Source organism: Peromyscus leucopus, chromosome 9, assembly GCF_004664715.2.
Source record: "Peromyscus leucopus breed LL Stock chromosome 9, UCI_PerLeu_2.1, whole genome shotgun sequence".
NCBI lineage: Eukaryota > Metazoa > Chordata > Mammalia > Rodentia > Cricetidae > Peromyscus > Peromyscus leucopus.
The window spans coordinates 107493128-107781485 of NC_051070.1; the positions used below are offsets into that span (position 1 = coordinate 107493128).

The 288358-nt window shown below is 42.6% G+C and overlaps 7 protein-coding genes, 1 non-coding gene and 1 pseudogene across 25 annotated transcripts; 4 read left to right on the top strand and 5 right to left on the bottom strand.

Annotated features, from left to right (window-relative positions):
* Positions 1 to 3985: 3985 nt before the first annotated feature.
* On the bottom strand, positions 3986 to 31085 carry Ogdhl (oxoglutarate dehydrogenase L). 8 transcript variants are annotated; one of them, XM_037208726.1, is made up of 24 exons: positions 31015 to 31085; positions 28961 to 29031; positions 27035 to 27239; positions 25187 to 25357; positions 20799 to 20901; positions 20327 to 20442; positions 20017 to 20171; positions 19088 to 19234; positions 16872 to 16962; positions 14405 to 14584; positions 14102 to 14230; positions 12584 to 12763; positions 11907 to 12059; positions 11205 to 11307; positions 10593 to 10721; positions 9562 to 9712; positions 9181 to 9308; positions 7827 to 8005; positions 7547 to 7618; positions 7340 to 7465; positions 7162 to 7234; positions 5753 to 5916; positions 5444 to 5598; positions 3986 to 4776 (listed from the first exon to the last, which is right to left on the bottom strand). In XM_037208726.1, exons 3-24 carry the CDS (start codon positions 27236 to 27238, stop codon positions 4653 to 4655), a joined length of 3033 nt encoding a protein of 1010 aa, XP_037064621.1. In that variant the 5' UTR covers position 27239; positions 28961 to 29031; positions 31015 to 31085; the 3' UTR covers positions 3986 to 4652. The 8 variants fall into 8 exon arrangements, with proteins under 8 accessions (XP_037064621.1, XP_028734214.1, XP_028734216.1 ...); XM_028878381.2 differs by having other exon boundaries at positions 27035 to 27273; XM_028878383.2 differs by lacking the exon at positions 31015 to 31085 and adding an exon at positions 30905 to 31008.
* Positions 31086 to 64397: 33312 nt separating this feature from the next.
* Positions 64398 to 181007, bottom strand: Parg (poly(ADP-ribose) glycohydrolase). Of its 5 annotated transcripts, none has more exons than XM_028878387.2 (18): positions 180923 to 181007; positions 172152 to 172218; positions 170592 to 171548; positions 169616 to 169799; positions 165313 to 165435; positions 165107 to 165190; positions 160806 to 160880; positions 132168 to 132260; positions 127885 to 128042; positions 119079 to 119158; positions 114889 to 114949; positions 110193 to 110268; positions 103695 to 103842; positions 93557 to 93635; positions 90362 to 90470; positions 80071 to 80176; positions 68118 to 68246; positions 65559 to 67205 (listed from the first exon to the last, which is right to left on the bottom strand). In XM_028878387.2, exons 2-18 carry the CDS (start codon positions 172187 to 172189, stop codon positions 67051 to 67053), a joined length of 2655 nt encoding a protein of 884 aa, XP_028734220.1. In that variant the 5' UTR covers positions 172190 to 172218; positions 180923 to 181007; the 3' UTR covers positions 65559 to 67050. The 5 variants fall into 5 exon arrangements, with proteins under 5 accessions (XP_037064624.1, XP_028734220.1, XP_037064623.1 ...); XM_037208728.1 differs by having other exon boundaries at positions 180772 to 180993; XM_028878385.2 differs by having other exon boundaries at positions 180492 to 180993.
* Positions 181008 to 181043: 36 nt separating this feature from the next.
* LOC114699358 (mitochondrial import inner membrane translocase subunit Tim23) lies at positions 181044 to 204212 on the top strand. Its single transcript, XM_028878388.2, has 7 exons — positions 181044 to 181308; positions 184295 to 184353; positions 188872 to 188965; positions 189149 to 189233; positions 191283 to 191341; positions 193512 to 193622; positions 203692 to 204212. The coding sequence occupies exons 1-7, from the start codon at positions 181203 to 181205 to the stop codon at positions 203805 to 203807; spliced, it is 630 nt and encodes a 209-aa protein (XP_028734221.1). The 5' UTR covers positions 181044 to 181202; the 3' UTR covers positions 203808 to 204212.
* Positions 190594 to 190790, top strand: LOC114699368. Its single transcript, XR_003735515.1, has one exon. It is a non-coding gene; the product is annotated as a small nucleolar RNA SNORA74 (small nucleolar RNA).
* Positions 204213 to 205239: 1027 nt separating the features above from the next.
* Positions 205240 to 226367, bottom strand: Ncoa4 (nuclear receptor coactivator 4). 3 transcript variants are annotated; one of them, XM_028878390.2, is made up of 10 exons: positions 226264 to 226367; positions 213726 to 213880; positions 212236 to 212376; positions 211974 to 212062; positions 211662 to 211770; positions 211145 to 211234; positions 210038 to 210181; positions 207631 to 208644; positions 207194 to 207334; positions 205240 to 206647 (listed from the first exon to the last, which is right to left on the bottom strand). In XM_028878390.2, exons 2-10 carry the CDS (start codon positions 213864 to 213866, stop codon positions 206642 to 206644), a joined length of 1875 nt encoding a protein of 624 aa, XP_028734223.1. In that variant the 5' UTR covers positions 213867 to 213880; positions 226264 to 226367; the 3' UTR covers positions 205240 to 206641. The 3 variants fall into 3 exon arrangements, with proteins under 3 accessions (XP_028734223.1, XP_028734224.1, XP_037064625.1); XM_028878391.2 differs by lacking the exon at positions 226264 to 226367 and adding an exon at positions 219438 to 219543; XM_037208730.1 differs by lacking the exons at positions 210038 to 210181; positions 226264 to 226367.
* An 11409-nt stretch (positions 226368 to 237776) lies between these two features.
* Oxnad1 (oxidoreductase NAD binding domain containing 1) lies at positions 237777 to 267453 on the bottom strand. Of its 4 annotated transcripts, none has more exons than XM_028878395.2 (9): positions 267129 to 267452; positions 261727 to 261859; positions 259418 to 259540; positions 259053 to 259116; positions 254177 to 254283; positions 252724 to 252865; positions 248107 to 248349; positions 246247 to 246355; positions 237777 to 238888 (listed from the first exon to the last, which is right to left on the bottom strand). In XM_028878395.2, the coding sequence occupies exons 3-9, from the start codon at positions 259531 to 259533 to the stop codon at positions 238734 to 238736; spliced, it is 936 nt and encodes a 311-aa protein (XP_028734228.1). In that variant the 5' UTR covers positions 259534 to 259540; positions 261727 to 261859; positions 267129 to 267452; the 3' UTR covers positions 237777 to 238733. The 4 variants fall into 4 exon arrangements, with proteins under 4 accessions (XP_028734228.1, XP_028734226.1, XP_028734229.1 ...); XM_028878393.2 differs by having other exon boundaries at positions 259418 to 259554; positions 267129 to 267451; XM_028878396.2 differs by lacking the exon at positions 261727 to 261859 and having other exon boundaries at positions 259418 to 259554; positions 267129 to 267453.
* LOC114699361 lies at positions 241205 to 241720 on the top strand (annotated as a pseudogene).
* A 50-nt stretch (positions 267454 to 267503) lies between the features above and the next one.
* LOC114699362 (DPH3 homolog) lies at positions 267504 to 271443 on the top strand. Of its 2 annotated transcripts, XM_028878398.2 has the most exons (3): positions 267504 to 267780; positions 268181 to 268255; positions 270562 to 271443. In XM_028878398.2, the coding sequence occupies exons 1-3, from the start codon at positions 267673 to 267675 to the stop codon at positions 270625 to 270627; spliced, it is 249 nt and encodes an 82-aa protein (XP_028734231.1). In that variant the 5' UTR covers positions 267504 to 267672; the 3' UTR covers positions 270628 to 271443. The 2 variants fall into 2 exon arrangements, with proteins under 2 accessions (XP_028734231.1, XP_028734232.1); XM_028878399.2 differs by lacking the exon at positions 268181 to 268255 and having other exon boundaries at positions 267572 to 267780.
* A 2413-nt stretch (positions 271444 to 273856) lies between these two features.
* LOC114699363 (lon protease homolog 2, peroxisomal-like) lies at positions 273857 to 276616 on the bottom strand. The gene is given in 2 exon segments (XM_037208733.1): positions 273857 to 276292; positions 276294 to 276616. Coding segments are annotated over 2 exon segments (2481 nt in total). The 5' UTR covers positions 276524 to 276616; the 3' UTR covers positions 273857 to 274041.
* Positions 276617 to 288358: the final 11742 nt, after the last annotated feature.

Here is a 288358-nt window from a genome sequence, read left to right on the forward strand (position 1 = left end):
ACTCTTTCTACTTTACAGCTTGTTACAGATGTTTTAATGATGTGCATCATCTCTATTAGCTTTGGTAGATCATAGTCATCTAGAAATTTGTTTTTGATTTTCTGTTTTGGTTGGTGGAATATAAAACTTTAAGGTATGTCTCTGCAAGTCTCCGAGTTTCCTTAATGTCTCTCTGTTCATCTCTGATTTTATTAATTTGGGCCTTCTTTATGGTTAATTTGCCGATCTTGTTTATCTAAGAACCAATTATTTGCTCTGTTGAGTCACTGCAGTGTTTTCATGCCCATTTCATTTATTTATGGCCTCGTCTTCATTTTCTCCACCTCTACTGCTCTGGGAATTGGCTCTTGCTTTTCCAGGGCTTTACGGTGCATTATCAGGGGGGTTGTTTTTATTTTTTGAGACAGCCTCTCTGTGTAGCCCTGGCTGTCCTGAAACTCACACTCTGGACCAGGCTGGCTTTGAACTCAAAGATGCCTGCCTCTGCCTCCTAAGTGCTGGGACTAAAGGCGTGTGTCACCATCACCTGTAAGATTCACACACACACACACACACACACACACACACACACACACACACACACACACACACACACACCCCGGCCCCAGACAGGGTTTCTCAACTCACAGAGATCCCCCTGCCTCTGCCTCCCAAGAGGGCTGGGATTAAAGGCATGTGTCACCACTGCCCAGCGATTTTTTTCACTTAATGTATAAAGTTTAAGGTATAAACTTCCCTTGGTATTGCCTTCATTGCATCCCACAGATTTTCATACTGTGTTCTCTTTTTCATTCAATTCTAGGGCTTTTATTTAATTTTTTCAATGACCTATTCATCATTCAATAGTATGTTGTTTAATCTCCATGAGTTTGTAATATTCTAGTTTCTTTTGCTGTTTTATAGCTTTACCCCCTATGGTCAGAGAGAATGCAGGACATTAATTTTCCTACATTTTTTTGAGATTTGCTTTATGTCCTAATATGTGATCTATTTTAGAGATGGTTCCATATGCTGGTGAAAAGGTATATTATTGGGTGGCTGGGTGAAATGTTCTAGATGTCTGTTAAGTCCTTGACTTAATTGGATTCCAATGATCCTAGTTTCCATTTTTGTCCAGTTATCTAATGGTAACAGAAAGGTATCGTATTATCATGTTAGGATTAATCTGTGACTTTAAATCTCATAGCACTGGTTTTATGGGACTGGAAGAGCCTGTGTTTGGTGCACATCTAGAATTGTAGTCTCCTCTTCATGAACTATTTCCTTGATCAGCATGAAGTCTCTGTTTTCTGACAAGTCTGTTTTATCAGATATTAGAACCACAGTGGTACCAGTTCCCTGGATGGAATATTTTTTTTCATCATTTTGTCCTATGATAGTGTTTATCTTTGATAGTGAGATGTGTTCTTGAGAGCATAAATTTAAAAAAAAAAAATCCTGTTCTCTAATCCAATATGCTAGGTCCTTATCTTTTGATGAGGAAACTATTTAATATTCAGTTATTATTGATTCCTATTACTTTGTTTGATTTGTAGCATTTTGGTATTTCTTAGTTCTTGTCTGCTAAGCATCATCGTTTTATTCCTTTTGTAGCCTCTTGGATTTATTTATCTTTGACTTCAGTCTTGGATACTTCTTCCAGTATCTTCTGTAGGGCTGATGTGGTAGTCATGTCATGAATTCCTTTAGCCAGCTCTTATCATGGGAACTTTCATCTTCATTTGCAACAGTTTTGCTGAGTGTATTAGACTATGTTCTAATTGTGACCTTTTAGAATCTCAACATTATCCCTCTAAATACTTGGCTATTTTAGTCTGTTGAGTAGTCTGTAATTATTTAATAGTACCACTATTCTCCTTGCCCTCTAATGGAGCCATAGACCCCCTTCTTTTCCCATCAGCTTGATATGATACAAATTCTTACCTTAATAGTGAAATGTTTCACTAAGCTTGCCCAGTGATTGGGCAAAACCAAAACTTATTATAAGCCACAGTCATCCTAGGGTCCCCCCTGCTAGGTAGCCTCTCTGGATCTGTGGGTTGCAGTCTGATTGTCCTTTGTTTTATATCTAGTATCTACTTATGAATGAGTGCATACCATGTTTGTCCTTCTGAGTCTGGGTTACCTCACTTAGGATGATATTTTCTAGTTCCATCCATTTTCCTGCAAATTTCATGATGTCATTGTTTTTCTCCACTGAGTAGTACTCCATTGTGTATCTGCACCACATATTCTTAAACCATTCTTCAGTTGGCAGGCATCTAGATTGTGTCCAGTTTCTGGCTATTACAAATAATGCTGCTATGAACATAGTTGAGCATGTATCTTTGTGGTATGATTGAGCATTCCTTGGGTATATGCCCAAGAGTAGTATGGCTGGGTTTTGAGGTAGATTGATTCCCAATTTTCTGAGAAACCACCATACTGATTTCCACAGTGGTTGTACAAGTTTGCATTCCCACCAACAGTGTAGGAGTGTTCCCCTTGCTCTGCATCCTCTCCAACATAGACTGTCATTAGTGTTTTTGATCATAGCCATTCTGATAGTTGTTTTGATTTGCATTTCTCTGATGACTAAGGATGTTGAGCATTTCCTTAAGTGTCTTTCACTCATTCAGATTCTTCTTTTGAGAATTCTCTAACTCTGTAGCCCATTTTTTAATTGGATTGTTCAGTATTTTGATGTCTAGTTTCAAGTTTTTTATATACTTTGGAGATTGGTCCTGTCAGATGAGCCACAGACCTTCTAAAGAGCTTATTTCCCAGTTAGCTTTTACTAGGTGGAGTAGGAGCCCTTGTTTCATGCAGTTTCCCATTTAGTGATCTAAAACTCACCCTCTGCATAGGGGGCCCCTCCAGCCCACTTGTGCTCCTCTCTGTATTCCTGTGGTAGAATTACACGTGTACCCCACAGCTGAATTTAAGGCTCATGGCACTTGACACTCGCCACTGCAACCACAGCAACTCTAGCAAGTCCCCAACCAAACCCCATGTTAGTGCTCTTGGGTCCCTTCCAGGTAATACCATCTCGTATTCCTCTAGGACAACTTCTTCAAAGAAGGAGCCTTCCCTGCTTCCTACAACACCTGTACTTTTCCTCCAATAAGACTCAAAACTCAGTGACTTAAACTATTGTCATGGCTGGAAATAGACTTCAGGGGGAAATGAATACTCAGTACACAAAAGGCTGGACTAAATGCCCAGTACCATAGGAAGACCAAACAAAAAACAAAAACGAAAAAATAAAAACTATATACACTATCAACAGATTTGAGGAAGCCTCAGTCTTTAACTGTATACCCACCATTGGTCCACGAGGCTCCAATGGGCAGCTCCTGACCCAATCACACAAAGAGCCCTGGTTACTCTTGGTGAATTACCAAACAAAATGAATAGATAGGAACTTGAGAAAGAAACCCATGAGGACAGGGAGGAGAGAGAATGCATGGAAACGGCATGGAAGAGTGATCAGTATGCAAGGCGTGCACATGTGAAATTGCAAATACCGTAATTAAAAAAATGGCTACAGGTGTCACTCAGTGGTGTTCATGCTTGCATGTACCAGACCTTGGATTCCATAAGCAAAAGGATTAAGGGAGGGGAGGAGAGAAAGTACAGGAAACCACATGTGTATCTCCCAAACCGGACCCCGAGTCTGAAGAGGCTGTATGAAGCTGTGACCTTGCACCTGGAGGCCTGGCATCTAGTTCCAAGGAGGCACTCTGGGAAGGGGACACATGAACAGATAATTTTAGGAAGACTCACAGCCCCCTCAAACATTTTAGCAGGTATGAATTCAACAAGGGTGAAGAATGGAGAAGCCAAAGAGGGGCGGGAAACCCCTGCCTGCGGCTCAAGGGAAAACTCTGTTGTGTGGACACTGACGCAATCTCCATGGGTTTGTTTTTCTCCCTCCTCATTCTCCTTCCCTCCCCACACCAGCCATCCCTCCCCCAGCTCTGCAGTATGAAAGGAGAACAACGCGTCTTTCCCAAGCATGTCTTTATTCCTCTGCTCTTTGGTTTCCTACTTTGGTTCACACAAGTGCGCTACATCTCCCCATGTCTCCCAGTGAGGTTGAGCCTCACCTGCTGTTATTGCTGAAATCTCTACTTCTTTTTTCAAGACAGGGTTTCTCTGTGTAGCTTTGCGCCTTTCCTGGAACTCACTCTGTAGCCCAGGCTGGCCTCGAACTCACAGAGATCCGCCTGCCTCTGCCTCCCGAGTGCTGGGATTAAAGGCGTGCGCCACCACCGCCCGGCATTGAAATCTCTACTTCTAAGAGCACAACAGAGAGCATCTCTTTGAATCTATGGATGAAGACAACAGGATGGATGGTAACTAAGACAACCAGGATGGTACTGACTAGAGACAAGACCACTACAGAGAGAGAGAGAGAGAGAGAGAGATCCAGAGAGGTCAGCAGAGGGGGTGGAATAGAGTGACAGAGTACACCTACAGCCCCTTCATCTAAGGAATGCTAACTCTTGGTCCTGACCGATTCTGAAATAACAGAGACCAAAGCCAGCAGCGCCAGGCTTTGGTCCCAACTGCTACATGAATGTGGTTCGGCTACATGAGCGGTTTGTCTGGGGCCCCCAGAGTTCCCAGATAACCTCCCTCAGCAAGACCTGAGCAGGTCTGGCCTCATCCTAAAAGGTCTTGCCCTCGAAGGCCTTCAGGTTGAAGGCAGTATCCAGAAACTTCCTCAGCGACACCAAGTGAGCATTCTTGTTTCCAGTGGCTGGCGCAGCTGCTGGGTCCCGGCCAACATACCTGGAAGAGGAGGAGAGTCAGCTAAGGGAAGGAGCCGGGCTAGCTGCACACACTCTCATTCTGGAGCTTCAAGGTCAAACAAATGAGGAAGACTGCCTGCCAGGGCGGTCCTCTCAGTGAACCGACACAGCGGGGAGACGCCCGCTCCGTGGCCAGGGAGACAACCATCACGCCGCACCCCAGAGACTTTGGGAGCAAACACACTTTTGGCTTTTCCATGTGGTGGCCCCATCATCACAAAGATGCCCACACTGAGCACGAGGGGCTGCCACCTGCTAGGCTTCTCCGAAGGCTGGCTTGCACATACAGCCTATCCTGTCACTCTCTGGCAGAGGGGAGGAAGTACCAGGCTAGGGGCTAAGGTTAAAGGGGGAAGATGTGGGTCATTCAAGAGGGTCTGTAGTTTGATCCGGGCTGCAGAATACTTAGGCTGACTTCTCCTTGAAGGTCACACTGGCAATACCCGCAACCCCAGCAGGGAAGCTAAGCTGCAGACAGGGAGCTCAGAGCCTGTAGGGACTCAAATGCCTGGCAGAGAAGGGCAGAGGCTGGTTCTGGATGGCACCACCAATGAGGCAGGAAAAGCCAGTAGGGGGTTCCCAGGCTCAAGAGCCAAAGGCAGGCTAGCGGAGGTGGGAGGTGGATTGTGAACCCTCCAGCCCAGTACCATATGGGCCGGGAGCGGCCAAGGAGAGTCATGAAGCGAGGACTGATGTAGTCGTAATAGCCCATGTTCTTATGTTCTTCCTGACACCACACCAGCTCGGCACCCGAGTACTTCTCTGCCTCACGCATGATCAGGTCAAAAGGGAATGGCGAGATCTGGGGAGGCAGGGATACAAAGGGCACAGTCAAGGAGGGACAGCATGCATGTGCAGGGCCTGCTCTGTGCCTCACCGCCCACGCACTGCCCAGAGCCAGAGGCTGGCCGGTGGAACTCGTCCATCACGGCCAGTGCTCAAGAGACCCAGCCAACCTGCTCCAGGCGTGTGATGGCCACGTGCTCCTCCAGGCCCTGACTGCTGCGTTCCTTTACCAGGTCATAGTACACCTTTCCTGTGCAGAAGATGAGCCGCTGTACCTGCCCAGGAGACCGTGCCGCGGGGCCATCTTCTGGAATCATCCGCTGGAAGGTAGTTCCTAAGGGGTAGACCGGAAACCTCAGGGGTATCGGCACCGGAAGGGCAATGGGACACTGAGCACCCCAAGCATCCCTGGGCTCTTCCTGGCTACTGAACTGATTCACATCAGACTATTTACATCAGACAGCTTTTGATCCCAATGATGGAATAAAGGGCAGATGATACCCTGTGTTGCCACAGGGAGAGTAGAGACAGCTCTGTGGACAAGAGCAGAGCTCTAGGAACACAAACATTCCAAGTGTGGGGTACAGGAACCGGGAGGAGCCCCGAGGGACAGAGAAGGTAACACGATGGACCCATGATAGCACCATCCTGCTCTGGATCTGTCCCCTCCAGCTGTGCCCACATTACACATGGCACTCGGCCTCCATGTGCCAAGGTGAGAAGCTGGTGGGAGGCCACTGTACATTCTTCCTCCCTTAGCCCTGCAGCAGTCTCCAGCTCCCAGCCTTGGCCGTTTCCCCCTCCCGAAGTCAAGCATGCTGCCAAACTTCTCAGGAAGCTACTATGGTGTCCCGACGTCACCACAGCTCAAGTGAGGGCCCTGGGACACAGAGGGCGACGGCTGCTGGGGAGGGGGAGGGGCAGAGCTGCCCGTCCATCAGTGTCCGGTGACACTGTGGAGCTGATGGCTCACTACAGCTGCCTTTCCACGATGGACACACACAGATGAAAACAAACAAACAACCCCTCAACTATCCACGCTGCCGAGGCCCTGACTGGCTAACCCTGTCTTGGTTAGCCAGTCTTGGTCAGCCAAGAAAGAGCTGCTCTGTTGGCCACAGGGCTTCGTTCTTGTGCCTCCCCAATACCCTACCAAGTCACACTTCAAGTCCTCATGTGCTTCACCTGGCCCCTGATTCTCAGGTCAACGAAGCTGAGTGCTTCCAGGTTCCCAGCAACGTTTATTTAGTTCAAGGGTGAAAACATAGTGAGTGATACTCAGTACTCAGCAAATCAGACACTGCTCTACCACTGTCACGCCTCCTGGTGGCCCTTACTGATGGTTAAGAGAGCCACACAGTACTCAGACACCTTACTCCAAGCGATCTGATCTAGCCAAGGTGCCAATCTCCCAATGCTGCGGCGGGTGAGGACCAGGACTGGAGCTGCTGAAGGGCCAATGAGGACAGCCGGGGAGAGAGGGGAGCTCCAGGGGCAGAAAGCACACATCAGCCACCAGGCCTCACACAGATCACCATCCCAGTGAAGGTGACCCAACAGGTCCAGATAAGGCACCTACCGGACACCATCTGGTCAAAGCTGGACTTGGCATCGGGGTGCCTCAGCAGGGACTTGGGTGTGAAGACAATGAGCTGGAAGGTAAAGAGCCAGCTGCTAGCAGCCCCTCCCCAGCTAGGGCTCCCCACATTCAACCCTTGCCCTGCCGCCGCCGCGCTAACGGGCTAGGGGCAGCTCACTGGCTTGCGGAAGGGCAGCAGGATCTGTCGGCGCAGCACATGGAAGTAGCTAGCTGGTGTAGAGCAGTTCACCACAATCCAATTGCAGTCGTAGAGCTGGCTCACCTCGAAGTCCTCAGTGAACACCTGCAGCGGATACTGGTGGCTAGGACTGGCACTCTACGCCTAGGCTCTACTCCTCACATGGGCACAGCAGGCAGCACTCACTGGGTAGGCATCGGAGTCGTCATTGCTCATCTGCAGGAACCTCTCTGGCCTTGCTGAGGAGTGCTCTGGACCCTGAAAATACATAGGTGACCAAGACTGCAGAGACCCCAGGCTTGGGGTGCCTAGATGGCTCCAAGGGGCAGATTAACCCTGGCTGTGCCGTTCCCGCCTTGCCCACAAGTCTGGCTCACTGGTTCCAGGGACCCCGAAGGCTCTTCAAGGGACCAAGGAGTGACCCTGCCCCCGCCAGGCTAGGCCCGCCAGGGCCTCCAGCCCTCACCATGCCCTCCATGCCGTGAGGCAACAGGAGCACGATCCCATTGTGCCGCACCCACTTGGCCTGGCCAGTGCTGATGAACTGGTCGATGATGCATTGGGCTGTGTTGTGGAAGTCACCAAACTGAGCTTCCCAGAGGACCAAGGCGTTGGGGCTGGCCATGGCGTAGCCCAGCTCAAAGCCTGGGCAAAGGACACCGAGACAGAGTTCAGTGCAACGTCACCAAGCAGCAGTGGCTGCAGTTAAACCCAGCCTTTCCTCACTCTATGCTCCTGGTCCTAACCTGGCCTTCCCGATAGGCCAGAGTGAGCCAGGGGCTCATTGGGCCACAGAGGCCTGGATGTGTCTTCCTGGACGTGGAAGCATGCTTTTCTTTGTTGTTTTTGTTTTGTCTTTTTTTTAAAAATTTTTTTAAAGATTTATTTATTTATTATGTATACAGTATTCTACTTGCTTGTATGTATGCCTGCACGCTAGAAGAGGGCACCAGATCTCATTACAGATGGTTGTGAGCCACCATGTGGTTGCTGGGAATTGAACTCAGGACCTCTGGAAGAGCAGCCAGTGCTCTTAACCTCTAAGCTATATCTTTCCAGCCCCTGTTTTGTCTTTTTGTTTTGTTTTTCGAAACAGGGTTTCTCTGAATAACAGCCCTGGCTGTTCTGAACTCACTTTGTAGAGCAGGCTGGCCTTGAACTCACAGATCTGCCTGCCTCTGCCTTTGCGGTGCTGGAATTAAAGGCGTGGCCTACCACACATTGCGGAAGCATGCTTTTCTTACACCATATGCTGCCATGATCAGCCTTATGTGGCCCAGGAGCCAAGTCTAAAAACAACTTGGGGACACTACACAGACCATCCACCAATAAGACTCCTGAAAATATGGACAAAGCTCCTGGAAAGGGCAGGCACAAGCCCAGAGGTGACTCCCCACATGTGGGGTGAACCCCAGGAAGAGGAAGTGAAAGGGGAAGTATGCTGGCTTCAGGTAAGCTGAGAGGAAGCATGTCCTCCAAACCTCAACACAGGGCTCTGGGGGTGCAGGACAGAGAAGAGAAGATGGGCTTAAGACAAGGGAGGTCAGGGCCAGGCTTAGCACCAGGCAGTCAGTGGCTCCAAACTGCTATGGACTCTACTGGACTTTGTGTCTGGACACTCTGTGTTTGTATCCAGGGAAAGGGTTTAGGTGTCATAGAGAAAACAAAGCAAGCATCTCCTTCCCCTGAGATGCCTGCTAGACCATGTGTGACATGATCTCACCTCCCAAACCGCTCTAGAAATGGTCATCTTAGTATCTGTCCCCCTTCCCAATCTCTGAGATCACCTGCCCTCCCAGACCCGGAGGCACCCCACCCACCGAGAACTCCATACTCGGAGAGAGAGCTATTGCACACGGTATAAGGTGCCTGGTCAGGCCACAGGTGATTCATAGGGACGCACGTCCTCCGGTCAACTTCCTGGTCATGAAGAACATGGTGCCGGTGGCTGGGGAGAGAAGTTGGGATAGGGACAAGAACAGGTAGACTGTCATCTACTCCAGACCTGGGCAACAGCAGGTAGACAAGTCCTATTATTGTCCCCAAATAAACCTATAAGGTCCTATGGAATGGTTACACCAAGAAGGATTCCACAGCAACATGCTCCTTCCCTCCTCTGTATTGCTGAGTTATGAAATCCATGGACTCAACAAAGACATGACCAGCCGGGAGGCCAGGGCCCCAGCCTGCCTCAGCCTCACCTGAAGGTGCCCCTCTCCACATCTTGGCCACTGAGCCGCACATGGATGCCCTCCTTTAGCAGTGAACCGAAGGCCATGTACTCTGCCAATGCCCAGTCCACCGTGCGCTTCTTGGTCATGTCTGCACGGCCACGCAGGATGCGAGAGAGGCCTGTGAGAAGGGGACCCGTGAGAAGGGGACCCGAGGAACCTGTCCTGGAGGACAGCAGCACCAGCGCCCTGGGGCGGGTGCTCAATGAGAAAGCAAAGGCTGTCGGTGGGTTCCTGCGGACTCTCCTCCCAACCTGCAGCCACACCAGGCCTGATCTGGGCTTCCTCACAAAGGAGGAAGCTGTAATGTACTGGGTCAGGGTTCTCTCCGACAATCCCATGGAGGACTGTCCCTGCTCTCCGGAAGAAGGGACTAAGGTTAATGCCACACACCCATCGGGAGCCTGCAATGTGGGCAGAGCTCAGACTAAGCCTCAGTTCTATCAATGGGAGAGAGCTGTGCTCCCAGAAGCTCTCTGGAGGAGATACAGACATCCTCCTATAGCCACGAGGCCCCAAGCTTCTCAAACAGAAACTACAGAGGCCACAGCTAAGGGGCTAGAGTCAGTGACCACCTACTAGCCAGGCTCACAAGCCAGGAACTCATGGGGCTACCCCCGGGCATGGTCCTGGGCAGGGGCACACCCATGTTCTCCTTGCCAGCATAAATCTTCCTATGTTCCAGGTTCTTTCCCTACACCCTCCACAGATGCCCCGCTTCCCTGTTCTCCTACATGGCCCATGGATACACTAGAAATCGCCTTTGGCAGATTCAAGGTACCAATCTAAGACCACGCCCTGACACCCAGTTGTAATGTGGGGTCCACAAATGTCTAACTCCCCATATCCAGTGAGAGAAGAGCAGTAACATGGGAAGGGGCCCACATGAGGCTTTGCGAGCTGAACCAGGACACCAAGAGGCTAAGCAGGGACATGCCACAAGCTTTGTCCCCCACTTAGGATCCCAACAAATCTCCCTGCAGGGTACACTGTCAGCTTACCTGTGTGGATCTTAAAGTCCTCCAGGGGCACAGAGCTGGCCACATTGCCGATGTGGGTCAGCATGTCCTCAGGGATGCCCGTGGTAGGGCACGTCATGCTCTTGGGCTCCCCATCCACATTGAAGAAGCCTGAGGGGACAGAATCCATGCACACACTGGCGCTGGGACTTTGACACTCCCGGTCAGTTTTCTGTCCCAGAAGAGAAAGGTTGCAATCCCCCCTGAGAGGGAGGCATCAACATATACGCTTGGGGCCTGCCACAGCTGAAGAGCCACAGCTGTGGCTCCTACACCTGCCCCAACACTCCCCTGGACCCTGGGGTCATAGCTGACCCAGCTTTTCCCCAGCAGAGGGGCCCTCTGAGTGGACACACCCAGGACATCCCACCCCCACCCCTGGTAAGTCCCAGGTGGCCACACTTGATCTAACACCACCTCCTCCACGTTGGCCAGCCTCCACCTGCAGGAACAGGTCACACCTGCATGTCAGGACTGAGCCTCAGCCTCTAGTTCTGTAGTGACTGCCCTTCCAGAGCCACCACAGTCCTGTTTCTGCCGGTGCTCGAAGGAGGTTCGGTGGGGGGATCACTGAGCCGCATGCGCCTCACTCACCAGGCCAGGGGGAGTCCAGCCAGTGCTTTATGTGCAGGATCTTCTTATCCTTGGACCTGCCATATGCCTCCTCACAGATGCGGTCATATTTGGCAATTTCTTCCTGGAATCGAGAGGAAGGTGTGGACAGACACTGACATCTTGGGAATCTAAGAGGGTCAGTCGGTCCAGACTCAAAAGCCCTGGTCTCCGTCACCAAGTTCTAGAACTCTCTATCTCTTGGTTTGTAGGAACGCCATGGTCAGAGCCCTAGCAGAGTTCAGAGTGGTCCTAGACAGACACTCCAAAGCCTGATGAGCCTGGAGCATGCTCAGTCTGATCCAGGGGACAGCGCAGAGGCTCAGACCTTGTTTTCAGAGGTTCCGTCCAGAAAGGCAGAAGGGCTAACATGTCCATAGACAACTTCCGGCATGATCACAGCGGAAGGGACCCTCTTAGAAGACCCTTACAGGACATCCCTATAGAAAGCCCCTTTCCTGCCTGAAACTTGGTTTCTCCCCATCACAGCACACACCCGGCTGCAACCATATCCTTCATTCCTCGTGCCCTGTTAGAACCAGGGACTTTTGGAAACGAAGGACATCAGCTACTCCTTTAAATCTTCAGTGTCTAGCACTGGGCTGATGTCATCTCTAGCCATCCCATGTCCCCAGTCTGTCCATCTGAGATTTGCCCCAATGCCCGGATGTCCCGCCTGCCTACCTCAAACTCCTGTAGAGTGACCGTGCCCTCGGCAATGAGCTTGTCTGCGTACTTCTTCAGCACGGGCACCTGCTTGTGGATCTGCTTGTACATGAGCGGCTGTGTGAACATGGGCTCGTCCATCTCATTGTGGCCACGCCGGCGGTAACAGACCTGCAGGGGCAGTGGGGGGGGGGGTGTCGGTCCCTACTACAGCAGGCTGTGTGCGCGGCTACACACGCAGGCAGGGCACCATCTGAATAATCCACTCTGGCCTGTCACTGAATGAATGCTCCATGCCAAAGCCTTGGCACAGATGGTTCTTGGTGACACGAACTCTCCGTCCAGAAGCACTTCCAGCCCTTAGTGAAGATGTGACTGAAGATCTAACCAGCTTGGCTCATCAGGATGGGCCTTCAGCAGTTTGTGGGCCCCAGCACCCTCAAAGATACCAAGCTTGTCCAGCAAAGCAGAAAGAGCCCCCATCCCTGCTCTAACCCCAGTACCTCCAAAGGCCACTAAGCCTGCTCTGGCGCCAGCACCCTCAAACACACCTGACTCTCTTGGCAAGGCAGGGATGGGCTACTCACCCCATCCTTGGCTCCAGCACCCCCAAATCCACCCAGCATACCCAGCACAGCAGGGATAAGCCATCCAGCCCACCCCTGCCTTGGCCTCAGTCAGGACCCCAGACCCACCAGGTCCACAACAACATCTTTGTTGAAGGTATTCCTCCACTGAGCTGCCACACTGCACACATAGATCACGGCCTCTGGGTCATCCGCGTTCACATGGAAGATGGGCGCGTTGACCACACGTGCCACGTCAGTGGGGTAAGGTGAGGAGCGAGCCATTCGGGGGTCTGTGGTAAAGCCAATCTGCAAGGGCAAGAGAAGCCAGATGTGCCCCCGCTGCGTACTTTTTGTTTGTTGTTTTTGGAGGCAGGGTTTCTCTGGAGCCCTGCTGGCTGCGCTGGAACTCACTCAGGTGAAGGAGCTGGGGGAGGGGGTCTACTGGGGTACCTAGGACATACAGGGGACACGAAGGGGTAATAGTGAATAAGTCCTTGACCAGATATGACCGCAGTTGCTACGGGACAGCAGGAAAGCTGAGCCGCGTTTCTACCAATCCCTTTGCTTCACGGGTACACAGGCCCGGGGGATCTGATCGACCAGAGTGACTCTCGAGCTTTGGGCAAGATGTTTCAGCTCCCAACCTCAGTATCCTCATCTATAAGGCAGTCTTATTAAAGTCCTGCCTCCCAGCAAAACTCAAGAAAGATTAAACGCTGCTGCAAATGAGGCAGAGAACGCAGCGTTTCTAGCTGGTATTAACCTCAGCTGCCTGGAAAGAAAGGAACATGACGGCCCACGAAGACCAATGTGCTGAGGGGAGCCCAAGGTCACCCACAGCTCCTGCACTGCGCCCTCCGTCCTCGCCACCTCCTCTACGCTGCTACCGATGGCTGTCTCCAGGAGCCTGTGAGATTCTTCTTCAGGACCCCCCTCCCATACAAAATTCTGTAGTCTCTGCACAGAATCTGTATCTGTCACTATACCTTTAATCATATACCTAGCACAATGTAAATAATATGGAAACAGTCACTATACTATAAACTTTAGAGAAGAACAACAACAAAAAGCCTGTGTGTGTTTTGTACAGGTTTAATTTTTGTTTTTTCTTGAATACTCATGTGCATGTGTGTATGTGTGAGATGTTTGGGCTCAAACCCAAGGCCTGCATATCTAGGCAAGCACTCTCCTTGGATCTTCTGAGATGGATCTCACTATATAGCTCAAACTGTCCATGAACTTTCTATGTAGCCCAGTGCTGAAATGACAGGCAGGTAGCACCACACCTGGTCTGAATATTTTGGATCCATAGTCCATTGAGCCTATGGATGTATATCCTCCAGGTACAGTGGTGTTCAATACATGTTTGTTCATACATATATGTATTTGTGTGTGCTCAATACATGTATGTATTTGTTATGTAGCTACCAATTTCTCAGACCAGGACACAGGGCTGGGGGTCGGGTTCCCTGCCTGAGGTTGCACCCCGAGCTAGGTGCCATGTTCTCTACCTGAGGTCACGTGTGCTGAGAAGTTGCAGGGCAGTGGGATGAACACCAGGGCTGGCTCACTTTCCCCACCAATCCAAGAAGCCTGGTCTTCTAGGAATGGGCATGCAACCTGGCATGAAGCCCACACCCTTACCTGGTTGTTGACCACAACATGCACTGTGCCATTGGTGGTGTAGGAAGGCAAGTCACTCAGATGGAAGGTCTCATAGACGACACCCTGGCCAGCGAAGGCGGCATCCCCATGGACCAAGATGGACATGACCTGCATAGCAGGGTATAAGCCAGCAGGATCCCGTACCCCAGCCTATGAAGCCCACCCTACTTCCTCTTCCATCGAGACCCAGGATCCATGCCCTCAGTATCCAGTCTCTCAGAGCCCTGCTCAAAAGCTGACCTTCAGATGCCACCCTAACCCCATGGACCCAGACAAGCTCACCTTCCTACCCTGGGCATCCCCACGGTAGAACTGTTCTGCCTTCGTCTTTCCCTGTACCACAGGGTCCACTGCTTCCAGATGGGAAGGGTTGGCTACCAGCGACAGTGTGATGTTCCTGTTGGTGACACGGTTGATCCTCTCATGGTACATGCCCAGATGGTATTTGACATCACCAGAGCCCTGAGGATAAAGGTGGGATAGGATGAACCTAATACCCCCATGGGGAATGAAGGGCAGCTCATGATAGTACTGAGCCAACCTGCCAGGCTTCTTGGAACATACCAGAGCTCAATGGCTACCTCCCTCCTCACACCAATGAAATCAAAGGGCTGGAAGATATTTTAGGATCTAGGAGTAGAGAAAGCTTACCTTCGAAACAATAGAAAGTTCCTATGCAGTAAGGCGGCTAAGCCAGGACAAATCTGCCATTAGCAAGGGGGAGAAAATCCAAGCACCCCAAAGGGGAAGCCAGCTAAGTCACATGCGGGGCAAGAGCTAACTGACCTCAGCGCGCAAAGTGGCTTTGCAAACTAGTAAAGGGACGTTCCAAAGTCTCAAGAAAAATGAACAGGAGCTGTGGAGGGGGCTTTACAGAACAACCACCACAAGAGGTTCAAAATACTCGGTTCATATCAAAAAATACGTTAAAAATGGGGTTGGGGATTTAGCTTAGTGATAGAGCACTTGCCTAGCAAGCACAAGGCCCTGGGTTCGGTCCTCAGCTCCGGGGGAAAAAAAGAAATGTTAAAAATAAATCATTTTGCACCATCCAATTGGCAAAGAAGGAAAAATCAACAGAAGGCGAAACAGCCACGGGCGGCACATGCTGTCCGCTCTCTGCCCAGGTTCCTGCACCTCTCAGACACCATCAACAGCTACAGCCACACGCTCACTAAAAGGGTGAGGATGCTCGTGACAGCAGGCCGAGCTCTGACACAGAACACTGCAGCTGCGAGGAGCCAACAGACCGAGCGCGTTACGTGCTGACGTGGAACAGTGACAATTCGTCTGTGTGAAACAGCCAGGTTCCTATAGTTCCCCGAGCTGCTCTCCTGGCTCCTGGACAAAAATCCATGTGTCTGCAGAGAACACACCCCACCACAAACGTAAGCAAGCACACACAGACACACCACGACAATGAAGTCTCCTGCACTTGTGTCTATTCTATGGAGGAACAAAGGCTTACAGGTTTGAAGGTGGCTGCGGGACATGAACAGGATGCAGGGAGACCCTGGGCTGGAAGCCAGAGGTGTGGGCCCTGGGCCTACTCTGGCACCACGTGTCAGGTGTTCTTGGGCCAGTTACCTTAACCAACCAAACACCTGTGCGGGAGCAAGGGCTCTGGAGACAAAGCTCCTCCTTCCTTCCTCACTCTTGGAAGAAAACAGATGCACATGTAGACATGGATGGACACATGGGGTTGCACACAGACAGACACACACACAGAGGCTAAAAAAGGTCAGATGCGCATGTAGACATGGATGGATACATGGGGTTGCACACAGACAGACACACAGAGGCTAAAAAAGGTCAGATGCACATGTAGACATGGATGGATACATGGGGTTGCGCGCGCACACACACACACAGGCTGAAAAAGGCCAGAGTCAAGAGACAAAGAGAACAGAGAGGGAAGGACAGACAAGATGTTCAGATCAGGAAATTCCGGCAGAGCCCTGAGCGAGGCAGAGGAGAGAAAAAGGGGCAGCAGGGCTGAGGGCTTGGCACGGCCAGAAGCCTCAGTGGCGTGCAAGGCACAGGGTGGGAGCAAGAAGCATGTCCTTGGCTGGTTAATGGGGAGAGGAAGCCACCAGGCCCCTCATGCCTCTCTGGAGCCAACAAGCCATTCCAGGCTGATAAAAGGACGGCGGGTTAGCAACAAAATCTCAAAAGAGAAACTTCTAGGAACCCCACCCCCACCCTTCTCTGAGCCTGTTTTTCCAGCTGGAAATAGTGAGGTTGGCCTGGATTATCCCATGCAGCATCCAGTCCCAAAGCCTTAGTGACCTTCTGCAAGCATCCCAGCCCTTCTGACTCTTCATGTCCATCCATCTCCACATCTGTTGGTCTGGAAGCTCGAGTCCCAAACTCTCCCAGCCCACCTCCCAAGGCGCCCATCTATCAAAGACCAGGCCCTCCCAGGTGACCCACCTCCCAAACACCAGGCCCTCCCAGGTGACCCCCCTCCCAAACACCAGGCCCTCCCGGGGTGACCCCCCTCCCAAACACCAGGCCCTCCAAGGTGCCCCCTCCCAAACACCAGGCCCTCCTGGGGTGGCCCCCTCCCAAACACCAGGCCCTCCTGGGGCACCCCCCTCCCAAACACCAGGCCTTCCCAGGGCTCCCATCTCCCAAACACCAGGCCCTCTGGGGTGCCCCCCTCCCAAACACCAAGCCCTCCTGGGGCTCCCACCTCCCAAACACCAGGCCCTCCCGGAGTGCCCCAGGACTAGGGTGTATCACCTACCTCATCTGCTGCTTCCAGCTTGGGATCAAACTGACAGAAGATCTGCTCCAGGTCCTTTCGGATCACGTTGGCCAGCACATTCAGCCTGCCCCTAGGACCAGAATGTCCTGGGCTGTCACTTGACACCTGGTCACCTTCCTACATTAAGCCACTCCCCTTACCTGCCATGGGACCTAGCAGACCTCTTCCTGCTGGAGCCCCAGTAAGGCCCAACCCCCCCATTCTGCTTCAGTATATACCAGGCACACGAATAGGTCCAGTCAGCCCGCTTCCTTCAGGCAGACTCCCTGTACATCAGTGGTTTAGAAAGCCTTCTGGGGAGAGGCAGAAGTCACCAAGCCACCTAGCATGTCCCCACTCATTCCCCCCCAAAACTGACCCAACCCATTACGTTGGCACCTCCCCTCCACCATGCTTAGTCTGCTGAGGCGGCAGGGCTGCTCACATGCCCCTCCAGCTCAGGCCGCAGCAGCTATCAGCAGGATAGGGCAGAGGGGACTCAGACTAGGGGGAAACTGAAGGGACAATGTGGCAGTCATGGACCAGATTCTTTTCTTTTCTTTTTCTTTTTTCTCTTTGAGACAGGGTTTCTCTGTGTAGCTTTGCACCTTTCCTGGAACTCACAGAGATCCGCCTGGCTCTGCCTTCTGAGTGCTGGGATTAAAGGCGTGCGCCACCACCGCCCGGCCATGGACCAGATTCTTAAGCCCAGCCTGAACTTCCTATTCAAGGTACTTACTGCAGGGTGGGCACCAGCCTGATAGGAATACACAAGGGACTCGAAACTTACTCCAGAGCCCATAAGCTTCAGGCCAACAGTGACCCCAAGCCTGACTCCCAGCTCCACACAAGTGCAGGAAGGGAGAGCCCCCTTCCAGTCAGCTCCGTTCCCCCATACACACAGGTCCCACGGGCTGCAGGAACCCAAGGAACATTCCTCAGCTGCTCTGGGCAAAGCCCTCCACAGCCTCAAGGTTACCACTCACACTGTGGAGGCCTGAACTGGCCCAGAATGGCCCCACCATTCAGAGAGCCCTCCAGGCAAAGGTGTGGGGGGGTGGGTAGTAAAACAGCTTGACCACACAGCTGCCATGGACAGGCTTAGAGGCCCAGACACAGCTTCTGTGACAGGCTTCCTGGCAGGCCACACCCAGACCTAGGAAAAGCCAATAAGCTGACCCCACCCAGGGAGGGCCTGTATCTTAGGGGAAATACCTGACATTCCAAACATTCTTTATACCTCTAGACAAATGTCAACTATTGAGGAATCAGGGTCTTGGACCATGGAAATCCCCTCACCCCAACCTCTGCTATGATAAAAACCCCACCCTGCCTGGGCTCGGGGCTCGAGGCTCTCATCGCTGCATGGGACAGAGAGACCAGGCTCCAAGCTTGAAATAAAGGCTCTTTGCTTTTACATATGGGATTCGGTCTCCATGATGGTCTTTTGGGGGTCCCTGCGATCTGGGCACAGCCATCTGACAGATGTCTCTGTCTCCCAGGTGCCACCTTCTCCCGTTGCGCTAACAGCCTGAGACACGAAGTCATGTGTTCCATGCCACCTTGCTACTGGGCCAGCTCTGCCTAACCCCCCACCAGACACGGAGCATTTCCAGGCCCCTCAAAGGACTACAACAGACAAAGCTCCAGCTCCTGGCACGTCTGCCAGGACAGAAGCTCTCCACACCATGCATCTAGACTCCCTAAGGCAACGCAGGCCTGTGCCAGCCCAACCACAAGCAGCTTTCTAGATCACAACAGGGCTTCGTCCCAAAGATCGCAGGGAACGAAACTTCCAAGTCTTCATCAAGGGAAAACATGGAGTCGACTTACAGCTAGGACACAGAGCTTCATCCCATCTCTACAGACCTATGTCCAAGATAGGCCAGCTCAGGGCCATCTACTCTTACATCCCTGAGCACACACCCTTGACATCCCCTTATCCAAAGGACTTTCCAGTAGAATGTGTCCCAGTCTGAGGTCCTGAAACTGCTGGAGAAAGAAGCAACATGACCAGAGAATCTGATTGGGCCCTGGCTGCATGTGGCTTTGGCCAAGTATCTGGCTCTTGCTATGACAAACAGGCCAGACCAGGAGCCCTGAGAACCCATCAAGTCCCACCAATGCCCGTCACCCTGACTCCCAACCCCTCTCTCTCCTCAAGGCACAGGCCTGGACAGCAAGCATGGATGGCGAGCGGAAGTCAGTGGTCCTACCTGTGTGGCATCCCCAGAATGACGTTCTCAATCCCCATCTCACTAGACTTGTCGATAATGGTCTTAAGAGCAGGAATCATGACCTCACAGCCTTCTAGGCCAAACCGTTTCTCTGAAGACCACTTCCTGGCCAGGAAGTCTTCAAACCTGTTTGGGGAAAAGGGATGAGAAGGGGGGGGGGGATTCCTGAGGGCTTTTCACAAGCACTGGAGGCTGAATGCCCAGGACACAAGAAGGACAAAGTCACCTCCCTCCTGGATAGCCCAGGACCCACACTGGACACCACGTCACACTCACCCAACAAGAAGAAGCACTTGGCAGAGCGACCTGGGACTCTTCCCAAATTCTCAGCTGGCATCCATTCCCAGACACCTTTTCATAGCCAAAGGCCCCCAAGAGGCCATCTTCCATCCCACCACCCTCCTGCTACTGTGTAAGGCCCAAACACCTCTACCCTGCTAAAGTCGAAGTTGAGCCCATGGCCCAGCGCTCAAAAAGTGAGCTAGCATCCAGCAGCTGAGCCAGGTGCACTTCCAGGCCCCGCAGTGCTGGAAGGCCCCTTCTTCCAAGTCACCGGTGGGTAGCATTCTACTACCCTGCCAATGGTGTCATCATACTCACCCACGCCAGTGACAATGCGGAGACAGCATTCTGCCATGTCATCCCCAGAGCCACACTCTTGTTATTTCTGCCTGTGTGACCTGGCTGTAGTGTTTCTCTGGAGTCCCATCCCTGCCCACCCATGTGGCTCTGATGATCCCACTAACTGAGCATATGGTCCCGATACTCCGCCTCAGGGCTTCTGCAGGCCTCCAGCAGTGGGAGCAAGGAGCCTGCCTTCCTTTGCTAGGCCCTGCTAGTTTCCCAGCGAGGGCAGCAAGCATGGCCCTCCAGCCACGCAGGCAGGCTGTCCATCGGGTGGTGCTGACCTCATGGAGCGCACCAGTCTGGCGAGCAGGGTCCGCTTCTCTTCGCTGGAAAACTGCATCACACCGGGAGTCTCAAACTTCTGTCGGATCCACTGGCACTGCTCCACGTCATTGATAAACATGAACTCCAGGCCGATGTGCTGACAGTAGGTGCTCTGAGAGGAACAGAACAGGTGGAAAGTCTATGAGGAACCAGCAAGAGGGGTGACGGCCCCAGAGTTTGAGACTAAAAAGGGAGCACCCACACTCCCTCCCTCCCCACGCGCTCAAGAGTTCCAGCACTAAGCCAGACATGCCTTCCCGGGCTCACCTCCAGGCGACGAATGATCTCTCGCAGAGAGAGAGTGTTCTCCGAGCCCCCAATGAAAGTCGTGGTGGGCAGCTGGAACTCCTTATCCAGATCAGCTTCCTGCAGGTCATAAAAAGCTGGAAAGGAGCCCAAGGCAGAAGAAGAGGAAACAATGAAGTTGGGTAAGGGATGGAGAGCATCCCAGCAGTACCCACTGCACCCACCCTCCAGGCCTATCTGGAAGCCCTGACCATCCATCAGTGGGAAGAGAAGGGAGGATGTGCGTGGGTGTGGACAAGTGGTGGACCCTGCTGCAGGTGGGAACACAGCCCTCTTGGGGGCACTGTACAGTAATAACTGGAACAGGCAGAAAGAGTCACACAGAACCAGAGATACGCTGGACTCAGGCAAGGCTTCAGGGCCCAGAGACTCCTCACTCAGCCACAGGCAATAGCTAGTGACTGCCAGGGTGACAGGAAGTGACAACTCTTACCCAATTTGTCAATGGTTGTGATCAAGTCTGAAGGCACAAAGGAGTCCAGGTCTGCATCCAGGATGCCCAGGGGGTCCAGCTGGGCCACATGGTGGCCTCGGATCTGGGAAAAGGGGAAATAGTGAGGCTGGACATGTCTTTATCCACCCCACTTGCAGACTGAGAGTCTCAAGAGGTCACATGTCGTACTGGGCTGTCATCCACGGATCCCCTGATGACAGACGGCAGGAGCTCCAGTTCACAAGCTCAACACAGGGCGAGCAAAAATAAGCAAGAGCCTATACACTAAGTTAGACACTACACAACATTACTAAGTGTGAATTTCCAGAAACTCCCAAAGGGCCTGGCATACAAGCAAGGAAAATAAACACAGAAGTGAGGAAAATTCCCATCTGCTATTGTGAATCCACTTCCATAATCTTCCATACATGCAATGGTGCGTGTACACACATAATAATAATAATAAATAGTAAAGAAAAAAGTAGCCGGGCGGTGGTGGCACACGCCTTTAATCCCAGCACTCGGGAGGCAGAGGCAGGTGGATCTCTGTGAGTTCGAGGCCAGCCTGGGCTACAGAGTGAGTTCCAGGAAAGGCACAAAGCTACACAGAGAAACCCTGTCTCGAAAAACCAAAAAAACAAAACAAAACACCTAAATTAAGATTTAAACACTAATAGTAAGATGTAACAAACAATAATATATTCACAGAAGCACAGCTATACAGAGAAGAATGATTCCATCTGGCCAACGGAATATTCTCTGAAGACAACAGAACTCCAGTGGAAAATTCATAAACTCTCCTATTGCCAATCAGCAGCAACAGTGGGAAATTGTTATTCTAAGACTGTTGTGTGTGGGCTATGAAAACATCACATAAGCCACCGCACTGGCATCTCTGAGAACATCCACTGTTGGCATCTTTGAAAGGAGATGGCGCCCTAAGATGGATGAGGTCAAGCCGTCAGTCCTACATTTGAAGTATACAGCTGCATCAGAATAAATCCATAATGCATGCTATCTTTCTAAAGAGCACACACTTCCCAGTGCTCTTTAGAAATCACTGACAAGACTGATAGAGAACATTCTCAGAACTCCCTGGAAGCCTGGGTGGTTCTGGAAGGGGGAAATATACGACTATTCTGGTCATTTTTCTGTTGTGATAAAACACTGACCGAAACCAATTTGGGGGAGGAAAGAGTAATTTTGCTTCCAGGTTACAGTCCATTATAGAGGGAAGTCAAGCCAGGAATCCAAAGCAAGAAGAACCAGGAGGCATACAGTGAAGCAGAGACCAAGGGGCGGATCCAAGGATAGGAGGGTCACTGCTATCTAACTTGCTCAGCTACTCTTCTTTCTTTTTTTTTTCTGAGACAGGTTTTCTCTGTGTAACATTCCTGGCTGTCCTGCAACTTGCTTTGTAAACTAGGCTGGCCTTGAACTCACAGAGATCCACCTGCCTCTGCCTCCGAGCGCTGGGATTAAAGGCAGTTAAAGGCGTGCGCCACCACTGCCTGGTTCAGCTACCTTTCTTATACAACCTAGGCCCACTGCAGGCTGGGCCCCCTTACATCAATTAGCAATTAAGAAAATGCTCCACAGACATGTCCACAGGCCAATCTGATGAAGGCAATTCCTCAGTTGAGGAATTCTCGGGTGTATCGAGTTGCTAACCGAAGCGAACTACGACAAAGACGGACTGAGGGAATCTTATTAGATCAGAGAGCAAAGGGGTGCTGACCACTGCCAGGGCTGGGAATAAAGACACGGGGCTGGAGAGATGACTTAACGGCGAAGAGCACCGGCTGCTCCTCCAGAGGACCCAGGTTCAATTCCCAGCACCCACATGGCAGCTCACCACTGTCTGTTACTCCAGTTCCAGGGAATCTGGCACCCTCACACTGACATACATGCAGGTAAAACACTAATGCACATAAAATAAAAATAAAAAGAAGAAAGTTGGGTATGGTGGTGCATACCTGTAATCTTAGCAATTGCTGAGGCAGGGAGATCATGAATTCAAAGCCAGCCTAGTCTGTAGAGAAAGACTATTAAGGTGGGGGGAGGAGGAGGACGACAACCTTCACTGGTTACTTAGGAAGGACGCACAGAACATCGTATTTTTGAAAATCAGTCAAAAGGAAAAACAAAGAGCTTCCTCTGACCTGTCTTTGCTATACCACGTCCATCTCGATGTAAGCGGACAACGGGAGCTACCCCATGACAGTACCTCAGGAACAAGGAAAGCTAGGCAGATGACATTTACCGTCCTTGGCTGCTCACTGCAGAAGTGCCCATCTCATCCCCACCAAGAAGCCGACTGGGGGAATCAAGTCCACAGTGGGTGAAGCCTCTGGTGTACCACACTCATGGACATGGACAAAGGGACCGATGAAATGATACTATGTGGATGAAAGCAGCGAAACCCTGACTCAGAAAACCTCTACAGGAAAACCACAGTTCATTTCACAAAAACTGGCAAAAAAAAAAACCACAAAAAGCAGAGCCGGAGCAAAAGAGTGCAGGAGACACATCAGTCACTGCAACGTTTGACTTTATTGTGATCCTGAATCCAGAGGATCCTGCATCCAGTACCGGCTAATAAAAAAAAAAAAAAAAAAAAAAAAAAAGCAAGCCAGATATGGTGGTACATGGCTATAATCTCAGCACCTGAGAGAGATGGAGGCCAGAAGATGAGAAGTTCAAGGTCATCCTTGGCTACATGGCTAGTCTGAAGCCAGACATCTGGGCTACATGACAAAATGGCCTGAAGAGATGGCTCAGTGGCTGAGAGCACTTACTCTGCAAGCACAGAACTGAATTCAAACCCCCAGCACCCGCACACACAGCTAGGCATGGCTTTGTGTGCCTGCAACCTCAGCTAGCGCTAGTGGAGTCAGGTGGATCCCCAGAGCTTGCTGGCTCACTCAGCCAACACAACGGACCATAAAGCAGAGATGAAGAGGAAGACACCACACGGCCTGCTCTGGTCTCTGCAGGCGCGCGCGCACACACACACACACACACACACACACACACACACACACACACACACACAGGCTAGAACTAAGAACTACACTACACTGGGATAAGACCAGATAAAGGCCCGCATACAACATCCTGGATGTTATTCTCCATACAATATAGTTCCAGTTCGACTTTGCTTGTTCTTGTCAAGATCAACCATGAGGTCACTTTTCGCCATCTTTCACCCAGTCAAGAAAACACAATGAACTGGAAGATCCCTTACTGGAAATACTTGGAACCAGCAGCATTTGGTATTTCACCCTCTTCTTGATTCAGGGATATTTACAGACATAATGAGATATGCTGGAGACAGGACCCAAGTCTAAACATGAAATTCGTTTATGGTCTCAAAAAAATCTTACATGCAGAGCTGAAATGTGGTTTTGTACAATGTTCTTAGGCTGCCTGTGTTTTGACTACGATCCATCACATAATATTAAGTGTGGAATTTTCCACTTCTGACGTCACATTGATCCTCAAAAAAACCTCAGATTTTGGAGTTCTTTGGAAGGATGGATGGATGGATGGATGGATGCTCGCTCTACTGGTATGACAGTTACTGGGTCCTCAGGCCAGTGAGAACCCCCTGACAGAGAGGCACGGGGCGCCCAGCTAACTCACTTTCACTTTATACTCCCACACAGAGGGCGCCTAGTGGTTTAGAGCACATTGTTTCCATTTGCTAATGCCCTGGTGTTCCCAGGCCCATGTAGCAGCTCACTGCTCCCTCCCCAAGTCTCTCCGGGACCCAGGCTCCCTAGCACCACCCCCTGCATGCCCTGTTTCCCTTGTGAAATGCCTTCTGCCACCAGTTCCCACAGAGATCCTCAGTGATTGCACCTGTCATGGCATCAACCCCAGAGCAGCCCTCCAATTAGTCCTGTTCTATCAAGAACATGGACCATCACCAGGACACACTGCCAAAGACCGGGCCCAGCCTAGGGACCCAGTGTGAGAGAGTCCAAGCCTCCAGAATGAGCAGCTGGTGGGGGAGCCGTGTTTGGGAAATTATTAATTCATCCCATCTTCACTAATGAAGCTTCTGCTGTAAACAGTCCCTGTTTCCTGGAATGCCCAGACTAGAGAATGGTTACCAAGCGTCAGAGCGTTCCACAGTCACTTAACACTAAACACAATTGATCACCTACTAAGTGTTCCTCTAGGCACTTAGGGCATCCTTAACAGCATGAGGAAACAGACAACCAGCAAATATACTCAAAGGCTACCAGGGAGGTGCTTTGGGCTCTAAAGAGCATATGACAAAGACTGGTTCTCAATGGAAGTGACGTTAGAGTTCAGACCCCTGCTTCTCTCCCGACTGCACCCTCCCCCACCCTCCTCGCCCATGCCTTGACCGCTCTCACCTGGTAGGCACGGATCAGGGACTGTACTGCCAGGTGGTCCTCTACCAGCTTGCTGGTCTTGGTGCAACTTGAGACCGATGGCCTGATCTCTGGGATGACAGCTGGGGGCTGGGACTGAGCAGGGCCCACAGAGGCCTCCTTCCTTGCTTTCCGGAAGAAGCTGTCCCAGGACTGGGTAGGGAGAAAAAGACCCCAGCCAGGTCAGGAAGAGCTGGGATCCCCAAAGCATTCAGTGTTCTTGGGAACCATAGTGCTCAGGGCCCTTCCAGAGCCTCAATTCAGGGACCCCCTCTACTAGCCCAGGCCTCTTACTCATTGCCCAGCTCTCCTAGGGATGCAGCTTTGGGTGTAGGTTCAGCTATGAAGGGGCTTCTGCCCTGAGGGCAATCTGTCCTTGCACACTGGGTTGCAGGTCTTAGGGATGGCGGAATAGCCGGCATAGATCACAAGATCTATGCATAGGTGGCTCTTCTGAGATAATAATCCCACTACTGGTCATTTATCCACCAATGTACAAGTGTGTCCAGATGTTCCCTTCAGGGTTATTTATAAAAATGGTGATGTCCAAACAACCTAAATGACTATCAATAAGCAACTGGCTAAATAAATGAAGGCAGAAGCTGGAAAGGTATGCAGTCTTCTGTGAGAAGGTACGTTTGCTAGGGTGGATATAGGACACTTACTACCAACACACAGTGACTACAAGGAGGACATGCTGAAGAGGACGTGTGGCCCTGCTGCTTGACAGGGAAGCAAGAGCAGACATGCGCACACAGAGATACTTCTGGGTTCTGGGAGAGTAACAGTGCTGTCCCGGGGAGGACTGCTGGCCGGGCTCCTGGGAGAAGCCTGTCTCACATGTGCCAGGGCTCAGGTCCCATTCTCAGCACAGAAAGACCTGCTTCCCTCTGCTCAGTCCCATGTAGTGCCAGTGGGAGAATTCCTACAGCCAGCTGTGTGCACACATACGATTACACTCTGCAGCACTGTTCATGGCAATTGAGACAAGAAGTGGACCAGAAGTCCGTTACTGGGGACAAGTCTATCACAAGGCATCCCTGTGATAGACTACTATGTAGGTAGAAATAAACAAGCAATGGGCTCTTCATGTACTGACAGGGAAAGAGCTGAAAGATAGCCCAATGAAAGCCAAAGAACAAAACAGGATTGTTCCCTGTCACTTTGGTGGGAAAGAGGGGAAATTGTTATGTCTGCAAAAAGTTTACCTAAAAAAAAAAATCTCAGGTCGGGCGATGGTGGTGCACATCTTTAATCCCAGCACTCGGGAGGCAGAGCCAGGTGGATCTCTGTGAGTTCCAGGCCAGCCTGGGCTACAGAGTGAGTTCCAGGAAAGGTGCAAAGCTATACAGAGAAACCCTGTCTCGAAAAACAAACAACAAACAAACAATCTCAGAAAGAGCAGAAACTAAGAATAAATCATGTAGTAGGCTGGGAGGGACCTCTTGACTTTTTATACTCCCTGAGTCTGGATCATGTGACTGTTTATTTATTGTCCTCCCATTTCTCTTTTAGTTATCAAGGGGTATTAGTTTATCAGATGACATATCCACAGGCATTTATCTTCTTCATTTCGTCCCAGGGCCATCTGGAAAGAGCTCAGCATAACCTTGGAGGGCAGGTCTCCGGCATGCTGAGCAAGGCATCTTCGTGGTCCTTCAGGTGGGCCACCTCCCACCACAGTTTCATCAGCAAGAAAGCAAGGAGCCGCCCTTCCCCCAACACACGAACGCACAGGGACTAAGACCATGGCAGATTCCCAGCAATCCCTCATCCCGCCATACACCCCAGCAGCTTCCCTCCCATGAAATGCAAAAGGCGGACACCAACCTTGTGAACGCTCTGTGGATTTTCCAACCAGGCGAAGTACATCTCCTCCACGTAACTGGAGCTGACTCCACTCCTGCTGCTTGGGATGGTGGTTGGCGGCCCAGAGGACATCCTGCTCCCACCGAACACTGGGATATCCCGTGTGGCCAGGAACCTTATGGCCTGCGGTCCCAACCTGAACGGCAGCAGCCTCAGCTGACTCATGCTGGACATGGGCAATGAAGAAGAGGCAATAAATCCTAGGATGCAGTCAAGAGGAAGCTCAGATAGGTGTGGATTCACTCCCAGCATCTATGATCTCACTAGATGGTGGCCCCAGACTAAGGCAAGGTGAGGCAGAAGTGACAGACTCTCTTCCAGCTTCATTTCCTAGAGTCCTTCTCCAAAGGACTCTGAACCCCAGTGCTCCTGGGCCCTTCCCTCCAGCTTAGGCTCCCTCTCTGTTGGCCCCAGGACACTGCTACTCCCATATATAGGCCTGCTTCTGAGATCCCCAGCTCGGGCCCTGGAGCCCACTCAGAAGATCATGTGGGGACAGTAACCCAAAAAGGGGATGGGCACATAGCCTACCACCTTGGAGGTGGGGCAGGGGTCCTCCAGGCTCTGGGTTGGCTGTGAATGGTCAGAGAAGACAGAGAAAGGCCCTGAGGTACAAAGTCTCAGAGAGATGAGAGGGGACAAGACACACTGTCACACTGACCATTGACCAGACGTGACCATTGACTTCCTATGAGTGCCATTTACTGGGTCAGGAATTCCTTCCTCCCAGGCAAAGCCAGAAGGTCAGGAGTCCAGGCCTCGACAGTGCCCCACCTCGCAGAAGTGATAACTAAGGCTCTGTGTGGGAGAGGCAGAACCAAAGGCATCCAAGTGACGGATCCCTGCGGCAGCTGCCTTCTCTGGCTCCTGAATGCTGCCTGGAACTCACACTCTGAACAAACACTACCCAAGGCAGCTGTCAGCCCAGGGTACTTACATGCTGGAGGCCACCCAGGTCACGGGAACACAACACTGGGTTCCCTTCACTTGTCAAATCACCTGCCCTTTTGCAAGGAAGAGGCCTGAATGATGGGCAGGCAGACTTTCCATGGCGAGACTTCCTCAGCCACCTCTCCCCAGGAGGACAGGAGTTTTAAAGGTCCCCTCTGCTCCTAGAGGACCGCCAGGCTCCCCACTCAGACCCACCAAGGCCCCTGCTGGCCCAGGGCCTGGCTACCCCATGTCAAGTGGAACCTCTCTCTGTTCTCCCGCTTCACCCCATGGCTATGAGCAGCAGCCCCTCTCCTGGCCCCCTCTGCCCAGCCCAGCCACAGCCTGGATACTGAGCACATCCTTCCTACTGAATACTGACTAATGCTTTTCTGCCTAATGAAAGCAAGCCTTGAAGCAGAATACAACCCTAGAACCACTCATCAGAGTCCAGAAGCCCAAGGCCCCTCACACAGCTCAGTAACCCAGAACACATATACTCTAGGGCAGTGGTTCTCAACCTTCCTAACGCTGCCACCCTCTAATACAGTTCCTCGTGTTGTGGTGCCCCCCCCCCCCCCGCCGCCCCTAGCATGAAATTATTTTTGTTGCTATTTCATACCTGTAATTCTCTTAGTTATGAATCACCATGTAAATATCTGATATGCAACCCCTGTGAGAGGGTTGTTCGACTCCCAAAGGGGTCACGACCCACATGTTGAGAACTGCTGTTTGAGGATCCAACGGGCTCCTGGGTCCTGCTTAGAGTTGGCCCTGAATCAGTGCTCCTACGTGTGTTCTGCCAACTGTTCACCACCTGTACCCTCTACCCTACCCCCGCCACCAGCTAAAAACCAAGTCAGGACACCACTGGCTGGAGTTTCTGCAAGGGATCAAGTCCACCGAAGGACAGGTATGGTTCTCCTGGGCTGCCTCTCCTCACCCTTGCAAACTCACTTGAGCTGGATGGACAGGTGAGTTCCTCAGTCAAGGAAGAAGGGTCTCTCCCGAGGTGACCTGCGGCAAGCCTGAATAGAGGACAATTCGTAACTAGAAAATACATTCCACAGCAGGGGGCGGGGGCTAGCGGAACTCGGAACCTCCGGTGCCCCAGGATCCCCTCCCACACATTTCAACCCCTGAGCTCTGAGAGGAGCCAGGCCCCACAGTGAGCCACCTGAGGCTGGGCCCCCTGGGGCGGCAGCTTTCCTCGGGTCAGACAGCTGGGGTCCCTACGTGGAGACCTCACAAGAACCCAAACAACCATGGGGGGTCGGCATCCGCATTCTGCACAGCAAGGCAAGCAGACCGTCATGAAAGTAAGATGGCCTTGTAGTCAGTCAAGGCTGAGGTCACAGTGCTCACTCCTCCTCAGAGGGAAGCTGGAGAGTGACCAGCTCTCTGTCCCAGGGCCTGTGTCCTCCTCACAGCAGCAGCAAGATCTTAGGGGCAATGCCCCAGTTGCTCCTTCTGCCAGCTCTACCCCCACAGGGGGATGGGACATTTCAGGCCAGATAGGGACAAGGCCTGGCTGTCTCCAGCCTGGCCCAGGGCAGGAACACTGTGGTTTACAAACACAGAACAGGGTGTGCAGCCAGACACTGCTATGGCCTTCACCCAACCCGGCAGCGGATGCCAGCCGTTCCCACCCCCATGCCAGCTGGGCTGGAGGACCCCAAAGCTCTGCTGGGCTCAGAACCTACAGCCAGAGCCCCAGTTAGCCCGGCTAGGTCCTGCCCATATAGGGTAGGTTGGCAGCAAGGACCCCAACAAAGTGACCTGTGCAAGCTGCTAATGGGGCAGATCTTGGGGGCATCCTCTATGGAACAGTGTCGCCAAGGAGACCCAACCCAGCCCCAGAACCAGTGCAGGCAAGCTGCCTCTAAGTCTCCTGCAGTGGCGCTCAGGTGAGGCTGCTCCACAATGGCTCCCTTGGGGAAATCAGCAGAGGTCAGAATAGGGAAGCGCCCTCCCAAGACCTCCAACAGCGTGAAGCAACAGAGCTGGCGTTCCCTTTACCTCCTCTTGCACGGGAAACTGGACTCACTGCCCGACTGGAGAACGCAGGACTCCAAGGAGTGAGGCAGGAGGGTGGGTTGGGGTGGGGTTAGAGCTCATTTCCTTGGCAGGGAGGAAGGGCGGGCCAAACCAAAGCCCAGAACTGGGAAAAGTTCAGACAAGTGAGGCCTGTTGGAAGGTTACTGGTGGATGTATGGAGAGGAGCTACACATACTGGCTTGGGCTTGCACCCTGTGGGGTTTTAGAGCTTTGCAAGGAGGGCATGGCCCCCGGGGTCAGGTAAGGCCTCTTAGGGCCTCAGGGCTGCTCATCCTGAGGGTGGGAGCACCTCCCACAATGGCTGAGATTTCAGACTACTTGAGCTAGGAAATCTGGCCAGCCTCAGTTTCCTCAAATGGGAGCGGAGCCCGCAGTTAAAACCATGTATAGGGCCTGTCCCCTCACTGTCCTGGGACTTGGAAGTTGCCTGCGTGTCTTGCGCAACCCTGGAACCTCCTGAACCTCAGTGCAGCTCTGGGCAGCCCCCTCTCCCAGGAAGGATATCAGGCAGGCTCCTTCCCAGGCCATGGAATGTGGAGAAAGGGAGGGGGTCCGCAGCCTTCCGGCTGGTGACCCAACACTGAGGCCGGAAGCCCCGCTGTCGGGGCGTCACTCCTTCCCACGAAATCTGCATTCGCCTGCCGAAACGCGCAAAGGGCCAGGGGTCCTGGGAACTCGGCACAAAGTCAAGGGCGAAGCCAAGGTCACGTTTCCCCCACCCCACCCCCGCGCCAAGGGCCCGGCTCAGAGCGGCGGGCGGCGGGCAGCGCTGCCCCAGGACCCGGGAGCGAGGAGCGGAGGGCCGGCTCGCAGGAACGGGGGTCGCGCCGCGGCCGCGCTCACCGGCTGGCCGGGGTTCCGGGCCGCGCGGTCCAGGGGGCTGCGGGTCCAGGGGGGCTGTGTGTCCCGGGACTCTGCCGAGGGGAGCGCGCGCAGAGCGCTGGACCAATTACCTGGGTCACGTGACGCGGCCGCCCGCGAGCGCGCACCCCCGGGATTCCGCGCGTCGTGACGTCCTGCTAGACGCCCCGCCCTGTCTGCTGCCCGCGCTGTCCGCGGTGCTGACCTCCTAGATCCGAAACCACATGTGGCCCCCAGAGAGCCAGGCCCCTCCACATGACAAGCAGGAGCCCGGGCCTGTCCTGGCTGAGGGACTGGGGATACTGCTGGGTCCATGACCCCCAGTGTCCTCGACTTGAAACTAAGGAGAATGTACCAGAATAAAACAGACGGGGGTGGGGGGCGGATTAATTCCATTCTATGGCCTGTAAAATGGGAATGCTATTAAAAGCTCTGCTGTAAAGCCGGCGGTGGTGACGCACGCCTTTAATCCCAGCACTCGGAAGGCAGAGGCAGGCGGATCTCTGAGTTCGAGGCCAGCCTGGTCTACAAAGGGAGTTCCAGGAAAGGCGCAAAGCTACACAGAGAAACCCTGTCTCGAAAAACAAAAACAAAAAACAACAACAACAACAAAAATAAAACAAAGCTCTGCTGTCTTCAGGCTGTTTGGAAGAAAGGTTGAGGTATTCGTGAAAATGCTTATCACACTACCCATTCACTTTCTGAGTGACTGTGGCCTGGGCTTCCCTCCCCTCAGAGCACCATTGCCACAAACAATGTTAGTGAATATATAGGCAGAACCTGTGGGAAATTTCCCTGCAGCATGTGTAATACAGGTGGGTGATTCTTAGGTATTGCTGAGTGGTGCGAGTGTGTGTTTTCTCAGGCCAACAAAGCAGTGGTCACTGCCGGTGCATGCCTTTAATCCCAGCTGTTACCACCCCCATGCCAGCTGGGCTGGAGGACCCCAAAGCTCAGCTGCCTTTGGGAGGCAGAGGCAGGTGGATCTCTGTGAGTTCGAGGCTTCGAGGCCAGCCTGGTCTACAGAGCGAGATCCAGGACAGGTCCAAGGCTACACAGAGAAACCCTGTCTGGGGGGGGGGGGAGTGTCACCTCTGCTACATTTTTTTTACTCCCAGTGACTGAGAGAAGACTCTTAAGTCCTTGTATCTCAGTGTTAACTTTCTAGTTTTGCCAGAATAGCAAATGTGATGTACTTCTTTTATCAATAGTGATTTACAGTTCATGTTGTTTGTCAGTTTGTGGTTTTTCTGCTGTATTTCTGCCTTTTTTGGTTTGTTGTTGTTGTTGTTTTTGTATTGGGTTTGGTTTCATTTATAAGCAGCTAGTCCTGGGACTGGATGCTAATGCAGTCCACCTGTGGCTGGAAACGTCATCCGCTGTCCTCTGCAGTTACTGTAACAGCCCCTAATGGCTTCTGCATTTGCATCCCTGAATCCTTGTCCAGCACAGCAGCCAGAGATTTCTGTAGGGCATCACTTCATGCCAATGCTCTATTCAACGCCCTCTAATGATCCCCATTCCACTACTGAGATTAAAGCCAGAATCCTTACATCAGGCATACTACCATGCTTGCAAGAAATGTGTGATGTAATACTGTGTGTGCTAATTAAAGGCACATGCCCACAAAACTGCAATATACATTTCACAAAGAGGAATTTAAAACACATGTCAAATGCATTCTTATGGCTGCCTGTAGATGTAAAGGTCTTATTAAATAAGAAACACAGAGCCAAATGCAGAGTTAAAAGCCCAAGAGGTCAGAGCAGTAGTTAAGAGCTGAGACTAAAGCCCTTTCTTACCCCTCACTGCTGCTGCCATCCTTCCCCTCAGAAAGAGACCTACTTCCTCTGTATACGTCTTTTTATTGACTTTCTGTTCTACCTTCTCATTGGTTGTAATCCCAACCACATGACCTCCTCGTCACTGCCTGTCTATACAGACCTGCAGGTCCTCTATGGTTGGTATTGAGATTAAAGGTGAGTGTCTCCATGCTGGTGGTGTCCTTGAACACACAGACTCTGCCTGTCATGTGATCGGGATTAAGGGCGTGTGCTACCACTGCCAGACTTCTGCTATGGCTTGCTATTAGCTCTGACCTCCAGGTACTTTTATTTATTAACATACAAATAAAATCACAGAACCATTGCTCTAGGTTTCTCTTGCCTTTCTGCCCAGGAATTGACCGTGAGGAAATGACAGTGCTTGGCGCTTAGCTCAGCCTGGAAGGAGGAAACACTACAATCAAGCAATAAAGAGGCTTTGCTGGATTCCCTAATAGTCTATTCAGTTAGCTCACTCTCTGCATGTACAGTCACCTTTCTACATAGCTGTCTGAGATCCACTGATCCTAAGCAAACTCTTGATAGTTGACCCTGTGTTTTTGAGTGTTCAGTCTGAGGGCTCCTATGTCACATATAACTATAACCAAATGAAATTTTTATGCTTTTCTCTTGCTAACCTGTCCTTGGTTATAGGAGTCTAGGCCATCATCCTTTGTGAGGAGCAGGGAAAAGATCATCCCTTTTGTCTTCCCTGTATGGTAATAAGTACCTATAATTCCAGCACTGTGGAGGCTAAGGCAAGAGAATCAAGAGTTCAAGGCCAGTCTGGGATACACCCCGAGAACCTGTCTCAAAAAAGTGCCCAGATTCCATCGAGGAGGTTGTGGGCAGTTATGAATGTTCAAGTTTGCTTTTTTGAAATCATTCTCTGGAAACTGGGGGTGGGGGGGAGAGGGAGGGGTAAAAGGTAAAAGTGAATATTGTCCAAGTGGAAGGCAATCATACATTGTTAGAGATGAAGCTGGGGCAGATTGGAAAGACAACTGGAAAGAGTCTGGGAGACTGGTGGCTGGCAGGGTAGTGGGCAGGGTGTGAGGAACACGGATTTCTAGCTTTATTGACTGGGGCTCATTGAGCAGGAAAACAAGTGATAGAGGTCGGGAGGCACAGCAGAGAAGTCCACAGCTGGGAGTCAGCAAAGCTGACAAGCGGCAGCGGGCAGGAACAATGCCCCAGCAAGTGAGAAGGCTGCGGGACCTCCTGTTCGCTCACAGCCCTCTGCAAAGAGCCACATCCTGGAGGGGAGGCGAGGCACGCCTAGAATGGGATGGGGAAGAGGCTGGCAGGGACAGGAACCACAGCCTGGGAAGCCTGCTGGCTGACCCCCCCCCCCCAGCCTAATTGTTGCTCCGCTAATTACAGCAATTGAAGCAATTATTTGGGAGCAATCAAGGCTCCCATGAAGGTGGCCGCCATTCTTAGAAGCCTGAAAACTTGTGGCAGAGGCTGGAGCTTGACAAAAAAATCTTGGCAACAGATGCCTGTCTTTTCTTCCTCAGGTGTGGGGTACAGACACACGCGTTTATTTATTCTAGCAGTATTAACTAGTTAATTTAGAAATATGAAGTTGGAGAAATGAAAGCCTTCCTTTCCGTTCTCCATTTCCCTGATCTCCTGATCTCCATTTCCCCTCCAGAGGCACCACTGGCTAGTCTGGTGAACATCTTCCCAAAATGTTTTCATATATTTGTATACATGTACATATATGCATATACATTTACACAATTATAAAAACATGAAATTATCACACTAGAACATAGGTCAGCAAATGTCCCTTCCGCCCTTTTGAGGATCTTTATTTTAATATTAATATACATAGAACGCCTCTTGTATTTACTGGGCATTGAACTCATTGTATAATGACTGCATCTAACTTCTCATTGACTGAACATTTCCTTTTTTTTCATTTATAGTATAAAAAAAGTTGTGTGGTATTTTTTATTGCATTCTGACAGTAAAGCTTGCTTTGGATCAGAGGGCAGAGCTAGCCACTAGCAGACCAAAATTAACCATAGAGGTTTTGGAGGACTGAGGACAGGAAGTGGTAAGGCAGGGTTTAGAGAGGATCTCAGTCCTTTGGGATGGAGGAATGAAAGAGATAGGAGGTCACTGGTGGCTTCTCCACCGCTTGCTTCTGTGACCATTCAGGTTCTTACTCCAATATCTGACTCCCGATTTTTATTAATAAAGAATAATTAGATAACACATCAAAGAAGAGAGCAGAAGGCCTCTATACATTCTTCAGAAAACATGCGATCTGTTTAGTAACACTGACTGCTGGAGGGTTAAAGTATGCGCTTTGGGGATTTAATGTATAGTCTTTAGTAAGCTCATCCCAATTGACGCTTCCCTGTCAGTGTCTGTGAGGAAATGGGTTTCCTCACACCCTTGCCAAACTGCTGAAAAGCCATCTGCTTTGTTGTTGTTGTTGTTATTGTTGTTTAGCTAGTTAGTTTATTTTGAGATGAACTGTCACTCTGTGGCCCAAGCTGGTCTAGAACTAACGATATTGTTCATGCTGTCCTCAAACTTGCAGCAATCCTCCTGACTCAGCCACCAACCACACATGCCTTTTTTTTAAACAGTAAGGAGGTTAAGAAGAAAAAAAAAAAAAAGAATTCATTTTGCTTTAGTTTGCATAAAACAATGACATTAAGAATCTTTTCATTTGTGTGTTGTTTTGGGTTTTTTAAAATTGCCTTCTGATAATCTCTGCCCATTTTTTTATTACATTTTTCTTTAGATCAGTGTGAACTCTATACATATTCTAGATAACTGCACATGGCACGCTACATGCATTATTCCCAGCTGTCACTTGTCCTTAACCTGGTTTCTGGATGCTTTGACTGAGTAGTAATGTATTCTATGCCCGGCTTTGTTTTCTGTTGCTATGATACTGCTGTTAGTTATTATTATGCGGCGCTATGTTATTCATTAAGCGGCACTGTTTACCATTCGAGAAAAGCCACGAGGCACAGCAAAACTCACTATAAAAGTTTTTTAGGGGAAAGAGAACAGAAGGGGGGTGCTTAGGCCTATGGAAATGGTCGTGCAAGGAGACAGAGAGAGAAAGAGGAAGAAGGGGGAGGAGTCTGTGACCCGCTTTTTATGAATTCCCCCACACATGCGCATATGGGTTTACATCTCTATGCCATGCATGCACATAGATTATGTGATCACGAAGCACATGGATTACGTAGGATGCAAAGCCCTGGAATGACTAAACATCTTGCCTGGACAGCGCATGTGCAGTCATGTAGCTGGGGGAGTGGCCAGGAATTCCAACAGCCACATGGACCAAAAGCAACTTGAGGAAGGAGAGGGTTACTGGCTCACACTCCCACATCAGTTACACACTGCCACACTTCTGTGTCACAGTTTATCGTGGAGGGGAGAAACCAAAGCAGTGGCCTGGAGTCAGGGACTGAAGCAGAGACAGTGGAGGAATGCTTCTTACTGGCTTACTCTTCTGGCTTGCTTAGCTATCTTTCTTACACAGCCCAGGCCCACCTGCCTAGGCCCACCACCACAGTGGGCTGGACCCACATCAATTAGCAATCAAGAAAATACCCACAGACCAATCTGATGAAGGCAATTTCTCGACTGAAGTTCCGCTTCCCAGGTGACTCTAATCTGTATGAAATTGGCAGGCACAACTTGTTAAGGGTTAAACTGTGTCCTCCAGTTTTATAAGATGAAACCCTAACTCCAGGAACCTCACAATGTCACTGTGCTTAAAGATCAGTATTTAAGGAGGAAAATGAGCTAAAATGAGGACATTGGGGTGGCCCTAATCAAGTAGGACTAGTACCCTTGTAGGTAGAGGGAATTTGGGCACAAAGACATGTGAGACCAAAATGAGCCATCTTAGAAATAAGACCAAAATGCTTTCATCCTAAAATTAAGGCCTAAGATTTCTCCTTTTGGGAATAGTTACTGAAACCAGTCAGTTCAGATTCCAGAAACCAGGAAATGTAAAAGTACAGAGTCACAAGATAGTCACGAGGTAATGGCTGCCGGACTATGGAATGTCCTCTCCCTGGTTTCCAGGGTAACTGACCACAGAAATGCCCCCACCTGAGGGCAGCCAATGAGAAATGATGGCGGGCAACCACTCCCTTAGAAGTAATTTCTAGAAGTCCCTAGAAGCGAGCCAATCAGAATTCTACCCGTACTAGCACCCCTAAATGATGTAACCTTGTGATTTTCCCCTTTAAAAGCTGAGCTTGCAGACAGGTGGGCACTTCCTCCAGCCTCCACTAAGTTGGATGTATTGGACGAAGTCCCTGCCTAGGCTTGTATATCCAGAATTAAACCTTGCTTTTGCATTCCGGCATGCTCGTCTTTGGTGGTCTCTCTGGGGGTCATGATCTGGGCACAGCAAAACAGAGAGGGGAGACCATATGAGATGCAGAGGAAAGATAACCTCTGCCAGCCAAGAGGGGTGGCCTTGGGAGAATGGCCCTGCACTGCCCTACAGATGTGAGGAAATGGGTGTGTGCTTTTTGCACGGTCTGCCTGAGGCACTGTTTTCAGCCTGAGAGCCCCAGGGGGAGGCTGTATGCTCCAGACACAGTTCCGCAACTTCAACCCCACTCAGGGTGTGATTTCCCCTCATTCCAGCTTCCTCTTCCTCCTGGTTACTGTGTCCGTCTGCAGGGGCATTCCCAAGAAGAGCAGGGCAGGCCCTACCCTTCCCTCTTGAAAAGCTTATGTGCCTTTTCTCTTCTCCAACCAGTTCAGTATCTTATTATTTTGAAGAGGAATTTCCAAGGGGCAGGTCACCACTCAGGAGCAAATACTGTCTGCTCTCTTTAGGACTGATTTTGCCCTCACTTTTGTTTTCCTAAGCTCAAGGACAATTTTATTAGAATTTAAAAGAGAAACACCCAAGGCAGCCAAGCTATGGCTCTCAGGCAGCCACAGCCTCCTCTAAGGAGGATAATGGAAGAGAAAAAGGGGTGGGGGTGGGGCCATGTAATTTAAGCTGGCGAGGAGGTCAGACAGGATGGACAGGCAGACAGATGGCAGGCAGGGGTCTTTAGAGACTTAGGACTTGGCCAGCAACTGAAAAAAAGAGACAGATAAAAGAAAAAGAAAAGTTGTACTTTCCTGAGTCAGGACTTGGAAAGGTGGGCAAACCTAACTGAATCTCATGGTGGCCGTGCTCTCTTGGGACAGTGCTTGGGGGAGGTATTCTGGAAAGGGAAAGTAAAATGTCTCATTAAAGACAAAAACATCCCACCTATTTCTTTAGCCTGGCTTAATGGGAACCCACTTTCCTGAGGGCAGTCACTTTGCCAGGTGATTGACCTGGCCTAACTGGAATGTTAGGTCCCCATTCAGGCCAGAGATTCTAGTCTGTTGACAAGATGGAATTTTTCCTGAAAGGGCATTTATTGCTGCTTTGTTATGCCCAGATCACAGGGACCCCCAAAAGACCACTGCGGAGACCAAATCTCACATGTAAAAGCAAAGAGCCTTTATTTCAAGATCCAGAGCTTGGTCCCTCTGTCTGTCCAACACAGCAGTGAGAGCAGAGAGCCCTGAGCTCAGGTGGGGCAGAGTTTTTATCATAGCAGAGGTTGGGATGAGGGGATTTCCAGGGTCCAGGACCCTGATTGGCTGACAACTGTCTAGGGGTATCTGTAAAACAAAAATAGGTGTGTGTTAGACTCAAGGACATCTGGCCACTTTATCTAATGGTTGGAATGTTTGGGATGTTAGGTACTTCCTCACTCCTGGGTGGTATCAGCTTAAGGCTTTTCCTGGATTTGGGTGTTACCTGCCAGTAAGCCTGTCACAGAAGCTGTGTCTAGGCCCCTAAGCCTGTCATGGCTGCTGTGTGGTCAAGCTATTTCGGGGCTCCTTCACACTAACATTTTCTCATTGGAAGAGTAACCTTTAAATCATTCAGGATCCAGATCAGGGATCCGAGCCCCGAACACTTCTGGCATCTCTGGCCACTGACTCACTCTTCTTTTTGAAGTATCATTTACATGAAGAGTAGAAATACTTTCCATAACAAAATAATGTAAGCACTTTCTCGTGTTACTAAATAGTAAACAGCCATGAGTTTAATGACTGAACATGTATCATTGTATAAACAATTCCTCTAGCACGGATTCCTAAAATGCACTCCAGTGTGAGCCACCAGCCTGTGGCCTCTGATCAGAAGCCACACTGCTTGCTGTATCACCACTGTGACTCCAGTCCCCACCACGGTGCCACTGCAGAGCCCGGCTCGCATTTCAGCATTTTAAAGCTTTGCTGTATCTAAAACACAGGGAACTGACACTCACATATAAGCAGAGCAGCGCTCTGGAAACCAAGGAAAATGGGAGCTGAGCTCCAGGACTCCCAGCACTGGGCCAGGACTCTGTTAACGGGCTGCCAGATTCTGGCCTCCCCTTCCCAGTGTTGCCTACTTACATCCCATGTCACCTCCATCCCAAACATCAGCTCCCCCTTCCTGCAATGTTGTCATTCAAGAATAGGCTACACAAAATAATCTTGTAGTAATATGGGACAGCTTGGGTGCATTTGAGGCCCACAGAGGCCCTCTTTCTTCTCACCTCAGGTGGACTCCAACTCAGGAGTTATGGTGCTGGATGCTCATTGTCTTGTGGGACTTCCACCGAGTCAGTGGATTCTGCATTCTTCCTTTACACATTCAAAGAGTTAAATTCATGGACTCTTTGAGTTATTCCATAGTCCCCTGATACCTAGTTGACCTTAGAAGCCAAGGACCAAAATATTGTCCCTTTAGGTCCCTCTGTCCACGTTAGTACAGGCTTCCAGGGGTAGTTATTGAACACCCAGAAGATCAGTTATACCAGTATAGCCATCTGGCATTTTTAGCAGCTGTATAACGTTCAGATAAAGGTTGAACAAAACCCAAACATTTGTAAATAAATCTCAACTTTGTTAAGATTCAATTTTGAAGTAGTTACTTTGGTTAAATTCATAGATTTTCTGCCCCCGCTCTACCCAACCACCACAAGTTTCTCCGCTGACACAGTAAGTCAGATCAAGTCGAACTGAAAAATATAACAATAGGCATATTTGAGCAGAACAACTTCTGGTGGGTTCTCCGATCCCAGAGACAGAGGCCAGAGAAGTCATGCCCACAAATGAAAGCAGGGAGATTTTATAGGTTGTAGGCAAGGGGTGATGATGTGTCTGCCACAAGCTGGGTTTGTGCCCGAGTATGCTCAAAAACTGAGTGCTAAGGCAGGGAACTGGGTGACTGGCGACTTCAAGAGGGGAAGTTGCAGGAGCTGCCAAGAATGTGAAACTGGGTTTGGGGGGCTTTTCCTTTGAATGGGGCTTCCTAGATGGTGCAGGGGCAAGCCAGAGGTTCCAAGCCAGCAAAATTGATATGTACTTTTTTGTCTTTTAAACAGTTATTACAAATGTTACCAAAAAGCAGGATAAATAATAACAGAACACTGTTAATTTAAATAGAGGGTCACTTGAACTTTGTCTTTAGACATTAATAACCTTTGATTATCATATACTCATCACATCTAAGTCTCACCTTTTGTATACCTTATGTAGCTTAGACCTTCTGTGACTTATTTAGACTTTTTTCAAAGTTTTAAAAAGATTATTTTCTCTCTCTCTCTTCCTCTCTCTCTCTCTCTCTCTCTCTCTCTCTCTCTCTCTCTCTCTCTCTCTCTCTGTGTGTGTGTGTGTGTGTGTGTGTGTGTGTGTGTGTGTGAATGCCACATGTATGCAAGTGCTCAGGGAGGCCAGAAGAGTGTATCAGATCCTCTGGAGTAAGAACCAAACTCTTCCTCAGCAAGAGCAGGAAGTATCCCTAACCACCCAGGCACCTCTCCAGTCCCTTGTTTAGGGTTTCTAGCTTTTTCTGCATCTTGTTATTTTGGAAAAGTCTAGCTACCTTAATTCAGGTTAAATATATCTTTATTTCTATATCCTTTTAATATTTCCTTCTTTTATTTGTTGGCTCCTTTTTATTTTATTTTCTTAACATCATGAGGCATGATAACACTAACAAACAGATTTACCATCTTATTGGAAAAGAGTTAAATCCGAAGTACATACATAGCATAATGTAATAAAATTAGAATAGCTGTATACATATGTTAACCTGTGAAGCTTGAAAAAGCTCCCAAGCAAACTTCATGGAAAACAAAAATCTCCTTGTGTTCAGTGCAGTCTAGGGAATGCTCTACCATAGATGTGCCTTTGGTTTAAATGAGTGAATTTGCCAAATACATAGAAACGTAAGTACTAAATACATAGCAGGTGGGTATTTAAACATCTTTAAATCCATATGCCTAACAGTCAGCAGAAATCAATTAAGGAAGCCCTGTTAAACCATCATGCTCAAGTTACCAGCAAGTGGCCATGGCCTGCTGTCCTGTGTTGGGAATGGGGACTGGTAAGAACAGTCTCTTTCCTCTGATCGTAAAAAGGGAGGGAGCACTTGATTTTGAAGTTGCACCTCTGCTGTCTTTAAGGTTTTTTTAGTGTCATGAGCACATGGCAGCTAGCACCTATGGCCAAGAAGGATGAGGCTAACAGAAGCGTTTGTCTTTCCCCACATCTAACTTGAGATCCTCCCTGGCTAGAGGATGAGGCTAACAGAAGCATTTGTCTTACCCCGCATCGTCCCTGGCTAGACGTGAGAGTGACCGTGCATAGAAGTCTGAAGGTTCAATCAGTTAGCATGTGCCTGTAGTAGAGGCAGGAAAACTATAACTCGGTGAGTTCCCTCCTTCCTACAGAGCGATCAAGCCGTAAATTAATATAATACCATGGTTGATATGTTCTTCTACAGACCATTGTTTTTAATCCTCCAGGATAAATTTAGGCCAATCTCAAGTGCAGAAAAAAAGGTATTTTTTTTTTCTCTCTTTCAGGTAATCCTGTCTTTTACTAACGCCCGTTTCCCTTTTAAGGTCTGAGTTAAACCGATACAGTTGAGGGCCTTGTTAGCCTCCGTAGGACAAACAGAAGGCAAGGTGGGCCATCTTCCAAACTCCTTTGCTCTCGTCTCCAGGGCATCTGTGGGGAATTTCCCCTCCTCGTTTCTTCCTCCCCATGCACAGCCTGGAGGAAAGGAAAGGCTTGTTGGGCTACACTGAAGGGAGACCTTTCCTTTCACCTCAGGTTGGCTTTAACTCAGGATTCAGGGTGCCCTGGGCTCACAGTCACACGAAACTTCAACTGGGTCAGTGGCCTCTGAGTTCTTGTTCCATGGACTCAGAATGAAATTCACAGAGCAGGGATGGTGAGTTTGGGGAGGAAAGTTTTTAGATCCCAGACTAGACGCCAAGCAGGAGGCCCACAGGTAGTTGGTTTTGCAGACAAGTCCCAGGCTAACAGGCTCCAAGCTATCGGGAGCTGCCGATGACAGACCTGAAATGAAGGATACACATTAACTGAATGGCTCCCATTCCTACCCTCACACCCCCAAGACCACACACTCCTTCCCAAGAGTGCAAAATCTCTTCTTTCCCTGCTGCCCAAGCAATAGAGCCAACCTGACCACAAGGGTCCTGCTATGGAGTATTCATCAGCCACCTCCATGGTTCTGAAACCTGTAAGAAGTGACCACCACTCTGCCTCGGGCCAGAAGTCTCCTCAGATCCCACTGCCGAGGTACTGTCTATGGCATTAATAACTCTTCCAATAAATTTCTTATACAAAAGAATAATCCATCACAGCGGCCCAGTCCAACTCCAAATTCAAGAACTTTTCAGGTTCACCTTATAGGTGGGATCTTAGAGTTTTGGGCAGGGTTCCTGGATAGAAGATGGGTTCCAAGGAATGGGATACCATTGAGTTGCTAATCTGGGGGGCATATTAAAAGATTTACAGCAGAAACTGGGGAGAGGCATGGGGAAAGAGTTGAGATGATCAGAGCAGTTTGCCCAACAAAGTGTTCTGGTGCCTCCTCTCAATTTTGGACCCATCTTATGGATAGCTTCTAGAAGGGTAAGAGATAGAAAGGAACTTGGCATCTGAACAGTCTCGGGCATCCTGGCTTCCAGTAAGGACATTATTAGAAGTGATGCTTTAGGGTCCCTGCCCCACGTGACCAGTTCATCTCCTGATCTAATCAGTAGGAGGGAATCTTTGGAGACTGGCTGCCTGTCCTTGTTTACTTCCTGCTGCTCTGACTAAAAGCAACGTGGGGAGGAAAGGGTCTATTCCGGCTTACAGTTTACAGTCCCTCACTGAGGGGAGTCAGGGAAGGAACGGAAGCAGATGCGCTGCTCACCTGCTTGCCTGTGAGCCCACTGGCTTGCTCAGCTGCCTTTCTTACACAGCCCAGGCCCACCTACCTAGGAATGACACCTCTGAAGTGAGCTGGACCCTCCCACATCAGTTAGCAAGCAAGAAAATGCCCCAAGCCATGTCCAATCTGATGGAGGCATTTTTTCAATGTATGTTCCATTTCCAGAGCTATGTCTAGGTTTGAATCAAGTTGACAGTCAAACACTACACAGCACACTCTCCACACCTGCCCCCTGACAGCCAGTGAGATTTTTAGAGACATCGGGGTTTGTGATACGGTTGAATTGTTCATATGCTTTATGGATGAGTAGATCTTCACAGTGGGTGCCACAGATGGTTTAAGCATTCACCAGTTAAAAGACAGGGACATCACTTCCTGGTGTTGACCTAAGGCCTCATTTCACAGAGAATAAATGCATAGGCAATTAATGACCAGGTCATATTAGATAGTCGGATGATTAATTTTTTTAAGGAACTTCCCATTTCTTTTCCAGAGTCTGTTCCATCTTACATCCTCACCCACCAAACATATGAGTGACTCAGTTTCTCCGCATCTTTGCCAACATTTAAGTGCGTGTGTGCAGGTGCACTATCCATCCTGATGAGTATGACACAATGTTTTATTGTGGCTCTAATTTGACTTTACTGAATGGCTAATGAGTATCTTTTCCTCTGCTGGTTTGTCTTCTGTATGACCTCTTCAAAGGAATGTCTGTTTATGTCAGCTAGCCCTTTTCTAATCAAATTCCCCTCGTCCCTTATTTTCCTTGCTGTTGGATTTGAGAGTTCTGTGGGTAGCCCACACACTGATCCCTGTCAGACACCCTTTTCTCTTAGTCTATGGCTTGTCTATTCATCCTCCTAAAGGGTCTACTGTGCAAATGTAGTAAATTCTAACGTGTCCAACTTGTCATTCATTTCATGGTTTACATTTCTGATGCCTGCGTAAGGTTTCTTTGTTTACTGGGGGATTATCAGTGCAAGTGGAGTGCCCAGGAGGAGGGAGAATATTCTGAAGAGACTTGTGTCTCTCACTCTAGCATCTAGACTACTAAAACAAGGTACAACCCACTCCCACCCCGGAAACTGGGAACTGGAATGTCCCCTAAGATTCTCCTGCTGGGAAAAAGAAAGTATTGAAAGCTCGTACCAGCTTGAGGGTTCCAGTCTGCTGGGAAGACCATGATGGATCGGGCCACACATGACTCAGTTTGCCTAATTAAGCATTCAGATACCTTCTAATTAAGCTTAATCCTCACACTGGCATCTATAAAATGGACTGGGGGGTGTGGGGTGTGGGGGTGTGGGGGTGTGGGGTGTGGGGATGTGGGGGTGTGGGGGTGTGGGGGTATGGGGGTATGGGTGTCTCTACATCTCTTTTGACCTCTTTACAGTGTGGCCACATTGGCTAAGTCTCCCTTTCACTATTAATTTGGCTCTTTTATTGACCTATCAAGGATGGGTGACCAATCTTGGCTTGTTGGAGCAGTCTGAATCCAATAGCATCATGGCCTTGGACATGCCATACCAGCAAATGTTCTGCTACCATATGCCAGCCCCACTCCATCTAAGAAAATTTCACATCACTGTACACCCTGAGTATTTCCTCCCAGTTTTCTCTGAAGGCTGTATTATTTTACATTTAAATCACACAATCAGTTTTGAGTTAATATTTGTATAAGGAATGAGTCTTAGGCTGAACTTTTTCTTTGTCTTCCTAGACATGCCCAATCACTCCATCACCATTTGCTAAAACGACTTTCTTTCTTGCTTTTGTAACTTATCTGGGCATATTTGTGTGGCTCTTTTTCTTGGGTTATCTTTATAGAGATATAATTCATATACTGGTCAAGTCGTCCATTTAAAATGTGCTTTTGAGGGGCTGGAGAGATGGCTCAAAGGTTAAGGGCACTGGCTGATCTTCCAGAGGTCCTGAGTTCAATCCCCAGCAACCATATGGTGGTTTACAACCATCTATAGTGAGGTCTGGTGCCCTCTTCTGGTATGCAAGCATACATGCAGGCAGAACACTGTATACATAATAAATAAATAAATCTTTAAAAATAAAATAAAATAAAATGTGTTTTTGGTGGTGGTTCGTGTAGAATCCTCAGAGGTATGAGAATACACTAAACCTACTAAAGTATTTGAGGGTGTCCAAGGTTAGTGGATGCAGGAAATTTGGGGGTGTCTGAGTTTAGAGTCCTCTTGAGACAAGTCCTCTTGTTTCAGGTGGGCTTGACTCTGGAGTTAGGGTGCCAGATGTTGACAGTCACACAAAACGTCCACTGAGTCGGTGGCTTCCAGGTTCTTGTGAAAATTTGAGGAATGAAATTCATGGACCATAAAGAGTGAGGGATTTTGTTGTTGTTTTGGTTTGGTTTGGTTTTTTGGTTTTTTGAGACAGGGTTTCTCTGTGTAGCCCTGGCTGTCCTAGAACTCTCTCTGTAGACCAGGCTGGCCTCAAACTCGCAGAAATCTTCCTGCCTCTGCCTCCTGAGTGCTGGGATTAAAGGCACGTGCCACCACTTCCAGGCTACGGGTGAGTTTTATAAGGAGTTTATTACAAAGTCACAGGCTGCAGTTTAAGGGGTGGACAGAAGGAGGTTCCAAGACGTAGGGTCTCGTGGAGTTGCTAGCCTGGGGGCTTTTAAAGGAACTGATGGTGGAAACTGAGGAGAAACACGGGCAGGGGTTGGAGCTGGTCAGTCTAACTGGCACGACCACAGATGTCCAGGTGCCTCCTCACAGTTTTGGTCACCTCCTCATGTAGAGCTTCCAGACCGGGATGAGAGAAGAGAAGGGACCTGGGATCAGAACACTCGTCTGGCATCCTGGCTTCCAGCAAGGACATTGCCTGAGCTGCTGCTTTGGAGTCCCTGCCCCACCTGACCAGTGCCTATGTCCTGTTCTCCTCAGAGTGTGGGCCTCAGCTGACAGGCCTGTGATGTGAGGAGCTGAGCTCCACCTGAAGGCTCCAGAAGTACCCTGACAAGTTCTCCAGGCCACACTGCCATCCACAGGCCTCATTGGCCATCAGCATTGGTCTTGGCCCCGGAGAGCATGTATGAGTTAGGTTTCTGTAACTCTGAAAATACCCGAGATACTCAGTTTGGAGAGAGAAAGTGTTTACTTTGGCTCGTGGCTTCAGTGCTTCTGTGAATGGTGGAGCTGCATGGTGGGGCTTGAGCAGCCCATCTTGTGGGCAAAGGCACAGCTCATCTCATGGTGAGGAAAGAGAGGAAGAGGAATGATCAGGGTCCCACTATCCCCTTCAAGAGCACCCCCAGCCATCTAAAGATTTCCAACTAAGCCCACCATCTCTTAAAATTTTCACTGTCTCTCAACAGCACCATAGGAAGGGGGCCAAACATTTAATTCTGTGTGCTTTGAGGGATACTCAATAATCCAAACCATTGTAGGGTAGACCAAGGTTCCCCTCCCCAGAAGATGGATACCCTCCTGCCAGCCCCAATCCTTCATAACCTTCCAAAGACCAGGCAGTGCTGGGAAGCAGTGACTGCAGGCCACTTAGGTCCCTGTCTGGAGGCTCAGAAGCTGCCCATCTCCAAGAGTTCACAACTGGATTCCGGCATTCCCATTGCTTGGGGACCTGCTGACTTACCTCACAGGATTCTGAATTCTCTGGTCCCTCTGAGATAATGTGGACTTCTGAGTCCCTCTGTTGCTTTCACAGAAGGAAGCATCCCTGCTTGTAGCCTGGGTGGTAATCTCCTGGTTAGTCCTAGGAGACAAGAGGCCCAGTCCTCGGCAGTCTCTCCTGTCCTTACAACTTGCCACAGCCCCCTTTCCAACCATAGGACTTGGGATTCCCTGTGGCCCGGTATCTCACAGGTGAACCCTCTCATTCCAGAACAACTCCTTGACCACATGTGTACCTGGTCCCGCCTAAGATGAGGGGTGGTGGTCCTGAAGGCACCTTGGTAGTGGGTACTGAGAGGGTAAGAGTCAGCATGTCTTCTGGGAGCTTAGAGCCTAGAGCCAGCTGCCCCCCACTGGGGTACAGGGGTGACTCCTATCATGTACTTGAGACCAAAATCACTATTTGCTCAGGACCCTTGGAGTGCAAACTGAAGACTCACCCAAGAAGCCCTTGCTTTGGGGATGGGTTCAGGTGTAGCTCACTTACTTGTAGCTAGTTCCAGAACAACCTTAAGCCCTGTAGAGGGTAGATGACAAGACAGAGACCCGAGGAGGGGACTGGGGAATGCTGAAGGGACTGGCAAAGCAGGCAGAAGCAGGGTCTCCTCAGTGAGTTCGCTCTCGTGTCAAGACTTCTCTCCCCCGCCCCTTTTGTTTTGTTTTGTTGTTTTGTTTTTAGCTTTTCAAGACAGGGTTTCTCTGTGTAACATCCCTGGCTGTCCTGGAGCTTGCTTTGTAGAGGCTGGCCTCGAACTCACAGAATCCACCTGCCTCTGCCTCCTGAGTGATGGGATCAAAGGCGTGCGCCACCCCCCCCCAAAACTTTCTTAATTACAACATCAAGAAATGCTTGTTATAGAAGTTCAAAGGCACAGAAAATTAGAAAAATTTTCATATTCTCGCTCAAACTCAATCAGTTGAGTTTATAATGTAACATTTTCTTTTGCCTTTGTTACGGTTTTCAAATGCTCGACAAAGCTGTAGATGTTATTTTCCCAATTCCAGTCTCTCTTCACTTAAGTGAAGACCAGAAGGCATTCTCACCAGGTAATGAACTTCAGGGTCAGCTGAACATCAGCACTGAAGAGGTCACTCAAGATCTGACCTGCCAGGTTTAATGTAGGTCCCGAGTCCCAAATTATTCCAGTGAATCTGCAAACTATAAATGCCAGTGCTACCTGGTTCACTTGCTGTAACAGGAGCTAAGGCTGGCTCCCTCACACGCAAAACCCTATTCTTCTCTGAAAACTCTTGAGGCAAGTGTGAGCAGAGTAACTTAGAAAGCCCAGCAGGATAATTAACTTCCAGTGGAAGCAAGGAGGAAGTGTGGGCTGCAGTTGGTTACTAAGACTGGGCGAGGCTCCCGTGTTGTATGAAGTGTGTGGGCTGGAGATGAGGGCCTTAGGGAGTAATCAATGCCATTGTTGTGTGAGCTTAGATTTATTTCATAAACAAGCACTGAGCTACTGAAATATCAGATAGAGGCAATGCCTTGCTATTTAAACTAAGAAAAGATTGCAATTCATTCTCTATGGTTGTCCCAGAAGAGGTCAGGACATGTTTGCTATCATCCACAATGGGATGACAGCAAGAGAGAAGGCCTTTGTGGACCCCTCAGGAAACAGCTGCCATGTTTCTGCCCCAGAGATACAGGAGTGGATTGCTCAGCATCTTCCACGAGTTCAGCTGCATCACTGCCTCTAGGCTGGCTATTGAGGATGTGGTCCAGAAGCCTGGCACCCTGGCATCACTTGGGAGCCTGTCAGCAACACAGGACCTCAGTCTAGATTTACCCAAGTAGAGTCCACATTTCTCCAGCATTCCCTTTCATGTACACATTAGATGCCAGAGGCACTGTTTTTAATAAGCCAAAAATCCTGCATCCCTGTACAGAAAAATGAAGCTTGTCAGCAAAAAGGACACTTCAAGGGGGTCAGCTTGGTGGCTTAACAGTCAGTGAGCTCATCTTTACATTCAATAATTCCATTTGGAGGAATATCTTTCCTTTTGCCCCCTCCCAGGAGGTAATTATTTCTCTCCCAATTACTACTGTACAGCATTTTCTGTTATGACTTCTGTGGATGGTCACAGGTGTGAAGATGAGATGTGAAGGCCCTGCCTACGTGTGATTCCCAGACAAGCCATTTCTTCTTACGAAGGTTTGTATTAAAAATGATTGTACATTTTAATTAAAAATGAAGCTTTATACATAGCTACCCACATATGTTCAAACCATTCTGAGAGTTTTGGGGTCCTGAAGGCCTTACAGATCATGTGGCGTTTCACATGTGAGGTAACAGCATCTCACTTGGCCGCACTGGAACAAGAGTTTCACACCAACAACACAATGCTCTTGGATGAAAGGAAATATAATTGACAAAGGACGAAATTAGAAGGAAACCTCTAGAATTCTACCAATTCCAGGATCTTCAGATGTGTACAACTGACTGGTAGCAATCTCAAGATCACCTGTCATTGTGTCCACTGTTCAAAGGCCCTGTGGCCAGGGTTAACAATGGTCTCCAGTGACAATTTGTGATTAACTCTTTTTGTTTGTTCGTTTTTTGTTTTTTGTTTTTTGTTTTTGAGACAGGGTTTCTCTGTGTAGCACTGGCCATCCTAGAACTCGCTCTGTAGACCAGGCTGACCTTGAATTCACAGAGGTCCACCTGCCTCTGCCTCCCGAGTGCTGGGATTGAAGACGTGTGCCACCACCACCTCCCAGCTTGCCATGAACTCTTGAGAATCTACCTCCCTTCCACTTGCAGCCTGGGGATGTCTGACCATTCAGTGATTCCAGAAGCCTCTGGATGCAGGTGTCCATGACACAATTCTGTTGGCTGTTATCCTCCAGACTGGAAGACAGTGTTCCTGGAGCTGAGAAGCCTGCCCCTGTACCAGAGAATGACGGCTCTCAGTGCCGTGACCATGGAGGACAAGACCCTGGCAGCGACCATTTACTCCACAAACTCCCTTTACGCTTTAAAAAAAAAGTACTGTTTTCATGTCTGTAATTGGCATGTAAAGACATGGAATGTAAATACAGATGCATTCAAGTTTGCTACGCACCCTGACTATGTTCACTCTGTCTCCCCTCCTTCCTGCTCCCCACTCCCAGTCTCCCTTCTTCTACCTTCCCGTATTTCATAGATTTGTGATCTCTACACTCAACAAGCACAGTCTAAAAGTTTTTAGTTTAATCTACTGCTAACTATCCTTATTCTTTGGCTTCTTGACATCTTTCCACGATCGTATGATGGACAAGACCTTGACTCAGAGCGGATAGGCTGGGCTTAGAGACAGGCAAGCTCCTGTTTGAGCACACTGCCACAGAACTGAACCCCTGGGGTGGGGGCTGACTGGGGTGCTCCTAAAGGTAGCTTCCGGCGCAGCTGCTGTAGGAAGTGGGATCTGGTGTATCGAGGAAGAAAGGCTAGTGCACTTGTCTAGAGTGGGATGATGGGCACCTAGAAGGCGTCTGGGCTCTCTGTCCCTGGCCAGCTGGGTGACCTGGAAGCACAGTTCCTGCCTCTGGATATATGGATTTAGGCCACTACAGGTTAGCCCTTATGGTTTGGCTATGTTTTATCTTGTCTGACTCACTCTGGATACTGATGGCCATTGAGGGGATGCTAGGGTGGGGCTTTAAGAAAGATTAGTGGTTAAGGGGAATGGCTGTCTTTCTTGCTGGAGTGGGCTTGTTCACACAAGAGCAGGTTCCTATAAGCAAGGTTGCCTCTTGTGTGCTGCCCTTTGACCCGTGCTGCCCTTTGACCTGTGTTGACTTGCCCTGCTGCCCTTTGACCCTTCCCGGAAGCTGTTATCTTGCTCTTGGACTCCCTAGGCCTCAGAATCATGAGCCAGAATAAATGTCTTCCGTTTATAAGTTACCTAGCCTTCTGTTACAGCGACAGGAAACAGCCCAACAGAGTGATATGAAAGCCTCAGAAGTCTTACAACTTCCAATTTATTCATTTTTAAAGGAGTTAACTGAGCTGGGCAGTGGCAGTGCACGCCTCTAGTCCCAGCACCCAGGAGGCAGAGGCAGCCAGATCTCTGTGAGTTCGAGGACAGCCTGGTCTACAAAGTGAATTCCAGGACAACCAGAGCTACACAGAGAAACCCTGTCTTAAAAAAAGACAAAAGTTAACTGATGTGTAGCCAGTGCAGAGGGTGCAGTTAATCGTGACCTAACAGGGACCCTGAGGTACTTCCTTATGCATTCACATTACAGGAACACCTGTTACAGCTACTTGAAGATATGAGAAAACTCAAAATGTCCATCCTGATACAGAATCCTCAGGCAATCTATCCCAAAGAACCAAACTGAAGAGACATTCGCTGCAGCTCCAACCTAGAAAAGTCTAGCTGCAGGATATTAAGATAACCCATGCCACCCTGGTTTTTCACTACTGAGGAATCTCTTCATAGATCTGGAGACACCAGACCCCCACTCTTCAAAATCAGAAGTGTTTGGTGATGTTAATTGATGTTAGAAAGTGTTTCATCTGGGCAGTGGTGGCACACACCTTTAGTCCCAGCAGTCGGGAGGCAGAGGCAGGCAGATCTCTGAGTTTGAGGCCAGCCTGGTCTACAGAGTGAGTTCCAGGATAACCAGAGATATGCATAGAAACCCTGTCTCCAACCCCCTACTGCCCGAGAAAGAAAGTGCTCCTGACAGAATTTTCTTATCGTCAACAATCACTGAACACTTACAGTGTGTCCCAGGCTCTCCACGAAGTACTCTGTAACATGGTTGGTTCTCCTAGAAACTTGCAATGGTTTCCATGGCTCATGTGTCTAAAGGCTTGGTCCAGCTCCTAGCATGTTGGGAGGTAAACTCCTTGGGAAGCAGGGCCTACTAGAAGTGAAGTCCTTTGAGGGCATGCCCTTGAAGGGAATCGAAGGTGTGGTCGGACTGCTTCTTGTCCATCTCACTGTCTCCATGAGGTGAGTTCTTTCTCCACATGCTCCACTAAGATGCTCTGCTTCACCACAGGCCCTAAACATCGAGGCCAAACAACCTTGAACTGAAAACTCTCCACCTATGAGCTCAAACAGACCTTTCTCTAAACTGTTTATCTTAGGTATTTTGTTGCCGTAATGGAAAGCAGACAAACCCACAAGTCTAAGAGAAGCATCATTATTGCTATTATGCCCCTTTGGAAGAAATTAGGTCGCTCAAACATTAAGAATGCCTAAATGTAGTAAGGGGTAGAAAAAATTTCCATATATACCTAGAATTGTTCACATATACATAGGAAAAAAAAAACATGATTTAAGAAATCTACCCCTTTAATTTTTTTTATTGAGGCATAGTTTATACTTAATTAAGCACATAAATCCTAGACATAGAGATTAACGATCTTCATGGTATACACTCATGCTACCTCCACCAGAACAGCGTGTAACTGATTTCCAGCATCCTGAAAAGCCTGCCTGTGCTGCCTCCCTATTAATGCTCCGCAAAGGCAGCCACCATCTCACTGTTCACCATACACCAACTTTGATTGTTTTTAAACAAGTATTTATAACCATTAATCCATCTTCCCAGGACCCATAATTGCTTCTTTAATGATTATTTTCTATCCAAGTTTGGTTGAAGCCACCAATGTTGAGCCTATGGGCAGAGACAAGCATTTGTGTTTGACTCCTAGTCAGTGTCATGACTGTAACGTTGTGCTCATGTCATGAGACACCCCCCACCCCACCCCCACCCCCACTCCCCATCCCCCACCCCCCACCCACCCCCCGAGCAAGACCACCACAATGCCGATATCCGATGCAAAACACACAGGGGTTTATTGATAACAATAAATTGGTCCCTGCCCAATGCTCTGACATTGTGGGTGGAGGAGGATGGCCTTGAGCTCTCAGAGTGAGGGGCTTTTAAAGGGAAAAACCACAAGCAGAGTGGTACAAGCTTTTGAATCATATGATTGGGCAAGGGTGTGTAACATTTGAATTTATTGGTTGGGAGTCACAGTTATCATTTTTGGGCACGCCTGGACAAGTTCCAGGCTTTGTCCTTGAGCTGCTGGAGGCTGCTGGCCTAGCATGTACTGACTGTGGGGGCTGACTGAGTGGTCCAGGCTCTGTCCTTGAGCTGCCATGGAGGCTGGCTGGCCTTGCACATTCACATTGACCCATGCATGTAGCTTTAAGTTGGTGAGGGGTCCCAGGCAGTAAGCAATTGGCTGGATCTTGAGCAGTAAGAGTACGTGCAGAAAGGGAGCTACTGCAAGGACTATGTCTTTTGTTCACCGCCCTCCCAGAAACTGCTTGCTCAAGTCTCAGGAAATGGAAATTGAGGCCTGATCTCTGAGAGCAGCCTGTTATGGCATCTGCTTGGTCCTTTCATAACAAGCATTGTCATTCATTGGCAGCAGCTTTTTTTACTGTGCATAGTGATGCCTTACAGGAGTGTTCAACATTATTTTTTGCCCTTTCTACTCTAGTTGGAATTTTGGTTCTATGATACTATAAATAATGGATCTAGAACATTATAGTGTATATCTATTATACTCTAGTATGAGTAATATTTATTAGACACATATCCATGAGGTAGATACTGCTAAAAAGCTTTCTGAAAGTGGTTCTGCCAATTTACAATTGTATTCTGCTTCTTTATGTCTTTGTATAAATGTCCTGTTTGTTTCTTTCAGTGTGCATGCATGTCTGAGTGTGTGAGTGTGTGAGTGTGTGTGTGTGTGTGTGTGTGTGAGTGTGTGTGTATGTGTGTGTGTGTGTGTGTGTATGTGTACACGCACATGCACAAAGGAGTGGAAAGTAGGACAAAATACTAGCCTCGCCATGGAGTTAGTCATGTATTATCCAGAGAGCAGGTCCCCGGATTTCCTCATTTGTCTCCCAAAAGAAGGATGAAGGAGGCTGGTGGCCACATGACACTCCATAAAGCTGTCCCCTCCGTCCCTAGTGAGACTTTCCTGAGCTTGTCACCTCCACACTGTTGGAAGCCCACAATCAATCAGTGCCACACTGCTTAATCTCGGAAGAGAAGCCAGGATCCAAGAGATGGTTGAGGACTTACCTCTAAACCCCAGATCTGTCACCGAGTCACTCTGGTCACCCCCCTCTGTGTAAATCGGGGTGAATAAGCTCCACTGCGCCTTTGGAGTGGGATGAAGGTGTGTAACTGTCTTATAAGCCGTTGTTTTCAGTCATTAAGATCTGATCGCTGTCGCTCTGAGAGGGCGGCAGATGTGCAGTGGCTTTTGCTGTGATGAATTATGGTTTTCTTTTGCCATGTCTGAGACTAGTGTAGTGTCACTGACTCTGAACACCAGCAGCGATTTATGACAAGTATGAGTCATCATGGGAGAGACTCAGAGGAAGAGCAAGGCCTAAGAGAGACACCTCTGGGTCACAGTCCAACAGCATTCAAAGGGATGAGCCTGCCGTGGCTGCCAAAGCAGTCTGGATGCAAATGTGTATGCTGCCCAGAGGTCAAAGGCTCTCCTTGTCCTGACCGGCTGATGCTGACTCGACTGGGACTGTGTGACACACACTCTGCTGAGGGCATGGTGCCCGCTCTTAGGAGTCTCATGGTCTGCACAATAGTGACAGGTGAGTAAATGGGAAGGGAAGATCAAGTTGATGTCAGGTCTCATGGCAAGTGCAGGGCTTGGGGCCTGAGAAGCAAGAACTCCACCTTCCGTAATTAAAACCCACAGAGTGTAAGTTAAAAGAAACAAGAAAGAAGAGCAGTGAGATTTCAGAGAAACTAGTAAGTATGTACTCAGGACAATACAAATGATCCAACAACTTCAGGCTGGAGTTGTAAATCAATGGAAGAGTGCTTACCTGGGCTTCATCCCCAGTCGGGGGAAAAAGAGAAAGTTTTCATAAGCCAAAGACATTCCTGGGAGGGTCTAGTCCTTAAACTCTAAGTTGAAAAGCCTTTCCATAAGCAAGGGCTGGGTTCCAATCCTAGCTCAGTTGCTCTCTACTTGTGGGGGCCCAGCAGGTCAGGCAGTTCCTTCGAGATCTGTTTCCCTAGCTACAGAGAGGTAGGGAGTGCAGAAAAATGGGTCGGTAGGTAATAGTGCTTACTGTTCTTGCAGAGGACTGGAGTTTGATTCCAAGCACCCACAGCAGGTGGCTCACAACTGCCTGTAACTCTAGCTCCAGGGGATTTGACACCTTCTTCTGGCCTCCAAGAGCACTCACACACATGTACACATGCACACACAATTTTTTAAAAATCCTTTACAAAAAAAAAAAAAAAAAAAAAGAGTTAGGGTTTCTGCAAGCTTCTTAACATCTCAATGTGGGTCTGAACTACATCATGTCAAATGCTCACACAGTCCCCTCCACTGATGAGGTTTATCATGTTACAAACCCCAGGCTGCTCTCTGTATCCCTGGTTCTGCATCTGCAGACTCACCAACTGTCCCTCAAAAGCAGTCAGAAAAGTGGTGTTGTCAGCCCTGTGGCCAACGCTGGAATCGGAGATTAAAAGTTGGTCATTGTTCCTGTCAAAGCAGGAGAATGAGATACCCAGGTAAGAAGAAGAGTATGCATCGTTTCACCACCCCTAACAGCACCGGCAGAAGCACATTGTGTAGGAGGTTTTGCTCTGGAGGCCAGCAGGCTCAGGCTGTAAACATCCTGGAGGGGGAAGCGGCAGTGGCCTGTCTCAGCACACAGGGATCAATCATCATAAAGACTCACCCTGGACGCTCCCAGTGCTTGCAGCCCAGCGCTGGAGATGAGAACCTGCATTTTGTGTTCTAGACACATGCTCCACCTGGTGCAAGGCTGTGGGCAGCATGGAGCAGGTAGAACCGCTGTCTGAGGCCAGGAAGGCCTCCCCAGGGAAGCTGCAGCTGCATAGTTTGGTAAGATGCCTGGGAACTTACTGGTTTGAGAGAGGGAGGAAGGAAATCCAAGCAGAGGAAGGGGCTGGATGAGAACACTGGAATACAGAGAGAAGAGCTGACGTTGGACGACATCTATCAACTATATTAAGGAATTTGAGTTTTCTTTCCTTCCCTGAGCCCAGGTCAGACTGTGCATGACAAATGTACCAGTGACCCTGTTCAGTGTGGAATTCTGTTTTCAAGGTGGAAAAAAAGTCAGTAAAGACCATTGTCCTTCAGGTTTGCTCCAGAGGGTGGGAAGTCCATGACGTTCAAAGGACAACACATACAAACACAAATTCCCGTGGGAGGCAAGGAAAATCACAAAGGTAAAAGAGTTACCAAGTGCTCTAAATATTATGACAAAGTGTGGTAGTCATTTTTCTTGGAGGCAAAGTAGCAACTGATTAATCTTTCTCACAGACTGTGAAAAGCAAAGGCAGACAGAGAAAGCCTGCCTTGAGTTAGCTGCAGATCAGTTCTGATGTGAGACTTGAGGCCTGTTCTGGTAGGAATAGGCAGGCTGTGTGTCAGGTTGGGCCCTGGATCCTGTCTGGGTGTGTGTGCATCCCCGTGCCTGCCCAGGACTCCCTTCATCCCCTGACTGGACAGATCCAGTTGAACTAGTGCAAGCCAGGGGCTTTTAGGAAGGGCAGAGGACATTAGTCATACTATGCTATTATAACATTATTGATTTTTCTTTTCTTTTTGGTTTTTTGAGACAGGGTTTCTCTGTGTAACAGTCTTAGCTGTCCTGGAACTCAATTTGTAGACTAGGTTGGCCTCCAACTCAGAGATCTGCTTGCCTCTGCCTCCTGAGTGCTGGGATTAAAGGCATGCATCACCACCACCTGGCAACATTACTGATTGCTGAAGTTGGTGTATGTGTGTATAATAATACAGCCATCCAGTCTAGCATGGGGAACTCAGAGACTCCTAACCTGAGAGATTAATGTCCAGCATCTAAATGTACCTTGCTGCAATACATCCTTGTCAGACCGAGGAAAGCCCAGAGAAGCCCTCAAAACTTCACGGCTTCCCTTGCTCTTGGTTACTTGCTTTTAGCTGACTTTTTAAACCACCCATTTGTGTGGTAGATCAATACCTCTGAGGTGTGAGGATGGTGATGGTGAAGACTGACTGCACATGCCGGAACCCTGGACTACTTCCTAGTCTCCTGTCACCTTTCCCACACCTCAGCCCGTGAGGATCCCCAAACTCCCTCCTTACGAAGATGAATTTAAACGTATTCTCCTAGCTGCACATGGAGCCACCTTGTGAGAAAACTGTTCTTCCAAACTGGCTGTGTCAGGGATCTTGGCTACGCATCCTATGCATAGCGGGCGAAATGCAGCTGTCTGAGTCGCACTCAGCCACGGGGAGTGTCAGCTTGGAGCCTGAGTTGCACTCAGCCATGGGGAGTGTCAGCTTGGAGCCGTGTCTATAGCCTGAAAAGGGAAGGGTTTAGGATGAAAGTGCACTGCAGTGAGTACTGGGGCAACAAGAGAGAAAAAAGGGAAGGGAATCTGGTGAGAAAAGAGGAGGCCTTTAATATTAGTACCTGCTAGCTGCTGCCCCCTCCCCCAGACTCATTGATGGTAGCACATGTAGATGTCGCTTTTTAAGGCCCTCTTTGCCCAGGATGCAGGGCGTGCATGGTGGTCCCTTTCTCCTTGATATGGGGGCTGAGCAACGCTATCCCATTCTGTGGATGAAATGTATGGATTGGCAGGTCTCCAGGGGCCCGTGCGGCTGTGTATGGCTGTGGATGAAATGGAAAGAGCTAAGCTTCTTTAGTATACATTTAAAAAGTTAACTAAGAGACATAGAGGTCAGAGTGACATCTAAAACATCCGGAGTTCCAGGAAGGGAACATTCTGGTACAGATGAGCAGCAGGGTCAGGAAAGCTGAAGCACATGAGCAGAGTGGATGAAAAGGAAGTCCAACTGCAGAGAAGCAGGAGCGAGGCAGACCTGAGCAGCGGAGGGGCCGGCCTTCTCAAGAACAGGAAAGACCAATGCTGCTGGATTCAGGAGTCTGACTTCCGAAGTACTTACTCTTGCAAAAACGTAATTTTCCGGGCCCAGGTGATCCGTTGTTCCCCTGACTACCCTACCCTCTGCCTCATTTCCCTTCTATTATTGACTCCCTGTTTTAGTGTGGCACATTTGTAACTGGTGAGCCAGTCTTGATATATTATTATTCAACAAATGCTTATGTCAGGAATCTAGTATTATAAACTTACCAGGAATCATAGTCTCATCAGTTGAAAAGTCCCATGATCCAGTTTTTTACCCTTACCCCTTGCCTCTCTTTACCCTAAACCTCTAATGTATAGCTAGCTGTACATTATAAATCACCTCTCCTATTCATCATCTCTATATTTCACCATTTCCGGAAGTCATATAATTTGAGTCACACAGTATGAACCTTCTCAGACTTGCTCCTTTCACTTCTTTCACTCAGCAATACACATTTTAGATTCTCTCATGGCTTTTTTTATGATTTGATAACTTTTTTTCTGAATAACGCTCTAGTCTATGGATGTATTATAATTCATTTGTCATTCACTTGATAAAGGACACTTCTGTAAGGACAGCATCATACGTAATGAATAGGGGTGGTGAGATGGAATGGTCTCTGCCTCTGTTTAATCTATAGGTCAAACTGGGGAAAAGGAGTATCAAGCCATCCTATTCATGAGCATGGGATAACTCAATAGTGCTCCCACACCAAGACAGGGTTTCTGTAGATCAGGCTGGCCTCAAACTCACAGAGATCCACCTGCCTCTACCTCCCCAGTGCTGGGATTAAAGGCGTGTGACTCCATGCCTGGCAATAGCTCTCCTGTGGTTGCACTTTGACTATGTATGGTTTCTCATAACAATCTTTTTTTTTTTTTTTCCTTTTCAAGACAGGGTTTCTCTGTGTAGCTGTGGAGCCTGTCCTGGATCTCACTTTGTAGACCAGGCTGGACTTGAACTCACAGAGATCCTCCTGGCTCTGCCTCCCGAATGCTGGGATTAAAGGCATGCGCCCCACCGCCCGGCTCTCACAACAATCTTAATAAATAATTTGTTAGACTTACATCTGTTTCATTTTGAAAGGCACTAACATAATGTTCTAATTTTAAATTCTACGTGTACATTGTTGGTATATAAGAGTGATTTTGTGTGTGTGTGTGTGTGTGTGTGTGTGTGTGTGCGCGCGCGTGCGTGCGCGCGCGCGCGCATTAGCATTGCATTCTGCAACCTTACACAACTGCTTACTAGTTATAGATTCTGTTTTCAGAGTTTGTAAATAAATGTACTATTTTTATGTTATTTTTATGTATTTATGGGTGTGCATGCTGTAGTATGCATGTAGCATTCAGAGGGCAGCTTGTGGGACTTGGTTCTCTTCCTCCACCATGCGGGTTCCAGGGATTAAATTTAGGTTGTGGGACAAGTGCTTTAACCCACTGAGACATCTTCCCAGCCCATAAACATGCTGTTGTCATCTATCTATCTATCTATCTATCTATCTATCTATCTATCTATCTATCTATCTATCTATCATCTATCTTTGGTTTTTCAAGTCAGGGTTTCTCTGTGTAGCTTTGCGCCTTTCCTAGAACTCACTCTGTAGCCCAGGTTGGCATCAAACTCACAGAGATCTTCCTGCCTCTGCCTCCTGAGTGCTGGGATTAAAGGCGTGCACCACCCCCGCCCGGCACTGTTGTTTTTTTACACTTTAGATTAATTATGTGTATGAGTGTTTTGCCCGCATGTGCACATGTGTGCTTGGTGCCTGAAGAGGTCAGAATAGGGCTTTGCAACCCCTGGGAGAGCAGCAAGGGCTCTTGACTGCTGAGCATCTCCACCCTTCTAAACATGTTACTTTAAAGCAGAGTTTTATTTATTTCCTTTTATTCTTACCCAGTAGCTAGACCTTCCAGTATTGAAATGGGACATACCTGTTTTCTTCATGATCGTAGCAGAAAGACTGTACTCCCTCCCACTGAACATGATGTAACACTCTTTGTATATAGGTAGGAAGTTCCCTGCCTTGTCTTAGTTCCCCAGAGATTTTAAACTGTGAATGGAAACTGGATTTTACCAAATGCCTTTTCTCCATCTACTGATGTGATTGTGTTACCTACCTTCCTTCTTCCTGGCAGTGCTGGGGACCAAATCCAGGGCCTTGCATATGGAAGGCAAGTTTTTCCCAGGAGGTTATACTCCCAACCTATTTTATTTAGTCTGTTATCTGATAGATTGATTTATGAACTTAAAAACTATTGCCCCAGACTTACATATCTGGGGTAAATTCCATTTGGTAATGATGTATATCGAAAAATTATGCTGTTGGATTCAAGTAGCTAATACTTGGCTCAAAACTTCTGCATCTAAGTTGAGAGCTATGGGTCTGTAGTTTTCTTTCTTTCTTTCTTTTTACTTCTTTTTTTTTCCCTTTTATTTTATTTTACAATACCATTCAGTTCTACATATCAGCTACAGGTTCCCCTGTTCTCCCCCCTCCCACCCCCTCTCCTTACCCCCAGCCCATCTCCCATTCCCACCTCCTCCAGGGCAAAGCCTCCCCTGAGGATTGCGATCAACCTGGCAGACTCAGTCCAGGCAGGTCCAGTCCCCTCCTCCCAGACTGAGCCAAGTGTCCCTGCATAAGCTCCAGGTTTCAAATAGCCAACTCATGCAATGAGTACAGGACTCGGTCCCACTGCCTAGTTGCCTCCCAAACAGATCAAGCCAATCAACTGTCTCACCTATTCAGAGGACCTGAAGTTTGTTTTCTTTAAAGGCTTTGCTTGGTTTGTTGTTGAGGGTAGTGTTTACCTCACAGCACGAGTTGGGTGCATTCCCTTTGTTTCTGTCCTATAAACAGACTGGAGATAATTGCTTTGAGTTCTTCCTCCATTTTATAGGATCCATTAGGAACCATCTGGGGTGGCAGCTTTCTGTTTGGAAGGTCATTAGCTACTGATTTATTAAAGGTAGGCCCATTTAGAGTCGTCCTGTAATTTGTGGCAGATGCTTTTTTTTAAAAAAAATAATTGGTCTATTTCTTTTAGTATATCGAATTTGTGAGCACTAAGTTCATAATGCTCAGTTATTATCTGTTATGTCTTAGGATAGGCAGTGATACCTCTTTTCATTTCTGATACTAGTAACATAAATTTACTTTTTTTTTCTTAGCTGGATTAAAGGCTTATTAGTTCTATTGATCATTTTGAACACTGAACTTTTTTCCTACCTGTTTTGTTTTCTGAGATGCTTATTAAAAGTGTGCACCACCACCACTCAGATTTCCTCCCTTCTTATAGGTTAATGCAGCACACCTCAGGATTCCACACAGACAGCAGCTGCAAGCATATCTCTTCTAGTGATTGCTGCATGTGTGCCACCCACAGCTTGTCACACTGTACCAGTGCTGCACTTTACCAGTTTGTGTGACATGGAAACTTCATCTCTCTTCATGCTTTCTACCCTTGAATATTTATAATGGAGTCATTGCCTCAATTCTTCTACATACAATAAAACCACTTTTAACTTCAATAAACATTTAGAAATCTTGGTTTGTCATACTTACCCATATTTCAACTTTCTACTCTTCCTTTCTGATCTTCCAATATCTTTTTTGAAAACCATTTCCTTTCTTTTGAGAGCTTCAGCTAAGTTATTAGTCAGTTCTGCTGGCAACAAGCTCTCTTGGCTTTCCCACATCTCAGACTGTCATGATGCCCTCTCTCCCTGAATTATATTTTTGCTGAATTCTTTCTTTTGGCAACTACATAGAATGTAGCATTCCCTTCTGGCCTTCATGAATTCTAATAAGAAATCCAGCCAATTGAACTGTTTGTTTTAAAATGTGTCCTTCCTTGCTCATTACTTTCAAGATTTTTTCTTTAGTTTTCAGAAGTGTGACTCTATTAGTTATGCATTTGGGGGCTTTTTTTTTTTTTTGAGCTTAAGAAGCTTTTTCATAAGCTTATGTCATTCACTAATTTGAGAAACATGTAGAAATGATTTCTGTGAATTCTGTTCCAGCTGCATATTCTTCCTCATTTCCTTCTGCATTCAGCATTTCGGGGTTGTTGGCTTCTCCAGTGAGAGCATGGGATTTGTGGAGCAACAAGAAAAGCCACAGGAACCCCTGTGCTGTTGACCCCCAGGGTCCCTGGCTAGCCTGCCCTTTTCCTTCTGCTATCTCAGTCACCCAGTTCTGGTTGTTTTATTTTATTTTTTATACAGTGACCATGGGTTTTATCTGTACTTAACAGGGACATTGAAAAGTATGTCTACCACTATTTTGTTTTTCGAGTCTACTACTCTTTTGAATTAGAAGTCCTTCCCTATTATTTTGGGGTATGTGTTACTGTGGGCACATCTTTTTGAGGTATAAATTAATTGTTGAAGATTAATTTAATGAGTGTGATATACTGAAGTTCATTTTTCTAGTTTTCATACATGTGTAAAATTCTTAAAAAAAAAAACAAATAAAATTTCCTAACTGTCCAGTTTAAGTAACAGGCAGAACTTTGAGAGCAGTGAGCATCTGTACTCCTTTTAGAGCATAAACTTGATAACAGGGGCTCCACTTTTTAGTTATAATTGTAGTGCCAGAGTTTAAAGGTGACTGGCATAGAGCTGCCACTAAGATTACCATAGTTCCTCAAATAGAAGATTCCCTGGGTTATAAAATGTACCTTTAATCTTCTGTATCATTAAGAAAAAGGATTGGGCAGTAATGGCACATGCCTTTAATCCCAGCACTCAGGAGGCAGAGGCAGGCAGATCTCTCTGAGTTCGAGGCCAGCCTGGTCTCTAAAGTGAGTTCCAGGAAAGGCGCAAAGCTACACAGAGAAACCCTGTCTCGAAAAACAAAAACAAAAAAACAAACAAACAAACAAACAAACAACAAAAAAACCAAACAAACAAAAAAGAAAACAAAAGAGAAAGGACTGTAAAATTTTAGAAATATTTTGATGTTAGGAATGCTAGAATATGAAAAAAAAAAAGGTGACTGGTTCTTGTGGAATGAATTCTGAACGCACGCAAGGCCGAGGCTAGGACCTGTTTTCACACATGTTCAAGACAAGAACCAGAGTACAGCTCTGAGGCTGCCAATTCTAGAAAACAAGCTTTGCGCAGCACACTGAAATTTTACATCCCAGTTTATGTGTCCTTATAACCTTAAGAGAAGACAATAATCTGTCATGCTGGTCTATCTTTTCATCAAGGATGACTCCCTAGTACTTTCAATCCCCCAGACCCCCACAATGTGAATACTGTGCTATTACATGAAATTCATCTGTTAATTTTCACCTTTTGTTGATTAAATGTGTACTGTTTAGACATACTGAGATGATGTAAAACCAGCTAAAGCAAAAGAAACTTACGTTTATCCAGGGTGCATGGACCCACTCCAGGGAAATGAGCGTTTCCAATAGGCAATCACTTTTAAAAATCAGGTATTTGATTAGCATACAAAGTATTAGGGTTCGGCCGGGCGGTGGTGGCGCACGCCTTTAATCCCAGCACTCGGGAGGCAGAGGCAGGAGGATCTCTGTGAGTTCGAGGCCAGCCTGGGCTACCAAGTGAGTTCCAGGAAAGGCGCAAAGCTGCACAAGAGAAACCCTGTCTCGGAAAAAAAAAAAAAAAAAAATAAGAGCAGTCATTAGATTAAAATAGGCAGTTCTTCTGACCAGTTTGGGGAACCTGCCACCTGGGCTCCATGGATTCTTGTGTTGTCTAGGGAACAGGGACTCAGTGCTCTACTGTTGGGCAATGGACTGTGGTGGGCAATAGATTCTTGTGTTGTCTAGGGAACAGGGACTCAGGGCACTCTATTGTTGGGCAATGGACCATGGTGGGCGATGGCTTTGAGCAGTTTGATCTAGGGAGTCTCACACTGAAATGCCTCTTCCTTCCAAAGAGCACAGATTATTGTGAGCTCCTGTTCCAGCAACGACTGGACTTGTGTCCATCAGTGTCATCCCTCCTCCAACATATATACAAGCAGATTGGTGGGTGGTGTCTACAGGCATCAGAGCTGAGGCTTTTTTGAGCTTTCTCTTTAAACTGGATACAATGGACCAGACCTTACTTGCATCAGAGAAAATCCACAAGAGTGAAGTTACAGATCCTGGAGAAGGGAGGAAGAAGTAGATAAGAATCTACACAGACATCTCACTTTTAGTTAAGGTTTCAAGAAACTTGCAGTTCTACCACAGCCCAACCTTTTAATTATATTCTGGAATGGGACTCGATATGTGGTTCCTAGAATATTACACATTAGAGAGGAATATCTGGTCCTGTAAACACAGGGCTTAGTTGCATCTCCTTTTCAAGTTCACCTTTGAACATAGACGTCACTGTAGCCAGCAAGGACAGAGAAAATTCTCTGAATGTGCTCCAGTGTAAATAATTACTCATGGCAAAGTGTAACTACTTAGTTTCTGCATCTTTCATTTGAAAACTCCAAATCTGAATTGATTCCAAATCCAAAACTTTAGGAGAAAAGACATGATGCCACAAGTAAAAAGAATCCTACATCTGAAATCATGTAATATGCCCTAACTAAAGTGGAGGCACACTGGACCTATGTTATAAAATGAGCCTTAGGTGTGTGGGTAGGGACAGAATGAAACACTAATGAGCTACGTCGTGAGGCCTGGGTTGCATCTGTTGAGCTCAGGGTACACGCAGTGCCCTGAGTTCCATACTCAGTAGGGGTGACAGCGTAGGTCTTCTTTGTAAGAAAGATGTCAGTGGAGGAAAATGAAAGAACAGACTCAGTTCATTCTCAAAATGACAAGAGCAAACTTTTATTGGCTTGAGAGGCTGATGCCCCCAAATCCTGTGACTTGGTTTTTGAGGGTGCAGGAGAACACGCCATGTAAAGTCTGAGAACATTTTTGTAGTGCTTAGAGAGAGGCAGGGCATGGTTTGTTAGACCCAGAAATTGTCTTTTTCAAATTGCAGGGTGGGAGAGAGTCTATCTGCTTTTGTGACCTCTGGGTTTCAGGGCACGAGGTAAGGTGGGCTGCTTTCTGGACTTCTATGGGTGGCAGATTTCTTGACGCCTTGGGCCTGTTTTATGGCCCTGGTTTGAGAGCGGTGGGGTCTTTTATCCTTTCATAATGAACTCCCAGAGGTAGAGCTGGCCTCACATATGCTAGCCTCGGGCGTCCACTAACTCACTAGAAGAACAGGCTGTACTGTGTTGAGCAACCAGCAGCTGGAAGACACTCGACTGTTGGCTTGATGCTTAGTTCCCAGTAGGTTACTAGTTTATCTGCTAGCTCAATGAGGTAAGAGATTCAGAGACAAGTTTAAAATATTAACTAGAATATAGCTAGCATTCAAATTCAATTCTCCTCATTAAATGTCCTATCTGTTACTGTATATTGCTTCCTTAAGTGGGTGAATTAGAAATTAAAAATGAGTTTTATTAAAAACTTAAGATTTCCAAACTTGGTAAATTAAAGGAAGAGTCAACAACATGAAATAAAACAACAAATGCTACATGAAAGAGAATAAAAAGGTACCGTTAAACAGAATAGATATGAATGCTATTACACCCCTCCCCCTTTATATAGAGGCTCTTCAAGGACAGAGCAATAGTGTTCTCTGCGTGGTCCTCCTGCCTCAGTCTGCTCAGTTTCATTAACCTGTGCTCATCAGAACACACTAACATCAACACACACTTGGCACACACTCCTCAAGCCTAATTCTTGGCAAGCCCCTAAGAGGCAGCACATAGATGTACGTCACTGACCCTGCATAGCACTAAGAGCTGGGCCGAGCTTCTGTACTCTGGAACATTAGGCTAGGTGGCCTTTTAGCCTAGATCTACAGTTTCTGTTAGAATTGCTTCTGCCATCATTTGGCTGCCTAGAGGGAAAGGTGTGGGAATGGAAAAAGAAGGAAATGCAATATATCTATAAATCCCTTAGTAAAGCACAGAACAGCTGGAAGAGAAAGAGATTTTATTTAGGATCAGTGGGGATAAGGCCAGACTCCTCTAAATTTGGGAGCTGATCAAAGTCTTAGTTGTTGCAGTAAAGAGCTTCCTCCATGACAAGTGGTAGTCTTCATGTGCCAAAGCCCATTATCCTCCCACTCTCTCTATAAAAGAGCTAAGACCCTGGCCCAGGCCCCATTTTCCTGCCAGTGATGGCAAAGGAGTTTAGCGCATGTAACAAGAGCTTCTTAACAACAGGACTTGATTTCTATTGGGCATTCCCGACAGCCAGACTGCAAACAGAACTTCATTTAAGACTACTTTGGAAATCCGAAACAGTGTTTTTGTGATTAAGTTCTAATCAGTTAACGCAGATTACCTTTGGTTTTCAGATTAACCTGACAAAGACATCAATTATCATTTACCTTGTTGATGGTTTTAAAAATACAAATGTGAATAACAGGTTTTAAACAGAGCTCTGATAAAGCCCAAACCTAATTGTTTCCCATCTCGGCTGTTGAATTTATGTGCTCCTGCAGACACAATTAGGGAGCACATGTTTATATGTATAAATAAAATATAGGTGATATGAGAATTTCTGACAAATGATTTATTAATGAAAACGTATTAACTCTAAGCTTTACTGCCAGAGAAACTTCAATATGTACACGAGCATGAAGTTTTCAGTTCCCAACCTTTGGTTACATGAATAAGCCTTAAGCGCCACAGAGCAAACATTGATCCTAATTGCAAAAGAAAAACAAACAAATCCCCCCTGACTCTTGAATCTCATTTCTCTACACCATATGAGGAAGACTCTTTGATTCTACTTTTCTTTCCTCTCAATCAGCTTCTAAAATAGCGCCAATAAAAATGAAGCTGGGGAAAGGACAGATAAACCATTGCTTGTAGGGATGATGTTTCAAAGAGCAACTGGAAATTAGTCTGTCTTAAATAGAAAATAGTTTTAGCCTAAGATCCTGGCATTAAGTAACATAAGAAAAACTTCAACTCTTAATTTTCAAAATTCAAAATATAGACAATGCAAGCCTAACAGCAGTCGGGAGCGAAAGGCTCCCAGGGACATCTGTAGCAGTCTCCACTTGAGATTCCTGGGTTTGAACCTCCTCCAGGCGAATGGCATCTGCTAGCCACCAAAGCCATCTGGAGAATACACAGACAAGAAGAAAGAGACCTCAAAGCTGAGTGCAACCTTCCATGGGGTTCACAAGAAATCTGATTGGCAAAATAAGGAAAAGTCAAAGAATACAGACTGACGGAGAAGAAAAACGGAAGAAAACATATTCAAGCCCACGTCAATAGGACGAACGGGGCTCAGATGTACAAATGACAATTGCATGTAGAGAACGGTTGCATCCTTGATTACAAATGTGGATTATATACACATTTATATTAGGTGAAGTCAGTTCATACATTACACCACACAATTCAAACAGGACGTCTCTGAGAGGTGAGAGGAAGTCCCATTCCCTTGGTTTCTCAGGTCCCTGTCTTTTGTCCTGGCTGGTCAGTGGTCTCTGCACTTGACTCAGCAGCATGGTATATGAATGGATAAAGCTTGACGTCTGGTCCAGGGGTGGAACAGTTTCTGCATTCTTCATTGTAGTAGCGTAGTAACAACTTATACACTTTTCCTAGAGAGGGAAAGGCCAGAACAATTTGTTTATTAAGTTATATTGATGGAAAAACTTCAAAAACAAAAACAAAACACTGCTATTTTAACTTATCTTTTTTTTTTTTGAGCTGAGGATCGAACCCAGGGCCTTGAGCGCTCTACCACTGAGCTAAATCCCCAATCCATTAACTTATCTTAAATATCACAAGCTTAGATTTGGCTTCTAAAAATAAAGTATGAATTTCTAATGCCTAGAAGGCCTTCCTGGACATAAACTTGAACATTTAAGAGATATTTTAAAAGAACTTAGGCTATGATTGCTGGCTGTTCATGATCCAATGTCCATGCACTGTCTATAGAGTTCACTACAACCCCAGTTATATACCCAGCTCCCAGAGGAGCAACACACTTGATGAGCACACTGCATTCTCATAAATTTGACGGATTGAGGACTTGAGGACTGTCAGGTTTGAATTTATCTTTCCCCTCCCCCACACCCCTCCACCCCTTCCTCTCACATGTGTATACACCCTCATACCCCCTTTAGAGATTTCCATATAAATAAAAGTAAACAAGGATATAAATTCTAGCTTCCTAACTTTACTTTCTTTTAGACAGGGCTCACTATTTTCCTATTATCCCAGACTGGCCTAGAATTAATAACCTTCCCAACTTGCTGGGATTATAGGTACACACCACCATGCCTGGCTAGAGACTTCACTCTAAAATGATAAACTTAAGTCAGTATCATGAATGAAATTCTGCCAGGAAACAAACCAAAGCTCTGCAGAAGCTGCCTGCTTAAGTACTCTGTCACTCCCTGAGCTCCAGCCAAACCATTCTCCCTTTGATCCACCAGACTTAGCAAGTGTTCCTCCCGGACGGTACACATCCATCTAGATACCAAATGTCAAGTCTATCTCCTACTCACCGACATTCAGTTTCTTCTCAGTAAGGAAAGTGTGCATGCTGTAAATGTCTCTCATCAATTCTGAGTCCCCAAAGGTGAAATAAACCACATCGCGTTCAGCTGCAGCAGCGGCCAGGATCTGTATTAAGGCTGTAACGAAGAGAATGGGCAGTTATGTCATGGTGCTTCCTATCAATACACTGTTAGCTCTTTTAACCAGCTACAGAGGCTGTATGCCAGAGATTTATCCTGCATTAAGGATTTACAAATCCAATGCACATGTTATTAGGTACAGTGAATACAAGATAACACAAATTATCCAGTTTATGACTCTCAGGTATGCTTGGAAAATAACATTCAACTGCAACAATCTCACAGTTACCTTCTCTGGACCACAGAGGAAAGTTCATTTGAAGCAGCAAACCAAGGCATAAAGGTAGTATTTATAATTACTTCTATTAATCTATTATTTTTCTGTTTGTTAATTTATTAATTTTGTCCCATTACACACTCACTGGTCTTTTGCATCACAGCCCTATTTGGGAGGTTCTGATGCTGTCACTTGACTGCTACAAGCATTCTCCACACAAGTTGCTAAGCACACCTGCATCCTTCCAGCACTCACACCTATTGGTCCCTGCCACAGGGAGTCAGTGTTACTGAAGATGCAGAGATGGGTAACCCTCTGGTGTGTTAGAACAGAAAAACAACTGAGAACCACTACCTCCAATCAAGGCTACAAATCTGCTATATTTAAGAAAGGGAAAACAATGCACATTAACTTATGCTTAAATGGTCCAGCAGGTAAAGGCACTTGCTGCCAAGCCTAAAAACCTGAATTCAATCCCTGAACCCACATGGTAGAAAAACTGGATTCCCACAAGTTGTTCCCTGCCCTCTACATGTAGTGTATGTACACACATGCACATAATTAATTAAAATTATAAAATAAGTATGCTATTTTTATCTTTTTTTTTTTTTTTTTTTAATAAAGTCTTACTTTGTAGGTTCAGGCTGGTCTTGAACTCACAATCCTTCTGCCTCAGTGACTTGCTTGAGTGCTGGGATTAGAAGAGTGTGCTACCATGCTTACCTATTATTATTTCTGACAATGCATGTGATTCTAAAATACCATCCAGATCCTGTCCTGCTTTTTAAACCATATTTACTGAGTATCTACAACCTGGAGATACCATGATGAGCTCTCATTAATCTTAGAATGTTGAAAGTAATTAATTTCAAAACAAAGGTAAGTTTTAATTAAAATTGCTCAACCAACTTATGCATACATTAAAGCTTCAGAAGTCCCAGTTTTAAAAGGTTCCTAATTAACCTTAAAGTACATATAAAAATGAAAACTAATGAATTGTCATCTTCCTTTACCAAAACATATCATGTTTTATTTTTTAGAGAAAATGAGAAGTTGGCTTTCAATGCTAGGAAAGGACCAGTCAGTCGGTCTTGATTTCACACCTGTCTCTGTTCTAGTAACCCTACTGCACAGACATAAGCTGAACCAGGAAGGATACAGAGACAGGGATCCACATCAGTCCCCACCTCTGCTAGCTTTATTCACCACTTTGGCTTGGTTCTCTTAGCCTCGTTTTCTCAGTTACACAACAGAGTTGAACTAAATGATTTTTAGAAACTCTCAGTTATGATTCCCTAATTACTATTATAAGTTTTCTGCCCGTATCAGATGCTAAGACTATAACTGCAAAATTAAATTTCCAGGAAGATAAATTAGTCTTGACCTTAAATACATCATTAAGTCATTGACAAAGTATTTAATTTTTTTTTCATTGTTTATGTGCATTTGGTGTTTTGTCTGCATGCATGTCTGTGTGAGAGAGTCAGATCCCCTGGAACTGGAGTTACAGACAGTTGTGAGCTATATGGGCTATATGGGTGCTGGGAATTGAATCGGGTCCTCTGGAAGACTAGACAGTGAGTGCTCTTAACCACTGAGTCACCACTCCAGTATTTTAAATGGCACCATCTACAGCAACCACTGTCTATGAAATCTCCTAGGTCTTTGCAAACCTCTAGAATTAAACCTTATGATTTAAGTGAACTCACTTGCATTAGAAGTTAGATGAGAATAAATTTAATGGGGTATGGGGACAGATGCCAAGTCTGCTATAAAAGCTTATAATTCTAGCTCAAGCATACATAGGTGCCAAAATAATCACTTAAATTAATCTGTAGGGAGCTTGGTTTTAATTTTCTTTTTGGCAACCATGTTATACCATGAGGAAAAAACCAAATATGAATAAGCTGAAAAAGCAATTTACTGTGTCCTGTTACAGCAAATGAACCAAGCAAATATGGGCAACATAGGGCCAGGTATGGTGGCACACACCTTTAATCCCAGCACTAGGGAGGGAGAACCACATGGTTCTTATGTTCAAGGCCAGCCTGGTCTACAGAATGAGTTCCTGGACAGCCAGTGCTATAGAGAGCGAGGTGTCAGATATCGAAAACTCATACACAGGTGATATCTGAGGCTATCACATGTAATATTAGTAGTGCCTACTAACATGGAGCTTATAGCAGATGAACTCTACTAAAGACAAGCTCATTTAATTTTTGCAGAAACAGAACAAGATAACTAGTATTAAGCCATTTTGAAAACGGTTAAGTAATTGTCCAAGGACACCTAGTAAAATGCAGTAGAGCTGAGATTTGAACCCTGTATTCTGACTCAAAACCCCATGCTCTTACCCAGTTCACTGCTTCTCCAAGCTGCAACACAAAATCACTCTGCACGAGGCCAAGCAGACTTTACCATGGGCCAGACACAAGGTTTCCTGAACCTGTTTATTCGCATTATTTGAGTGTATTCTGGCAAGAAGGCTCAAATGGGACAGATGTGAAAGTCCTGCCCACGCTTTCCACTGAATTCAGTCTTCTGAGCACTCACACACTCTTGGCTGCTCTGACAGTCTCCAGCTCTGCTTGTTAACCCCCAAGGTACAGATGGTGTTTACACCAGAGAGCACTCTTGTAGGCCAACTCTCACACCCAGAGTATTCCTTTCCCTGGCTACTGTTCTTAGTCTTGACTGGCCTGTCCTCTTACTACAGCACCACTAAGTGCCACCTTTGGTCTGCTCATCTGCGTTCAACAGTCTTTCCTCACGGCCACCACTCTACCTGCAATGCTGTACCACTTTCCTCACTCTGTGACCAAACTGCTAACAAAGCAACTGAACAACAGAAGTCTGTGGTCCCCAGGTGGAGAGGACAGTCAGCCAATCACAGGAGAGAAGGCGTGGCAGCAGGGAGCAGCTGGTCACATTGGATGCTCAGTGGGGAGGCAGAAAGAGGAATGCTGGTGCTCAGTTGTTCTCCTTTGTAGTCAGCCCAGTGCCCTAGCCCACTGGACAGTACTGCCCATATTTAGGGTGGGTCTTCCCACCTTAATTAACTTAAACTAGAAACCCCACCACAGATATGCCCAGAGGTTTTTCATGGTAAGCCTAAATTCCGTCAAATTGACTCAGATTAATTTATATTAACCATCATAAATGTCAGTTTTCATATCTAGATCCAGATCCAATGCAGATTAAAGAAAAAGTTGTACACACTGGCCTTAAATCTGGCTTGAATACGGAATTGGTAAAATGATAGTTGGGTGATGTCAAGCTGATTATCCAACTCCTATGCCTCAGTATGTCACCTATCAAAACAGAAAGTCTTCCTAATAGGTTGTGTACTTATACAACAAAGAACTTGCTGCCATGTTTGATGACCCATTAATATACCTAGTACATCTCCTAGAACACAGAATACATTCAACATATTACCTTAGCTCACAATAAGAAACATACTGATAATGTCTTCTGGAGGAAGACAGGGCCAACTTTATCAGTTCTAACACTTAACCTGCTGTGTTCCTTTGTGAGTCTGTCTACCAACCTTGGCTTCCCAGTCTTATGAAGAGGGTTACAAACTAAAGAGTAGTTATGCAAATAAAGAGACAAGGCAATGGTTCTTACACCCAACTGATCATTATCAACTTGTAGACTATGAAACAAAGTGTGCAAAACATTTTCCAGATCCAGAAACCCAGTGGCATCTCATAAGTGGTAATAAACACTCTGCTCATCCTTGACCTTACACTGTCATATAAAACAATGGGCCACAGCCGGGCGGTGGTGGCACACGCCTTTAATCCCAGCACTCGGGAGGCAGAGGCAGGCGGATCCCTGTGAGTTCGAGGCCAACCTGGGCTACCAAGTGAGTTCCAGGAAAGGCGCAAAGCTACACAGAGAAACCCTGTCTTGAAAAACAAAAAAAAACAAAAAAAACAAAAAAAAACAATGGGCCACAAAAAGAACAATGCAGGAATGTTACATGTATTCTTACTCAGGGGAAGCTGAGAGAGAAAAGGAAGTGTGGTCTATTCCCACAGAGGAAGCAAAGTACCAAGGAACCTGAGATGACCAAGTGAGGTGACCTGGTCCATAATCTATTTTCAGGATTCACCTTTTCTGATGTTTATAACCACAATTTCCACAACTCTCAATTAAAAGGTCACCAGGCCAAATCAACCACAGCATGGCAGAAAATGACTCACTGGCACTATCTTGTTACCATTCTTGATTAATAATTTTTCTGGAGTTTAGCTTTTGGTTGTTGTTTTTTTTTTTGGTTTTTTTTTTTTTTTGGTTTTTCGAGACAGGGTTTCTCTGTGTAGCTTTGCGCCTTTCCTGGGACTCACTTGGTAGTCCAGGCTGGCCTCGAACTCACAGAGATCCACCTGGCTCTGCCTCCCGAGTGCTGGGATTAAAGGCGTGTGCCACCATCGCCCGGCTGTTGTTTGTTTTTTTGAGACAAGGTCTTCTATGTAGCCTAGGCTTGCTGATTCACATGCCACAGCTGCTTGAGTACTGGGATTAGAGGCATGTATGTCCCCCATGACTGTCTTGAGTTTAACCATCTTGATTCTAAAATAGCAAAGAAATTAATAAAGACATTAGGTTTGATTTAAGGACATGAAGATGGCCAAATGTACACCAAGTTTCTGTATCTCATCAATCTTTCACTTAATATGTCAAGGGACCCACTGGAAAGCTCAGCTAATGAAAGACATATCTACTGTTTATTGGGTATGTTCATTTGGTCTCATGGGTGGAATAGTATCCAAGTTGGTCTAATTAGAGTATTTCTATGGGATTTTTTTTTTCACCTTTATTCTCAAGTATTTATTCTTTTTTTTTTATTAACATGGTGTGGTATTTATTTTATTTATTTTTTTATTTTATTTTACGATACTATTCAGTTCTACATAACAGCCACAGATTCCCTTGTTCTCCCCCTTCCTGCCCACCCCCCATTCCCACCTCCTCCAGATCAAGGTCTCCCCCGAGGACTGAGATTGACCTGATAGACTCAGTCCAGGCAGGTCCAGTCCCCTCCTCCCAGATTGAGCCAAGTGTTCTATGGGATTTTTTTTAAACTATGGAATTCCGCCCCCACACACACCTTTTTAAAATCTAGGGCCATTCAACTGTACAGCTTGTTAAGTCTATAACTATTTAGTTCCAGTTCCTGTCATGTAGACACAACTTGAAGACAAGAGGATGTGGCTACCACATTAAGTTGCCCTCAGGAGGGAACTAATACATGTGTTGCAGAGATGGAGAAGCTGATCCCAGGATCTAATCATTTATAAAGCCAACTGCATGAGACCTTCATCAGACACATTATTTCATAACTCCTCTGGTAGGAAAGAAAGGCTCACCGTCAAATGGAAAGATCCTTTTCTGATCTTTCTGTTCTGATCGGAGGGATAACCTACATTAGAGTCAAAATTCTTTTCATCTTCACGCTACCATAAAGAATCTCCACACACAGCATTTGTGTAGGAGATGGGACCCTCTGGTGGAGCTAGGACTCAAGCGGAGACTGAGGAGTGGAAGGAACTAGTCCGGTCCAGATACACATTTAGAATGTGCAGAGTCTTCAGGTAAGGAAGGGTACCCAGAGGCTGCTGAGTAATAAAAAGCTGTGTGGAAACACTGGCACACATCTTATATGTGAATCAAGTATTAGGCAAGGCTCAGGGATAGAAAAGAAACTGCACAGGACTACGGCATCAAGACACTCTTTAATATAGTAAGCTAGCAACAGCATAATCTCTTATAAGGCAAGTAAATACCTTATGGGGATAGTAAAAAATAAACTAGGAGGGAATCCTAAGGAGACACAAGAAAACCAAAAACCGGCTCTTCATGAAGCAAGCAGAAAAGAAGGATGTGTGTTTCACTGACAGATCTTTCAGGCATGGGTAAGTTCTATGCTCTTCAGACACCTTTCCAAGCGCCAACATGTCTGCAATAGTTAAGTCCCACTGAGACTGCTAAAGTAAACTCTTAAAGCAGAAATATTGTTTTTATTCAACTCTACTGCAGTAAGCCTAGGAAGAAATGAACTTACCTTTACTTAGAAACATCTCATGGAGCCCAGGCTTGGTGAGCAGATCACACTCCCCATTTCTCTCCCACCTTCCTTGAGTAAGAACACTCTAACATTCTTGCAATGGTCTTTTTGTGGCCCTCATGCTTAGATAAAATCTTAAATGATAATTATGTTCTGGGATGTCTGGAATATTTGTTATCAGAAGCCCACTCATAGTCTGTTCTAGTGGAGTGTTAAAATAACAACAGCAGCAGCAACAACAAAACCACACCAAAACCGAAAAAGCACAAAGAGTTCTGGGTGGTAGCACACACCTCTGATCCCAGCAGAGGCAGGTGGATCTCTGTGAGTTCTAGGCTAGCCTGTTCTACATAGTGAGTTCCAGGTCAGGTAGGGTTTTGAGACACTATCTCAAAATCAAAATATCATAAAAGGTTTATAAAGCAAACACACAAAGCTGCTTCAACTCCAACAAAGATAAAAGACCAAATAATCTACAAAATTATAAAGTGTGACCAGATACATCAATGACACAAATCACACAAACTCTTATCTTTGAAAGAGCATTGGTGAGAGGCAGGGGAACCATACAAGTGGGGACCAATAAATCAGCTAAAACCTTAACAGAAGTGTAACAGCTGATGGGAACTCCAAGGTGGGGCACTTTAGGATACTGACTGTGCCATCCTTACGACGGTCTATCTCAATCAACTGATTTCTACTGAAAACATCCGAAAGCGCACTTAATCATCTAGCCTACTGAACATCCTAGCCTAGTGCCACAGTATCGTGGAGTTTCAGGTGTGTGCCTTCTTGTTCATGACTACAGGGTGACTGGTAGCTGTGCTATCCTGCTGTTGTCCGGCACCATGAGAGTTATTATTAATTATTATTATTAGGATCTATTATTATACCACATATCCTCAGCTTGGGAAAAGAGCAAATTCAAGATGTGAAGCACATTTTCTACCTACCTAAGGCCTAAAGAAACATTGTTTGCCAGGGATTGTCAGGGGAGTTCAGACTCAAAGGCTCTTTCCTGTGTCTTCCAGGGAAACAGGGCCCAGCAGGCAAGAGGGCGTACAGCGTCACTACTGGCACACAGACAGAGTACAGGAGGTGACCCGCAGCTCCTGGGGTCTAGCAGAGAGCCCTTTGCTCTCCTAGTCCTAAGGCCACTGGTTGCCCGGGACAGCAGTTGTAATAAATGACATTGGATGAATTAAGAGATAAAAGTATTCTCTTTATGTTTTTTTCACAATAGATCGAGTGTGGTGGCACATGCTTGTAACATTAGCACTTGGGAAGCTGAGGCAAGATCCTGAGTTCAAGACCTGCCTGGGCTATATAGTGAGTTCTAGGTCTGCTGCTAGGATATATAGGAAAACCCTATCTCAAAAAACAAACAAACAAATAAACAAAAACCCAACTTATTAAATTAATAAATGATTATACTAATGTACAACTAGAGAAGCTAACATTGAGTTGTTGTCAACTGTGAAACTTGTGTACTATTAGGCAACACATATCTCAAAAACACTTGCTTATATTTTTAAATAAAGATGTAAAAGCTTAAGGATTTATATACACCTGTGTTGTTCATGAAATGTTTGGTAAGTTTTTGTTGTTACAAAAACAACACATAGCCTGGTGGTGGTGGCGCACACCTTTGATCCCAGCACTTGGGAGGCAGAGGCAGAGGCAGGAGGATCTCTGTGAGTTTGGGGCCACCCTGGCCTACAGAGCGAATCCCAGGACAGACTCCAAAGCTACACATAGAAACCCTGTCTCAACCCCCCCAAACCCAAAAAACCCCCAAACAAAACAAAACAAAACAAAAAACCAATAATATAGCAATAGCCAAACCGCCCCCCACATACCAAAAAGAAAATATGTTATGTCTCTATTACCACTTAGAGGAAATTGTGGTTATTTTTTACACATATATAGATAAACATAAAGAACCTCAGATTGTATGTGCACTGTTTTGTATGCATAATTTAATTTTGAAAATGACTCACATGGTATGTTTGTTCATTTCCCCTCTAAGTAGGAATATTCCAAAGACATCTTTCCATTCCAGCAGATGTATTTATGTAATGGTTTAATGTGTAATATTTTATTTCATAAATGCCCTACATCTTATTCTGCATAAAAATTAAAGTGTAAGCAGTGCTACAGTACTCGCCTAACATGCAAATGGCCCTGGGTTTGATCCCCAGCACAGCTGGAAAACAACACTGACAGTCATGGTGCAGGTAGCCACTGTCCCACTGGAGGACACAATGACTAGTACTCCAATGACTATTCCAGCAAGTGCCTGGAGAGAGTCAGAGTAACCCTTAAGTCTAAATCTCAGGGACCGAGAAAATGACTGACACGAGAGGAATCTTTGAATACCATCCTGATGGTGCAGGCAAGGTTGTGGGAGAGAAAGGGTTTTTAAGCCACAAAGAAAAGGACATAGATGAACACATTTATAAAGCTTTCCATTGTCCAGCACAAATGAACAGGTTTATGGCAGACCAGGTTTTGAAATTGATGACATGAATCTAGTCATTCATTTTACTTAAGAGAAAAACAGAAAAAAAAGAAGTATCTGTCATAAGATCAGTAAGTCCAGAGTGAAAAACAGGTTTCCTCAAACAAATTCAAGAAGAGAATTTCCTAAAACAAATCTCACAAATTCCTTCCTTTGTTGACTTTCAAACATAAAGAAAAAAAAAAAAACAAAAACAACAACAACAAAAAAAAAAAACAAAAAAAAAACAAAAAAAAAAACGCACCAGGCAATTTATGTGTTGAACTTGAAGGAAATATGGTGTTCTTCAAAATGAGGGGACAAGAAAGGCTATTCTAAAGATGTCACTAAAATGTGACACATAAAATTAACTCGATAGGGCATTTAACCAAAAAGCTAAAAAAGAAAGGAAAAAAAAAAAGAACTGAAAAAATGTCTGTAACATAGGCTATGAACACTGAACCTTTTTAATTTACTTTTTTCTTTTTGTTTATCTTTTTTTTCTTTTTTGGTTTTTCAAGACAGGGTTTCCCTGTGTAGCTTTGCGCCTTTCCTGGAACTCACTTGGTAGCCCAGGCTGGCCTTGAATTCACAGAGATCCGCCTGCCTTTGCCTCCCAAGTGCTGGGGTTAAAGGCATGGGCCACCACCTTTTTTTTAATGTACCAGGAATTGTTACTGACCAGAGAAAGAATAACTATCTCAAAATATATGAGGAGGAGGCATGAAAAAACAATTCACAGAAACAAACAAAAATGTGCACTAATTGGGAAAACTGCCGAATGTCAGAGTAGCTGGAGACTGGTATATCTCACCTTCCTGAGCTCATCCTACAGCCCTTTAGGGGACATCAAGTATCAAAATATAAAGGACACATATTCTAGGAGTTACTCTTACTGGAGGAAATTTATCCTAAGAAGATAATTATGTGCAACTTAAAGTAAAATAGCACACAGATCAATTGTACCAAGTAGAGAATCTCTGAACTGCGATATATATGTACTCAGAACAGAATACTATGTAGCCATTAAAATAATTGGCAATAAGTCTTTATTTTTGGTATCGAAAACTATCAGAATGCAGGTTTTAAGAAGAGGTTATGGGATGAAATTATGGTGTGAATCCATTTATGTCAGATGGCTATACAGAATTTTTTCACAAAGCTACTCAAATGGATGGCCACCAAAACACTGCCAGTGAGTTTTGGTGGTTTATATACCTAAGGGCACCTTTCTGGGTTTCGGAACAGTGAATGTGTCACTTTTATGAAAATAACAAGCTTTTCATTATGGGGATGACTCTACTGCAACAGACATACCTGTTTCCTTCCTAATGAGCTGGTTTTATCTGTGCCTTGCTTGGCTGACAAGGCCAGCTACTCCTTATGTTTGCTGTGACTGTTCCTACTGCTCCCTGGAGACTCCCAGCTGCTCTCCGTACTGTGTTCCTGGAGGGAGCACCTAGACACTTGGAACCGCTTTAGGTTAGTCTGTTGTACTAATGAGGTGATTCAGGAAATTCCAACTGTATTAGTTCTTTGTCAATTTGACATAAGCTGAAGTCAAGAGAAGAGGGAACCTCAATTGAAAAAAATGCCTCCACCAAATTGGCCTTTGGGCAAGCTTGTGGGGCATTTTTTTTTAAAAAAAATAATTATTGATGTGTGAGGGTCCAGCTCACTGTGGGCAGCTGGATGCTATAAGAAATCAGGCCGAGCAAACTATGGGAAACAAGTCAGGAAGCAGCACCCTTCATGGCCTCTGCATCAGCTCCTACCTCCAGGTTTCTGCCCTGACTTCCCTCAGGATGGACTATTACCTGGAAGTGTAAGCTGAAATAACCCTTTCCTCCCCAAGTTGCTTTTGGTCAGTGTTTTATCACAACAATAGAAACCTTCAGCCATATGGGTAATGATCTAATCAACACTCCTATGTACTGAAAACCCAATCTGAGCACCAAAAGTGAGCAGAATTTTATGGCTCAACATACTGACATTTAAAGACAAAGGTGATTTAACACTATTGGGAGAGGTTGTCAAAACTCCCAATTGTCTTCCAGGCTTTACCCTAAGTGTATCTTTTCTGTTCAAAGTATGGAACTTAAGCATTCTGGGAGTTATTCTAGTATACTTTCAAACCTGAAGGGATCAGGAGGCAAAATGCAGGTGACCTGGGGACCGACCCCCTGAGCCTTGTGACTATAACCTAAGTAAAGGCAACCATGTGGAAGACTATGCCCTAACCTGTACTCATTACAGGAAGGTAAGTGTCAAACTGTACCATGGTACTTTTAGCTTACGTCAGACCATTGGGGTGAAATGGAGCAGTGGTCACCCTGCTTTCTACATTTGATGAATTCAAATCAAGTAGATGCTCTAACTATAAAGGGCCAGTAGCTTTGCAAATAGTGTGTGGAATGTCTCATCCTTGCGTACCCAAGTGCCTTCTGGTCTGTGCCACTCACGCAGCTCCCCTGGCCATATCTCCACCGCACTGTATGTGTCAGAGCATCAGTCACTCCACGCCACATCTGCCTATGCCTTTCTTTCATATACTGGGCTGTGACTGTCAAAAAGAGAGACCACAGCTTATTTGCCTTGTCCTCTCAATACCCATAGCATGGCAGATGGTCCATTTGTTTAGTGAGTGAATGAAGGAGCTGAGTGAATCACACTGCCCATAAACAACACCCCATTGAGAAAAGTGCTGGAGTGGGCACTTTGGTTTGAAACATCAGAGGTGGTTTTGCAGTTTTCTTTCCCTTGACCTTTCTACATTCCGCAAAACACTGTGGGATCTGGATGATCAAAGAGCTAAGCAAACCTCTGCATGGAAATAGTAACTGAAGCTAAGAACTCCTTCGAACACAGCAAGGAAAAGAGGACGGTAACAAATGTTCTCTTTCATCCTTAGACTTTTATAGTCTCCTATGACAACACGAGGTTGGACTTTGGCGACTACTAACTCCTCTCTCCAGCCCTCCTACCCCAGCCAGCAAGCTACTGCCTTTCTCCACAGTGACTGACCTACCTTTTAATCGAGCATCACCCCCAAAGGCGCCACAGCCCCAGTTTCCTGTGGCCACTGCAGAAAGATTCTCAGGAGGAACTCCAGGACGGAGAAATCCACAGTAAGCCTGCAGGAGAAAAGAGATACCACAGTGAGCAGACACCAACAGCACCCGCTGGTGAAGGGCTGAGATCGGCATCCACTGTCAAGTTTCGTTCTCATTCCCATTTTCTTTAGGGCCAAAATAAAAGGGGAAAACAGAGGAGTATGATGTGAAGGACAGTAAGAACTGAAAAATTCTAGTATTTGTTTAGATGTTACTGCTTTGATGTTGGGCAAACCAACCCGCTCAATCCAGTAAGTCTCAGCTGCTCTATCCAGTGAAATAACAGAAGTGGACTATCGGATGGATGGATGTCAAGACCCTGTGCCGGGGCCCCGGGAACGACAACTTGGACAACGCACTTGCTCAGCACTTCCGCACACTTCCCGTCAGTGTCCTTTTGTGGAGTCAGGGTCCCTGCAGTGCTTCACTGGCCTTCAAGAGTCAGAGTCAGTTTTGTGGTTTCCTCCTCTCTACACTCAGGTAAACGAGACACTGGGTTAGACTAAGAACCACAGCTTTAAAAGGGATTCTTATATTCTGTAACAAAATCTTAGTGCAGACTGTCACTGCCCGACCCCTTCCTCTCTCTGGCTCCTGAGAACACAATGGCCTCTAAGACCTCTCTCAGTCTAGTCCCCAGTTTCACAGCCCTGTTCTAAGTTAGACTATTTAAGAATTTGCCAGTTACCTCCCCAAAGTACAATGTATCCTAAGGATGTTGGACAAGTAGTAACTAAATAACAACCTCATTTTGGACACAAGAAGACCCGAGTTTAAGTTTCAAAGTTTCTGACTTTTATCTTCTTGCTATCAGCCAAGTCAGTCTTCTGCCTTTCAACGGTTCTTGTGTTGTGAAACTATCAGATGAGTTAAAGAGGTTTAATGTAACAGCAGAGCAAATCTCCCTAGGGTCTCTCAGGTATCAACCAAAGACAAAAATATAGTCTGTATGCAATACTAAACCAAACTACAAGGATGATCTGTGACAAATGTCCCTAGAGAAAAAACAAGGATAAAGAAAGATGCTTCTGTGAAACCCACATGAAGAAATATAGTAAATTGCTCTCTGAAGTCTCCGTAAAGGTATAAAAATGTATTTTACACACTGTCTGGATGGATTAACAAGACTATTTCTTTTACCCTTCCTAGGCTGTAAATCCTGACGGTTATATTAATTATAAGTTGTTACTAAACCATTATTCAATACCAAGGTACAGAGCTCATATAAGAACTCACAAATTAGCTGTATAATCAGATGGACTGAGCTTCTGAAAATTCCTTTCAGGTCAACAATATGAGAGAGCTCCATTTGTTTTTTGGCAGGTTCTTCAAAGATGAAGACTCTGACATTCAATATATGAACATGAGGGAGAACAACCCTCTGTCAGAATAAACACAACTCTGCCACTGAGTCCTGTCATTTTTTCTTAATCTGCTTAAACAAAGATGAGTTCTTAGCCTCCAAGCTTACGTTTCAGTCCCCTGCCTACCATTGTAATCATCCTGGCAGGAGAGATAATACTCTTAGGACAGACCCTTGTGTTTCTGCCTTTGGTCATTAAAATATGAAGGGAAGGGCTAAAGCCCTGCCACCATTGGAGGAGGAACTTGCCTCCCAGCAGGGGTTTTCATACACTTCTAACAACTTATTGGACAAGTCTGCAGGACAGATAAGCAATGACAGTGATGGGTGGGACTGGGGCTGCTTACGTATGTATGCCCCCTGCCCTCTGGCTAAAGCTAAATCTCAGGTCAAAGACCCTTACTTCTTTCCCCTTCCCAACACAGCCACACTGAACACATCTCTTTTTTTCTGTTTTTTCACTATGATCTGTCTCTTTAGAGTATTGGAGATAGATGTTTGAACTTAGTGTGTCTAGACTGGCAGAACTTAGAACAGTGGTTCTCAACCTTCCTAATGCTGCCACCTTTTAATACAGTTCCTCATGTTGTAGTGATCCCCAACAATAAAATTATTTTTGTTGCTACTACATAACTAATTTTGCTACTGTTATGAATCGTAATGTAATTATCTGTGTTTTCTGGTCGTCTTAGGCAACCCCTGAGAAAGGGTTTTTCAACCCCAGGGGGCCACAACCCACAGGTTGAGGACCATTGAATGTCACTGCCTTAGAAACTATAAAACTGTCTCTAAGTAACTAGGGGTAAGTCATTTCAATAAGCAAAAATAGCTTAGTTTAGTGATTATCAGGTTTAACAATGGAGAGTTTAAATCACTTAAATTATTAGAAGTAACATCTAACATAAAATGTCTTATTTTTTTAAAATATGGCCACAACAAAAACTCTGAAACTGAAATTAAAATGCATTTAATAATTTTTATCAAATACTTTCAGATAAAACTTCTAAAAAATAATTAGATAGAAATTAAACGATTTAGAATTACAAAGTAATATACAAAGGACTGGTTAGAATGATTAAATGTAAAATGCTTTCACTTTGTTAAAGTCAAGCATTTGTAATCAGAAGTACAGTATTCTCCCAGCATTCTTTAGGGGAGTATTTCAAGATACCACTGAGGATATCAAAGTCTACTTATGTTCAAGACAGCATACTCTTATATGGCCTACACAACCCTCTGATATTCTTCAAAGAGTTTAAATTAGCCGGGCGGTGGTGGTGCATGCCTTTAATCCCAGCACTCTCGAGGCAGAGCCAGGCGGATCTCTGTGAGTTTGAGGCCAGCCTGTTATACAGAGCGAGATCCAGGACAGGCACCAAAACAACACAGAGAAACCCTGTCTCAACCTCCCCCCCCCCAAAAAAAAAGTTTAAATCATGTTTAGCTTTGTAAACACCTGCTACAATATATGAATTAACAAGCAATAACATGAAAAAAAAAAACCCTATACATCAGAATGCATGAAATAAAACATTTTCAATGAGTCTATGGGTGCAGAACCCAGAAGCAATGGAGGACAATGAGGTAAGGTGCCTGAACCCCTTTAGAGAATCCGCCCAGGGCTGGAGAGATGGCTCAGTGGTTAAGAGCACCGACTGCTCTCTTCCAGAGGTCCTGAGTTCAATTCCCAGCAACCACATGGTGGCTCACAACCACTTGTAAAAAGTGCCCTCTTCTGGCCTGCAGGGACACATGCAGGCAGAATACTGTTATACATAATAAATAAGTAAATCTTTGGGGTTGGGGATTTAGCTCAGTGGTAGAGCACTTGCCTAGCAAGCACAAGGCCCTGGGTTTGATCCTCAGCTCCAAAAAAAAGAGAAAGAGAGAGTGAGTCTGCCCAGGGACGTCAATTCTTTAGGAGGTTAGCAGATCCCCTAAGTGCTGTGATTCCTTCTCCCTTCACAGCAGAACTGAACTTAACACTGGTGAGAAGAAGAGATCAGAAAGGAAGCAATCTTAGAATATGTCAAGTCCTCACTCCACAAAGTTCTTAGGAGTTCTCTACAGCACCATATTGGTGAATACTTTTCTGTTCCCCCCAACCAAGTTGGGAAAGTTTGAGGAAACTGGAAGAGAAAAGGAAACCAATGTGAACTCAGGCTATGCACTGCCCTTTTGTCTCCCAATGTTACAACACAGCAATTCATTCATCCTAATAAATAACTGAAAAAGAGGAAAGTATTCATACCCCAGGAGAAGAAGGAGAAAACAATCAATGAACACCTATATGGCAGAATGAGATCTGATGAAGAAGGAAGGAAGAGAGAAGTAACCTTGGACTCCTGAAGGCTGCAAAGGGGAGTGCTGAAAACAAAAACCAACCAACCAACCAACCAAAGAAAAGAAAAATACTGCCATCTAGAATGAAAAACTAGAGACTGAACAGGAAAGTGAAGACAGAGATGTAAGCAGGAAACAAAGAAAAGTGAAAAAGCAATGAAAGAAAGCAGGTCATTTCCAGAACAGAGCTGGCCAGAGTACTCTGGCACAAACATGTACATACAGACACATACGAACTCTGACTTCACGGTCATTAGTGCCACTTTCAAGTAGATACATTTCAACGATGCTTCACTCTCATGTAAACACATACTCTCCCCAGATTTCTAATTGTTCCTGGAGAACAAATATGAAGTCAATCTATTATACTAGTTTAATCTAAACTAGTCAATAGTTGATACAGAGGTTTTCCATATTCTGTGGTTTCTTAAAAAATCTTTTAATTTTTTGGAAATGAGAATAAAGTTATACTATAAAGAGCCTTAAAATCATCCTATGCTCAGTCACAACATATTTGGTAAACTCCTAAATACCCACTGTTTAAAGACACTGATTCGTATCTTACACATCACAGAACAGACTGAGAATCAGTAAACTATTTACAACCAGGACAGTCATTATAAACCAGAGCTCATCAAGCCAAACAATTATAAACATTTTGTCATGATGATATGAAAACATGAGAGATTCCAATACAGTCAGATGAAACAGATGATAAAATATGAGGTTATGGGTAATTTTTGGGTACATTTGTATGACTACATTTGATGTGTAAAAACCTATAAAAACAACTGTTTGAAAGGGAGAATCATGGATGGCTTTGTATTTATTTGTATATAATAACTATATATTAGCACACAATTTATCCTATTTCTTATTTCTCCTGTCTGTGTGGCCATGCCAGTGAGTATTAAGGAATGCCTGTGGAGTCCAGGGGACAACTTCAGAAAACCAGTAGGGATCCAACTCAGGCTATTGTGATTGGTGGTAAGTATCTTTACCTCTTGAGACATCTTACCAGTCCAGTTTCTGGTATTTTTTAAATGAGTAAAATGAAAGAAGTCAATTGAGTTCAGTTTTCTTGCTTTTTTTTAAAAAAAAAAATAGATTGGATATTTTCATGATTTTCTGGTTCTATGTACTAAGAACGTCAAAGGAAAACTTCCTAGATATGATACATTTGAACTAAGACTCCAGAAAAAGAATGTGACATACACTTTGAGATTATAAATGATCAGATAGATATTGAACTTCTTAGAAATATCAGCAGAAAGCACCGATTGGTTTGTTATTAGGCTTTGATTTAGAAATAACCCCACTCCAAATATAGATCCTAACAAAAATCAATAAAATAGTAAACAGCTGCAATCAACTTGGTTCAATTTCTATCCCAGAAGGCTCCAGGAAATGTATTCATAATATAACCTCACCTAAACAAGTCTAAGAGGACAAATACAGCATTTCACTGGCATCTCATTCTTCCCTTGCAGAGACACCTGACACTTTTACAAGCTGGAGTCACAAATCTTTCCAACACCAGTGTCTAAAATGTCAACCAGCTGATCTCTTCCAGAATTAAAAATATCTTCCCAGTACCAGTTGGACAGAGTAAGACTGATTCATGCTTTTTACAGACCAGCTCTTCCTGCAGGTCCTGATGTAGGTCTAACAGGACAGATGGAGACTGAATGGAGTGACCTCTTCTAGAGGATTTCTATTCCAATTGTCATCCCCTCAGCAATGCCTAGTGGCAAACAGGATGCGAAAGCGAAGACGTACACAATGCATTATGGTTGCAGGCTTTGATGCTTCAGCTAAAAGATGTTCTACTCTCCCAGTCTACCTTCCATAACAGATACAAAAATATAAGCAAGTTATCACTAATACGATCTAACATGTTTGCTCTAAACACAAGTTTATAAAACATAACAAAACACATTATTTCCTCCAACTTGTACTTCCCTTTGATGTGATTCTTGATGCTTGTGCCAAAATTCACAAATCTGTTTAATAGATAAGTGTGATTAATAAGGAATAGAATTTACTTTAGGAAGCTCAAAGTTTGTTTTCTTCTGTTGTTTTTTAGTGTGTGTGTGTGTGTGTGTGTGTGTGTGTGTATGTGTGAGAGTCTGTGTGTGTAGGCCTGAGGTGCTGCTAGGTGAAGTCCTCTACTGTTGCATCTCATTTTTTGAGACAGAGTGTCTCACTGACTGTAGAGCTTGCTGTTTTAGCTAGAATGGCTCGCCAGTGACCACCAGGACTCCACTCGTCTCTGCCTTCTCACTGCAAGGTTATAGGCACTCAGTGTTTCTCTAGGTTTTATGTAGGTACTGGGGATCTAAACCCAGACCTCGTGCTGCAAGCACTCTGCCCACATTGTCACCTCCCTGGTCCCTGTATCAGATAAGATGAAGATGAGGCTGGTGAGGTAGCTCAGTGAGTTAAGGTGCTTGCTATCAAGGCTGACACTCTGAGCTCAGTCCCTGGAACCCAGAGGGTGAGAGGAGAAATGACCCTTGTCAGCTGTCCTATAACCTCTGTGAGTACACTGTGGCACACATGTCCTACCACACATACAAAAGAAATTAATAAAAATGTAAGAAAATGTTTTTTAAAATAAGATGACAATGGCATTTAACAAAATTATTTGTTGCTTTTTTTTCTTTTTCAGCAAGAGTTAGAAAACAATTTTTTGCTGAAACAACAAATTTTGTGAACATAGCAATAAATGAAAAGAACATGCATCTAACCCTGGTATGGTGACACAAGCCTGTAATCCAGCACGCAGAAGGCAAAGGCAGAAGAATTATGAGTTCAAGGCCAGTCTGAGCTATAATAAAACCCTGTCTCAAAAGGGGAAAAAAAAAAAGGGAACACACATTTATCAATGGGCTTCCCACATGACAGGCCCTGAACCAGGTGCTTTCTCAATATTAGTTTACATGTCGATCAGCTGTATTAAATCTGCACATTTTTCTTGTCTTGTGGGAATTTAATAAATATGTTGGGAGACAACCTTAAATTTCCTTTAAAAATAAATCAGACAGAAAGGAACACTGGGAAGATTCACTGAATACATTGACACAGTCAAAGTTTCTGAGAACAAGAAAGGGGTGACTGGCACATACTTATAGGACAGCAAGGCAGGGAAGATTCAAAGTCACTAAGACTAAATAAGGTGGACAGTATAGAGGGTCAGACTTAGTAACTAATTTTTTATGGGAAAAAATTTACACTAAAAAATGTGATCTGGGGGCTTGAAGTCTAGGTCAGTGATAGGATTCTTGCCTAGCACATGCAAAGTCCCATGTTCTCCCTAGCACCAAGAGACAAAGAAAAAGAAAGGAAGTAGGGGAGGCAGAGGAAGAGAAGGGAAGAGGGGAAGAGAGAAAACAAAAGGAAGCAGAAATCAGAAGGACATGGATTTGAACCCTGGCTTGGTCACTGGCCAGCCTTGGGCATGGAGCAAATTACTCATGTCCCAGGACTCCATCCATCTCTAACTAGAGGTGGGAACAGCATTGCTTGTCTTTTGGAGTGGTTAGGATTAAATCGGACCATGCAGTCTTGTATGTCCAGTAAGATGGAAAGCCACTTGAGCCTGGAAGTTCAAGGACAGCTTGTGTGGCATAGCAATACATGTCTCAAGAAGAGGAAGAACTATGATGGCTTTGAAAGTGCTACGTGGAATGCCGAGTACACAATAAGTAATCATTTCATTGCCTTTACTACCATTAGTTATATTAATCGAAGAACAATTCTACTTGCAGTTGACTGAAAAGAGTCTTTTGTAAGTCAAAAGTGAGACTTAACTGCATAGTGACGTCGCTATTGGCAGGTGGAAAACAAATACAAAACTGGGTCACTGTATTCAACAAAAGACAGCACATCTGTTTCATCCGCTGTCTGCTCTACCTGGTGCTGGACTAACTAGGCTTTATTTAGTATTTAAAAATATCTAGGAAGTGTTATTTGTAGTGTTCTGAGATAATGCACTTAAATAATTTCTAAAGAATTTAATTTATGCCTAATCATTACCAAGTTTTCCGAAAAATTCTTTTGAGATCCTTCCATAAGGCAAGCGTGACTGACCAGAATGAAAAGAGACCCCCCCTGTTGCCAGGTTCTTTCAAGATTCACTCTGGGATTATACAGTGCATCTTATAAGTACTCTATTCTATAGAAGCAGTTCTCAACCCTCGGGTCACAATCCAGTTGGGGGTCACACATTAGATATCTTACATATCAGATGTTTACATTATGATTCCTAACAGTAGCAAAATTACAGTTATGAAGTAACAACAAAATAATTTATGGTTGGGGGGGTCACCACAACATGAGGGATTGTATTAAAGGGTCACAGCGAAGGTTGAAAACCACTGTTTTTTTGTTTTGTTTTATTTGTTTTGTTTTTCGAGACAGGGTTTCTCTGTGTAGCTTTGCGCCTTTCCTGGATCTCGCTTTATAGACCAGGCTGGCCTTGATCTCACAGAGATCCGCCTGCCTCTGCCTCCCGAGTGCTGGGATTAAAGGCGTGCGCCACCAACGCCTGGCTGAGAACCACTGTTTTATAAGTAAATGTTTTCAGTTGGGGATATGTATCACCAGCCTATTTTTCTATATATACTAATAAACACACACATATACATTTACATATACACATATATACTTCATATCTATAACATTTCTGATGTTTTTGGGGACAATAAACTGAAGGTTAGTACATAAATACATGTAAAGAGCATCAATTAACCATAAGGAATTCTAGAGATTTGTTAGTACCCAAGGATGACATTAAAATATCATAACTGTGGATTAATTTCTTTTTAAAAATGACATTTATTCCTGTGTGTGTGTGTGTGTGTGTGTGTGTGTGTGTGTGTGTGTGTGTGTGTATCGGTACACGAGTGCCATGTAGTGCATATATGGAAGTTGGAGGACAATTTATAGGAGTTTGTTTTCTCTTTCCATCATGTGGGTCCTGGGGAGCAAATTATGACTAAGCACATTTTACTTTACTTTTTTTCACATATTTCTTTCAAAACACTTACTTAAACATCTTTCAGTTTCAAAAACCATGTAACAAAGTCCCATAGACATACTTCTGTAAAGAACACCTGATGAAAGTCTCAAGATAAATTTTACTCATCTTGACATACTCTGTCAGAAAACATCTTGGACTTGAAGGCAATTGCTTCAAGGTGAGAATTCAGAACAGTGAAAACAAATTATATCTATCTGATTTTTTTTTTTTTTTTGATCACTAGGGATGTAGCAATAAGCTACATACCAGCCGAGAGCACTTAAAATGCACACAACTACTTATGAAATAGACTCCTTAGTACCAGCCTGACCTGTAGTGTCAGGAGTGAGCAGTGTAGAAGAACTGTTAACACACAGCTTTGCTGAGGAACTGCTTTAATCGAATTTCAAAACCTGTCTGCTACACTGGTTCAACTCTGCTGATAGCCTATTATTGAAACGCTTTATGAGATTCATTTAAGAACACTAAACATTCAAACAACCTAGTAAGTTATATAATAGAAAGTAAGTTTATCAATGAATGAGCTGCTCAAATGGCCTCAAATTCCATTCCAAATGCCTCCTCAACTTCAATGGCTGGGAAAGCCACGGTGGCTTGTCTCTAACCGGGCTGATGTCACTGTCCAGTTTCTTTGTAGGTTCCTTCAGAGGCAGCCAGGCTAAACCAAAAAACTTGTCACCTTAATAAATAATATCCTAACCAAATCCTACACTGGCAGGAATACACAATGGTTTCCTGAACAGAGTTAATTTTCTTGGTTAGAGAATAATCTGAGGGACTAAAGAACATCTTAGCTGCTTTGCTTAGGCTCCAAACAGAATAGAATTAACACTCTATTTCACACGGGAATATATTCATTATAGCATACAGTAGTGAGGATTTGAACAAACAAGAGGTATAGCTCCCTTTTTATTTCTGAAGCAACAAAAGAAAATGATTAGACAGAATACAACATCATAGACTATCACAGTTTCAATCATAAATATTGAAAAACTACGACTAAACCAATAAATAACATGTTTACAGTTTATGATTGGCACATAATTTGTGACATTTTAAAATATGTTTTGATCCTGCTATCTGTACACCTTATAGAGAAAATATCATGTGACAGATCCAAAACAAAAAACAAAAACAACTCCATACATAGCTCATTCCTTTCTATATAGTTTCACAATGATAATGTTCTGAAGCCACTAAAAGTACCTGAGGAGATAAATGCGCATGTGGGGTTTAACATCAAGCAATAGTTTATCTGGCAACACTGGCCAGTAATCAAACAATTACAAAATGGAAAGTACATCTTGTACAAGCTGACAGAACCATTAAATCAGAAGAGCCATGAGCAGATGTACTGACACTGTAAGAATTACCAGAAAGCATTAATTTCAGCATTAATAAAATGGCAGTAAATAGATGACAGCTGCCAGATGAACTCAGAAATAAGGTTACTGGCCTTGTTAAGCTCACGTCTCATTTTCTCAGGCACAAACTGATCGAGGTAGCGTCGGAAGTGAAGTGCATCAATGGCAACGATCTCTGTGCAGCGTCGCTGCCAATCATCCCTGTGAGGGACAGGAAGGGAATCAGGATAAGGAACAGGTAGACTCCTTTAACTAAGAACCTCGCACAAGTCATGCTGTCAACCTTTTGACAGTGTTATGATATTAAAAACAAACAAACAAACCATAAGCACAGGTCCCAGGCAAACAGGAGGGCAGAAAGCCATTACAGCTTTAGATTCGGAGGTGTGCATGCTGCAGACTGTTGAGTAGTAAACGACAAACCAAGAGACACCATGAGATGACACACTGTGAGCAAGTAAATCATTCACAGGGAGCCTCAGCGGTTAAAGGATTGGGGAGTAAACAAAAGGAATATTGGTCTTTGTTGTCCTCTGATACCACAGGCGTGGTATTTCCTCTGCTTTTGTTTTCAGAGATAGGTACTAAATCACTTGTATATATCATTTCCTCACACTGCACAGGAAATAATCCTGAGAAATCAAGTGTATAAAAAATATGTACCATTCAGGCCAACTTTATACCTACTTTGAATTTCAGCTACAAAAGGTATCTTTAAAATGGTCCAGACAAGATACACTGCTCACAGAAATGAAGGACTACCCGAGGTGATGAGTTTGGAAACCCCAAAAATTCCATCTTGCTTGCGTGTATTGGTAGCCAAGTAAGTTTTTATACTAAAGATTAAAAAACCCCTCAAAGCTAGTCTGTGGACAATTATGGGGATCCACACAGACACCTGCTTCATTACAGGCATATGTGTCAGAGTTAGCATCAGTTGTCAACTCCACACACCTGGGGAAGAGGGACCGTCCCCCACTGGACTGGTTGGTGGGCATGTCTGTGGGACATTCTCTTAATTGCTATTTGATATGTAAGGATCCAGCACACTGTAGGCAGTGTCATTCCTGGGCAGGTGTCTTGAGTTGTGTAAGGAAGGTAAGCCAGTAAGCAGGATGGTTCAATGGTCTTTTAGCTACTTTTGCTCCTGCCTCTAGGTTCCTGCCTCAAGTCCTAGCCTTCGCTTTCTTTGATGATGGACTATAAACTGTAAGCCAACTAAATAAACCCTTCCTTCCCCAAATTGGTTTGGTCATGTTTTTTTAACCACATCAAGAGAACCCAAATAAGAACAATATATTCTATAAAATAAAAAGAAAGCATAGGCTGGACTTGACATTACAAACAGTAAGACTGAGGCATAGATAGAGCGGCCTCCTTTTGCCAGAACGCTTTTTTCATTACAAGTGAACACAAAGTGACTTCTGCCCAACCTGGCACAGTAAGGCTTCTAGATCATTCCGTGAGTAAGCGAAGATGCTAACATATGACGTTATTTCAAGAGGACAGGGGACAGCAGCAGCAATAGCCACTGCAGGCTCTGAGTCAGCTGGTATGTGGCATCAGCAAACTGTCCCAACATACACCCCTACATCTGATAACAAGGAACACTTAAGGACAGCTAAGCAAGAAGGCTCTAAACTCGCATTAGTCAATCTCTATAGCTTAGAGACAAAGAGCTGCAGAACTATGCCCTGACAGTTTTTGCCTCAAACTTGAATTTTTAGTCTTCTTTTTTGGTGTGTCAGGCATGGAAATAGTGTTTTGCCTTCCAAAAAAAAAAAAAAAAAATCTGTGATATTGAATTTAAAAAATAATTTAAATGTAGTCACCACATAATAGAGAGAAAATGCTTCACCTAGACAACTTATGCCACCAAGTAAAACCTCCAGTGCCAGATATGGGTTAGAGGTTGTTGAGTTGTTGGCCACAGGGGTCCCATAGATTCCCCCTCCCCCTGCAAACACTAGAGGCTATTGCTAAGGCTATAGATTATTCTCCACAACCGGATGGTAATGCCCTATTCCTGAAGACAACACTTACTTAGGTCATTGAACATGGAGAAATCTAGCTGGTGTCCAACTAGGAGCTTCACCCTAGCGATTATGGTGCTGGGAGGTACTCTGCACATGGCTGGAAGCAGCAACCTGCCTGCAAGCTATATACTGGTACAACGGTAGCACAGATGGTATGGGAGCAACCAATCACTTTCTGATTGGATTTAAGGCCCACTCCATGAGATGGAATCTGTACTTGACACTGCTAAAGTGGCCAAGAACCTGAGCCTAGGTATGTCACAGGAACTAGGGGAAAACCTACTATTATTATTCTGCTAAAGGAATAAAACAATAAAATTACTCTTAATGACATATTACTATACCCACAGATCAGTGCTTTGTTCAACCCTTATCAGAAAAGGCACTTCTTTCAGCGAATATTAATTAACACAGGAACTCCCAACTGGACAACCTGCAGTGAATAAGAGACTTTAGAACACTCAATCCCAAATGGGATGTCTTCATCAAATCCCTCTCAAGTCTTAGGGATCTATATGGAAAATGAGATGGAAAAACTGTAAGAGCCAGAAGTGAATGACTCCAAGGAAACAGTGTTTTCTAGACACAAAAGGACAGATATACATACAAACTCACAGAGAATGTCACAACATGTATAAGATTGCACAAAGTCAAACCAGACAAAATCTCAGCGTGAGAAGGGGAGGTGGACACAAAGTCTTAACCCTAATCAAGAAACTCTTTGCAACTGATGCCTGCTGAGAAGAGAAAATCAGTTTTCTTCAATGGAGTGTTACTGGGTATATCAGCCTATAGCCCTATGCACAGTAGGAGCGAACAGAAATGGACTTCATGAGTTTTTGTTGTTGTTTTTGTGGGCTTTATGTTGAGAGAGCAAGGGGGGGGGCAAACATGAAGTTGGGTAGGTAGAAAGAAAAAGAATATGATCAAAATATATTGTATAAAAATATTTTAGATGAGGGCTGGAGAGATGGCTCAGAAGTTAAGAGCACTGGCTATTCTTCCAGAGGTCCTGAGTTCAACTCCCAGCAACCACATGGTGGCTCACAACCATCTGTAATGAGATCTGGTGCCCTCTTCTGGCCTGCAGGCATACATATAAACAGAACACTGTATACATAATAAATAAATAAATCTTTAAAAAATATTTTAAATGAAAAAAATAATAAATTTCTGGAAGAGGCAGAGTACACCAGAGTCAAGTACATCTTTTAGTTTCAGCCACATGATACTAAAATCAGAAAGACTCACTTTTCACTCCCATCTTCATGGCTCCGGGCCCAACGATAAGTTTCAGCATAGCCTGTATATTCACTGTACTGTTCAGTACCTGAAACAAATAGTCTATTAATATCACTCGCTTCAGACTCAATGGGGAAAGCATTCCACCTAAGGTGCTCATAAGGACAGAGTGCCATCCTTGTTTTTTTTTTTTTTTTGTTTTGAGACAGGGTCTCTCTACATAGCCCTGGCTGTCCGGGGACTCACTATGTAGACCAGGCTGGAGGGTATCATTCTTATTATTTCTAATCAGCACTGTACCTGAAGGGTAAAGTAGATCCATCCACCCACCACCCTTAATCCCTGCTGCCACCAGTGCAACAACACAAGAACAGACATAAAGAATGGAAAAATATAAGCAGAGATGGGGAAGTAGCTCCATGGTAGAGCATGAACAGCACCCTGGGCTTGACTCCAATACAAAATAACATAAAGATAAAATAAAATGCAAAACAGTCTTGCAAATGTCATCACTGTTTATACAGTGAATCCCAAAGAACTGCTGGAAGTGGGAAGAGGGTAAGAAAAACTCATAACTAAGAGTAAAGATGTCTCTCTCTATATATATACCAGCAAACAATGAAAAAACAAACCACCAAACATCCATTAAACATAGTGACAAAAAACCATAAATTACCCCTGAGCAAACTTAGTAACAGATGTAGAAAACCAAAAGAGAGAAAAAAAAAAAAAGACCCAAATAGACAGAGAAATAGAGCATTCCTTTGAAGTAGAAAATTCAATATTATCACAAGGCTAATTCTTGATCTATATATTCATCTCAATGCTAACAACCATCCCAATTCCAAACAGCCTTTTCTCTCTCAACACCCCGTTCCTGACCCAGGGTATTGCCATGTTGCTCAGACTGAACTTAAACTCCTGGGGTCAAGTGATCCTTACAAATCAGCCTCTTAAGTAGCTGCGGCTACAGGTAAAGCAGCACATGTTTAAAAAATAGTAATTAAACTGGGTGTGATTGTGCCATGACTTCATGGCCAGCAAAGAAGAAAAGGAAGAACAGCAAAATAAAACAAAACAAACAAAAAAACAAAACCTAGAGTGCTCAACTATCTTAATTAACAGTTACTGGATTTGGGCTTAAAAATAGACATGGGAAAGAACTATGAAACAAAGTAGAGGCCATAAGCCAACTGACTGTTAATAAGGGAGCTATAATAAGGGCATCCAGGAAATGATAGTTTCCCCTAATACTGTTGGAACACATAGATTTTCATGTAAAAATATAGACTGGACTGCTATGTCATGTTATGAATAAACATTTTGAGACAGAGGATAAACATAAACATAAAACTATAAAATTTCCAGAGGAAAACAAGAGAGGACATTCCTAATCTCAGCACTTGAAAGGTGGTGGCTAGAACATCAGAAGTTCAAACTGGGCAACATGAGAGACCCTGTCTCAAAAAACAAACTTACACAGGAGAACAGCTTTATTGTATTTAGCCAAAGATTTCTTTAACTGGATAAAAAAAAGCAGTGACCACAAAACTTATAAATGAAACAAAAACTATATCGGATCAAAATTCAATAGTTATTGTCAGTAAAACATTTTTGGGAAAACCAGGCCCACATGACAATATCTGACAAAGGATCTGTATTCAGAATATGTGACGATGTCTCAAACATCAATACCAAAAACAAACAGGGGCTGAGGAAGTAGAGGTTTGTGACAAGCCCTTTCCAGCATATGTAAGGCCCCGTGTTTAGACCCCAGCTCAGCAAAATAACATGAAATGAGTGAAAAAAACACAACTCAACTCACAGAAATGGACAGAAATCATGAACACACACCTATAAGAAATACATCATTGGCTGACAATCATATGAGATACATAGTTGGCTAACAGTCATATGAAAATGTTTAACATTATCAATCACTAGTGATCACAGTCAAACCACAGTGAGATACTGTAATAAATCTCAACGTATGGCTAAAATAAAAATGTCTACAATAAGGGCTACATGTGGTGGCACATATTTTTTTAATCCCTGTACTTGGGAGGCCCAGGCAGGTGGATCTTTACGAGTTCCAAGCCAGCCCGAGTTACATGGTGAGGCCCTGTCTCAAACAACAACAACAATAACAACAAAAACCCAAACAAACAAAAAGATTCAGGACGAATCAACAAAACAACAACAAAAAGGCCATACTAGATGGGCGGTGGTGGCGGCGCACGCCTTTAATCCCAGCACTCGGGAGGCAGAGACAGGCGGATCTCTGTGAGTTTGAGGCCAGTCTGGGCTACCAACTGAGCTCCAGGAAAGGCGCAAAGCTACACAGAGAAACCCTGTCTCGAAAAACCAAAAAAAAAAAAAAAAAAAAAGCCACACTAAGGGCTGACAAGGGAATAAAGTAGAACTCTCATATACTTCTGGTGAAACAACATGGCACAGTAATTCTGAAAAATAGTTTGGCAATATTTTATAAAATTAAACATGAACAGTTTGATATGGAAATGTCATTTGTAGGTACTTATCTAATAGAAAACAAAAAAAGTGTGCCGATAAAAACTTTATGGAAGGGGCCAGAAAGATGGCTCACTGGTTAAGAGCACTGGCTGTGTGTCCGTCCCCCCCCCCCCCCCCCCCGAGGATTCAAAATCGACTAACACCCACATGACATCTCACAACATCTGTAACTCCAGTTCTAGGGCATCAGTGCCCTCTCCTGGCCTCTGCAGGCACCAGGCATACAAGTGGTAGAGAGACATAGAGGCGGGTGAAACACCCAAGCACATGAAATAAAAAACGAATTCATCTTAAAAATTGCTCAGAAGAATGCTCATAGCAGGTTTACTCACAACAGGTGCATATCAGTCATAGGCCAACCACAGGACCAGAAGGAATAAGATTCATATATGGAGAGATTTACTGCAAAGATTTGGCTCACACGACGATGGGGGCTAATAAACAAGTTTAACAAGCAGGTTGGGACTCTTAGACTTGGGCAGCAGCTGACCACAGGGGGATTCCTTCTGTGAAGACTGTCTTTTAACTGACTGAACTAAACCCTCACAGATTAAGGTAAACAATCTCCCTTCTTAGGTGTTAACTACTGTGGACTTTTAATCACATCTATAAATTATTTTTATAGCAACACATGAATTCAGTGTCTAACTGAATACATGGGGGCTGTGGCTGAGCGGAGCTAACATAAACCCATAATAAACTTAAAAATAAGCCTGGTATAGTGTCTCATGTGGAAGCTGGAGGATCACCACAAGTATGAGGCTACCTAGACTACAGAATGAGACTCTTTCTGAAAACAAACAAACAAGAAAATAAGGAGGGAGGACCCAAGGAGTCAACAGTCCAAAAGCAAATTAACAGCAAGATAAAAGCCAGTGGGGCTCACACGGAGCAGTGGATGCTGCTTAGTACAAAGCACAGAGCCACCACATCCAAAATCATGACAGTGGATTCACTAATCTTTAGGAAATATATGATGAAATATTTAGGAGTAAAAGGGATTAATGTCTCCAACACACTCTTAAATATTTGAGGAAAAGAAAATGGAGAAGAAAAAAGGTAAACTGGTAAATCTTGACAGAGTATGGAAAGCTGGGTATGGTGACACACACCTGTAATCCTAACTCAGGTAGCTGAGGCACGAGGATCATAAATTTGAAGTTTCTTCCAAATACATTATATGCATGTAAAAAGGCATTTATATTTATGTAAAATTATGAAAATATTATATTTTTGGTGTATGACTTATAATTTCCTATAATAAAGGTTAAATACTATGCTTTCCAATTTATTGTTTAGCAAACTCCTTCTTAAAATAATTAAGTAATTTCTATCTTAATTCCCGTAAATTCACTTTAAATTTTTTTTATGCTACAAACCAATAAAACAACTTTATAACGTCCTTGCTATTTCTTGTGCAGTCTTCATGGACCTGTGAGTACAGCTTGATGTTCTTGTGTGTACAATGTTCACAGAACGTGTATATATAATAAGTATAACAAGTGGAACAAAAGGAATAGGATTAACTGAAGTTACATCAGTAAGTCAGAAATACTCTCCAGGCACTACATAATGGACTCTTAGATGGTCACATTTGCAGCCAGGCACAGCAGCTCAGGAGGCAGAGGCAAGGACATTGCTGGGACTTTGAGAATAGCCTGTATGACACCTGAGACCATGTCTCAGAACAGAAAACCACATCTTCAAAGAGCATGGTATGGTGAAAAAACACCACAGTGACATTAGGAAACATGGGACCCCAGGAGATACTTCCTTGGTCATGTGACCTTGGCTACCCAACATATCTGAAATTCAGGGTTATTAATAGTGCTTACTGTTTTACCTCATAGGATCAATTAGAAAACCAAGTAAGCCAAATTGAAACTCCTTCAAAACCATGTCAATGAACTGAATTTTGCAAAGCAGTAGAGGAAACGAAACTGACTCTTGTCTAGGCATCAACACTGCTCTAGTCTATTGCCAAAAGGAAACAGAGCCAGCCAGGAACACTCTTGTTTATGTTTTCTGCTTAGGAGTAGATAAATCTCACTTTTCTGTTAAAAAAAACAAACAACAACAATAACAACCCCTGTCTACTTTCATCTCTTAATTATGCAAACACCTGTTTTGTCTTTGAAAAATGAATGGTTGAAGACTATAAAATAGCAATTGTTATGTTTCTCTCCCAAGTGAGGCCACGGTCAGCCTTCTTTTACAGAGGTTTAGGGCACTTTGGAAATAAATGCTTCCTTCCACTCTAAGCAAACTGAACCTTGAGTTTTCTAAGTAGGCACGTCTTATATCACTGTCTTTTGAAAAATGAGTTCTTTTTAATGTATTTCAAATTCAAATTTATTAATGAGCAGTGATGGAAATGTAAAAGCGAACAGTGGAAAGAGCCATGAAGACAGAAGCTTCTGAGTTAGTGAGATGGTCTGCAACAATTCAGGCCAGAAAGACCTTCACTTAAGGGAAACTCTTATCAAGAGTTCATGGCAGCATTATGAGCTTTAGACTTAGTAAGAAATCTATCTAGTTTCTCTTACTATTAATAAAAGTTTATAGTGAACTGAGGAAAATATTGGAAATGAACAAATTCTGCTGTTGGTGGGTTGTGCCCTGGGACAGGCAGTTCACATGAAAGCCGTACACGCTACTCCACTTTGCATCACCCAGAGCGGCAATTACGGAGTAGATGCAACACTCTTGCCTTCAGTCTTCACAGCTGGTAAACATTTTGTAAGAATAAGCAGCATAAAAACCCTTGATCTCTAATTACTCTCTAAAACTCCAACTGAACTCGGATCTCTCAACAGTCTGGAGTCACTTAGCACTGGGTTACTTCTGTAGTGATGGTGCCTGCACTTTCAACCTCCCCAAGATGGCACAGAATGATAAGCCACGGTTTACATCTGGTTATCTATCACTTCTGCTGACCAAAGACATCTACTCGTGTAGACAGTCTTGAAGGTCTGATTCACTGCTGGGACGGTCTCACGTAAATGAACTATTCTTCTGCTCATGAAGTTTTATCTATAGGCATGTGTAGCATCTGCTTTATATGCTCACCAAACAGAAGCAAGAGGAGAATACTGTAGAGCCCCTTAACACTTGATATTGAAGCTGTCTGGAAGATGTTTAATTCTTTCACTCTATTTATCCTTCACAAAAGGTTTCAACTCAGCTACTATAGGGTGAATCATAGCAAACAGAAATAACATAGAACAAAAGTATTTGCCTGTTTGCATGAATGTTTCATATTCACTTAAATGTCGGATAGCAACCAGATGTCCCAAAATGATGACAAATTTAATTTATTTCCAATTTCTCAAAACCCTTCTACAGATTCAGGCAGCACAGTCACAGCCATTAGGTCACTGAGCTTAGCTGTATCACTGAAGAAATGGAATTGATCAGGCAGATAAATTGCAGTGCATGGTTAAGAGTCTCCTAAGAAGGGAGATGGCAGAAATCCAGATACTAAATAGATGATGAAATGGTCATTTCCATTAAGGGAGCATCACATCACAGATATTAATTAGGAAGCACTGTAATAAAGTTAAGTGCATGTGGGGGAAAATGCTGAGTTAAAAGTCACCCCAAGTGTCCTTAGCTTGAGGTAATCACAAATTTGAAGCCAAGTCACAGATCTGCAATTTTCCACTCACTTTACAACTGCTGCAGGTAAGTCAGAGATCACTGACAATTCCAGAGGAATCCTTTTTTAAGGGACAAGCTATCGTAAGGGGAGAGGGACGGAGGCAAGAGGGAGAGAGACAAAGACACATACTAATGTTTTCCTTCTAATATTCCCAGGGGAAGTGACATCCCTTATTTACTAAAAAATCAATGGCAGATAAGATTCTTTTCTTACCATAAGAGAATCAAAGTAAATGAAAGAAATTAGCTTTGGATTTAAATGCCCAGCATTTTACTAAGGTTTATTAATCTATTTTTTTTTTAAAGGATGAAAATTCTTCTTGAAAATGATGAGATATTTTATTGTTAGTCTTCAGTTCAAACACTCTAAATATTAAAAATATTTAAAAATTATCATTTGTATACATAAGTGATGGGAACAGTAACAGCCCCGACTTTTCAGAGTTCATGAAAAGAGCATAATGCAAGTGATCCAATGGTTTCCTTGGCAACAAAGGGCATTCACCAGCCCTTCCCTCTTTTGGTTCTGTTATCTGTGCATTCTCACCTCCCCCAGGAACTACCTCAACTTCATCCATCTTACCTACCTACACCATAATCAACAATTACAGACAGACAAGCAACACGGGAGCTGAGACAATGCTGAGAACAAAGGGGTGTATCTTTCCAATCCAATACAATTTTGGAAACAACTTCAAAATTGTAGAAGAAATTCTTCATGTTATTAACTTAAAGTAACAAAGTAAGTATCTGTCTAAGAGAAATAAATTCCTTTGCTGAGGTTCTAATTTTAATTTCTCACATAAACTTAATAAATCTTGTTGTCTACCTTACTTCACTAAACTATCAGATCAAGTGGGTAAGACTATCTAAACGTCTTGAAGCCATTCTCCCAAGCAGCAAGATCATTTTAAAACCTTAACTACTGTGGAAAGCAGCTGCCCAGCAGCCTCCAGAGAAGACACGAGAGTGTTGAGGCTCCTTCAAAGCCCGACTTTCCGAGAACGCTCATTAGACCTTTGCCCTGGGGAGATCTCACGCAGAAGGCTGTCCTGACTTCACGAAACTGGAGCTTGCCTAGTGTGAAAAGCCTAGTGTCCAAGAGTTATATGAGATGAGCACAGGTCCCTGCTGACCATGGAGACTGCCTAAGGTGGGGTAAGCAATACACTAACCAAAGCATCCAAGGAAAGCTGACAACAAGTTGTCAATCAGAAGCTTAGAAAAGTTCTAGCACATGCTTAGAGTGCAAAACACCATATGATACAAATGCCCAGAAAAAACCCCAGAAAGCCTTTAGCTTTCCCCACTGCCCAGCCTTGAAGCTTTGTGGAAGCAGGAAGGCTAGGCAGAGTCACCAATGACACAGTGGAAGGCTCATGGCGCCAGCACGCACACAGAGCGCTTCAGCAAAGTGGGAACCTTCCTGATTCCAGTCATCTGAGAATCCACACAGTCACTAGCTAACCACTAGTAAACTAAACAGAAACCTTAGTGACACTCAAGAAATAGCACAGAGACAGGCGTGGTGGTACACGCCTTTAATCCCAGCACTCTGGAGGCAGAGGCAGGTGATTTCTGTGAGTTCGAGGCCAGTCTGGGCTACAGAGTTCCAGGAAAGGCACAAAACTACAGAGAAACCCTGTCTGGAAAAACCAGAAAAAGCAAAAGTACAGAGTCCACAGAATTTGGTTAGGAAAGGAATGAAGTAAACAACTGAGGCTAATAACAATAACTCTGATGAGGGGATACAATTTCTAGGGTTGCTATATTATTTAAAATGTCAGTTCTCATCATCAATTACAATCGGACCAGAGACATGTATAAAGAATGAGACAGTGTGTCCCATAACCAGGAATAAGTAGTCAATATTACACCAGTAAGCCGATGCAGGACTCAGTAGAAAAACACAAATCTGTTATTTTAAATATGTTGAAAGAACTGAAAAAAACTATGTCTTAGTACTAAAGCAAAGTAAGTATGAGAATGATAATTCTCACAACTATATTAGGACCTGCGTGAGATGGTTTAGTGAGTAAAAGCGTGTGCCATCAAGGCCGACAACCTGAGTTTGATCCACACAACCCACACAGTGGAAAGAGAAAACTGACTTCTAAAAGTTGTCCTCTGATCTCCAAATCACACGTGGCATGTACATACACAATAAATAAAAAAGTATATATATATATATATATATATATATATATATATATATATATATATATAATAAAATATCAAACAATGAAAAAATTCTTTAAAAAGATATATTAATATAGAGACAAATGGGGGGGCAGAGAAGAAATTCTTGAATTGAAAAGTACAATACTAGAAATAAAAAATCTGCTAGAAAAATTTAAGAGAAAATTAATTTGAAAGCAGGTAAATGAATCAGTGAAATAGAACAAAAATCAATTGACTCTGAGGAAGAGAAAACATAAGTAATGAAGAAAATGAACAGAGGTTCAGAGACTAGCACACCACCAAGTGTCATCATCTGCACTATTTGGAGAGGAAAGAATATTTTAATACATAAGGCCCTACGACTAGGGTCTGGCTCAGCTGGTAAAGAGCTTGCTAGGAAGGGCTCTTGACTCTGGCCCCCAGGACCCCTATAAAAATGCCAGGTATGGTGGTATGTGCCTGTAATCCTGGTGCTGAGACGGCATAGACGGATTTCAGAGGCTTACTGGCCAGGCAGACTAGCCAATGGGTGAGCCCCAGATCAATGAAAGCCTGTCAGAAAGGAGGTAGAGTGTTCCTGAGGATAGCATCTGAGGTCCTCCAGCCTTCTCATGCATAGGACTACACGTGTAAATGCAGCCCTTACATCTGTACCTGTGCAACACAAACACACATTAAATAAAAGACAGAAGGGCCAGGCGGTGGTGGAGCACACCTTTAGTCCTAGCACTTGGGAGGCAGAGGCAGGAGGATCTCTGTGAGTTTGAGGCCAGCCTGGGCTACAGAGTGAGTTCTAGGACATGCAGCAAAGCTACACAGAAAAATCTTGTCTTGAAAAACCAAAAAAAAAAAAAAAAAAAAAAAGAAAGAAAGAAAGAAAAAAAAAAAGACAGAAGGGCCAACTAGTTAATACATCTGATGACAAAAATAAATCTAAGCATTCCAGAAGCTCAATGAATTCCAAGTAAAGTAAAATCAATGAGATCCATACCAGAGAAATCATAATAAAACTGAAAGACTCCTATAAGCGAGAAACAAAGGGAAAATCAGATACTCTCTTGAAGGTTGTCTGAAAGTTATCAGAGGTCAAGAGTGCAACATCAAGACTGGAGCTCAGGCTTGACTTTATCATGCACCTCTTTGCATGTACCTTAAGTTTTATGTATGTCTAATATAAGTCACAGGGGACTTTTTAATAACAATAATCCAAATTCTCCCACTCAAGGAACTACAGTTGCCTATATTAATCTCAAAGCAACAACAGAAACAAAATTTGGTTTTATAGGCTTCAAAAATAAAGACCCAGTAACTGATGAAATGTTTTGGCTTCCTGTAGGTATGTTCTTTTAGTTACTCAAATGAAAGGTACCACTTGGATATTCCAATAAGATGGGGGATACAACATGCTACTACTCAAGACATTTTAAGAAAATACGATCACAACAATGAAAAAAATGTAAATAATAAATTTAAACTACTGGGTCTGGGGCCAGCAAGATGGATCAGTGAACAGAGGTGCTTGCCATCAAGTCTTATGACCTGAATTCAATCCCTCCCATATTGTAGGAGGAGAGAAACAATACCCCCAAGTTGTCCTCTGACCTCCGCATGAGCTGGGGCAAGCAAGTGCCCCTTCTCCCAACAAATAAAGAAAATGTAATAAAAATGAAATATTGGGTCTAATGCTCATGGAAGAGAAAAGTCTTGATTGGGCAGCTTTTGGGGATTCAAGATGGGGAAAACTACCCTGTCACGAAGACACACAGACACTAACCTGTGATAATAAGACACTCATTGTGATCCAGCACCTCAGTGAAGAGCCGTGAAACAATCAACTCAGGATTGATTAAAAAGCGGATTTCTTCTTGTACAAGTCCTGCACCAGTTACACCACCTCCAACAAAACGATTTGCAAAATCCACCTATTAGAAAAAGATGTAGTGTATTAAACAGTGTCTAAAAGGCCTGTAGACATCACAAAGAAACGCACACTCCATGGATCAAATCTCTCTCTCCTGTGAACCAGCCCCCGGATCTTCCTAAGGAGTGACTACAGCTGCTTACATTCCTTCCATCTGAGCACAGCTAACACCTCTGCATAGTTCTTTAGGCCCCAAAAGTTCCTAACGCACGTGGAAAATGGAGCTCTCAGATAAAATATTAATTAAAAATCTTATCTGGGTCTTTCTAGTTATAAGTCAAGATTAGTCCTGCTCTGAGGTTTCAGGGTCACTTCCCTACATCTATTATTCAACCTCTCTGTGTATTTTAAGTGACTTTCAAACAATCAAACATTTAAGATTTTTAGTAGTTACTTTTATTCTGTGGAAGAATAAAGGGATAGAATTTTTGTTCCAAATTAAACCCCAAGTCCCAAGTTGCATGAATACTACCAACTATTTTCAAAAATATACCCAATGGCGGGAGGGGGGGATGGATAAAAATCTAAGAACAAATATTTAACTCCATTAATATTTGTAATTTAGTCTGCAAGTCTATATCAGCAGTTTTGTTCCTGTTTCAGGGTATGGGTTAAGTGCTCTACACCACGAGAGTCTGATTCCTGACTAAAGAGTCTTGATCCTCAAAGGAACGCAAGTCAATCTGCCACATTATTTCAGTTTTCAAAACAGTGATTATGTCTGTAATTAGACTGTTTAGATTATTCTAAAGAGTTAGATTACATAGATGTACACAAGTTATATATACATAGTCAAACACACAAGTAAAATAGTTTATTACAAATTCTAAGAAGTTTTTCAATTATTATAAAATGTGAGGTCTCTCCAAATCTTGTTCATATTTTCTAAAGCAGTGGAATGAAACTATGAAGCCAATATTATAGAGGAGTAGACAAGAATATAAATCTTATGTGTAGCAAAATATATGAAAAGACAAAATTAATAAAAGGCCACATATTCTTATTTTATCCATAAGATCTTGGAAAATACTGAAACATACTATTGACAAATTATTGAAATGAATATATAGGAAACCACATATTTGGGTTTGTGCTCCAGAGTACTACTGAAATGGAAAATCCAGAATAGTTATTTCTCATATATATCTCAATAATGGAATAAGTACAGAGCTGAGCACAGAGGAGGGTAATGCCGCTTTTGAAAGAAAGCAGTCGTCAGTGCTGAGTCGGCCAGCAGGCTAAGGGAACGGAAAGCCATGTGAACAACTGCTGGGGAGGACTATGAACAGTGTCCCCACTATCCCTGCAAGCAGAGGACGTCACATGGGAGGTTACAGATGGTGATAAGATGGTCTGGGGTGTAGAGAGGTTTTTACTCCAATCTTGAGGTTCTGGTAAAGATTCATTTAGCAAGTTGGAACAGTGTTTTATTAAGATAACTCAGGGCAGAGTTTTAGTTTCAAGAAAACACTGAAGGTATGTAAAATTAACAGCAAAAAGGGTAGCTAGATAACTACTGAATAACTGTTAGGCCTCAAGTGGTAGAGTATAGGAAAGAGAAGAGACCTAGAAATTCCAAAAATGAAATGGACAGTCATTTGAGAAGTGAAAAACTAACTACAAGCCCATCATTGTAATATTTCTATGAATACAAACAGGGTTTGAGATCATTATAACTTGATTTTTACTGGAATCGGGTACATAATTGAAATAAAAGATATGATTTATCTAACTTGTATACTATTTGATAATAATCATGAGAAATACACCACATGATATTATTGTTTACTCTTTGACAAAAAGACCAATGACAGTCATTACTTAAAAGGTGGACATAGAAATACACTGTTAGGCCGGGCGTGGTGGCGCACACCTTTAATCCCAGCACTTGGGAGGCAGAGGCAGGCGGATCTCTGTGAGTTCGAGGCCAGCCTGGGCTACCAAGTGAGCTCCAGGAAAGGCGCAAAGCTACACAGAGAAACCCTGTCTCAAAAAAAACCAAAAAAAAAAAAAAAAACAAAAAAAAAAAAAAAAAAAAAAAAAGAAATAAACTGTTACAGGAAGAGCTTAAAAAAGAAAAAGATCTCTTTTTGTTGTCTTAATTGCTCTAGCTAGAACTTCGAGTACTATATTGAATAGATCAGAAAATGGAAAGATTTCCCATACTCATGGATCGGTAGGATTAACATAGTAAAAATGGCAATCTTACCAAAAAGCAATCTACAGATTCAATGCAATCCCCATCAAAATTTCAACACAATTCTTCAGAGACCTCAAAAGAACAATACTCAGTTTTATATGGAGAAACAAAAAACCTTGGATAGCTAAAATAATCCTGTATAATAAAGGACCTTCTGGAGGCATCATGATTCCTTACTTCAAGCTCTACTATAGAGCTATAGTAATAAAAACGCGTGGTATTGGCATAAAAACAGACATATGGACCAAAGGAATTGAATCAAAGCCTCAGATGTAAATCCACACACCTATGAATAACCAAATTTTGACAAAGAAGCCAAAATTATACAATAAAAAATTAGAAAGCATCTTCAACAAAAGGTGCTGGCATAACTGGATGTCGGCATGTAGAAGACTGCAAATAGATCCATATCTGTCACCATGCACAAAACTCAGGACCAAGTGGATCACAGACCTCAAGATAAACCCAGTTACACTGAACCAGCTAGAAGAGAAAGTGGGAAATAGCCTTGAATGCCTTGGCACAGGAGACAACTTCCTGAATATAACACCAGTAACACAGACACTGAGATAGACAATAAATGAGACCTCCTGAAACTGCAAAGCTTCTGTAAGGCAAAGGACACGGTAAATAAGACAAAACGGCAGCCTAGAGAGTGGGAAAAGATCTTCACCAACCCCACATCTGACAGAAGGCTGATCTCCAAAATATATAAAGAACTCAAGAAACTAGACAGCAAAATATCAAATAATCCAATTAAAACATGGGTTATAGATCTAAACAGAGAATTCTCAACAGAAGAATCTCAAATGGCCGAGATACACTTAAAGAAGTGTTCAACATCCTTTGCTATCAGGGGAATGCAAATAAAAATGATTCTGAGATACCATCTTAACAACTGTCAGAATGGCTAAGATCAAAAACACTAATAACAACTTAGGTTGGAGAGGATGTGGAGCAAGGGGAACACTCCTCCACTGCTGGTAGGAATGCAAACTTGTACAGTCACTTTGGAAATCAATATGGTGGTTTCTCAGAATATTGGGACTCAATCTACCTTAAGACCCAGCTATAGCAATCGGGGGCATATACCCAAAGGATGCTCAATTATACCATAAGACACTTGTTCAACTAGATACATAGCAGTGTTACTCATAATAGCCAGAAGCTGGAAACAACCTAGATGCTGCTCAACTGAAGAGTGGATAAGGAAAATGTGGTACATTTACACAATGGAGTATTCTCAGTAGTAAAAAAACAAACAAACAAACAAACAATGACAAGAAATTTGCAGGCAAATGGATGGAAATAAAAAAAAAAAATCATCCTGAGGTAACCCAGACCCAGAAAGCAAACATGGTATTACTCACTCACAAGTGGATATTAGGTGTAAAGTAAAGAATATTCAGGCTACAATCCACAGCCTCAGAGAGGCTAGACAACAAGGAGGGCCCAAAGAGGGATGCATTGATTTCCCTGGGAAGGGGAAATAGAAAAGATCTCCTTGGTAAACTGGGTGGGGAAGGGGAATGAATGATGAGGGAATGGGAACATGAGGGATCCTATTGTGCATCTGGAGAGGGGAGAGTAATGAAAGAGATGTCTTGCCGGGCGGTGGTGGCGCACGCCTTTAATCCCAGCACTCGGGAGGCAGAGCCAGGCGGATCTCTGTGAGTTCGAGGCCAGCCTGGGCTACCAAGTGAGCTCCAGGAAAGGCGCAAAGCTACACAGAGAAACCCTGTCTCGAAAAACCAAAAAAAAAAACCAAAAAAAAAAAAAAAAAAAAAAGAGATGTCTTGATGAGGGGTGGAGTGGCATTTGGGGGTTAGGGAGAAACCTGGTGCCAGAGAAACTCCCAGGAATCCACAAGGATGACCCCCAGCTAAGACTCCTAGCAATAGTGAAGAGGGTGCCTGAACTGGCCTTCTCCTGTAATCAGATTGGTGACTACCCTAATTGTCAATAGAGAGACCTCATCCAGTAACTGATGGAAATAGATGCAGAGATCCACAGCCAAGCACTGAGTCCTGTTGAAGAGAGGGAGGAGGGATTGTACGAGCCAGGAGGGTAAAGCTCATGACAGGGCAACCCACAGGGACAGCTGACCTGAGCTCGTGGGAGCTCACAGACTCTAGACCAACAGCTAGGGAGCCTGCATGGGACTGACCTAAGCCCTCGACATGTGTGTGACAGTTGTATAGCTTGGTCTATTTGTGGGGCTCCTAGCAGTGGGATCAGGACCTGTCCCTGGCACTTGAGCTGGCTTTTGGGAACCTATTCCCCATGCTGGGTTGCCTTACCCAGCCTTGATGCAGGGGGAAGAGCTTGTCCTGCCTCAACTCGATATGCCATGCTTTGTTGACTCCCATGGAAGGCCTGCCCCTTCCTAAATGAAGGAGGAGGAAGAGTGGATGTGGGGTAGGTAGGTGGGAGGTAAGGGGAAGGAATGGGAGGAGAGGAGGAAGGGGAAACTATGGTTGGTATGTAAAATAAATGAAAAAGTTTAATTAAAAAAAAAGAAACCCGAAGCTTCTAGTACTTTCAAAAGTTCTTAAAAAGGGCTCTCTATAACAGATGGGAAACCTGCTCCAGTACATGAATACATGCACATGAGTGTCTCTTTACTTTTAGTCAGTCATTTTCCAAGTCTCTTACTTTAAAGGGCTTGCTCAGATTACTTACTCAGTTTCTGCATTGTGACTTGATGAAAAGAGAGAAATGATAGCACTCCTTACAGAGGTTTTGTTGTTGCCATTCAATATAATATAATTTATTCGCTGCATAATGAGCTTTCGGAGCACTGCAATACAATATTCCCTGATCTCCTGGAGAGATGTGGAATGGGTAGAAGGTGCAATTAATAATGCCAGAAGCCTTTATGGTAGTCTTTTAACCTACCAAGGCCCCACATTTCATATATAATATATTGCAGGCAAGTGGGGAGAATCTCAACCCTTACTGTTGGTAAATGATTCCTTGTTGAATTATTCTGTAATGAGAGGTCAGCATTCCTGTAGTGCTAACTAGCAATAGCTTTGCTTAGTTCTTAGGTACATTATGCCTCCTCCACTTTATCCAACACTTTAATGCAGGAAAGAACTGCATAAAGGAAGAAATACAACAAAAAATGGTATTCATTTGGAACAATTTTTAAGCACACTGAAAAATTTCTTATGTGGAAGAAAAATTATAAGATCAATTAAATCTTTTTTTCAAATATAAAGAATAGACAAATTACTAATATAACTGGACAATGTGGAGCATACCTATAGCCCTGGCACTCAGAAGGCAGAGACAGAAGGATCATATGGTTAAGAGCACTTTGGATTACACAGTGAGTCCAAGATCAGCCTGAGCAACACAGTGAGAAGCCAAAATAAACAGGAAACAGAGCATGCTTCTTTTTAGATTTGACTTATAAATATGTCTTCATGAAGGACTGTTCTAGAAAGAATACAATTCTTTAGCTACTTTGGAACTTATGTCTTTGACCTCATTAAGCTTTTGCCTCAGACTCTCAAATGTTAGGATTATAGGCACATAATACTGTGCCTAGCTTCTTAATTATTATTTCTCTCAGATTTTGGAAAGAAGTAGTAATAGTAACAACTTGATAGCAAGGATGAAGGAACAGACAGGATTACCTGCTTTTCAATAGAGAAAAGACACTACAAATAGCTACCTCACGTGCTTTGAAAGTGTTATACACGGGAAAGAAGTCTGTTTTATCAATCAGCCCTAGATGTCTGCCTCCTATACCCAAACAAGGCTTTTGGTGGCATAAGAACATCAAACTAGTCGTGATTTGGGCCAAGAACAAGCCTTTAAAGGAAAAGAACAAAATTGCCTCCTGACAGCTTGTCAAGACCATACCCTGGGAACTTGGTCCTCTGTCAATCCACAGTCAGTGTCTGAACCAAGAGGACTGATGCTGTCCAGATCTTGGGACTTTCTGTCAAAAGCTTTTATAAGAGGAACATGAGCATACATGGGCAATAACAGCTGTCAACGTGATCTGTTCTGTGTTTTTCTTCATACTTTTTTGCATTAGATCAATTTAGGAGACAAACAGGTTTTCAAATTTCCTCTTCTATCAGAAACCTGGCAAGAAGAAAGTCTTAAATAGACATATACTTCTGATATTTACCTACCTGTAGCATGCCTCGGCCATTGCCTTCTATGGTACCCTCGTAAGTGACATGTAATCGTGTCAGGGGTTTTTCACATCTAGAATATAGAAAGTATTTTCTTAGATAAGTAATTCACAACACACAAATCTGAAAATACAAATGACTATGAACAAACAAACAAATGAAACCACCAAGAATCAATCTTAAGAGCCAGAAATAAATATTAACAATCATGGTATTAATTCTCCCAATTTTTTTTCTCACTCAAATATGCATATTTGCATTAAAATGAGACAGAATATTATTTTCCCCTACATGAAACTGAGTTAAGAAATTTCTCAAGACAAAAATGAAAATATATGAAACTTTATTATGATGCTAGAGTTTGCAACTGCTTGGTTCTTAGATGGGCCCTATTTTCGCTAGCTTGATAACTACTGTTTAGGGAGGGGTGCCACTGGGATTCTGATCTATGGAATTTTTATATTAACATTGTTGACAGATAAACCTAGCATTTTAACTAATTACTCAGGAGGTGTAATTATTTTCTTTTTCATAAACTATGGTTACTGAGATATTGGCCTGTGTTACATTAGGTTGATAATTTCATTGTATTAACAACGTTTGAAGATGTTATTTTTTTTCTTAGTAGATTCACCTCCCCAATTGCTTATTGAATAAAAAAGCTATATTAGGATATAAATATTTTATATCTACTATAACATATAGATGCTAACTTAAATAGTACTCTTTATTTATTTATTTTTTTAATTTATTTATTTTTTATTTCAGGGCTGAGGACCGAACCCAGGGCCTTGCGCTTGCCAGGCAGGTGCTCTACCACTGAGCTAGATCCCCAACCCCTTAAATAGCACTCTTATGATGTTTTTGAGTAGGTGATGAATAAGCACACAAAGTATACACACACACATACATACATACATACATACATACACACACACACACACACACACACACACACACAATTTAGAAGTGCTATTTATTGCTGAGATTTACTAATGTCCCAATTTTATGAGCCCACAAACATTTGTGGCAAAACTCTAGCCTGACAGATAAGCTTAATTAAGATCATTTAATACAACTTCCATTCTAAAAACTTTATTTGGATTAACTCATTTAGAATAACCCACACTTTACAAATGGAAAAGAAAATAAAGCATTTAATTGATTTACTCAAGTTAGTAAATAAAACACAGTGAGATTTGAACCCAAGTAGCCTCTCATTGATCGAAATTAACAGTATATCATGCTTTTAGAAAAGATTATATAATCTTCTGTAGAAGGTCTATAGGTCTGATTCTGTAATAACACTTTTATTGTACTTTGTTTATCTTGTATGCATGTGTGTTTGTGGGGGCTCACTCAATACTTGTGTACCGGTTAGAAGACAACGGTGGGAGGTGGTTCTCTCCTTCCCTCATGTGGGTTCTGGGAATGGAACGCAAGTAGATTGGTTTTAACCTCCTTTCATGGTCCTAGATTCCTAGTCATTTTATTCAGAGGGAGACTGCCTACGAGGATACAAAAGAAAGACAACTAGGCATGCTCCAGAAATCTGTGAACTGTCAATGGGGACTCCTTTGGTTGGCAACATTTCTCCACAACTGAAGCTGGCAACCATGTGCACCAGTTCTCACTGTAATTAGGAAATGGCTACAAATTCAGTGTGGTTTGTCCGACAAATCCTTTAACCTCCTAATAGTTCTCCACTTTTAGCCTCAGCAAATACTCTGCATTCTTGCCCCAAGAATCAAAGATATAGATTATGTGATCAACTAAGCCTGGCTAAAGTGTCTGCTAATGTCAAAGGGCTACCTGGAACATGCTAGAAACAGACTCAGGAAAGCCTTTAACTCCATGACATCCATGCTCCCATGCTGTCCCATACTCTTGGCAATACCAACAATCCTTATCTCTTCTTCATCCTCTATCAATCTCTCTCTCTCTCTCTCTCTCTCTCTCTCTCTCTCTATCCATCCATCGATTCATTCATTCATTTATTTATTTAGTTATGTTTTTCATGACAGTGTTTCTCTGTGTAGCCTTGGTTGTCTGAAAACTAGTTCTGTATACCAGGCTGGCCTTGAACTAACAGAAATCCTCCTGCCTCTGCCTTCAGAGTGCTGGGATTAAAGGTGTGCCCCACCACCACCTGGCTGAGTTGCTTGTCTGTAAATGCATTAATTTTCCTGGTCCTGTGGAGCCTGGGAGACGATTGTAATTACGGTCCCCAACTCACTCATGAAGCAACTAAAACAAACAAGATACCAATAGGGTAAAATTAACTTAGAAATACTACCAAGTTAGGTTGTGCCCATCAGAGTTAAAGGGACAATAGGTCTCACATAGGGACAGTTACTGTATTCCCTTCCCAAAGCAGCCACACCAGTGTCTGCATTTCCACCTGTCCATGGTGACGTCGGGTGCCCTTTACGGTAGTGACAGGCTAGTGAGCACTGTGAAGGATCTAGAAAAAACTGATACCAAAGTGACATGAATAAAACATACTGTATTCCTCAGTTCCTGTGTCTCAGTATAGAAGAAGAGCAGAGAAAAGGAAAGCTCTCTACTCTAGCTTGGACAGGTGACACAGTAGAATGTTTAGTTCTAGGCCACATGTTTTAAGAGAAACATGAAATCAAGGTATGTCAAAGGCAAGTTTACAATCCAAAAATGAGTTAGTATACAACCTGTATCAATGTTAGAAGTAGAGGTCAAGAAAGCAATTTTAAGGTATGAAAAAAGGCCAAATGTTGAAGAACTTTACAAATCCTATTCACTAATTGTAGGGTAAGAAGAAAACAACCAAGAATAGGGGAAGGGACTTAAAGAAGACAGATGACTGGTGAAATACAATGTTAGGTACTAAGTAGCTAATGAATGGATTGGGCTGTGTTAAAACAATGACTTTCTCATCAATGAGCCTGTCTGGTCTCCATCCATTGAAGGGATGGTAGAGTCACTGGCACTCTAGTGGGCTTCCTGGGCCGCTTTTATCTCTAACTGCCATGGTTCTAAGTACACTTCTTTCCTGGCTCATGCCTTCTTCATGTTCATGTTGGTTTTTCCATCCACTGCTCTCTATTAAGAATCATTTCAATCACGCACTCAGCCTACTGAAGTTCTCTGACAACATCTGTGAGGACTAAAGCATCACCTAGGTAGACAAGTCCCTTCAAGTTAACTACCTTACGAGTTATTCTCCTTCTTCACTAATTCTGAACAATATTACAAACTATGAAAAACATCAGAGAGATATTTCTTAATGTGAAATACATACAAAAATGTACATGCTCTGGTGGAATTTTGTGTATGCTCTAACAAATAAAGCTAGCCACAGAGTTTGCCACAGAGGCCAGGCAGTGGTGGCACACACCTTTAATCCTAGGACTTGGAGGCAGAGGCAGATAGATCTCTGTGAGTTTAAGGCCACCCTGGACTACACGAGATGAATCTAGTCTAAAAGAGAAACAGCCAGGTGGTGATGGCTCACACCTTTAATCCTAGCACCAGGGAGGCTGGGACATGAAGTGATATGGCTGGCTGGAGAAAGGAATATAAGGTGGGAGGAGACAGGAGTTCAGAGGCATTCAAGTCTGATGATCTCCCCTTTCGGGTGAGGAGCTGGTAAGTTGAGAAGTGGCTGTGGCTCGTTCCTTTCTCTTTCTGATCTTTCAGCATTTACCCCAATATCTGGCTCCAGGTTTGTTTTTTCTTTTTTGGTTTTTCGAGACAGGGTTTCTCTGTGTAGCTTTGCGCCTTTCCTGGAACTCACTTGGTAGCCCAGGCTGGCCTCGAACTCACAGAGATCCGCCTGGCTCTGCCTCCTGAGCGCTGGGATTAAAGGCGTGCGCCACCACCGCCCGGCTCCAGGTTTTTATTATAAGACCAATTGGGATTCGTGCAACAGCACACAGTAAAGGTTATCATATCTTTCTCTGTATTTAAAAAGCAGGCCCATATTTCTTTAACCATTGGGAATTTGCTCTAGATTAGGAAGTGTATTAACTATTCAGAGTATTAAAGATCTTACAAATGTGGATTAACTCAGACTGGCTATTACTTTCCTCAGCATTTCCAGATAAAACATGAACAACTGTATTACGTGGGGAATCCACAAAATCTGTCAATTGTACATGTGGAAAAAAAAAAATCAAACCTCAAAATTCCTGATCTACCAATTCCAAAACAGTTGTCCATTAAAATATAAACATTTGACTGCATGGGTGTCAGGGAGAACATGGATGCTCCACTTGGCAGCAGCATCTTTATATGTAAAAACTCTCATTTCTAAACAACCGAGTTTCAGGTCTAAACGAAGTCAAAGATGAGAATTTTATTTAAAAGACACATTCTAACAATAAGAAGCAAGACGAGTCATTTATGGGAAGAAACTCTTTGGATGCAGGGCAATTAAAGGTTGAAAGCCCATCTTTCCAAGAGCTGTAAAAGAAGTCCTCTTGTGATCAAACAGACCTTGTAATTCTAAGGTTAATGTTTTTTGATTTTTTTGATTTTTTGTTTTTTGGTTTTTCAAGACAGGGTTCCTCTGTGTAGCTCTGGCTGTCCTAGAGCACTCTCTGTAGACCAGGCTGGCCTGGAGCTCCACAGAGATCCACCTGCCTCTGCCTCCTGAGTGCTGGGATTAAAGCTGTGTGCTACCACCACTTAGCTTGATCGTTATTTTTATTATTACCTTTCCCATTCTGGAAAATCTTCAAGACTCTGTCTTGTAAATGTCACCAATCCAGTAGGTTCTAAAAAAGTCATAAAAGAGAACAAACATACAAAGCATTAAATTTTAATTTGACATATACTCAACAAAAGAATCTGACTAAAAGCACCTGAAAACTAAGTAGAACCAGGAACAGAGGCGTATGTCTGCATTCCCAGTGCTGGGGTTGAAGCAGGTTGGTGTTAATTCTATTACACACTGAACTTGCAGACAGGGGAGTCCTTATACAGAGGTCAAAATAAGGACTAAGAAAATGCTACTTTCTTAATATCAGGATCGCCTTCTATAAAACAATAATCCTTCACTAAATAAAACTACAAATAACAGTACAATAGTATGATTTGAGAGCTGGTACTTTTTGGTGATGGTGGTGCTTTAAAAACTGAAAAGGAAGAATTTAGGGGAAAAGATGATCTGTTTTTAAAGATATTAGAGACTCAAAAAGATCAAAATTAAATATTACTAATGTAGTCAATAATTTTGGAAAAAAATTTTTGGCTAGATTTACTGTGTGTTTTTTTGTTTTATTTTGTTTTTTAGTCAAAAGCAAAAAATAAGACAGCTGGCCAGAAGTAATTTGTGTGCTTTAGACCAAAGAACAAGCTAAAAGGCTGATGACATGTCTGCTGTCTTCTGGGGGAAAAGGCTCTTAAGCCTAAGAAAGAGCTGTCAGAGACTATTAGTGGTGATGGTGCTGCGTCCAGTGGAAGGTCAGCAGTAACTTCATCCTTTCATTCTGTGGGCAGTTCTGCCTTTCTGTACTCCCAGTAACACACAGAACAACTCAAACATAGAGGGCAGCAGTATCAGAGCCAGGACGTTTTGTTAATACACAGATAGTAAAATAGCCTTTAGATTATTTAAGACAAATGCACAGCAAACTTAAAATTCACAAGAAATCAAATAATCCACACACAAGAGAAGCAATGTACATATGAAAGCAATGTCTAGCTTATCGTTCAATTACTCAGCAGAGAAGTGAGGTCATTAAATGTCACTCACACATAGCAGAGACTAAGGGAAAGTGATAAAAACCCTGCAGGAAGGCAGGAGAAGGAAGAGAATGGGAGAGTGAGTGACATGGCTATCCTGATAGAAACAGGAACACTTCTTGAGAGCATGTCTAAGTCATCGAGTTTGAAATCCTTAACCCATAACAATCTTTATTTCTGAAGCTATGTAAGACACTTCAATTCAGAAGACTAGTACATCTTGCTAGAATTACATCTTATCCATTCTAAAGCCATGTTTTGGTTTTGTTTCTTTCATATATTAAGTTTCTGAAACTAGCATACCATTTTACAGTGGAGCTACTGAGGCGTGGGTCTGGATTAAAATACAGCCTTGCCAGAAAAGATTGGCGTCTGCTTTAACAGTCACCTTGAGGCTCCACTGACAGGACACTGGATTAAGTCCTGCTGCAGGCCTTTGCAGACCACACTGGTGGCAGGATTGCAGGCCTGGTACTCGAGTCTTACGGTTCAAATTCTCAGAGCTTCTCCCTCTCCTCTATCCAGAGTCACAGTAGAGATGTCTACGTTTCTACTATCCCCTTTCTGCATAGCCAGGTTGACTTCTCCTTTACCCGTGACTAAGACCACAGATGTTTGGGGTGCCAGTTCTGTGTGACAGCTCACCTATGACAGTCTCCAATTTCTGAGTGTCTTCTTAGAAACATGTAGTGTTTCTCCTTCCTATATATATAGACATAATGTGATGGGACTCCCTACCATCTATGGTGTCTTGGAGTTTAATGCAATACGGTACTTTAAACCAAATTCTGAAGTCTCTATACAGTAGACTCCAGAAACTCTACTATAAGCTTTCATTCCCCTCCATATTTTTTCCTTCACCAGAGTCACATCAAGACCTAGAGTAACACTGCGCTGTATTTTGACAGAAAAGTAAATTACTATGCATAGTGGGGGAGGGGCAAGAAAGAAGCAACTTTGGTTAATATAAATTTATTTATATATAATTTCTTTAATCTAAGTTCCAAAGCTTAAGAAGGTTTATATATTTCTAGTTAAACAAACAAAAGCTTTAAAAATTTTCCTCAAAGTAAATGAAGTCTTAAAACTTAGAAAAGCAAATTAGGTTTTAGAAAAGAATTATATGATTTGACTCTCAAAATAGAAAAGTCAACTTTCAATAACTTTATATCTAAAACATGTTAGTAAAAATAATTAGTAGCGCCAGTGGTGCACGCCTTTAATCCCAGCACTGGGGAGGCAGAGCCAGGTGGATCTCTGTGAGTTCAAGGCTACCCTGGTCTCCAAAGCAAGTTCCAGGAAAGGCGCAAAAGGCGCAAAGCTCCACAGAGAAACTCTGTCTTGAAAAACCAAAACCAAAAATAATAATAATAATAATAATAATAAAATAAAAAAAAATTAGTAGCTTGATACTACATTGGATTACATAATTGTAATTCTAGTACTTAAAGGTGGGATAGGAATTCAAGGCTAGCCTGTGCTACACAATGAGACCCTACCTCAACAGTTACATTTCTGTGTGTGTGTGTGTGTGTGTGTGTGTGTGTGTGTGTGTGTAAGCCAGAGAATGCTAGGGTATTCCTCAGGCACTGCCAACTTCTAGTCATTCATTCATTCATTCACCCATTTACTTATTTATTTAAGACAGGTTCTCTCACTGGCCTAGTAGGCTGGATTGGTTGCTTGTCAAGTAGGTTAGGCTGGCTGGCCAGAGAAGACAGGGAATAGCCTGTCTCTGTTATTTCAATGCAGAAATTACAAGTGCCCACCATCACACCTGGCTTTTTTTCACATGGGTTCTAGGGAATCAACCTAAGGACCTGGCCAGCACTTTACCAACTCCCCAACCCAAAGGCCACATTTTTAACAAATCATTATAAATTCTAATTTAGTTGTGTTTCTTATAAGCCTGAACAACCCTGCATCCTCCTTAACATTTCTTTCAGTATAGGGTGCAAAATTAAATTAAGTAAGCTATAAATACTATTTTATTAAGAACATAGTTTTCTCCTTAAACATCAAAATCTTCTTCACCAGACTTCTTTCTAAAAGTTTGACCAATATTTAGCAATACTGTATTTAAAGGGGTAAATGACCTTAGAAGGATTTCGAGATGATACTGAAGACAATCCTCCAAGCTGGAGGCCCAGAAAGGACAAAAGCTCATCTCACTTGACCACACTAGACCTGACTTACTCAGCAAGTCTTCTGGCTTTCCTGTACCTTGTAGGAAAGTCTACCTACTGGTAATAGTTAACATATTAAGTATGTATCTTCTTGCTTAATATATGCAATTACCCTATGAGGTAATTATAATCATGCTTCTACTCACAGATGAGACTCTGCTTTGGGGAAAGTAAGAGAGTAAGGTCCCACAGAGGAAGACAGACATGTCTACACTAAGTGTGACTCAGTCTCATAAAAACTCTATGTAGGGCTTAGGAGATGTTGACACAAACTAGAGTTGCCTTGGGAGAAGAATCTCAGTTAGGGAATTGTCCAGATCAAACTGGTCTGTCACCATGTCTGTGAGACACTATTTTGCTTGATGACTGACTGGAAGGGCCCAGCCTACTTTGGCCAGTACCGTCCCTGGGCAGCTGGGCCTGAGCTGCATAAGAAGCAGAGCCAGTAAGCAGGGATCTACCATGGTGTCTGCTTCAGTTCCTGCTTAAATTCCTGCCTGGACTTCCCTTTATGATGAACCATGACCTGAAAGTGTAAGCTAAAGTAACCCTCACCCCAAGCTACTTTTTGTCACTGTGTTTATCATGGTCACAAACCAGGACAGTGGGGCAGGAACAAGGAGAGGAAAAACAAATTATTTTATCTATTAAAAAGTAAGCTAGCTAATGCTTCTTTAAATAAAAAGCATCCTAAAGGTATTTTCTGGTCATTGTCCTTTCTTTTGAAAGTCATTTAGAGTTACAACAACCCTTGGGTATGTATTTCAAAGTACAAAGTTCTAATTTCAGATATTGCAGTACATATTTATGTCTATACATAAGCAGTATAAATCTAGGATATATTAAAGCATTATTGTCTAAATGTGCTTAAACAAGCAAATATACTTCAAAATACAAAATACTTCTCAGATTATTTGATTTGAATTTTCATCATCAGCAAGGAAAATTATAGTTACAAATGAAAGGAATTTACTTTTCTCTGTGACTCTTCGGAAGTAGCAAAAGAGTGTTTTCAGTTTCTCTGGTTTCCTTGATGAACGTCCTTCAAACAACCTGAAAGAGGCCAGAAGTACAAGGGTTAAATGCTTTTGTAGTTACAAAGACCAAGTATCTATTTTTAATCAAATATTAAAACCAAATTCTTCCAGAATCAGTCCTGGGACTCTGGAGAGCCAGAAAGCTGATGTGGATTCAAAGGGCATGTAGAGAGGACTCACCCTGCCTGGAACCAGGCTCCTGAAAAGGTAGCTGAGTCAACAGTACTTCTCTCCTTCCACCCATTCCTCCAGCCCAAACAAGGCACTGTCTTGTACCCAGTGTCAGTTAGGGCCAGATAGCTAATGTCTTCATGGCAAGTACTCTTTATAATACATACTATATTTATTATGCATAATATAATGCATAGTATTTAGTTATGTACTTAAACAAAGGGTATCTCAGAAAAGTCCTCATCCTGAGTATTTGTAACAAAGTGAGGGAAGTATGAGAGTCAAGACACAGACAGCTGTGACAAGACATTGGGACTGAATGAGCAGTCTTTGGTAATTAAATAGATCCTGTTCTGGACTGGATGTTTCTGTCTTCCTAATAGTCCTGTGTTGAATACAAAAATCTCAACAAGGTTCTATTTTGAGATAAGGCCTGTGAGGCTGTGGAGCAGGCTATGTGAGGTCAGATGAGAAGGCTAAGTCTTACAGGATTATGTTCCTATGAAGCAGAGGCAGTGAGTGAGACAGTGAGAAGACATGGTCTGTAAGACATGAGGAACTCTCACCTCACACTCAATCACCCCCACTTGACCTGGAATGTCTAGCCCCCAAAACTGTCAAAAAATAAACTTTGTCGTTGGAGCCACTGAGCCTGTGCTGTTTTTACAGCAGTCTGAGTTAATGCAGATCCTTTGCTTGGTAACAAAAGCCAAGCCTTCTCTGTGCTGCCCAATATCCACAACCTCGATTTGCACTGTTTGATTCTGTTTTCTTTGTAATGGCAAGGCATTGTTATTGTTAACACTTAATGCAATTTATCCAGAGGAAAGAAATGCAGGGCTTTAGAAGCACATGACCTGGGTAAGTAGTTCATTATAGATTTCACACAAAAGCACACTTTTGAGCATAAGACCTAGCTTTCCAAAGGCATTTAAAAAGCATGCGAAGATTCAGTGGCTATAAATAATGAACATTTTCTGCCCCGAGTCATATATTCTGCCTTTAAATCCAGAAAGCCTTCAAGTAAAAGTCTTCTTTAGTAAGTGGTAAAATGGGTACCATTTTTCATGACTAGAAGAACAATCTTATGTAAGAATGTAGAAAGGGGCAATTCACAGACAATCCTGCAACTAAAGTGACTTAGAAAATGGAACGAAATACAGCCAAGGATTCTATGTAGAAGGATCTGAATTCAAGTCAACTTCTAGAGAAACAATGTGTATGACCATCACTTAAGAGGAATGCCAATACTGTATGCTCTACTTTAAAAAATAGTTTAACAGTACCTAGAAGATTAATACAAACATGCTTAAATCTAGCTGGCAGCTAAAAAAGAGACTGTAAAAAATGAAGGTTTAGGCTTGGTCTCTTCGGTAATATGTCAACTAGAACAAAGTCTGTTTAAATGAAACAGTCATGTGGTAGTTTAATTAAACATCCTTTATCAATAAACATGATTTGCTAAATGAATACCTTGGCCTCTACGCAAAATCCTTTTCTAAAATTACTACTTAACAGAAGAAAGGAGTATAATAGAAAACACAGCCATGAACTGATGTACTATACAATTCAACTAAGGGGAGAAGTTCTTTAATATGACTATTACAGAAAGAAGAGAAAGTGAGTATTGCCCTTAATGAGTAATTTCCCCATAAGGAAAGATGTCTCATATATAGTCAGCTACTTGCAAAATCACATAAAAGCCCTCATATTTCATAACCATAATCGCAAATTATTAACCTTAGGAGGTCCCTGGGATCACAGATGTATTATCCTGGCAATATGAACTTTTCTTGAACATTATATTGCTATTATTATCATTATAGATGAGAGTAACTGTTTCATTTTACAAATTTAAATCTTAAAGGTACATGCATGGTAGTGCATGCCTACAATCCCAGTATTTGGGATGTTAAGGCAGAAAGATCAGGAGTTCAAGGTCAACTTCAGCTAATGAGTTCAAGGCTAGCCTTAACTACATCACACTCTCTCAAAAGAACCAACCAATCAGCCAAACAGCCAAGCAAAATACTCCCAATTTTCTATAAATCAAGCGGTATCTGAATGTATTACATTCATTCACTATTCCAAGCCCAATTTCAAATTACTGTGTAACCAAATAAGATTTCTCTGTTTTTTATGTAAATGTCAGTTTCTTTTCTTTCTTTCTTTCTTTCTTTTTTTTTGGAGCTGAGGATCGAACCCAGGGCCTTGTGCTTGCTAGGCTAGGCAAGCACTCTACCACTAAGCTAAATCCCCAACCAGTCAGTTTCTTTTTTTTTCTTTTTTTTGGTTTTTCGAGACAGGGTTTCTCTGTGTAGTTTTGCGCCTTTCCTGGAACTCACTTGGTAGCCCAGGCTGGCCTCGAACTCACAGAGATCCGCCTGCCTCTGCCTCCCGAGTGCTGGGATTAAAGGTGTGCGCCACCACCGCCCGGCATCAGTTTCTTTTTTTAAAAGGATTTTTGGGCTGGAGAGATGGCTCAGAGGTTAAGAGCACTGACTGCTCTTCCAGAGGGCCTGAGTTCAATTCCCAGCAACCACATGATGGCTCACAACCACCTGTAATGAGATCTGGTACCCTCTTCTGGCCTGCAGTCATATATGCTGTATACATAATAAATAAATCTTTTTTTTTTTTTTTTAAAAAAAAAGGATTTTTATGTGTGTGCACATGTGTTATGTGCACAAATGTCATGGTGTATGTGTAGACAACATTTGGAAGCCACTTTTTACTTCCACTCTGGGACCTAGGGATGGAATTCAGATATCAGGACTATGTGACAAGCACCTTTCTTGCTGAGTCATTCACCAGCCTTTTCTCACTATTATCATGGTCATTGTTTTCATCCTTTTCCTCTTTCACATATAGCTCTGGCTGGCCTAGAACTTGGATGTTGACCAGGCTGGTCTCAAGTTCAGAGATCCTCCTGCCTCTGCCTCAGAGTGCTGGGATTAAAGGTGTGTACCATTAAGTCCTACATTTCTCATTTTCTTACAGAGCCAAGAAGGAACTCACTCTCTACCTCTCTCTCTATGTGTGCGTGTGCGTGTGTGCGTGTGTGCGCGCGTGCGCGTGCGTGCGTGCGTGCGTGAGTGCGTGCGTGTGTGTGTGTGTGTGTGTGTGTGTGTGTGTGTGTGTGTGTGTGAAGTGCAGTCAGTCAGGAGAAATAGGTTTAAAATCTTTGTGACAATTCTCCAGTTCGGTTCCAGTATGCATAACCACCCAAATAAAATGAATTATTCTATGTCTGTATCATGTAAAAATAGCAGACTTCACTGGAAATGGACATGAGGGAGGCAGACAGACATGGGGTCTGGGAAAGAGAGGATAAGAGATAGAAATATAGATAGAAAGACATTCAAGGAGAGAGAAAGAAGGGGCAACCAACAGCTATCAAGTATCATCCGATTTTAAACTTCCCAACATCTTTTCTTTCTAATGCAGATTTTTCAAAGCTCTGGGTATGTATATTTGAAATGCATTTTCAATCAGCAACATGTACACAAATTTGTACATAAGCCAGGCCATAACAGTCCTTGCCCATGTAGGGAAGACATTTACATATTTCACTATATGATAATTACAGATTATTTTTAGAAGACAACAGAAAAAAGCTAGTCAGGCAACCTCACTTTGTTCTAAACAAAACATTTGGCATTGTCAAGGGAAGAAGTCAGTAAAGGGTCAGAGAGTTATTAATGTGTGTTTTCCCTTCCATACTTATAGAGAAACATCATTAACTAAAATCTGAGAACATTACTGGAATTAGATTTTACACACACACACACACACACACACACACACACACACACTTTTAAATTAAGAATCAATCCCACTGGTATATAGTAAATCAAGTCCAAAGCACTATAACCTCCACTTTAAAACAGAAGCAAGTGATAATATGAGATCTAGCCAGAAAGTCATTTCTGGCTCCTTTGTGAGGCACTCTGCCATATGGCCCCAGCAGCATTTTCAATTCAGGGAAGAGGCAGATGTAAAAGCCTCCTGGGCTGCCCACTGCTGAGACCCACAATTTATCTCTGACCATCTAGTTTCCATGTGATTTCAGAAGCATCAATGCTAATCACATTGGAAGCCTTTATATAAATGTTCAGGCTGAGAAAGGCAAGCAGGGGAAAAGGTCAGAAGTATTTAACATAACTAAGCAGGCCTGGAAGAACACAACAATAAATAAAAGAAGGAAGGCTTATTCAATTTATTGACGTCAGCCTCCCACCACATACTTTTACCATTTTTCTTATTCAATCAAGGAGCTAGCCCTATCTCACTTGAGACTGAATTTTCTCTCTCTCTCTCTCTCCCGACTCCCCCTGAATTGCCAGAAGTTATAAATGTAAATACAAACCATCAAGCAAGCAAGGAAGGAAGGAGGGAGGGAGGAAAAGAGGGAAGGAGGGAGGAAGAAAGGAAGGAAGGAAGGAAGGAACAAGGAAGGAAGGAAGGAAGGAAGGGAAAACACATTATTTGTTTAACAAATGGTTTATTGTACTTCTAGGAGCATGGGGAAAAGGGAGCTTTGTTTTCTCTTCCATTTCTGGAGTATTCTCAGAGCACTCTGCTTTAGCAAGGTAGTCAGACATGAAATGCACCAGGCCTGAGCAGAACAGTGTTTCAGTCTCATTTCTATAGGTAAGTCATATGCTCTCCAAAACCTCATCATATACAAACTTCCCTGCCCAGGAACTCCCACAGAGAGAAGGACAGTGAGCCATAACAGACACATCAGTGGTTATGAATAGTCATCATTTTTGTTGTTTGTTAGGTTAGGGGCTGGAGAGATGACTCAGAGGTTAAGAGCACTGACTGCTCTTCTGGAGGACCTAGGTTCTATTCCCAGCACCCACATGGCAGCTCACAACTGTCTGAAACTCCAATTCCAGGGCATCTGACACCCTCACACCAATGCACAAAAAATAAAATGAGCCGGGTGTTGGTGGCACATGCCTTTAATCTCAGGACTCAGGAGGCAGAGCCAGGTGAATCTCTGTGAGTTCGAAGCCAGCCTGGGCTACCAAGTGAATTCCAGGAAAGGCGCAAAGCTACATAGAGAAACGCTGTTTCGAAAAACCAAATTAATTAATTAATTAAAAATTAAAAAAAAAAACAACAACCAACCAAACAAACAAAACACCTCATAAGAGGAGGCAGGTACACACTGCTGAAAAGTACTGTCCTGGCAGATAGCTGAAGTCACTTGACCTGTGACTTGAATCTTGAAGGGAGAATAAAAATCACATGGAAAGAAGGGCAGTTCAGAAAGTTACAAGGTTTAAAAACAAGACAACTTCCACCTAAGAATAAGAACAAAGGATTTAGCTTGCCTAGTTTCTATAACTAGTACACTTAACACAATTGTTGCTCGCTGTCTATTTGGGCTATACAGAATAAATATCACCCTCATAAACTCAACTACAGCTTGAATGTGGAAACACGCCACACAATGGATGTTTATGCAAATAAAAAGCATGAGATACAGCATGGATACCACCCAGTTTGCCAACAATGGGATTTTAAGGAAATTCTCTTACATTGATACCATTATTTTTTGGTTGCTAATACTCCCCTTATTGTTGATAGTATAGTCTGACTGTATAACAGGGATTTCCATTCATCTTTTAATGTTTGCAAGCCCTTAATATAACTTGAGGATTATGCTAGCCTGAGAGTATTCTTTTTGTTTTGTTTTTAGAGACAGTTTTTTTTTGTGTAGCCCTATAGACAAGGCTGGCCTCGAACTCACAGATACCCGCCTGCCTCTGCCTCCCAGTGCTGGGATTAAAGGTGTGTGCCACCACCACCTAGCTGAGTATTCTTGCATTTAAATAATTTTATATTTTTCATTTGCTTTAAAAATCCTATAAATGTACTGAAATGTCTTAATTTTGATTTTTTTAATTAAAAAATTATATCAGCTACTAATCAGCTTTATTCTAGAGTTCTTCTCATCTCCAGGGAGAGAAGTATTTTGTAATTGTAAAAGACTTAACACAGGCCTTTGGAATTAACACTATGGTACTGGAGAGAATTATAAATACATTTTTGCACCGTCATGTCGAGCTGTCAGAAATGCTGCCCATATAGAATAAGTTTCACTAAAAACAATGCAAACCCACCACCTAGATTTCAGTCTCAAATAAAGGAATCAAGGACCCTTAGATAATGGCTGGTTCCAGGGCTGGGGAATGGATAATATAAACCTAGAACATTTTATGACTCCAAAAGGGAAAGCTATGTTCAAAAACATGATGGGAATTTGCCAAAAGTGCTCACGAGCCTATTTTTAAATAGCATTAATGATCAAAGAAAAATATAAATAGTAAAATGAATGATAATTACATTAAATTATATGATGTACAAAAAGATCATTAGTCCATTGGAATATTAAAAAAAATAGGAGTTAAGGGATAGATCTTCCTTACAATAGAATTTTAGTTAATAAACAGAAAATAAAATAGAAAAATTACAATAGGCAAACACTATCATAATAAATGCAGAAAAGATCAACCAACAGATGCTAAAACTAGTTTGGAAAAATGTGATACCATTTGCAGTATTTTATTTTTCCTAAGAAAACACAGAAGGTAAGTTCTTTTTCAGTGGGAGAACCCAGAAGCCATTACCTTGGCCAGCTGAACCAACTCTAAGATGAATTATAAGCCCATTAATGTGAATGGTTGGGAAGGACACAAGACCAGTTTTGTGATATTTCTGCCCAAAACCATGACCTACCCCTGTGCCATGGCTCACACATAGAATCTTAGCAGTAGAAGACTGAGAAAGGAGAACCACTGAGAATCTGAAGTCAGCCTGGTCCATAGAGTGAGACCTTGTTTAAAAAAAAAAAAAGCATGACCTCATTCTAATTGTGAAATAACATTAGCCACGTTCAGATGGAAAACATTTTACAGGATAACTAATGAGTAGTCTTCAAGGAGGCCAAAGTCATAAAAGGAAGGGAAAATTCTAAGGAACAGGTTGGAGGAATCTAAGCAGACACATGTAATGTAAGATGCTAGTTACGAGCTGGATTAGAAAAAAAGGTAACAAAAATTATAAGATTTCATAAGGCTGTGGAAAAGTTAAGCATTAAGCCAGTATTAACTGTCTAGATGTCATTATTTTTATTATGTACAAAAGATGTTAAAGCAAAACTACATGAATTGTACACAAGAACTCTTGGGTTTTATTTCTGCAACTTTTGTTAAGTCTAAAAGTAAGTTTTTAAGAAACTACATCATTACAAAAAGATAAATTAAAATGAAAGGTTCCACTGTAACGTTCTACTTGGAAGATAAGAAGGGGCTGCAATGTGGCTTTGTGCGTATGTTAAGACTGTTCCTAACGGGTGCACTGCCTATACCTATGGCGCACATCCTCAGAACCAGAGCACACTGGGATTTCAGATGGCACAGGTGGGCATCACGCTTACCCCAGTGTGAAGGAGGAGGACAGGAGAGCTTTCTGAAGGTTTGCCTCTGCCAGAGAAGAAATTCATATTCTAGTCAAATTCCATAAAGATATGCTCAGATAAAGCAAGAAAAAGAAGCAAGAGCTGAAGAATTAGCAGTGGGAATAAGGTGGGGAAACATGTTATTTATTTGCCAATAACGTTTCTTATAATGTTTTTATGTGGACAGATGACAGAATACTCACTTGAAAAGTAGCTGAAGTCTAAACATTTATGGATGTATTAATTAATTAATCATAATGTATAAATCTGACAAATAATTTGAATACTCCTTAAAAATTACACTGATAAATTAATCATGTCTATTAAAAAAAGAAAGTCACAGCCGGGTGGTGGTGGCGCACGCCTTTAATCCCAGCACTCGGGAGGCAGAGGCAGGCGGATCTCTGTGAGTTTGAGGCCAGCCTGGGCTACCAAGTGAGTTCCAGGAAAGGCGCAAAACTACACAGAGAAACCCTGTCTTGAAAAACCAAAAAAAAAAAAGAAAGTCACTTCATATTTTTAATCCCTCCTCCCCACACACATAGACACAAAATTCCTTCAAGACTTTATATTCTTTTCTTTGAGATAGTTATACTGTGTAGCCCTGGCTAGTCTGGAACTCGCTATGTATACCAGGCTGGTCTTGAACTAACAGAGTCTACTTGCCTCTGACCTCTCTCAAGTGCTGGATTAAAGGTATGTGCCACCATGTCCAGTGACTATATTTTTATGTAAGATCTTTACAGAAATGAAGGCTTTTATTCCCATTTTAAAAATTGCTTCATCATAGGATTATAATATGCAACAAACGTTCCTGTGACTAATCAAAGTGAGCAACAGATGGAACACAAGCATTCAGAAGAGGACAGTCTAAGAGTATGGAGAGAACACAGGCACTGAAGTAACTGAGATGAAGCCTGGTTGTGATTAACTGGCTCTAGGACTCCGATAAAGCTCTTTACCTCTGTGAACTTTAATTATCTTGTCTGAAAAATGGTCAAAACATCACCTGAATAAAATGCTTATTAACTCTATGACAAGTCACTCAAAAATATTCGTTTCTTCCACTCGTCACAAGGTACTCTCTGAAAACATACCTATTGAAGTTAATGTCTGGGTAGCTAGAATACTCTGATTTCATCTTGGCATTCCGTCGGGGGAATGTGCAGAAGAAAGCATTAGCTAAAAGACTGGCGATCTGTTCCTGCGACATTGTGATAGAATGATTCATCTTCTGTTTCAGGAGCGGTATTGGCTGATGGAGGAAACAAAAGTACAGATGAGAAAAGCAATAATTAGTTTAGCAATTTTGAAGACAGAGGTACCAAATTGCATTTTCTAAATTAAGGCAGGAATAATTTCAAGCCATTCTTGAGTCCTTAAATCAGCAATACTGTTAAAGTCAAGGGCTGACATTGGAGAGGATTAGAGAAATGTACTCATCAATCAAGGTGCAGATTTCTTTCTTTCTTTCTTTCTTTCTTTCTTTCTTTCTTTCTTTCTTTCTTTTCTTTCTTCCTTCCCCTCCCTCCCTCCCTCCCTCCCTCCCTCCCTCCCTCCCTTCTTTCTTTCTTTCTTTCTTGGAGCTGAGGACCGAACCCAGGGCCTTGCGCTTGCTAGGCAAGTGTTCTACCACTGAGCTAAATCCCCAACCCCAAGGTGCAGATTTCTAATCATAATGATACTGAAGAGCACACAAAGTATTACCTACAAGGGAAAACCAAGAGTGCCTCAGCAAATAGACATTAACAAATTACCCTTGTAATGAAAATTAAAACTAGATGGAGTAAAAATGCAATACTGAGTTGAACTATTATTGTGTATGTTATGTTCTTACATTAAAAATGGTGGGATCGGCCGGGCGTTGGTGGCGCACGCCTTTAGTCCCAGCACTCGGGAGGCAGAGGCAGGCGGATCTCTGTGAGTTCGAGGCCAGCCTGGGCTACCAAGTGAGCTCCAGGAAAGGCGCAAAGCTACACAGAGAAACCCTGTCTCGAAAAAACCAAAAAAAAAAAAAAAAAAAAAAATGGTGGGATGAAGTACTTTTTCTTAGTCTAAAATAAAATAATTAATATGATTGAATAAATGAGTCATTTCTTCTATTCTAAATCAAACTGCACATTGTTAATTTCTTTATCAGAACCAAATCTAATTTTACGAAAGTATTTAATAGAACACTTGAAAACTGCCACACAGAACTATGTGTAACTTGTAAAAATGAAGGCATTTCCTATATAATAAAACACCCGAAGTCAAGGAAGATGCGGAACATTTTCCTTTAGTTTTTTGCATCTAAAAATGTCTTCTTGTGGCAACCCAAACATCATGACTACATGGGACCTGAGCATTGTGTTCAATGTGTTTTGTTCTAATTTAAATGCTTACACCGTGGTTTTAAAGACACGCTGCTGAAACAAAAGAGCATCTACCAGTTTCCCATGAGTAGTTAAGTTCAAAATAGTCCCCTTGACGCTTTAGAGACCTGTCCTTCTCCCTTCAGCAGCACTCTGAACGAGAGTGCTGGTGTCCACACAGATCTCAAGCCATCAGCCCTCAGGCACCGCCCCCCCCAACTGCACTCAAGGCGAGGCAGTTTAGACGGCAGGACTGCATTTTCCAGTTAGCAGCAAACACAAACCAGTGTGAGAAGGACAGTCTGACGGCAACAATCTAAAAACAATCAGAGGTAGGCAACAGGGGCAAGTAAAGAAACTGCAGCGGTCCTCTCTTAAAAGACAGAGAGCCAAACAGTTCAAACGGATCTCTATTTTCTCTGCAAAACGTTCATTTGCAAGTCAGCCCTGAGGTTAGGCAGGGCAACCGAGTATAGATAACACTCTTGATTGGCTTTAACTTCGAACTCTAATTTACCAAGTTATTCATAAAAATGATTTCAAAAACTAGTAAATATTTTAGGCTTAATTGACTTGACACACAAATATTTCTTAACCCCTGTCAAATAGAATCTTAAAAGAGAGTAAGTAGTTTCCTTTCTTGGTGAGAAGAAATGCATAAAACCCACACTTGAGGAAACAAGAGTAGGAATCTTACTGGCAACTGCTCAGCTAGAAAAAGTAAGAGGCTAAATACCTTACAACATATTTCAAAAGTTCCAAAATTTGATTCCTTTGATTTTCTTTTTTAGGAATCCTAATATCCTCTTAGGTTTGGCCTGTAGTGTGTTAATATGGCAAATCATTAAATACAAGCATATGCAATTTAACTTGTCAAAAACATATCTCTACCTCAAATTAAAATGTTAATTGTTTACAACAGAGCAGACTTTTCTGTAAAGAACAGAGCATGGAATTAAGACTTTCTCCCATTAGTATTCTAATGAAAGAAGGAAGGTATTCTAAGCCAGGATAAAAAGCTAGACAGACATTACTTAGCAACTTACTATAACTTACTGATTTAAATTATTTTGAAGAATAAATATTTCATGAAATAAAATATGGACACCTCTCTTAGAGCATGTGAGAAGGCAGCAAAGGAGTGTGTCACCCACGTCTAAAGAGTAGGCACTGTCCTTCTGAACCAAACATTGAATTAAAAGAGCATCTAAGTGAATAAGTTCCACATGAAACCCAGAAGACGGAAGAGGATCTCCCTTCCAGGAGAATATCATCTAGTGGGAGAAAACAGGTAAAGCCATGAGTCAAAAACAAGGTGTGAACTACGAGCTGAATGTTCCAAGATGATTAGGTTCCCTGGGAAAGCAGGAAGGCTTTGCAGCAGAAGTAGCAAAAGAGGGCTAGGAAGTAGGAGGCGCTTCACAAGGAAGGAGAGCAAACGAAAAGGAGAGACAGAACAGTAGCAAGCAGCTTCCAAGACAAATAACAAGAGCCTTTTAAAATACATTCTCTATCTAGTAACATAAACTTTATTTCAGACACAATATGTTGCTGAGGTGTACCAAAGTCAGGCAGCCTTGGAAACCCCACCCTAGAATGCTAATGAGCATGGCATAGAGTATGCATTGGTTTTTGACTGAGGAGAACATGGCCCAAGGTAGGCATTTGGCATGTCTAGGATATTTGGGGCTGTCCTCAAAGACTGTGCTTACAGCACACACTCTGGGTGTATCATCCCATCCACCCAGAAATGATTCAGCCTAAAACAGCCACAGGGCCCCCATGGAGCAAGTGTTAGCAGAATCCTGTCTAGCATCCAAGTACAAGGAAGCTAGCCCTAGAAATAGAAGACAAAGACAAATTCAGACCACTGTGGGGAAAAAAACACATGAAGAAAACTATGAAGAGCAAAACAACAACCTTCTGAAGAGTTTAAAAGTATGTTCACAAGCTCCTTACTACTTCTCCTTTAGGAGTGAGTCTCCAGTGGATGCTCCACATCCAGATACACACAGGCAGCACTAATTAAACTCAGAGGGAGAAAAAAAAGAAAAAAAAGAGTATATGATGTTGAGAGGGCATCTGAAAGGAGGCTGTGGGAAGAGTGAGGGTGAGTATGATCAAAATACACCGTTTATATGGATGAGATGCTAAAAAAATAATAAAGATTACATTAAAACAGAACAACTGGAGGAGTCTAATTCCTTTCCCCTTGGGAATGGCCTAGACTAAGTGACTAGCTTCCAATAAGAAGAAAGAGAGTAGAAGTGACACCGGATGAGATCTGGCCCTAAGAAGCACTACCGCTTCCCTGCTCTCTCCTTTGCATGGAGGAAGGCAGCAACCACGTCCTGAGGAACTGGTCAGCATTTGGCAAGGCTCAAGGGAGGTTCCTGCAAAGGTGTAAGGGAGGCTCCAGTCAAGCCTCTAGGTGGCCACAGTCCTCCCTAACACCCTGACTGCAGCAGCCACAAGAGAGAGCAGGAGCCACAACTTACTCAGCCAGCTGCTCTCAAATTCATGACCAACAGAAACTAAGCCGCTGGCACATGTCTACTGTTTTAAGTCACTACATTTTGAGGTTATCTGTTGGGAGCAATACGTAATTAATGCATTCCAAACAAAATTATGTAATATAGTATTTTTTCTTTTAGTTTTAAAAGTTAAAAAAAAATACCATGAATTCAACTGCTATGGTAATGTATCACTTTGTAGGAAGGTGAGAGAGATGTAGATTAAACCATGTTGAAAAAAGCATACCAAACTCACTAGTCTCTTTTAAAGTAATGATTTTAAGAAGACATTGTTTAAACAAATGGAGGAAAAGGAGTCTGAGTAAACAAACTGCAACAATGGAAAGGGAGCGCGAACTGAATGCTGCAACTGTAATGTTCTTTGGCAGCGTCCTCTCTAGCTACTAGCCTCTCCATGGTACAGCAGAGGTGCCACGTTCTTTAGCAGAATCCTCTTTCCCACCTTAGCCATTTGAGTCCAAGGAAAGCACTAAGGAAGTTACCTTTACTAACCTGGGTGCAAATATTCGGCAGACAGAGTGCAATTTTCACCATGTCAGGTAAAATGGACTGATACAAATGTTGAGCCTCTGCTTCTTCAAGGACCTGAAAACCAATGAGATATATTGTGGGAACAGTAGGTGGGAACAGTAACCATGTGGTAATTGTGAACTCCCACTGTAAGGTGCAGTGGCATCACCAACCAACACGTGTAGAAACAAACCAACAGGTTCACCAACCAACTTACAAATCCGTATCATTCACCTAAGTGTCTTCCAAAAACAAAGTATCCCCAAATCAAGTCTCTCTCACATCAACAACATTCACCAATAAATGTAATATTTGTAAAACCAGCAAGTCAGCTCAGCAGGGAAAGGCACTTGCCACCAAGCCTAATGACCTGAGTTCAATTCCCCAGGTCCTATATGGTTGAAGAAGACTCCTCTACAAGATGTCCTCTGACCTCCGTATGCACACATGCATGTGTGCACAGATACACACACACACATACAAACAAATAAATATAATTTTTAATGCAATACTTGTAAATAAAAAACAACGCACTCTGCCCTTGGTTATGTCAGCTGAAAACTGAACACCAAGGGCTCTCTCAGAAGACCTAAAGGACCCATTTAATTTCAATAGTCACTAACTGTAGCAGGAATATTAAAGAGTCTTATTAATAAAATCAAACCTGAGGCCAGTTATTGGGGCAAATGCTGGAAGATCAGAGAAGCAGAACAAGCCACAGCTTCCTCACCTTGCCAGTTCCTCAGCTGATCCTGTTTCCTCAGACTGGAAGCCTCTGAGTCCTTATCCAGAATGAATCTCAGTTGAACTGCTGCTTGAAAGCCTGAAAGCTTAAGCAGCCAAATGCTTCTAGTTTCTGGTCTTCACAACTTATATATCTTTTTGCTTTCTGCCATCACTCCCTGGGATTAAAGGTGTGTCACCATGCCTGGCTGTTTCCAATGTGGCCTTGAACTCACAGAGATCCAGAGGGAATTTCTACCTCTGGAATGCTAGGATTAAAGATGTGAGTGCCACCATCTTCTAGCCTTTGTATCTAGTGGCTGTTCTGTCTCTGACCCCAGATAAGTTTATTAGAGTGCACAGTATTTTGGGGAACACAATATCACCACATTGCCCCTTATTTTTGTCTAAAATTAAAAAAGCTTATAACTAATACAAGAAAAATTATATCCAATAAGTATATACAATATACACAGTCAAAAATTACATTAACGATGTCTAGTCCATTAACACTTGACAGATTCAGACAAAAAACTCCATTATAGCCGGGCGTTGGTGGCGCACGCCTTTAATCCCAGCACTCGGGAGGCAGAGCCAGGCGGATCTCTGTGAGTTCGAGGCCAGCCTGGGCTACCAAGTGAGCTCCAGGAAAGGCGCAAAGCTACACAGAGAAACCCTGTCTCGAAAAACCAAAAAAAAAAAAAAACCAAAAAAAAAAACTCCATTATATATATTAACAATGTCCAGTCCAGTAACATTTGATAAACTCAGACAAAAAATTTTCATTACTTATCCTATTTAAAACAAGTAGTTCCTTTTTAAAAGTATTTTTCCTTTTCATTAGATTCAGTAGTCTACCTTTTGTCATTTTTATCTTTCCCTTTTTCTTTTTAAAATAGATTCAAAGATCTACCCATTTATCCCATATTTTTTTTACCTTTTTTCTCAGAGTAGATCTACCTCATATCTATATTTTCTTCTTTCTTTTTCCTTTTTTTAAAAACAAAAACTCTGAATCTAATCTCCATGTTCAGTTTTTTCCCTGACCATTAACAATTAACAACTTGTAACCAACCATTGTAAACAATGACAATATCCAAAACTCATTAAATGACCAAAAACCTCTCATCCCACCTCTTGGGAATGTGGGTGTCGTAATTCTTAAAATTACTTCCTGCTTTCTGGGGGTGAAGACATCTTTAGGGAATCCTGAAAAGAAAATTTTTGGGTTAACTGTCAAGTCCTGTATCATTTGTTCAGTCGCTGCATAATGAGCAAGTGCAGGGCTTGTTTCAAGTCCTTGTTCAAGCAGTCTGTCAGGCTGGATCATCTCAGCTAGCCATCTCAAAATTGTCCTGAGTAGTCTGTAGTCCAAAGTCGATCTTTTGGTGGTGTTAATCAGCTTAATGGCTTTACCATAGTCCATGTGGAATCATCCTTGTGGGATCCTGTCATCATTTTGAAGATTTCAAAGTTGTTGTTAGGTGTGGTCATGGTTCCCTGTAGACCTCTCTCTCTCTCTCTCTCTCTCTCTCTCTCTCTCTCTCTCTCTCTCTCTCTCTCTCTCTCTTTTTGCCTCCTCTGTGGTTTGAAGAAATCACACTCTGATAAATGTCTATCTCTCGGAACCATAAATGTTCTTCCCTAGAAGAGAAAATCTTCACAGCAATTTCTCTCCACCATTTGCCTTGCCAAACTTTTCCAAACTGACCTTTGTCAATGCTTTCTTGTAACATGATGGTTCTGGCAATTCTTCTCTGAACAAGCAGTAGTAAACCCTTCATCTCAGGTAGGAGCATCACCACAGTCACCAAAGGATGAGAAGAAGCCAGCAATTCGGAGCAGCAGCGCTGCCTCCATGGTCCCACTGTTTGTGGCTCGGCCCCAACTGAAGCTTGTCCTAGGTTGGCCTCAAACTCGGGATCCTCCTGCTTCTGCCTTCTTCAGTAAATCCAACCGGCGTGTGCCACCACAACCGGCCAAGTGTAGCATGGGCCTAGGCTGGGGCCCACAAGGCCACAGGCAAGCAGCTTTTTCATGAATTCATACCACGAACATTGGGCGCCAGATGTAGCATGAATCTTAAAAGTTCTTATTAATAAAATCAAACCTGAGGCCAGATATACCCATGATGGCCATAACTTCTAGCAAATGAGTGATTGCAGAATTAGCTTTTTCAGAACTCAAAGCACTTGCCCATTGGGAAAAGGGCTAATCAAAGGAGATTAGATTTAAGGTTATTGTTTTAAAAAAAAAGAAAGAAAGAAAAAGAAAAAGACAATTACTAGTTTTAAATACTTTACATTGGATTGGATTTTTTTATATTGTATACAAATTATATATATTGAGATTGATATTGTTAGGAAATGCCATACATATATTTCTAATCTTGTTCAAGATATTGTACTTATACCGTTCATTTAACAATGTAATGCAATTTGCTGATTCTTGAATGTTATTATTACCAACTATTAGGATATAAAGGAATGAAGGTTAGTAGTTAGACATTACAATAGAACTTGTAGTCATATTAGGTATGTTTTCAAGATTGAGCAGATATATTTTAGATAGACAGGTCATCTTCAAACCCTTCAGAGATCTACAGAATATGGCATTCAAAATGTTTTAATAACTTAGAAAATTTTTCTTTTTTATTATGACTATGAGACATGTCAGCTCCTGGCAGTACCAATCTACTTCAGAGAAAATATGGGCATTGAAGAAACTGCATGTGGAGTTAACTTTCATTGTGGCCAAAGTTAGCCACTGGACAACAAAGTATCCTCGAATCGACTGCTGACAAACAGGACAAAATGGACAGACAGGACATGAAACAAAGGACTACCGATTCTTGCCAAGACAAGTGTGGTTGTGGCTTTATCAAAAGGCATCTCCTGAGGCCAGGACGATATAGCATCATTCCTGAAGTGGCCTTCGCAATCCGGAAAAGGTACAGTGCCCTTTTCTTTGAAGGCAGCTGAACAGGCAGTGGGCTGATGGCTTCTGATGCAGTGGAACAACAGCTGAAACAGTTATTCCTGAAGAGTAACTAAGTTCACACCTCTCAATAGTTAGACTGGCATTTAATAGAGGGATGTGGAAAAGAACAGGATGCTGAGATGAAACCATATATATACACAGCCAAGAAGAATGGACAGCTGAATTAAAAAACCATCAACAATTTCCAGAATTTAAAATCCTGATTCATGACATGAAACTAGTAGAATACAGGTGTTTCTTATGCATGGACTGCTCTCACCAAATGTGAGGTCGAACTGTTGACCTTGTGTACATCCTACTTCACAAATGAGTCTGTCAGATACGCTAAGCCTATAGGCTGAAGATGATGCCCCAATGCTGTGGAGAAACTTTGGGTGACTGTCCAGGCAGCTGTCTTTTTCTGTCAACTCACATTTTTTTTGGAAGCTGCTTGCGTGCACTTCCTGTTTTTATTTTTTATTATGTAATATTATTTCTTTCTTGGGTCTCTGAGGAAGTTGAAGATTAATTAGTTATAGTTTTTCTTGTTAAGAATTTCAGAAAAAAAACTCACTAAAGAGGTGTAAGTGTATAAATTTGAAGACGTTATAAGATAGTTCTGTTAGTAATATAAGTTAAGATAGAAAATGAATCAGGTACATTTTGGACTTACCAAAATAGGATAATGGAATTATTTTATCTGAATTTGTCAAACATAAATGGACTGGACACTGTTTAGGTATTTATTGCTTATAGTTATTGTACTTTTGTATGTAGTTTTTCTTATATTAGCTACAACTTTCCTTTTTTCTTTTTATTAAAATAGAAAAGGGGAAATATGGTGATATTTTATTTGTACTGAAATGTGATTTTATTTGTATGTTAATAAATAAAGTTGCCTGGGGGTCAGAGCTAATAGCAAGCCATAGCAGAAGTCTGGCAGTGGTAGCACACGCCCTTAATCCTGATCACATGACAGGCAGATCTCTGTGTGTTCAAGGGACACCACCAGCATGGAAACGCATGCCTTTAATCTCAATACCAACCATAGAAAATCTGGAGGTCTGTATAGATGGGCAGTGATGAGGAGGTCATGTGGTTGGGTTTACAACCAATGAGAAGGCAGAACAGAAAGTCTATAAGACAGAGACACAGGAAGTAGGTCTTTTGCGGAGAGGTAGGACAGCAGCGGCAGTAAAGGGTAAGGTTTTAAATCTCAGCTCTTAGCTATTGCTCTGATCTCTTGGCTTTTAACTCTGTATTTGGCTCTGTATTTCTTATTTAACAAGACGGTTACATCTACAACTAACATCAAGAAATCACCATAAAAGCTCCATAATTATTCTGAAGCTATCTATGTCCAAACTAACCCATTGACCAAGAAACAATGAGGTTCCTTATGATCTTTAATTCTCCCTTATTGGGCGCATTTGGGAAGGTTAAAACCACATTTCCTATATCACTCCACCAAGATGACACTTGTGGTCCATGTTCATCTAGTTTTCAACTCTACAGCAAGTAAACACAAGATGATTATTAATTCTGGGGGAAACAAGTTGCAAAAATGTAAGTACTGTTTACTAACACCCACTGTGAAAAACAAGATTGATGAAGCTAAAGTGAATTTGATAACTATGACAGGAAAATAAGGAAGCAGTAATAAGGCTTCTACTAGAGGTGATGGGGGAAATCAGAACAAAGGCCAAGTCCTAAGTCCTTATAGAAGTTCCTACACAAGAGAAAGTCAATACACTTAAAGGGCTAGATGTAGTAGCTAACCACTTGTAATTCTAGCACTCCAGAGGTTGATGCAGGAGGACTACTACAAGTTTTAGGCCAGCCTGGGCTACAGAGTGTAATCCTGTCCAGTTCCTGACAGTTGAGTGGCTAAATCCTTATAATAATCCTCTTTCAGTCTGCTAACAATAAAAAGTAAAATTTAAAGGTATGCATCCACAGTGGACATTCATTGCTTCATAGCTACAAAGTAAAAACAATTGCTTTCCTACATATGAAAATGTTAAGAGTATACCACCATATTTGTTTACAACACTCAGACTCTTCTAGCTCATAACTGCTTTATGCTTTGTAAATTGTTTTTTTGAAGCAATTAAATATTGACAAGATGTCACAAAAACAGCATGACAAAGTTCATTATACCTTCTATTCATTTTCCCTCAATAATCACATTTTATATGCCCTACACCACACTATTAAAACTAGTATATTAATAGTGTTAAAGTGTGCATGTATCATTTTATGCCATTTGATCACACGAATATATCTGTGTAACCAACACTAAGACACAGAACTGTTCATTACAGAACATAACTTCTACTACCCATTTACAGTTAAACCCTTATTCTCACTGACCCTAACACTAGCAACTACTAATGTATTTCCCATTTTCATAATTTTATGTCATGTAAATAGACTCATACAGTTTGTGAGGTTTTTTGTTTGTTTTTTTGAGACAGGGTTTCTCTGTGTAGCCCTGGCTGTCCTGAAACTAGCTCTGTAGACTAGGCTGGCCTCAAACTCACAGAGATCTACCTGGCTCTGCCTCCCGAGTGCTTGGATTAAAGGCGTGCGCCACCACTGCCTGGTTCCTTTCCCCTTCTTATGGGTTACTGTAGGACGGTAGAGAATTTCATTTGTGTATCAAAAACAAAAAACCTTCAGATTGCATCTTTTTAAATAAAAAAATTAAAACTATACTATATTAATTATAAACTATACCATATTTCTATATTAATCTTTTATTACATTTGCTTCTGTCACATATCTATCCATTCTTCTATACATCCAAGAATCCACTTTTAAATAAATGTATTTTAAGTTACACCATTACATTTCTGTCTGTTCATCCATAAAATAAATGTAATTCTTGCAGAATTACAACGTTTTCAACAAAATAACAAGCACAATTATGATGATACATTACGTAACCCCTGCCTTAACATATTATACTGCCACTAGTTAAAGTTTGGGAATTCTTTCTCATCTGTGTGACGTTCTCCCACGTGTTTAATGGGTCCTCCCTCCATGACTGTATAGCTGAACACACACATCTGTAAGAGCAGTTATTACAGCCTATAATTATTTTATTAGTTTTTCTCCTCTCTCCTCAAATGTACAAAACATTGAACATACAAGGATTGTGCTGTAAACACCTCACGGCCCTACTACCAAGCACAGTAGATAATACTCACTATTTGCTGAGGAAGAGTTGGCTAACAATGAAAAGGCTGAGGATGTAGCTCAATGGTTGAGTATTTACTTAGCAAATACAAGGCCACTGATTTGTTCCCCAGTTCCAGTATACCCAGTAAAACAGTTAGTGGAGCATGAGAGTTACTATAGCTGTGCTCATAAGGAACTGAGTCGGATCCCTGGCAACCATTAAAAAAGGGGGGGGGGCAGCAAAAGCAGTGTGGGAGAGGCAGAGAGAGGGGCAGATCCCTGGGTTCCATAGTCAGCTAGACAAGCCTAGCTAGCAAGCCCCAGGTCCTTGTGAGAGACCCTGTCTCAACAAAACAAAGTAACAAAGGTAGATTGCTCTTGAGTAATGGCACCTGAATGACCTCCGGCCCCATGTACACACATGCACATACACATGCACACACACAGAGATCCAAAACTAAACAGAAGTCTACACACAGTTGGTGGTAATGAAAGCACAGTTTGTCCTGAAAGAGCTCTGCAGGCAGAAAGTACAAGAACACTTAGAAGTCAAAGCTCAAAGGTAAAGCAGTTGTCTTACACTCCAAACCTGAGTGGCAGACATTAAGACTGGAGGTGTGGGGTTTTCTCCCAGATCCCAATGAAGGCACTTTAGAGAATGGAGTGCTGGCCAAGAAACTGGAAAACCAGTTATAGAGCCAGATGTTCATTTATTCTCGAATACAGGAAAATCCCAAATTCTTCCTTTCCTTATCCATAACATGGACAGTGACTCTGCTTAATACCCAGTTATGAAGGTTCTAATACAATAGTGTTTGATGGATCTATAGCTCCATGCACAAATGCAAGGTATATTAGGTAATGGGCAAGTAATTCACAACTGTTCTGAAGTCTCTTACTCTTAAAAAAAACAAAACAAACAAATCCTATTGACTAGTTCAGCAGGAGTTCCTGTATTCATCACTCCTCTTAATCACTAAGCTACTCTGACTCAGGCCCTCATCCACTCTTACCAGGATTACTACATGATCTCTTGAGCAGCTATCCCGCTGCTCAATACACATTGGTTTCTGCCCAAGTACATCCTAGCATGTCCCTGCTCTGCCTGAAAGCTCCCAATGGCTTTCATCACCCTTTCAATACAGTACAAACCCCATAAATTAAGATATTTATGTATCTACATTTTAAATGTTAATATTAAATAATTAAGCTTTAGTGTCTAGCTAAATATTAAGATATTTAGCCTATCTTGACTATATGCTTATCTGGTTTTATTTAGCATATAATAAAAAATGATATCCACACACACACACATACACACCCTACCATGTATTTTACATACTTGGCAGCTCAACTATTCAGTCTTCTACAGCACCTACTTATACTCCCACAGACTGAATTTGTTCCATGACTGCAATGTCTTTCCTTAACTCCTAAACTTATGTAATTTTCTTGCTATCTTGTTCAAGTACTGTTTTGCTTCAAAGTCCATCCATTTTTCCTTTCTAGTTCTCTTTTGCAATTTTTCTGTGCTTAAAAAAAAAATAAGACCCTTTAGGCTGTTATTTATGGACATGCTTTCTAGTACTTACTAGAAGTTCCTTTAAGACAAGATTAATGACTGATTTACAACGTCTGGAACAGTGATGTTCATACATAACAGTGTTAATAAAAATACTTGAACAGCCATCTATCTCACTTAGCTAGTTTATTTTACAAAGCCCATCTTCCTTTCCACTGCCTTCCAGAATCTCTACTGCTTAGCAAAATGACCACAGCAGGCTCTCAAGAAGTGACTGACTAGATAGGGCTCAGGTTTCTACAATCTATCTTAAGCCTCTGGAAATTCCACTAGTGTATCACAAGTCCCTTCAGGAGCCAAGGTCCTATTTCAAAAATTTAAAGAAGTAACATCTTTCATGTCAACTTATTTCTTTAGGCATGTTTTCAGAGTACAGAAAAATTAAACATTAGAGGAAAAAGAAAAATTGCATCACTAAATTATGTAAGAGTAAAAAATCAGCTAGAGAAGGGGAATGTGTCTAACATTTATCTGTGTACAGCTCAGGCTGACACTTTGAAGAGAGGAGTATGACAGCTTACAAGGAAACAAACTCACTCATTCTCCTTAATTTCTGAAGGCTCATCAAAGTCTGACAGGCTAGCCACAGGGGGATCTCTCATGTGTATCGCCCATCACAATTATGGCTTCAATAACAACGTTCTCCAAATTTTAATACAGTACAACTGGTTTTCAGAAAAAAACCCAGTCTAATATTTTCATATTTAAGAAGGCATGCTTTACAAATTAGCAGCTAACTAATCTGTAGCTCTAAATAAGACTGCTCAAAAAGAGGTATAAAATGAATGCAATGGCAGGGAGATGATGTGAAGGATCAAGTGATTTCAGGAGTCTGCAGTAGAGAGACAAGCAAATGCTGTCTACCAAGCCACCCTGACTCTAAGCCCTCTTTTCCTTTTCCTTCCTTCCTTCCTTCCTCCCTCCTTCCTCCCTCCTTTCTTTCTTTCTTTCTTTCTTTCTTTCTTTCTTTCTTTCTTTCTTTCTTTCCTTATTTATTTATTTATTTATTTATTTATTTATTTATTTATTTATTTATTTATTTATTTATTTATTTATTTAGAATGAGGTATACAGGGTTTCCCTATGACTTGTGGAAGTACCTTGATCCAAATCTGAGAAATATTGATAAAAATCATAATGCATTAAAGCACCTGAAATTAATGCTTTAAAGATAAATGAAATATTCTGAGTTTTAAAGTATCTGTCTTTTAACTTGTATTAGATAAAACCTACATTTGTCCTTTGATTAATTTGATAGTCATTTGACTGCAGGTATCACTCTGCTCAGACACTGTTCTGTCTTCCTAGCTGGGGGTTGGGCTGGGGTGAAGAGGGCATGGCAGGCAATGGAGTCTTTCTATTTTTAATTGGCAAATTCTTTATGTTTGTTAGTATAATTACATTCATTACTACCCTTTGACTTACTATGTAGCTTAGGAGAGTTATTTAAAAACTAGACAAAGACAGAAGGGGTTTGTGCTGGCTAGTTTTACACCAACTTGATCCCATCTAGTCATCTTAAATGAGGGAACCTCAGTTGAGAAAATGTCTCCATAAGATCTGGCTCCAGACAAGAAAATCACAGAACCAAGTAGCCTGGGCTCACAGAGACTCAACTGACAACCAGGGAGCCTACACAAGACTGACCTAGGCCCTCTTCATATGTTACAACTGTGTAATTTGGTCTTCTTGTGAGACTCTTAATAGTAAGAGCAGGGACTGTCTGACCCTATTGCCTGCTTTTGCGACCCATTCCTTCTACTGGATTGCCTCATCCAGCCTTAATAGAAAAGGAAATGCCTACTCTGACTGCAACTTAGTATACCATGGCTGGCTGATATTCACAGGAGAATATCCCACCCATATCAGTAAAAGAAACAGAGGAGAAGTGGATGGGGGAGGGGGAGACAGGAGGGAGGGGAAACGAGCTAAAATGTAAAAACACACAAAAAAAAAATAAACTAAACTAAAACAAACAACCAAAAAAGGATCTGTCGCCAGGGCATTTTCTTAATTAGTGGGATGGAGGAGGGCCCAGCCCATTGTGGGTAGTGCTGTCCCTGGGCTGATGATCCTGAGTTCTATAAAAAAGCAGACTGGCCGGACGGTGGTGGCGCACGCCTTTAATCCCAGCACTCGGGAGGCAGAGCCAGGCGGATCTCTGTGAGTTCGAGGCCAGCCTGGGCTACCAAGTGAGCTCCAGGAAAGGCGCAAAGCTACACAGAGAAACCCTGTCTCGAAAAAAAAAAACCAAAAAAAAAAATAAAAATAAAAATAAAAAAGCAGACTGAGCAAGCCCATGAAGAGCAAGCCAGTAAGTAGCACCCCTCTACAGCTTTTGCATCAGCTTCTGCCTCCAGGTTCCTGCCCTGTTTGAGTTCCTGTCTTGACTTTCTTCAGTGATGGACAAAGATGTGCAAGTGTAACCCAAATCAACCCTTTCCTCCCCAAGTTGCTTTGGTTATGGTTCTTCATAATAGCAACAGAAGCCCTAACTAAAACAGAATAATATAAAGAGAAGGAAAGGAGCTTTGGGAGACCACGAGATCTTAGCAACCTCATCATCAAGACAGTAATAATGACAAAAAATTAGCAGCCCAATCAGATATAACACATACATCAGCCTCCCCAGAAGGGTTTCGAAAAACACATCCCATCACAACTATGTCCTGGATTTTAGAAAATAAAAAAGGCATAAAAGACCCAAATTAAGACAGTGCAAAACCACAGACGGGGTCAAATAAAGCATCACTTGGACACTGCCATCCCTAGGGACATGCTCATACTCAGAAGGCTGTGATGCTCTGGGACATAAAAACAGGCAGTTCTTCCATACATTTCATCAGAAGGGGCTTCTTACGGTTGAGCTCAAGGAATCTCTTAATTGTATGAATATTACTCAGTTCTATTCTAGCCTCAGAGAGGAAACAAAATTCAGACAGAATATTATGGATTTTCTTTTCTAGAGTCAAGATGGTTTGTGATTGAATTATGTCTGCAAGATTCAGCTGACTAACAACAAGAAGGTTTTGTTCATGGTCCCTAAAAAATCTTTTCAAACACACACACACACACACACACACACACACACACACACACACACACACACAAAAACCAAATCAAAGTCTTTAGGCCATGCTAGCTAATTCCTTTTATTGACTGTCCAGTTTTTAAGAAAGGGCAGGTGATAAGCAGTTCTAGCAGATCCAGTGTCCTCTACACGCACGTCAATAAGGCTCTCGCCTTCAGGTCCTCACCAACAGGTGTTGGTTTCTACTACGTAGTGGAAGATGCTTTGGGTCTGTACTAACTTTATCCTGTCAGTTTCAACCATGTGCTTTTTGTAAGCTATCCCCCTACAACTTATGCAACTGTTGTTTTGCTTCCAAAGAGTCTTAATCAAACTATTCCAATGGCATCTAATACCCATCTCATGGATTTATGTGGCCTCTTCTGGATGGAACTTCAGATGGTTGAGTTTGGGCTTTGATGACAGTCTAATCAGAGCGCCAATGTTGTATAGCTATTCCCTTCCAATGATACATTCCATTTTGGAGGGAAGCCCATTAAACTCAGAAGTAAACAACTCAACAGCTTTAGCAAGTCCCTAAAACAAACTGTACTGACTAGGCCCTCTCAAACTTGTATAAACAGAAGGGACAGCTCAGAGAGTATGTTCTCAGATAAGCCCAGCTGCCTAGAGCTGACAGACCACCTGAGTTGCCTGGAAGAGATACTTTACCAACCTATTCATCTGCCTGTAAGCTGTGTAGTGAGCTCCAGGTTTCCAACTTCTATGAACAGTCACCCATGCTAAGGTGGACTTTTGGTGCTGTATCTGTCTTTGTATCACTTCTGTTCCTGTAAGTAAACCCAATAAAACTCCTTGGTTCACCAAGTTGGACTTTAGTGGTACTTTACTTTTGGGTTCCTATCTGGGTTGAGTAGATGTTTATACAGGTCTCACCAAGAATAGTGTCATACAACACCTGAAGCTGCTGCACAAATCATTCGCTCGGCAAGCAGCAAGGTTTAGACTAACCTCCACTCGTATTAACAAATTCTCATCAGCCAAGACAGGGGAAGAATGAGAAGTAAAGGGAGGAAGATTCCTTCCAGACTTCACTAAAGCCCCATTTATAACGGCTCCTAATCACAATGGCTTTCTCATTGGCATTCATTTTTCACGTTAGAAAATGAGCCATCAGAGGCTTAAAATTCTTAAAATTCAAGACTTCTGTGAATAGGATGAATTTCACTATTATGTATCCTAATTTCAATTAACAACCAATCTGGGTACATTTTTAATTAGGAAAAAATACCTCCACCCCAGTACTTGAGACAGAGTATGACCCTAATCAAAAAGTCACATTATTTCTAAGACTCAATTCATTAAACATGAAATCCTTTGTGGTTTCATAAACGATGAAGGTCCTCCCTATGCTGTATTCACTGTATACTCATTACTTTTTCATGTTAATAATAAAATACATAGTTTGTACTTTTAAGAAATACTTTGAAGGTACTTTTAAACTTTTAATTAATTTTCAAGAGAATTCAATGACAGCTTACCAAACTTATTAATACAATAAAATTTCCATACAAATCAAGAACTGTACATATACTTAGAGTGCTTCATTCTTGATAACCTAGTATTAATAAACAAAACTACAATATGAATTTCACTTTGATTAAAGCTGAAAGAAAACTTAATTCTCAAAAGGTTTGAGGGCACCCCCTAGTGGCATATTTTTTAGAAGAAAAAATGTATTAGCAATTAAGACAAGTACTACTACAATGAAACTATTTCAAATTCATCAAATTCTACTTAGGAACTCAATTATTTCAAGTAATACACAGTCTAGAAAAAAATTCAAACTGTGATAAAAAAAAATGCTAAGAAGTTAAGAGAATCTTGAATGAGAGGCTATGACCTATCGGCAGTGCTTACCTAAGCAGCATCCTCAGATCAGGATGGCATTAACTACAGGGGTAAGTGGAACCTAATCAGCTCTAATGCTAATAGCGCATTCCAAAAGGTTTCCTAAAACATGCCCTGTAACACTATTCAAATGACAAGGAAACTTAGGGATAACCTAGTACAGTACTTCCTAATGAAACTGCAGTGATAAAAGTGGTCTGTAATGGTTATCTACCACATGTGGTAATCTAACGTTTGAAATTTGGGTTTGAATGTAAATGAGGACTTTTAACTTTTACCTCATTTTAATTAGGCACAAGTGGCTACTGGCTACTGTTTGGGCAGCATGGATCTTTTTCCACTTACTAACCAAGTCTAAAGAATAGTCACCAGAGTATTCAGGGATGAATTAGAGGCTCCCAGTCAAGTGTGTAGTCATGTATAAACCATACAAACTAAATCATAGCTTTGTGCTTAAGTTTTTAAAATTCAATTGTATCAGGCTTAATTCATTTTTGAGTTTGAAAATGGCCAAATAATTTCCTCCTAAAAATAGTTTTGGCTCTGTAGCCTGTACAAGACTGAAGATGAGAAGATCAGGGCAGTACTTCAATGTTCAAGTAAACCAGATTAAGAGCTTACGTTCAACCTATCATCTTGAGCATTTATTCTTTTTCTGCATGTTGGGAATTAAAGAAGCAAATATGCCCAAAGTGGGTTTGCTGAGCTCAGGCATCTAAGAGGACAAGAGGCTCCTCCTTCCACTTAAATCTAGCCACAGGTTGCTAATGTGCATTGTTCACCTCCTCTATCTAGACCATCAAGTTGAGCTTGGTGAGGAATAAACATAAGCACTGCCAAACCCTTTCCTCTGGAAAGGTACCACTTTTAGCATAAAACATATATTCAACAATGATCAAAGTTATATCTACTGACTCTCTTCTCTCTACTAGTTGCCAATGTGAGGTCAACCATCACCTTACACAATTATTCTGAAATGTCTCAGAGATTGTGGCTCAAAGCTCACACTTCCATTGGAACCATGAACTAGAAAACACCAAGAGGTCCAATTTGGAAGAAGTTTAGCCTCAGGGAAAATACAGACATTTCATACAGAACATGAGAAACAAAAGTAAGTGCAAGGGAGAAGACAGTACTGTGAGCACACAGAAGAACATTTGGTAGAGGCTGAAAGGACAAAAGAGACTAAGCCTGAGTCGAGCCTTAAGGATGGAAGAAGGGAAGCAGACAGCTTGCTAGAGAACCACAATGAGATTTTTAGACTCTGAGGTGAGGAATAGGAGACAGTGTGAAATGACCCCAGAGAGGTGGGCAGAGGCAACATAAAATAATTTCATAAATATCACCCAGAAGAACTGAAATAGAAGGATGCAGTGGAAGGTACCAGCATATATGCTTCAGACAGTTAGTTCACTGTGTAACCTCAAAGATGGACATGACAGAGCATCGCAGTACACAGAGTCAGCTGAACAGTGACAGTGGTATACCAGCTGAGCCGGCTTACCAATGTTGATGAGACAGTGCTATAAAGACGGGGTGAGTTTCAGGAAGCTCAGGAAGGAAAATTACAGCATCTATTAAGATGAGGGAATGAACAGTTGACAGGCAGTAGTAGCTGAGCGTAGCTAAAATAATTAACAAATTCTAATTCTGTGCGATTTCTTCAACTCTCTAAGCCAGGCATGGTGGTGCATACCTTTAATCCCAGCACTTGGGAGACAGCAGTAAATAGATCTCTGTCAGTTTAAGGCAGACTGGTCTACATAGTGAGTTCCAGGCCAGCCAGAGCTACACAGTATGACCCTGTCTATAAAAACAAAACCAATCCACTACCACCACCAACAAAAACCCTTCTATTATCTTGATCTTCAGTCCTTCACTTGTAAAACAGAAATACTGTAACAACGTCTAGCTACGGGGTGGTTGTAAGAATTAGACAAGGGGGTAATACTTACATTGTACAAAGTAAAGCTCTCAAAAATACACTGTCTCCATCAGATAGTCATAGAGGATATTCCAGCAAAGAAAGAAAATATAAGGAGTATCTTGCAGTAGAGGCAAATCTCGGAGGAACTGGAGCTAAGACTGAACCTGCAATGTTCTGTGATTCTTATGCAACAGGCATGAAGAAAAGAAAAGCTCTCTTACAGAAGACAGGAATCAACTGCCAAGAAAGGGCTGTATAGGGCAGAGACCGAACAGCTTTAATATTCCACTGCTAGAGAAGTGCCTTTTGTTTATCGTTGAGCTGCTCTTCCCATGGCTCTGAAAATATTCCGTATTTTACTCTACTGGAAATGGTTCTTGATTTAGAAAATGTCTCTTTAAAATACTCTTCTTAAAATCAAAGAACATCTGTGGCAACCAGGTACCATGACAAAAAAGGAATATGCAAGGTTTGTTCTTAATGGATTGTAACATGTAATATTAGATGAAAATTCATTTAATAGGAATTAAGGCATCACACCAAACTAGGTACATAAAATGCCAAATGCTCAAACAAGTAGCATAGTTCAGAGCTAGATGATAAAGAGAGATGTAAGTCACAGGGGAAATTAAAGCCTGGAATCATCACCCTTCTAACAGAGTAGGTGTCTGAATAATGAAGTCAACACCAAAGCCTCATTTAAAAGGAATAGCTACTTACTATTTAATTCAAATAAATAAATGAAAAGGCTGGCAGCTAGAGGACATTAATATACTAGATTAATTTCATTATTAGAATACAGAAAAAACTCTACTGAATTGGCTTCCACTTTTGAGTACCCATAATATCTGACATCCTTGTGTGCCAAGTGATAAATACAATCTAGTATTTCATAATCACAAGATAACTCCAACTTCATCAATGACATAGCACATGCAGGGCTCCATTAAGAATGAGCTTCCAGCTGGGCGGCGGCGGCGGCGGCGGCGGCGGCGGCGGCACACGCCTTTAATCTCAGCACTCGGGAGGCAGAGCCAGGCGGATTTTGTGAGTTCGAGGCCAGCTTGGTCTACAGAGTGAGATCCAGGATAGGCACCAAAACTACACAGAGAAACCCTGTCTTGAAAAACCAGAGAGAGAGAGAGAGAGAGAGAGAGAATATGAGCTTCCACAACAACTTGGTATGTCTTTCAAAGCAAAGTGCCTCATTCCAACTGTAGCAATGTGTCCTATGGGATATGAACTACATTTAGAAGAACCATGATTATAAACCTTAAACATACACCCCAATACAATAATTCACATAAACCAAATACAGAAGTGATGATGGAACATGACATATTCCATGTACACCTAAGAGTTACAATTTATCTGTTTTAGTATTTTAGTGACTCTGATTAGATGCCTTTTGGCTTCTACAGTTCTCATGAATTAAATTAGCTTGTGCTGTAAAGTAATGCAGACCTTATTGATTCCAGAGACTGTGAGTCACCAAGGGAAGAAGTCCAAAAAGGTTACACTTCCACTGAACTCAAAGTCAGAGGCTCGAAACCTACAGAGATAAAGGCATTAGCTGTAGTCTTATGAAACATCCAAGGCTGCTTTCATTTGATTAGGGATTTGCTACTGGCTCTTCATGACAAATACAACAAGGACATTTACAATTTTTTAAGCTTTCAAGAAAGACCCAGAAAATAGATTATCTATTAATAATTCTAAATCAGAAGCTACAAAGTATGTGTTCATTAGCAAAACCACACTTCTATAGTATCCAAACCCCACAATACCAAAGGCCTAAACTGGAGAAAAAAAACAACATCCTGTTCCAGTTTGAAACAGTGGTCACCACAAATACTTGCCTTAGATTAGTTTTTCTCAAACTAGTCTAAAGAATACTAACATTCAGTAAAATGTTTATAGAAAACCAGTTGAGAGGAAGGGGAAATAACTTCAATATACAGAAGTTACTAAGCATTTTTGATACAGTTACAATTATGAGATAACCTACCCACAATAATATGCTACATCCTGGAAGGCTAGGCAGTTTACAGTATACCTCTCTGATGCCTAAGTACATTGAAGCTCAAATGATACTTCTACACACACTACTGTCTTTAATGCTTTTTAATGATGAATGTTTTATGCTGAGTTTTGCCTAATTATTTTAGGATTTTTGTCATATAATCAGATGTTAATTTAAGGCCATTAATTTCCCCATGTGAGAACTTTGTTAAGCTACCTTAATACAAGTCATGTTGCTTTTCTGGGCTTATATTCATGCTCTGCTAGTACATTATAATTTTAAGCTTCTCTTAATCACGAAACTTAAAAAAAACTTTTCTTGTTTAAGTATAGGTATAACATTATAACAACACATACTTCAACCTGGGAGATAATAAATTGTGTTGTGTCTGCTTTGGAATTTTAAAATAATCCATGAAGGACTCTGAGAAAAAGGGTAAACTAGGCATAAAATTTATTCCATTAATTTGCATACGTATAACTCTGATCTACCTTTTAAAGTAAGTGGAATATAAAAAAGAATGCCAGTTCATTACTGATAGGTTTAGTCTTTCTCACAGAGAAAGAGGTTTTAAGTTGCCCTTCCCTAACAACTCACAGGACAATGGCCAATTGTACAACACATGCTTGGTATTTTTACAACTATAACAAAGACAAAAGATGCACAGCTACTTTTTATTTTTATTTTTAAAGATTTAATGTATGCGTATGCATGTGTCTGTGTGTGGACATGTACATGCAAGCAGGTATCCACAGAGGCCAGAGAAGGATGTCAGAGTCCCTAGGATCTTCATTACAAGCAGCTAGGAACTGCTGGGAACAGAACTCTGGTCTTTTGAAAGAATAGCAAATGCTCTTAATTGCTGAGCCATCTTTCTAGTCCCCCAAATACACACAATTTCTAAGCTGCAATAAAGATGATTTTATGTGTTCAATCTGAGGTACAGACTTTGCTATATTTACTAAAGAAAAATACATAGTTTCCCAAAGACAATATATCACAAGTCTATACAACACAGCAAACAAAACCTGTCTGCTTTACAGTTTTTCTTTCTTGTCTTAAATGTCTTCTTTCTACCCTACCCCTATTCCCAGTGTCTACTTTTGCAGCCACAGGTGCAAAAACCCAAACCAAAGGACAGCAGCTGTTGGTTACTACATCCTTTATGAGACCAAAAGGAAGAAATCAGAAAGATGTAAATACATCTATCTTTATAGCTCAAGCATAAAATGAAAGATGGAGTGGAAAATAAACCAATTACTAAAATCTTTAGGTTTATTTTGAACAACTACCCCAGGTGCTGAAAAAAAAAGTTTGCTATATAAATCAATGTTAGAAATTTAAGGCTCTTTATATCAAATATTTTTGCACATATCATGAAATATATACTCATAAAATCTGTGTATCAAAACAAACTCCATTTTTTTTATTGAAGGCTTTTTGCTTCATTTTCACATTTTTTGTCATTAGCTTTTTGCTTGTTTGTTTTGATTTTTGTTTTTGTTTTTGAGAGGAAGAAAAAGAACATCATGTTTGGGTAATAATGAGGAGGAGGTGGGAGGTGTTGGGGGAGAGGAAACATGCCCAAAATATATTGTATGAAAATCTTAAATTAAAAATATATGTATATAGGTTAATAAATAATTATAAAGCACCCATTCACTTTAGACCCAACATCCTCTCCCTGATAAAGAGGAGCTCCTCTTAAATATACAACCCATGCTCCTCCTCAGTCTCTGGCTTTAATGTATGACATAAACCTCATGTTCACTAATTAAGAATGAAATGAAATCATGCCACAGGTGCTAAAAGATGGAAATGCTTAAAGCTCCTTTATAATGCATTAAAATAAGAGAACCTTCACTAACACGCAGGGCATTTCATTAAAATCTCCTGTGAAAAATGCCGAGAGTAAGAATATTGATCTATTTGGAATATAAATTATTGAAGTGCTTGGGTTTAATTTTGTGGAACGCCACACAGGAGGACCATAAAAAACATGATTTGTTCCCAATACTTCTAACAGCTGGCAGTAAGGAAGGCCAACACTAGCACTCAAGATGCAAAAACCATTAAATAACTGCAATTTCAACTTGGTGTACCTAATATAAATAACTACAAATTACAAATTAATAGATTGATCTGTGATTTTTTTTGCTGGCTCTTGACAAAATAATGATGGCTTCAGCAATATTCCTACTTCCATTCCAAAACAGGATGCTCATGTGTCACAAGTAGAACTATGGGTCCCATGATTCTTGCAAAGAAGAAAGTCTGTAGGTAATAACAGTAATGTGGAACCATGCTTTATTATCATTGTTAGTATGATGTTAAATTTCACGAGATATTTTCTCTTTAATGAAGCAGGACACTCAGCACTCAGTGTGACATTTAAGTACAGAGTTTCCAAATTTTGTGTGATCAAAAGATAACAATAACACACTATACTACTTTTAGAAGTTGTTAATTTCTTCAATGTTTTCTCTATAAAGAAATGATAAATGTTTTAGAAAATCAATATTTAACTTGATTTAAATATTATATAGTATAAACATGTATTGAAATATCACATTGTTATCTATACAGTTTTTAATTTTTATAGTTTTTAATTCTTATCAGTTAAAAATAAATTTAAAAGTTAAAAAACAAATTCCAACTCCTTTAATAAACAATATTTAAGAACTCTTTAGAGTGAAAAGCATTCCTAGTCCAGAAGGTAGGTACGGGTAACATAAGCCACAAAGTAAACACAATTCACTCACCATTTCCAATCTAGCCAAACCATTATCCCCTCGCACTAAACCACTCCTCTCCGTCACCACTGCCATCTGTGATGTCTGACACTCACTTCTCACTAGCTATGACGGCCTGGGCAGCGCTGTCCCCGTGGGCTATGACTTGATAAAGCTCTGCATCAACCTTCCAAGAGGTGACAGATAAGAAAACAAACGTCTTAAACACCTAAAATTTTTTGGTTAACTACAAGAACGATAACAGAACAGCCATTCTATGAGAGCAGAGAAACCACCCCAAGTCTCTAGCTCTGCTACATGGATAGTCTCAGATCTCGAACACTGCAATGGCGGAGAGAGTGATGTCAATTTAATAGACCTACTATGCAATCAGTAAGACTAAAAACTCTAAAGCTGTAACAGAAAATTTTGTAATATACAATAAGACATTCTAAGCATATATTTAGATGAGCTTTAACTATATAAGATAAATATGAGTATTTAAAACATTATACACACAGGCAAAGACTTGAAGAATACAGTAAGAAAGTATTTGATCTGGTTTAAGTTCCTTTAACCCTCTGCATGTTGACAAGGTAAATAAAAATGGTAATAAATCCTTTCCCTAAAGAACTATAAAACTATCATCAGCACCTTGGTAGTCACCTTCTATTTACGACCTACATTAAATCTACACAGACTTGCTATATATATAAATATATATATATATATATATATATATATATATCACCCTGACCCCTTGTGTGCGCTAGGGGCAAGGTCTCCAAATAAAGAGGGAAGTCCTGGCTGAGCACTGTGATTAGGAGAGGAAGGGGAAAAAGAATGAAAGGATGAAATAATTAGTTCCCAGCAAGGTCAAAGAGGTTCCAATGGGACGTTTTACTGCCATCTCAGGTATCACATTTACTATTAGTTTAAGGAAGTTAACCACTATATCCACTTAAAGTAAAAAAAAATTACAAAATACAAATGCTATGTTCAATAACTTATATGACAAAGAAAAATGCTGTATCAATTTGATTAACTTTTCATTGCATCAGGAATTAAATCTAAGAACCAGACTCATTAAGATTCAAGGATACGGAGACATCCAATTTCCTGTCAGAGGGATAGATAAGGAATCCATTACTCTATGGCTGTCATGGGTCAAAAGCTCAATAAAGTAACCCTGAAATTACTGGCACTAACTCAAAAGGTACAATTAATTTGGATTCTAACATTATAAGCTGCTCCGTGATGCTTTCTTTTTGTATAAATTAACAAACTAATCCTAAAATTCATATCCAAATGCAAAAGATTCAACAAAGCCAAATAAACAGCAGAAAGAATCAAGTTAGAAGATTCATGCTTCCTGACTGTAAAACTTACTACAAAGATATAGTCATCAAGACTGAAGCCTAGGATAAACTTTCACACATACAGGAACTTGGGTTTTGAGAAGGGAATCAAGATTAATAGAAAATACACTTCTAACAAATAGTGTTTGGACAACCGACTAGCCATAATTAAAATAATGACACTGGACCCCTATTTCTTATAATAAATACATGAAATTTAACTTGAAATGGATGGTCACATAGAAAATAATGGAAGGGCTGGCAAGACAGCTTACCAGATAAAGGAACATTTCAAAGCTTGATGATCTGGGCTCCATTTCCGGAATCCATATGGTGGAAGAGAACGGACTCTGAAAAGCTGTTCTCTGACCTCCACATTACATGTGTGTGTACTTGTGTCTCTGCACATACAGTAAATACATTTTTTTTAAGTAATAGCTCCAACATCTCCATACCACTTTCCTTTGTTGTGTGTAACAAAATCCCTGACAAAGCAGCTTGAGGAAAGCAGTGCTTTGGCTCCCAGTTCAAGGGGACAGTCCAGCATGATGGGGAAGTAAATCAGGGCAGTAGTCTTCAGACACATAACTGTCCTCCAGCCACAGTCAAAACGTGGAAGATGATGAATGTTACTGCTTAGTTTGCCTTCTCTCTTTTATTCAGGACCACTCAATGTTAAGGTTTCCCCTAGAACTAACCTAAACTAACCCTTCACAAGCATGCCTAAAGGCTTGTCTCTAGGTGATTTTAAACCCTATCAAAATAGACAATGAAGTCAACTTGTTATTCATGTAATAGATGTATTTCCTTTAACTATATCTTTTATACTTTGAACTAACCAAGTGGTATGTCCTCTATTTGTCTATTGACTCTAAATACAATTCTGAAATTGTCCTTTCATGGCACGCCAGGCCCTATTAGAACATTCATTCTGCTATGCTGCTTAATTATTACATTCATTTATGGATATGTCCAATGTCCCTTTCTAATGATAAAGCTGACAAACAATTCTTTATCTTGTATAATACAGTGCATTATGTACAAAAGACATTTAGTGTTCTTTAGGGGATAAACATTGTAGTAGTTTGAATGTAACTGGCCCCCATAATCTCATAGGGAGTGGCACGATTAGGAGGTGTGGCTTTGTTGGAGCAGGTATGGCCTTGTTGAAGGACGTGTGTCACTGTGGGGGTGGGCTTTGAGGTTTTCTATGGTCAGGATATCACCTAGTGTTTCAGTCAAATTCCTGATGCCTACAAAAGATATATGACTCTCAGCATCAAGATATACTCCTCCAGCACCATGTCGGCCTGCATGCCACCATGTCCCCTGCCATGATGATAATGGACTGAACCTTTGAAACTAAGCGAGCCCCCTCAATTAAACGTTCTCCTTATAAAAGTTGCCGTGGTCATGGTGTCACTTCACAGCAATAGAAATCCTAACTAAGATAAATATCATTACAATAGAAAAGCACACAGGCATAGAGTCTAATAATCACTCCTATATCCAGTAAATAGTTACTGACCAAATTCAAATCTATTGCCATTTCAAGTACATATCTTAAAACCTGTTTATAGTTTCCTCTCTTAATTGGATTATTCTATTTAAATTTCAAAACAGTAAGGATTCAATAAGTGGCAATTCCTTTTTGATATATGGAGGTCTTCAGTAAACAGTATAAAAAGTTGCTTTTTCTTTTTTTCCCTAAAAGCAATTGAAGAATTTCTTCAGGTCTGTGAAAACTGTACTACGTAGAAGATATACACAGGAGAAGAATCTCAAACTTTTAAAGGCAAGCCATCAACTTTATAATCTAATTATAAATCCCAATAATATTAAAATTATTTAGTCTGAGAAGTCATATCATTTAAATCAGAAGTTTCACATCACATTGATATCATTAGAAATGATAAGATTATTTTTTTATATATTTTTAATAATTTATTTAACTTGATTTTATGTGCATTGGTATGAAAGTATCAGATACCCTGGAACTGGAGTTGCAGACAGTTGTAACTCTGTCTGCATGTGGGTGCTGGGAATTGAACCTGGGTCATCTGAAAGAACAGCCAGTGCTCTTAACTGCTGAGCCATCTCTCCAGCCCCCTATAACCGACAAAAGATAACTCTGTCCTGGCTAAAATTTACTTTCCTCAGTAATACATCAAATACCTTTAGGTGCATTTTGTCAGGCAGCAACTCAACAAACTCATTAAGCCCTCACCCTAAGGATATTGTACAGAATGCTTATATGCACTTTCATACTTTGACAGTAAGTACACTGAGGAAGGCATGGTGATAAAGGATGCTCATATGCCGCTGGTAAGAACTGGAATCTAGAACCGCCTTTTGGAAATAGAAATTGATAGTATCATCTAAGTCTTCAAAATCCACATAACCTTTTTATTAGCCACTTGTCTTAGCTATGGCAAGAAGCATTTAAGGGAGAATGGACTGATTTTGGCACACAGTTTGAGAGGATAGAGTCTACTATGCAGGTAACGTGGCTGTGAGGGCGGCTACTGTCTGGGGCAGTGGGAATGTGAGACAGGAAGCAGAAAGTGGCTCAGGAGAGAACTAAGACAAAGTTGTTACCCATAAGCTTTACCTTTATAGCCCTACGTCTGCTAGCTAGGCCCAATGTCAAACAGGTTCCACAACCTCCCCAAACAGGGCTAAAGCTAGGGAAACAAGTGTTAAAAAACTTGACCCTATGGAAGACTTTCACATTCAAATGTAACATTCTGCCTTTGGTCTCCATAAGCTCATGGACAGCTCATAGTGCAAAATGTATTTAGTTCAACTTCAAAAGTCCCCACAGCCTTCCAGTTCCAACACTATTCCAAACACCAAAGACCAAAGTCTCTGAAAAGTTAAGACGATCTTTTAATTGTGAGCTCCTGTAAAATCCAAACAAGCATTTTCAACATATAATGTTAGTAGAATAAACAATCCAATTCCCAACAGGAAGAACAGGGGCACAAGCACAAGACTTAAAACACAAGATGGCAAGAATCAAACCCTCTAGCTCTACATCTAGTGTCTGGGGCTCATACTGGCATTATCTGTGCCCATGGCTTCCACAGCTTGCTCCTCTAGCTCGGATGCCTGTAATTCCACTTGTAATATCTTCTAGGGAAGAATGAAGGTAGTCTAAAGAGATTTTATGTCTTGCCCCTCCCTTTGGCTACTAAACTATTGAAATAACAATCCACAAAGAATTGGTATTTTCCAAGGAATCTCATGGTAGGGGAAAGAAAAAGTTGAAGCCTGGTGTTGTCTGGAAGGAACTTGTCACCCAGATTTCAGTTCTGACTTGTCAGACTATCTTGCAAGAGCTACTGGAGCCTATAGAATGATGGGTCAGTATGGATGGCACCACACCTTGAACTAGACTGCTTAATTAAGCACACCTCTTGACCTCTACTTAAGTCTAAACCTCACATCAGGACCCCAAAGATGGACTTAAGGGGAAAATGGTCACTAAACTTCTATTAGTTCCTCTTCCTGATATGGCTACACTGAATATATCTCCTTTCTTTGCTTCTTACTATCCTTTCCTCTGTAACTAGCCTATTAACGATGGGTGGCTGAGTCTGGTTTGCCAGTGTGACCAGGGCCCAGGCTTTGCCTCTAACAACTCTGGAATCACACTCGGTGCCAATAGCTTTCCTAAATGGATATCCCACATTCCTGGCATCTATAACGTACCTCCACTACAACTTGGGCTTTACCTTTACAGCTTTACATATAAGACACTCATACAGGGCATCTGACTGCTACACACAGATGGCTCAGCCAGTTTTCTGGAACCTTCACGCATCTCTCCACAAACCTCTAGCATTTGCATTCTGCATGGCTGCAAAAGTAGCTCCATGCAGAAAACACTAAGTTATGCTCCTAGGTAAAACTGTAGCCTGGCCCCTTCTACCACAAGCTGTAATGGCATTTAATGATTCTCTGGATGAACCTAGGGAAATATGGCCCTAGGGAGTCCTGATCAAGCAGGATGCCCAGAACACTCTCTTCTTTCAGGAATTCTCCTTTGAAATGAATTTGCATTTGTATAATGTGAAGCATCAACAGCTGGGGTCTTGTCCTCAAGGCATCTTTTCTATTGTCCCAGTAGTAAGACTTTAATTATACTCAATCTTCTACAACTTTAACCTAATTCACTCTTTCCTACACATTTTCTCATATCTTTCTGCCCCATGTTTTGCTTTGAATTTTCATTATAAACGTCACCAAACACATTGAGCAATAATTATACCACAACCTGAATGCTATGCTGTCTTCAAATTTCCTTAGTCCATTATTTTTTAATGTCTTCACTCAGTTTTCAGGACACAACACATGTGGGCAAACTCTTTGCCTGGATCTAACAAAAATGGCTCTTCTAGTGCAGTTCCCACAGTCCTGTTCCCCCTAAGCTCATGGACAGTCTTTCCTGGCTGCACTTCTCTCAGCAGTCCGGTCTTTTGCACTACCACTGGACTGCCCCATTAGAGCAGTTCTGCACACACCAGGGCTTCTCTAGCCCTCAGCTTCAAACTCGTTCTCATTTCTCCTACAAATGATTCCAAAGGCCCCACAGCATGATTTATAGTGGGCAGCATTCTATGTTTTAACAAGGCCTCCATGATGCTGATATACAATAACTCTGAAAGCACAAAAGTGCAACACTCAGTCTTACAAATAATGTCTGTGATCATTAAACACGTCTGGAAAATAAAGACAGCAGTGCAGGGTCTCCTATGTCAACTGCATTTCCATATTTCAGGGCTCTTCCCAATTAAGACACAGTGTTAAAATTAACATGAAGTTTTAAATAATATTCCTCTCTGGCCCCTGACAAAGTAGTCAACTACTTTCACCTGGATCACTGTCAGAAGTCCTAGAGAAAAGTGATTCTTTTTTTTTTTTTTTTTTTTTTTTTTTTTTTTGGTTTTTCGAGACAGGGTTTCTCTGTGTAGCTTTGTGCCTTTCCTGGGACTCACTTGGTAGCCCAGGCTGGCCTCGAACTCACAGAGATCCGCCTGGCTCTGCCTCCCGAGTGCTGGGATTAAAGGCGTGCGCCACCACCGCCCGGCTAGAGAAAAGAGATTCTTAATCTATTAATGTCACAGGAAAGAGATGCCAGAAATGTCACAGGAGGTCATTGTATTTGAGGGTGCTGTGTTATGGGAGGGACTGGTAACAAAAATCACAAACATCTCACTCTTTTCTCACTTAAAGCATTTTTCATCTAGTATTCTCCTGATATTGGTAACTCTGAAAACCAGTCTGACCACCTGGTCACATCTGAAGCCAATACCATGAATGTCCAGAGTGCCTGACAGACACAGAAGGCACTGTACTGTGTGCTCCAGGAGACACAGAGGTCAAGACCTTCCAGTCTCTACCAGGAATGCTTTAACCACTATATATGATACCAAGAGTTCAAAAATAAAGTTAAGAGAGTTCCAAAAAATAAACTAAGGCATCTGTCATAGAAATGAAAAAGAAAGGAGTGTGTGACCTCATTTTAGAGGGGGTATGCAGAAAAGTCTAAGTCTAGAGAAACAGAATTTTAAAAGAATGGTGGAAGGGACTTTATCAGTTGCTTAGAAAATGAGGCAGCAGTCAGGGAGCAAGCTATGTGCAGAGGGAAATCACAGGACAACTACATGTGACTGGGCTAGACAGTTCCCACCAGAGACAAACTAGGTCACCCTGGATCAACCAGTCCATCTTGAAATTGCAGCTATTCATTTGTGAAATGGAAAAATAATAATGATTTTAATTACCTCAAAATTATTTACCTGAAAGATAGCTAGGGAGGAAAAGGCTCTATCATGAAATAACTACATAGTCCATGTTTACAGTTTAACAACTATTCTCTCTTATATAATCAAACTGTGGAATATTAAACATATTTTAATTTATAATGTTTTAAAAACAATTTTGTTTCTATTATTAGCAAATGAAGCATAAATAATTGAAAGGATTCGAAATAACATGGGAAATTTTATATAATTTTTAAAAGATTATATATAAAAGTATCTAAATGGAAACTTAATTACTTAGCAAAAGTATATTGCCATTGTTTGGGACAGTTGTTTTTGGTAAGTAGTTTGTCAGTTTCTTCTAAAACTAAAAAATACACTTAAAAACATCTTAGCAACTGTACTTTGGGATATTTACCTCAAAGCAACAAAATTCATGTTCATGCAAAAATGAATGAAAATTCAAAGCAATTTCAATTTTAAAAAAAACCACCCCAAAAATGTCTTAAATAAATTACTTCCTATGTCTGCATAGTTCAGAATCAAGGAGATCTCTCTTTGTACAACCAGGCTGCCCTTAACCGGCAATCCTCCTTCCTGCCTCAGCCTCTTTAGTGCTAGGATGATAAACACACACCACTACACCTCATTCCAAAATGCAATGTGAAGTTTCCTGCCATTTTTTACAGAGAGATGCTGCTGTTCATCTTTCTACTGGTAGCTCTAAGTGATGCTCTTACCACATTGAGGGCATAGAAAGCTGCAGTAGCTTCAGAAAACTACTTTACAGCACATATGCAGACTAGGAAGAGCCATATGCTTTTGTATCTTTTCACCTCAACATCTACTTTCTGGGATTATCTAAAGAAACAATCTGAACTACGGGAATATATACATACATACACACATACTTATAGCACAACATGTTACTACTATGTAATTACACGTACACGTTACTATAGTGTAGATGATAACAAGGTAAAATTGAACAGCCTACATATTTGCATAGTAGTGATTTTATGCATCTGGTCATAATACATTTGTGGTGGCTCATATTTGTAATCTCAGCATTCAGGAGACTAGGCAGGACTGTCAGGAGTTTGGGGGCAGCCTAGGCTAAAAAATTTTGAGACACTGTCTAAAAATCCAAAAGGGGGAAAATATCTAGTCATGGAACAGATAAATACATTGATAATGATGATAATAGTATTAACAATATAATGAAAATTACTATTAACAAGGGAATAAGACAAAATTCAATTTCAGTACCAAATTATCTACCTAAATCAAGCATTTGAAAAACCATTAAAATATTGTTGATAATGAAAAATTATATGTACTTTTCTCAGGTCCTCTTAAAAAGTAGTATAATTTTACAGCCAAAGAAATAAGCACACTTTTACCTTATCCCAGAAATCAACCAAAGCTGTAAAGTCCCATTTCTTAGAATATGCCACATTGTATTTCAGAATAGCATCCTATGGAAAAAACAGAAACAAAAATCTCATGACAAAGTCATGTAAGTTATCTTTTACAAATTGCTTCCTATAAACTTCATTAATGCTAAGTATGCTTCCTTCTGATATTAACTCTCCACATTAAAAGCTATGGGCAAACAGAATGCACACTAATTTATTATTCACATAAGAAAAATGAGATTAAGTATTTTAAGCAATGGGAGGAAAAACATAATTACCCTAAAGCATGCATTCTAAATGGGGGCAATGCATCCCAATTGGGCCAAAATCAGACCTAAGGAATTAAAAAAATAAAAAAATAAATAAAGAGATCACAATGGTTTGTGGTTGATATATGTTGTGTGTATATATATGTTTCTCTGTGTGTATACACACACATATAAGATATTCAGTAACATCACATACATACAGTTATATATACTTTATACATTTACATATTCTTACACAGAGATATATATTTACTTGTAGCACTATAATAACATATGGAGAGAATAAAGGAAGAAAAATGTTTAAAAGGAAAAAAGATTGAAGAACAGTGTCTTAAAGTACAAAATGGTATTTCCCCCCTCACTTATGGCTACTGTGTGTGTGTGTGTGTGTGTGTGTGTGTGTGTGTGTGTATACATGGTTGTGTGCATTCATTATGTTCCTGTGCATGAGTGTATAAGTATGTGCATATATGTGTAGAAGCCAGAGGTCCATGTTCAGTATCTTTTACAGGTGTTCTTCACCTTAGTTATTGAGACAGGGTCTCTCAATGACCCAGAACTAATTAATGCATGAGTGTATAAGTATGTGCATATATGTGTAGAAGCCAGAGGTCCATGTTCAGTATCTTTTACAGGTGTTCTTCACCTTAGTTATTGAGACAGGGTCTCTCAATGACCCAGAACTAATTAATGGACTACACTAGCTGGGAAAAGGTCCAGGGATCTGCCTGTCTCCAGCCTGTCTCCATCTCCCTAAGCACTGGAGTTACAGATACGGACTCAGGTTTTTAAAATGGGTGCTGGGGATCCAAATTCAGGTCCTCCAGCTTGCACAGCAAGCACTTTTCTGACTGATCCATCTCTCCAGCCCCACCTGACTATCCACTATTTTCACAAACTACAAAACATAACTTTGATAGTATAGAAAAACTATATATACTTTTCTCAAATCCTCTTACAGAGCTGAATTACTTTACAGCCAGAGAAGTAAAATAATTTTACCTTATCCCAGAAATCAACACAGCTGTAAAGAACTTTGTATGGTGGTGTGTGTGTATGTGTGTGAGTGTGTGTGTGTGTGTGTATATATATATATATATAAGATATTATATATTATATACTTATATGGAATCGTAGGTCAAACTATGCCATCTACTGGTTTTAAGTTTTCACTGTCTGAGTAAATAATACTGTACACTGGGTTTCTGCAGTTAAGATATGCAAAAGCAATCCATTAGCTGCACAGAAGAAACTATTATTTATAATTAGATCTTATCCCATTCTTTTAAATACCTACCTCTGTCATAATTTATATCATTAATAAATTAATAAGTAGAATTTATAAACAATTATATTGATAATTCAATATTTTTTTCTGAAGGAATATACAAGTCTAAACACCACTGTGTTAAATTATTACTATAAAGGTTCCAAACTGCTCTATCACTAAAAATTTATAAAAAGCTTCCTGGAAAATACTTCATGTTACACAATGAGCAAACTTCCTGTTACACCTGAGTGCTGGGATTGGAACCACGGCAGTGAGGCCATGCTGACTCGCAGATTTGTTATTTTCAAACCACAGCTGGTAAAATCCAGACATGAGGAACTTAGATAAATGGGTATCTTCCCATCTGCAATGCTAATAGGTGTCTGACTGGATTTACTTTTACTCTAGTCTTCAAAACTCAAAAGTATCTACCACAAGTTCTTCATCAGAAAGGCGGGGTGTTAGTTTGTAGTTAGCCATCAACTACTCGAGTTCTTTTTAGCTCAGGATAATAAACACAAGGACCTATCTGTGCAAATTATCCAGCACACTATTGATACAAATAGCACTGAGGATACTGCTTCTCTTTTAAACTTTGAACACCTGAACTCCCCAAATCTACCACTGAATGAATAAATAGCAAAAAGATTATAACAATCACAAGGCCTGATCTTTACTTTTTCCTTTCAGGTATCATTCTTTGAACAAAGAAATTACCATAAGCAGATATAAGAAATCCTGACAGATGACCTTGTTCTGTTGATAAAATAAACTAAAGAGAATGCCACATTAAAGCAACTGCCCCTTCCTAGAGTAATCAAGACGCACTAAGAAACTGCTGAAGAGCCAAGTAGACTAATTCAGAATTCTCTGATTATTCTGTGTTCTTGAAGGAAAAAATTATGAAATCCTAAAAAATAGGCCTATCAGAAGGACAGAAAGAACCTAACACAGTGTTTTTCAAATGGCACTTGGGCAGTGTCCTCAGAAAGAGTTTGTAAGTGTATGAGTCTGGGTCGTGAAGACAAAGGCCTAAGCACAGCAAGGATGTAAGTTAGTAGTACTTTAAAAAGATAAAAACAATTCTAATAATCTCTGAATCAAAGTGGTCACTATCAGGTCTATTTGCAAACTGATCAAAAAAGGTCAGTTTGCAAGTTAATCAGCAAAAAGATCACGTTGCACACACTGATATCCATCAACTGTTTATTAGGACTATAAGAGAAAGATTAAATCTAAAGTAATCGTTTTTTTCTGCACATAGTATTTAAAAAAGTTCTCAGTATCCAAGTTGGGGCTTGAATAAATGGTTTAAAATATGCAAAAAAAAAGAGAGAAAATATTGACTTTAAATGGTTTTCATCATGATCACAAACATGAATCAAATGCAGATTGTTATACTTAAAATGAAACAAAACCCAAACTAATATGCCTACATGAGAATTGTGTGAGCTTGTCAGTTTATATGTAATTTTTTTGAGACAGGGTTTCTCTGTGTAGTTTTGCTGCTTGTCCTGGATCTTGCTCTGTAGACTAGGCTGGTCTGGAACTCACAGAGATCCGCCTGGCTCTGCCTCCCAAGTGCTGGGATTAAAGGCGTGCGCCACCTCCACCCAGCGTTTATATGTAGTTTTATGTTTGCACATATGAAATTAACATCCTAAGATAACTGACAGACCTTGAACATCTTTTTCATTTAAAAGGAGTCAATTTAAAGAATCTGCTACAAGATTAAAAATGCTGTTTGAAGCTGGGCAGTGGTGTCACATGCCTTTAATTCCAGCACTCGGGAGGCAGAGGCAGGTTGATCTCTGAGAGTTCAAGGTCAGCCTGATAAACAGTTACAGGACAGCCAGGGTTACACAAAAATCCTGTCTCAAAAAACAACAACAACAAAAAACTATTTGAAAGGGATAAAATGTTCAAAATACATACTTGTACACATACCAATGTTTTTCATGTAAAGAAAATAGGAAAAAAAATCTACAGGAACCTTAACAAGCTTAAAATTAATTTGGTAAAAAACATGAAACCCAGGAGGGTCCATAACAAATCAAGCCTCTGAAAGGAAATGAACACCATTTTCATAAAGCACAGACACCCGTGCCACTATTTACATAAGCTTAAAATGTATTATAAGCTAAAAGCATTATGCTTTTTTGGCTACAATTCTCTAACAAAATATGCATGTTTATGTATACTGTAGCTATTAAGGGGAAAATCTAATGATTACCCTATGCTCTTAAATAAAAAATTTTTAAATAAAAAATTAAATTACTGCTCATATGTAAGATTAATAAATAATTAAACTCCTAAAGTAATAAGGGCAATAAAAATAGAATATTTAATGTATATTTTAATCATTGGCAGGCTCAGTTTTCCTTTAGGCAAAAAGTGCTGAGGTCATTATTCTTTCTTGATTTCTTATTAACCACATTGTGAAAGCATGATAATTTTAAACAAACAAAAAAAGAGACTTAAACTGAAGGAAATTGGACAGAGAACCAAGAAACTGAAGTCTTATTGCTGGTTTACCAAATTATTCTATGTGGCTCTAGGCAAGCTCTCAATTCTTTTACCCTAGAGACTTTCAAGAGCCTCCATAAGTGATAGGAAACAAACACTGCATATGAAGATTTCTGTCATCTGGGTCTAGATTATTATGATCAAAAAAATGTCTTTGAGGGATCAAACAAAGGACCTACTTGTCAGAGCTACATAGGAGACAGAACTGGGCAGGACCATACCTTCAGGTTCTGGGGTCTTGTGAATTTGTTGAGAAGTGCAGTCTGAATGAGCTCCCACCGACTCCCTGCAGTTCGCTCACCATTCTTACAGGGAAAAAAAAAGGCAAGATCAAAGCACTTTACATTGTTTTGCATCACAAACTCAAAAGCCAAACAAGTGCTAAACCATGACCCAGGGACTAAAACACCTCCATTTTTGTATTTACCTCATCTTCCACGGGGTACAGGTTTTGTTCTGAGCAAGGCATTTTAACGTGCTTGTTATCCCACAAATCTTTATAATGTGTTGGAAAAGGTTTTGGAACATCTCCTGCTCGCAGAAGGTCTACCTGAAATACAGAGTAAACAGAAAAACAGTAAGTACATAAAAGCTAAGCTCTCCTACCAAAGAATGCAAACAAAGCAGCCTAAGCAAGTGCTGCAGAGCTAAGGCCAGCTCCCAGGCAAGAAAGCTCAAATTCCTCCTAAGCTGCTCCCACACCTCACTTCTCACACTCACCATGCCTTGTGAATTCTTACCTGCATTCTTAGATCTGATACCTCCTCACTGCTTACCCAAACTTCAGACAACAGCTTCCCATCTCCCTCTCCCTCCTCCAGCAGCTCCAGATAACGACTCCCTGAAAAACCTCTCCACATTTGGAATAACATCTCTGAATAATATCTCTGAAAATACCCCTAGTTTTAGAGTCTTTGTGCAAGCTCTTACCAAAATGCCATTCATTTCAGACAAGTCAGAAAACTCACAAGTCCAGAAACATGGGAAATTCCTTCATATCGCGTATGTTTATGTACATACTATCTTCTCTCCTTTAAGACAGTTAATAGCAGTTATCAACTTTTCCTTTATCAATTTAAACCTGAATTCTCATCTTCATTTTCTTCACTACTGTGAAGTCTTTAGAAACTTTTAAATAAGTAGTTAAAAGAGTTCTTTATTGGACTACTATCATACTGGACAACACTTGTTTTTCTTTTTGGGGTGTGTGTGTGTGTGTGTGTGTGTGTTTGTATGTGTTCACAGGGGTACAGATTGCATGCGCAGGAATGTGTACATGCATGTAAAGGCCAGAGGCCATAGGTCAATATTATGTGCCTTCCTTTATCACTATCCACCTTACTTAAAAAACACTATTATTATTGTGTGTGTATATGCATGATATATGTATACGGACACACGTGCCACAAAGCGAGTGTAGAGATCAGAAGAAAACTTTACTTACATTGGTTCTGAGAATCAAAGCAGGTCATCATGCTTGCCTGGCAAGCACCTTTACCTACTGAGCCATCTCACAGGCCATCCACCTTCATTTTTTTTTTTTGACACAAGAGAGGTCTCTCACTGAACCTGGAGCTCACTGATTTGGCTAGAATGGTTGGCTGGCCAGTAAACCCCAAGGATTCTCCTGTGTCCACGGCCCCCCACCCCCACTGTTAGGATTACCGGTAAGCACTGTCACACCAAACTTTGTTTTTTAAGATTTATTTTGGGCGGTGGTGGTGCACACCTTTGATTCCAGCACTCGGGAGGCAGAGCCAGGCAGATCTCTGTGAGTTCGAGGCCAGCCTGGTCTCCAAAGCGAGTTCCAAGAAAGGCACAAAGCTACATAGACAAACCCTGTCTCAATAAAAAAAAAAAAAAGATTTATTTTTACTTTCATTTATGTGTATATGTCTGTGTCTACATGCCATATATGAGTGCCTATGGAGGCCTGAGGAGGCTGTCAGAGCCCCCAGAAATGGAGTTACAAGTAGTTGTGAGCTGCCCAGTGCGGGTGCTGGGAACCAAACTGAGGTCTTCTGTAAGAGCAGCAAGTGTTCTCAGTTGCTGAGCCATCTCTAGCCCTCACCTGGTTTCTCCATGAGTGTTGAAGACCCAAACACAGTCCTCATGCTTATGTGTCAAGTACTTTACCAACTGTGCCATCTCCCTAGCCCCAATACAGGTTTTTCCTTTCTTCACTAAAATTAAATTTCTTAAAGAGTAACTATTTAAATTTTTTTACTAGAAGATTTAAGATAGAGCCGGGCGGTGGTGGCGCACGCCTTTAATCCCAGCACTCGGGAGGCAGAGGCAGGCGGATCTCCGTGAGTTTGAGGCCAGCCTGGGCTACCAAGTGAGTTCTAGGAAAGGCGCAAAGCTACACAGAGAAACCCTGTCTCGAAAAACCAAAAAAAAAAAAAAAAAAAAAAAAAAAAAGATTTAAGATAGAACCTGGCATGCACATATGTGTATGTGTGTGCCGCTGTAAACATACACAAAGCTATCATAATAAGCATTAAGTAAAACTTTGAAGAAACGTAAGGTTTTCATTTTGCCTACTCTGGATATTTCAAATAAATGGAATCATACAGCATGTAGGTTTTTGGGTCTATCATCTTCACTTATCAGAATGTTTTCAAGGTTCATCCAAATGGTATCACATTTCACTGCAGAAAATAATCACATAATATTTTTTTAAAGTGTAATATGCTATGAATTAGAAAATAATCACATAATAATTTTTTTAAAGTATAATATACTATGAATTAGAAGTATGTGGTATTATAAAGACCTATTCTAGGAAAATTCAATCAGGTGAGCTAAGAGACTTCCTTAAGGTAGTGACAGTACTGCTGAACTCTAAGGAAGAAGCTAACTGGGGAAGGGTCACATAATATTATTTCTGTTCATTCTGATCTGGAGTAGCACCCAAAGGAGTATGTAGTAAAGGCTTAGTACCTGGGCCCTGGTACTATGGAAGGTGGTGGAACTTCTGACACAGGTCCTAGTGGAAGTAAGTCTCTGACCTCTTCCTCTCTCTTCTTTGCCTCTGAGGATGCCAAGAGATGAATAAATCTCCACCATGCTCTCTTGCTATTTCTCTACAGCTACAAGCCCAGAGCAACAGACAAAAGCAATCACACTGAGGCCTCTGAAACCCCAAGCCAAAGCAAACCTTGCTTCCTAGGAGTTCATTGTCTCAAGTCCTTTGTCACACTCAGAAATCTGACCACAAAAGAAAAGTGGTACCAAGAAGTGCAGTATCCCATGATGTGGTTCAAGAAACTTTTTGAGTTGGTTTATGGGCAGAGTTTGGAGAAGCAAGTTAGAGAAAACTTAGAATTCTATAAACAGGGCTTAGTGGGTGAGTCTGGTAGTTCAGAAGACCAGAATGCTGATAGGAATGTGAACAGTAAAAGCTGTGTTGATGAGGTTTCGGAGAGAAATAAGGACTCTACTGCAAATCAGACTAGATTTGTGTTTCACTCTGGTAAATGACTTGTCTATAAAAATCCACCTCCAAAGACTTTCTCTGAGACTAAGTTTTAGAATGGCAAAACTGATTTGTCAAATGATGAAAGAAATTTTACAGCAGCATAACAATGAGGCTGTGGCATGAGTGATGCTGGCTGCTTTTAACCATACTTACAGTGAGAACAGAGAACAAAAAGATCTGGAAAGCTAATAATTTAGGCAAAAAAAGCACATGTAAAGTTAGAGAAAGGAGAGTATTGTTGCTAAAGTGAATAGCACCACTAAAAAGAGGCCAAGTATTGTGTACTTGGATAATAAGAAAGATACCCAAGGCTTCTCAAAAACTCTAAGGCCTTAGCCAGCCAAGATCTCATCTACCACATGCTCAAAGAAAAAAAACAAAACAAAACAAAAAAAAACAACAGAGAGTTCGTTTCAAAGACTTTCCAAAACAGTTGCTGGAGAAGGGAGACTCAGAGTTCCTGCTTGCACAAGGTCACTAGGGAATTGTTTCCCTTTGTTAAGTCAAGGATTCAAAGCTGCTAAATATAGTTTAGGGTAAGCCCATCCAGCTCTCACCAGTAACAGACCTCAACACTGTCCATGACTTTGACTTTTCATGCATGTACTATGCAAGTTATAGTCATGGTCGGTTTTCACTGAAGTTTCAAACCAAAGTCTAGAAAGCCAAGCAGTATGTGACAAGGTCAGAGTCCCCGCAAGCTTCCTCTAACAGGCAGTGCATGAAGATAATGAACCTACAGGTACAAAGGAGACCCTAGGAATCAGAGGTGCTGGGGAAAAAGGCACAGGAAATGCAAACGTAGTTAAGGAGCTCTGGGAAGCAGGGAATGCGGAGTCATTGCTTTATAGACACAGAATTTCCATTTGGGAAGATGAAAAGTTGTAGGAATGTGTATCGGTAATGGTTATACAATACTGTTGATGCACTTAATGTCACTGAATCACATACATAAAAATGATTACAGTGGTAAACTTTGTGTTATGTGCATTTTAACACAACTTAACAAAAAGTGGAGACTGGTTTTAGACATGCTGAGTCTAAATACCTCTGAGGTGGTGACAGAGAATGACCAGAAGATCTAAGAAAAGACCAAGATGGAGAACATACTGAACCATTAACAATTTTGAACTTTTTTATTTTACAAAATAACAATACCTAACATAGTAGGTAGTCAAAAAATACAATTAATTGGAAAGGAAAGAATTGAAAGAAAAATCTTTGCTCATGGGAAAGAGGCAATACCCACCCGAATAGTTACTGTGTGGTTAGCAGACGGTCTTAAGAGAGGCAAGCGGGCCCCACACCGAGGCATTTTCCTCATCTCCTCAATAGGAGTTCCCAACCACTTCTTGTCTGGAGGAAGGTGAGGTGGAACATATTTAGGAATCTTCCTTTCTGTTCTTTGATGTCTGACTTCACATTGTTCTTTTCTAAGGTCAAGAAAAATATATTCAGTCACAAGTTATTTACTGTTTCAGTTTTCTTAGATACGCAAGCACAAAACTTACAAAGAAGTTACTATCTAAAGTGTTCCACACTTGCTGTAAAAGGATGACTTAAAAACCTTATATTAAAACCCAAGAGCTTGTTTCCAAAAGCCTAGAAAATAAACTTTCAAACATACAAATCTCCTTTAAAAACAGAAATGAGTCATGGATCACAGCATCAGTTACTTCCTGGTCTGTAATCATTTCAACAAAGTAAACTTAGTATCATAAGCTATAAAACACCTCTTAGAAAATTGAGCAGGGTTTAAAATTTCTTAATTTTATAATGGCAAAAATACAAATACACATAAAAAAGATCCCTATAGGATTTCAGTGAATTTTCTAACCCAAATCTCAGTTTTCTCATTTATAAAATAAGAGTATTACCCGTTTGCCTGTCAGAGCATTAAAGCAAGTGTTACATAAAGAAAAAAAAAAAAGAAAAAAAAACTCTAAACAAGTGTTAAATAACAGCTAATCAATCAAATATTTTCATCTAATAATTTTCATAAATTCCATAAGAAAGTTCATGAAACTAAAACGGACTACCAATACATATATCTTCTTATTTTCTGCTTCTGGCCTTTTTAGAATTTTCACTTTGAAATCTAGACTTTAATTTACTATAAATAGTTAATAAAATAGCAAGTATTTAATTTACTGTAAATAATTACTTTCTTAATTCCCTCTACAAAATTTAAAAACATATCATGCTGTTGGAGGGAAGGGGGTTACCTTCTGTCCTCTGATTTGGGAATTCTCATGAAATGATCTGTGATTTTAGAATCCTTTTTTCCATGCTGCTTAGAACTTCTACATTCCACATTAAGGCTAGAAGTGTTTCCAGATGGCTTGGCATTTAAATCACTGGTTCCAGCATGAGTCTCTCCTTCAAATTGGAAATGTAATCTAATTTCCCTTCCTTTAGTCAAATACCGTTTCCTAAGATCGCTGTCAGTTTCTCTTGCTTGGCTTGAAAGTTGATTTGCTGTTTGGGAGGAACTATCTTCTTGTTCATCAAAACCTGGACTTGGTTCTTCATCTGCTTCTGAGTCTTGACAACTGTTTTTTGAATTGTCTACATCCATTGGTGACTCAGGCTCACTTTCTTTCTCAAATGGAGGTGAATCACCAAGGCTACTCTCTTGTCTAGTCAATTTGTTGTCAGTTTTTGGTCCAGTTCCCATGTCCTCGGCACCACCGTCTGACAAAGGACTCTCTGGTACCACGTCCACCTCCTGCTGACAGCCTGCACAGTCTTTCAGGGAGTGGCAAGACCCGCTGCACTTACAGTTGCTTCTGGCTTGCTCATCTCCTCCTGCCTGCTTTGTATTCGCAAGCTTTATGGGTGTAAGGAACTGCTGGTTGTCTCTGTCCTCTTCGTTATCTGTGTCACTGTGCTCATCGGTTGGGGGTGACTGGTCAACATTAGCATTTCTAACTTGTTTTGGTACTGGGGTTATTGTGGGAGGCTCACTTGCCAAAAGCTGATCTGCATGCTTCCCCTCACTTTGCCACTTGCACGTACTTGCATTCTGCTGCTGGTTCAAATACTGGGTGCTCTTTTCAATGGGCGATTTATCAAGATTTAGCTGAGGAACATTTTCCAATTTTTCCACCTTATGTTGGTAAAAGTTATCTTTTTGCAGAGAACTCATCATGGAGTCTATCTTTGTGTTGTTGTTTTCTTTACTACGAGAGAACAGAAAGAACTAAAAACAATTTATTAAAAAATTAAAGTGATTAAACTATTGAACAACACCATAGTGAAAAGTTTACTCCTGTGACGGCCTAAACACGCAGCATATCGTTTCACTGCCCTGCACTTCTGCACACGTACCTACAGTGCCCTTCCCCAGCTGTGTGCCTGGTAAACATCTACCTTTCTTCAAATCTTAAGGTTACCTTCTGCCTCATACTTTGTTCCTTCAAGGCCCCGGCGAAGCCGGTGACTTGTCTCTTTTCTATGCTAGGCACCTATGCTAGGCACCACTCATATCCTTCCTTGCTCACGCCTTCACGATCCATTTACCTCATGAAAGCAGTAATCATGTTTTGTCTGTAACCACTACTGTATATGAGTATCTTAAAGGCAGAGGCCATTTCACTTTCATCTCTTTATCTCACAATAAACGAGAGTCTCTATGTATTAAAAACTAAAAAAATTAATTAATTAAACTTAAAAAGTTAATGGAGGTAGATGAAGAAAAATAAAAAAAATTAAAAACAAAAAGGCAAGATAAAACAACCCCATCATTTCACTATTTATTTCTCCATATAGAAATGTCTTTATACCTTTCTGACTCAGTTGTCTTGGTTCCTTTAGTATCCATCCAAGTGGTAATAGTCTGTTGTTTGAAAACTATAAGAAAATTAAAATGAAAAGTTAAATATCTATACATATAAATTCCTTCAAATAGAAAACACATACAGCCTATTATACATCTGAGGCCTTTTGCTCGACTCTGTTTCAAACAAAGAGCAGCTACTCTTTTCAATTTCAAATATTAAAAGAGAAAACAGGAACAACTAATATGTACAGCACAGAGTTGAAAGTGCTCCTACAGAGTTGTATGGCCAAATGTCTAAGATCATAGGCTCTGGACTCAGAACATCTGGATTCAAATCACGGCTACCTCACTGGCTTCCTTTGTGACTGTGTAAAAGAATACTTTTCCCTGGTTCAGATTCTTCACCTGCAAAGTATTCACATGAACAGCATCTTTCATCGAGCTAAGGTGAAGTTTAAATTAGTAACAATTCATGTAAGGGATCAGGACACTATGTGGTATATGCTCAGAAAATGTTAGTTCTTAGTTATTATTAAATTAAGGTATTTCCAGGAAAAAAAAATAGTTTAGGACAAGAAAAAATGGAAACAATCAGTTAATATTTCTTGAAAGGGGTAGTGCTAGAATTTCACCTTGAAAAATAAAGACAACAACATAAAAGGAAAATCCCAAGTAAAGACACCAGTGGCAAAGAAATATAAAAAAACTGCAAAATAAACAGAAAATATAATTCAAAGGTCATCTAAGAGCATGTCATAAGGAGTACCTTGAATGACACAGACAGGTACAAAAAGAGGATCAGAAGTCACATGATCCCAGAATTCAAAGTTAAGAAGCCTTAAGTCATTCATGATGGATAACCTGGAGGCAAGGAAAGTGCTTACCAACAGAAACCAGTGAGAAAGCTACTGGTCTAGGTCAGCAGTTCCCAACCACCTGGATCAGGGGCAATAAGTGGATCTTAAGACCATGCCCACACCTACTAAATCAGAATCTCTATGTGAGTGTGATGGAAGAACGAGAATAACTGAAATTCCAAAACAAACAAAAAATTTAAATAATCAACTAGATTGAAGAATTACTGCTTGAGGCACAAAATAATTCCTTATGAGTAAAACTGAGTATAGTCACTACAGACTTCAGGTTTGAAGCTTCAAAGACCTGAATGATCATAACAACACTGAGCAGAAATATGGGAAATAGGAGACTTAGGTCTGGGGGTATGGTTAGGTAGATTCTGCAGACACTAAAATGAAAATGATTAGCTCAGGAGTGGGGATGCAGTGCAAATAAAGGCAAGTCACATTTTACATAACCATTAGAAAGAACTACACACACTTTCAATTTATAATATACTAGACATGAATTAAACGTGTCCATTTTAGTATTAAATCTTTTTTTGTTTTGTTTTGTTTTTGTTTTTGTTTTTGGAGACAGGGTTTCTCTGTGTAGCTTTGCACCTTTTCTGGAACTCACTTTGTAGACCAGGCTGGCCTCCAACTCACAGAGATCTGCCTGCCTCTGCCTCCCCGAGGGCTGGGATTAAAGGCATGCGCCACCAACGCCCAGCTAGTATTAAATCTTAAACATTCTCAGCAGTTCTCTAAATTGCAATGTTAAGAATTTAACACTTGCCGGCGCTGTGGTGCACGCCTTTAATCCCAGCACTCCAGAGGGAGAGGCGGGCAGATAGATCTCTTGTGAGTTCAAGGCCAGCCTGGTCTACAGAGTGAGTTCCAGGACAGGCACCAAAACTACATAGAGAAACTCTGTCTGAAAAACAAAACATAAAAAAAAAAAAAAAAAAAAAAAATCTAACAAGTATGTCATAGATCCATTCTTTTTTTTCCTGTTTTACCTTAAGTTACATAATGTGAACAAGCCAGGAGCAGGCCTAAATAATTAACTTATCACTAGGATAGAACATAAGTGAAAGACATTTTCAGCTGTGAGAAGAACTTGAGATTTAAGTATTTGTGTTTCACATAATTTCTCTTTTCTACAAAAGTATTCAAGTGTCAGATACTGTCTACAAAACAGTAAAAGTCTAACAAAAATTTTCTGATTCGTATTCTTTAAATGGTTTCTCTTACAAAAAGTAAATTACATAAATCTTTTTTTGTTAAGTACTTCTTTGTGATTTATTTTGTATGTCTTCAGCAAATTGGGCTTCAAACAAACAATTAGTATCAGTTAGCAAAAGGATAAATGATTTGAAGACTAAATGTTTTTCTATTGCTCTATCTTTTCTATTCAATTCCACTATATGGGTTCAGTGTCCCTGTCCTTCAAAATCCAACTTTTAATCCCTAGTACTAATTTTGGAGCATTTCAGATTTTAAAATTTTCATACTGGGTTAACCAGTTTGGTCTATGCAAATGTTCCAAAATCTGAAAAACTCCATATAAATCATTTTCTACCCCAAGCACGCCAGGTATGGGACACTAAGCCTATACAAACCATAGAAAGTATAGTTCAGAAAATCCTCAAATTTCCAACCAGCAAACTGCTGAAACACTATATTTGGAAATCAGTCTAGGATTTAAAACTTCTTCTGTAATATTAGGATTAGATGTGAGGCTTCAATAGCTAGGCTCTTTGTGGTGGTTTGAATAAAAATGGTCACCATTCTTTCATATATTTGAATGCTTAATCATCAGAAAGTGGCACTATTTGAGAAGGATTAGAACAATTGGGGCGTAGCCTTATTGGAGTAGGTGTGGCACTGTTAGAGGAAGTATGTGTCACTGGAGGTGGGCTTTTGAAACCTCAAAGCACACCTCCTGGTCCAGAGTCTCTATCTGCCTGTGATCAGGATAGAACACTCAGCTACTGCTCTAGTGCCATGCTCCCTGCCACGATGACAGTGGACTAAGACTCTGAAGCTGCAGGCAAGCCCCCAATTAAATGCTTTCTTTTATAAGAGTTGCCTTGGTCACGGTGTCTCTTCACAGCTATAGCACAGTGACTAAGACACCCTTCTTAAACACATGAAGTCCATAGAACCTGAACTTCAGGCGATGAAAACCCAGGAGGCCTGTTCCAGAGAAGCTGAAGAGGGCTGTGTGTCTCCTGAAGCCCCGACATGGAAAGTATATACTCCTAGCTTCAGGCTTCCCAATAAAAGGATGAATGGGGAAAGGCAGGTGGTAAAGTAACAATCTGTCCTGTTGATCAAATGTTCCCCAGTCCTTGTTTGAACACTAGACAAAGGACCACCTTACTCTTTCCAATAATTCTGACTTCTGAATGTTTCTTTTCCAACACATCACAGGACTGTTAAGAACTTAATCCAAGCCAGGCGGTGGTGGCACATGCTTTAATCCCAGCATTCAGTAGGCAGAGGCAAGTGGATCTGAGTTCCAGGCCAACCTACTCTACAGAGTGAGTTCTCGAACAACCAGGGATATACAAAGAAATCCTGCTGGAGGGAGGGGAGAGAAGGACAACGGAAAAAAAACAAAAAAAAACAAAACAAAGAGCTTACTCCATCTTACTACTTAAGGAAGCATAAAATGTTGCTTACTATGATTCTAGGGAATTTCTTTTTTTTTTCCTTTTTAATTATTTTAGTTCGAGGCCAGCCTGGTCTACAGAGCTAGTCCGGGACAGGCTCCAAAGCTACAGAGAAACCCTGTCTCAAAAAACCAAAAACAAATTATTTTTATTATTTTTTATTTAATATTTTTATTTTATAATTAACTTAATTTCACATTTCAGCCACGGATTCCCCCGTCCTCCCACCCCCCATTCCCACCTTCTCCAAGGCAAGGTCTTCCCCTGTGTCAGCCCAGCCTGGTAAACTCAGCAGAGGCACCTCCTCCTCCCTACACCAAGGCTGAGCAAAGTGTCCCAGCATAGGCCCTAGGTTCCAAAAAGCCAGCTTGTGCACTAAGAACAGGTCCCGGCTCCACTGCCTGGGGGCCTCCCAAACAGTTCAAGCTAATCAACTGTCTCACTTATCCAGAGGGCCTGCTCCAGTTCCATGGGGGCTCCTCAGCCATTGGTTCACAGTTTCCACTAGTTTGGCTATTTGTCCCTGTGAATTTCTTTCATTAAACTAGAAATAATCATCAAAAACAAAAGGAAAAAAAAAAAGACAAATGTGCTGGATAGCTTCAAGTCAACATGACACAAGCTAGAGTGAGCCACAATTGAGAAAATGCTTCTGCAAGATCAGGCTGCAGGCAAGCCCACAGGGCATTTTCTTAGTGACTGAAGTGGAAGAGTCCAGAACATTTTTGGGTGGGGCCACCCATGAGCTGGTGGTCCTGGATTCTGTAAGAAAGCAGGCTAAGCAAGCCATGGTGAGCAAGGCAGTAAGCAGCACCTCTATGGCCTCTACACCAGCTCCTGCCTCTGGGTTCTGTCGTGTTTGAGTTCCTGCCCTGACTTCCTTTGAAAGCATAAGCCACATAAACCCTCTCCTCCCCAGCTTGCTTTTGGTCATGATGTTTCATAACAGCATTAGTAACGCTAACTGGGACAACAAATATAAACAATGAGCCCTTTCTGTCTTAGATTATCCAGAACTTTTCTACCAGCATTATCTTGGACAAGTTATTTCAGTTCTTTGCGCCTATTTCCTTACCTAGAAAATACAGTTCTCTACTCCAGAGGAGTATATGTATCATATCAGTAAGAACACAAAAATAAGAAAAAACACTGTGTCCAGCCAACAAAGAATTATTCAACAAATACATTCTCTCCCAACACTTATATCCAATCTCTTTTACAACTGACCATTAGTTGTTCTGGTTTACTCTAACTTCACACCATTCACACTTACTCTCATCTTGCATTTCAATGAGGCTATCCAATTAGCAAAAACAGAGCCAACAAGGGGCATAAAATACAGTAAAATTCACCTGCATTTTCAAAGAGCACCCCACTTCCAGGAAGTCTATAGCAATGTCTCTGGTTAAGTCGGTTGCCATTAGAATGTGAATAGCATGCTGAGTTCTGCCTAAGCAGAGATTTGCAGATTTCAATCAATATAAGAAATGTATCCATGAAGATAAAATGATACTGAATAAGCATTTCTCTACTCCATCCACTTCTAGGATACCTATAGGTAAAAAACTTAAATACCTTCCAGGAAAAAAAAAATTCTAAAATTTGCAACAATGGTTTAATGATAAAAATTTCGACTTTGAACATTCTGTTCACTGGTGCTCTGTGGCAGGTATACAGAAAACATCACCCACGTGAACATTAACTTGATTTCTCTTTGGCAGAAAACATAAGGTCCAACTAATGAGAGAAAATGGTTGGTAGCCCCAACCTCTCCCAGCAAGCATGCAAATAAAATCAGTAGGACCACAGATTATCTAGTCACAGAATTCAGAGTCATTATCTGGAGTTCATCTTCAGTTCCTACTCCTTTATAGCAAGTTCTCTGAAATCTACATCCAAAATTTAAAACCCATCCCTTCCTTCTATCCTTAAGTACTTCACTTATTGGGCAACTGTTCTGTATTTCCTCAAACTGGTCTCTCTGTTTACAGTCTGGACTTCCTTTTGTTTTTGTTTTTGTTTTTCTTCAGAGACAGGGTTTCTCTGTGTAGCTTTGCGCCTTTCCTGGTACTCGCTTTGTAGACCAGGCTGGCCTTGAACTCACAGAGATCTGCCTGGCTTTGCCTCCCGAGTGCTGGGATTAAAGGCGTGTGCCACCACTGCCCGGCTGGACTTCCTTTAATCCAAAGTTTTATAAACTAAAAGTGGCAAGCATTTTTTAAAAACACAAAACAATAGACAATATAAGAATGTACTGAGCTGTGCATCTTTAATCCCAGCATTCAGGAGACAGAGGCAGGCAGATTCTGTGAGTTCAAGGCCAGCCTGGCCTATATAGTGAGTTCCAGGACAGCCAGGACTATACAGAGAAACCCTGTCCCGGAAAAATAAATAAATAAATAAATAAAAAGGAAGGAAGGAAGGAAAATGGAAGAATGCATTACACAGAGTAAGGATGTTATTTCATAAATATTTCAATCATAAACATGGCATATGTACCAACTTAACATGTTAAGTTTCAAATCCAGGACAAAAGGCTGAGGTGCCTATTTAACATATCAAAAGTGGACCTGGCAGCTACGTTCTGACAGCATCCCTCAGTATCTACCTGTTACAGGATATGGCTCACAGCGTACGCTGCCCTCTACCCTAAACTCTGCAGCCCAAGGGCTGGACTGCCCTTCCCCAAGAGGCTCTTCCCTATATAACCCAGACATTTTGGTTACCCACCGGCTTTGGACCTCTGGCCTCCTGGATGCTGTACCTGGCTCCCCTCTCTCCCCTATCCCTCCCCCACATGGCTCAGCTCCATCTGGTCATGTCCATTCAGGACTCTCCTAGATGTCCCTGCCTCTGACTATGCTCTCCCACATCTACAATAAACTTTCTCCTCCACCATACCTAGGAGCAGTCATGTCCTTTCCTTTCCCTTTTATTTCTTTTTTTTTTTCATTCATTACAGATATTACTGTGTACCAGTAAAATATTTACACTGTGGCCCGAAGTTTAAAAAGGCAAAAAGCTACTGCTTAACTCAGCTTTCTAAAACATTCACCAAATGTATTCTCTTGCTTAAAAGCTTCCAGGAGGCCTATTAAATACAGAATAAAGTTTAAATTCCTTAAACTAGCACTTAAGTTTGTCCACAATAAAGCTCACCTAAGTCTCTTGCAACCCCATGTACCAGTTTTAAGTGTTTAGGTATGCTGTTCCTTCTACCTACATTATTATACCCACCCCCTCTTCATTCATATTTTGCACATCCTATTATTTCAAGACTTGGGTCAAGCCAGAAGCAGGAATGTACCTAATTAAGTACCTTTAATTTTTGTATTTGGGAGGCAGTGACAGGCAGATCTCTCTGAACTCCAGACTAACTTAGGGCTACATAGTGAAATCTTGTCTCAATAAACAAACAAACAAATAAAAAGACTTGGTTCAATTCTGCTCCCTAGAGGTCCCAAGACAGACAAGTGTATACTACTTGCCCTGATCTCTGCCCAGCCTCTTACACTGTGGACCAATGCATTCTTTTGACAATGTTGTTGGCTCTGGGTGAAAGAACATAAGCTAGGCTTTTCTTCTATTCACTGAGCATTTCTTTCAGAACTCCCCTAAAATGCTGGTGTGCCCAAAGGCTCTTCTGTCCTTGGTCATTTTATTTTCTCTAAATATTTGCAGCCTCTAAACCATACTTATATCTTCTATTACTATTTTTATGCCAAGAACTCCTCAATTTCTCTAGCACAAATATATTTCTCCTGAGGTACAAAAAGACAGCATTCTCTCCAGAATCCATCCACTTCTGTTCCCTACGACCTGTGCTAAAGTCTAAGTGCAAATTATCTCCTAACTAGACCAATGCAACTCCTTTAGTCTTGGGGTTTCAACCAATTTTTCTTTTCCATTTTTTACACACCAACCATAAAAAGGGTTCAAGAAACAAGTTTAATCTAGCTACCACCCACCCACCCACCTATACACACACACACACACACACACACACACACACTCACACTGAAAATCCTTTAATGGCCTCTCACTATCCTGAAAACAAAGTTCAAAGTCCTTAGTAATGTCCACAGTACTGTCTATACTTCAGTACAGTGGGATCACTTTCTCCTATTTCTCCACAGCCCATCTCTCACTATTTCACCATTTATTCTATCCAGCTGCACTTCTGAAATACTGCTTTACTCTTTCTTAGCCACGGTTTCTAGTATTCATAATAAGTACCAAATCTTCTGGACTACTATCTTTGCCCTCATAACTTGGTTAAGTACACATACCTCCTACCAAAACAATCACACACACCCTCAAGAACAAGAAAATCCATTACTCTTTGTTACGAATATTGGACTTGTGCTATTGTCTATCTCTCCTCAAAGATTTCATGGTATGAAGGCAGAGACCAAGTTCCTCTTGTTCAACATCGTGTGCCAGGGATAAGTACAATGCCAGCAAGCTAAGACTAATAGCTCTACATTCTGGGAGTCAGCACTTGACTGTGTAAATTGCAACAGCTTTCTTTACGTCTTCTGGGGACTGAAGCGCCCTTCTGCTTCATAGACACAACTAGACTTCCTTAATAAGGCAATTTCTCTATCCAAGCCGAGGAAAGCATACAGGTGAGGTCCACCCGGTTAGTAACTGTCCACCAAAGTTTTCCACACTACAAATGCCACTAGAAATTGTAGCCCTTCTCCCCAACGAGTGGCATTTAGTGATTCAACAAGGGGGCACCAGAGCGGTGACAGACAGGAGCGACTGGAGTCCCATGGTCCTCAAACTGAAACAAGGACAAAGATTTTTATTTTTCCCACGTACCAAACGAGGTGGCGCTGCCTCTGTGCGGTCCCGCCCGCCCCGGGACGCAGGCTGGCGAGGACGGTGGGACCCTGAACTGTACGGGAGCGTCCTTGGGGTCGAGAACGCGCCTCTGCCTGCCGGGGAAGCTCCGGGAGTCCGAGGCAGCGGGCGCAGAAGTTCCAGCGGCACCCCAGCGGGGCCGCTTGCTGCAGGGCTCACAGCCGGGGCCCGCACTCATGCTGGGACCCGCAGCGCACAGTCCCCGGGCCGGCCCGGGCGGAGAGCCTCATTCACTAACCCTGACAGGGACGGACTGCGCCTCCTTCTTGGCGCCCCCCGCACCATTCCCACTCTGCGGCGGCCCGCTCCTGCGGCTGCTGCTCCTCGGGCCTCCGAGCCAGACCCTCCCTGCGCAGCCGCTTGCCTCCGCTCGGCCGCAGGGAGCCCACCTGCCCCGGACGCGCCGCTTCCACTCGGGCTTGGGCTCCGGCTCCGGCTCACTTTCCCACCACCGGAAAGCAGTAGTCCCGCGCTTCGGACTTCCGGGCCGTACACAGCCGCAAAGCGGAAGCGCCGCGCTTAACGGGAGCCGGCGCCCGGAAGGTCAGCGTGTGAAGGTGGCAGTAGCAACGCGGGTCTTCCCGCTGTTGCTGTGGGGACCACGGCCGAGCACACGACCCCGGCCTGAGGGGGTGGTGGTGGGAAGCCCACCGCAGCAGCCGCGACGTCATGGAGGGTGGCGGGGGAAGTGGCAACAAAACCACCGGCGGCTTGGCCGGCTTCTTCGGAGCGGGCGGAGCCGGTTACTCGCACGCTGACTTGGCCGGCGTTCCGCGTGAGTATCGGGCCTAGCTTGCTGCCCTTTCGGTCCGCTTCCTGGCACAACTAGAAATTTGTAGCGTTCCTTGTCCCTCTCCCTGCTCGCGTTCACGAGATTCGCCGCCAGCGATCGGTTTCAAGACAACGAATTTGTGGGGAGGGGAGGGTCGCATGAATCACCGGACGCTCGTTTATTGACCTAGTTTCGGGAGGAAACACAGTATGTCTTCCTTTTTTTTTTTTTCTGGTCGCACGCTTTCCTGTGTGCTTGACCCTGGATTAGGAGACTCTAGGTCTGTAAATAAACATATTTCACATAACAAGCCCATAGTTAATTTTTTTTCAAACGGTCTCTAAATATTTCTAAATTTTAAATATCAGTTAGGTGACCCCCCCCCCCCTTTTTGAGACAATCCGGGAAACCAGAATGAGATGGGAAGCGAGCTAAACTTTAAGAAATTTGTAAACAAGAAAGAACCCAAACAAATTTTGGAAGAGAAATAAGCAAATGGGAAGATACAGAGGCATGAATATCCTGCCTATTGGCCCTCCCCAATCCCGTAAGTATGTATTTCAGACTGAAGGTTTGGTTATAGATGGATATTCAGCTGGATATATAGAATTTGGGTCTGAAGATAATAGGGAGTTGATGGTGGTGAATAGCCTTTGTTAAAGTGGGTGTTTCTTGATAATCCTTATAGTATTTCTCAAAAACTTTTCCTTAAGAATGTAAAGAAAGCCCTTTGATGACCCTGATGTCTACTTTCGAAACTAAGTCCAGAACACAGTTTTGTGTGTCTTAGGTTTTTCTTTGCATAAAGAAGGGCAATACTTAATGTGACAAAGTAATTATTGCCTTTATGGTGTATACATACTACTGAGGTGAGCCAAATAACACAAAAACATTGCAGTTAGTGATAGATGTCATGAAAGGAATAAAATAGGACCCTGAGATGATGGTGGTAAGAGGAGGCTATTTGAGAACAGATTAGGGGAAACAACTTGGTAGTTGACATTTGAGCTGTGACCTGAATTTAGTAACGCATGTTTGAGAGGCAGAACAGACTTGACATAATGCTTGAACAGCTCTGGCGTCCACGTGTCTGTAGAGTTTCAGGAGAGTCAAGTGATAGATTATAAGGGTAGAGAGGCAGGAAATGTAAGCAAATACAAGCTTTATAAGCCAGGGCAGGGGTTTGGATTTGACCTAAAGTGTAGATGGAAGCCATTAGGGCTGATTTCCTAGCTTCTGCAGAGTTGAAGGGGTAAGACAAAGTTAAACTGTTGGTATGAGAATAGGATGCTAGGTATAACAATGGAAAAATTGAATTAACAGCACTTAGACTTGAAGGACAGAGTCATGGGGAGTGCACACATTTGTGAACAATCAACTCAGACACAGAAGGACCCAAATACTAGATTTTATTTAAATCTGTGAAATTTAATTTTTTTCTTGCTAGGTTATTTTCACCCAAAGTTGATAGATTTAAAGTTGAACCCTCTGAACGTTTGTATTTTCTTTTCCATTAAGCTTCATCCCTATGGTAAAACCAAGGCTTCTCCTTGCCCTAATAGAGGGATCCTGTTAGCAAAATTGTTAGTAGTATAATCTGAAGGAACTGCCTTGATATACTTATCTTTAATAATAATAATAATAATAATAATAATAATAATAATAAAAACACCCAGCTCAACCACTATTTTCCCTGAGACTGATTGATCTTTTGCAATTTGCTTGGTTGTCTTGCTAGTTAAAGAAACTACTTTTATACATGGTCTGGGAGATTAAGTGTGTATTGGCACTTTCTTCCAAGCCTGGTGACTGCTGCAGGCCGCAGGAATATATCATAAGAACTCAGCTGGTTATTGCAAAGTCACTACCTGGAGGAATCAGGGAATTCCTCCAGAGGAAGCCAAATCCCAAGGAGTTTTTGGTGTTACTTGGCTTGTTATATATCAGCTGTCTTCTGTTATGAAAATCATGTGTGCCGTCATAGTTTTTCCAATTGACTTTCCCCTAAGAAGGACTAACAGTGTAGACATACACATTCCAGGTATTTGGAGAACAGCCTCAGGAAAGGCTTTCTCTGGAATCAGATTATCTCCCTTAGCAACTTTCAAGGACTACAGGAAACACCACCCAGGTGGGCACCCAACTTCCAAGGACTAACAATGATAACAGCCCACCTGCAAGTCTCCTGACTTACGGTAAATTCCACATGGAGACACCGCCTAGGAGAGGTGGATGTTAAGTAAAAGCTTTACACAATTTAGCTCGAACCCTCCCTTTATATACCGGGATTTCCAGGGCACGGGGAGGTGGGGGGATGGAATGGAAGAACTAGATGAGTAAGAACTTCAGAGGAACAAACTGAGACAGAAAGAACTAGATTGAAGGGCTAGAAGAGAGTACTAGAGGAACGAGATAGAAGATGAGGAAGAGTCAGATGGGAAAGCCCTAGCTGGGTAAGAAGGTAAAAAGGACCTAGATGAGGCAGAATTAAGATAAGAGAATTAAGATAGAATTTAAGAGGGAACAGTAGATAAACAGAAATCAGGCAAGAAAGGAGCTAGGCACGAGAACAGAACTGAAGCTGTGTATATGTGGATGTTATGCCAGAGGAATTAAAGCAAGTGGACTATAGAGCTCGGTGTGCTGAGATTCTATTTCCTGAAAATAGTCCTCGCCGTTAGTAGTTCTCTCTCCTGAACCCCTGGGATGTATAATATTGAGGCTGGTTTCTCTGATAATTATACAAGAGGTTGCCTGAGTTAGAACCCTAGAACCAGACTGGTAGAAGGAAGGGACTCCAGTGGGACCTTCACATGCACACTAGACACACAAACTCATAAGTAAATGAAAAGTGTAGGGCATCAGTGCAAGTCCTAGTTTCTCAAGACTAAGTCATTGAATTTCAAGACATGTAACAATCAGCTGAATCAATCCTCTCGGAAATAGTTTAAGGAATTTTGTCTGATACGACATTTTGTTTTCCCTCTAGTAACTGGTATGAACCCCCTGTCTCCGTATTTAAATGTGGATCCACGCTATCTTGTTCAGGTAAGGTAAAGCTTTTTACTGGTTTGGTGTGGTGCCTTACTCTATCACAGAGTAAGTGCTTAGTGCCTACGGACTAGGAGGTACTCTTGGAGGGCTAATCTTCCAGTCTCCATGAACCCTTCCTCTCCACAAACTGAATTTGGTTTGTGCTTCTTCCTGAGGTGTTTCTTCTAAGATAGTTGTTTTGTGTTTTAAATCTATTTGTTTTGTGTAGAAGAATCACAGTAAAAGTAATCTTAGTGATTTTGTGGGTTTTTTGTTGTAGTTGTTTTTTGGTTTTTTGAGTCGAGGATTCTCAGTGTAACCCTAGCTGTCCTGGAACTCACTCTATAGATGAAGCTTGTTAGGGAGGAGTCTTCGTGTTCCACCAACCAACTCCTAAATAACCACTCAGAGATTTATTATTAATTATAAAAGCTCAGCCAATAGCTTAGGCTTGTTTCTAACTAGCTCTTAAAACTTAAATTAACTAATTTCTATTAATTTATGTGTTGCCATATGGCCTATGGCCTGTTACCTCATCTCTTACATGTCATACTTCCTTCATGTCTTTTCATGATTTCACCCTTTTTCCCATCATCCGCTATGCCTGGAAATCCTGCCTAGTTATGGGCTGTTCAGCTCTTTATTAAACCAACCAAAGTGACACATCTATGCAGTTTACAAAAAGATTATTTCACAACATTTCCCCCTTTTTTTCTAAATAAAAAGGAAAAATTTTAACTTCTTTTTTTTTTTCATTTAAATATTTTTAAGATTTATTTATTATTTATACAGTGTTCTGTCTGCACACACCCCTGCAGGCCAGAAGAGGGCACCAGATCTCACTACAGATGGTTGTGAGCCACCATGTGGTTGCTGGGAATTGAACTCAGGACCTTTGGAAGAACAGTCAGTGCTCTTAACCTCTGAGCCATCTCTCCAGCCCCTAAGTTTTAACTCTTAACACAGTAAAACTATATACAATAAGAACAGTTATCAGGTAAGAATTACATTCATGGGCTGGAGAGATGGCTCAGTGGTTAAGAGCATATGCTGTTCTTCTAGACGCCCCAGGTTCAATTCCCAGCACCCACATGGCCGCTCACAACTGCCTGTAACTCCAAGATCTGACACCCTCACACAAACATACATGCAGGGAAAACACCAATGCACATAAAATGAAAATAAGTAAATTAAAAAATTACATTCACAATGTCCAGCCCATTTGTATTTGGCAGATTTGGAGAAAGTACCATATTATCTATCCTATCTTAGTCCAGAGTTTTATGCCTAAACCATTTTTGTCATAACTTGTATTACCATCCTAAAAATACCTTTTTAGACGTTAAAACTTTTTAGATAAACAGCTTAAGCTTTTATGTTTCTTACCTTATAAACTTTACATTTCTTGTTTTTTTAATTTTAATTTGGTAGCAAGGAAAACTTAAAAACTATAACTATCTTGTCTTCAGTCTCCATCAGAGACCCAAGAAGAATAAAATATTACATGAATAAACAAGAAGTGCAGAGAAAGCAATTTCTAAAACTAAGAGAAATGACAGAAATAAACAGTCACCCTAGGGTTCCTCTGTAACATTGGGGCATCCATCCATCTTCAGCCTACGGGCCTAGAATATCTGGCAGATATTCTTTATTGTCATTCTTATATCCACATTGAGATTTTTTTTTTATTTACGTTACGTAACATCTTCCTGAAGTCCAGATGATCAACTGATGTAAAATAAAATCAAATTATTTTCAATATTCATAGTGTCGTCAGCTTGAATTAAAAAGATTTCACATAATCTTGGCCTCATAGCTTTTAGGTACAATACGTTTTCCCAATTTCATTTTTCTTCTGTGGTCACAATACTAGTGCTTAATAGTGTTTTAGTACCACTGTGTCCTAGAGTATCAGCAGTACAAACTTAAGGACATCTATCTCAGAATATCCCCCTGTGTGCAGTGTTTCAGCATATTTGTCAACCTTGTGTGTATGTGAATTGCTGTACACTTGGAGTGTTTACTATGGTTGATACTGCTGAAAGTAGGCTGGTGCTCTTGCTTGTCTTTTTTTATTTCCAGTTTTTAATTAGTTGTATGTTTCTGAATTGAAGGGTAATTATTTACCTTTTCTGGTCAAGTAGACATTTCTACAAAGAAGAGGTTGAGAGTAATTTAAAATTAGGTCATTAGTTGGAAGCATCTCTGATAAAACTATCAAATAGAATTTTTTATTGTCTGTCAGACCATTTTTCTGTGCTGTCAGTACATGCACATATTTGTACAATTTTTTGCTAAGAGGGTGTATGTATAAGCCAGAAATGAGAAGCCCAAAGCCATTTCCCTAATCAGATAGGGATTTACCAAAATTCAGTGTTTGCCACGGGTCTAGGAGAGAAGTGCTACTTGTTAGTTGTTAGTGGTCTCTTCATGTTAAAAGTGGCACATTGTACACTGTGCTCTATCTATCCATTAACCTTTTACATGGGAAGTGTCTTAGTTATTGTTTTATTGCTTTCAGAGACACCCATGACCAAAGCAACTCTTATAAACGAAAGCATTGAATTGGGGACTTTCATACAGTTTCAGAGGGTTAGTCCATTATCGTGGCAGGAAGCAGACAAGCAGTAGCTGAGAGTTTCACATGCTGAACCACAGGCAGCAGGCACAGAGTATCATTGGGCCTGGTGTGGACTTTTTGAAACCTCACAGCCACCCCAGCTAAACACCTCCTCCAATAAGGTCACACCTCCTAATCCTTCCAGTCAGTTCAATTAGAGACTAAGCTTACAAATATATGAGCTTATGGGGTCCCTTTTCATTGAAATCACCACAAGAAGCTTGGCAGAAATGAAAGTGTCATTCATAAAAGTGTATTGGTTTCACCATTTGCTTCCATGAAACTATTGGGGTTTTATTTAAAAAAGTGATTTGTTTAGGAACTGAAGAGGTGGCTCAGCACTAACTGCTATTGCAGAGGACTCTGGTTACATTCCCCAGCACCCACATGGTGTCTCACAACTGTTCCTAACTCCAGTTCCAGGGGTCCAGTGCTGTCTTCTGTTGTCCTTGAGCACCAGACATGATGTGCTTCATATACATACATGCAGACAAAATACTCATACAATAAATAAATCTAAGGCAGAAAGTATAGTAGCTCATTAAAAGTGCACATTTTTGCTATTATTGGAGTAGCATCTCCCAACTAAGGTTTTGGGGTGAAGATACATGCTGAATTTGTGTACATAATAAATTTGTGTATGCATTTCCCAGAAAGAAGTTCTATAGTTGTCTACAGGTAATCAAAGAAGTATATATCCCCTGTGCAGTTTGAAGTTATTAATTGGAAGGGCTGGAGTGCTTGCAAAGCCTTGCATTCTTCAGAACTGAAAACAAACAGAAGGGTCCTACAAGTTGGTGCATACCTATAATCAATCTGTACACTTTGGAAGTAGAGGTAGGACAATCAAGAGTTCAAGGTTATCCTCACATACATAGCAAGTTTATAACTATTTGAGGCCCTGCCTTCGAAAAAGAGAAGTTATTAAGAGGGTAATTTTTAGTTGTATGATCTTGCTTCCAGACTGTTAGTCAACCAGTATGACTCAGCTTTCAGTATTCCTTTTTTAGGGCCATTGTTTCTAAATACTTGCACTGTTGTTTAAAGTTTATCATTAAAGTAGATTGTATACAACTTTGTCCGAGTTATACTATGAAAGAATAGATGGAGTAATTGAAAGTTCTGAATGAGAGTCTCTCCAAAGAGTTCAGTGTGTTATGCTCATGTCATTTATCACTTCTAGAGTAACAATTTGTAGGCTAAATCTATATACATATATAAAAGAATTTATTAGAATGGCTTGCAGGCTGTGGTATAGCTAATCTGCCGATGGCTGTCTACCAACGGAAGGTCCAAGAGTCCAATAGTTGTTCAGTCCACAAGGCTGGATGTCTCAGCTAGTCTTCAGTATACACCAGAATCCCAAAGAAGTAGGCTCTAATGCCAGTGAAGGAATAGACTTGACATGCAAGTGAGAGCAAGCAGGCAAAGAGCAAGCTTCCTTCTTCCATGTCCTTTACATAGGCTGCCACCAGAAGGTGTGGCCAGATTAAAGGTGGATCTTCCCCCTCTTAAAGATCCAGATTAAAAGTGACTCTTCCCACTTCAAATGATTTAATTAAGGGAAAAAAAAAATCCCTCACAGGTATACCTAGCTGCTTGAGTTTTAGTTAATTCTAGATGAAGTCAGTTGATAACCAAGAATAGTTATTAGTGCAGACAGTTTTATTTTTGCTTGAATATGATAGATGCATTTGCATTAATTTGATTGTTTACTTATTTTAAAATTACTTTGAAAAGTTGAAGAACCTGTAATCCAAGCACTTAGGAGGCTAAAGCCAGATAATTCTAAATTCCAGGCCAGCCTAGGTTACATAATGAAACCCTGTCTCATAAACTGAAAGAAAAAGGTAGGAAGAAAGTTAACAGCTATTCAGGGAGCACTCACCTTGGTTTTCCTTCTTACCCTTTAGGATACCGATGAGTTCATTTTGCCAACTGGAGCTAACAAAACCCGAGGCAGATTTGAGCTAGCTTTCTTTACCATTGGAGGATGTTGCATGACAGGTGGGTAGTATATTTTTTTTATGTCCTTATATCTAAGTAGTTATTGGTGCTTAATAAGAAAAATAACTAGAATATTGTTTTTAACTTAAAACTTATACCACACTTTTTATTCTATAAAAGAAACCAGAAACATAAAGCTTTTTCTTTTTTTCTTTTGGCTGAATTGTTATGATTCACCACCAGGGGCTGCATTTGGGGCAGTGAACGGTCTGCGATTAGGATTGAAGGAAACCCAGAGCATGGCCTGGTCCAAACCAAGAAACGTACAGTAAGTCTATGAAATCTTTTGATGGACTGATGTTTGCATATTAACCTCAGCTTTGTTGTTTGATGGTTACCACCCTGTGTTAATAAGATGCTTAGAGAATTAACGTTACCCCCCTCCCCTTTTAAAATATTTGGTTCGTTTGGTTTTGTCTTTGCAAACAATAAGAAACCAGATTACTGTGCACTTTTTAGAGGAGTGGTTTGAGTTGGTGTCTTCATTCAGCTGGACTACCCCAACCTGATTTCTTGGCTTACATGTGTTCTGTTCTCCAAACTTGTATGGCATGCTTTTTCAATTGTTGAGTAGCTAATAGGGAGTTTTGATTGATTGGGGGCCTGTAGCAGTAGAATACTTGATGGGATGAAAGCCATAGCTAGATTTATTAGCTCCTTGCTGACATGCTTCTTTTCTGAAACTCTTCAATAAAATTTCTAGAACTTGAAGATCATTATTGTGTGTGTGTGTACATGTGTGTAGGCATCCGTGTCTGTGGGGGGTGGGTGCATGTGAAGGCCTGAGGTAAACCCTAAGGAGCTGTTCGTGTTATCCAATGAGCCAGCTTCCCTTGCCCATTACCAAGCACTAGAAGCTCTGACTTGCAAGTGTATTGCTCTGCCAGAAGATGGCAGCAGGCATGCTGGAGTTAGGCCTGGGAAGCCTAAAGGCCTGCCAAAGTTTCCCCTGTTCCTGTTACTGCATGAATCCCTCCCTGTATTAACAATTTAAATTCTGTAGTATGAGAAGCCAAAATAGTGTAATAAGTACCTGTGAACCTAACTCTTCTACAACAAGCACCAGCCATGGCCAGTCATACCCAGTTTCTTCTCTTGTATTGTTTTGAACCAAATCCCCAACCATTGTTAAATATGAATTTAGAAGTAGGAAGTCTCTTAGAAAAGGTACTATACTTCAGTTTTTAAAACAATAGCAATGTAATCTTTCTCGTCTTCCCATTATCAGAAAGCAGCAATTAATAATAGAGAAAAGGTAGAATTTGCAGCCAAGCACATTATGTATAGCTTCATAATCCTAGTTTAATTACTTAGTATTTTGTAATCTTGAGTAAACTTCTCTACTTCCTGCCTTGCAGAGTTGTGGAAAGGTGATAAAAGTGAGAACTAGGTAAAGACCCATTAAATGGAAATGTATCAAAGTAATAATGAAAATTAATAATTTTTAAGCTTGTTACAGATTTAACATCCATGCACTAGACTTATGTGTTAATAAATATGTAACATAACGAATTAGAAAATATATTTCTCCACAGTCATTACTAGGTTTCTAAACATTTTGAAAGTAAACACATTTTTGTTGCTATGAATCTTTGAGTTCTTACTGTTTGTGGTTGTACTTCGTTCTTTCCAGTAGTAGTCAGCCATCCCAGACACGTTCCTGTGATGGTGTTACACTGCTGGGAGAGTACTGGGTGCTCTTCACCTGGTTGCTGCATCACTGTTCTGGTGGGCTGTGACTCTGGTGTAAGATGGACCTGTGCTTCCTTGAGAGTGTGCTAAGCATTCATTTTGACTGCTTAGTTCTAGTATGGGAGCAGACAACACTTTCTCCATGTAGTCTAGTAATGAAGCTCTTCCTTTCTCCTCAGGTCGGCTTTGCATTGTATATACTCCTGTCCTTTCCATTGATCCTACTTGATATTCTGAAAATAGACTCTTCCCAAAAGAAAACCAAACTCTTGTCACAGTTACAGTGACATGATTTTACGTAGATCAGTTTGTAAAATACATTTCAGGCTGTGATTCAAAGCCTTTGTGTATTTAATCTGTATTAAATAATTTTATATCTTTACCTAAAGGACTTTTCTTTAGTCATTGCCCAGAGTGTTTGGAAATTTTTTTTATCATAACCCTCATTTATGTAAAGTAACAACCTTCTTTATTAAAATCTGGGGTGATATTAATATATATCTTTAAGTTACACAAACATTGAGGCTTGGATCTAGGTGTTTTAAATAGCTACTATTATGGTTTATAAGATTATTAGAGAAATAATGATCCTAAATACATTTTTTTTCTCATTCTTCCTTGGTAGGATTTTGAATATGGTGACTAGGCAAGGGGCACTTTGGGCTAATACTCTAGGCTCCCTGGGTAAGTATACATCTCGTTTGATGAATCTTTTGTTTTGAGACAAGGTCTCATGAGGCTGAGTCTGGCCTCAAACTTGTTATATACTTGAGGATAAACTTGGAATTCTGATCCTCCTGGTCCCACCCTCCAAGTTCTGAAATTACAGGTGTGCTCTGAGGAACAAATACAGGGTTCTATGCATGCTAGGCAAACAGTCCTCTGCTGTAAATAAAGGATGTGCAGTTATCATAAGCAATTTGGTCAACTAAAATTCTGGTTATAGGCTAAACAGTCAACATTTAAATCCACTCTGGTAAATATTGTAGCTGTCATCTATGAAAAGACTTGTAAGTGCTACCCTACTTGTCTAAATAGTATGCGAAGTAAAATCCTGTTTTAAACTAAATGATGTCCAAGACATAGGGCTATGCCTGCTATAAAGGTTCAAAGTCCTGCAGTGAGACGTGACAGAACTACAGACCTTTTGCTCTGTTTTCCTAATAGCCTGTTGAGTAGTCAGTTCATCTGTAGATTTCCAGGACCTAAATAGCAGGGCTGCAGTTAAGTCTTTGTAGATAAGGAAAGCATTCTCAGTTACAGGCAAGGGGTAAGTAATTTAGTGCTGCTTAGTCAGAACCCAGTGCTTTCATCACTTATTGTTCATGAATAGTTTGTTCTTTTGATTACTGGTGATTTATAATCTACTTGTGGCACATAGGCCTTAGCGTAAGAGAAAATGTAGACAAAATTGTTGAAAAAATAAAAGGCCTCTATTGTAACTTGGTAAGATTCTAGCCTTGGCTATGGCATTTGGAAGCAGTACATTTTCACACCATAAAGCCAAATTCACATTTTGTATTCTGACAAATGGCGGCTTTGATGTTCTGCTTATGTCTACAACCCTGAAACACTACCCTACACACACAAGTCATGGTCATCTGTTCTTTTATAATTGCTTATATACCTAGGAAACTCAGCAGTCTGTGCCTACATTACAACTTTCTTGTTTTTAGTACTGAAAATTCTACATTCAAGAAAATCCTACAATTCTAGGCAGGGTGGAATAGATGGCCACTCCGTTGGTTACTGTGTTTTTCCATTATAATGTGATGCGACTGGTCACAGTGGTATTACATGATCATTTTCAGTTGAATGTGTTTAACAGAAAGACTAGCTTTCATAAAAGTAGAGAAGTTCCACAACAGACCAAGGGTAAGGCTGAGAAAGTATAAGGAAAGGCAAGTATACTGGGTTTGTTTTTGTTTTTTTGAGCCAGGGTCTCTCTTTAGTTTTTGCCAGCTTGCTATGTTGACTACTCTGGCCTGGAACTCAGAGATCCACCTGCCTCTGCCTCTGCACTACCCAGGCATCCATGATAATAAAATGGTAAGAATGCAGTATAATGCATAATGATAGGTAAAAAGGATTTGCTGAAGATACTGTAAAACTACAGGGTTTTTGTAACATGTGAAAGTCATACCTCAAATTCTTTTATTGATCCTGTGTGCGAGTTTTTTGTTGATTTGGGAAGAAGATGACAGGACTTTCCTATGTAGCCCTGGATGGACTAGAACTTGGCATGTAGACTAGGCTGGCCTCTAACTCACAGAGATAACAGCTATTATAGGTAGCATAAGTAAAACCGAAATATTTTTCTTGTATTCTGCAGTAATACTTTCTAGAAATAGTATTTATTCTATATCTTCACAACCCTTTCTTGACATAACCAGTCAGTTGTATACTACTATACATGTGCCTGCTTTATGTACCAGTGAGTGTAGGTCTTTCTAGCTTTTTTGTTCTTGTTTTTTTTTTTTGTTTGTTTGTTTGTTTTGTTTTTTGAGATAGGATTTCTTTGTGTAGCCCTGGATGTCCTGGAGCATGCTCCATAGTCCAGGTGGCCTCAAACGCAGAGATGCACCTGCCTCTGCCTCTCGGAGTGCTGGGATTAAAGGCATGCGCCAGCATTGCCTGGCATCTTCCTAGCTGTGACGGTGGTGTTCTGTGATATGGAAAGTCCCTTTCTGGATCATTACAGTGATACAGATGTTCTTGGAGGACATTTTGTTTCTGGATTTTTCCTATTAGAAGCAGTGCTTCTAATAAGATGGTTCTGGGTATGTCTTTGGGTGTGCATACTTAATATGATTACCATGCTAACTTTCACCACTGATCTCTGTTTCTGCTTTAGCTTTGCTCTATAGTGCATTTGGTGTTATCATTGAGAAAACACGAGGTGCAGAAGATGACCTCAACACAGTAGCAGCCGGAACCATGACGGGAATGTTGTATAAATGTACAGGTAGGCGGTACTGAGTGGAGAACTGAAATATGTTTTTTGTCTGTAATATTCAGAGGAAATTATCTGTATTTTATATTATTTACAGTGCAACCACCTTATGGTTATTAAGGGTTTTGTTGTTAACATGGGGGTTTCACATTGTAGGCTGGTCTTGAATTCACCATTCTGCCTTACCTTCCAGAGTACTGGAATTACAGGCATGTGCTACACTATGCCCAGTATTTGTCCCTCCTTCAGCTCGTGGCAATCTCATATTCTCTGCCTTTGCTACCTCACATAAGCAGGACGATACAGTATTTGTCCTTTTGTGACTGAGCATTTCTTCATTCCATCCATGTTATGTCATGCTTCAAAATCTCCTCCTCTTAACAGTTGTGCTTAATACCATCATTTCTGTATCTGTTCCTGTATCAGATGATGAAGTGTCTTGTTTGTAAGTCAGGACCTTTTTCCATAAACAAGCTGAAATTAAGGCAAGATAAGCTGTCTTTACCTGCTGACGTAGGCTAAGTAAATCTTAGTCTGATTCAAAAGTCCATTGTCCTTTTTTTTTTTAAAGCCATAATCACATTGTCTCTTGAATGGAGAAATAAGGGAAATTTTAGAAAAAGGATGGGGTAATAGTTGAGCTGGGGGAATTTCAGATGTATCTGTTAGTCATATGATACCATGAGAAAGGTGTGGGACACAAGTCTGGAAGAGAGTTTTACATTTGGAACAGAGGAAGCCAGAGTGAAAAGTTTAAATTTAGGTTAAAAGTTATCAGAGATGTTTGAATAAAGAATTACTAGAATTGAACTGGAGAGATGGTTCGGCAGTTGGCTGTTCTTCCAAAGGACCTGGGTTTGAGTTTCAGTTCCCACAAGATAGCTCACAGGCATCTGTAACATAGCCAGTCTTAGGGAGATCCAATGTCCTCTTCTGTCCTCTGTAGGCACTGCATGCATGTCATGTGTGTACTCAATGCAACCAAAACACCCAATATATAATCAGTGAAAGAATTAGTATAGTCATACTTGTGGGAGGTGGTTAGAAGGTAGAAGCACAAAGTCAAAGTAGAGCTGGGTGGTGGCAGCACATGCCTTTAATTCCAACACTCGGGAGGCACAGGCAGACAGATCTCTGATAGCCAGGGCTGTACAGAAAAACCCTGTCTCAAAAAACCTAAATAAATAAATGAAGTCAAAATAGTTAAGGAATACATCTGATGATGGTTAAGGTTTATGATATTAGCCTCAACTCATGACAGACGGTAAACTTTACAACTAATGAAGGCATGTGGGGGAAAAGGTACATATTAAAAACAGTTGGATTAGGCTGGGAATGTAATTTAGTTGGCAGAATACTTGCCTAGCATACATGAAATTGTGTTGGGTTAGATTTTTGGTGCTGCATAAAACTAGATATAGTACACATGTGTAATCCTATCACTCTGGTGGTAGGGGATCAAAAGTTCGAGGTCATTTTTAGCTGTGTAGGGAATTTGAGACCAAGCTTGCCTTGAAGAGACATTGTCAAAATGCAAACAAATAGAAATCTAGTTTGTAACATGGCAAAAAAAAAAAAAAAAAAAACATTGTATTAGTTGAATTTTGCTTTGCTGGCCAAAATGTCTGACAGAATCAACTTGAAGGAGGGAATGTTTGTTTGGAGTGGGGAAGGCCTGTAGGAGCAGAGCAGTTGATGTTATAGCTTGCCAAGAAGGGTAGCACACAAGCTTATGGTGAAATGGGAATACCATTTGGAAGATAAGGCTTAATCAAAAGTCCCGTTAATTCCTAGCCTTTACACTGGCCTGTGAGGCTCACTCTTCTACCTGATTTGATCGCTTGATACATTGAAGGCTCCAGAGTAGACCATTCTTTCCTCTGACTTGTAACACAAATCTTAACGAGTCTATTTAATAAAAGACATGGGAGCCAGATATTGGGGTGAACACTGAAATATCAGAGAAACAGAACAAGCTACAGCCAGGCTCATCTTACCAATTCCTCAGCTGATTTTTATTTCCTCAAACTGGAAGCCTCTGTGTCCTTGTCCTAATGGATGTCAGCTGAACTGCTAAAAGCCTAAAAGCTTAAAGCCTCTAGTTCCTGGTCCTCATGCCTTATATACCTTTCTGTTTCCTGCCATCACTTCCTGAGATTAAAGGTGTATGTCACCATGTCTGGCAGTTTCCAGTGTGGCCTTGAATTCACAAAGATCCAGATGGATCTCTGCCTCCCAAGTGATAGGATTAAAGATGTGTGTGCCACCATTTTCTGGCCTCTATGTCTATCTAGTGGCTATTCTGTTCTCTGACCCCAGATAAGTTTATTAGGGTGCACTGTATATTGGTGGACACAATATCACCACACTGACTTTTATCTCTCATTTAAGGGCCTTTATTTTTATTGTTCCCTTTTCTTAGCATGCTCTTTCCAAATAATGATTTTTACTAATTCTTATCTATCTGTCTTTGTTTATATATGGCTTTCTTGAGACCTCCCTTAAACACGGCAACACATAAAAGTTCTGTGCTGCAGGATAAATTGCTGAATGCCAGATTACTTAAACAAACAAAAAAAAATCTGCATATTAAAAGTGGTAGTAACTATTGTCAAAGTAATCTTTGACGATTTTATGTGCCTTTATCAGTTTGAAGTATCATCTACCCTACTTTTAAGCTTTATTTTTATTATTTTTAGTTATGTGTAATTGTGTTAGTGCCTGCATGTGAGCATGTGCACATGGAGAACACCCTAGGTGTTGAAACCCCTAAAGCTGGAGTTACAGGTGGTTATTATGGCTGCCTGATGTAGGTGCTGGGAATCTAACTTAGTCCTCTGGAAGAACTACAAGTGTTTTTAATCACTGAGCTATGTCTCCAGCTCTACCACTGTTTTGAAATAAATGCCAGTTGGTGAAAGATAGTTTTTGTTGTTGTTATTAGTTTGGTTTAGTTTTGAGACAGTGTCTCGCTCTGTGAACCAGGCTGGCTTCAGACTTATGGGGAATACCCCCAGCCCCTTCCTAAGTGATGGAACAACGTAAGCCAAAAATAGTGTCTTGTGTTTCACTTTGTTTTTCACTGGTTGGTGATTGGGCGACTTCTGTTATTTATTGCCATTGTAATTTCCCTGAAGCCCTTTTTCCTTTCCTATTGGGTGTGCCTTCAATTAAATTATTGAAACATTTTCAACATTTTGACAATTAGCCTTTTACCTATTACATGTGCTATGTGACATTTTATTTCATTTTAAGCTGGGCTTGTGATACCAACTATAATCCATTTCTGTTCAACTACCATCTATCTCAGGATACTGACATGGGAGTATTACAAGTTCAAGGTCAACCTGGACAATTTCTTTATTGAGACTCTTTCAAAAAGTAAAGATAGGATCAGGCTATCACTCATGGGTAGAATGCTTACCTATCATTCATGAAACTCAAGGTTCAATTTCCAGTGCTTCAGAAAAAAAAAGAAAAACATCTTTTTAATTTGATACTTTAAAATAGCAGTAGTAGAAAAAGGTCATCAATAGATCTTTTGGAATGTGCAGTTGAATTCTTCTGTAGGTCTGACATTTAGTTTTGACATTGGTAAAGAAAACCATTTAACTAGTGGTAACCCTGATACTTTTGAAATTTGGCATACTGACTTTGAATATCCTTTCACTAACTTTACTTTTATAAACTGACATTTCTGTGGAAAGCTAAGACTAACAGAAGGCATTAGGAGAGAAAGCAGACTACTGTCTGTTGGCTTCTTGGGCCTTATTTCCCAAATATATGTTACAAGCTCATTCTAAGATACGTGCTTGTTGATGGCAAAACTGTAGCTGTTTTTATGGTAGAACGTGATCATTATTAAATGGATTCTTCTCGTGTTAAGTGTAATCTAACTCCCATCCTTTTGGAAAAAATAGCATAAGAATTAGACTGGATTAAAATCATGAAATCCCCCACCTCCCATCTTTTTTGAAACAAGGTCTCATGTAGCCAAGGCTGGTCCCCAACTGGCTCTGTTTAAAGATAGACTTGAACTCCTGGTCCTCTAGCTTCTGCCTCCCAGGTCTCAATGCTCAGCTTGAGTTTTTCCTTCTGCTCTAGGAGCTCCATAATAGTTTATATTGAAAGCGTTGTCAAATCTGCTGGGCGGTGGTGGTGTACACCTTTAATCCCAGCACTAAGGGGGCCGAGACAGGCGGATCTCTGTGAGTTCGAGGCCAGCCTGGTCTACAGAGCGAGTTCCAGGATAGCTCAAAAAAACAAAAAGAAAAGTGTAAGATCCTTGAATCTAGAAGTTGAAGTTCTGTTTGTATTCTGCCACACAAAGTTTGACCCTGTGGTCTGTGTATCCTCTAGAGTTTTGCTTTAAATCAGAAATTAAGTACTGGTTTGCTTTTATTGGAGTGACTTCAGTGTGAACTGATGTTGGGAATTTCGGTCAGCAGATAATGTCAACCGTTCCCCAATTGCAATTGCTCAGTTTCACAATTGACAATCCATGTCACTTGACATGGAATTTTTTTGTCTTAAAGCAAATTTGGTAGATTTTTAGGTTCAAGGTTACCAGCAAACAGGAAATAGCATTGTTTGAGAGATGAGGACTATATGTGGGTGACTTGGAGCTTCCACACCCTTCCCTTTTGGGCTAGAAGCACCTCCTACTCACTTGGAGCTCTTTGCATCATGCATATGCGTTTTGTGTGAGGGCTCCTCTTTTTAATTATTTAAAGCATAGTATTGGTGGTTCGTGCATGTGATCCCAGCACTGGAAATCCCAGGCACTAGGGAGCTGTAATGCTGGGGTTATAAGCTTGGATTAGAGACATGTACTACTGTACCCAATTTATGGGGTGCTGGGGATTGAACTCAAGGCTTCATACATTCTAGGCAACTACTCTTATCAACTGAGCTATATCTCCAGGCCTCCTGGGAGCTCTGTTTATGTATCTGTATGTGTATAAAAAATGAAATTCCAAGTACAGTCCATTTTCAATATGGAAAACTGCTCTTCTCGTCTCGGGAAAATGTGGAATTCTATAATTCTTTTGAAGCTTTATCTTATGTCTGTGGAGTAAAGTATGACTTGCTATTTGAAATGGATGAACTACTAGAACCCAAAATAATGTATAATGTACAATAAAGCAATCATATAAACACAGGTACCTTTCAGAGGCATAAATATAGAACATATGTTGTTATTAAAACAGAAATGCATTAATAGTGAATTTATCTATTGAATCTAGATATGATAGTTAACCACTTTAACCATGGGGCAGGGCTACAACATGGCTCAGTGGGCAAAGGCATTTGCTGTTAAACCCAGTTACCTAAATTGAATCTCCAGGACATACATAGTGAAGGAGAGAACCAACTCCTACCAGTTGCTCCTCTGACTTTCACACAAGCCATGGCACATGCATACCTGCATACACATAAGTAAATATATTTTTTAATTAAACATTGTGATATATCTTAATAAAAGGAGTTACAGTAGGTACCTACTTATTGCAGAACATATCGCTCAGTGAATATTCCTTTTATGTGTCCTAGCAGAATTTGATAGTTATTCTTTACTCAGACAATTTTGATCTAACTCTTGGAGTTTGATTTGTGTGTTTATTTTCTCTGTGTGTGTCTACACATCTGTGTACATACCTGAGAACTTGGAGGTCAGAAAATTGACTTTCTCCTTTTACCATTTCACTCCTGAGAATCGATTTCTAGTCATCAGGCTCGGAAGCAAGCACCTCTACCTGCTGAAACATCTTGCTGACCTACCCTCATTTGTGTTTGAATATTGTTTAGTATTCCCATGTTTACAACATTATCCACAATTCCCAAAAGATAAAAGTAACCCAGGTAGCTGTTGATGGGTAAATGGGTACACACAATGAACTAGATATTATTAAGCCTTTAAAAGGCAAGGGAATGCTGACATAGGCAACAGTGTGGACGAACTAAGAACATTGTGCTAATTAAGGTTAGACAGTCACAAAAGGACAAATATTGGGTGGCTTTACTCAAGTTAGGTACATAGAAGAGTCAAAATCATTGAGATAAAACAGTAAAGGGACAGGGAATGAGGAGTTACTGTTTAATAGTTTCAGTTTTGCAAGGTGAGAAAATTCCAGATGTGGCTATTGTTGAAAGTAACACAATATGGGGCTAGAGAAATGGCTCAGCAGTTAAGACCACTGTTGGAAAGGACCTGGGTTCAGTTCCTAGCACCTGCCTTGGGTATTTCACAGCTGCCTGTAATTCTAGCTCTAGGGGGACCTACATGGATACCGTACTAGGATACTATGCGCCGAGGGTATGCATGTGCACACACAAAATTTAAAATAAACTTTTTATATTAAAAAAATAACCGTGCAGATATTTATTATCATTGAGCTGTATAATACATGCTCCACAATTTTTATTTACTTTTTCATTGCTGGAGAGTGTCCCCAGGGCTTGTACATGGACTTTTCCACTGAGCAACACCCTTAGTCACTGAACCAGTTTTTGGTGGGAGGGAAGTGAAGGCAAGATCTCCTGTAGACCAGGCTAACCCCAAACTTCCTATGTAACCAAGGATGACTTTGAACTGCTAGTCTTCAACTACTAGAATGCTGGGATTATAGGCATGTACCACCATACTAGTTGTATGTGGTACTGAGTATGGAACCCATGGCTTCATTGATGATGATGCTAGGCAAGCACTCTGCCAGCTGAACTACACCACCAGCCTTCTTTACCAATTTTTAAAATAAATATTTTAAACAAAACCTCCAAAAGCCAAAAATATGTAAATTAATTTTGTTCCTCTAAAGCAGGAACCATAGTGCTAAAACTGTTTTACCTTTTTTAAAAATAATTACATTTTAAATGGCTGTGAAAGTACCTATATAATGGCCTTTGACCTTCAGAGCCTAAAATATTTGCTATCTGTCTCTTTAAAGAAAGAGGTCCTGTTCTCTGTTCTAAATTGACATTTTAATGAATTACCTCTGCTGTTAACCAATTCTCTATCCCAAAAACTAGGCATGTAAGTGTTCTGACCTTTGTTTTCCCAGGGTTAGAAAGTGTAATACTTGTCTTTTCAGAGTTGTGAAGTGAGCAGAAGATAGGAAGCAAAAAATGAAACCCAAATCTCATGTTTGTTTTACTACTTCATGGCGATTGAACATTGGCCTTATTTACTTTGTTGTTAGCAAGTAGCTGACCAACTTCCTGTTCTTAGCTAGGCAGTTGCTCAGGTTTTTTTTTTGGGGGGGGGGTTGGGTTTTTCGAGACAGTTTCTCTGTGTAGCCCTGGCTGTCCTGGAACTTGATTTGTAGACCACGCTGGCCTTGAACTCACAGAGATCTACCTGCATCTGCCTCCCAAGTGCTGGGATTAAAGGCGTGCGCTACCACTGCCGTGCCAGCTACTCAGTTTTAAGAAAGTCTAAATCAGGAGGCCTTAGTTTTTTATTGCTCTGTTTTTTTAGCAGCCAGTTGGTAAAACCCAAAATTTAGAGTTAAAAATTATAACTTGGGGAGCTGTGGGTGGTGGTGTATGGCCTTAACCCCAGCATGCAGGAGCCATAGCCTGGCAGATCTCTGGTCTACATAATGAGTTCCCCAATGTCTCAAAAATGAAAAAAGAAATAGAACTTGGCTGGTGTTAAGAGACTTGGGTCAAGCTAGGATTGGGGGTATGGTTCATACATGCTGCCTTATGTTTACTGTCTTAGTTTTCTTCCCTATCTTTAAAGAATGAATGTTATTGGTTTGAACTAAGTTTTGTTTTTTGTTAGAAAATGAATGCTTTCTGGGGAATCAGTTATTTTTAAGAAACACTTAATGTGCACTGGTATCCAAACATCTTAAAGCCTTATAGGTCCCATTGAAATTTTATAATCCCTAATACATAAGCTAGAGAACATTCCCAGGAAAGATTGTTATTTTAAATTTGAGAAGTAATGTGGAATTTCTTCCACAAAGGCCAGACAGAAACCATGTTCTTAGAGCACAAGGCCATTGACAGAAATGATTTGCAGCAGGTTTTTCCAGACCAATGGCTGGCTGACAGCGCTAAATCAGTGGTTATGAGGCAATTTGTACAAAATTAAATGTTTGGATGAAGGAGTTACTTTCCATTACCAGCCCTCTGTCATTTCTCTAACTGTGGCAAGAGCACCTTGGCCTTTCTTTTATTTTATCTTGATTGCAAGCGGCATTTGAAGGATTGTATTTTGGTTGCCTACTTGGGAGAACCTTTATTAAACCCAAGTCTAGATCTAATAAGTGAGTTTTATCTTGTAGATACCTTTATTTTTCTGTTTATTATTTCTATTGTATGATTTTGTTCTAATAAAAGTCAATGCGGAGTTCTATAGCTCTTTCTTGATTTACTGGTTGGAGGCACATTGATCCATATTAAACTAATTGGATTAAGTTGACTATTTTCCAAATTTTATAGTTTCTAAACCACACTGAATAGTTGTAAGTTCAACTTAAGTGTTACAGTCTGAATACAGCAAGATGACAGAATAGGAACTAGAAATGCCTCCTGTTTACAAGATTTTTACTATTTTTGTGTGTGGGTCTTGTGCCTGCATGTGGGCATTGAATCATGTGTGTGCCTGGTGCCTGAGAAGGTTGTGAGCCACCACCATGTGGGTCCTCTGGAAGAGTAGTCGGTGCTCTTAATAAGCCATTTTCAAGCCTCCCCCCTCCCCCATTTGCTTTTATTTTTGTGGGGTTTTGCCTTGTTTTTGATCCCTCCCACACATTTGACAGCCTCTTGAGATGTTTGCCCTTTTTCTTTAAGAGAGACAATTAAGGCATTTCACAGTGGAAGCTGAAGAACCTAAGTAGTCAGCTATCACTAGTCTTCAGACCAGAGACTGGAGGGGAGTAGCCCTTTATCACCTGAAGCCATCTGGTAGGCTCTGTTGCAGATGGGTTAGTTCTGCTGTGCTAACAGAACTAAATGTCACTGAAATTATAGAGTTGACTGTCATTGAGCTCTTTTATTTTTTTTTACTTTTTTGGTACCAAGGCACAAGTGGAGGTCAGAGAACAGTTTGCAGGGATCAGTTTTCTTCTTCCACCGTGTAGGCTCTGAAAACCAAATGTAAGTGTCAGGCTTGGTAGCAGGTGCCTTTACCCACTAAGCCTCCTGAGCCCCTCACTTGTAAGCTCCCTGAAACTTGTGGTATCTGGTTATTTGTGGAGCTGCAAAACCATGCCTTGGTCCCTTTAGGTTTCTTTGGAAAACCCCATTCTCATGGAGTTTCTTCTCTTTACTATGTAAAAGTTAGAAAGCTATTATAATCATGAACTATTAGGTCATTTCCTATCTTAAGAAACTGTCACTTCCTCTTAGTAGATTTGAGGGTTCATTTCAAACAACTGAAGCTTTATTTCTGCATGTTAGATTAAATACTTACTGAAAATTTTTTCCACAAGACTAATTGACAAGTACAAATAGCTCAAAGTCTAATCTTGAATTCTTTCTTAACTAGTCTGTTATGCTCAGTGCTTGGTTATGTGAGATTGACACATCAGTGCAAAGTATGCAGGGGAGGGGGTGCGTGCCTGTGTTCCATCAGTACGGACTCAAAGCTTGATTATTTTTATCACTACTGCTTCTTGAGTCCTCAAATATTTGAAGGACCCGTCCAGAGTCCAAACGCTGACAGTGCTGTTTCCACATAGGATGTTCACCTTGCTTACAGCCTTCAATCCATTGGCGCTTCTAGTGACAACGCAGACTCTTCCGAGGGGCAGGGAATGACTGATCTGTTTGAATTGCTATGGTTACAGGTTGGGGAAAGCACATCAGTCTTGAGGATCTTAGGTACAAGTCATGAAAAGTTCAAACAAGTTATCTATTCTGAAATACAAATTTCAGATTTGGGAAATTATCTCCTGAATTTAATAATGGTTTAAAACTTCCTCCTGCTTGGGGTAGAGTATTTAAGAGGAGTTTCTCCATGATTTTTCTATTTTACTGCACTTTTATCCCACTTTTATTTATTACACTTTTCTACCCTTTGATGCTACGACTGAAATATGTAAGGCTGTTTGTTTTCCTTCTTTCCCAGGTGGTCTTCGAGGAATAGCACGTGGCGGCCTGGCAGGACTGACCCTCACCAGTCTCTATGCACTGTATAACAACTGGGAACACATGAAAGGTTCCTTGCTCCAACAGTCACTCTGAAGATTTTGCCACCTCTGGACTGGGGGACGTTTCATAGTCATCCAGATTGATTACTAAGTCAGTCTGGAGTTGCTTTCTCACTTGTACCGACAATTACTTTGAACAATTGGAGACTCTGATTTGCTGTGACAAAGATCATGGATGGTTAGCCTGGACTGCATTGCTTGCCCTTAGTGAGTGGAAGCCAAACCCCTTGGTGGCTCACTGAGTATGTGTTCTCTTCTCCTTTGGAGATGATCTTGCACCTGTTTTCTCTCCTACCCCCAAACTGGAAAACCACTTACTCTCCAAATTCAGGCCAGACTTATTTTCAACACTTTTATCACCATGTTTATCATTTAAAAATCTAAAACTACTGTTGCCCTGTATTCTAAATAAAGGGTGAAAATGGAACCAAAGTCATAATCCCAGCATAAAAAATAGTATCTCTATTGAATAACATCTGGGTGGGGAGGGAGATGGCTTATCAGGCAAATCATGTGCTGTGCAAGGGTGAAGACCTGAGTTTAGATGCCCAGCACCCAACATGCCCAATGGGTGTGGCAGCCCACCTATAATCCTAGTGCTCAGGAGGCAGAGAGTCCTTGGAGCAAGCTGACTAGGTTCAAATGAGAGACTTAGCTTCTAGTATATAAGGTGACAAATACCTGAGACAGACACCATTGTCAACCTCTGGCAAGGGCACACACATGCAGATAACTACCAGTATAAAGTGACAGCCCTTTTTCCTGCCTTTGTGTTTATGGTGCAGTGTACTGATAGCATAAACAGCTAAAGTAAGATTTTCCTACAACACGGCTGACATTAAACAACCTCAAGATATTTTAAGTTAATCATTAGAGTAGCATGCTAGAACAGAACACTCTGTCCCAACAGTTGACCTTCATTCTGTATGGTAACTCTTTGGGAGGGTTTTTTTTTTTTTTTTTTTTTTTTTTGCTTTTTTGAGACAAGGTTTCTCTGCTGTTTTGGTGCCTGTGCTGGATCTCGATCTGTAGACCAGGCTGGCCTCAAACTCGCAGAGATCCGTCTGGCTCTGCCTCCTGAGTGCTGGGATTAAAGGCATGCACCACCACCGCCTGGCCTCTTTGGGAATATTTTAAGGGCTGGAAGTTTTCTAAGAAGCCTGGGAAAAAACTAAAGGGAAAAAAATGACGATCTCATAATTACACCACAGGGTACATAACATGATAAATACTAGGCAACCTCTGGCTTGGTTGACAAAATACACTAGGACCTTTTTGAATATAGTAGAAAGGAATCATTACACTGTTGTGTGCATGTGTGTTTGTTTTTAAAGAAAAATATATGTGGTGTTTTTTAGGGAAAGGCTAAAAATAAGATGCATAAACTATACACTCATTGTATATATTATTTATTGCATCCTTAACCAAACATTAACATTTTGAGCTTTACAGACAACACAAACGACTGTGATGTGGCCATTATGCTTTTAATGGAGATATAAAACCAATGCAAAAGAATGTTTTATTTATCATTAGCATAGTGATTAACTTAAATTACATTTTAATAATGTAAAATACAGTGTGTTAGACCTCAAAAGAGAAACTACAAAGTTGCCTGCAACCTAAGATGTTGGGAAGGCTCCTTAAATTGTTTTTACCCACCAACTTTATAATACTCAGTGGCATCTGGGGGGACATAAGAAAATATGAGGCTCTTTTCAGCTGTTATTCAGAACTTTAGTAAAGCTGTATGATAATGTCACTATGGGACCATACAATTTTCTTGTAGTTCTTCCAATAGCATAGGCAGTTCAGAGGCTTAATAGTTCAAAGCGGAGAAAGCAGCTAAGTTATCTTGGAGAATTGTGAAACAGAAATCCTGTTGCTCTCCTACAGAGAAACTCTCTAAAATGTAGGCATAACTCAAGGATGTCAGTTCTATGAAGTTTCAATAAACACTCCAAGGCACAAGTGTTGGGCACAGCCTGCTGTTAATCAAGATGTCACTGCACCATACTTTTGGAGGTTCAGGATGCTGTGCTTGAAGTGACAGGACATTGACTTTATCCCTAGTTAAGAGCACCAGGTGTCAAGCTCAGCTTCCATTTACACAGGATGCACCAATAAATCCTTAGGGTGATGAGTGGTCAGGTACTACGTCCCTAACACATCTTGCCTTTCTGTTTTTGATGGCCTGGGGCTCTTTAAAGACAAGGTTTGTAGGACTTCAGGTGCTCTGACTGCCCTAAAAGTAGTCTTGAAGCAATAGAGTCCTTTTCAAAGAGCTCACTTGATACTTAATTTCTTTCAAATGAAAAATGTTAGGAATGACATGTAGGCTAAATATCTGATGATTAATATCAAAAATTGCAATATAAGACATTTAGTAGGGCAAAATATACTGTATTGGCAAGGTTAATTATTTGTGTGAAATATTCTATATATCAACTGAACAAAAAAATTTCAGACCACTAGAAGCCCATAGCAAGAGAAACAGCTAATAGACAATCAAAAGTCAGCAAAGTTTACTGGTTTTAGAATACACTAACACACTTGATATAGAAATATTTCACTTTTAAAACTAGTGTTTGCTGTGGAAGCTGCTAAAGGCCAGTGTACCAAGATGCTGTTTCTAGTATGGGAGTTAAGTTAGTGCTTCTCTAAGAAGGAACTGAATCACTTGGCATTCTTTCACACACTAGCTCATAATTTGATGATTTCTGTTTACTAATTCAAAACTAAGCAGGAAAGGAATTAAGTTGACTAGTCAGGCCTGGAATAAACAATGGTTTGGCAAGTCACAGTCACTCAGCTCAAGGATGTGCGGTAATCTGCAGGAAAGCTGCTCAATTCTAGTAGTCCATTGCTTCACATCTGTAAAGAGAAAAAAAAAAAAAAAAAAACCACAGGAATCTTAGTTCACTGCAGAGAGCAAAATTCTTTCCACTTTGAAATGGACTCAGGTCTTAAGAAACCACAATCCATGTGGGAATAAGAAAATTAAAGGCAGTTAACAGACTGAAAAAGTCACTTAAAGTTCAAGTGCATAACAATAGTTTTAATCTCTCTCTCTCTCTCTCTCTCTCTCTCTCTCTCTCTCTCTCTCTCTCGTGTGTGTGTGTGTGTGTGTGTGTGTGTGTGTGTGTGTGTGTGTGAGATGCACATGGAGGCTTGGCTATGGTGTGGGTAAGAGTCAAAGGACAATTCTATGGAGTTGGTTCTAGCTTTACATAGGTTCCAGGGATTGAACTCAGGTTGTCAGGCACTTATTTTGCTAGCCTACAATACCTTAAATATTCAAGGTACTTCTGTTTGTGTACAAATGAACAGGAATGTGGTCGGTGGGGAAAAGTGTAAGTTGGTAAGAAAGAGAAAACATTTTTGAGCAGCTATTATAACCATGCTGGTGCAGGTACCCACCTGTAGAGGAGTTCTATACAGCCATTTGTCTTTATCAACTTTAAGTTGCATACAGGCAAAGAGATCACAAACTGCCGGGAGGCCGTAACAATCTGGGCGAAAGTTCCGTTCCTCTTGTAGGGGTGAATTAAGAAACACTTCCTGCAAGAAGATAAAAAAGATGACTACTGGGAGGGCATGAGACTAAACTCCCAATCAAATGGAAAAGAACAATGTAAAGCATTGTCTTTTCCAAGAACAAAGGTAACAACTGTAACTACAAAGCAGGCTGGACTTTCTTCTTTACTGCAGCACAGAGGCTAAGGACCTGAGAAATCCACAAATACAGTGGATTATAAATCGTCCACCCTGTTTAGACTTGGGAAAATTACTACCTTGGCCAAATTTAGCATGACTTAAAGCAGATTCAAATGAGGCAAGTTTTAATGTCTGCTTACCTGGGCCTTCTTTCGAAGTAGCCACTTATCTTCTCCAGAGGAGAACTGGCTGAGGGTTCCCACTTTCTTTCCTGGTAAGACCCAGTCAGCAGTATTAAAGGGACACCAGGAAGTGGCCATAGGGACTTTAAGCATTTCTTTGCCAGCTCTCTCCTCAGTACTAGGCACTTCCTTAGGGCCCCCTCCTTTGCATGTGGGCCCAATAAGCCACTCTGACAGGGAACTGTTCCTTATGACTTGGAAGGAATCAGCAATTCTAGCGGGAGCCACTGCCTTGGGTGCCTTAGCTTGTTCAATTAGCTCATTTCTGGAAGGACAGAGCCACAGATTCAGGGACTCTTTGTGTTTCTCAGGCTCAGATTTGGGTTCCACAGGCATTCCATTCTTATCCTTTCCTTCTTTCTTCAGAAGCCATTTATACACGGCTTCCTTCTCACAGTTGTTATCACACACACATTCTGCAAAGCTTGTGCAGGGCTCGTTGGCTTTGCATACTTCCTCTACTTTACATGGGTCCTGATGGTTCTGGACAAGCCAAGCCTCGGTGATTACGCTGGGGACTGACAGTGGTTTTTTGGCCTCCAAGTGGTCATTCAGGCATTTCAGATTGCCCAGGTTCTCAATCTCCACACCTCTGGGCTGGTTACCCTGACAGTTGGTACAGGAGTCAGGCTTGACAAGCCAATCATTCACATTGTAGGGCTCTGTGAACACCTGGAATAAGAGTTTAAACTTCTCACTTGTTTCACAGCTACCATTCTCAGGCTTCTCCAGTTCACAGGGTTCTTGGGGAGTCACCAACCAATCAGACAGGTCCAGGTCATCTTGATCAAGGAGCTCTACATCTTCAACCTTTTCAATTTCAGTAGAGAAAGAGCTGGTGCTACCATGGCTGTTACACTTTGAGGAACTTGGTTTTCCAGGAATGTCTTGATGACTGTTGAGGAGCCAGTTTTCTAAGCCCTTTAGATTGCCCCAGGCATTGCTGAAGAAACTGCAGGCTCTGGCAGAAGTCTATACAAGAAGTAACCAAAATAAATGTTTAATTTCCCAGAAAAAATATTAAAAAAATACATTTATGTCTAACAAGCATAAAAACACCCAACTGCTTCAAAAGCAAAATTGATAGCCTGTGAAAATCAAAGACACAAACAGGTTTGGTGGTTGTGGAAGTCTGAATGAGAATGACCCCAGAAGCTCATATATTTGAATGTTTGGTTTTCCAGGTAATGGGATGTTTAGGAAGAAGTAGGAGGTGTGGGGTTGTTTGATGAGGTGAGGTGTATTCACTGAGTGTGGGCTTTAGGTTTCAAAAGCCCACGCGAGGCCCTGTGTCTGTCTCTGTCTGTCTGTCTCTCTACCTCCAACTTATAGATAAGATGTAAGCTCTCAGCTACTGCTCCAGCACTGTGCCTGCCTGCCTGCAGCCATGCTCCTTGCCATGATGGGTAATGGACTCACCCTCTGAAATTGTAAGCAAGCACTCAATTAAATGTTTTCTTTAAAAAGTTCCCTTCAGTCGGGCAGTGGTAGCGCACGCACGCCTTTAATCCTAGCACTCAGGAGGCAGAGGCAGGTGTCTCTGAGTTCAAGGCCAGCCTGGTCTACAAAGCAAGTTCTGGGACAGCCAGGACTACACACAGAGAAACCCTGTCTCAAAAAACAACAAAAAGTTGCCTTGGACCTGGTGTGTCTTCACAGCATATGGAAAAAGTAACTAAGACAGTGGCGAATACTCTACTCATACGAATATTAACCATTAACTTCCTAGAAAGCCATATTGGCACAATGTAGCAAGAGTCAAAAGGGTACATAGGCAGAACAGTAACTTAAGAATCCCATTTATAGGGATTTACTCCTAAGGAACTAATTACCTCCTAAAGTATAGGGGGCAGAATCTTAAGTTCTAGCCAGCTGATGAACTGTATGTGATCAAAAGCATTATATATTTATCAAAACATAATTTACAGAATGATTTTTATTTATATGTATGTACAGGAAATGTTATAAACAAAAATGTCTTAATGTCAGGCTGGAGAGGTGGCTCAGCAATTAGAGCACTAGCTGCCCTTCCAGAGGACCCAGGTTCAATTCCCAACACCCACATGGCAGCTCACAGCTGTCTGTGATTCCAGTTCCAGGGCACCCAATACCCTCACCCAGACATACATGCAAAACACCAATGCACATAAAATAAAAATAAATTAATTTATAAAAATGTCTTAATGTCACTTCACTAGGGATTATGGACATGTATTTTGAAAGATTTTTTTCCCCTAAACTTCCTACTTAAAATGAAGTGATTTCACTTTTGTAATTAAAGATTAAAAACATGCCCTTCTACATAGACATAAACTACTTACTGTTAACCCAATCTACCTCAGAAACAATAAAGGCAGCCACACACCTGACTATTCTCCAAGGTCTGTTTTGGGGTAAGCCAGTCCTGTGGGTTGGTACTGGGTACATAAGGAGCCTGATGACCAATGGCAGGTTTGCTTACAAGAAGCCATTCATTGAGAGAAACAGCTGTGCTGCTGGATGCTGACTTCTACAAGCCATAAAAAAAGAAAAGGAAAAACTTTGCTGTTGAACAAGGCAGTATCAAATGAAGGAGAAAATTTACCAGAAACAGAAGACCCAAGCACTCTAACATTGGGTTACTACTAACTATAAAGAAGTCATGCCTTCCCTGAACTTTTTTTTTTTTTTAACCTTATTGGGCTAGTGAGATGGATCAGGGGGTAGGAGCACCTGCCACCAAGCATGATTAATCCTCTGGATCCAGTGGTCCTCTGACCCCCCACACAGGCACCATGGCCAGTGCATCCTGCCCCATACATACACCATACACAGATATTTTTAAAATTTATTGTGTGTGAGAGGGCACCCATGCTATGGCATGTGTATGGAGGTCAAAGGACAACTTTGTAGAGTTGGGCCTCTCCTTCCAACTTTATGCAGGTTCTACAGATTGAACTCAGGTAAAATGCACGGTAAACCTTTATCCCCTAAGCCGTCGTCTTACCAGTCCCATTTTTCACAACTGTAAAACAAGATCAGGGACGGTGGTCACACCTACAGTCTCAGCACTCTGGGAGGCCAAGGCAGGAGGGCTCCAAGTTAAAGCCAGCTTGGGCTACATAACTATTCTAAGTCAGACTATGCTACAATATTTACAGCCCGTCTCAAAACAACACAGTCAATTGCTAGAGTTCTAATTCAGATGTCTTCAATCTTTTATTCATTTGTTTTACAAACACATCTGAATCAGAGACTTCTAAGGGAGAACCAATATCAGTAACAATGTTAATAATTTCCATTTAACCTGATTATTTTTCTCATTAAATCTATAAAACAATTAAATTTCTATTTGACATTTGGTGCTTCAAGAGAAGCAATCAAGTGGATGCTTTTTACAAATAAATAGTAGCAAATAAAAAAAATAGTTATCACGACACAAAAGAATTCATAAAGTAATGACTTAATTACCAAAAACAGAACTGCAGTTTACCTGCTCTGGCACCTGGATATAGCCTCTTTTCTCTAGGAAAGGCCCAATATTTGAGGAGCTAGCATGTGCCATCAGGTGCTCAGGAATTTGCTATCAAGAAGAAGAGAATCATGTTATTTATGCTTTTCTACCCCCCCCCAAAGTGATAGTATAATCCCTACATTTCAGAATCACTGAGCAAAGCATTTTATTTTCACTGTAAGTCCAATGATCAGTTTAAGCTATCTATGTCATAAGAAATCTTCCCTATACTTTGCAGTGGTGTGATTTAAACAAGACCCAAATGATACTACACCATTCAAACCGTAACACTTATTTTTTTAAATGTATCAGAATATTTCTAAAGAAAGAGGAAGAGCCCTAAGTATTCTCAGTGAATCAGTAACAATCTCTGAACTGCCAACCTATAGTTCTGACTTAATCATTTCTAAAGGTCACTGCCTCTAGCAAGCCACCATCCAGGAGGCTATCGACTTGACAAGTACCCTATGAAATAGCTGAAATTAACATTACTTACAATTGTCTTAAGGGATCCAAATGTGGTGATGGTCTGGCGCAGAGCAGATGTGTCTGCTTCAAAGAGTAGGACAGTCGAATCTTCAGGTTTAAGAGCCAAACTGCCCAGTCTATGAAAGTGATAAAATTTAGATATTTACCGAGGAATACCAATATTAGCAAGTATAACATTAAATACCAAAGTAAGCAGGATGGTTTTATACAAGAATAGAAAGTCAAGTTAAATCCAACACATGCAATGAGTTATAAATCTGACTTGCTTTTTATGCCCATGAGAGTAGACCGAAGTCAAAACTAGTAAAAGGTTCTTTACCTCTCCAGGCACAGAGAGACTTGATTGGCGAGATCTTTGTTCTGGGTGTACTCCAGTTGATGAATAAGACAACTGAATTGGCCCATTAGCTATAAGAAACATGAAACCATCTATTCACAATATTGAAAGTATCCAGATTAATAAATAACATTTTAGATTAAACTCCTGTCTTGACATATTAATTAATAATTCACGGCAGATAAAACGTTCTCTGGAATCTAGAAAGCATCCTCAACCAAGTGCAGCCATGTAGTCACCTTACCCAGTAAAGCTGCTGAGCCTGCTGCTGCAGTGTCTCCTCTTTAAGCTGGTAGATGAGATCTACCTGTTCATTGAGCCACACCTCACGACTCCGAAGGCACTCTAGATGGCGACTTATGCAACTGTGAATCTGAGCTTTTACCTAGGAAATGCATGGTAACATAAACTAGTGTTATAAGCCAAGGAATGACAATTCCCATAAATACTAATGCTCTTAAACTTTTCACCATATACTCAAAAATTTGCCTACAATTTCAGTAATCCCATGAAGTCTTAGGAATCCTGGTTAAAGAATCCAAGGCTAAACCTTGGATTTATATATACCTAACTTCTAAAATACCTTCATTCCTTCCCCCCCCCCCCCCCGTTAGATGATCAGGCTTCATTTTACATATCAGCAATCAAATGAAAAAGATATGCCAGGGATACTAATCCCGCTCAGCTTTCCAGACAACGCTAAGCTTTACATGCCTTTAATCCCAGCACTCAGGAGGCAGAGGCATGTGGATCTCGGTAAGTTCCAAGCCAGCCTGGTCTACAGAGCGAGTTCCAGTTCAGCCAAGGGTACACAGAGAAACCCTGTCTCGAACAACCCCCTCCACCAAAAGACTCTCTGGGTGGTCTGTCCTTTTTCCCACCTACATGGAATAAGCAGTCCAATTATAGTAAGCCAGTTTAGTACAGGCACAGGCCATCTTATCAAAAGCAAAGAGACCATTAGGGTGGATAGTTTAGCTAAATTATAAACTAATGTTCCTAAGAGTGTATGCAATGGTTCACATTTTGTCTATATACAAACATTTTGAGGGAAAAATTCAAAACAGCTATAAATCATTCATGAACATTCACATAAGTATATCGGTGTATCATAAAAGTTCCCCTTTGGAAAAAGTTGTTTCTAAGTCATATACTACTTGAAGCACTGACCAGCAGAATGCTATTGGAACTAACCAATTTCATTCTGACTATGCCACTTATATCATGCTACCAACAAGTTAAATTAAATGGAGACATAATGAAGTGTCATTTTTTATATATCAAAAAGGTACAGACAGCTCTGCCAGGTATTGTAGCACACACTACACATTTAATCCCAGCACTCAAGAGGCAAGCAGTTCTCTGTGAGTTCCAGGACAGTCAAAGCTATGTAGAGACCCAGTCTCAAAAAAAAAAAAAAAAAAAAAAGCAGCTAGGCAGATTCCTGCTCACTCTCTTGTTACTCTGAATAACTGGGTACAAGAGCCACACAAAGGAGCAATCAAAACACACGCTAAATGGCAAATCTCCAAGTAGATTCTCAGATTCTTCCAGCATCTGACTTATTTCCCTGTGGGACCAAAAGCTCCAACATGCCAGGCAGAGGATTAATTAGGGTTAAGAACATGCAGGATATGGGATCAAACTTTCTGGATGGCATGGAGAAGTTAAGTGCTCTACCCAGCCTTGTGCTACATCCAGGCAGACCAAGGAAGAGGAAAGCACACAGCATACCTCTCGTAAATTATCTTTAATTTGCTGTTCAGCCCGGAGTACTCCACCAATAGCAAGCTCCAGCTCCCTCCGTGCATCACTGCACCTCAAAAGTGTTTCTCTATTACTGTAGCAGCCACTCTGTTCCAGGGAAGTATTCATTCTGCTCACCGTTCCTTTAAAAGAAAGAAAGAAAGAAATCCAAATAGCACCATAATTACAACCTGATACCACCTTTTAATGTCTCAAATGGTTACTCCAACCAGCTCTCATTACTGACACCTTTGGTGATTTCCAAGATACATATTCAATACGTACATATTGCCTCCCTTCCTACCTAACCTGTTTCTGCTAAAAAATTATATGCCTTTAATCCCAACACTTGGGAGGCAGAGGCAGGCAGGTCTCTGAGTTTGAGGCCAGCCTGGTCTAGAGAGTTCCAGGAGAGCCAGGGCTACAAAGAGAAACCCTGTCTCAAGAAAGGGGGGGGGGCGCGCGGGCGGTGGTGGTGCATGCCTGTAATCCTAGCACTCGGGAGGCAGAGGCAGGTGGATCTCTGTGAGTTCAAGGCCAGCCTGGTCTACAGAGCTAGTCCAGGACAGGCTCCAAAGCTACCGAGAAATCCTATCTCGAAAAACAAAAAAAAAAAAAAAAAAAAAAAGAAAAAGAAAAAGAAAAAGAAAAGGAAAAAAAGGAGAAAGGGGGAGGGGAAAGAAAATTCTATGATTACTTGGGGGGACACTTTACATGTGAACATATATATTTGAGGAAATACACCAATGGTCCTGAATTCACAGGACACATGCTGGTGAAGTGTTCAAAGAACATTAAACCACTTTTGGTATTAAGGGGTTGTAATCCCAGCACTGGGTTGGGGAGGGACTCATGACAAGCAGGGCTACATTGCACTGGTTTTGAGACCCTGTCTCAAAAGACAACAAAACAAAAACAAAAACACCAATCATTAATAGGATTCTGGACTACAGATGTGGCTCAGTGTAGAAATAACTCTCCTACCATGTGTGATTCCCTGGGTTTTATCCCTGCAACTGCAGATTTCCCCATCATGATCTTGACCCCCCCCCCCCTTGCTCATACAATCCCTCTTCCCTCTCTTCGACTGGACTAGAAGAGAATTTTAAAAAAGAAATGGAGCCCTTGTTGAGCAGTTGAGTTGGTACTCTACTGGATATACAGAAATTTCAATTTAGATGTTATATGGATGTATTTGTCACAAGGCTACTCTGTCCCATGACTATTAGGCTAAAATTATTTCTGCTATGGAGACATTTAGAAAAGGGAAGAAGGACTCAAAACCATGGAGGGGAAAACAAAACAAAACTATCTCCAAACAGGAAGGCCATTTGGCCTAGATAAGCAACTCTCTGGGAGGGCATGATTACTACTCCAATACTTACAGAATCAGACTTCTTCAGCATAGCCCCAAGGAGGGGAATGGCTTCACAGACGCCTAACAGTCCTGAAGGCAATGACTCAAAGAGCCTGCTTTGGGCTCGGCAGCAACAGCCTGCCAGTGCAATCACAACGGCTGCCCGCCCGCCCGCCCGCCCATTAGAGGCAAGGGACATTTTGGACTGGCCTTGACAGCACCCCCAAGACTAGGTTTCACATCAGGCTGAAAGCTGATTAGGACCTATACTGAGTTCCCACCCTCGGAAATAAACTGGGGGGCTGGAGGGATGACTCCGCAGTTAAACGCACTGGCTGCTCTTCCAGAGGACTAGGGTTCAACTTCCAGCATCCACGTGGTGGGCTCACAACTGTTTATAACTACAGTTTCAGGGGTCCTCAGATACTATCCATGTAAGTGATACAGAGACATAAATGCAGACAAAACACCCATATGCATAAAATAATTTTTTAAAAAGAAAGAAGAGCTGGGCGGTGGTAGCGCACACCTTTAATCCCAGCACTCGGGAGGCAGAGGCAGGTGGATCTCTGAGTTTGAGATCAGCCTGGGCTACAGAGTGAGTTCCAGGAAAGGAGCAAAGCTACACAGAGAAACCCTGTCTCGAAAAACCAAAAAGAAAGAGAGAGAGAGAGAGAGAGAAAGAAAGAAAGAAAGAAAGAAAGAAAGAAAGAAAGAAAGAAAGAAAGAAAGAAAGAAAGAAAGAAAGAAAGAAAGAAAGAAAGAAAGAAAGAAATTTGTAAGAAGATGAAGCCCAGCAGGCTTTTCTTACCCACACTTCAGCAAAGGACTCAGCTCGAGGAACTTCTGAGTTCCTACCGAAAACTCAAAGTCCAGTAAATTTCCTAACTTCCCACTTGCTAATTCTGTTACCTCAGTCTGTTTACCCACAATGACCTATAGAAAGGGCTTCCTCAATGCATTTGTCAGAAGCCCCTGTGGAATTTTTTCTAACCCTGGAAACAGCAGCTGTATTAGTTTGTGTTTCCATCTAATATTATAATCAGGCTTCAAGTGTATTGAGCACAGTCTGTAGGTTCTTTGAAAAAACCCCACCAACACCATGTTGGAGTGTTGAGTGCCACCACATGACTGCATCTGTTAGCCATGCATGACCTATGTAGCTATTTTCCCAATAGTCTTCACCTATGCCATTATTTCTGAGGCCCTCACTTGTGTGGAATGCTGCAATGCTTGGCACTATGAAAATGTTAATTAAAATATAGCTTTACAGAGTGAAAACCCCACGACTCTAGAACAAGGCAGAAACACTCAAATACAACTAGAGCAGACTATACTACTTGATCCTTAACAGGACTCTTTAAAATCTAGTCACAAGCATGTTCAACTGCCCAGGAGTGGACACAGACAAAACACACAGTGGCTCATGACTGAGATCTCAGCACTCAGGAGGCTAAGGTAAGACTGCAGAGAGTTCAAGGCCAATCTGGGTTACATGGTGAATTCCAAGACATCCTGGGCTGCAATGTGAGACTGTCTCAACAAATCAAAAAATCCCTAGTTGATTTTTTTCTTGTCAGCAATGACAAATTATATAATTGATTTTTTTACCACACAGTTACTACAATTTTTGCATCTTAAGATGGGTACTGTCTTTCAAACACAGTCATCGTGTTAAAATTCACAATTCTATGATCTCAGCCTCCCAACACTTGGATTACAGCCATGTGCCACAGCTGCTGGCTGCCTACTCCTGGTTATAAGACAAAGGCCATTACAGCTGGGCAGTGATAGCACACGTTTTTAATCCAGCACTTGGGAGGCGAAGAGTGGATGGATCTCTGTGAGTTCGAGGCCAGCCTGATTGATCTACAGAGTGAGTTCTAGGATAGTCAGGGCTACACAGAGAAACTCTTGTCTTGAAAAACCAAAAAAAGAAAAAGAAAAAGGAAGGAAGAAAGCAGTACTGAAACTGATGACGGCTTTCCAGTGAGGAGGCCTTGACTGACTGAGACCCTTTAACCACTCAGAGCCACCCTTTTCACCTTTTCAACGGGACAGCCTAGTTAAGTGAAGACCATGCTATATGTGCAGACTTAGGTAGTACTTGTCTACTGGCTCCTTAGTCTTTCAGTATACACAAAGCAAGATCTCAACAGTCTAACACACACACACACACACACACACACACACACACACACACGAAGGTTATATATCAAGTTTACACATTTTAACTCTTTTCTTCTTATTTTTAACTTGAATGTGTGTACAGTGTATTCATAGGTACAGTGTGTGTGTGTGTGTGTGTGTGTGTGTGTGTGTGTAGGTCCTCTCCTCTACTTAACTGTTACCTAAGTGGGCCAAATTGGCCCTAATCCCAAAATTCAACTTAAAATACTGAAAATGTCCTTTTAGCTTCACCTTAATAATGCAAACTACTGCCCAAGCACTTTCAAACAAGAATTGGATTACATTAAATTCTTCCAGAGTTGTGTGTGTGTTTTTGTTCTGTTTTAACTTCCTTGTTTCTAGGATCCCTGCACTAAGTTTTAGAGTACTGGAAAATGTGAAGGAAACACACCCAATCCTCAACCACCACCATCCCAACCCCCCCCCCACACACACACAAAAGACCCTCAAGTTTGTGAGGGTTGTAGTATCTATATGTAACACGCATATTTAGTTATTAAGTTCAAATATCTTTGAACCAGTATTGAGCAACCAATCACAAACTAAAGATAACTTGATATCATATGCTTTGACCATAAGATTTCCAAAAAGCTCTAATTCTCATGATGCACATTAACCACAAACTGAACAATGGAAAGGTTTATTATTGTGGGCACTGTTTAGTGGTAGTGTTTAACATGCTTGAGGTCCTGAGTTCAACTCTCAACATCAATAATACAGTTAAATAAAACCTTTGCTATTTTAGTACAGTACCCACATTTCATGAAGCCAAAGGCCTACATAGTATAAAGACATATACATACACACGTGTGTCCGTGTGTATAGAACGAGGAGCCTGGTATCCTGTCTTTAAGATTTATTTTTATGTGTATGAGTGTTTTCTTTGCATAAAGTAAGTGCATTGCATGTGTGCCTGATACCTTAAGAGGCCAAAAGGCATCCGATCCCTGGAACTGGAGTTACACATGGTTGAGCCATGTAGGTGCTGGGAACCAACCTGGTCCTCTGCAAGCCAACCAAGTGCTCTTATTCTTACATGGGGAACCATTTCTCCAGCCCCTAAATGAGATCTGGATTCAGGGTTCTCAAGGTCTAGTCCTTTAGAGTATCACAACCCATGAATTATGTTTACCAAAATTAGAGTTTAAAATGAATGTTTTTAAGGGTTTACTATTAATTTCCATAGACTCTCAATAAGTCTTATTATCCTCAATAAAGTATAAGCAGTGTTTCAGAACCATCTGCCTTGGATGACAACTAAAAAATACATACAGCACTGTCATGACAGGCTCAGAATAATCAAAATCCTCCCAAGTACCAGTGCCAGCAGGAAGGACTGAAGAGAAGAGCCTTCAGTTCCAGCATCTGTACGTAATCATAACTACTCCAGGCTTTGTTGACTGAATCAAGGTTTAAAATAGTTTATCTTTTTTTTTATTATTATACACAGACTCACTAAGTAGACTAAGCCTGCCTTTGCTTCCAGAGTGCTGGGATTAAAGGCGGAGGCCACCATGCCTGGCTAGAATAGATTATCTCTTAACGCTAGCCTCCAGTTCTCATTCAGTGTCAGCTTGCTCACTGCCTCCAAGAAAGCCCTCCACTTTGAGTCGATAAGCCGAGAAGGTCCTAATGGACCCACAGTATGAAATACTGTTTACTGAGTTATCTCAGAAGAGAAAAACTAACTACATGAGACTGTCTGTAAAATTTGCAGTGAAAAGCTATCAATTTAGAAACAGTTTAAGTGCTATTTTGCAATTTTACCTTGACTTGCACTTTCTCCTCTGTAGTAATAAAAAGGTTTTGAACCACAACACATTATCTCAAAGATTATACAGATCTTAAACCGAATCCACTTCAAATTCTTTACCTTCGGCTGCGCTTTCACACGTAACTGCTAGACTCCAGCACATAAACTCTTAAGCGGTAACCGAAAAACGGCTGCAAAATTCTGCCACCTAATGGCAAAACTAAGTAAGGTTTTTTTGGTTCAAAAACTGAAAAAACTAACGATAAAATTAAGCTAGAGCAACAGTGACTCAAACAGCTTTCTAGGCTTCCCGTTGCCCTTTCTAGGAGCCGCTGTGAAACCGGTCTCCCAGGGCTCCCCGCACGCATGCGCGCTCTCCTGGACAAGGCTGCACACTCACCTCGCAGTCTGGCCTCGCGACGCAAACTACTCCGTGTACGCAAACTACTGCGTGAACGCGAGCCGCTGCCTTTTTACCTTCTCGGCTGGTCAGGTGCCTGGGTCAGGCTGCGCCCCGCCCTGCACACGTCACGCCTCCCCTCCCCCCACCTGCCTCTCCGCCCACTGCACCCGCTGCCTGGGGCCACAGGAGCTAGGCTCCTCCTGCAGCCTCTGCAAGCTGCTCCGCCCAGCCCAGGGCTCAGCTGCAAATCACTAACTAGAGGAAAAAGCTGGGTTGGCAGGTGGATTGCGATAACGGTCCACGTGCTGGCTGGGCTTCGCCCTAGAGCTATTTTGATTTGGTTAGTTTGGGGGTAGTTTTGTTGTTGTTTTTTTAGAGTTTAGAAAAGCTCTTGTTGGCCAGGCAGTGGTAGCACAGGCCTTTAATTCCAGCACTGGAAAGGCAGAGGCAGGCTCTGTGAGTTCAAGGCCAGCCTGGTCTACAGCTACAGTGAGTTCCAGGACAGTCAGGGCTACAGAAACCTGGTCTCGAAAAAACAAAAAGCAGAAGCTCTTGCTGTGTAACTAAGACTGGCCTGAGGTTCCAGAGTGCTGGGACTGGCAGGATTCAAATGGGGAAAAAATGAGGCCGGATATAGAAAGGGGAAAATACCCGCCCCTCTGGGATCTACTTTACATTTCCTGCTGTCTGAGAGTAAAACTTTAACATAACTGATAAAACCAAGATTGCCTGCAGCGATAGAGCTTGTTTTCCTAATGACGTTTCAGAAAAAGGATATCAAAAACAACCAATTGCATAGGGTTTGGTGCTCAAATGTGTAATCTCAACATTTATGAGGAGGAACTAGGATCCAGAGTTAAAGGGAAGTCTCAGCCACAGCAGAATTCAAGGTCTGCCCAGGACACCCATGACAGTTTCAAAGAATACAAATTAACAAAAAACCCTATGCTTACTTGAGGCCAGAATGTCCCGACCTTGAGTTGAACTGTATAAACTCCTCTCATCCCTTGCCCCATAGTTTCCTTTACAAACACTAATTCTTTAAAGCAGCTTACATCCTTTTTTACTTAATGTTTGAACTTTACTCAGCTTTTAAATTTTGCTTAATCTTTAAACCTTGTTGTAAATTACAACTTTTGAGCAACAGACATAAAAAGCAATGGTAGACACTTAATTGCAAAAACTCTGATCACACCCATGTCTTAGATGTCTACTGTTTGACAGATGGAGTACATCTCTTATCTCTACTTAAAAAACTCATTAACTTTACTTTACTCAGACTAGTTCACACATTCTTTCCTGAGGTGTGGTCAGGATCAAGGCAAGGGCAGGGTGAGCTGACTCAGGACACTGGAGGCAGTGAAGAGACTAGGATATGATTACAGGTATGGGCCACATATTTTCTCTTTTCTACTGATATAAAGTGACTTTCATGAACATCAAGAGTAAACAAAACCATGAGAGAAGACTCCAACATCCCTAGACACCAAATCCCAGACACCAAGGCAGCAGTTTACCTCCTTCATCCTAAAGCATGGTTTCTGAGACCCCAATTCAGACTTTCATTAGAAAGAAAGAAAACAACTAATTCCAAATATCCTCTTTGGATAACACATTTGGTGAAGATACAAAGACTAGATGAATGGAAAATGTATGGTTCTCTTCATGTCAATGGCTGATTCTTAGTTTATTAGAGTAAAACTGATGTTAAGAAGGTAATCCCAGCACTCAGGGGCTACAGCAGGAGAATCATCCTTGCCATCCAGGGCTACATTATGAGTTCAAAGCCAGCTTATCTATACTAAGACCCTGTCCAAAATACTACGGGGTAAGAAGCACAGCTGATCAGTGTGTGGACTGTTGTGATTCTTAACATTTCCATTTTAGTGAACTAAAAATCCCCTTTCCACCCATTCACTCTATCCTGTCCAGCTTGGTTCTCCAGTTCTTTCTGCCAGCAATGGTAGTCTCTTCTATCTGTCTACTGTGCAAGTCACAAGCACTAGAGAGCCTTTCTTAAACAAATACATCGTTCTCAAGTATTACCAGTCAAGAGAACCGTCATGTCGCCTTCTTGTGCCTACTGACATCTACATAGGTTTCCAGTGTGGACCCTTTAACACAGAGGCGATCCTTTAACAGTTCCTCGTGCTGTGCTGACCCCCAACCATAAAATTATTCTCGTTGCTACTTCATAACTGTAATTTTGCTGTTATGTATCATAATGCAAATATCTGTGTTTTCCGGTGGTCTGAGGTGACCCCTGTGAAAGGATCATCAACACCCCCCCTAAAGGGGTCATGACCCACAGGTTGAGAACTGCTGCTTTAATACCTGATGCCCTGGGGGAGGGGGGAATGGCACACAATTTTAATCCCAGCACTCAGGAGGTAGAGCCAGGTGGATCTCTGTGAGTTCGAGGCCTACAGAGTGAGTTCCAGGAAAGGCTCCAAAGCTACACAGAGAAACTCTGTCTTGGGGAGGAGAGGAATACCTGATGCCCTTATTAGACCTTCTTTCTTCACCTGAGGGTTCCGTCAGCTTTGAACACTCCAGCACTGCACACACATCTGGTATCATCTGCACCTTGGCATTAAGAACATGCTGTATGTTTGACAGAGTTGGCCTAGTGAGAAAGGTACCCACAGCATTGTACCAATGCTTGTCTTTAACTTGCCAGTAGTTTAATACATATTTTACTAACGGATGGATAATGTTAATGATCAAGTTCAGAGCAGCCACAATAAAATATATTTGTTATAAACATAATGAACTTGATGTTGTCCCATTAAGGAGTGTAGTATTAATTTAGGAAAGTAATTTAGAAGAGGATAATGTTTCTAACAGAACTGTTCTCTTTTTTCCCAGGACTGGGGGTCCAATGCCCAGTCTTATGAATGCTAAGCAACACTTTTTTTTTTTTTTTTTTTTTTCTTTTTGGTTTTTCAAGACAGGGTTTCTCTGTGTAGCTTTGCGCCTTTCCTGGAACTCACTCTGTAGCCCAGGCTGGCCTCGAACTCACAGAGATCCGCCTGCCTCTGCCTCCTGAGTGCTGGGATTAAAGGTGTGCGCCATCACCGCCTGGCAGTAAGCAACACTTTTAAGCCACACCTTAGCCCTTGGTTTCTGACAGCCTCATGCAGTTCAAACTAGCCTTGAACATGGTATTCTACCTCTTGCCTGGGTTCCCAGAACTCTGGCAACAACACCCAGATTAACTTAATTCCTTGTTTTCACACAGAACAGAACTGGTGAGGGTGTCACCACAGAAACCATAATCCCAGGGGAAGTGCTGAGAAAGATTGTTTTAAAAAGGCCAGATCCAAAAATCTTAGTTTCAAAGACCCAAAACAATGGATCTGTGAGGTAAAATGTGCACTATATGTACAGCCAACTCAACATTTCCCCGCTCAGGCTCTGCAGTACCACAGACATTCCAAGTGAATCCACAAAAGCTAGGGAGGCTTTCAATCCTAGGACTGTATCCTATCTTCAACTTGAACTTCTTGCCCCAAGATAGTCAAGGATAGGAAAACAGGTACTTATCGGTACCACATAAGAATACCATTTTAGGCCACATGGATCTCTGAATTCCAGGTCAGCCTGGTCTACAAAGCGAATTCCAGGATAGCCAGAGAGAAACCCATTCTTGAAAAGAAAAAAAGAAAGAAAGAAACATTTTAGCTCTTATTTTATATGATAACTATCGTGTGGATTTTCCCTACAGAAGCAAAGAAGAGAAGAATTTCTTTCCTCTCTAAAGCCTGAGAGACTAGTAATAAAGCTAAGATAAAACTCAAAATGTATTTAAAGAATTATTTTGGAAGGTGTAATTGTCCACGTATGAAAGGACTGTTACTTACTGACAAAGAAACCCTATTACCCTATTTTGTCAACTACCCACCAACTCTGTGCCAAACTGCTAGTTCCGTAGGGCAATCAAGGTAATGCCAAATGAAGGAACTATAAGCTCAAAAGCCCTAAGCAGAATCCTAGTCCCCCAGAAAAACATCTTGATTCTGCTGTACAGTCAGGCCAAGCAAAGCCAGGAGTAAGAATGAGCACACGATGAGTCATCCATGCTGGACAGAAGATAAGTCAACAGAGTACCTACACAACAATTATTTAGCTCACTTGCCTGTGAGTTCATCGAATTCACGAGTATGGATGACAAGTCAGGACCTGTGGAATATAGACTGTAAGCTTACAAACGATGCCCAAAGTGTTAGATGTAACAATCACAGAAGACCAGCTGAGGAGAGGAAAACAAAGGCTCCTCTGACAGACAAGCATAGAAAGTACTACTGGTGATACTCCCCAGAATAAAAGTGCTCAACTTGGCAGCTGTCATAGACTTGACAGAGTTAAATACCATACCTACATCACAAGCTCCCAGGTCCAAAAGTCTGAGTCTGACTGCTCCTTAGCCATTTGGCTAAGATCCACCTTAAGTCTAAACCCCTCAGCCACACCAGGTATTTTGAAGGGGCCATTAAAGGTTTAATTTGAGGTCTTGAACTGACAGGAAGTAGTGTTGTCCCTGAGGATACAATGGTGAGTCTGCCATCTAGTGGATACTTTGTGCCACTGGTTGTTCACTGACAACACTAACTTCCTGACTGAGAGGCAGTTAAAAGAGAGTGACTGTCTCTAAAAGCATACCAGTATGTGAACACTGTACGGGCAAAGCACTATTTAAATGCTAGCCGGGAGACTCTCAAATGGAGAAGGGACATATGCCAGAATACCCAGAGTTTAAAAAACCCATATATAGATCCCTGAGGTTCCCAGCAGTCTACACTGATTTAAAAAACTAGAGAGGGAGTAAGTCCTTTGTACTTGTAAAATTAGGTACAACCTCCCCTTCCTGTAGCTCCACTTTTCCACTTTTGAAAATATTCCCTAAAGGAATAACTTGAGAGACTTAGACATAAGTCATGATAAAACCTTCATCATGGGGTGGCAGTGGTGCACGCCTTTAATCCTAACACTCAGGAGGCAGAGGCAGGCGGATCTCTGTGAGTTCGAGGCCAGCCTGGAATACAGAGTGAGTTCCAGAAAGGGGCAAAGCTACACAGAAAAACCTTGTCTCCAAAAACCAAAAACCGAAAACAGTTTATATTTAAGGGCTGGAGAGATGACTCAGCGGTTAAGGTCCTGAGTTCAAATCCCAGCAACCACATGATGCCTTACAACCACCCATAACGAGATCTAGTGCCCTCTTCTGGTCTGCAAGAACACATGGAGGCAAAATACTATATACATAATAAATATTTAATTAAAAAATGTTTAAAAAAAAACCCTTCATCACAAAACTTTAAATGTCTAGGTTATTTTCCTAGAGACTCAAAGACAAAGACCTATTGGAAGAGGTAAAACCGAGAAGTAAATGTAAGGACTGTTAATAGTGCCAGAGGCTACCTATCTCACTCACCTGAACAATTCTGCAAGCTAGCAAACCTACCTCCCAAACAGCTTATCACCTGGGTGTGGTGGCATGCACCTATGTAATCCCAGCAGAGCCCGGAGGATTCCTGCAGCCTGTCTCAAACCAGCCACACAAACAGGGCCGGAGAGATGAAAAAGTACTTGCTGCTCTTCCAAGGGGCCAGAGCTCAGGTCTCAGGACCCACATCAGGTGGCTTACAATGGCTTGGACCTCCAGATGTAAGGAGATCTGACACCCTCTTCTTAAACAAACAAAAAAAATCCAAAGAGCAAATCAAGTAACTTGCTGAGCAGTACAAATGAAATAAACCTCCTCCTGCTGTCACACCAGGGTGAATTTCTTTCCAAGATTCTGGTGTACTTTCAAGTTCAGAAATGCCACAGTGGGATCCCAACAGAGAACCAACTGACTTACGTGTCCCATACACACTCAGGGAAATAACTCAAGAGCCCTACAACAACACTGCAAATTCTCAGGCGGGTGGTGGAAAGTCAAGTCCTCACAGAAGGAAGCCGTGATGGTGGGCAGTACCCTGCAGACAGCACTAGCAAGAAAGCTGTGTGCGCTGAGGGTCGGGTAACTCCAGCCCTCTGCCTTGTCATTCTCCATCCATCCTCCCATGTTCCAGCCTTAGCACTTAAGACGGTATTGTTTTCTCCACAAGGACTGAGTTACATCAGGGCCAGGAACACGTCCATTTCTTACACTGCTGTATCCTCGAAACCCTGAGCACACAGCATTGTATAAATGAGTGCCAGGGCAACGCGTCAATGACCCCGTGAGCTCTCTTCTCATCAGAAGGGAGAAATAAAGCTAGTATGGAGGACTCTTGGGAGAATTAACTAGGATGTTAAAAATACTGTGTTCACGACATAGCCTCCAACATTCCAGTTGCCAAACCATTCGGAATAGGAGCAAACATGCTCTGGATCGGTAATGGAAAACGGGCTCACCTAGGGCGGGAGACCCAGACAAGAGCCCTGGAAACAGGGCTGTGACCACTGAAAACCAGGGAGGGACAGTCGGGAGAGTGCAGGAAAGGGATGGAGAGAAGCTTCTCCAAGGCGTCAGGCTGCCAATCGAGGCCCAGGGACTGAGCGTGTGGACCGGAGGGAGGAGGAGGACAGGCCCAGCGCTCGGGAAGAAGGGAGAGGTGGCAGCTCCGGGTCGCGGGGGAGGGAGAGGAGTCCAGGCCTGGCGTGACACGGGGAAGGGAGAGGCGACTGGGCCCGGCTCGCGGACAGGCAGGATGGTGGCCCGGGACCCGCGTGTGTCGGGAGAAAGGGGGGCAGGACAGGCCACGGGCCGGGGCGAGGAGGGCCGAAGGGCAGCCGAAGGAAGCGCGCCCGCCCCGCCGGCCACACTCGTCCTTACCAGCTGGCAGCGCTTCTTCCGGTGAGCCGAGGGGACCTTGGACCGACCCAGACACCTCGCCACCAGAAGATCGGCTCCAGAGCCCGGAGCTCTCGCGATAGCACGGCCTCCCTACCACGCCTCTGGTTAGTGTTCTGACAGTTTCGCGAGATTTCCGTCCGCGCCTGCGCAAAGCCTCTTTAGGATCAGCGGAGAGTGGTAATTTTCCCTGTCCCTAGTCTGGGTCCTTTTCATGCCGATCTGTAAGTACATTCAGTATTTGGAAGATGTGCAATGCTGGATGGAGAAATATGCCAAGTGAGCCTCTTGCACAAAATGCTCGCACAAGGTAGATTTTATTTCGCTGTAACATTCGTATGTAAGAATACATGTCAGAAGACACAGAAGACCGTATATCGCATGACTCCTTTATCATGGAAATCAAGGCAAATTCTTTAAAAAAACATTTTGAGTTGACACATAGTAATTGTACAGATCTATTAGGTACAGTGTTAACTTTCACTGTATGTAAACAACATGTGTGGGTCAGATGTGAGTAACTGCTATATTTCTCTGTCAGGGACCAAACATGAACCATGGAAAAGTACTAGCTAGGCCAGAGAACAAGCCACAGGCCCTAAACCAGATGCCCCCAAAGATAAAGAACAGGTCAGGTAGGTCAGGTAGCATAGCAACAGAACAATGGGCCCTGACCAGTGACCTTACCACCTAATACAACACCCTGCAGCCTCAGGACCTGCACCCCTTCCCTCCTCCCTGCCCCCCCTCCCATGCTATATAAGCCTTGCTGAGGAGAATAAAATTTGCAGCTTGATCAGAACCCTGTCTTGCTGTCTTCCTTCATGTCTCCCCGAGACCCCGCTGCCTGGGGCATTTCTCATTTTTTTTTTAATTGATAATATAGAAAAGCTCATCAACTAACTATCTTTGAAATAGTTAATCCGGGTGTGGTAGCACCTGACTACAATCCCAGCACTTGGGAGGAGGAAGCAGAAGGATGGGAGTTCAAGGCCAGCCTCCACTACTGGGGGTTTGAGAGATGTGGGAGACTGAGGTATCAGAAGATTATTATCAGTAGAGTTGTTCTACTGTGCTGTAGAATACTAGCTACTATTTCTCCTACCCAACTCTACCCTTGCTAATAGGGCAGTCAAATTCTTAAGGACAGAAAAAAAAAAAAAAGGATGCCTAGAGGCTGGAGACAGTCAGTGGAGAATTAGAGTATAATAAGTTTCCTTATGGTAGGTAGCTGGAGAGATGTTTCAGAGTTCAGAGGTTAAAAGCACTTACTGCTCTTGCAGAGGGCCCAGTTTTGGTTCCCAGCACCTGTATGGTGGCTCACAACCATCCATAACTCCTGTTTCAGGGTTCCAATGCCTTCTGACCTCAAAGGGCACCGGGCATGCACATGCTACACATGTACATGTGCAGACAAAACAGTCATACAGGTAAAATCCTTTTCCTCTGGGGCCTGTGGTGGTTTGAATAAGAGTATCCCGCATAGGCTCATACATTTGAGTGCTTAGGACCAGAGAGTGGCACTCACTACCTAGGAGGATTAGGAGGTGTGTGTCCTTGTTGGGATAGGTGGGCTTGGTTGGAGGAAGTGTGTCACTGGGGGAGGGCTTTGAGCTTCAGAAGCCCAGCCAGACCCAGTGGCTCACTCTTTTTTCCTGCTGCCCGTGGATCTGGATGTAGAATCCTCAGCTACTCCTCCACTGAGTGAACATTTAGAAATGGTGAGCGATGCATGTTAGCTTAGGGGGGAAATGCTACAATTTTTTGCAAAGGGTTGAGAAAAAAAAAATGTCAGAATCAATGTCACACTTTCAAGTCAGTCTATTTTAGGTGGGCTGTGTGCCACACATAACTGATCCTAGAGCTGGTCTCCACCACCCACAGAAGTCTGGCATCTGACTCCCTGTTAGGCAGCAGGAGGTCTGGAGGCCACCTTCTCAGGCTGACTAGCCTGTTCTAACCTTCTCCCAACACAGCGGGATATGGGGACATGGCAGAGGGGACATGCCTGAGTAAGTGGAAGGAAGGGTGAGTACCAAGGGCAGAGAAGAAGACCAGTTTCGTTGTGAACACACATGGTTTGTTTCATTAGGAACTGGAAACAGAACACATCAGAAGATCCTGACATAGGAGCAGTGCTGGAAATGGACACGGGCCCCAGAGGAAAGCACACATGCATGAAACCCATTGGAGCACAGGGAAAATACTGTAATAGCAACTGATTTTGTTAGGTTGATTTTTTTTTAACATGCTTGGTTTTCTTTTTGCCTGCTTTAAGTGCTTGTTTGCTTTATAACATGCATCAAGTTAATACAAATATAATTGGCAAATTTATTTATTTATTTGTGTTTTTCAAGACAGTGTCTCTGTGTCTCCCTCTAGAGACCAGGCTGGCGTGAGATCTGCCTGCCTCTGCCTCTCAGTGCTGGGATTATAGGCCACCACCAGCCAGCCTATAATTGGTAAGTTTAAATCATACAAATATTCAAATGTTGCTGAACTTTGGGGCCCACTAGAAGCACATTTATGATACTACTAAGTATTCACCAGCACAGGACTTTCCTGGGTTCTCCTTTTCCACCACACTATAGGTGCAGTTCTCTGGATGGTATATTGTCTGACCCTTCTCTTGGTCATAGTTCACTGGTATAGAGGGTCTGTCAATGAGACAAGACAAAATCTGTTAGAAGGGAAAAGACACTTATTCACCCAGCCCTGCTGCTCAGACATGTTCTGTGAAAGAAGCAGACCACACACACTCCAATTGCCTGGGGCTCCCCTCACCGACTTAAGGGTTTCCTTGGGCTGGAAGGCCCAAAGTGTAGTCTCCAGGCATCTGTACCTGCCTGTGTGCCATTGAGTCACAGAGACCATTCCTAACATGGGTCCTACTTTCTACTGAAGGACACTGGGATGTTCTGACAGGCTCAGGAGCAGGTCTGGGTGACTCTGGAACAGCGAAGCTTTTTACTAGCCTTGCCCTTCCCATCCTCCCTGTTCAGGGAGTGGTCCACAATAATCATGCTGAACCATGGAAAGGGAAGGATGGTCCCAGCGCTGTGTGGCGTCTGGTTAGAAGAGGAGCTCATCCCACCAATGGAGCAAGAGACCCAGGGAGAAGCAAACCTTCCTGGGAAAATCTGAGGCACACCCACTTTTAGGAATCATTGTCCTCAATGCCCATCTAAAGGCTTGAGATTTAAATTGCCCTGCCAGAGCCAGACAAGGTGGCACACAGCACTTGGAGGTAGAGGCAGGAAGATTAGAAGTTCACAACCAGCCTCAGCTACACAGTGAGTTTGAGGCCAGTGTAGGTTAGGGAGCCCTTGTCTCAGAAAACAAAGCTAAAGCCTGGAGAAATGTGTTCAGTGGTTAAAAGCACCTGCTGCTCTTCAGAGGATGAGAGTTCAGTTCTCAGCACCCATGGCTGGTGACCCACAAATGCCTATAACTCCAGTACCAGGGGAGTCAACATCTTTTGACCTTCATGGGTGATTGCATATATATACAGCCACATACACACACACACACACACACACACACACACACACACACACACACACACACACACAAATAAACAAATAAATAAATAATTTTTTTTTCTTTTGTGGTTTTCTTTGTTTATTTGTTTGAGACAGGATTTCTCTGTGTAACTGCCTTGGCAGTCACGGAACTGGCTTTGTAGACCCAGCTGGCCTTGAACTCAGAAATCTACCTATCTCTGCCTCCTGAGTGCAGGGATTAAGTCATGTGTCACCACCACCCAGCTAAAATAAATCGTTTTTAAAAACCAAGAACAAAACAAGCTGCCTGCCTGGAGTATATAAAAGAGGCCATTTCCGGTGCCTTCTGTAACAATGTGTCAGTATTAAGAAGACCTGGAATTTTATCCTAAAGGAAAAAGACGTTTCAGTCCTCTTCCCCTCGTTAATTAAAACCATTCATCGATCTCAATTTTCTGGTCCACAGGACATCTGAATTTGCAGCCCTCAGGGGACCATGCAGGGAGAAGATGGCAGGATGTCTTCTCACAGTTGACCAGGGCACTGGGCACCCATCCAAAACCTTCATGGCCCAGAGTAAGTTTGAGGCCAGCCAGGGCTACTCAAGACCCTTTCTCAAAACAAAAACAAACAACAACAAAACCTTTGGCACAGTGGCGCTGCCTGTAGTTCCAGTGTTGAGATCTATCTGCCCTGCTCTCAATTACTCCATATCATGAAACGCAGTAGCTTTCAGGCCATGCCTTGCTGTGGAGGAACCCACTTTTAAGCTGCATTTCATTTAGTTTGTGTTCAGAGGAGGAGGCAGGATGGCTTTGCACTTGTCCTGCCTGTAAACAGCACCATCCACCCAGCACCACCCACAAGACTCACTGCTGAACAACTTAGAAATCAAAAGGATTGTGTCCCAGGCAGGGGCCCACATAAATGTGGAGAGAAATGACTCCAGAAAGTCCCTCTGACCTCCTCAAGCACCACTCCCACTGAATCACATACATTTTTACACTAATGTGTTTTTAAAGGGGGAGGGCTGAAAGAGGAGAACTCCAGACTCTCCCCGGGCTTCAGTTTGTCTCAGTTCCTGCTGCTGCTAAGCAGCTGACAGTTCGTCCACCTGTTGGTTCTTCTGGACTCATTTTTTAGCCTGTGTGGCTTCAGTAGTCCACCTCCTCACTGGGCAGCTCAACTCGACCCTGAGGTCCCCTCTAGGTGCACCTCCAACAGATTCTCTTTACATCTCTGTCATATTTCTCCTGCCCCACCCCCCTTTCAGCTCTTCCAGCTCTGCTGTGCTCTGTCAGCTTTCCATAGCCATTGTAACCTACATGCATGCACACGTACGTACACACACTTACTGTGTGATGTGTAAAGCATGACCAGAGAGTTAATGGTAGTAATTAAAGTTGCAATGAAGAAAAGTCTGTTTGCCAGTGACTAGGTATCATGGGAAATTGGGACTGCTTGGCAAACTGTAGCCCCAAAACCAAACACACACACACACACACACACACACACACACACACACACACACACACATTAATAAATGTAATTTTCTGTTAAAAGAAATCAGTGTAGCTTATGAATTTGCTGTTATTCAATAAATTCTGACCTTGTGGATAGACGCCAACATGTCTGTCTATGCTTCTCACACAGTGCTCACTTCACACTCAGCTTACACAGGAGACTGAGGTAGCAGGATCTCTTGAGCCCTGGAGTTTGACAGCAGGACAACTTAAGGAGACCTTGACCAAACATAAAACAAAACAAAGCAGTGGCTCTGAAGAGTGGTTATATGGGACCCTCCAGAATCAGTGGTTGAGACTTACTCCATGTAACAGTTAATTGCAGTTTTTCCACAGAAACACTTATAACAGTCTCTCGCCCAGGATGAGTCCGTGGGATGGAAGCTTAAGTCAAGATCCCGGCATCCTAAAATGATGCAAATCCACAGGTCACACCATAGGAACAAAGCTTGTGGGGACACTGAGCCAGCCACTGGCACATGATGACAGGTGACTGTAAAGGTGTCAGAGACAGTGCTTTGTCACTTACCATGGCTAAATTCTATCCATGCCTCTGATGTATTTAAAGCAAACTTAAATCCTTCTAAATTGTATTTCAAAGCAGATAGTTGAGACCAGTCTTCCTTTTTAATCTAGTAGCAGTAGCTGGGGTTAGGGGACCAGCTTGTTCCTGCTGCTTACCCTGAATCAGTTCCTCACTTCTTTACTGGCTTTGCCTTGTCTCAGTGGTTCTCAATGCTAGGTGCACACATGAAGCATTGTGGGTAATTAAAGAACACCTACAGACTGAGGTTTAGCTCAGTGACAGAACACATATCTGTAATGCACAGAATAAACTAACAAACATCTCTACGTTTCAGCCTCAACCCAGAATGATGGGATCAAAACCTTTGGGTGTCAAATCCATACTACTTTAATATTTGATTTATTTCATTGTATTTATTTTTCATATTTTGGAGACAGAGTCCTTTGCATCCTAGGCCGGCCTTAAACTCCATATGTAGCTCAGTTTGCCCTTTAACTCCCGATCTTCGTGCTTCTCTGCCTCACAAGCTGGGGTTGATAGCATGTGCCACTGTGCTCAATGTATGCTGTGCTGGTTACTGAACCCAGGACCTCACGCCTGCTACACAAGCACTGTGCCTGCTGAGCTGTATCCCATCCCACTGGCTTATTATTCTAGACTCCTCAAGTGATGTAATTGTTCAATCAGGGCAATAACTGCCGCTTTAGCTCTTTGGTGGTCCCAGTGCTTAGAAGACAACAGCAACAACCTTGAACACAGACTTTCACATATGCCATCAGCTCCACTGAATCAGAATGTGTCCTGGGCTGGGGAGTGTGCCTCAGTGGTAAAGTGCTTGTGTGTAGTGTGTGATCCCAGCACTGTACCCTCAAGCACCTAAAATCTATATTTTAACAAGATCTCTGGGATGGGTGTATACACTCAAGTCTGAATGCTGCTTTTTAGCTCTGGCTACATGTGAGAGTCAGAGCTGTGCATGGGCAACTGAGTCCCAAGAGATCCCTACTGATCTGGGCTTGGATGGATCTTGACTTCGCTAAGTCTCAAGGCTCTCTAGGCCAGTGGTTCTCATCCTATGTGTCAAAACCCCCTGGGGGTCCAATATCAGATATCCTGCACATCATATATTTACATTACGATTCATTACAGTAGCAAAATTACAGTTATGAAGTAGCAATGAAGTAATTTGATGTCCTGAGGTGAGGTGAGGGTCCCTTCCTGAGGCCCTCTCCACCCTCATGTGGCCCTCCTCCCCAGCTTCTGCTTCCTTCCTCTTGTCCTTCTGTGGGGAGCCCCATTCATTCCTGATTCTGCCTCATAGAACAGACACTTCCGGAAAAGAACCATTTTCAACTAAAGACAAAAGGGAGCCTTATATAGGTTTTTATCCTTCCTTCCTTTCCTATCGGCTTCATTTTTAGTTTATATTCTTTAGATTTTGAGAATTTCACCATGAGTAATGTGTTTGTATCTATTCTATCTTTCCATTTCCCAACCAATCTTCGTTGGCAGCCCTGCTCACTGCTAAATTCATGAGCTCTTTTATAATTGTTCACACACACACACACACACACACACACACACACACACACACACACACAGCTGCATCCCAAGCCTTGTCGGTGGTGCAGGACTTGAGATTCCTGCAGCTCCATGAAGACACTTATTGATAAGTTATTGGATAACTTATCAGCTGGCTTATCCCTGGAGAAAACATATTCTCTCCCCCACAGCAGTTGGTTGGCTGCATCTCTCCATCTAGGGGTGAGTTCATCTGCAATTTCCCTCAACCATGCAGTCTTGTTTAAGCAACCGTATTATTGAGATTTCATGGGTGTGGCTTTCCTGTAAGGTTTAGAAGAATTCACCCCACAGCAGATGTCTGGTCTTGCAGCTTTTACATTCTTTCTACCCACCCCCCTTCAGTGATGGTCCCTGAGTCTTAGGTGTAGGGCTTCATTGTAGATGTAATAGGAGCCAGGCACCTCACAGTCACTCACCAGTCGTGTTTTTCTGGAGTAAGGTCACATAAGAAAACGGGGCTGGGCACTAATTCATCATTCACCTGCCTCAGTTTCCTAGCATAATGAGGTTAAAGGTATGTACCACCACACTGCTCCCAAACACATTTTTTTTCTTCAGTACCTTGATTGAAACAAGGCCTTGTGCATGCCAGGCAGTGCCCATCACTGAGCTCCACCCTGCCTCACTGTGTACTTTTCTATTATAAGATCAAATGCCACTAAATTGCCCACGATGACTTTGAAATTACTCTATATCCAGGTAAGTCTTAAACTTGTAATCCTCCCGAGTCAGCCTCCCAGCAGCTGGTTGGTGCACGAGTCTTTCTGAATCTTACATGATACAGCACAGAGAGGTAGTGAAACAGTTCTCAGTGCATTAAATGTACCTGAACTTTCAAAACTCCCTCCTTACTGCAGGGCACTTAAGTCAGCCCTGCAGTAGGAGCTAGCACCAGCAGTTTTCAAGTTGTTAATTTTATTAAACAACCCAGCTTGGAAATGCCTGGTTTAGATAAAGGGATTCCTGGATCCCTGTCTCAGTTGCCCCAGACTTGTGGTGAGAACTCAGTGGCCGCTCCTGCCCCTCACAGGTGCAGTTTCCTTGTCTGCAAAATGGTGCATTAAGTAAAGCTCTGAAACTACCCAAGTTTTACAAATGACTCCATCAGGCCCAAGGTTTAGACACATGTGAAGCCTCATGAATGGCCAGGTTGGGGGGGGGGGGCAGGAATAGCAATCTAGTTCTCAGGACTAGTTAGTAGTAGAATCATTCAATTTCCCAGCCCCTAGCCTTCATTTTACTCTTCACATTAAATAGCAAGCACCATACTGAAGACTCGAAACCAAGTTCTATTTCCACTGCTAAGCAGGCACCTCCAGCAAATCCTCAGCAAGAGTGAGTGCTGACTCCTTATTTATACAGGTGAGAACGGCCACATGTAGACCTTCCTGGAAAGATAATTGTTCCAGGAACACAGTGAGCATTTACAAAGGGCTGAGCAGGAAGTTATGATTTCTATCGATTTGAGTTTTTCATCTATTAAGCCTCTACCCCAATGTGTTCACCTTCCCTCACCCTTGACAAGCTGTTGCCCTTGGTGTGGGAGAGCAGAGAGGGAAAGAACTTTCCTTGGAAGCCTTCATCCTGTACTGGAAGATACTAGGCACCCTCCATGTTCTTTCCTGGCTCATGGACAAAGAAATGAGGGCTCAGGAATATGACTCATAACAGCCAATGCTGAGGCTGTGTTTGGGAAGGCATAAGGTTAGCCCAGTAGGTCAGCCTGGCTGACTAGGGAGCTGAGACACAGGAGGTAGTGGCCTTAGGGTCCAGTGTGGGAACACACAAGTGCATGAGCCATCTTCCACAGTACGGATGGGTTTGCACCCTCCAGTCTAGGTTTCTTTTGACAAGCCACATGCTCAAATCTCTCAGACTACCCAACATTCTCTATGTTTAGTCTTTTGTCTGCTTCCTCAAGCGAACCTTCCTTCTCATTGTTCAATAGTGATCTCCTGTATGGAAGCAGTATGGAGTTCCCGAGAACAGTGAAACTTGAAGTACCTTATCGTCCAGCAATCCCACTCTGTGACCGTCTGCTCCCCCAGCTTTATTGTAGCACTGTTCCCAGTTGCCAGGTGATGAAGAACCCCTGTCCGGAGTTGATGAGTACATAAGGAAATCTGCAGCCAGCAGCTTTGGGGCTGGGATGTAGCTCATTTAGTTGAGTTCTTGTCTGCCATGCATATAGCCCTGGATTGGATGCTCTGCACTAATTGAAACTGGGCATGTTATTAGACTGAAGAAATAGATCCGAATTACAGTACTGGTCAAGTTGATTTCTCTCTCTCCCACCATCTCTTCTTGTAAACTGATAAGGGATAGGTGTGAGGGGGTAGATAAGAACATTTCCTTTCTTTCTTCTCTTTTTCTTTTTTTCTTTCTTTCTTCTTCTTCTTCTTCTTCTTTTTTTTTCCCCCGTTTCCTAAAGACAGGGTTTCTCTGTGTAGTTTTGGTGCCTGTCCCGGATCTCGCTCTGTAGACCAGGCTGGCCTTGAACTCACAGAGCTCTGCCTCCTGAGTGCTGAGATTAAAGGCGTGAACCACCACCACCCAGCTGGATAAGGACATTTTCATATTCAATACTATAGCGACCCTAGAATCCCCACACCCCTATTATTCAAAATATAGCATGCACAGGCCAGGACAGCTCTGTGTTACCTCTCCAGCCCAGGTGGACCTGGGGCACTGCAGAGTTGGTGCTAAGGGACATTAACTAGACTGAACCAGATTTCCAGAAATACGACAACCAGGGCAAAGTGCAAGGGGGAGAAGAAGAGAGGCAGAGACACCAGGCGGTGGTGGCACATGCCTTTAATCACAGCACTTGGAAGGCAGAGGCAGGAGAATCTCCGAGTTCGAGGCCAGCCTGGTCTATAGAGTTCCAGGACGTCCAGGGCTACACAGAGAAACCCTGTCTTGAACCCTCTCCCCCCAGCTCCACTGTAAAATAAAAAAGAGGCAGAGACATCACAGACCTCAGGAATGTGGCTGACCAGCTGATGACAGCTTCTGTCTCCCTCCCTATAAAGCCTGCTGGCAGAGGCTGGCTGGCTGGCTTAGCAGATACAAGCACTTGCCACCAAGTCTGATGACCTGTGTCTGATACTCAGAACTGGCTTAACAGCAGTTCCACTCTATTCCTGTTTTGTTTTGTTTCCTCCTCTTTCTGGTTCATGACTGTTGGCTTATGCTTTGAAGGTTCTATTTGTTTGACTTCAGATCTCTGAGGAGTGCATGGCGTAACTCCATTCCTGGCAACAGGCCTTTGGGGTATGTCCTACCAAACTGGTCCAACTATCGTTATGACCTTATGAAGAAGAAAAGAAAAAGGCGCATCTTGCAATAGTTTGGCTACTCTGTTTTGGGTTGTGGGGGAAATGGTCACTAATGAATCTCCAGTTGCATTTTTTTTTTTTCTGGTTTCTTGAGACAAGGTTTCTCTGTGTAGCTTTGAGCTTTTCCTGGATCTTGCTCTATAGACCAGGCTGGTCTCGAACTCACAAAGATCCGCCTGCCTCTGCCTCCCAAGTGCTGGGATTAAAGGCGTGTGCCACCACCGCCCGGCTCCATGTTGCATTATTTACAACTAGAGTTGTTCTGCAAAGCACTGGGGAGACAGGGAAAGATTTGTCTCAAGTTTATGTCATAAGCTTCATCTCTGATATTGTGCTCTTATTAAACAAGCTCCAGAAGATGCAGATCTTCTTCTGGCTTCCACAGAGACTGCAGTCTGAATGGATTAAAAAAAACAGGAAGTCACCAAAGGACTGACAGGTATAGAGATATTTCTGCATGATTTCTGTGTGAAATATACGTGTATTTTTTCAGCACTGAGCTGGACTGTGGAGGGGCCCCAAAACAGCTTGACCACATAACAGCAAGAGGAGCCTAGACACAGCTTTAAAGATTAAAGGCGCACACCTTTAATCCCAGCACTTGAGAGGCAGTGCCAGGCAGATCTCTGTGAGTTCAAGGCCATCCTGAACTACAGAGTGAACTCACAGAAAAACCCTGTCTCAAAAAACCAAAAAAAAAAAAAAAAAAAAAAAAAAAAAAAAAAAAAAAAAAAAAAAAAAAAAAAAAAAAAAGAAAAGAAAAGAAAAAAGCAGACGAGCAGGCCTTGGAAATGGCTCCACCACTCGGCCAATCCTAAGACCACTTCCACAGCCAGCCAGCCCTGATGCTGGAGCAGTCACCAACACCTTTGCCCCAAACAAAAAGCCGCCTCCTCAGCAGTAAGGCAGGTTTTGTATGGAAACACCGAAAGGTTTTGTTACAGAAGAATTAACAGTAATAATTACTCAGGGGAGTCGATGCCAAGAAGGAAAACATAATGAATATCCAACCACCTAAAGCTGTTTTCTTGATGACTTTTTTATTTCCTGATGCAATGCTGGGGGTTCACATGTGGCTACCGGCCATCCATAGTAAAAGAAAACCAAAACATTAAACAGGAAGACTTTTCAAACTAAAGTGAAGAATGTACTTAAAATTATAAACTCACTAAACATAAGATTTATGAATCTCTGTCCAATAATTTAAAGAAGCATACAGTTCACACAAAACCCACATTTTCCTTTAATTAATGTAAGTAGACCACTTTCTCCCCAATGGCAAAGAAAAATCTGTACTAATCAGTTCATGGTGTAAAGGCCAGCCAGAGAAACCATTTTGTGTTAGGCCTCCATCTTAGTACCTAATGACTGCTTGCTCTAGACTCAAAATTCCAGAAAGATGGGTTCCCAGAAAACAGCACTGACTCAGTGACCCCCAACCAGATGTTGATATGACTGCCTGCTTTTTTTTAGCTTCTGTAACTTGCTCACACAGATACCCAAAGACTGTTTTGAGTTGCTTTACCCACTTGACAGAAGAGACCAGTTTCTACTTGCTTGTGTAGATACTGAAGGTCTTCCTGTGGCTTTCTTCTTTAAAAAACCTTCCTTAAACCCCTCCTTCATGGCAATCTCAAATTTGGTTCACAGATTGTTGTCCTGCTAGCAGTTAATAAGTATTTTCATTATTTTTGGATTGAGTCTATGGTATTCTCCCAGGGGTCAGAAACTTCGTAACAATGAACTATCATGAGATAATTAAATAGTATTAAAAAAAACAGTATAGTCAAAAATAGCTTGACCAATGAAGTCCACACAAGTTTATCGTGTAAATCTGCTGCTGGTTTTCCTTCCAGTCTTGGGTTGGACACTTAGTTCCACAGCTTTAAAAAAGGACAGCTCAGATGGAGGCAAATCCACAGACCCTAAACAGAGTCTTACTCTCCTGAATAGCTCTCGAGTCTTCTGTGCCGGCTCCCTACCACCACTTCTCAAAGCAAATGTGTTCCTTGGGAATATGGCTGGTTTCCAGTTGCTTAGAGAAAAAGTCAGTCATTGCAGGCGGGCCGCAGATGTAGAACAGAGTCTCTGCTGAAATGTGGTCTCTTATCTCCTTCTCCGTTATTCTTCCTTCTACCAAAAAAACAGAACAAATTCCATTCAGGGTAGGCATGTTTCTATCCTGACCTACCACAGCTTGGTGGCAGAGTTCACCTGCAGCACTGTGAGCTGACCACACTGTTCACCTGCAGCACTGTGAGCTGACCAACCACACTGTTCACCTGCAGCACTGTGAGCTGACCAACCACACTGTTCACCTGCAGCACTGTGAGCTGACCACAGTGTTCACCTGCAGCACTGTGAGCTGACCAATCACACTGTTCACCTGCAGCACTGTGAGCTGACCACACTGTCCACCTGCAGCACTGTGAGCTGACCACACTGTTCACCTGCAGCACTGTGAGCTGACCACACTGTTCACCTGCAGCACTGTGAGCTGACCACACTGTTCACCTGCAGCACTGTGAGCTGACCAACCACACTGTTCACCTGCAGCACTGTGAGCTGACCACACTGTTCACCTGCAGCACTGTGAGCTGACCACACTGTTCACCTGCAGCACTGTGAGTTGACTACACTGTTCACCTGCAGCACTGTGAGCTGACCAACCACACTGTTCACCTGCAGCACTGTGAACTGACCACACTATTCACCTGCAGCACTGTGAGTTGACTACACTGTTCACCTGCAGCACTGTGAGCTGACCAACCACACTGTTCACCTGCAGCACTGTGAGCTGACCACACTATTCACCTGCAGCACTGTGAGCTGACCACAGTGTTCACCTGCAGCACTGTGAGCTGACCACACTGTCCACCTGCAGCACTGTGAGCTGACCACACTGTTCACCTGCAGCACTGTGAGCTGACCACACTGTTCACCTGCAGCACTGTGAGCTGACCACACTGTTCACCTGCAGCACTGTGAGCTGACCAACCACACTGTTCACCTGCAGCACTGTGAGCTGACCACACTGTTCACCTGCAGCACTGTGAGCTGACCACACTGTTCACCTGCAGCACTGTGAGTTGACTACACTGTTCACCTGCAGCACTGTGAGCTGACCAACCACACTGTTCACCTGCAGCACTGTGAACTGACCACACTATTCACCTGCAGCACTGTGAGTTGACTACACTGTTCACCTGCAGCACTGTGAGCTGACCAACCACACTGTTCACCTGCAGCACTGTGAGCTGACCACACTATTCACCTGCAGCACTGTGAGCTGACCACAGTGTTCACCTGCAGCACTGTGAGCTGACCACAGTGTTCACCTGCAGCACTGTGAGCTGACCACAGTGTTCACCTGTAGCACTGTGAGCTGACCAACCACACTGTTCACCTGCAGCACTGTGAGCTGACCAACCACACTGTTCACCTGCAGCACTGTGAGCTGACCAACCACACTGTTCACCTGCAGCACTGTGAGCTGACCACAGTGTTCACCTGCAGCACTGTGAGCTGACCAACCACACTGTTCACCTGCAGCACTGTGAGCTGACCACAGTGTTCACCTGCAGCACTGTGAGCTGACCAATCAGTGTTCACCTGCAGCACTGTGAGCTGGCCAATCAGTGTTCACCTGCAGCACTGTGAGCTGACCAATCAGTGTTCACCTGCAGCACTGTGAGCTGACCAATCAGTGTTCACCTGCAGCACTGTGAGCTGACCAATCAGTGTTCACCTGCAGCACTGTGAGCTGACCAATCAGTGTTCACCTGCAGCACTGTGAGCTGACCACACTGTTCACCTGCAGCACTGTGAGCTGACCAACCACAGTGTTCACCTGCAGCACTGTGAACTTGGACTCTCCAGGCTTCTCAGGCCTACAGCAAGCAAAGCAGAAGGCTCATCCCCAAATGCTCTTTAGAGAGTTCACAAGCTCACTTGCATTATAGAGATGAAAACTACCTTCAGCAAAGTAAATGGCTATTTTATTTAAAAAAATAAATAAAATTCTTTCAGGATGGCAAGATGGCTCAGCACGCAAAGAATCTTCTACCAAGACTGATGACCTGAGCTTGATCCCTGAGACTAACAGATGGAAAGAGAGAACCAACTCCCAAATGTTAAATGGTGCCCTCTGACCTTCACACATCACTGCAAACACAAAGATACACACACACACACACACACACACACACACACACACACACTAATTTAAAATAACAAAAGGAGGGGTATGAGGAGGGAGGAGGGGGGATCTGTGGATAGTATGTGGAGTGAGTAGAAAATTTCTTTCCTTTTTTTTTTTTTTTTGGTTTTTTTGAAACAGGGTTTCTCTGTGTAGCTCTGGCTGTCCTGGAATTCACTCTGTAGCCCAGGCTGGCCTCGAACTCACAGAGATCCGCCTGCCTCTGCCTCCCAAGTGCTGGGATTAAAGGCATGTGCCACCATCGCCCGAAAATTTCTTAATAAAGAAAAAAGAAAAAAATAAATAACAGAAATTGTCATGTGTGCTGTGCCTTGGGCTCCATTGTGGAGAAAGTGAGTCAGCTCAGTAGCAGCACCATGGATGTAGTGACCTATAACGATGTGCATGTCAACTTCAGTCAGGAAGATTGGGCATTGCTGGATCCTTCCCAGAAGAGTTTCTACAGAGATGTGATATTGGAGACCTATATGAACCTCACTGATATAGGCTACAATTGAGAAGATCATAACGTTGAAGAACATTGTCAAAGTTCTCAAAGATACAGAAGTTACGTCGTATGTCACTCTGGATACAAGCCATATGAGCACAGGGATATAGAAAGAAGCAATCTCCATCTCAGAACAATTAGAAGATATGTAGTACTTATGTTGAGTAGATTTGTTGAATGCAATTCAAGTTTACAAGTAATCAGTTTTCCAGCTCCAATGGGAATACATCAACAAACACACTGCAGAAAAGCCCTATGAATACTAGTAATATGTAAATACTTCTGTTTGTCCTGATTCACTTTGCAAATGTAGTATGACTCACAGTATAGGAAATTTATCAATGGAATAAGTGGGGTAAAGGTCTGAATTCTACAAGATCTCTTCAAATATGTGAAAAATCTCATAGAAAAAGATGCTGGGGCTGAAGAGATGGCTCAGAGGTTAAGAGCACTGATTGCTCTTCCAGAGGTCCTGAGTTCAATTCCCAGCAACCACATGGTGGCTCATAACCATCTGTAATGATAACTAGTGCCCTCTTCTGGCCTGCAGTCATACATGCTGTATACATAATAAATAAATAAATCTTAAAAAAAAAAAAAAAAAAAAAGAGAAAAGAAAAAAGAAGCCATAAATGTGAGCCAGGTAATAATGGCTCTTACCATTTTAGGCATCTTCAAATATGCAAAACAATCTTTAATGAAGGGAAACAACATGAGTGTAAGCAATGTGATAAAACCTTAAGATCTGATTCCTCTTTACATTTAGTTCAAATTGTAAAATTAACTTATACAGATATAAAGATTCAACAGCGTAATGAATGTGTTACAGCTTTTAAAAGTGCCAATTATCCTTTCAGGCATGAAAGAAGTCATAAAGGAGAGCAAACTTCTGAATATACTGAATGTGTTAAAGCATTTGCATAACATAGTTGACTTCAAAGGCATGAAAGAATCAATACTGGAAAGAAACTCTATGCAGGTATTCAATATGGTGAAGCCTTTACATGTCATAGTAGACTCCAAATACATAAACACATACTGGAGAGAAACCCTATGAATGATATCAATGTGGTAAAGCCTTTGCACAACAAGGTCATCTTCAAATGCATGAAAGAATACATATGGGAGAAAAACCCTATGAATGTAAACAGTGTGGTAAAACTTTTGCATATCATAGTCATCTCAAAATACAAAAAAGAACACATACTAGAGAGAAACCCTATGAATGATATCAATGTGGTAAAGCCTTTGCACAATAAGGTCATCTTCAAATACATAAAAAGAACATATACAGGAGTAAAACCCTATGAATGTAATCAATTTGGTAAAGCCTATGCTCATCACAATTCTCTTCAATGGCATAAAAGAACACATATTGGAGAGAATCCCTATGAATGGAATCAATATGATAAAATCAATATGATATGATAAAATCAATATGATAAAACATAGTCATCTACAAAGGCATGAAAGAACACATACAATGAGTGAAACCCTACATGAATAACTTTTAGTGTGTAATTGGTCTGTTAAAGCCTTTGAATATAGCATTAGATTTTGAGGATCTGAAAAAACTCACGCTGAAGGGAATCTGAATATAAAAAATTGGTAATATTTTTAGCCAACTCACTTATATCACACAAGATTATTTATTCTGAAGAAAACAATCTGACAAGTGTCAACAACTGGTTCAAGCAATATGATACCCCTCTTTATTTTGTTTACACCTGCAGGCTCACATTGACAAAAGGCCTATGAATTTAAATAAGGTAACTCTTTTAGATTCTATACTTCTCCTCAATTACATGAGATAATGAATCCAGGTGTAAAACTTCCTGCATGTATATTAGTGCCTTTTCTGTTGCTATGATATAACATCATTTCTATATTTGCTTACAAAAGTGTTTAATTTGTCCCCTGGTTCCAGAGCGATGCATAATCCCCATGAAAGTGGCATGGGAACAAGTGTCAGACACGGCAGCTAAAGTAGGAAGCTACTGCAGCACGAAGGAGAAAGTGTAAACTGAAAATGGCGTGCAGATGTAAACTATCAGGCCAAACCCCAGTGAAACATTTCTTCCAGCAGGGCAGCATTTTCTAAATCTTCAAACATGATATCACAGAGAGAATGATTGATTTGTCTGACTTCAAGCCTACATTCTTACTTTGTTACATGAACCAATTCATGATGGAGAAAAACCCTCTAAGCCTTTAGATGCCTCAACACCCGTGTTACAAGAATAACATGAGAAAAAACATTCATGAGTAAAAATTAGTTTAAAGATTTGTTTTAATTTTAATTATGCAATGTCAGTGTGTCTTTGTGTGGGTATGTGCATGTACATTCTGGTTGCCAAACAGGTTAGACCCTTGGAGCTTTTTGTAGCAGGAATTACTAGAAGTCATAAAAAGCCTGACCTTGGTCCTGGGGGTAAACTTATATTAAGGGCTTGGCCATGTCTCTAGCCCTGTAAATATTCTAAAGCTTTTTTTTTTTTTTTATCATCTTGATATCTGGAAATAGGGAGGAACTCATAAAAGAGAAAAACTCTATTTATGTAAATGATATGGTAAAGACTTTAGACATCACAGTTGTCTTCAGTTTCAAGAAAAAAAGTTATTTCATCTCTTTTTCATCATAGCCTTGAAGTAAATAAATTATTAACCAAGTTCACTGTGGGTACCTGCCCCTGAGGTACCTTTTATCTGAGGGTACTCTTGAGGAGTGAGGGATAAGAGATTTAGATAGAAGGATGGAGAGGAGAGAAAAAAGAAACACAGGATAGCCCCAGGAGGGCCTAAATCCTTATCCACTGGCCCAGAACTTCATTCAAAAGGCTTTTTATAATAATGCCAAGGGGCAAGGCAAAAGACCTTCCTCTTGCTAGATACAGCCAAGTGCAGACCCTTCTAAACATCTGGTACCCAGGCCCATGGTCCAATCATCCTCTTATGCAGCCCTGCTGGGTTCTAAAGACTATTGTGAAGTTCACATTGTGGATTCTATTTTGTAACATCTGAGGTGGATATTAAAGTGTGCTATACGTGTGGCAAACCCATTTAGTGAAGTTTATTTTTTGGTCCTTTTATTCCTTCTGTGGCTTTTGTTCATCTTCTAGTTTGCTTTCACTTAGTAGAGGTATTTTTCTGCTTCAATGTATGGAATGGGATGGCCATCATCTAAATGGTACATTTGTATTTAAATATTAGGCAGTGTGTGATCATTCTTTTCAAGTTGGTGTGTCTGTGAAAGGGTGGTGGGTTTTTGTTACTGGTTTTATTTTCCATATGTTTTTTTTTTTCACAAATTCCCTTGAAATGTTGTTTGTCATCCAGCCTGGCTTGATTGTTAGTAATTAGTCAAAGATACATTTGAATTCATGATCCTCATGTGTCAGTCTCCTGAGTACAAGTCTAAGGGTGTATGATGTGCTCCCAACGTTTGCTGTTTTGTCAGCACATATTAAGAACGTTAATGTTCAAATGCTTAATAGAAGAGAACATAAGAAACATTAAATACATCATGTGTGTATTCAAAGAAACATTTTTCAGCTATCTAGAAGAAATGTAATGAAGTAGCATAATCGGCAATCAACTGTATATTTCACAATATAACTCAACTGTATATTTCACAATATAACTGATGTACTATGGATATGTATGTATCATTTGTAGTTCCATGCATCTTCATGTCCTTATCAGTTATTCATTTCACATAATATCTTGAAGTATTGCCTTCTAAGGGAATTATCCAGAGATGCCAGATAACATAATGCCATGAGATTTATTTAAAAAAAAATGTTGTGTGTTTGTGTAATGTGACTATGGGTTTTAGGCCATGACAGATATGTGGAGACAAGAAGACAACTTTGTGGGGTCTACTTTTGTCCATCTTCATACGGTGATCAAGATGAGGTTACAGCCTTGCACAACACAGATATTTCCAACATAGCTGTCTCATTGATGCTCAAATAAGATTAGGTGAAACATTACTCCTAAAAAGACAGCATTACTCATAAAAAAAGATCATCGGATGCTTCATCCCCTGGTTGTCTAATAGATGAAATAGTTATACACAAGACAATCCATCTTGGTTTCTTTTCTCAATGCAAATATTTAATTAGTAGGCAACTGATCTTGGTACTGTTAGTTTAGGTCTCTAATCAGTAAAATATCGTCTTCTTTTTAGATTGTAAACATACTTTCTTTGAAGCATAATGGAAAACAGGAGAAATTGAATAATAAATCCTATTTCCAAATGAAAAAAAATTAAAATAACTTTACTGGGTGTGGTGACTCAAACTTTTAGTCTCAGCATTTGGAGGGGAGAAGCAGGTGGATCTTCATGAGTTCCAGGCAAGCAAAGGCTACATAGTAAGACCTTATCTCAAGAAACTAAAACCAAAAAAAAAAAAAAAGTAAATAAAAAAACTTTAAGGCATCCTTCCAAAGAGAGAATCTGAGTAATTTAAATAACTATTAATGGCAAATGGAACTGATTCAACCAAAGCAGGAGTATAGTTTATTTGTTTGTTTGTATACTATAGTTATGATGCCAGGGTCTACTAAAAATTGTGAAAAATACAATTTTAATACAGGTAGTACAAGACCTATCTATAATAAGCAAACCCAAGTTAAGTATTTCTACATGAACCACCTCAATTACCCTGGGAATGACATTCCCAGCAGATGACTCCTAACTGTAAAACATCTATCTATGCTTAACCAATTGGCCTGTCTATCCAATAACAGCACGACTAGCCAAAACTTCTTTAGAGGACTCACCTGTGACGTATGGCTGAAGTTCTGCACTGATTTGTGTCATCTGTTTTGTAACATGCAAACTGCAAGTAATCTTCTCAGGAAATTCATTTACTAAATCGAGGATATTTTTCTGGAATGTCAAACAAAGGTCAAACTACAATTTAAAAAAAAATCAAACCATCAAACCATAGCTGGGTATGGTGGTAGAATGGAAGCCTTTAATCCCAGCACTCAGCAGTCAGAGATAAGTGAATCTCTGAGTTTAAGGGCAGTCTGGTCTACATAACAAATTCCAGGCCAGTAAGGCTAATGTCTTAAAACCACTACCACTACCTCCCCCTTCACTATCACCTCTTCCTCCTCCTCCTCCTGGTTTTTGAGACAGTCTCATGTGGTCCAGGCTGGCCCTGAATTTGCTATGTAGCTGAAGTTGGCCAAGAATGCCTGATCTTCCAGCCTCACATGTCAAGGACTGGGGTTACAGATGTGAGACACCATGCCTGGCCCTAGTGACTTTTCTATTCCACTGACTTCTAGATTCTATCCCATTGTGGTGGTCTGAATGAGAATGGGCCCCATAGGCTCCTCATAGTTTCAATACTTGGTCCCCAGTTGGTGGAACTGTTTGGGAAGGATTAGAAGTACAGCCTTGTTAGACGTGTGTCACAGGGGTGGGCGTTGCGGCTTCAAAAGAGTCATCCCATTCCCAGTTAACCCTCTCTGCCTCCTGCTTGTGTCTCAAGATGTGAGCCTGCAGCTACTGCTTCAGCACCATGCCTTCCTGCCTGTTGCCACGATGGCCATGGACTCCAACCCTCTGAAACCACAACCCCCATGTTAAATGATTTCCTTTATAGGTTAGCTTGGTCATAATGTTATATCATAGTAATAGAAAAATAACTAAGATGTCCACCAAGACTCATCTTATTCTGCCAATTAACTGGAAACATTTTTAACTGTCCTAGGTGAAATGTGTCTGTTAATTCTCATTTGAGATTAAGCCTTGCTAAGCCTTTTATTTGAACCTTTGCAGAGAAATCTGAACCTAACAGAAGAAAAAAAATTCCCCATTTATTTACATGTTTGTTTATTTTTATTGGCATTTATTGTTAAGTGATGGGCTCAGAAAGACATTTTCATTGGAGTACATCATGCACTTTGTACATATTCACCCCATCCTCCTCCTTTTACTCCCATTCAATCCCCTAGGCAGTTTCACATCTTTCTTGTCCTATATACCTGTATGATTTTTCATTGTTTAATTGGCATACAAAGTATTGGGTTTTGTCATGGCATTTTTTTTTTTTTTTTTTTTAAAGATTTATTATGGATAGTGTTCTGTCTGCACGTATCCCTGCAGGCCAGAAGAGGGCACCAGATCTCATTACAGATGGTTGTGAGCCACCATGTGGTTGCTGGGACTTGAACTCAGGACCTTTAGGAAGAGCAAGCAGTGCTCTTAACCTCTGAGCCATCTCTCCAGCCCCCTTGTCATGGCATTTTTTGGTTTTGTTTTGTTTTGTTTTTCGAGACAGTGTTTCTCTATGTAGCTTTGGTGCCTGTTTTGGATCTCGATCTGTAGACCCGGCTGGCCTCGAACTCACAAAGATCCGCCTGCCTCTGCCTCCTGAGTGTTGGGATTAAAGGCATGTGCTACCACCGCCCGGCTCGTCATGGCATTTTTATACACACTTTATTTTGGTTGATCACCCCCCCACACACACCCACACATATACCTCTCTCCTTCTGTCCTGAGCTCTCGTGTACCCTAAGACTCGGTAGTGCCCTCTGCACTTATCATTTCACATCCCCTGTTGTTTGTGGACTATATACAATTTCACACACTTGCTACAGCACCATGAAAACATGCTCCCACCTTACCTTAAACAGGAGTTCACTGGTGTTCTTTGCACTGTAGAACAGTTTTATTGTTCCTATCTCATAGCTACTTCCTTTGTCTGCTTGGTCTCGGTGGAGATCTGCTGAGTGGCGCAGGATGGAAAGCAGGGGGTTAATCCCAACCCCTCCAGCAATCAACACGAGGTTTCGAGGGGCATCTGTGGGCCGAGGGTCAAAGAAGAACTCTCCACCCACTCTGAGCGCCACTTCGGAGTCAAGTGTGCACTGAGCAAGAAAGAAAAGATCCCTTGGTCCCATGCAGCACAAGTCTCAGACCAAACGTCCTACGTAAGTGAAGCCACCAGGCTGACCCGCGTGCCTTTTAGTATTTAGGACGATCTGCACAACTTGTTTTCAATTTTCCCAGAGCGTTGGGACTTGATTCTACTTGTCCAGCCTGTAGTCTGCTCGCTATCCCAACTTTGTGATCCACACGACATAGCCATGCTGGTGTTAACAAAGGGGGATTTGCTGAAGAGATTGTGCCATTAGCTTCACAGGTGAGGAGCTGAGCTGAGGAAAACGGCAATGGACGCGGGCAGGGAAACTCTGGGGTGTGAATCCCTTCATCAGAGTCATTCCTGTGTTCTGACCCAGGCTGAGAAAGGCAGGATGAGACGTGTAAGGCCCCCGGGGCGCCCTCCTCAGGTGAGCGGTGCAGGCTTGCACCAGCACTGTGGTACCAGCTGTGCCGGTTCACTTCTCCCTCTACAGCCAGAAAAGCAGCAGGAGGCTGTACATGCAGGCTGAGTCTCACACCAGCCTGCCCAGGTCACATGCCAGTATCTGGTGACATCACTTATACCACAACTGCCACCACAGGAGAATGAATGCACTGGTTCCCAATGGGCCAATACTGCTTCTGATGGGGTGTTCTGGAAACCTGTGGCAACTTTTTTTTTCATTGTCACAGTGATTTGGGGAACCTAAGTGACACTCGGAGGATAGGGCTAGATGTCCCACATTAACTGGTGGCTTCCTGGATCTGGCTCCTAGTAAACTGATGGCTAAATCTGCAAGGATTTTCTGTTATTCTTAATTGGTAGTTTGGATTCAGCCACTGTGGGAATATTCAGAACACAAATTTGTGCATGATACAAACGAGGCCTTTTTTAAAATTCAGAGTGCTGGATTACCTGCATGCCATTGCCGCAATGCACAGGACTGTCAGGTGACTCTGAGTGAGCCACAGGCTATTCATGTGGGCAGAAGCTGGTTTGTAGTGACCTGAGACCTGGGCCGTGGTGACGCAGAGCAGGCTGCTGGAAGGACCCATGGCAGCCAGGAAGCACGGAAAGAGAACGCCTACATGTGGTTTTCCTCCTCCCCCTCCTTTTTATTTTATCTGCCTCCCCCTCAGCCCATGGCATGGTGCTGCCCGCACACATTCAGAGAGTGTACTCTACCCTTGGTTAATCCTCTCTGGAAATGGCCTCAGAGAACACATCCAGAGGTGAGCCTTACTAATTAATCCTGTACTCTCTTCTCCATCAAGCCCACAATCAAGATGAATCTGAACAATGACTCATCTTACAAATAAACTGTGACAGCTTTGCACGAATCTAAGTTCACCCGAATTTTCCAGAATGGAACAAGTGCAGACTAGATCTGGCTGTGTTCACTGTTCTGGAAGACCACATCCCAGGAAGTGACATGAGTGTCCTTCTGTCACCCACACAGCAAGCCTACACCACCTGCATCTGCAGACCACACATTTGTAGTAACCATTTTTAGTAAAAGTCTGCTGACTGCTTCACTCTATTGTGTAGTCTCCATACGCTCAAACTTGAGCGTTTGGAAATAAATATTCTTGACTCTGGGTTCCTTTCCTGCCTTTATCCCTCCTTTGTATTTCAGCTAGAGAATTTGAGTTTGGGTGCTTTTTTCAGTTTTATGTTTTTCCTTGGAGGGCAGGGATTCCTGCTAGCATCGGGTTCTGTATGAAAAGCTGTCTGGATTACTGTGGCTCTCAGAGAGGACACAGTGCTGGGTATGTCTGCCTCCTTCCCGCCTCCCTCTATCCCAGAATCCAGGAATTCAGCCATTTACACTGGGAGCACAGCTTTACCTCATTGCAAGCTCCTGTCATAAATCTACAGAATCTAGAAGTAGTAACATGTCATATGCGTTTGGAGAGTCAAAGCCTTGGCACCCAGTCCTTGGCACCACACATACCAGGTGAGCAGTAGACACTTCTGGACAGGGATTTAATTCGAGGTTCTACAACTTAAGATGACCAAACTTAGAGGAAAACCCAGGAATAAAATCCCTTGATTGATGAAATAAGTCCCCTATTGATAAAGAACTGTTCAATAAATGGAAATCCTTCCCCGAGGGAAACACACCTAAACTCGACTACTTTAAATAAGCAGGAGAGTGTTTTTTCATTCTGACAGACAGCTGGCAGCAGGGGCCGCTGGTTCAGAGGACATAACTCTAGGCATGGCTGCACTGGCGACTGCAGTGCCTAAAAATGCTCCTTCCTCTCAGGCCCTAAAAGTAGAATCCAAAACCTAGGAGGCTCTGCCCTTGCTCAGCCCTGCTCACCTGCATACACACTTCTCTCTTCTGCCATGAGAACCCAAGAGCAAAAGAAGCTAAGAAGGAGAAGGAAACCTTTTCCCGGTGCTCTTCAGTGTTGTGGAGCAACGAGAACAAAGAAAGCAACTTGCTTATTGTTTTTGGAAACCCGAGGATGAAAGAAGCCGCCTTTGTCTGTTGTTGATAAGTAGAAACCACTAGGGGAGTCTGAACACAAACGTCAAGTCACTGTTTGCTCTAGCATGCAAGCAGGTAAAAGGACCTTACTGTCTTCCTCACAGAGCACTGCACTGTGTTTGAGTACAGATGTGCCACATGTTACAGGCAACCTTTCCACAGCTTCCAGAACTCCTTGCTCTGCCAAAGAGAAAAGACAAGCACTTTCCCCCATGTCAGCCAGGCAGCCTGCTGCCACCGACACATTTCCTGTCCACCCTACCAGCTCAAAGACAGTGAACTCAGAGGACAGGAGCCTCGGAAAATGGCTCCAGGACAAATCTGACGTCATAATGGCTGGTGGCAGTAAGAGACCCTTCTCTCCATATAAACTCTAAAGTTACTTGCCTTTATCTGTAAAACAGCTACATTTTCGTTGTTTTGCAATAAATCCACCAGTCAATGTAAGGGGAATTGTTCCTTGTTTGAGTCTCCCAATCTAAGAGCACCCACTGTACCTCTTTGATTCCTTTTATGAGATTGTGATGGACCGTTGTTTTTGGTTTGGGTTTTTGTTTTTTTTTCCTGAAGAACCATATGAAAGCTGGTCTTATACTGGGGGATGTACCAAGAAAGGGACGTAATTTGCAAGTTTTCACCACACAAAAGTCTCTTCAGCCACAAGGGCATGTTACTGCCTACAGATATGTCCTGTTTAGGATTCTGTGTGTATCTCTACTAACCTAGCCAAACTGTAGCCACTACATTCTACAACCCCCCCCCCCCCATGTGCCCCGTTTGTGTAGGACAAGGCTACACATCTGCCCCCATCATGCATTTCTGCTGGTGCTCTGGCCAGATCTGCTACTACTGGCTTCACTCCTCGCCTTACATGTGGTTCCTACACAAACAAGAATTCTCTGCAACCTTTAAAAACACAGTGATGAAAATAAAGTTAGTTTTTGCTTTCTGTTCTCTTTTTTGACTGTCAATGACTCCCAGAAAAGAATGAAACTGTGCTGAGTTTCTGGGTGCATTTCAGTAAGGAAGCTAAGAAAACCCTGAAACAGGATGGAGGCTGCAGGTGAATACAAAGACACACTATGGTACAGAGAAAGGGAAACAAAAAGAAAGAAGGGTCAAAAACTAAGGACCCCCTTTGTTCCTGGCATTCTAGCAGGTAACGGCAGGTGGCATGTGCAGGAAAGGGGGTAAGCCTTGTGATACAGCACAATATACAAGCAACAGTTAGAACTGGATCCTCTCAGAACCCCGTATGAAGAGCCCGAGGTGACTAGTGTGGAGCACCAGACTCAGCATTAATGACTGCGCACTACTCTAACTGCAGATGGTTCCCTCCGGGTTCTAGGCAGTCCCTTCTTTAGGATGTTCACAGTAAGACTGTTGACCTAACAGTTGATTTCCAAACACTTGTATAGAATGCCTGGTGGAAACAAAATATTTCCAATCCTTTTAAAACACAGTTCACCAACAAGATTCTGCTTCTCCACCCTCCTGGGGAACTCAGTGTGAGTTTGCATGCTGCATGTCCCCAGTCCTCCCACTGGCCACCTTGCCGTTCAGGATCCTATTCCTGCAGGTCCGGGTTACAAGTAAACTAAGTGAGCTGAACACACATTTAATGGAGGCAGACGAAGATGCTCAGATCGCCAACTTTAAGTTAGCTGAGGGGCTGGAGAGACCTCACCAGTTCAGAGCACCTGCCACTCTTACAGAGGCCTCAAGTTCGGTTCCCAACACCCGCATGGTGATGCACAACCATCAGTGACCCTGAGAGAAACAGACATGCACGTGGTGTACAAACAAACATGCAGGTAAAATACCCAGACCCATTAAATTACAGAAAGCTAAAAAAGGGTTGTTTTAAAGGTGACTGCTTACCTTATTGTGAACCCAGACAGCGGGAGGGTGGTCTGTGTATTTCACTGCCAATTCTATTATTCTCTCTTGTTCTAGCAGTTGGGGACTGGAGCAAATTGAAAACCCACCAACGACTGAGACTCCTGGGATAAAGAAATCAACCCTAAAAGGACAAACAAACCATCACTCTTGCAGTAACTAAGAAAGGTGTCAACAGTAGGCAAAGAAACAAGCTGACAGATTCAGTTAGACTAAGAAAATATAAAGTCCTAACTTAAAAAAAGAGGGGCAATCATAAAAAATTCTTAAAAAATAAAAAGAATTCTTCAGGAATTTTATGAAGAACTGTTATGCTAAAAGTTAGTTAATTTAGATGAACCACATACATTACTAAAAAGACATCAACTATCAAAAATGGCACAAGAAGAAACAGAAAAACCTGATCAGAGCTACATAAACTTTAATGACTGAATTAATAAAACTTCACAAAGAAGAATTCTGGTTCAGACGGTATCACTAGTGAGGTACATCACACACTTAAAGGTGAATTAATACTAATCTTTCAGAAACTACCCCAAACAAGAGAACACACACACTGGAACTTACTCTAATGAAGCTGGTTATCACCCTGATAATCACAGACACTGAAAGAAAACTATAGACCAGTGGTCCTCAACCTTCCTGAGGCTGCAACCCTTTAACACAGTTCCTCATGTGGTGACCCCAACCATAAAATTATTTCATTGCTACTTTCCTAACTGTAATTTTGCTATTGTTATAAACTGTAATGCAAACATCTGTGTTTTCTGATGTTCTTAGGCAATCCTTGTGAAAGGCTCATTGACTCCAAAAGGGGCCACGACCCACAGGTGGAGAACAACTACTATAGACCACTACCTATTCAAATAAAGAAAAAAAATCTGAGAATACAAGGTTGGCTTAACATCTGTCTTTATTATTATTATTTTTTTAAATCAACTTGAGGGCTAGGTTCAAGGAGAGTCTCTTCTCAAAAAGATAAGGCAGCCAGGTGTGGTGGCACACACCTTTACTTGCAGCACTTGGGAACAGAGGCAAGGGGATCTCTGGGCTGGGGGCCAAGGCCCTTCTTTCAGCTACTCTGTCTATCAGAACCAAGACTGGTTTTTAGAAATGCACGAGTGCCCAGCAAGCATGACCAGAGCAGATCAGGTGGCTGCAACGTGTTCTAGTGAAGCCGTCTGCAGACACAATCGCACAGCTGTGGCTCCGCAGAGCAGCACCTCGCTGTTTGAAAGAGGACGACCCAAGGTTGCTTTCACACATGACAGAGGGTGAGACAGGTTACAACCAAGTAAGGAATCAAGGTGTCCATGCCCAAACAGAAATGACCCAGAATTCCTCTCTCCTAGTGGGGGACAGCTACCCACAAAAGTCCTTTCTAGAAGAATATAGAATACCTTTCATCTGACAGGAAAAGAGAAACACCACTCACCACTGGCCAGCCTTAAAGGAGAAGTCTTTATCGGGGACAAGCAAGCGAAGGCTCTTCACTGACGGAGACTCGTGGGCAATTTCACACACCTTAGCCGCAGCCACGACCTGAAGCAAAGAGGTTCAGGGCTTAGGAACATGGGCTTGGAAAACTGCCCAACAAGGCACAGCACACGCTGCTCTGCTCTGCCCTCCATCAGGTGGGTAAACGGAATGAACTTTATGAGACTACCTACAACACTATTTTATCCTGAATACCAAAACCATCTCTTACATGGACTGTGTAACCAATATCCATCCAGGCATTGGGCTAGGCTCCCTCAAGAGCTGTGCAGGTGAGATGCCCTCCGCAAGCCTGCCTGGCATCTAATGTCCCCTTCAGCAGTAGGCCAGGTGAGGCCACAGTTGCTTCTGAGTAAGAAGTCCATGGCATGCTAACAGCAGACCTTCACAGAGAGCAGCAAGAACTTTTTAAAGAGCAAAGAAATCGAGAACTGGGTTTGTACTCGTGTGCTTCCTTGCTGCCTTTTGTTTCGTGAGTCGGGTCTCACTTTGTAGCCTTGGCTAGCCTGGGACTATGTAGATCAGGTTGCCCTTGAACTCACCTGCCCTACCTCCCGAGTGCTGTGATTAAGGTGTGTACCACCATGTAATGCTTGTAAGCTTATTTTTCTTAAATTTCTTCTAATTTATTATATTTTTCCAAACTATAACCAGTTCACGACCTTAAAGCAAGGTCAGCACAGCCCCTTCCTCCGGAGTTTTGGGAAGCACTACTCTGAACCAGGCATTTTCTTTCTGAAAACTTCCAAACTGAGTGACTTGGGAACTAGTCAGTGACGGTAACCCGTGCCTTAGTACCCATCACTTCCTTTATCCCACCTCTGCTCTGTACTCCTCTTCCTCCCCTAAATCTGGAACATTGCTCTAAGGGTCAAAGACAGACACAGCTCCCCTCAAGTTCCTTCTGTTCGACTCCACCTGTGGCGTGGGCAGGCCCCTCAATGGAGGGCCCCAACCAGCTCCACCAGGGGACGCTTTGGAAACTGCCCACCCTGATGCTAGCTCATTTCAGCCTTTTCTTCAACAGGACTTCCAGGTTCAACCCTCAGTGGGAGATCACTTTTAAAAATCCATTAGAAAAGTCTCACTACCTCAAAATAGCTCCTAAAATTTTCATCCTTTGTCCACTGCTGTAAAATCCCTTGCCTCTCTTTCTTTGCACTGTGGCTAACCCCTTCTTGCTCCTGTCTTGGAGAGCAAGTGGGTGATTTCTCTATGGCAGCCCCAATGCCTGCACCTTAAGAAAAAGAAAAGAAAAAAGACAGGGTCCCTCTACATAGACCAGGCTGGCCTGGAACTTGCTATCAATCAACCTCAGCACTAAGATTACAGATGTATGCCACCAGGCAATGCCCTTTCTACCGCCTACATTCTTGATCCTAACCCCTATCTGTGACCTATACTGCTTCATCAGCAGCTATCAGCTAGCCCTTTGTTCACATCCAGTCCTTCTTCTAGTGCCTTCCTGTTTCATCAGACATGGTATACGGTGCCACTGGTTTTATCTTGAGCAGCTCAGACACAAACTATGGAAATAAGCAGGATATAGCTGCTAACAGAACGGACTCGGCAGTGAGACAGCCCAGACTTTCATCTTGGCAACACCACTTACCACCATGTAACTCAGGGCAAATGTCCCAGCCACCTTCAACTATGAGCTGAGACCAGAACACCTTTGCCTCATAGTGTTGGGGGCACTAAAGCAGAGAGTACAAACAAAAACACTTCTAATGTTGCTGGCCCACAGTAAGTGTATATTGTTTGTTACCTACTTTATCACACTAATTTATTTTACATCATATACTGCACTTTATCCATTTGTTACTATAAATGCCACTGCACTGCACATCCCTAGGGGAACTGCAGGTGAGGGTGACAAGGACCTGTACAGTGTGGTGGACTGGAACCATATGTCCATTCTAGCCTATCAATTATTGTGTGGGTGCAAACTAGAAAGCCTTTAAAGTATCTGAGAAACCTTGCCTTCCACCCCTCCTCTACTGAGACAACAAGCTTCCTCAGCCTACACAATCTTCCTGTCCTTGTTGCTCTTCTGAACCAGAGGTAACCTGTCTTCTGCTCTCCTGCAACTAGTCCTTCTCAGGCTGGTAGATGTCCTGATAATCACACTCAGTGTCCAGCATCAGTGACAACCTCCCCAGGTACACACGCCACCACCCCAGCCTCTGAATCTGGTTAGCTCCACCCTGAAGGATTCTCCTCGCTGGGGAGAGCTGACATGAACTCTCTGGGACCTCTCCTGTGCTCCGACCTGGTCTCTTTCCTCACTCTTCCTTCTCCCACTTCCTCAGTGCAAGCATCCCTTGCCTGAGGCCCTCACCCTCCTGTCCACCCTTTTCTGCTCCTCACAGGTTTAGAATTACACTCCCTGTGGATAAGGATAGCCAATACCTAAGGAACTGTTCTTCCGGGTACATACTAGGAGCTGAGTTCAATGTTTTAAGTGCATTAATTCATTCCACTGATATTAGAAATATCCAGAGGCAATGTTGTTATTCTTCCCTTTGCTGGTTAAAAAAAAGTAAGTTTCCGTATTTGCTCAAAACCACTGTCTAAGAACTACTGAACCTGGATTCAAACCCAGGCCGTCTTAGCACTAAGTCATCTGACAACACTGTCCCCAGTAGTACAGTCTCTTGCATGTCACACAGTCTATCACAAACTTGCTCAATTCCATGGTGTCTGGAACTGGGATGCCCTGCAACACCAGTTTCTTTCCACTACGGAAATTTCAATTCTGGAGCTGGCTGTGCAAGTATACTGTAATTGTTCTATAAACTAGAGCGCAGAAGGTGGGATCATGAGAAACTGGTCCACTTCTGGTACAGCTCAGCATGAGGATCTGTTCATTCTAAGTCCAAAGTCAAGTCCCTGCTCTATGACTGGGAGAACCCTCTAGAAGGGACTGGGATAATCCTGATGCTACGCACTGTTGAGGTGCTGGCCCCAGAGATCATCTAGCTTCTCCAGTTCCTCCCATCTCCTCCCACTTCTCATTAAGTTTGGGAGAATAAAAATTAGAAATAAAAAGGGAGAATTGAAAATGAAGAAATTTCTCCCCCTAAAGATAGCAATGCCACTACTGTAATCGTAATCCTGCAGTTTTCTAATTCCTGAGCATGGGATGCGATGCTTTCTTTCTTTTTTAAAAGATTTATTTATTCATGTATTTTATATTTGAGTGCTCTGTCTTCGTGCACACCAGCTGGACTCTGATCCCATTACAGATGGTTGTGAGCCAATATGTGGTTGCTGGGAACTGAACTCGGGACCTCTGAAAGAGCAGTCAGTGCTCTTACCCACTGAGCCATCTCTCCAGCACCATCAGAGCTTACATTAACCTTTCTTTGTTCTAAACTAGAACCAAGGGAACCTCTCCCAAAGTCCCAATACTTCTGCCCTATAAGATCCTGAAAGGTGACTCTAATTCAAACAGTGGTAACTGTCACCTACAGGCCAAACCTTTGGTGAGACATGTTTGATTGGACACAGCAAGCCTGATTTGCTTACATCCTTCTATGGCTGTGTCCCACCTCAAAGATGCTGTTTAGTGATGAAATGACTCACTACTTGGACTTTGAACAAAGTGTGTCAACAGCAGCTCTAATTTATCTACCCACCTCCACATTCCACAAAAAGAGTACACCCACGCTTTCAATAGAAACCATTCTTTCTCTACGACAGGCACGAGTCCACTTTCAGGAAGAAATCCTTAACAAGCTTCACATTCACACAATCAGTACTTTTTTGTGTGTTGAAAAATATTTTCATACTGGGCGGTGTTGGCGCACGCCTTTAATCCCAGTACTGGGTGGCAGAGGCAGGCGGATCTCTGTGAGTTCGAGGCCAGCCTGGTCTACAGAGCGAGATCCAGGAAAGGAGCAAAGCTACACAGAGAAACCCTGTCTCAAAAAACCAAAAAAAAAAAAAAAAAGAAAAAAGAAAAAAAAAACAGAAAAATATTTATTCTATATGCCCATAGACTTTCTCTGCTGAACTTGTTTTACATTTCAAAAAGAAAACAATCAACATAAAGTAGAATCAACAATTACCTCTGGCACCAAAGCAATTCTCTAAAGGAGAATTAACTTTTCAAAGTAGGGCCTAACAATATACCTTTATGTTAAAGTGCTTCTTGGTATTAAAACGTAAAACTATGGAGACAATACAGTTTCTGATCACGTTTGTAGAAGTGCATAAAAACAGGGTTTTTCCTTGGCTTACAGGGACTTATAACACTAAACTAAAGACAGCTGAATCTGTGTGAAGCAACTCAAAAGTAAAGGCAAGTATCCACTTCGTGTTTTTAAGGGGACACATGGCTACTCACTGAGGTAAAGGGTGAAGATCCTCGGCACCCTCCAGCTGGCAGGTTAGCTTTCTATAGCCTGAGTGTGACTGACAGACAGTCTGCAGGGGAAGGGCAGTGAGCTCATCCACCTTCCTGTCTCAGCTGTCAGTGCTGCTCTGACGAGCTAGGAGACGCTTCTAAAGCAGGACGAACAAGGACTTTGAGACATGGTGGCAAAAGAAGAAGAAAAGGTAAGCCGTTCATAAGGTGTAGGCTCTGCAATCTCCCTCTCCTCAGCACGCTCTCAATGTACCTGTCAGGAGGGCCGAGTCATGGCTGTGCGCCCTCACCAAAACAGCCCAACCATGCCAAGTTTAGTGGAAAACCTTCATATAGCTCAGCCACTGCTTTCAAATGAGTTATCATTTCCCTTGCTTAGAAAATTCCACAACAGGAAAATATAATTTCCCTGACTGCCCCACCATGCCTGAAGGATACAAACCTCCCGTCGGAGGACACTTGCAGTTCTCTCCAAGTGATCAGTTTTCCTTTTGGATTTCATTATGCTTTTTAAAAGAAGGTAAAATTAGATTAGTAAGCATTATCCTCATAAAATAATAAAACTAGCTTCCCCTGCCAAAAACCAAAACCAAAACCCATAGCTATCAGAAGTATAATTAACTGTGGATTCTACAAAATAGTGAGACTCTGCCAGTGCTCAGTTGCACACCCAACAGAGTTTCCGATCTGATGTCATGCTCGCTGAAGCCAGGATGCTGCCTCTCTTGAGTCTGAAGGACCTCCCAGACCATCAGCAGATCAGGTTTCAAAAATCAACCTAAATGACAGCAAAGGCTGACAACTCACCTGGTTAGAGTAAGGTGACGCAAAGTGCTGGCTGTCGATCTCCACGAAGCAGCCTGAGTGCAGATAGCTCCCACAGTGCGGCGACAGAACCCAGGAATCAAGACAACATGGGCCATAGTGCTCCTGGGCAAATGTAACTGAAATTTAAAATCATTTTCAGAGAAAGTAGAGAGATGCCAGACTATGTTAGGGGCAGGAGCAAAAGACTGTGGGGGCTAGAGAGATGGTTCTGTAGTTAAGAGCACTGGCTATTCTTCCAGAGGACCTGAGTTCAATTCCTAGTGCCCATATGGCAAGTCACAACCATCTCTAACTCATTCCTAGTGCCCATATGGCAAGTCACAACCATCTCTAACTCATTCCTAGTGCCCATATGGCAAGTCACAACCATCTCTAACTCCAGTTCCAGGGTATCTGATGCCCTCTTCTGACCTTTGCAGGTACCAACACATGATGCACAGACACACACAGGCAAAACATCCATACACATAAAAACAAAACACCCACCCACATAATGGAAGGAAGAAAATCAATTCCCACAAATTGTCCTTTGATTAACATGTGTACCCCAGCCCCCACAAATAAACAATGAAAGAAATGTAATGAAAATTTTAAATAAAATTGCTTCAAGATTTGGGCTGAGTGTGGTAGCACATGCCTTTAGTCCTCAGGAGGTAGAGGCAGGTGGATCTCTGTGAGTTTGAGGCCAGCGTGTTCTACATACTGAGTTCCAGGACCATGAGGGCTACATAGAACCCTGTCTCATAAAAACAAAACAAAAGAGTATTTTGTTTTGTATTGTCCTTCTAGAAGACTCAATTCCCAGTAACAACATCAGATGGCTCAGAACTACCTGTAACTCTAGCTCAAGGGATCCAACTCCTCTGGCCTCTACACTCATGCACACACAAACTGCATATAATTAAAAACAAAAATAAGTCTTTTGGTGGGGGGATTTTCAAGACAGGGTTTCTCTGTGTAGCTCTGGCTGCCCTGGAACTCACTCTGTAGACCAGGCTGTTTTGGAACCTGGGATGTGCCACCACTGCCTGGCTAAAAGTAAATCTTTTAAGAATTGTATTTATAAAAGCTTAAGGCTTACAAATATTTAAAACAAATAGATAATACTATTTATAACAGACCAAACTAGCAACTATCCAAAAGACCAAAAAGCGGTAAATGAAGGGTGATACATTCATGCACTACACACAGCATCAATGGCAATGAATACATTTCACTTACACACAGTAATATTCAATTATAGGCTGCAGGTACTAAACGGGATGACAGCAGCCAGACTCCAAAGAACACATATTCTTTGATATTGACTATACAATGTGCCAAGATAGACAAAAACCCTATAATGTTAGAAATCAGTCTTGGAAAGTAGCTGTTAACAATGCAGTTTCTTTGTGTGGATGCTGAGTGCCTCAGTAGGTCCACTTCGTAAAATCTGCAAGCTGTCCTTGTAGCTGGATACTTCCTGTCTGTATCTTATCCTTCAATAAAAACAAAACAAAACAGGAAGATTCTCAACTCTTCACTTTTATTTTCCTTTTGGTTTTAGGAGACAAGCTTACTAAGTGCCCGGGCTGGCCTTGAACTCACTGTGTTCCCTAACCTGGCCTCACACTTGGGTTCCTCCTGCCTTGTACTGGGGTTACAAACATGTGCCGTCACCCCGTCAGGATGTCTTAAAATCAAAAGACGATCAGGTAAAACACCGATTAAGAGTCAGGTCACCTATCCTTTGCCTCCCACACTACTTTCTTGTGATGTTTAAAAAATACTTCTTAGCCTAAACACCCACATTTTCCATGCTGTATTACCATTTCGGTTGGCTCTCTCTTTCATGGCTTTGAGAATAAAACATGTCTTTCCCAAGCATTTTAGAAAGTGCTGTTTGAGTTGACTATAATAAGTTTAGTATTAGGAGAATATTCAAGCCAACAATAAAGTTTTGGTAGTTTTTCATTCAATGAAAACTATTAAAGGTCAACTATTAAAGGCCTAAGCTTTGGCAGTGCAGGTTTGAAGAAAGCTTCAAAAACTTAGGTTTTAATAGGTAGATAAAATGTAAATGAGTTTCTCAAAAGCCACAGCCCCCTAAATAGCCTTCAGACAGATTTCTTCTTGTCACAGTACAGTTCAGCAGTGTTGAGAATAAACATGCTATTTTCCCCCAGTAAGTGGAAGAGGTATAACGCCTCTGCTACCTCATGCAAGACTGCTAAGGTAGTTATACCCCCTTAAATGTGCTAAAACAAAAACAGTGTGTTGGTCACTGAAAGCAAGCAAGCAGAACTTACTTTAGAAACCCATGGGATTCCGGGAGTTCTCAGCTGTCTGACACGATATTTTGGTCCCAATACTATACTAAGACCTCTGGATTCACACCAGCTGGAACACAGTTTTCCATATACTGAAATTCCCACCAAGTTCCTACAATGGCAGAGACAATAAACTAGTTAAGTACAAAGCCAGGAAACAGAAAAAGCCCCATCAAATCTTACTTGCAAAAGAAAAGGCTCACTTAGAGTTAAAGTGTGAAGTCCAGATGTAGAGTGCTTATTTGAAACACATGGAGGCCCTGGGTTTGAGTCCCAGCACCAGACTGAAGGGAGGGCCCTCATTACAATCAGAGGTCCTCAGTCTCAATTACTCCCTGCCATTAATCCTTCCCCCTTATGTGGACGTTTTTATTCCTCATCCTCTTCTTGATCTTCCATGGCCTGAGTCAACCCTTGTAACCTAGGTTACCCATCCCATGAAATACCCTCCACACTGTTGCTTCCTGCTATCTGTGGCTACCCTTCCTGTGTGGCCTCAGGTAGTTCCCCTTATGGTTGCCTAGTTTGAGCTCATGCTGTGCTGAAGAAAGTTAAATCATAGTCAACGGCTAGAAAGATAGTTATATCTCTTAGGACCAAAATCTCTATTATTAAGTTCATCCTCCAGTGAAAAGTGGACATTGTTCCACTTAATATTTTAGACAGCTACTGCTAAAATAAATGTTTTTACAATACAGTACACCTTTAGTGACTATGCTGTTCACAACAGTCTACCTCTCAACCAGAAAACAAAAGAAAGTTAATTTTTAAAAGCTGTTTGTTGTTCGAATCTTAGATGGTCTTTTAATTAAAAAACAAACAAACAAACAAACAAAAAAACACAGAGCCAGATATCAGGGTGAAAGCTGAAAGGTCAGAGAAACAGAACAGCCAGCCACTAGTTCCTTACCTCTATGAAATCCTCAGCCTAAAGAGAGTGAGTTCCTGTCTCTTCATGCCTTATATACCAATCTCCACCCAGCCATATTTATTACTTCCTAGGATTAAAGGCGAGTGTGCTTCCCAAGAAAAGGCATCAGATCTCAAGTGTGGGGATTAAAGGAGTGTGCCACCACTGCCTAGCTCTGTTTCTCTGCTAAACTGGATCAGTCTCTTGTAGCCCAGTGTGGCCTTGAACTCACAGAGATGCAGACGGATCTCTACCTCCTGAGTGATAGGATTAAAGATGTGTGCCACCACTGCCTGACCTCTATGTCTAATCTAGTGGCTGGCTCTGTCCTCTGGTCCTCAGACAAGTTTATTAGGGTACACCATATTTCACCACAGCCATTCTTTTTCATAGACTGAATTTTGTTAACAGCACCATGACCAAGAGTGTCACCTACTGGCAAACAAAGGCATTTTTATAAGATTGTGTTCAAGCTTTATTCCATTCTTAAAGTGTGTGTGAGTGTGTGTGTATGTGTGTGTGTGTGTGTGTGTGTATATTTACATCAGACTGGCAAGCTGGTTCAGTGGTTAAAGGCTCCTGCTGCCAAGCCCAAGGAGCTGAGCAAGAGAAGGGTGCTGACATTAATTAAAGGGATGGTTATGGGGACGAGTACAACAGAGGAGGAAGGAGTGATGAAGTGTAGGGGGGGGGAGACGAACACGGCTGCTGAGCTGAGGGCAGAGCCCAAGAGGCAGCCAGGCAGACTTGAAGGGGAGAACACTGCAGCAGAGATCTCGGCAAGAACAAAGCCCAAGCCAGGAACCAGCCTGGGGAGTTAGAGCCAGGGCCAGTGTGACCAGAGGAGCTGTCTACATAAATGTGTCCTGGGTCACCGTAGGCCAATGGAAAGGTATAAACCTTCCCTGAAGGGCACAAGAAGCAGCTGAAGAACATGAATAAGTCAGAACAAGGACATGATCTCCGGAGTTTAAATGACTGCCCAGGATGAAGCAGGAAGTCAAGACTCTAAGATTCTGGTAGAGCAGTGGCCAGAGATGGCAGAAGCAGAGAGTGTAGAAAACGGTTGGGATCGGCCCTACATCTTGCTGTAGGACATCCCTGCGGTTTCCTCTCTTCCGCCTGAACTGGATCAGACAGAGCAGTCATTCACTGAGTCTGGTTCTGGGATCAGAGGGATCCAAGTTGGCACCATGACTTTGCAGCTTTGTTTTAGTAAATTCTTCAGCCCTTAAACCTGGCTTCCCAAAGCTAAAGACACAGCTCTTCTGTACCCCACAGTATCATTCTAATGACATACCCCATCTGTACCCCTCTGTGTTATTCTAATAACACAATACACCTAAATGTATCGGGAACAGTGTCAGCTACCACAAATAAATGCCTCATCACCCTTTCTTTTTCTGTTTTAAATAATATATATGCAAATGATTGGTAGAGAAATTACAAAGAAATGCTAGCTGTCCCCTTGTGCTGGTCTGAATAGGAATGGCCCCATAGACTCATGTATTTGAATACTTGGCCCATAGGGAGCAGCACTATTAGGAGGTGTGCTTTGGTGTGGCTTTGTTAGAGTAGCTGTGGCCTTGTTAGAGGAAGTATGTCTCTGTAGGCATGGACTTTGAGGTCTTATATGTTAAAGTTACACCCAGTGTGGCTCAGTCTCCTGCTACCTTTAAATCAAGATGTAGAACTCTCAGCAACTTCTCCAGCACCATGTCTGCCTGCATGCCACCATGTTTCTTGCCATAATGATAATGGACTAAACCTCTGAAACTATATATAAGCCAGCCCCAATTAAATGTTTTCCTTTATAAGAGTTGCCATGGTCATGGTGTCTCTTCACAGCAATAAAATCCCATCTAAGACACTCCTCTAACTTCAGGTTTTAAGATGCCCCAGAATGTTGTTTTTGATGGGTCTGAATTGCCTTCTAAAAGATCAGGACTTGGGGTGTGCTAATCCAATAAAGCATGTATCTAGCATGCATTAGACCCAAGGTTTGATTCCCAGTACCAGGAAAAAGAAAGGTTTTTAATATTTATTTTATTATTTAAATATTTTGATTTTATTATGTGTATGAGTGTTTGCCTACATGTCTGTCTGTGCACCATGTGTGTACCTGACGCTTATGGAGGCCAGAAGAGAGGGTTGGATGCCCTGGGACTGGAGTTACAGACAGTTGTGAGCCTCCATGTGGGTGCTGGCAATCAAATCCAGGTCCTCCAGCAGAGCAGGGGGTGCTATTAACCACTGTGCTAATTGTCCAGCCCCATATTATTATTGTTGTTGTTGTTTTTATGTGTGCGTGTGTGGGGGTGTTTTCCCTGCACGTATATCTGTGCACCATTCCTGGTACCCTCAGAGGCCAGAAAAGGGTGCTGGATCCCCTGGAACTGAAGTTATAGACAGTTATAACTGCAGTGTCGGTGCTGAGAATTTGACCTGGGTCCTCAGGAAGAGCAGCCAGTGCTCATCTCTTCAGCCCTTTGTTTGCTTTTTAAATAAAAGGCCTAGCAATTTATACATACTATGAGCCAAATATGGATGCATCCAAATCCTGTGTGTTATATGTATGTGCATCTGTGAGTTCAAGGCAGAGGATGAGATTGGATGTCTTCTTCATCCTCCACCATATTTTTTGAGATAGTCTCTCCCTGAACCTGGAGTTCACCGAAAGGTTGGCCACTGTGCCCCCATTCCCATCAGTGCTGGAGTTACACAACCATATACTTGACTCGCCAAGTCATCTCCCTACCCACAGCTGCATCCCTTCTGCACATTCGAGAAGACTGTTTCCAACTCTGATGACCTGAACTAAGAATAGACACTGGAAAATCAGTTTATTTCCTGTGTCCCAGGAGCTAGCTACCTGGGAAGTATTTGTATTTATAAAGATACAAGACTTCCACAGGATTTCTCCTCTGCATAGACAAGCTACAGTTAACCCTCAACAGGCTACAAATACCTCCTAATTGCTGTGTAGATCTCCAATTTATGCATAAAAGAGAGTGAAATCTTTGAAACAATCTTCCATACACTCTTTTTTTTTTTTTTTTTTTTTTTTTTTTGATTTTTCGAGACAGGGTTTCTCTGTGTAGCTTTGCGCCTTTCCTGGGACTCACTTGGTAGCCCAGGCTGGCCTCGAACTCACAGAGATCCGCCTGGCTCTGCCTCCCGAGTGCTGGGATTAAAGGCATGCGCCACCACCACCCGACCTTCCATACACTCTTTTCATGTAACTTCTGGATTTTACCTTCCAAAGACTTCTGTCTTTAGGTTTACCTAAACACTTTAAAGGGGCTTCAAAATGAAAGTGTCCTTTCAATGTGCACAAAATTGGTTATGCAAACTGTATGTATTTAAATGTTATGCTTATGTTATAGAAATGTAAGCTAGGTAAGCTATACATGATTGCTGAACTATTAATTCCCACGCAAAAGAATGTTAGATTTCGGGCTGGAGAGATGGCTCAGTGGTTAAGGGCACTGACTGCTCTTCCAGAGGTCCTGAGTTCAATTCCCAGCAACCACATGGTGGCTCACAGCCATCTGTAATGAGATCTGGTGCCCTCTTCTGGCCAGCAATCATACATGCTGTATACATAATAAATAAATAAATCTTAAAAAAAAAAAAAAGAATGTTAGATTTCAAAGGCTCTTTTCTCACAAAGGAAGTAAGAACCAAAGAATGTACATTTCCAACTCCCAGAGCCCATCAAGTCAGACTCTGATCCAGGATCCTATTCTGCCACAGTGGGTTTTCACTACACTGCATTCCTCCAGTGAGATCTAAGTAACTGTCTAGTAATAGGGCAATACTCCAAAGTCCCTGATTATAACCAAAACAGGCTCAGCACTGCTTTCGGGACAAAGCACTTTTCATTTGCATTTCGCTTTTAGGTTCAAGGAAGATGTTGCATGCTGACAATACTACCAGGAAAATCATTCTTTTCACCAAGAACTGAAGTTCACACAAATAATTTGTTCCTGGGCTTTGGAGATATCTAGCCTAGGTATGTAATCTTGGGCAAAGATGCCCAGTCTCTGAATCTGAATTAAAGATAAATAAAATGGAGTTTTGAACCCCAGGATCAACAGAATTGCATTCAGAGTGTAGGTGGCCCACTAAAAACTCCAATAATTGCCGAGTGGTGGTGGCGCACGCCTTTAATCCCGGCACTCGGGAGGCAGAGCCAGGCGGATCTCTGTGAGTTCCAGGCCAGCCTGGGCTACCGAGTTCCAGGAAAGGCGCAAAGCTACACAGAGAAACCCTGTCTCGAAAAACCAAAAAAACCAAAAAAACAAAAAACCCAATAATTAAAAGTGATGTTATTGCTACTACCGCACCTATCACTATAGTGAATACTGCAAACAGCGCTAGAATTCGTCCCTGTCTTCCAGATCTTGCTCCTCTACCACACAGCTCAGGGTATCTGAAGGTGGCTGGAGTGAGACAGGCAGCGATGTACCTGCAGGCAGGAACACAGGCCAGGCTTCTCTGCGCTCAAGGTCGGCTGAAATGCAATTCCAGGAGCGCTGTTGTCAACCACTGCGGACTGGAGAGGACGCTGAGTGGGTGACCAGGCGCCCCCCTCCGATAAGGGCCGTAGCCTCCAGCCCACTCTAAAGGTTCCCTGAAGTCAGTGATGGACGAGACTCCTCCGGCAAAGGAGACAACTCAGTTACAACCCAGACCCAAACTCCCCGGCCCCGGAGTGACGTAGCAGCCGTGTGAGAGAGCCCCTCACACTATTGGTCACTGCCACCCAGGGGGCGGAGCGATGCGCAAACCAGCTGCGCAGTAAGCGTCACCTTAGCGGCAATAAGTCCCCCAGCTCGGCTATCTCCATGGCGACCGCGACCCGGTCACCCAGTTGGCTACCGAGGCCGGAGTTACGTCATCGCCTTGCGCAGCCCGGAAGTGATTGTCCCTGCTTCCGGGCCAACCTGGAAGCCCGGGCCTTCCATCACGGGCCGAGTTAAGCAAACTGATGAAGTGTCCACCCCGTGACTATGGCGGTGTTTCACGATGAGGTGGAGATCGAGGACTTTCAATATGACGAGGACTCGGAGACCTATTTCTACCCCTGTCCCTGTGGGGATAACTTCTCCATCACCAAGGTACCCTCAGGGCCCATCGGCGACTCCTTGAGCTTGCGCATTTTCCCTTCCGGTGTCCCTGGCTAGGCTGTCACCCACGTGTTCTCCTGAACCCCGCCGCTAAAGCAGTAATCTAAGCTGTCGGGGCACACGGTCTGGCCAGGGGGCGCAGTTCTCCCTAGCCCCACCCTTAAAATCTTTTCCTGGGGATTTCTTTGGAGAAGGGGATTCGATTTTGTACCCCAGCATTTTGGGGGCGATCAAAACAACCTAATCTCCCCGGTTTTTCTAGATGACACTTTGGGGGAAGTTCTTTGCGCTATTACCCAATCCAATACTTGCACATAGACGTGGGAAAGGCTTGTGGGAAGATGACGGAAGGGAGGCTATGCTGACAATACGTTGTTTGATTTCGTCCTAGGAAGATTTGGAGAATGGAGAAGATGTGGCAACGTGTCCTAGCTGCTCTCTCATTATAAAAGTGATTTATGACAAAGTAAGGGAGACATTGAAGGGGATGGGTGGTGTAGGTAACGACAGATACCTAAAGCAGCCTGCCTAATATAAAAGTGCAGAAGAGTGTAGGGAGTTTTGTTTTGTTTTCTGGGTTTTTGTTGTCTGTTTGTTTTTTGAGACAGGGTCTTTATGTAGCCCTAGCTGTCCTGAAACTTGCTATGTAGACCAGGCTGGATTTGAACCCATAGAGATCCCCCTGCCTTTGCATATTGAGGGCTGCGATTAAAGGCATGGATCACCACACCCAGCCTAGAAGAGCATTTCTTAACCTTGTGCTAGATCATGGGTATTTTAAAAGAGCTTTACAAATTGTCAGTATGTAGCTGTAGGATAATATTGTTGAAGTTTAAATTACATAACTTGTGTTCACTTTGGAAAGGGCAGTAAAGAAAATGCTCTGTAATGACAATGTAATGTAATGAAAATGACTTAATTAGGAATGAAAAAACATGAAGGTTATTTTAATTGGTGTTTTTTCTTTTGACATTTCTTTTGTTTAATATTTAAGTTTGTTTAGAGCTCCAGGACATTTTGAAAAGATTGTCTTTTTATTGCTTGCCTTGTTTATGCTACAGTCTATGTTATCTTGTTTGACATATAATTCCAAGTTGTGATTTTTTACAGTTTCATGTTAAATTTGTTCCTTTGTACCCATTAAGGATGACAATAGATAAAGGGTAAATGCTTTTACCCCTCACCCAAAGTGCAGTTAGTGCTTTGGAGTCTTAAGTTAGGAGTTAACTGTCTTAAGGATGAACCCTAAATGAATGTAGGGTAAGTTGGATCAAAGCACAGAGCTTTGTGAGTGGCAGGCTTTAGTTGAAACAATAACGTAGAAATTTGATGATTCATTTTTGGATTAAAATGGTCTCTGGTACAAAGAGCAACAGGGACAGACCAGGGGCTGACTCCTTGAGCATCGCACTATGGGAGATATGCAGTAACTGGGAGAGTTCTTGTAGTGTCAGGCATAAACCAGGATAAAAGACCAGAGACTGAGATGGAATCCCAGCACTCAGGAGGCAGAGGCAGATGGATCTCTGAGTTTGAGGCCAGCCTGATCTACAAATCGAGTCCTAGGATAGCTAGGGCTGTTACACAGAGGAGCCCTGTCTTGAAAAACAAACAAACAAACAAACAAACAAAAAAGCAAGAAAGAAATAAAAGAAAAGGAAAGGAAAAAAAAGAAAAGTCAGAGACTGAACCTCATTTTCAAAGTAGTTACTATTGCAGGTCTGTGTTGAGAAACACAAAGCCTAATTTTTTAGTACCCATTTAAAGAGGCTATATATTTGATTGACCAGATATTAAACTGATTGATGCAAAAACTTAAAAGATGTGACATGTTTATTTCTGCCAAGTGGTTGTTCTCTAGCAGATGGGCATATTTTTAAGACACTGCTTATTAAACAATGAGCTTAGGACTAAATTTCAACATGCTCTAATTCTAGTGCCAACACCAGTTCTTTGAACAAAAATGAAGTGCAATTGGGGCTGGAGAGATGGCTCAGAGGTTAAGAGCACTGGCTGCTCTTCCAGAGGTCCTGAGTTCAATTCCCAACTACCACATGGTGGCTCACAACCATCTATAGTGGTATCTGACACCCTCTTCTGGCATAAAGGTGTATATGCAGATAGAGCACTCATATACATAAAAATAAATAAATAAACAGATAAATAAATAAGTCTTTAAAAAAAACAAGTTCCGCCCAGCAGTGATGGCACACGCCTTTAATCCCAGCACTCGGGAGGCAGAGGCAGGCGGATCTCTGTGAGTTCGAGGCCAGCCTGGTCTCCAAAGTGAGTTCCAGGAAAAGGCACAAAGCTACATAGAGAAACCCTGTCTCGAAAAACCAAAAAAAAAAAAAAAAAAAAAAAAAAAGTGTTCCAGTTTTGTCAACTGGGATAACTACTAATATCTATGGGGAGATCAAGTGTCCTGCTAGCATTATACAATGAACAGTCCAAATTATGCCTTATATTTAACGCAACTCTGCATTGTTCTTAACAATGGACAGTCCATCCCTGGACAACAGTTGGTTTTTAGTGCATAAGTCTTAGACTTTTTAAATTAAATTTGTTGCCATTTTTCTAATATCATAAATGAATTTCCCCTAAATTTTACATCTTGATTTTTTATTGCTAGCATATAATAATGATAGAAACAAATGATATAGCAGTGGAAAAAACTAAAGCTGAGTTGATTCTGTAACGAAGTGAAAGTGATGTTAATGTATTTGTGGGACAGAAACCTGGTGGCTAATAGCATTTCTTCTTCTGCCTTAGGATCAGTTTATGTGTGGAGAAACAGTCCCAGCACCTTCAGGCAACAAAGAGTTAGTTAAATGCTGAAGAAGCCCCCAGGAACCCAAATCCTGAGCAGCAGGGAAGGAGCCCAGGTGCCTGGATCAAGTGCTGAGTACACAACCTCTTCCCAGGACAGCTAACTGTGGCTGGCTTTTCCATGTGGATCTTCATCAGCCGCCGAATTCATCATAAACACACGAGCCTGTGACGTGTCAGACCTGGATTTCCTGTTCCCATGGAATTGGAAGGATTCCTAATTGTCCATCTGAGTTTGAAGGAAGAACCGTATAAACTGGTGCTTGTCCTTTCTCTCAGTTGCATCATTTCAGTATCTTAAAACTAATTCATTTTCTGAAAACATCGTCCACTTCAACCTGAGGCTCTTTATTTTATTTTGTAAAGATTTATTGTTTTATTTTTAATTATGTGAATGTGTGCATTTGTGTAGGAGTATGTGCTTATGAGTACAGTTGCCCAGGAAGGCTAGACGCACTGGATCTCCTGGAGCAGGAGTCACAGGCAGTTGTGAGCTACCCGACATGGATGCTGGCTGATTTCTGTGTGTTTGAGGCCAGCCTGATCTACAAAGCAAGCACAGAGAAACCCTGTCTTGAAAACAAACAAACAAAACATATAAACTAAACAAACAAAAACAAATATATTAGCTTATAGAAGATACTCTCATTCACATCTCCAAACAGTTTTCGGTGTGGCCTTGTGAAGTGATTGAAAGAGCTAATGACAGACACTGGGTCGAGTGTCTGTCTTTTGTGCAAGGATGTAATGCTATTGTAACCAAAGGGAATGCAGCATTCTCAGCCATGAACCACATCCTAACAATAAACAGAACTGCGGCTCTCACGGTGACCACTGAGTCTGGGGTGGGGCTCACATCCTGCACTGCAACGAGACCTTCAGCTGGTGACTCCCGTACTTTGAGGACCGTCTTTCAAGCTTTGCTGAGAATGAGTAACCCCCTGGGTTGCTAGGAGAACGCCATCTCAGAGAGTCTGGTTAAATCTGGGTGCGGCTTAAACATCATCAGGATTTGTTTGAAATGTCCCCAGTGGTCCTGATGTCCAGCCCGAAAAACAGTGGGTTAGAAAAGAATATAATTTATAATCACAAGGTAAACAGGACCCAGTTGTGTTTTTAAATGCTCACACCTGCTTTGCACGTGGAACAATCACATGGCTTCAGTCAGCCACACACTTTACATGTAGACCCACAATAGACCTTTATGAAGAGTCAGCTGGGATCACTCAGGCTAGGCTAACAAGCACAGTGGGAGGGTCTCAAGCTGGGTGGCCTCCCCCCACCCCCTCCTCTATTAAACAGACAATTCCATTTTCCAGCACATGCTCTGGTTGCTAATTACACAGCTTACAAAAGCAACAACGTCTACAGGTGTGGCTAGGATTTTTAGCTGGTTCAAGGATGCCTGTCACCCTCTACTTCACACCAACTAAATTGCCCCTGATTTTGAATTTGCCTTTACAAATTCTGAAACCACTTTAAAAATTATTCCTTGTTAAGAGTTTAAAACAAGGAACATATAAATAAATCCTAGTAAAAAACACTATCTTATAACTTTAGAATACTCAGAGTGGGGGCAGGAGGTGGAGTGGAAGCATCTCACCTTCTTGGACACACTTGAGACATTTGCTGAGGAGACTCAGAACTCCACAGCCTCCTAGACTAAGATAATTAGGATGTCCTGTCATAGATTTGTCCCATCTTCTCCCAGTATGGAAGCCAGGGCAAGACTATGTCCTCACCCTTCCTTAAGTCACTTAACTCAAATGACCTGAGAAGCCCCTCTTGACACCTTTCTCTGAGAACTCATGGTACCCTATGGTATGTGGTCTTCCTCACTTCAACAAGCACCAACACACCCAACTTTGATTGGCCACAGGCTGTGTCTTGGTGGTACTGGCTGGTGAGTGTAGGCCCAGGGAAGGTGGGCAGTGCTGGTTTACTACACAGAAGGAGGTAGTTGAGGAAATTCTCTCTGGGAACAATCAGACAACCAAGGTTGTGGCCCAGAGAGAGCCTCAGTGATTGGTTCCTACTGCAGGTGCTATTTCTGTCCTGATCCTCCTCATTTCAGCCTCTGCTCTGAAGGACACTTCCCTGGGGGCCCAGACTCATCAGACACGAGGTCCAGGTCAGAGCTAAACCTCTACTTCTCCACTTCTAAGAAGCCTTCTTGGAAGTTTCTGGAGCCTGACTTTCCTTGCAAGTGCAGTCTGTAAGGTATACTGGCTTCAGGAGTAACCTTCAACCAATAAGAGATGAGAGCTGGGTGGGAAGTGTCCCAGCCTGCTTCTCATTGGTTGGTTAGTTCTGGCACATGTCTGTGAACATCTTAGGATATGAAGATTCAAAGCACAATGTTCATGACACCCTTGCATTGGCCTCTGTCCCTTCCCCTGTCCCACTTCCATATTGTCTCATTCCTGTTTCCTGGCATCACCTTCCAAAAAAAAACCATCTGCCTCCAACCCCTTTTTCAGGCTCTGTTAGAGTTTGGACCAGAAATGTTTCCATGGGGCTTGTGTTTAGAATGCTTGTCCCCCAGCTCTTGGTGCTACATGGTGGTGTTGGTGTTGGTGGGGCTTGTAGTACCTTTAGGAGGCGAGGTCTAGCTGAGGCGAGGTGTAGCTGGTTGGAGTGGGTCGTTAAGAGTGAGCCTTTGACTCGTTGCATGAGTTAGCTGCTTGAAACCTGGGACTTATGCAGGGACGCTTGGCTCAATCTGGGAGGAGGGGACTGGACCTGCCTGGACCGAGTCTATCAGGTCGATCTCAGTCCTTGGGGGAGACCTTGATCTGGAGGAGGTGGGAATGGAGGGTGTGCTGGGGGGAAGGGGAGGGGGCAGGAAGGGAGAGAACAAGGGAATCTGTGGCTATTATGTAGAACTGAATAGTATTGTAAAATAAAATTAAAAAAAAAAAAAAAGTGAGCCTTTGAAAATTACCTCACTTGCTCTCTGCTTCCTGGTTTGCTATGATGTGAACAGCCCCGCACTCCAGCTGCTGTGAACTGAGCTGCTTTGCCATCCATGCCTTCCCTGACATGGTGGACTGAAATCATGGCTCGGAATAAATCTCTTCTCCCTTAAGTAATTTTTGTCAGGTATTATGATCACAGAGATGTGAAAATAACTAATACAGGCTCCATCCCTTCTCCATTGTGTACATGTGAATGTTGTGACCAGAGGTTGATTTTGGACTCCTCATTTGCACCCCACCTTAATTTTTTTTTTTTTTCAAGTTTTAATTCTTTATTAAACTAACATTGCTGTAATAAACATCAACAGCTACTTGAACAGACCCATTGGTATTTTGATTATGTCCACAAATTAGAGATATTTTGCTTACTCTTACTGGTGCCTAAAACCAGCCTTACCAGGACCTCCTGGCACCTCATAATTGAAATTCCAACTGAAGTTGGGGCCTAAAGTTTGCTGTCAATGAGACCAGGTCTGGTCTTGACAGTAAAGCCACCATCAAAAGCTGCATTTAGAACTTCATCCAGGCAGCTTGCTGTGACGAAACTTAGATCCTGTCTGACGTTGCTTGGGATTTCTTCAAGGTCTTTCTCATTCCTCTTGGGAATTATGACATGCTTCAGCCCTGCTCGATGTGCTGCGAGTACCTTGTCTTTAATTCCCCCCACTGGGAGAACAAGCCCTCTCAGAGTAATTTCCCCAGTCATGGCTACATCTGAACGCACCAGCCGCCCACTGAAAAGTGAGGCGAGACAAGTTACTATGGTAACACCAGCAGATGGTCCATCTTTTGTGACAGCTCCAGCTGGGAAGTGCAGATGGATGTCTGTGTTGTCAAGAAGATCAAAACTTCCAAAAGCATTAGTCAGGTGGTATTTCTTTGCATTGCTTCGAAGCCAGCTAATGGCAAGATGGGCAGACTCCTTCATGACGTCCCCGAGCTGGCCGGTCAGTGTTAGCTGGCCTTCACCGTCCATTCTACTTGCCTCCACGAACATGATTTTGCCACCCAAGGGAGTCCATGCTAATCCTATTGCCACTCCAGGCTGACTCAAACGCTCAGATACCTCTAGCTCATATAGTGGTGGTCCCAGGATATCTTTCAGAGCATGGAAGTCGATCAGAATCGGCATTTCGGGGGGCAGGGCTAGGTCCGCAGTGTCAGTGATGGATTCAGGCTTCGCATCTTCCAGCACGTGCTCTCTACAACCTTCTCCGTCAGCCACGTCAGAACGGTCCAGCTTGGCCTCCTTATGCTGTCCTTCTGCAACTTTCACAGCGACGGCCCGGCAAATGGCCCCAAACTTTCTGTCCAGAGAACGGACTCCTGCCTCCCTGGTGTATCTGGTAATGATGGCCAGAGTAGTCAGTTGAGGGATCTGAATTTGCTGAGGAGTCAGGCCGTGTTGTTCCAGCTGCTTAGGGATCAGGTGCCTGTGGGCAATCTCTATCTTCTCTTCCTGTGTATATCCTGGAACCTGAATGATCTCCATCCTGTCCAACAAAGCAGGTGGAATAGTAGCAGTAGTGTTGGCAGTAGCTATGAAAAGAACTTGGGAAAGGTCAAAGGCCACATTTAGATAGTGATCTGTGAAGTTATGGTTTTGTTCAGGATCCAACACCTCAAGCAGAGCTGCTGCGGGATCACCCTGTAGGCTTTTACCCAGCTTGTCAACTTCATCCAATAGGAACACTGGATTGTTAACTCCCACAGTCTTCAAGCCGTTTATGATTCGACCAGGCATGCTGCCCACATAGGTGCGCCTGTGTCCTCGAATGTCAGACTGGTCACACACGCCCCCAAGTGCAATCCTGTGGAACTCTCGACCCAGAGTCTTGGCCACTGATCTCCCCACACTTGTCTTGCCTACTCCAGGAGGGCCAACAAAACAGAGGATTGGGCCCTTCAGGTTGTTTTTCAGCTGTCTGACAGCCAAGTATTCCAGAACCCTCCTCTTCAATTTTTCCATAGCATAATGGTCATTGTCCAGAAGAATCCGGGCTGCCCGAATGTCCAGGCGGTCGGTTGTGCTCTTGTTCCACGGAAGCTCCACCATAAGTTCCAAATAATTTCTAGTCAGAGCATATTCAGGCATTGATTGAGGCATTTTTTTGAGTCTTTTTATCTCTTTGACACAGACTTTATGAGCCTGCTCCGGCATACTTGATGTTTTTATTTTTTTCTCTAGCATGACAATGTCATCATTATCTTCTTCCTCATCCTCATCTTCTAAAGTCCCTGGGATATGTGTAATCCTTCTTATGGGGCGTATTGCTATAACCCGCTTGTCATCATCTTGTTTGGGCTTCCGGGTTTTCTGAAGTAATTTCAGGCCTTCAATCTGCCTGACAAGCAGAGGTATGGTCATCTTGAACCGATCCTCCAGGCTCACAGCATCTAAGATCTGGAGCTTCTCTTTGTTGCTTGTTCGAATAATTGAAGTTAGAATGTCTGGTAGCGCTTCCCTTGGCAGACTATCTAAAAGACGTCTCAATTTAGCAACGGCAGGGACTGACATATCCAACATTTCAACCAATTGCACTGCGTATCTGTAGAATTGCTCCGACAGTTCTCCCAGCTCCTCCCTGGTTTTGCAGGTGTTGGGAAATTCCTCAAGTCGGTCCAGTTGCTCCACTTCAGCCACAGGATATGGCTTCTCTTTTAATACCTGCACAATCTGGAACCGGCACAGGCCTGTGCAAAGGTGGCAGGTCCTGCACGTCGCTGGCCGGGTCGGGCGTGTTGGGGATGACTCCTAGGATGGTGCTCTGCAACGACGTACCCTTGAGCAGGCGGCTCCGCACCAGCTGCAAGTTGCGGGCCGTGTCCACACTCGTGCGCATGGTGGAGCCGGGCAGCAACACACCTTCGTGGGTCAGCAGCAGCGGAAGGCGGCTGGGGATCTGGATGGGGCTCACGGACGACATGGCGACCGCGGTCAGCACCAGGACTGTCAGGAGAACTCTAAGCGTCCTATGCCAAGGCCACTGGAGCTCACCACAGACAGCGCACTATGGCCCGCCCCCCCCCCCGGCCTGAGCCCCCACCTTAATTTTTTAAAGGAATTTTTAAAATTCATTTTACATACCAATCACAGATACCCCTCTCTTCCCTCCCCCCCAGCCTTTTCCCCCACCCACCCACCCCCATTTCCTCCTACAAGAAGTACAAGAAGGTAAGGCCTTACATGGGGAGTCAGCAGAACCTGGTACATTCAGTAGAGGCAGGTCCAAGCCCCTCCTCCTGCCTAAAGGATGTGCAAGGTGTCCCACCATAGGTAGTGGGCTCCAAAATGCCACCTCATGCACCAGGGATGGATCCTGATCCTACTGCCAGGGGGCTCCTTAAGCAGACCAAGCTACACAACTGTCTCAATTATGTAGAGAGCAAGGAGGGCCCAAAGAGTAATGCATCGATGGCCCTAGGAAGGGGAAATAGATGAAATCTCCATGAGTAAACTGGAGATGTGGGGTTGGGCGATGGAGGATAGGGGATGGGGAATGAGAACATAAGGGAATGGGATGGTCAAGATGGAACAGGGACAGAGTGGATAGCAATGAAAGAGATGCTATGATAGAGGGAGACATGGGGATAGGGAGAAACTGGATGCCAGGGAACTTCCCAGGAATCCACAAGTATGACCCCAATTTAGACTACTAGCAATAGTGGAGAGGGTACCTGAGCTGGCTTACCCCAGTAATCAGATCGGTGAATACCCTGTTATCATAGAGCCTTCATCCAGTAACTGATGGAAGCAGATGCAGAGATCCACAACCAAACACCAGGCCGAACTCCAGGAGTCCAGTCGAAGAGAGAAGAGGGATTCTCTGAGCAAGGGGCATCAAGATCACGATGGGGAAACCTACAGAGCCAACCAAACCAAACTAGTGGGAACTCATCAAATTTAGACCAATGCCTTTGGACCCTCCACGGAACTGGACGAGGCCCTTTATTTGGTTTTCTTAATTTTGTACACAAGGCTAACCTAGGTTCAAAGAGAGTTGATGCAGAGCCAGGCATGGTGGCACACCCCTTTAATCACAGTACTTAGGAGGTAGAGGCAGGCAGAATTTTTGAGTTCTAGGACAGCCAGGGTTACACAGAGAAACCCTGTCCTGAAAAACAAAAAACAGAGTTGAGGTACTGTTTTCTTTTCTGTTGGAGAAGAGCTTTCATTGAAAATGCAGTACTGAGTTGAACACTATGGTTCAAGCCTGTAACCCCAGCACATAGTTGGTAGAGACAAGAGGATGACTGTAATGTTGTGTCCTGCTTGGTGTACATAGTGAGTCCGAGGCCAGCTAGAGCCACGTAGCAGACCGTGTCTCAATTTAAAAGGGCATTATCTCTTCTCTACAGTTTAATAGAATTTAGATTTACCTGTGAAGCAGTCTGAGGCTGGAGCTTTCAGGGTAATGAGGTCAATTACTACATTAGTTCCTTGTCTTGTACAGCTGTCACCACACACCAGGGGGAGGAAGGGTTTATTAGGGCTCACTCTAATACAGCAGAGAAGGCAAGTGGGGAAACTCAGTCATGGTGGCAGGAGGCAGAGGCTGTTTCCATGGCAGCATACTAGGAAGCTGCCCATAGGCTCAAGGAGCTAGGCAGAAGTAGACCTAGGCTAGGCTTTACTGCTCAGAGGCACAGCTGTAGTGGCCTACTTCTCCCAGTCAAGCCCATCCGAAGAGTCCCCAACCTCCAGAGGTTGCACCAGCAGCTGGAGGACAACTGTTCAAAGTGTGAGCCGACCCTGTGAAGAGGTTCCTGAGATGCTGGAAAGCAGTGCCTAGCTGGAGGAAGTAGCTCCTGGGGGAGAGAAGTACTCAGGGTTCTCTATTGTCCTGTTTGGCCCTGTCCTGTCTCTGTGTCTCTGCTTCCTGGCAGCCATGAGATAAACCGCTCCCATTCACCATATATTCCTACTGTGGGGTTCTGCCCAAGTCAATGGTCTTGAGCAACCATGGATTGAACTCACCTGAAGTGCACAGCAGGCTAAACCCTTCTCTGCTTAAGCCATTGGTTCTCAACCTTCCTAACACTGCAACCCTTTAATAGAGTTCCTCATGTCATGGTGACACCCCAGCCATAAAGTTATTTTTTTTTTGCTACTTTATAACTGTAATTTTGATGCTGTTATGTATCGTAATGTAAATATCTGATATGCAGGATATCAAATACTCGACTTCTGTGAAAGTTTCTTTCCACCTTCCCAGAGGGTCTGTGGCCTACAAATTGAAAACCACTACCTAAACCATGCTTTCTGGATTTGCAGAACAGTATTATAAAATAATGTAAAATATTTTAGGCAGAAGTCAAGTCAGGTAATTTGCTATAGAAAACCAGAGTATCACTTTACATCTCAAGTCTTTATAGAGACGCTTAATAGCTAATATAAAGTTTACACACAGTGGTAGCATCTGCTATCTGAAAGCTAATGTACATTTTGCCTCGTGGTGTAGTTCTTAGGAAAGACAAGATAGAGTTAAGTATTTGTTATGAGTACATATTAAAGTCATCTTTTAACTGTATTTGAAAGTACTAGGTCAGTGAGATCAGAGGCAGTCAGTTACCTTGGCAAAATACATCCATGGCAAGAGCAGCCTCAGATGGCAAACATAGCTTACAGCCTTCTATGAACAAACCCACTCCCCTGTAACACTCATTCCAAAAGCTATTATCAAATATCCACTCTTGAGTAGTCATGAAAATATTAATAACAATTTCACATATTAGAGGAGGCGCTCTGCTCACCCTTAGTAAACAGATTTGTTTACTTACTTGCTGGCTTAGATGCAAGACCTGACAAGATTCAGAGTAATGGATTCAACTTCTATTGTGTGGCAAACGGCACTGTAAATATTTACTCAGGCTCTTCCTTCTCCATCTGGACAAAGGCTGAATGGCAGTACCACCCTTTCAATTCACAAAGCATTTGGACCACCAACTTCCTAACATTCCCCTGTAAGTCCTGTTTGAAGCAGTGTGGCCTCCTCTTGGATGCTGATTCTGATTTTAGTCAAGGATGAATCAAAGACATTGGTGTGCATACTAACTTATTTCCACATACATGATCTGACATCACTTTGTAACACAATACTATTTTCATAGGTGTACCACACAGGTTTTTTTATATCTTGCATTGTCTCTGCTACTATATGTGTATGTTAGGCTTAAGAACTAAAAATATCAATATTGTGATCCTATTATCATCTGTGTCCCTGAGAACCAGGAATTTGAGATTCAAAGATCTGACTTTGAACTCCAAGTATCAATATGAACACATGACATAGTTTATCTTTTTGATATATAGAATATCCTCAAATGTAAAAACATTATAAGCCTTTAATATTGCTAAAGAACAAATGTCATGTGTCAATTAAAGGTTTAAATATTTAAATGTATTTCATACTTAGTCTTGTGAATTTTGAATATGTTCACCATCTGCAATTACAAGGACAACAAAGCACCTAGCCTGTGCCCTTGTTGGGGGTATGGACCCACTTGTGTCTAAATCTTCTGTCCATTACCATATTAGCAGAATTAGAGAAGTGTTCCTGGACAATACTTTTCTTCATAGGGGAGAATGGTTGTTACAGGTACCAGGACCATCACTAGTCATGCGTTGTTTTTCATTGTCTCTTTCACTCTCCCATAAATCTTGCTCTATGTGCACTAGGAATCTCTCACCTATGAAGCCAAAGGTCTACACAAATGCTAATGCTGTGGAACCACAACACTAACCTTGGAGCTAATTACTCCTGCCATTCTTCCTAAGGGTGAACACACATCAAAGTACTGTTAAGATTCTCAATCTGTTTTAAATGTTCCTGACAACTACATCTAGGTTATTGATTTAATATAAAAAGTCTTATAAGTTATGTTATTCTTGCTACTTCATTTACATTGGTTTATTATTCTTGAATAGATGGTATTTATAGAGAATTTTCAATTTTGTCATCCAAAAGTCTACATAGAAAATCAGAGACAGACATTTATGTAACAAATAGATTACAATGATTAAATAGATTAAATTTATTGCCTGTATTTATTTTTCACCTCACCACTATTACCATTAGGACTCATCAAATCCTTTTTGGATATGTGGGTTAGGGGCTGTTGGAATATTTAGTGGTATTCTTGGTGTCTACCTGTGTGATACTAGTGGCAATCCTCTTTCAGATATAACAACTGTAATATCATCTATTCTTTGACAAATGTCTTCTGTGGTGATGTCAAAAATTCAAAGTGAAAATTACCATTCTAAAGCATTGGCTAAGGCACATTAATCATAGAGATTTTTTTCTCATAGTTTTACATTATTATACTTGATAAACATTTTCTGTATTACAATTAAATTTACAGCATGTATAATTTGTATTTGATAATAACTTTTATGGCCTGACCACTTAGGGTTGGATAACCTATCAAGGGATTTGTTCCTAGGAAAAGTTAATTTTCTCACCTAGATTTTGAGATATCATGGGTGCTGCTTCCCTGCCTTATATAAAAGAAACTACCTAGGAAATAAGATTAAGTTTAAAATTATTGTTGAACCTTATTTCATGTTATTATGTAAAATAGTGTTCTTTAAAGCAAAATTAGTGTAACTCAAAGAGGTGGTTAGCTTCATTGACTGTCTCAATCCATTATCAAGGGTAAACTTCAGAAGTAAATCCATTTATTTAAATTTAAACATTAGCATTAAATTAAGGTTAATAATTAATATGAAGTTAATTGTAGTCCATCAGAAGTTGTCTTAGATAACATGATATATGAAAATGAGCAAGGCAGAGGAAAGCTTTATACTTTCAAATGTTTGTTAATCTATCAATCCAGATAATTTATTGCAATGATTGTTTGTTGTTATTTCATATCAAACAAGTTGGCTCTTTTGCTGTGGATGATGAGACTTACTGACTGAAGGGAAAAATACAACAAGTAAGTTTATTTTCATTTCTTCAAAGGAAAAGATATTATCCATTTAATGGTATATTATAGATTGTGGAAACTGTAAATGAATTCTTTCCAACAGTTTTTTGAACAAAATGTTGGCACAGGATGGGACTATTTAACATTCCCTATGGAGAACCTTCTGTTGATATCTCTTAATAGGCTGTGAGTTATTGTAAGTAAATACCATGAAGGCAAACTTTTCCCTATCCTTTTCTTGTAGAGGTATAGTGAAGAAGCAGTCTTTTAAGTCAATAAGTATAGTAGGCCATTCTTTAGGTAACAGAGAAGGCAAAGTCATTCCAGGCTACAGAGAGCCCATTGACTGAATTATTTTATTTATGGCTCTCAGATGTGTCAGCATTCTCTAATTTCAATAACAAATACAGGAGAATCCCAAGGGCTGAATTCCCACAACATCTCACAGGTTACAGTCCATCATCAAGGGAAGCCAAGGCAAGATCCCAAGGCAGGGGCTTGAAACTACAGAGGAAGGTTGCTCATTGCTCTGCTCAGCTAACTTTCCTCTATGGCCTAGGCTCACTTGTCTAGGGATAGCCCTACCCAGAGGACTGAGCCTTCCAAAATCAATTAGCAATGCCTGCAAGCCAGTCTGATGGTGTAAGCTCCTCAACTGTGTTTCAAGTACATAGCCAAGATTAGCCATCCATAGCAAGCCATAAAAGGGAAAATATAAGCCTCAGCTTACTGAAAAAAAAAAAAAAAAAGATTCTTGATGAATGGGATTCTATGCTAAAGTAAAATTTCAATTGTATTAAGAATAATTGAAAAGGATTTATGTCAGAAAAAGAAATAGTATTTAAAATAATGACTGACAAGAACCCCAAGGTACAAAGGAAAAGTTGGTAAATTTGACTACTGAAGCCCCTTCTGGAGGATGCAGTATGGACCTGGGAAGTGGATATGACTGAAAGCACCTTTGATCATCCTGCAGTGTTTTGATGGAAGAGTACCCATGAGAAGCCCTACCCCTTACTACAGAGGCCAGGTCCCAAATACAAGCCTGAATCATCAGCTGAATGCCAGAGCTCATGTTCTAGAGAAATGGAGAAGTCCTTTCTGCTTGATGATTTGGGGAAGGCTAGATCCCATTTTGAGAGTCATGGATGTTGAAAGCTTCTAAAGCAGCACCAGGCACATTGTCTATTGTCATTATTCTTGGTGACACACACTGCAGTGTCCACACTTATCATGCTAGTGTCAGTGGTGAGCTCTGTAACATGATTTAACTCTGGAGTATGATTTGTTTCTTATTGCTGCTGTCTCCAAATCCTGCCTCTTTGACCATCAGAAAACTTCAAATCTTAAACCATTTTTGCTGTTAAAGCAACAGGAGGCTTCTAGCTGCTGTTTACAATGAAGACCCTACAGAAGGCTTTCCTGGGTCTTCCTTTTAAACAGGAGTTTTTCCTTTCTGAGAATGAATAGAGTGAGCAAGATGTGTTCTGGAGGAGTTCAAGTCCAAATTCATGTGGCTCTTCCTGACACCCCACTCTTTCTAACAGGTACAGTCTGTTATTTTCTCTTTTCTTTGAAGAGAACCCATTTTGTATCTCTTGGACCCTTTTTCACCAGAGTAACTACCAGCCATAACATAATTATTTGAATTTCAAATCTACACTTAGAGAGAGAGACCAGATTGTTTTGTATCTGGGTTTCTAGTTAATCCCCTCCTACCCACAAAAGCAAAGACTAGTATTTCATCCTATTATAGCTATCCGTGACCCAAAAAAGGCCACTAAAAGTCATCATGACTATGATATCTACAGGTGACTCAGATGTGATTTTTGATTATTGTCACTCCTTCCTTTCACTGTCTAAATGAGCCTTTTTCTCATGAATATTAGTGAAGAGGGGAATAAGACTGTGATAGCTATTCTTGGTTGTCAATGTGACTGTATCTGGCTTAACAACCAACACAAAATAGAGGGCACACCTGTGGGAGATGTCTGCTTATTTTGAAGTATGAAGACCTAATTTTATTTGGATCTTTGAGGGATGAAGTCACACCTTTAATTCAGATCTTTAATCCAGATGAAATCTGGACAACTACTTTTGTTGGAAGGACTTGGAAGAATGAAGCTCTTACTTTTTCTTTGCCTGCTCTTGCCTTGTTAGCACAACCATTCCTTGACTGGCCTTGTTAGCACATCCATTCCTTGACTGGCATTAAAGCCTACCTCTTTAAGATTCCAGCATATACTGCAGACGAGCTGAGACATCCAGTCTTGAGGAGTGAGCATCTACTGGATTCTTGGTCTTTCCATTCACAGCCACATATTGTTGAATTAGATAGAGCACGGCCTGTAAGCCATTCTAACAAATACCCTTTCCTTAGAAAGTCATTGTATTACTTCTGGAGAATGCTGGCTAAGACACCAGTCGTGTAGAGAGGACATTCTAGAGCAGTTAGAGTCTCATAAGAGTCTCAGCTCACATATAAATTGCCAATAGTCACCTTTCCTTAACCATAGCCTTCCCTAGGTGCTTGCTCACTTCAGAGAACTCAACCCTCCTCCTCTACATCATCTTGACCTAATTCCTTGGCATGCTTTATTTCTTATATTATTGGGTATGGATGTGAGGAGGGTAAGTGCCAATTTTGGACAGTGTTTATAAAGTGAGCCTCCAACTCCCCATGGGTGAATTACTGAAAATAATTTAATGAAGCAGAGAGAAATCTCTAGCTTTGGAAGGAGGGGGTGCTGAATGACTTCCCCTGTGTCACAGGAGAGACTCCTGAAAAGGAAACCACAGCTTCCGGTCAGTTCATGGAGAAATACTTAGCAAGGAGGCTAAGGCTGTGCCCCATGACATCAGCAGACCCTTTGCTGGACATTCTGTTGTATCCTGGACAGCTCTTGGAATCCCAGTGATGTCACTAGTGTTGTAGCAACACTGACTGCTTTGAGGTCATTTGTTCAGCGACCACAAGCTTGGCCTCTAGACATGCTCTCCAGACTCAGAGGTCTGTTTGGCAGAGGGAATGGACAACATGGAGAGACCAGAGTGAGGCAGAAGGAAGCTGGTCCTAGGTTTCCCCGGAAAACATGGAAAAATTGGTCCTGGGGAAGAGGCAGTGAGTTTTGGGAAGGGGCTGGGGAGCTTTCTGGATATGGTGGCTTCAGCTTTCCAGAGCGAGGGCTCAAGAACTGGGAACTTCTGGGTTGGAAGCACAGGGGGACTAATGGGATTTCTGTACCCCAACTATGTTTTACAGCCACTGGAGTCCTTTCGTTGTGTGCCAGTGATAATAGGGAAAGGAGAATACCCTGGAAAACCCTGAGGTTCTCATACTTGACATCATAGCCACTAGCAAGGCAGGAGCCCCCAAGTGCTGCTGTCTTCCAATGACCCCTGCGCTGTTGATGGCAGACAGGTCTCCAGTTCAGCCTGAGAGCTGTTAGATTCACTGGACCTGGACTGAGACTGTCCCCTTCCTGCCAGCTCTGGGTGTCCTGGACTGTTAATGAGGATGACTTTGTGAATCTGTTGACTATGTTTTGCCCCTGCATGGCTTCTCCATTAACATGAACTCTGAAGCACAGAGCAAGTGACTTGGGCATCCCAACACTACCCAAGTGATTATAACAGTAGCAATTACCTCCATGCATCTGTCAGCAATGGCTGAGGGCTCTGCAGCCAAGGTGCATCCTCTACAGCTGTGAGTAAGCCTTAAGAGGCTGTCCACTGGGTCCTCTCGTGCAGGGAGACAGAGGAGACCAACTGACTTCTAAGATATCCACCTCCCTATAGAGAGATGGGAAACTGACATCCACAGAGGGGAGACTCAAGTCTGAGCTTTCAGAACCTGCCTGGGCAAAGTCTCATCTGTCAGACAGTTTTTGTGTATCCTTCAGTGTGTAAGGATTAACTGATAAGAGGAAGTGTGTAGGGCGGGTGCTGTGCTTTGACTTCTAGAATTGGGTATTACTGAGATAGCTCACCTTGTCTAGCATGATTTGTCAGTGTGATATAACATCTGAAAGGACATAGTTTGCCTCAGGTAACTTCTGAGACATCCACCTCCCTATAGAAAGACCGGAGAACTGACATCCACGGAGGGAGAGACTCAAGTCTAGTCTTTCAGAACCAGCTAGGGCAAAGTCTCATCTGTTAGTCACTTCCTGATCATCCTTTAGTATGTCAGGATTGACTGAGATGAGGTAGTGTGTAGGGTAGGTGGTGTCCATTGATTTCTAGAATTGGGGATTACTGAGATACCTAACCTTATCTAACATGGTTGTCAGTGTGCTATAGCATCTGAATGGACATAGTTTACCCCACATCACTCATTTGTTCTGGGGTTCACCACGTACATTTCTAAAGCCACAGTTCAGACTTCCAGTGAATTTTCAATCTAGCCTGAACTAGTATTAGCTCATTATTTCAGGAATGTCAGTAAATTCAGAAGTGTGAAGTGGGCTCTGGGGAAGGTCTAGGGTAAAGGACCCCAATTATCTCTCATTTTGTGCCCTTTGCCTGCCCTTCTCATGCTCTGATGGATATTATAATTTAATCTGTCTCTGCCCCTTTCCTAAGGGCATTCACATTGTCACAGATGGCTGAAGATCAAGGAATTTGGCTTTTGTGTATCTCTGGGTGAAGCACCTCAGCAGTGACACACTGCATACTATTCTCATGACTATGACAAATTTGATTTTTCTGTAAATGCCTTTGCAGTTCTGTGTGTTGCCTCTCAATAGCCATTCATGTTTTGTCAAACTTGAATGCAGGAATGGCCCATCATTCCTCATGGGAGTTCTTGCTCTTGTGTCTGAGGGCTCCCCTGGGGAACTCTGGTTCTTATATCTCCAGGCAGACATGTCACTAGTTAATAACACTTTTGGTATCTACAATGGCTGGAATGAAATCTGCTGAAGTTAGGGGTAATTTTCATTAATTATGGGACTTATCTTTGTTCTGACAAGACAAGACACCCACAATCTCCCACCACACTAACAGCCTTGTGCATCCTCCAGAATGTGCTGGTTGCCTTCAGGGCACTGAACTTTCCTCCCCACCATCCTTACTTAGTTACATAGAAACCTTATTTTCTTGTGTTATTGACTAGAGGTTTCACGAGTTGGATGAGCCATTTCCTGGGATGTGTTTGGAAGTGTGTCTTCAACTTCCTGTACATGAAGTAGTGAATAATTTCTAATAAAGCAAAAAGATCCCTGGGTTTGTAATGAGGTGATGAAGGTCTTCCGTTGTGTTTTTGGGAAGGCTCCTGGGATAGGCAGTATGGCTTCCAGTGAATTGCAGATGATGTAGTTTGTAGGTAGGTGAGGGCTACTGCTGGTGAACCCAATAGTTCCTTCTCATGACAAGCTATTGTATTCTGGGGAGTCCTTGGCATTCTCTTGATGTCACCATTGCTGTGGGAACACCAGGTGACTGTGGGGTATTCTTCCACTGCCCATAGACATGTCAGCAAGACTGAGAAGGCTGCTTGGGAGGGAGAATGGAGAACATGGGAAGACCAGACAGAGGCAGAAGGAAGCTGGGCTTCAGTCTCAGTGTAAAACATGGAGAAATAAATGGTTCTGGAGAGGGCACAGTGAGTCCTGAGCAGGGGTGGGGAGCTTCCTGGAGGAGGTGGAGCTTGAGCTGGGCCTTCCAGGAGTGGGGCTCAGCATCTGTGAATTTCTGGGAAGCAATGGGCTTATCCTGCTTCTCTGGGTTCCCTAAGAGTGGGGCCAGAGTCAACAATTTCAGACGGTTAGTTTGGGAGAGCCAAGCCTGCAGTGGCTGTTCTAGGAGATCCTTAATCTCATTGTGAGTGGAAAGGAAGGGCCAGCAGGATCAAAGTGGTGACTAATTAGGTGTCCTTCTCTGGGTAGGGTGTTGCTGCACTTCATCCTAGTGTATTCCATTAGTTTCCATGGGAATCTGATGCCAATAAGAAGGGAGGGAAACTCCCCTGACCATCCACCAAACTCTCAGACATTCAGATACTTTGGTCCTGGATACATGTGATGAGGACTTGGTGGCGCTAAGCTCTAGGGACTTACCTACACCACATCATATATGAGCTGACACTGTCCTCCAAATCTACATAGCTGGGCTATCTTATGCCTTCCAGGGCCAGGGGGACTGCATTAGAGAGAAAGGCACATGACTATCCATGGTGGTTGAGGACAGATACATCGGTCATGGGTACCAATTTGAGGATAATTGCCCTACTCTCTGGGGCCCTCAGTGAGTCCCTAGCATTTTCTCCTCCTGGGGCTTCCTCTTGGGACTTGCATGGATTCTCCTGGCCCTATGCCATTCAAGTGTACAAGTTCACTTTGCTTTGTCTTCCTGCAGGGACTACTGGGAAGACACCAACCCAAACCTCCACCTACACTGAGCAGGAGCAGCAGATGACAAAGTTGGAGAAACTCACCCTTCAGCTACAGAGTATAACATACGAGCAAATTGAACTGCATGGAATCCTGGGCACTTATATAGACAAGGATTTGCAGAACAGGTAGTCATTATGTGCAGTTCTCTGCTGACCATCTTGACCCCACAGTGTCTACCTAAGCTTTCCTGAGGAACAGGAGGCTGAACCTCCAGGGTGTCCTGGTGACTAAACTAATTTTCCTGAGTACACTGGTGAGGCAGAATTTGGAACCTGGTAGGTATGAGATGGGGACACAGGCCATTCAATTAATCCAAATGAAAAGCAGAGCCTGTGACCTGAACCAGAGTCTGAGGATAGGGACAGTAGTGTGTGAGCTCTCAACATGCATTTCAAGAGGCCTTGGCAGGGGTTGGCTTGTGGGAGATGCTAGGTC

Bases quoted from the DNA above. Each gene is read 5' to 3' on its own strand.
- LOC114699362 (XM_028878398.2), top strand. From the start codon at position 267,673: ATGGCGGTGTTTCACGATGAGGTGGAGATCGAGGACTTTCAATATGAC. The intron at 267,781-268,180 runs GTACCCTCAGGG...ATTTCGTCCTAG, and splicing joins ATAACTTCTCCATCACCAAG to GAAGATTTGGAGAATGGAGA. The intron at 268,256-270,561 runs GTAAGGGAGACA...CTTCTGCCTTAG, and splicing joins TAAAAGTGATTTATGACAAA to GATCAGTTTATGTGTGGAGA.
- Oxnad1 (XM_028878396.2), bottom strand. From the start codon at position 259,533: ATGGCCCATGTTGTCTTGATTCCTGGGTTCTGTCGCCGCACTGTGGGA. The intron at 254,284-259,052 runs GTTTGTATCCTT...TCTTTGCTTCAG, and splicing joins CAAGTGTCCTCCGACGGGAG to GTCGTGGCTGCGGCTAAGGT. The intron at 252,866-254,176 runs GTGAGTGGTGTT...TTGTCCTTTTAG, and splicing joins TCCTTTAAGGCTGGCCAGTG to GGTTGATTTCTTTATCCCAG.
- LOC114699358 (XM_028878388.2), top strand. From the start codon at position 181,203: ATGGAGGGTGGCGGGGGAAGTGGCAACAAAACCACCGGCGGCTTGGCC. The intron at 184,354-188,871 runs GTAAGGTAAAGC...CTTACCCTTTAG, and splicing joins ATCCACGCTATCTTGTTCAG to GATACCGATGAGTTCATTTT. The intron at 189,234-191,282 runs GTAAGTCTATGA...CTTCCTTGGTAG, and splicing joins TCCAAACCAAGAAACGTACA to GATTTTGAATATGGTGACTA.
- Parg (XM_028878385.2), bottom strand. From the start codon at position 180,711: ATGAGTGCGGGCCCCGGCTGTGAGCCCTGCAGCAAGCGGCCCCGCTGG. The intron at 128,043-132,167 runs GTTAGTAAAGGT...TTCCTCCATCAG, and splicing joins TGCCGAATATTTGCACCCAG to CCAATACCGCTCCTGAAACA. The intron at 110,269-114,888 runs GTAATAATAAAA...TCTATATTCTAG, and splicing joins GATTTTCCAGAATGGGAAAG to ATGTGAAAAACCCCTGACAC.
- Ncoa4 (XM_028878390.2), bottom strand. From the start codon at position 213,866: ATGAATACTTCCCTGGAACAGAGTGGCTGCTACAGTAATAGAGAAACA. The intron at 210,182-211,144 runs GTAAACTGCAGT...TATGGCTTGTAG, and splicing joins ATATCCAGGTGCCAGAGCAG to AAGTCAGCATCCAGCAGCAC. The intron at 208,645-210,037 runs GTGTGTGGCTGC...CTTCTTGTATAG, and splicing joins AGACCTTGGAGAATAGTCAG to ACTTCTGCCAGAGCCTGCAG.
- Ogdhl (XM_028878381.2), bottom strand. From the start codon at position 27,247: ATGTCCAGCATGAGTCAGCTGAGGCTGCTGCCGTTCAGGTTGGGACCG. The intron at 14,585-16,871 runs GTAGGTGATACA...CTTTATCCTCAG, and splicing joins AGCTGGAAGCAGCAGATGAG to GGCTCTGGTGATGTCAAATA. The intron at 7,235-7,339 runs GTGAGCTGCCCC...TTTACCTTCCAG, and splicing joins TGCTGCCCTTCCGCAAGCCA to CTCATTGTCTTCACACCCAA.